At 56.3% G+C, this 268,089-nt stretch overlaps 13 protein-coding genes and 2 pseudogenes across 23 annotated transcripts; 11 read left to right on the top strand and 4 right to left on the bottom strand.

Annotated features, from left to right (window-relative positions):
• Window positions 1-23,487: 23,487 nt before the first annotated feature.
• On the top strand, window positions 23,488-27,036 carry LOC141952798 (fibrinogen-like protein 1-like protein). The gene is made up of 4 exons (XM_074890681.1): window positions 23,488-23,491; window positions 24,974-25,117; window positions 25,948-26,256; window positions 26,408-27,036. Exons 1-4 carry the CDS (start codon window positions 23,488-23,490, stop codon window positions 27,034-27,036), a joined length of 1,086 nt encoding a protein of 361 aa, XP_074746782.1.
• Window positions 27,037-34,842: 7,806 nt separating this feature from the next.
• On the top strand, window positions 34,843-38,793 carry LOC141952797 (uncharacterized). The gene is made up of 7 exons (XM_074890680.1): window positions 34,843-34,965; window positions 35,240-35,259; window positions 35,663-35,752; window positions 36,198-36,367; window positions 37,337-37,462; window positions 37,770-37,877; window positions 38,165-38,793. Exons 1-7 carry the CDS (start codon window positions 34,843-34,845, stop codon window positions 38,791-38,793), a joined length of 1,266 nt encoding a protein of 421 aa, XP_074746781.1.
• A 10,251-nt stretch (window positions 38,794-49,044) lies between these two features.
• On the top strand, window positions 49,045-70,854 carry MLXIPL (MLX interacting protein like). Of its 4 annotated transcripts, none has more exons than XM_074889900.1 (17): window positions 49,045-49,513; window positions 57,475-57,581; window positions 57,733-57,815; window positions 58,023-58,112; window positions 58,872-58,916; window positions 59,221-59,419; window positions 60,145-60,222; window positions 64,558-64,730; window positions 64,809-65,406; window positions 66,030-66,103; window positions 66,571-66,745; window positions 67,432-67,544; window positions 67,731-67,850; window positions 68,126-68,253; window positions 68,579-68,702; window positions 69,848-69,977; window positions 70,440-70,854. In XM_074889900.1, the coding sequence occupies exons 1-17, from the start codon at window positions 49,218-49,220 to the stop codon at window positions 70,559-70,561; spliced, it is 2,655 nt and encodes an 884-aa protein (XP_074746001.1). In that variant the 5' UTR covers window positions 49,045-49,217; the 3' UTR covers window positions 70,562-70,854. The 4 variants fall into 4 exon arrangements, with proteins under 4 accessions (XP_074746001.1, XP_074746000.1, XP_074745999.1 ...); XM_074889899.1 differs by having other exon boundaries at window positions 66,568-66,745; XM_074889898.1 differs by having other exon boundaries at window positions 64,558-65,406.
• A 626-nt stretch (window positions 70,855-71,480) lies between these two features.
• TBL2 (transducin beta like 2) lies at window positions 71,481-76,356 on the top strand. The gene is made up of 7 exons (XM_074889901.1): window positions 71,481-71,653; window positions 71,732-71,859; window positions 71,944-72,128; window positions 73,045-73,196; window positions 74,335-74,461; window positions 75,263-75,415; window positions 75,780-76,356. The coding sequence occupies exons 1-7, from the start codon at window positions 71,527-71,529 to the stop codon at window positions 76,234-76,236; spliced, it is 1,329 nt and encodes a 442-aa protein (XP_074746002.1). The 5' UTR covers window positions 71,481-71,526; the 3' UTR covers window positions 76,237-76,356.
• Window positions 76,357-76,952: 596 nt separating this feature from the next.
• On the top strand, window positions 76,953-81,188 carry BCL7B (BAF chromatin remodeling complex subunit BCL7B). Of its 2 annotated transcripts, none has more exons than XM_074889903.1 (6): window positions 76,953-77,117; window positions 77,487-77,562; window positions 78,139-78,235; window positions 79,330-79,500; window positions 79,720-79,799; window positions 80,179-81,188. In XM_074889903.1, the coding sequence occupies exons 1-6, from the start codon at window positions 77,026-77,028 to the stop codon at window positions 80,269-80,271; spliced, it is 609 nt and encodes a 202-aa protein (XP_074746004.1). In that variant the 5' UTR covers window positions 76,953-77,025; the 3' UTR covers window positions 80,272-81,188. The 2 variants fall into 2 exon arrangements, with proteins under 2 accessions (XP_074746004.1, XP_074746003.1); XM_074889902.1 differs by having other exon boundaries at window positions 79,315-79,500.
• Window positions 81,189-81,775: 587 nt separating this feature from the next.
• LOC141952796 (schlafen family member 5-like) lies at window positions 81,776-89,087 on the top strand (annotated as a pseudogene).
• Window positions 89,088-93,282: 4,195 nt separating this feature from the next.
• On the top strand, window positions 93,283-106,572 carry MKS1 (MKS transition zone complex subunit 1). 6 transcript variants are annotated; one of them, XR_012631622.1, is made up of 18 exons: window positions 93,283-93,356; window positions 93,432-93,648; window positions 94,145-94,300; window positions 94,727-94,824; window positions 95,035-95,163; window positions 95,468-95,572; window positions 96,002-96,110; window positions 96,998-97,054; window positions 97,950-97,992; window positions 98,517-98,579; window positions 99,364-99,434; window positions 100,233-100,302; window positions 101,384-101,491; window positions 102,057-102,190; window positions 102,917-102,999; window positions 103,082-103,179; window positions 104,128-104,410; window positions 105,831-106,572. XR_012631622.1 is itself a non-coding variant. In XM_074889833.1 (17 exons), exons 1-17 carry the CDS (start codon window positions 93,283-93,285, stop codon window positions 104,232-104,234), a joined length of 1,722 nt encoding a protein of 573 aa, XP_074745934.1. In that variant the 3' UTR covers window positions 104,235-105,304. The 6 variants fall into 6 exon arrangements, 3 of the variants coding, with proteins under 3 accessions (XP_074745934.1, XP_074745935.1, XP_074745937.1); XR_012631624.1 differs by lacking the exon at window positions 105,831-106,572 and adding an exon at window positions 102,391-102,479 and having other exon boundaries at window positions 104,128-104,233; XM_074889833.1 differs by lacking the exon at window positions 105,831-106,572 and having other exon boundaries at window positions 104,128-105,304.
• A 6,213-nt stretch (window positions 106,573-112,785) lies between these two features.
• On the top strand, window positions 112,786-205,543 carry STX1A (syntaxin 1A). Of its 2 annotated transcripts, none has more exons than XR_012631633.1 (10): window positions 112,786-112,866; window positions 130,009-130,086; window positions 131,292-131,391; window positions 175,092-175,166; window positions 178,472-178,545; window positions 191,798-191,906; window positions 199,722-199,795; window positions 200,098-200,235; window positions 201,862-202,049; window positions 202,703-205,543. XR_012631633.1 is itself a non-coding variant. In XM_074889887.1 (10 exons), exons 1-10 carry the CDS (start codon window positions 112,837-112,839, stop codon window positions 202,778-202,780), a joined length of 867 nt encoding a protein of 288 aa, XP_074745988.1. In that variant the 5' UTR covers window positions 112,786-112,836; the 3' UTR covers window positions 202,781-205,543. The 2 variants fall into 2 exon arrangements, 1 of the variants encoding a protein (XP_074745988.1); XM_074889887.1 differs by having other exon boundaries at window positions 201,939-202,049.
• BUD23 (BUD23 rRNA methyltransferase and ribosome maturation factor) lies at window positions 205,495-211,389 on the bottom strand. The gene is made up of 12 exons (XM_074889888.1): window positions 211,322-211,389; window positions 211,201-211,238; window positions 210,586-210,681; window positions 210,327-210,409; window positions 210,137-210,233; window positions 209,274-209,370; window positions 208,780-208,830; window positions 208,113-208,198; window positions 207,873-207,918; window positions 207,339-207,400; window positions 206,266-206,355; window positions 205,495-206,123 (listed from the first exon to the last, which is right to left on the bottom strand). The coding sequence occupies exons 1-12, from the start codon at window positions 211,367-211,369 to the stop codon at window positions 206,069-206,071; spliced, it is 849 nt and encodes a 282-aa protein (XP_074745989.1). The 5' UTR covers window positions 211,370-211,389; the 3' UTR covers window positions 205,495-206,068.
• On the top strand, window positions 211,368-214,240 carry DNAJC30 (DnaJ heat shock protein family (Hsp40) member C30). Its single transcript, XM_074890652.1, has one exon. It carries the CDS (start codon window positions 211,368-211,370, stop codon window positions 212,052-212,054), a length of 687 nt encoding a protein of 228 aa, XP_074746753.1. The 3' UTR covers window positions 212,055-214,240.
• LOC141952434 (fibrinogen-like protein 1-like protein) lies at window positions 214,112-233,175 on the top strand. Its single transcript, XM_074889832.1, has 3 exons — window positions 214,112-214,243; window positions 231,332-231,436; window positions 232,390-233,175. Exons 1-3 carry the CDS (start codon window positions 214,144-214,146, stop codon window positions 233,022-233,024), a joined length of 840 nt encoding a protein of 279 aa, XP_074745933.1. The 5' UTR covers window positions 214,112-214,143; the 3' UTR covers window positions 233,025-233,175.
• Window positions 218,153-227,116, bottom strand: LOC141952619 (uncharacterized). Its single transcript, XM_074890289.1, has 9 exons — window positions 226,954-227,116; window positions 226,629-226,657; window positions 225,823-226,022; window positions 225,244-225,403; window positions 224,942-224,970; window positions 224,383-224,498; window positions 224,057-224,230; window positions 221,926-221,988; window positions 218,153-220,828 (listed from the first exon to the last, which is right to left on the bottom strand). The coding sequence occupies exons 1-9, from the start codon at window positions 227,114-227,116 to the stop codon at window positions 220,200-220,202; spliced, it is 1,563 nt and encodes a 520-aa protein (XP_074746390.1). The 3' UTR covers window positions 218,153-220,199.
• Window positions 233,176-235,746: 2,571 nt separating the features above from the next.
• On the bottom strand, window positions 235,747-244,524 carry LOC141952790 (fibrinogen-like protein 1-like protein; annotated as a pseudogene).
• Window positions 244,525-245,140: 616 nt separating this feature from the next.
• Window positions 245,141-248,490, top strand: LOC141952789 (acrosin-like). Its single transcript, XM_074890651.1, has 5 exons — window positions 245,141-245,190; window positions 245,540-245,740; window positions 246,077-246,342; window positions 246,606-246,751; window positions 247,232-248,490. Exons 1-5 carry the CDS (start codon window positions 245,141-245,143, stop codon window positions 247,646-247,648), a joined length of 1,080 nt encoding a protein of 359 aa, XP_074746752.1. The 3' UTR covers window positions 247,649-248,490.
• A 4,179-nt stretch (window positions 248,491-252,669) lies between these two features.
• LOC141952788 (T-cell activation Rho GTPase-activating protein-like) lies at window positions 252,670-254,197 on the bottom strand. Its single transcript, XM_074890650.1, has 5 exons — window positions 253,773-254,197; window positions 253,579-253,688; window positions 253,228-253,423; window positions 252,887-253,004; window positions 252,670-252,677 (listed from the first exon to the last, which is right to left on the bottom strand). The coding sequence occupies exons 1-5, from the start codon at window positions 253,812-253,814 to the stop codon at window positions 252,670-252,672; spliced, it is 474 nt and encodes a 157-aa protein (XP_074746751.1). The 5' UTR covers window positions 253,815-254,197.
• Between the last annotated feature and the right edge of the window lie 13,892 nt (window positions 254,198-268,089).

Raw genomic sequence — 268,089 nt, 5'->3', positions numbered from 1 at the left:
GGTGAGGAGGGAGGCGGCGGTGTCGGGGCGGCGCGGCCGGGGCCCGCGTTCCGGGGGTGCAGGCGGCGCTGTAGGGCGGCCGGGGCTCGTCTGGGCGGCGGGGACGGGCAGGGGAAGGCTCCGGAGCGCCGCGGGCCCGGCGCGGAGGCCGCCCTTTGCCCCGAGGTGCGCGGCGAACGCCGGGCCCGCTGCCACCGGCGCTCTGGGCGCGGTGAGGCGGGAGCCGGGCACCCCCTGAGCGCTGCTCCTGGGAAAGGCAGAAAGCCGAGAGTTGTGTTTTGGGGTTTTTGTGGGGTTTTTTCTTTATAAGAAACGTTTTTTGTGGAGTTTTTATATCATCGGCGTTCACTAGGCATCCAGTGCTGCCTGCCACAAGCGGTCACCGCAGAACTCCAGGCCCGGCGGTGCTCCCTCTGACCCCTTTCTCAGTGATTAGGGAAGCAGATCGGTGTATTACAGAATTATATTATTATATTCTAGTGGTCCCGCATCGCTGCTGCTTCGTGGCGCTGAGGAACGGGTCTGCTTTGTCTAGTCCTGCTGTGGCTGCTTCAGCATGACGAGAAGCAGCTTTGGCAAACTAATTAGCTGCCTGGGATAAATTCAACTCCCCAAACTACCCGTAAAGTTAGGTACAGCCTTTGTATAACCCGGAGCATAAATGTTCCATCCTGAATCTCCACTGAAAAAAGCATAACTTCATAAAATGCCAGCACAGGAATTACTGGTTTATCCCAAAGGCTTCATCTAGCACTGAAGAGAGCGGGTAGTGACAGCAAATGACCCCCCTCCACCCTGCCAGCCACCAGTACCTGCTCCCTGGGGATTCACTGCAGCTCCACCAGGCCCTGAAACATGAAATCTTTGGCCAAAAAAATTTCAGACTTGGTGTTTGACCACCTGACTAGCCAAGCCCCTTTCCCCTAAGCACACGGGGAGGACAGGGAAATGCATGAAAGATGGGAAGTGTGATGCTGCTTCATCGAAAGTTAATGAGGTTGTTTTGAAAAGTTGCCTGACTTTCAGAGTGGTATGTATGAATGATGAGGTAGGTAAGGGCCTCGCTGAATAGAATATGACAATTTACAGGAGGGGGAATCGGGGTTCATGAGGTTTTGGCTTTAGAGAAGGACTTAATTCTGTTAATTTATCGTGCAGTGCACATGGTTGGGAGAGGCTGTGAGCACAGAGAAGGGTCAGATACAGGGTGATTGTGGGGAATTTAATTCAGAAGAAACAAAACAATGCAGAGTACAAACTCGTGTACTGAAGGAACTTTTAAGCTGCAAGTTCCTTGGCTGAAGATGACTTGAGGAAGAAAGTCTGGGTGGCTTTGTAGGATGATGGTGTGACTAGGGGCCACTAACATGATGTGGCTGTGAAAAAGCCAAATGCATAATGGTTGGACTAGATGATCTTCAAGGTCTTTTCCAACCCAGATGATTCTGTGATTCTGTGATACATGCTTGAGTTGTGTTGGATATTTTCATGATATGGTATTTTCATGAGACAGCGCCCATGGCACTGCTGTTCCCATCTCTGCATCCCCGGTCTTGCCGCCAGGCCCACGAGCAATGAGGTCAGGCTGGGGTGGGTGCAGACTGGCTCAGAAGAGCAAGGAGCCAACCTGACGGGAGGAAACAAATGTTGCAGTGTTTAAGTATGGTCAGAGCATATGAAACTCCCTCCCTTGATGACTCTATCCATTCATGTTTAAATCCAGAGATTACACGGTTGAACTCCAAGCAGCTCCCCTGTATAATTCAGCCACGTTAATTCAACACCGTCCTTCTGGGTCCCTGCACGGTTCCTCTTGCTGCAGTCACCTGCCGAGCGCAGCAAGTGGGTGCTGCAGCCCTGGCTCCTGGCTCTGGCCTCTGCCTCGTCCCGCTGTCGGTGGCTTCCATCCTACTGTCGGTGGCTTCTGTCCCACTGTCGGTGGCTTCCGTCCTGCTGCTGGAGCTGTCGCACGGCGACTGCCTCTGCCACACCTCCGTGCCCGGTGGCGGTTTTGCCTCTGATGGGTGCTGTCTGGGTTTTCTCTCTGTGACTCCTGGGCTGTAGAAGAGGGGCTGACAGGCATCCTGCCTGAGGAGGGTTCTGTGCAGAGTGCAAGGTGTTGCCGAGCTTTGAGCTGATGTGCAGAGAAGCCTGACAACCCTGGGGGATTTCCCTGGAGACAGCTAACACTGCCAGTTGCTTTAAAAAAGCTGAAGCTGAGCAGAGAGAAAAGTAAGTGAATCCTAAGTCCTAAAAAGAGCTTGTTCTTTTCCATTTATCCTAAACGACCCATATCTTTCAGACCAACAGAGGCATTCCATTCTTGCGTGATTTTTACTTCTGAAGTCTTTATTTCAAAGCAGGTTACTAGAAAGACAAGTTCTTTCCTCAGGAAGGGTGAGCAGATGTGACACACAGGGCAAGCGCCTCGCTCAGCTGTGAGCAGATGCTCTCTCTCTTCAGGTGTAAAGGGGTCGATCGCTCAGCAACAGTGAAAGTCATAGATCAGGTATACACAGAGCATATCCACCTGCCTGTGCATCCATGCTGCCGGGGGGATGCAGTTAACACTGGTTTTAAAATGTCAGCCTCATTATCTCTTCAGTTTATCTAACATGCTGAGCCAGAGCTCCAATGTGATCTCACTCCAGCAGCAAAGGGCTGGGGAGGTTGTTGGCCTGAACAGATTTAGAGGAAGGTGTTTCTACACAGTTGCTGCTCTAAGATTGACTTTGGTTCTGGTTTTCCTGTTTTGTTTGGTAGTGACCCTGCAAGTCTCCTGGGACTGAGTGCTGGTGACTGCCGCTCTCAGCCTGCAAAGCCTAGTTTCTAATTGAAAGCTGGCTTCCATCTCAGCCAGTTTCTCCGTAGGTGAATGTTTATCTCCAACACTTCACATTCCAGCTGGCAGAAAATACCTGCTAAATACACGTATCTATTCCAGATATTTCTCTCTGTGTTCTGGCTCAGCCTGGAGCCTTGACTAACCCCACTGCAGACTTCCAGAGCACCTTCTGCTGGAGGCTGAGCTCCTTCCTCTGTGCTGCAGAAGTGATGCTGTGCCCTGCCATGCACACTTCTCAAGCAGAAAAGGAAATGCAGTGTGCTGAAGGGCTGTGCCCTGCTGACTCAGAAACGTCTCCTGGGTGTGCGTCTGTCTGTCTGTGCTCAGCCTCTCAGCTCAAGCAGTAAAGTTTACTCGGGGCCCATTTCCTTTCTCAGAGTAATTGCAACTTTCATAAGGCCACCAAGCCAAATGTCCCCTCCTTTTACACTACCTTGTATACATCCGTACAATGTGCCTCAAGTGGTGGATGGCATCTGTGTAGGGTTCAAGGAACAGATAGTGCCTCAAACAAGCTATGAAACCCTTTTTTGGTGATGTTATCATGCTTCTAAGAGCCTGTGACGTGTTTTTTGTGGCTCTCTAGGTGCAAGAGTGCACCTGGCTGTCTTGCTGCATTGCAAAGAGCCTTCCTGGTTTCTGTCTATGTTGTGCTTCTCCTGATCCTGCAGTGCCAGTTCCCCACTTCCGTAGCACAAGTGAAGAGACACCATTCCCTGGGTGTGCTCTGCAGGGTGTGCTTAGCAGGTGTTCTAGCTCCTCACACTCCCAAAAGCTTTGAAATTGCATTTTATTCCCATATGAAATCACACTGGTGGCTCTCCTGTACTTTTGCTGCACCCTGCAGAGTAACCTTGCTCAACCTCTTCACATCCCTGAAGCCAAGGCACAAGCAGAGCTGGCTGTTGTTCTTTTTCCATATTTGAAGTACCTACCAAAACATCCATTTCTTTCAAATTTTTTTCTTAGTAAAATGATTCTTAGTAATCAAGAATTTTCCTTTTCTGGTTGAAGTCCTTTCACATGCCTAGTCGAAGCACTTTCCAAGTATACAAAACTCAAACTGTCCTCTAGGATGATGTTTGATATCTCTGACTCTTAAGACAAAGACTCACTGTTACAGCAGCACAGAGAATCAGGACCTGCCACTTGTCCACAACCTCAGTAATTCCACTGCTGCTTCTAAAATCAGCTGTAGTGGCAGAAAACTTTTTGTATACCCGAACCAGGAGCCTGGTGCTTGGGCGAAATCCTGCCGTATTGACACAGGGATATGGGAGCTGCTGCAGCTGCAGGTTCGCACCCTACAGGTTCCAGGTCCCTGGATAACAGCAGACTCCACCACCTCACCTTCCCCCTTGCCTTCTCAGCCCCAAAATCTTTGGTGCAGCGCTGCTGCTCACGCTGCAGTACTGCTACAGGCAGCAATTTGCAGTGTTAGTCAAACAGAGCCCTGAAGAGCAGAGGGATCTCTGCCAGCCCCCACCTCTACCCTGGTAATGATGGGATTCAGGCAGCCACTTCAAGGAAAGAGAAGAACCCCGTCACCTGAATCCTGTCCCTCCAAGGCAGCGTGTCAAAGGGAGTCAGTAGCATGGGGACTTGAGAGACCCACTGCTATTTATGAGCTTTTATAAATGATGTCACGTGCTTCCCAGCACAAAGGAAAGCCCATGATAGCCAAGAAACCTTTCCTACTGGTTTAATAGCTCTCGAGGGAGGACAGAAATGACACCCAGCACAGAGAATCTCTCAGCTGAAGGTATCTGGAGGCTCAGAAGTTCTCATGGAAATTATAACATCTCATTGCCTTGTTCTTGTGCTTCTCTAGAGACGCAGGGCAGCTATCACAGAGATGATGCTGGGCTAAATAGACCCTTGATCTGATTTAATTCAGCTGTTCTTATGTTTGAAGGGGCCAGGCAATGAGTTGAGAAGGAAAGTGCCCTCTATTAGTAATATGTATACACACTCTGCCTTCAGGCTGTGCAAAAGGCCCAACAAGAGTGGTATTGGACTGTCTTCTCATGCCCCATCTTCCCTTCGCTTTCCCTGGTTACCCCCTCATTGATCCCATACACCCCTAGATGCATTGGGGTCTTCCAGCCCTTCCTATCCTTCTCCACACCTGGATGTTTCTGCTTTAGCAGTTGTGATGCTTGGCAAACAGCTTTCATGGTGGCTGTTTTCCCCTGTGACTGGCCAGGAGCAAAGATCTCCACCTCTGGATCCACCTTCCTCACACCCGCCTCCTCTGGCAAGCCCTGCTCGCTACTCTCTTTGCTTCTCTCCCAGGGCTGCTCAGAGAGGACACCCTGAAGCAGGGTCTGTACCAGCCTCCAGGTTTCTGCCTCCCTTCTGGGCTGCGTGATGATGTCCTCCAGGGCAGCAGGGACTTCGTGGCTCTACTTCACTTCCTTTAAGACCTCACAGCTCAGCCTGCCTGTCCTGGCAAGAGGCTTGGCACAGGAAGAAGATGGGTTTGGAAATGTGAGCTGAGAAGATCCCATAGGCAAACCAAGGGTGTAAAGTCTGAAGGTGAAGAAAAAGGCATCTTGTCCTCAGTGCAGACCTGGGCATTTGTGGTGGGAAGCAGCTGCGCCCAGGGGCTTGAAACAGCATGGTCTGCTGAGGACTGGTGCCATCGAAATGGCACCGGGTTGCCATTCTTGGCCTGACAGAAGACAAAAGGTTTTGCTTTTTGGTCATGTACAGGAGGGCCACATGGGAAATGATGCACTGTGGCAGGTTCATATTTCATGCAGAAGTGCCCCTAAACCCCTGCAAAATCCAAGAGCAGATCATAACGCACAGAGACAGGCTTGCATCTCCAGTTACTGAATCACAGAATCCCAGAATCATCTCGGTTGGAAAAGCCCTTGAAGCTCCTCCAGCCCCACCATGAACCTCACCCTGACCGTTCCCAACCCCACCAGATCCCTCAGCGCTGGGTCAGCCCGACTCTTCAACCCCTCCAGGGATGGGGACTCCCCCCCTGCCCTGGGCAGCCCATTCCAACGCCCAACAGCCCCTTCTGCAAAGAAATCCTTCCTAAGAGCCAGTCTGACCCTGCCCTGGCGCAGCTTGAGGCCGTTACCTCAGTACTGCTTCAGCTTTTGCCTCTTCTAACCTAGGAGGACTTCTCTGCCCATTATGGCATTTTTACTTTAGCTCTTTGTTTGGTGTGCCCTAAGTTGTGTTAGAAAGAAGGGAAGGAAGATCCATCCAACATGTGGCCTTTGGCAGCGAGTGGGCCGCTGGCAGTCCCAACAGTCCTGTTCCCGGGGAGGACAGGGAAGGGAATCCAGGATTTGGGACAAGCCAAGCTGGCAGGGAGAGGTAGCAGGGCTTATGCAGAAGCATATTTAGGGTTGTCAGAACCAGCATTCTGGTTCTCCATTCCTGTGGACACCAAGCAGGCTTGTTCTGGTGTCCTCCCTGAGTGACATCCCTGCATTGCTGATTTTCTGCTGCCAGAGGCTCAGGGCTTTGGAAGGTGCTGACCGTAGCGTGGCAGGAATTGCACTTTGCTACAACCCTGCCATAGCTAAAGCTTGACTGTGCATGTGGAAAAAGGCAGGTTTTGTGCCTTTAGGTACTATCACTTCTGAGGAGAGATGCCCTACAGCCCCCCAAACTCACTACATTTCCCTTCTTATTCCCAAACTTCGTGGCGCAGCTCCGTGCTGGCTGGAAGCGGCCAGCGCCCATCACACACCGCGCAGCTCGGGCTGGAGCTTTATCTGAGCTTTGGCATTTTTTTGTGGATGTGGTGAGGAGCTCCCCTGGCACATCACCAGGAGGGCAGGGGAGTTTCTTACCCAGCTCTTCTTTCTCTCTGCCAGTCTTCAGCGTGACGGGGCTGGCCTGTACTGTTGATGCTCTGCAGTTTTGCAGCTAGTACCATTAATCTGCAGGTCTCCAAGCCCTTGACAGCTATTGAGTTAATTAGAGTTTGCACGCTCCCTTTGGACTGAACGAACTAAAACCCATTTCAGTTTGATGGAGATCTCTTCAGTGGTGCTCACTTATAGCCCGGTTCTCAGGAACACAAAGGCCTTTTCCCATCACTTTAGCAGTATGAGAGGACCCCAGAGTGCGTGCAACTCACCGCTAACGTCCCTGGGTGTAACGCAGCAGATGATTAATCAGATATGTTACTGTTTTAAACTGCTGTGGGTGCTCCCTCATGGAGTTTTCCCATCTCTTTTCTCATGTTGTGTGCCAAGGCCTCAGCTGTAACCCGAGCTATCAGAAGGTGTCAATTTTATGTTCCTACAAATATGTAGAAGACAAGACTTTACCATTCCTTAAATATAAATATGCATCTTTCATGTTTGACAGGTCTTCGTGTCTCCATGGGAAATATATCTGTTGAGAAACAGGAGCAGGACTTTGCTGATTTTGATATTTTCATGGCTTTTCAAGTCACTTCTGGTCCTCAGTGATCCCTTTTATGTATAAATTACATATTGTTTAAATCCTGAAGCTGTCCCGAAGTGTGATTGAAGCTTATTAAGAAATATAATTTATTTCAGTGTAAGTTAGAACATCTCGTAAGAGCCGTCCCAAGGCAAAGCTCAGGTTTCTGTCCTGTCTCCAGCCCTGGTCCACTCTGAAATCCACATTTTGTCCATGTCACTCTCCCAGCCCCTGTCCCTCTGCTCCTTGGCCGTTTCCACTTGCTGTCTGCAGGGCACATGTACACTCACATCACCCACTTGCACTGGGCGGTTTGGCACGAGTGGACGTACAGACTGTAACCAGCTCTGCTCCGAAGCGGCAGAACCAGCGGTGTCATTCATTGCTGTGGCTGACATGAGAGTATCTGGATCTCGCGCTTAATATGTACCAGACTGTAGATGTAATTATCAGATTAATATAACGCATTTACTGGATTGCTTTATTAGAAGAAGGCTCACATCATTCCTGCTGGTGGAGTAATAAAAGCATTTAACTTCATAGGGCACTGTTCTGCTGATCGAGGATGCCAATTAAACTCAGACGCCGGAATGAGAAGAGTAGGCTTATTTTACTGTTAATAATTAATGGATATGACCAAGTAATATAGAAAATAAACAATAAGGAAAATACAGAATAGTACACTTAATTATTACTACATACAGTTAATTATAGAAAATAAGAATAAACAAGGCAATGCACCTAATCATTGCTACACGATGGGGAGAACAGTGATTAAGGCAGATCCATCCCCACTCACACCCGTTCCCACCATCCAGCCCCGCAGGCGCTGGGCAGCCCCGGGTGCAGTGAGGGTTTGTTGAGCCTGTCCCGGGGAGTGGGAAATCCTACGCGGGGCGTCCACCCGTAGCTGAGGCACCCAGAGTCGCTGTGAGCGGGTCCAGCCTTAGGGACCAAAAATCAGCAAGTCGGAAAGACTTGCACTTTTCTTTGAGCGGAAACATCTGGTTTCATCCTCCTGTTGGATTCCACCCAGAGCCTGGCCAGGGCTCGGGGGAGAACCAAGGGAGTTTCTAAGAAGGCCAAACACGGGTTGTCAGCCTTGAACAAGGCTGAGCAAGGACAGTTGGATATGTTCCCTCAGCATTTCATCCTCACTACTGATTATATTTTGCCTAAGCTGCATCTGTCACCAGTGAGCATACATATTTCATTAATGATCAGATACTAATGATAAACGCTAATGGTAATACAGATTTTACTAATTAGCAGATACTAATAATGGATAATGTTTGGTTGTGAGGTTCATCTAGAGGTCCACTTTGTTTCAGGGCCTATGATTCCGGCCCTAGCACTACAGGCATTTATTTGTTTGAGGTGCTTTTAATCTTGGAAACAGAGAGGTTTGTGCTTTGAGTATCCCTGTAACACATCAGTTAACGCCCAGAGCATAGTGTTTGTTGGCATACAGAAATCAACTGTGTTTTCCACAGCAATTTAATGATTGTTTAACAGGCAGGAGGTAATGGTAATACCTGTAACATAAGGATAGAGTTAATTAACAGAGCAAGAGTGCCTACCAATGGGGGCAGCTACAAATGCATCCCTCTCTCTCCGCGTGATGCGAGGTATGGATCCAAAGGGACGCTTAGAGAAGATATTTTCCTGATAACAAAAGTCAGCTGCACGCTGGATGCTTCTTCCAAGGTGCTGGAGAGAGCTGAGGCGCATGGTGACTGCCGGACCTCACCCGGCCATGGGTGCTGAGGAGCACAAAGCTCATCTCATGTTATTTTCCTGTGCAAGTGTCATGTTGTGCAGCAAGAAATGACCTCACAGGGTCACCTAATAGGAGAAGTGCAGTCACAGAGTGGGTATTTAACTGGCTTCTCTGACAGTCTGTATGGGGCTGCTGGACACAGTCTCTCTCTCTCTTTCCACTGCATTGCTGCACTCGGTATCTTTAACCTGGCTTCTACATTTGAACTAAATTTGGGCTTGTCCTTCCTACATGAAAAGGCACATCGGTGTCCTGCTGTGCTTGGCTTAGTCTCAGCCCCGTCACTTCCAAGTTTGTCCACTCAATGAGAGCCTCCTTGTCTGCTCCTGTGGTGCATCCTCTGCTTGGCTGTATCCCAACAAATGCCTCTCCTTGACCTTCATTTCTCAGGCAATTCCTGTATCCTGCCATGATGTTGCCAAAAACGCCCCTGCCTGTCCTGCCTGGTGTGTGGGCAGGGGCAGGACGCACCAGGCTGCCCGGTGTCCTGCTGTCATCCTACCTCGCCAAGCAAACAGGGATGGTGGGGAGCACCTGCCTGTCCTAAATGAGTCTCTGGGAGCACTGCCAATGCCTCCATAGTTTTTCTATTCCAGGTAAATGTCTTCCCCTAATTTCCGCACACATATATAGACAATAAAATTAATGCTGAGTTATCTAAAGCTTTATTATGGACACACTTGTTTTTATTTACTGCTGCTACCAGAACGGAGATTTAATGCCATAAATCTAGTGGTGAGTTTAATGGCTGTTGAAGATTCCTATTACTTCTGTAAAGCACTACAGGAGTTATTTTGAAAGCACAGGGAGCTCACGGCCGGTGAAAAAGGATTGCATGGTGCTTCCCATACGGCTTGGCTTCATAACATATCATTTTGTCAGACCTTAAACTGCTTGGGCTGAAATTCCCCATAGCTTATGCCTGCCTCTCGGGGCTGCAGGGGAATGTGAGGAGGAGAGGGAAAACTGGAGCGTAATTAAAAGAGGAGGGATTTGGGGGGACAGGTACAGACCTGGGGAGCAGCACAGTTTGGGGAGGAGGTGTTTGGCCAAAAGGCAGATGTGAGTGAGCAGGGTCCCACTGCAGGCTCAGACGCTGTGGGGTCGCATGAGGTGTCCAGCCCTGGGGAGTGACTGCCTGCAGGCCGGGGGCCAGCGGCACGAGGCCAGTGCTTGGGCAGGGAGTAGCCCCAGGAGAGCTGGAGGCAGGGCAGGGGGACTGAGGGAGGCAGGACCCATGGAGACGGAGGGGAGGGTGTCCCCTCTGCATCCAGCGGGGGGCCATGTGCGTGTTCCTCCATGGCAAACTGTTGGGCTCTGGGGCATGGCGACCCTCTGGCATCAGTGCAGGACCATCTGGTGAAGGTCTGGTTTCACCCATTCATTTTTCAGGCTGGGAAAGGGTGTAAAAGAAACTGCACCAAAGGTGCCATGAGATGGTGAAGGGTGTTCAGAGCCAGCTGGCTCTCCAGTACACGATGTCCTGCTAAGTTCTGCATTAGAGCAAAAATGCATTACCCAGTGGTGGGAATTGCGCTCTGCTTAGTGCGTGGGTTAAACACACACTGGCCACAGAACTGTTAACTGACCCACGAGCTGGTACTGCAGCTGCTTTTGAAGTACCCTGTGCTGGGGCTGAGTGTGGCGGGGTTTGGTAGCAGGGGAGGGGGCTACAGCAGTGGCCCCTGTGAGAAGCTTCTTGAAGCTCCCCCGGCTCCAAGTCAGACCCACCTCTGGCCAAGGCCGAGACAATCAGCGACAGTGGCTGCGCCTCTGTGATAACGTAGTTAGGAAGGGGAAGCTGAGAGGGAGTTGGGACTGGTGAGGAGGAGTTATGAGGAGTTCACCTCTGTGAACACCGAGGTCAGTGGAAGGAAGGAGGAGGAAGGGGGGGAGGTGCTGGTGCAGAGGCCCCCCTGACACCCATGGGGGTCACCAGAGGAGCAGAGATCCACCTGCAGCCTGGGGAGGACCCCCGGGTCTCTCTGGGAAGGAGAAGTCCCCGCTGTTGTAGTTTGGCACTGGGAGGACTGGAACACACGGGGGTGACCCACGCCAGAGCAGCGTGGGAATGGCTGTGGGCTGTGGGCAGGACTCATGCTGGAGAAAGTTCATGGAGGACTGTCTGCCGTGAGAGGGGAACCAAGTGGAGAAGGGGGAAGAATGCAGCAGAGTGCTTCCCCCTCTGCAGGAGAAGCTGCGGACTGACTGCACCCCCCATCCCCTGCCCCCCTGCACCTCTGGGAGAGGAGGTGGAAATATCGGAACGAAGCTGAGCTGGAAGAAGGGGGGGGTAGGGGGAAGGTGTTTTTAAGATGTGGAAATGCTTCTCACTGCCCCATTCTGTCCGTTAAGTGGTGGTGGTGTTAGTGTTTGAATTAAAGTGGTGTTCTTCTTTCTTCCCCTAATGAGCCTGTCTTCAGCCCATGACCATAATGGGTGAGCCACCCCTCTCTGTCCTTATCTCAGTTTCTGAGCCTTTTGCTTAATTTTTTCCTTCCCAGCTCTGGGGGGAAGGGATGAGTGAATGGCTGCGTGGGGCTCAGTTGACCTCTGGGCCTACACCACAACATACCCAAAGGTTGGGCTTCTCTTCATGGGCAGTACCTGCCATCACAGCAGCTTCTCAGCCATGTGGCCTCTGAGTTATTCCAGAATGATTTTCTGGGGCTGTTGCACACCCAGTTTCCCAGCTGCCCAGGAGATGGCAGTCCTGCATTTGGACAATGTGTGTAACCGGTCCCCAGGCAGCACCAGAGATTTCCTGAAGAGCGGTTTGAGGCTTGCAGGGAAACCCAAGTCATAGGCTGAATGTTTGGCTCTGTTGCAGAAGGAGAAGGCTACGTTTTCAGGGACTGATGGTCTGTCCTACTCTGTGAGATAGCAGAACTGGGGTGGTGAGCCATCAGCAGTGCGGACAGCCTGTGCTCAGCAGGCAGGTGTTCCTGGGTACGTCTTAATGGTGCAAACCTTAGCAATGGGATGGTGTCACTGTCAAAGTGTTGTCACCAGAGATGACCTGGAGATGTGAGGTCCATACGGCTTCAGCTCCTGTGTTTGAAGGCTTTGATCACAGCCAGATGAAAGCATCCTTGAGAGGACTCAGCCCGCTGTAATGGAGCCTGACCGTTGGCTGCCTCTTCCCAAATGGAGCCATGGCTGGTGCCTTTAGCATTCAATCAGGGAGTGTGTGATGGGAACCGTCATTACTGCCAACCCTTGCCCCTACCAGGAGCCCCATCGGTTCCCCCGCTCCCTTGATTACAGCCCTCAGCTGCTGTCATCCTTCCCCTCGGTCCCCATCCTCCCTCTCCTCCACTGCCATCCCCAAACTACCCTTGCCCTGCCTGGGGCTCTCCATCCTCTTTCCAGCCCTCTCTCCACCTCCCATCCCACCTCATTCACCTTTTTTGTCCTTTGGTCTTGGGGGGTGACATTCTCAGTGGGGCAGTTTTCTGCTCAAAGGAGGAACAGCAGAACTGAGCAAGGGACACAGTGGCTGGAAGGGTGCTGAGCCATGCTGGATGCACAGCCCTTCACAGAGATAACCTGCAACAACTTGGGAGCTAATTCTGGGTTACTGCAAACTTTTCTTTGCCATTACAGATCAGGAGGCACTTAAAATGCCTTTTACACTTGGGATGATGGCAGGTGATCTGTTTGCTAGGCAAAACATTGAACCCTTCAAGGAAATCCGTCACTGAACACATCTCAGTTCTCTCTCAACAAGGGACAGACAACAAATGCCTCAGTCAATGCCACCTCCATAGGCACAGGCTGATGTGCCTCACCTCCCTGGTGTCTGTCCTGGGCTGCAGCTTCAAAATTCTTCTTCCCTTTATTGTTCTCCGAGAAAGACGGTCATCAGTGTTGGTGTTAGTGATGCGGTGCTGCACAGCACCTGCAAAGAGATTTCAGATTGCAAATACACTGCAAATAGAGCTTCTAAATCTGGAGACAGCTGGGCCCAAAGAGGGTCAACCAAAAAGAGCATCTTCTCATATGAGAAGATCCCTGTCACAAGAAGCCAGCTAGAGAAGGTCTGACCTTCAGAGCAAGAAAGCAAACTTCTCGGGATTATTTTTAGGGTGGAAACAGAACTTTGTAGTGGAAAGTGCTGTCACAATGCTCTGCTCAGCACTCCAAAAAATGATGCTGCAGTCATGTTGCAGAGCCATAAACTCCTTTGGGAAATGAAGCCTCTTCATCCCTTTTCTCTTCAAAATCATGTAAGCGATTCTAAAAATCCCCCTATTGAAATTCCGTTCTTTAGTAGATGTCTTTATTCTTTAAACTTTGCAAATGTTTATGGTTATATAATACTGCACTGAAGTTGTCAGTTATTTCTGGGTCACTTTTCTACTTAAGGATGGAAAACTTTGTTGTTCTTCTTTTGCAAACTTTTGCAACCCCAAGAGCTTTTTTTCAAACATTTCTTTGAATGTAGAAGACCAGTGCCTTTACATCACAGCTGCCAGACGCCATCTCAGTATGAACAGGGAAATAAATCCATGTACAAATACACACCCAAAACCCTCAGACTGGATGCTGTAGAAAACCCTTTCAGCATGAAATATTCACGTTAATTGGGGAATTAATTTGTTATCTCGTGATTCTTTTGCAAACTTAGGATGAGAAGGCAGCCTGCTCTCCTGACTGGCCAGTTCTTCCTTTGATGCCCGTCTCAGGCTGAAGGCTGTTTAAGAAGCACTGGCACTTAAAAAGGCTGTTTTAAAGTTGAAAGATGTACATATAGGAAATAGAAGTGTTTGGACTCCTTTGAAACAGCCCTCCGCTCCTGTTAAACCCTGGTGGAACTAAGGGGATTTATCTGAGAAAATGAGTTGAATATGGGGAGGAGATAAAGCTGCATCTCTAGGGATGTTCTCAGATTTTCCCTCTTCAGAGACAAAAGCAGATTTATAAGTCTGGTACGTGCATGTTTGGAGAGTGAGTCTGAGGAGCTGGTGACCCAGAGGAGTGAGGAGCTGGTGACCCAGAGGAGCGAGGAGCTGGCGACTGGTGGGAGAGCTGACCCGTGGGTCTCGCCGGGCTGGCCGTGCTGCTGGTCCGGCTCACGGCCGGGCAGTGCAGAGCCGCGGCTCGCGCCCTGGCTTACCTGGCCTGAGGACACCTGGGGAGATGCCACACCGGTGATGTTCCTGGCAGCTTCCAAACAGACGCTTTGACTTGAAGACATTTCACCTGCTGGTTTGCAAAGCCCTTTGGGTCATGACTCCCTCCCTTGATCGACCTTTAGTTATAGAGGCTCCCTGGGCACAGCGTCCCGCTGATCTGTTGGCTGTTCTTGGGATCTGTGCTTGAAAGCTATTTCCTCTTGTGTTCCCACACCTTGAGCAACGATGTTCTTCAGTCAGCTTCCCCATCCCTCCCATGACTATTCAGGCCCCCCAGTTGCCCCATCCTGCTCCTCCAGGCTGGCGGCAGCACCACGGCCCTGTGGCAGCACGGCTGGTGCACACTCTGCTGTCACCACTTCTCTGGGTGACTGCAGCTTGGCCCGAGGACCCTCGCCCAGCTCGGAGCCGGTGAGCACCTCCCAGCTGGAGCCCTCCGTGCTTGCACAGAAACTGCAGGCTGCAGCAGAAAGCGCAGCGGGGCTGTGAGTTGTGGTCTTGCAAATGGACATTGCACCTTGCTGAAACAGGGGTTTGATGGAACGAGATGCATGCACAGGAGTAAGGGGGAGTGCAAGGACCCGTTGGCTCTGCTGTTGGAAAGTCCTTTCCTTGCCTCCGTGCAGGGCTTTGCTTAACTGTGCACTGGTGTAAAACGGGGCGTCTTCCTCTGGTTCATGCTTCGGCTACACAAAATCAGAGGACATTGGGGTCCTTCTGGGGCCACTTGGCCTGTTATCCCCCAAGGCACAGGCAGCTGAGGTTGCTGTGGGTTTCCTTCAGAAGGGCATTTCAACTCTTCTCTGTGAGTCTCTTTTTTCTCCTCTTTTCTCCTGCCCTGTGACTCTCTGCAAGGAAGACTTTTGGTTTTGGGGAGAATTCTTGGACTAACAGAAGTCAACTCTGCTCCAAAGTCAGAACAAGCCTGAGTTATGATCCTAAATGGCACTTTGGCCTTGTGGAGCATGACATGCTTCTCCCCTCAACCCAGGTGGATGTCAGGAACCAAAATCAGGGCTTGGCCTGTACCCCAGTGCCTGTTGGACCACACAATGTCAGGCTCAGTGCCAGCTCCCTGGGCATCATGCAGGCAGGAGCCACCATAAATAAAGTATGACCTGAGAGCAGGACGCAGCCCCTGGGCGGGTGGCCAAGGCTGCCACTGCGCTGTCTCCACCGATGCTCCCCGGGGGGTAACGTGGGCTCCCGTGGTGCTTCGCATTCAGAGCTGCAGACAGCCCATGGCCTCATGTCTCTCAGATAAAAAGGAGAGAGCTGATTAATCCTGGAGCTAGAAGAGCCACAAAGAGGGGACTTCAGGGGAGATTTAGTTAGCAGTGGCCCAGATACATCAAACTGTCTCCTGCATAAAGCAATATCCCATTAGTGCTCCTCTTTGTGCAACGCAGCTTACGTTACTTATCCTATTAAATGACTGACACTGCTTTGATACGTTCCAAGGAGAGTGTTAAACTTTCTGTCAATTTTCCCTGACTGACTTCAGTCAGTCACCTCTAAGGGAGACGGCCACCTGCCTGGTGGTGAGGTGACGTCTGTGTCCCTGCCAGGCAGGCAGGATCCTGGTGGGGTGGGCAGAGCAGCACCTGATGAGTTCACAGGGGTCCAACTGTGGGAAAACCCTGACCCCGTCACGTGCCATGGGTCACACAGGGCTGCCAGGGGATGTCCCCAAACAGCACCAGCATCACTGACCTTCTTCCAGTGTGGCAGTGAGCGCTGCCCAGCTCCTGGCTCATAGCACATGTGGTGGGTGCAGATCTCATGGGGACACCTACAGATGTCCTTTCTCTTTGCTGCTGGTGACAAGGTATCCTCCAGGTGTGCCAGTGTTGTCCCTCCTTTTCTGCAGTTAATCCAGCCAGACTCTAGATTTTTTTCAATGTCAGCAAGCTGTTGAATTACAGAATCACAGAATCATCTAGGTTGGAAGAGACCTTGAAGATCATCTAGTCCAACCATTGATTGGACCAAAAGGCTCCAGCTTTACTCCATACCTGCGAGCCTGGAACACGTTTTTGGGCTGATGGTCTTGCCCAAACAGGATGGGCTGCTGGCAACCTTCCCTCTGAACAGGCATGTGCTGGGGGCAGCACTGTCCCTCCTGCCAAAGTGCCAGTCCTCAGGTGCTTATCTGAGGGACACTGCAGTAGATGGCCACCCCAGACACAAATATACATACCTCTATATTTTCAGTCACCATTTCACTATCGTCGGAGCCAGTAATGCCATCCCCGTTACCAGATTTCAGTAGCTCCTGAGCCGAGGGCTCAAGGCTGGCACCACAGCACAGGCAGACACACCACAGAAGCTTGCAGTGACCAAACCCCACACAGCAGCTCAACCCCAACCCTGCTGAATTCCTGACCAGGAAACATCTGCTCACAGCTGAGTGTTGCCAAGGGAAAATCCTGCCTTAGGGTCAGCTGTAGCTGTGGGGCATCCTGCAGGTGCTGGGGCCTCTTTTGTATCCATGTGGACAAGAAGAAGGGAGCTGTGGCCACCTCTGCACCTGGAGGCGGCCTTTGCACCTGACCACAGCACCTTTCCTTTGGCACCCAAGGGTCTCTTTGAGAAGGGGTCCTCTCCCCCCTCTTTGCTGATCCCTACTTGGTAAGAACTTGCTCTGGCCTAAAAGAAGGATTTTTAATAGACTGGGGAGTGGGTGGGGAAGCTCCTCCATATGCACTGTTTCCGTGACCGGGGAACTGAGAGGAGCCAGGAGACCCCCATCCCAGAGCCAAGGCACACAGCTCTCACTGTAGCACTCAGCATTGGCCAAGAGGAGACAATGCCAAGCTGCTGTTTAATCAGTTCTCCCTTTTCAGGGAAGCTTGGTGACCACAGCTAATGGACACAGTGCCTCCTCCTGCATTGGTGTCTGTGCCCCTGCTGAGGAATTGCTTCAGGTCCCCCAGGAGCCAGAGCCTCTCCCAGGCCACCCACCACCTCTTGCCACTGGGGCTGGAACATGGCGCTGCTGAAACCATCCCATGGCAAGGGCCAGCCTGGAGGGGACCTGCAGGCTCCTGAAATGTGGGAACCAGGGCAGGGCAGGAATTGCTGCAGCTGGGGCCTGGCTGAGCTCTACTGTAGCCAAATTATTAGGACAGGGTAGAAAGAAAAGTCACTTTGCCTAACATCTAGGAAGGTATCTCATGAGACAAGTAGCCTCTACCTCAAAATATTTCCCATCTATGGGCAGAGGGAAGAGAATGCTGTAATCGAGTGTTGTAGCGCTATTAAGCAAATGATGTTCAGCTGAACTGATAAAACCTGGCATCCATGTCGCTGTGGGGCTGCACAGACCATGAGTGCATATGAAAATTCACTGGCTTGAAAGTAAAAGAGTGTTAGAAGTGCCTCTTCGGAGGATGGCTCCGGCATGATATGAAGACATCTGTATCATCTTATTTCTTCCATCCTTGGGTTTGGAATACGAAGGATTTGTCTGGAGAGCTGGATTTTACCGACAACACTGGCAAACTCAAATGTCCTTGTGTTTTGTCCCCGTGAACCTGTCTCCCTGCAGTGACCTTGTCCGTGCTGTGCCGAGGGGCGATGGTCACGAATCTGGCCAAGGGCACGGCTTCTCCCCCGTGCAGGTGTTGAGGACACCGGGGAAGTATCAAAGCTTGGCACAATTATCATATATGGATATGAATAGGGAGAAAAAGGGATATAATCAGAGGATTTGACTAACATTTTTAATTCTAACTCCAGAAGAATTCCCCTTGAACAGCTCTTGTCACACTCAGTCCGGTCCAACACTACCTTTCACAAGCCACGTTCAAACCTGGCTCTGCTAAAGGCTGCCCATGATATCTGTGTCTACACCCTGCGAACTCCTCCAGCCCCTTTTCTCTGAGGTCTTCCAGTACTTGCAGTGCAGAAAGTGGTGATGAGATCAGCAACGACCTGCCCTACCTGCAAGGTGGCTCCTGACAATCCCAGCCGTTCCCCGGGCTGACATTTCATGGACGCAGAGTCCACACGGCAGGCCAGGGACTCTCCTTCCCCATCAGGGAAGATGGAGTGTTAAATTTTCACAGTGGTTTCAGTGAATAGCACAGAGGTACCACCACAAAAGCACTTAATCTCATTCTTGGCTTGCTAATCAGTTCATCTGTGGCAAGTCCAGGTTTTGGAAGATGGAAAAAAGGAAGAGCAGCATGCCCCCGTCCCTGAGCCTGCCGTGGCTGTTTGCAAGGGTGGGCTCCCCGGTTTCAGCTCAGCGTCAGCTGGAGGCAGCAGATGGCATTGCTGCACGGCTGTGAAGCCACTTGGAGGATTATATTTCTTGGTCCATATTTCCTAGCCATTAAATCCCTCCTTTTAAAGCAATTTCTTTCTCAATGACAGATTTACACACTGCTCCAGTGCTTACGTGTACCTATTTTCCTTTTCACTCCTGTGCCAGCTGCTGGGCACATTGTGCCTTGAGAGGATTTTTAGGAGGAAATCTGGACGTTGCAGGTAGGTGACATGTGGTTATATTGTACCTGCTGTGTTGTCCTTTGGGCTCACAGAGGAGCAAAAGACATGCTCTGAAGAGGAGAGAGGAGCTAACTGATGGGAAAGGTGGCATCCGTTGGGTTCCCAGGGGAATGAGCCACCAGCCCTGAAGGTCCCCTGGCCACAGACAGGCTCTGCCTGCTGACAGCTGTGAGATGTTTCTGTCTCATGGTTCAGACCAGGAGCACCTCACACAAGGTCTCTCTGCCCATTCCTGTCCCCAGCTGCCACTGGGACTGCAGGGTCGGGTTTTCTGCCACGTGGGTGCCAGCGTGGCTCTGGGTGGCATCTCCTGATCACCTGCAGAGCACCACGGTCACAGCCTGGAGGGGTGGGATGTGCTGCAGGGGCCTTGTTCACACGATGAGGCTTAAACCATAACTGCGTGGGACAGTGCAGAGGCTAGTGGTGACCTTGGATTTTTAGTAGGGGAAGAGACCAGTGGCCTCCTGGTTTAATGGCCAGATACAACTCTGGGATTTCTGTATGGAAGCAGAAAGTCCATGCAGGCTGGAAAAGAAAGGCTGGAAGTGTCCCAGCCCTTGCTGACCATCTTTCTTTGTACATGGCGGGTTTTAAGGAACAGCACATTTCAGAGCACCAACTGTCACTGCCAGGGGTCAGGAAGATCCTTTTCACTTACTCCATCCCCTCTGCATGCAGATTTGGGGTCAGGAGGCAGTTTCCCGGGGCAGGTGGTTGTTACTGACTTGCTCTGCTCAGCACCAAGTGTTACCCCAGGCTGCTCTGGAGGGATGCAGGAGAGCATCAGCCTCCTCCTGCTCACTCTGCCCCACATCAGCAGTCTGTCACCTTGACAGTCTTACTTACACTGATGTGGGGATGGTCCCTGCTCGGGTGAACTCTTCAGGGCTAAGCAGTGCCTGCGTGGGTCCCAACAACAGGGTGAGAAGGGGGACATGGTCAGCCACTGGCTTGGTCTTGCATGGGAAGGGGAAGCAAAATCTTTATAACAGGCCTGGATGGAAGCAAATGGAAGTGGATCAGCCGGTGTGTTATCCCCAAGAAGCAGGGGCCACCCTTTTGCTGCTCAAAATCCTGGAAGAGCCTCAAATTCCCCAGCAATGTCGGAGGAAAGAATGAGTGAGCTGGAGCTCCTGCACGGGCACAGACAGCAGCAGGGGCAGAGCAAACTGGCCAGGCAGCAAAAGGAAAGGGTGATGGTCAGAGGGAAGTTCATCACGCTTGTGCAAAACCAAAAGCAAGTACAGCAGGAAGGCCCTGGCTTCTGAACCAGGGTTCAGCAAGCAGTAGAGTGTTCATAAAGAGTGCTTTTTGGTATCTTCACTTGCAGGCATTGAAGCCACTGAACTAAAGAGGAGGAGGAGGTTCCTCCATCAGTGAAGTGGAAACCCAAGGCCCCTTTCTCCTGGTGAACATGGAGATAGAGTTTATCAGCTATTACAAGAATTTCTTGCCCATACTTGGATGATACAGTATCATAGAATCATAGGATTATTCAGGTTGGAAAGAACCTTTAAGATCATTGAGACCAACCATAAACCTAACACTGTCCAGTCCACCACTAAACCATGTCCCTAAGTGCCACATCTACACGTCTTTTAAGCCCCTCCAGGGATGGTGACTCCACCACTTCCCTGAGCAGCCTGTTCCAGTGATTGACAACCCTTTTGGTGAAGAAATTTTTCCTAATATCCAATCTAAACCTCACCTGGTGCAACATGAGGCCATTTTGTCTTATCCTATTGCTTCTTACATGGGAGAAGAGAGCAACACCCACCTCGCTACAAGCTCCTTTCAGGGAGTTGTAGAGGGCCATGAGGTCTCCCCTCAGCCTCCTCTTCTCCAGACTAAACCCCCCCAGTTCCCTCAGCCGCTCCCCATCAGACCTGTGCTCCAGACCCTTCACAGCTCCGTTGCCCTTCTCTGGACACGCTCCAGCACCTCAATGTCTTTCTTGTAGTGAGGGGCCCAAAACTGAACACAGTATTTGAGGTGTGGCCTCACGAGTGCCACAATCACTTCCCTAGTCCTGCTGGCCACACCATTTCTGATACAAGCCAGGATGCCATTGGCTTTCTTGGCCACCTGGGCACACTGCTGGCTCGTGTTCAGCCAGCTGTCAATCAACACCCCCAGGTCTTTTTCCAATGGGCAGCTTTCCAGCCACTCTGCCCCAAGTCTGTAGTGTTGCATGGGGTTGTTGTGACCCAAGTGCAGCACCTGGGTCACAGCAGCCTGAGCTGTTGAAGCTCATACAGTTGCCTCAGCCCATCGCTCCAGCCTGTCTAGATCCCTCTGCAGAGCCTCCCTACCCTTGAGCAGATCAACACTCCCACCCAACTTGGTGTCGTCTGCAAACTGACTGAGGGTGCACTTGATCCCCTTGTCCAGATCCTTGATAAAGATACTAAACAGAAGTGGCCCCAGTACTGAGCCCTGGGGAACATCATTTGTGACCAGTCGCCAACTGGATGTAACTCCATTCACAACTCTTTGGGCCCGGCCATCCAGCCAGTTTTTTACCCTACAAAGAGTAGGCCCATCCAAGCCATGAGCAGCCAGATTCTGCAGGAAATGCTGTGGGAAGTGATGTCAAAGGCTTTACTAAAGCCCAGGCAAACAACATCCACAACCTTTCCCTCATCCACATATTAGAACTTTGAGTTCAGTCTTCCTGAGACATTAATATTTGCTTTACACAAACTTAATCCCATTTTATAATGCTGGGAACAGGCACCGAAAGTGACACGTTCATTGCAGTAAAATTTTATGTGTGTGCACAGGTACATGACAGCCTAGATAGTAGTGTTTTCTTTCCTCAGTATGTGCTTTGAGATTTCTTCTGGGAAAAGGGAACAGCACTCACACCTCACAGCTGGGAGACAAACATTTCCCATCTTGCAGATGCTCCAGAGGCCAATAAGGAAAAAGTCAAGGAGGGGGAAGTAGAAATATCTGCTTAGCAACAAATGTCCATAAACCCCACGGAGAACAGCTTGCTAGTAGGATGCAGGCGCTGTTCAATGAGCCCATGCCGACACGAGGGTGTCCCTGCAGTGGTGGGAGCTGCCTTTTGCCTGTGCGCTGCCCAAGGCTGCCCCTGCTCCAGGCCTGTGCCCCAGGAGGGCCGGGGAGGCTGCGGCTGCTGGGGAGGTGCTTTTTATTAGCATTAGGGCAGCTCCACACTGCCATGAAACCACTTCAGCCTCATCTGGGTGGGCTCTGCTGTCAGGAGGTGTGGGGAGGTCTGCAGGTGCGGGTCCACCCCGGTAGCGATCGATGGTGCCAGGTCCACGGTGTCTGTTCAGAGCTCTGAAAGAGCATTGTCTGCTTGGTGGTACCCCACTTCACCAGAGAAACTCCTGACTTCTCGGACAGGACTCCTCTGAGCTCAGCATGGCTTTGTGGCCGTCCCAGTGGCTGCAGTTCTGGCTGACTTATGGCATTTACACGGATGTGTCATGAAACAGAAATGCTGGGAATGGGATAACATCCTATCCCTCCCAAGGTAAAGGTGCAAGCATCACAGCTCTGCATAAATGAGTTATGAGAGAAAATGTTTTTGAAACATCATGTAACAGGCAGAGTACATTGGGGAAAAAAAATCTCATACTTTCTCGATTCACTTATTAACCGTTTTGGAAATCCTGTCTACCTCCCTGTTTTCTCTGTTCCAATGGCTGAGCTGCAAGTTAGTGCCAAGAGTAACTCTGGAAGTATCTTGGGGTAACCTGGACTACTCCGTGCAAGCAACACAACTTGTGTTTCACCTTCACAGTCACCTCAGCCTTGCTGGGGAAAGCCCCTTCTGTCCTGAAACTCTCGTTCTCTCAGTGGATGAGATTTTTGCAGCTGCTGATATTATTCAGTCATTTTTCAAATGTCTGGAAAATGCTTTTTTCAGTATTTTTTTGGAATCATAGCTCAAAGCTCTCTTGGGTGAAAGATGTCATTCGTCACCAGAGGTTGTACTGCAGATAGCCGGAGCTTCGCACAGTGATGGCTGGTGGCACGTGTCTGCCCTGTGCAGGGGACATGCTGTGATCCACACAATGTCTGCACTCAGCTGGAAGAGGCAGGAGATTTTCCCAGCAGCAGATGCTCCCTAGAGTGATACCTGCCTTCATCTGAGACTCAGACAGAAATAGTCTCACATTTGAACTGGTCCAGTCCCTTTAGGTCTGTTCCTGACATCAGCCCCGAACATGACGGGCTGGATGTTGCCACCATCTGCTTCACGCCTACGACCGCTATTGATCCGCGCAGTGTGTCTGCTCCAGGAGAAGGCAGGAACATCCCTGGGGTCTTCCATGGGGCTGGTTTGCTGCACCCAGCTCCTGTCCACCTTGGCACGGATCCGGCAGGAGGGACCCCAGACCCTGCTCAGCTGTGTGATGAGCGGGACTGCATCTCCACGGCTGTGCCCTGCGGAGGTGGCAGGAGGGAGCTCAGCAAATGTCTCCAAACACCCGTTGATGACATATCCAGGAAAAGCCCTGCCTGACACATGGAAGTGCGCGGACGCCTTTGGCACTCCTGGGCTGTATTTGCTCAGGTTCTGATAAGGGCTCTTATCAGGGCAGATGAACATCCCTGGTTAGGGGAGGGGGTTACAGCCCTATTACCAGCAGCTTGTTAACACGCCCCAAGACAAGAATGGGATGGGACTAGAAGCAGCTGTGTCAGCCCCACTCCTCCCCTGACACAACACAGCTATAAATCTTGTGATTCAAAGCATATCAACAGTAACTTTCTGGACTTGCAACTGTCCCCGTGGAGTCGGTATGGGTGAGTGTGAGCGTCGGGGAGCAGGGCAGGGTGGGTTCCCCGACTCATGGACCCCCAGAAGCAGTGCTGGTGGAGGGGGGGTGTTGAGAGCCTCCACCCTGGCAGAAGCATCTATTTGCTCCCATGGATGGAGGACTTACCACAGAGGCAGGAGATGACACAGAGCACAAAACAAGCCAGACTCAAGATCCGTGCTGCTTCTCCCAGGGCAAGGGAGAAGGTTTGAGAGGGACGGACAAGTCCCTGGGTCTGCCCTCAGCCCAGCCCAGCAGCTTCCCAGGCAGTGTCAAGGCAGAGGAGAGCTCAGGATAGGTCAGGTGGGAGAAGAGGGAACCTGCGTGCTGCCCTGTCCAGAGAGCGGGGAGCAGAGGAGGGCCAGACCAGCTCTGGGTTATACTGGAGGGGTGCAGACCTGCCAGCCATCCTGCAGAGATGGTCCCCACGCCACTCTGGCTAGAGGGACACCTCGCATTGCTGTGAGAGCTTTGGGAAGAGCTTCAGCAAAGCTCAGGGTCCAGGCAAAGTGAGGGCATGTCTCTGCAAACAGGGTTTATCCAGGCTGCTGAAATATAGGCTGTGCTCAAGAGCAGGAGGGCAAAACCTACAGAGGGAAAGTCAGAGTGGCCTTTCCCCATGCAAATGGGTCAGTGGGGGCAGAGAAGGTGTTGAACAAAGAAAATCGTTGCAGAACTCATCTCGGAGCACTCCTCTGCCCCAGCAGAGCAGGGAGAGGTTCAGAGGAAAGGATGGGTTCATGTCTAGCAGATAGTCACTGCGCTTTAGTTATAGCCCAGCAGAGTCATAAATCTAAGTGTAAATGTGTTAAAAATGTAAGATTTAATTTACAGGTGTATGAAAAGTGTAGGTTTCCAATTGCTCTCAAGGGTCCATCATTATGGGGTGTCCAAAATAGAGGCACAGCTGGAAGTCATCCCTTTCCAGATGTTTTGCAATCTAACAGTGCTGTAACCCCCAGAGGTGCAGCTGTGATGCCATCTTTACATGAATGTTCAGATTTTAGTTTTGGGATAACTATTATTACAATTAAGTTGAATAACATTATTGAGTACAACTTGGGTGTTTTATGTGGATTTTCCAGAGTATAGTGAAAAGTCTGAAGAAATACCAGCTAGCTGTTTAGTGAGCTGGAGGGGCAGAAAATATTCTGCAAGGTTTCTGTTAACGTTTGTGCTTAAAGATAAACACTTTGGTCAAGTTTCTTCTGATCTGCAAAGGACTCTCTTGTGATTGCTTGATTTTGCCCCCCAAATTTCCTGGGTACTTTGGGCTCTGGCCTGAAGCTTGGGGACAAGAAGGAGTCTGGCTCCAAGGTTCATGTCAGAAAGACAACCCCGTGCTGTCCTTGCAGGTTTGGGGTGACTTGCAGCTGTTTCACCTCACTGCATCTCGTTCCCCATTCCATGTTTTACTCTGACAGTGGGATGCTCTGTTTGACTCTCATCTTGTCCCTTCTTCCTCCAGCTGTCCAGTGCACTCCCCTCCTGTTCCTTGCCTGTGTGTTGGCCCTGCCTGCCCCACATCTCACCAGGAACACCCAAAGCCTGTCCCTCTTCAATCAACCTGTCTTGAATAACACCGTGTCTGCTCTGAACACCTTAGTGAATGGTAGGTGCATGGAAGGTCTCCATCTGCACCAGCAGGACACGACTAGGGCCACCACAGATCAGGCTGTCAGGGAGGGCATCTTTCAACCCAGTGCTCCTCCCGAGCTGTCAGCAGAGCCCCAGCATCCCTCAAGAGAGACATGTGCCACAGCATGAGTCACCTGCCCTTCCTCAAACATCTGGTGGGTACAGACATGGTACCTTGTAGTCACGGGCCTTTCTGCTCATGTGTAGGTGTGGTGGAGCCCGGAGGGTTTGCCCTGATCCCCTCCTGAAGCCAAGGCTGTCCCTCCTCATGCATCCCCTGTCCTGCAGGAGGATGGTAGGAGCAGTCAGTGGGAAAGATGCAGGAGAAAGGAAGGGTTCTCCTGTCATGAGCATCCCCAGATATTTCACTTGTCCCATGGCTAAGAACTTGAAAAGTGGTCTTCTATGAAATACCCTTGTCTGAGGGTACTTTGTACTGCACCATCCCCCATGTCACCCTCAGCCTTGCTCCCGGGGTACTCACAATCCCAGGAGGGTGAAACACAGCTCCTGCAGTGGTGGGAGAGGATGGCTGATGTCCACTTGTCTGAGGGAACACGTGGCAAACCCATGCTCAGTCTCTGAGGCCACAACACACCAAAAATAGTTGGAAATGGAAACTTCAGAAGGCAAAGGCTCCTTCCCCAGCCAGAAGCATGATCAGAGGTGTAAAGACCCTACATCTTACTGCCTGGACTTCACTTCTTGAGCCAGAAAGTACCTCCTGATCTGGGCTCCAGGCTTCTTTGGTGTTGCCCCCCCTGTTTCCAAATCCCCTCTCTGCTGTTGTTTTCCATGTTCCAGGTCAGCTCCGGCTGGTGAACGGCTCCAACCGGTGCTCTGGACGCGTGGAGGTTTGGTACCGCAATGAGTGGGGAACAGTGTGTGATGACAGCTGGGACATGAGAGATGCTTCCGTGGTGTGTAGGCAGCTCGGCTGTGGAGAGGCAGTATCAGCCCCAGGCAGTGCTTATTTTGGGAGTGGCTCTGGGACTATCTGGCTGGACGACGTTAACTGCAATGGCCAGGAGGAGCTCCTCACTGAGTGCTCGCTGTCAGATTGGGGAGTGCACAACTGCAGGCACAGCGAGGACGCGGGTGTTGTCTGCTCAGGTGAGGATGCTGTTTGCACAGTCTGTGCTCCTCAGGCAATCCAGGTCTCATTAAATTCTCGGTCTTGCAGAACCAACCACAGGAGGACTATGGGCTGTGCCTCAGTCTTTTTGCACAGGATCCTGTTTAATCACCCTCTCTCCTGCCCCAGGCTGGCCCAAGGACTGCAGCGAGGTCCCTGCTGGCAGCCCCAGCGGCATCTACGTCATCCAGCCCACAGGACTCCACCCCATCGTGGTGTCCTGTGAAATGAATGTGACAGACGGGGGCTGGACGGTCATCCAGAGGAACCAGCAGAACACAGAGATCACCTGGGCCGAGTCCTGGAGCACCTACAAGTACGGCTTTGGGAACGTGCACAGCGACTACTGGCTGGGCACCGAGTACATCCACCGGATCTCCCAGCAGAAGGTCTATCAGGTCAGGTTTGTCATCTGGGATGCCTCAAATAACACCAAGTTTGCAGACTACAACCTCTTCAATGTGGAAGATGAGTCCCAGGGCTACCGGCTGAGGCTGGGAGCATACTCGGGGACAGCGGAGGATGCCATGGCCTCAAAGAGTCCCAGTGTCATACACGACAACATGAAGTTCTCTGCAAAGGATCTGGATCAGGACACTTCGAGCGGGAACTGTGCCTCCAGCTCTGGGGGCGGGTGGTGGTACTCGGCGTGTTATTCTGTACGGCTGAACGTCAAGGGGGCCATAACGTGGGGCAGCCTCTGCAACGGGAACTGCAAAGCTTCTGCCGTCCTCATCAAACCCATTACCTACTGCTAGGGCTTCGTTGCTGCCTGTCTGCACCGGGATGTGGTCAGAGCAGTGACCCGCTGGACCCCTCTTTGATGGGGGGAGCAGAGCGGGTGGCAGCGGGGCACACCCTGGGCTGCCAAGAGATTTTTCTTTCACCTCTTTTGCAGAGCTCCTCTGCTTCCTTTGCTGGCTTCTTCCCCTTTGAGCTGTTTTTATTTTAATTGCATTATAATCAGACTAACACACTGCAGACCCTCTACTTCTGAAACATACCTACTCTGGAGAATAAAATGTGCTTTAGAAACATAATGCCTGGATGAGCATCTGTTTTGGGTTTGTGTGTATGTGGTGGCGGTTTTGGTAGCAGGGGAGGGAGTTACAGTGGTGGCTCCTGTGAGAAGCTTCTCGAAGCTCCCCCAGCTCCAAGTCGGACCCTCTGGCCAAGGCCAGGCCAGTTAGTGATGGTGGCTGCACCTCTGCAATAACGTATTTAAAAAAGGGAACCTGGGAGAGGGTTGGGACTGATGAGGAGGATGTATGAGAAGGACACTTGTGTGAACAGACGACCTGTGGTCAGAGGAAGAAAGGAGGAGGAGGAGGAGGAGGGGGAAGTGCGCCAGTGCAGACTCCCCTCAGCCCGTGGGGAGAGGGCGGGCTGTGCCCTGCGCCCATGGAGGGCACGGGGGGAGCAGATGCCACCTGCAGCCTGTGGAGGACCCCACGGCGGAGCAGGGGCTGTGCCTGCAGAAGGCCGGGACTCTGTGGGAAGCCTGTGCTGGAGCAGTCTGTTGCTGGGGGGGCTGCACCCCGCAGCGGGGACCCACGCTGGAGCAGTTCTGGAAGAGCTGCAGCCCCTGGGAAGGACCCACGTGGGAGAGTTCGTGGAGGACTGTCTCTCATGAGAGGGACCCCACGCTGGAGTAGGGGAAGAGTGTGAGGAGTCCTCCCCCTGAGGAGGAAGGAGCAGTGGGACTGATGGCACCCCCCATCCCCTGCCCCCTGTGCTGCCACAGGGGAAGGAGATAGAGAAATCGGGAGCAAAACTGAGGTCAGGAAGAAGGGAGGGGTGGGGGGAAGGTGTTTTTAAGATGTGGTAACACTTCTCACTGTCCTACTCTGTTAAGTGTTGTTGTTGTTAGTGTTTAAATTAAATTGATGTTCTTTTCCGTCCCCTAACAAATCTGTCTTTTGCCTGTGACCATAATGGGTGAGTCACCCCTCTCTGTCCTTATCTCGATCTCTGACCCTTTTACTTTATTTTCTCCTTCCCATTCCTGAGCGAGAAGGGGTCAGTGAGTGGCTGCCCAGTGCTCATTTTCCCTCTGGGCTCAAACCACAACAGTATCACAGGAAAAAGTCTTTATTCTTAGCTGTATAAATAATCAGTCCCTTTCTCTTCAGCGTTTCTGTCACCCCCTCATCAGCTGGAGTGGGGGAAGGATAAATATTCCTTATTTCCTAGTAAATCTGAATTAACCCCACTTGTTGAAGATGTGGCCTTGACACCTATGTCTGGAGAGGTGTTTTCACCCAGCTGGCTCTCAGGTTAAAACCTCAGGTGAAGTCCTGTGTCTAAACACCTACAACCTGCAAATACCTGCTCCTTATCGCCAGCGTGTTTGCACAGGCCGGTGTGGCGTGAGCAGCCGTGCTAGGGCAGTGCCAGGTTTCTTATGAAAAAATCTATGGGATTGCAAGGAAAATATCAAATAGGGAATTAATTTTAATCAAACACAGCTACATTTAAATAAACTGCAAGTTTTTGATGCTGGAGAGGCTTTGGGGAAGGACAGACAGCTCCAGGTGCTTTGCACGGCACTGCCAGCCCTGAGAGGAGAGGGGCTGTTTGGTGCCTGCTGGGCACCCCCAGGCCAAGGCTGGGCACCTGCGCGGAGCATCACCCAGCGCTCCCGCCACTGCCCAGCACTCCCACGTGCCCATCCCGGCACAGTCCCACCGCAGCACAATTGTACCATCGCCGCAGGGTGGGTCCGGGTCACTGCGGAGGAGCTGCTGTCCCCAAGCCTTTTGTGCTCCCTGGCCTCTGGCCAAAACGCAGGCATGGGCTGCCCATGGCCAGCCACGGCCCGGCCACCCAACATCACCTGCTCCAGGGTGGGAAAGCACTGGCCGTGATGCAGTGTTCTACTGCCCCCAGGAGCCCTGCAGCCCCCCAGCCCTCTGTTGCAGGGAGCCCAGGCTGAGCCCCATGGGGCTGCCCCAAGACCCCTGCTTATCCCAGGGCTCCCCACCCCTCTGAGGCTTTGAAGCATCACCCCCCAGCACCCAGCCCTGGGCTGCCAAGGGACTCAGGGACCACACCAGGGATGGATCCCCCATGGCATGAACCCCGCTACTGGTGACTTGATGCCCCTCAGGGTCACCCTGATCGCCCCAGCCCTTGATGCAGGATGGGGCTGGGACTCCAGCTCCCCCAGCCATGGCCTGGAGTGGAGCAAGGAGAGGGTGAGTCTCAGACAGCAGATGCAGCAAGTGGGATCCTCCCCCATGAACATGGTGCCCCCCACCATCCTCCACCACCTCGGGACCTCGACTGCTCCCACGTGTGTGTGCAGTGTTGTGGCGGAAGGTAGACACAAGGCAGCAAAGTCTGGCTCCAGGGTTTATTGCGGCTGATTTCTCCCACCATGGGTAGCAGAGCTGTGGGGCGTTTGGGGCCCAGGGAGGGAGCAGGGCCTGAGCAAAGCAGGGATACACCGATTGCACAGGGAAGGGAACTTGCACTGCCTCCCCCTCCCCAGGGCAGGAGTGGGTCCACCCACCCCAAACTAGTGCCCGCGTCCCAGTGCCGGCCAGCACCGCGGCACTGGGTGAAGCTGCCCGCGTGCCCGGGGCTCTGGGCAATTGCTCCTGAGCCCCAGAGCTGCTGTGTTTCCGCTGGTGATGCTGCGGGATCTGCAGGCAACGCAGGACGTGCCCCAGGGTTGGCACAGGGCTGTTGGCAGGCACGGGAACGGGGCACTGAGCTGGGGAGGGTGGCACTTCCCCAAACCCCCAGGAGGCTGGGCGCTGTGGCACGGTCAGCACACGTCTGTGGGTTTGACCAGGATGAGGGAGGATGCGCAGTTGCCACTCGAGCAGATTCCTGGCCAGAAGATGTACTTCTTGCCATTGAGCAGGACGTTCTGGCACTTGTCGTACCACCAGCCCCCGTAGCTGTTGGCACAGTTCCCACTGTGCTGGTCCTGGTCCCTGTCAGTCGTGCTGAACTTCATGTTGTCGTGGATGCCCCCGTACCCGCTGTGATAGCTGGTCAGATAGTCCTCCCCGCCGCCCCGGAACCGGCCCAGCCTCAGCGGGTACCCACTGGCCTCGCTCTCCACGCTGAAGATGTCGTACTCGGCGTAATGGGTGACGTTGGCGTTACTGTGCACGACGAAGCGGACCTTGTAGGTGCCCTGCTGTGTCAGCAGGTGCAGGTACTCGGTGCCCAGCCAGTGATCGCCCTGCACGTTCCCGAAGCCATACTTGTAGGTGGTCCAGGACTCCTTCCATGTGATTTCAGTGGTGTAAGTGTTTCTCTGGACAACAGTCCAGCCCTTGCCTTCGGTGTCCATGTCACACCACACCACGCGTGGGGGCGACGCTGCCGGCTGGATGACGTACACCCCGCTGGGGCTGCTGCTGGTGAGGTGGCTGCAGTCTGCGGGGAACCCTGTGACAGCAGATCAAGCAAGATATGAGGGACGTGTACTGGAGAATGTGCTGGCCGGTTGTTGTGGGGCAGCTGTCCTGTCGCTGCTGATGCTGGATCTCACTGGGTGCTCCACAGCCAGTGGAACTTGCTGGGAACACCTCTTCTCTGCTGGTGCTGAGAGGCAAGAACTGCCCTGCTTTGCAGCTTAGGTTTGAATGCAGAGACCTGCAGTGTCTCTGTGGCCCCAGGCATGGGGACACTTGCACCCAGCACCTCAGAGCCCGCCTGTGCTCAGCGATGGGCAGCATGGCTGAACCAAACCTGGCGGCTCCTCCGCTGTCCCCCAGCTCCCTACTCACCGCTCTGGAAGCTGCTCCCACGCGCTGGGCTCACGCAGAGGAGAAGCATCGCCACCACGGCGGGCAGGAGGACGAGGTGTGTCCCAGCCTGGAGCCCTGGGGAGAAAAGTGCCCATTGCCATCAGGATCCGGGGGCAGCCCCCTGGCCTCCAGGGAGCTCGGGCCAGGGAACACAGAGCCGCAGGGTGCAGGCAGGAGCAGGGGGCTCCCGGGGCGATGGGAGCTGCAGCTTCACTGCAGGCTCTGCCCCCGCAGGGCTGAAACTGGGTGAGAAATGGCTTTTGCCACCCTCCTGATCAGCCCCTTCCCTGCCCCACACAGAAACCTGCAGTCACATTTTCTCATGTTTCTCCTAAATGTGGATTAGCTTTTTCTCTACAGGTCTAGAGGCAAAGGATATTTTTATAGGAAAGAAGTAAATCTGTGTTAAGGGCATTCAGAGCAAATAGTTCAAGGCACTGCAGCTGAGTTTGGTGTATAAAACCTGGTGCTCCAGGTGCAGAGTGTGCAGTTCATGGGGATGCAGGAAACAACCTAACGGCAGCAGCAGCAGCAGCAAACTAGAAGGAAACAGCTGGGTAGAAAGGGGAGGTGTGGGATGGACACTGGACACTCCCATCAGCTCCCACTCCTGTGGTCCCCCACTGCTGTCACTTTGCTTGGGTTTCTACTTGCATCCCCTGGAGCTGCGAGTGCTGCAGAAAAGGAGCCATGAGGAAGAGGAGAACTCACCCATCTCTGTGGTGCTGCTGAGCAGACGCTGGGAGCCTAAGCAGTCAGTCCTGCTGCTCTCAACTCCATGCTGGCCTCTCTCCCTTTATACCTGGGCCTCTCCCTAAATACACCTCCTCCGTGTGAGGAGCTCAGCTCCCCTGTTTGCATGGACAAAGTTAATCACTGTGTGCCCATCTGGTGGCTTCTCTTTGCTCAAGATTACACAAAGAAGCCCTAAGGTTTATTTTCCTGAGAAAAAAATAAAGTACTCCAAACCTCCCAGCTGTGGGGCGTTTATCAACTGCAATATACTGGACCTGTCCAGGAGTTAAATCTTTCCGGGGATCTACCAACTGCTGCAGAGCAATAAAGGAGTTAAAGGATAGTGGAAAGGCAAACAGAAGGGAAGGAGTGTGAAGAGGAAGGGCGCAGGGGAGATTTTATCATCCGGAGATCAAAGAGGGTAAAACCTATGGGCAATGGTTTGTCAACAGTTGCCAGCTCCCAGCATGTCATGACACTTCTTCGATGGCCAGAGGTCTGTCTTGGCCTCCTTCCCAGAGAGCTGCCAAGAAATCAGCCCCAGGGCTGGGCTGCAAACACTGATGCCTTTTTTGCCCTCGATCAGTAGAGGCTGAGGGCTGAAGGCAGCAGCTTTTCCTAGGGGCCATCCCTGACTGCTGGACACTTGTGGCAGCTCTGAGTAAAAATAGGCTGGGGGAGGTGTCTACAGTTCCCTTCCTTAGTCCTCATGTCTTAGTGAGAAGAAACAGGCTCAGGAAGGCTCTGCTGACCTCCTGCATGTGGGGTGGTCACCGCCCCGGCAGCCTGGTCCAGGCCGGGTGCTGTCTGGGACAGCATCTTCAATACACTCACGGCCAACTCATCAAGCAGCAGCTACAGCTGTTGGGACCACATCTGTCAGGGGAGGTTGAACTTGGTTCGTGCGTTACTGCAGGGTGTTTCGCAAACCCTCAGGACTGGGTTGGAGTCCCCTCCTTGTCCCACTCTTCTTTCAATCCCTCTTTCCATACAGTGCCTTGGGAGACGTCGGCAGCTCCTCACCCGCTGGCTCACTCTGCCGGGCCCATGCTGCGCAGTCCCGTGGGGCTGGTCCGTGCTCCTGCGTGTCACTAGCGGTGGGTCTTTGTCTGGCTGCAGTACTCTCTGTCTTCTAGAAGGTGATGCTTCCATTGGCAGCGGGTCCCACCAGGGGAGTGAGGGCAGGGGAGGAACGAGGGGGCAGACATCTGTCCCCACCTGCTCAGCAGGCTCAATCCCCTCCTCTGCCTCTTCTCCCTCGCTCTGTAATTCAGCTCCACTTGCCACCTCTGCATGCCTCGGCTGGGCTCGTGCTCTGAGGCCGCCCGTGCCCCACCGCTGCTCCTCCAAGGGCCAGCAGTACAGGGAGGGGTCACCGTGGGGTCCCTGCTGCCGGGAGCTCTTTTATGGCTGTCAAGTGAGGGTGGCAGGAGGCACCGTAGGGTAACAACAGGCAGGACCACCCCAGTTCTCACACGCAGTGACAGACTGGGATGTCAGGCACAGCTTGGCACCTCAGCTTTGGTGCTGGCACTTGGTGGGTGTGGGGAGCCAGCCCTGCTCCTGCGTGTCATGGGGGGGCTGGCTGAAACAGCTGGGAAGACCCTTTTCATCTTTTTGAGATTTTGCTGGCAGAAATGTATCAAAGACGGATGTTACAGCCTCAGGTTATCTATCAAGGGACTTTGGGAAGCTCTTGTGAGAAGAAAGGTGCTTCATTAAAAGGAAACTGCTGAGGAGCAGTCTTGGATCAGGTCTAAGTTTTTCATTGCGTCCAACAGCACGACAGATATTACGGCAGTGTAGAGTTGGCAAGAATCTTTTTTTCTGTGAATATATGTGTAATTTTGGAGCCGGTAATTTTACAAGGGGCTAGTGTAGGGCCAGGGAAGACATGTCCCTTGGTGAAAAACATCCTCCTTGCTGTACTGAAAGTCGTTTAGTCTTGGAGTCACCCAGAGCAGGGCCTGGGCAGGGCACAGCAAGGCGCTGGCATGGTGGCAGGGTGTGCTGGTGCTGGGACCTTCACCACCACCTGCTGGTCTCCTGGAGGACAGCAGAGGTGGCAATGCCACCTGGGGAGGAAGGACCTGGGGATGAAGGCAGCCAGCACCAGCCTTGTGGCAGCAGAGCCTGTGAGGGTCCCCAGCGGTGCCACAGAGCATCCCAGGGCCAGCTCAGGCCACAGTCCAGCGGCTCAGCACTCGCTGGTGTCAAACCATCAATAAATACATCACCGTGGTCCCACATCGGTGTCACTGAGCTATCAGCCAGCATTGCTGGGCTATGCCACTACCCTTCTCACAACTCCCCTCCCATTCCTGTGCCATTTGCGAGGCTGGCTTCAGACTCAGCCGCTCAATGTCTGTTAAGCATTTATTCCACTTAATCCACAGCCATCTTGTTAATTGAGTCTGCAACCAGCTCTACCATGAGAGCTGTGCCCCAGGCTACCCAGAGCTGTGAAGACAAAACTAAACCCTCCAGCAGCCCCTTGGCTTCAACACCAGCACAGGGGCCCGTAGGAGGTCTCTGGCACCTGCCCCGCACTGGCACTGGACAGCGGCACCCCCACACGTGTGGCTGCCCCGTGGGATGGGTGCACTGTTGGAGGGCTGGCACCAAGGGCTGGCACCCAGCCAAGCAGTTGCATTGCCGTGGGGGGGTCAGGGCTGGGGACGAGGCCGCTTTGCTGCCCTGGTGTGTGTGGGAACCGGGGTTGCAGTGTCAGAGAGCATGGCTCCCTCTCGGGCGATGCGCCATGCTAGGGTGGGCAGACACTAAAGGGTGTCTAACAGAAATCTCCAGCACAGCGCAGGTCACAGGATGTCCCCACAGGGTTTGGCATCAAACCCCGTAAGTAATAACAACCTCAAGAAAAATCCTTATCAGGAGCATTTGTCAGTTTGGTGGAATTCTGTGTGAACATCAGGTGCTGTTTGCTGAGGTTCGTTTGGGACCTCTTATCACAGAAGCTCAACAGCTGGTGTGTGAGCAGAGGCACTTATGGATGAGGACAAACAAACCATAAATTTCCAGCCCTGATGACAACAAGGATGAATGTTTGGGTCAGACAACCCCACCCCACCTGTCGAGACCTATATAACAGCAGGGTTGGTCACGCTGCCACCAGGCCAAACCTGCCGCTTCCTGCTCCGCAGGGTCCCCGCAGAGACGACATGGGTGAGTGGTGTGGGATGGGATGGGATGGGATGGGATGGGATGGGATGGGATGGGATGGGATGGGATGGGATGGGATGGGATGGGACGGGACGGCACCTCTGCGTGTGGCTGGGCATCCCCCTCCTCTGCCTGCCTCTGGGCTTCTGCCGCCCACACTGCAGCTCTGCTTTTCCCACTGACTCGGGACGGTGGGATGAGCCTATCGCTGCTGTACCCGCCCAGGGCTCTGTGACCCTCCTGCTCCTCACTCTCTCTCCTCCATTCCTGACCACAGGTAAAACTGTCCTGTTCCAGGTGATGTTGTAAAGACAACATTTATTTAACTTATATTGTGCCCAAAACATATTGAGCCCAAAGCACCCCCAAAAAAAAATTTTGAAAGGAAGTTAATTAATGCATTAATCACCCATCATCCCCGTAAGTCCTTCAGGGTACTGAAGGTGGGTGGGCAAGCTGTAGACACAAATCTATGGAGCTGGCCATGAACAAACTGTTGGGGAATGTCCTGATCTGTTTTGGTCCAAATGAGTCAAATTGCTCAGGTTTTCAGACGCTGGCAGAAACCACCCCTTAAAGCATAGAATGTCCTGGCCCAGACGTCAGCTGGGATGCACCGTCCCTCGGCATGTCCCTGCAGAAGCCCCGCTGTGACACGTAGCAGGGTCTGCTGCTGGATCAGTGCTGCGGCTCCCTGCAGGACGCTCTCCTTCAGGCGGTTCCTGCAGTGGGGAGATTCCAGTCCCTGCATGATGCCCTGGTGGGAGGCGGCAGTTCTTGGACTCCCAGGGTACCATCAGCGTTGCGGCCACAACAGCTCCTTTCTTTGCAAGATCTCAGGTCCCTCTGCTGTAGTATCTCCTGACTATCTTCAGGTAACAGCAGTACCTACAAATCAGCATGCCATCCTGCAGTACTCCAGACACACACACTGATACTGGCTTAACATCTTGATTCTGTGTCCCAAAGAACATTGCTTTAGCCCAGCCGAAGAGGATGACAACACTCCTGGAAGCTGCAAATTTAGACCTGTAGGCTGTAGTCAAAGAAATTATTTCTCTCTGGGGAGGTATGCCTTTGCAGAACGCTTATTTTTGGAACTTGGTCTTTATACTTCTGCTGCTCAATAAAGCAAAAGCATAATTAATGTTGTGGATTTGTCTGTTCTGTAAGTTTGTTTTAATTTCTGCTGAATTTAGTTAGCCAGTTCTCTTTCAGAGGGTTTGCATTTCCAGATTCACCTTGTGTCTTCTTTCTCCAGCTGCTCATCACTCCAGTCTTCTGTTCTTCGCCTCCATGCTGGCCCTGCTAGCCCCTCTTCTTGCTCTGGACATTGAAAACTTGGAAAGATTGCACGCAAATTTAGATGAAATTGCTAATCTCCATTCAGATAAGTCCCATCCTGGTATGTGTTTTCTCTCTTACATCCCTAAAGTCTGTTCATCCAAACCTCAGGAGCTCTCTCCTCTCTGCACAGAGAAGATGTGGAAAATAATCTCAGGGGAGGGCAGTCACACTCAGAAATAAAAGGAACGTGATCAAACTTTCCTCCAATTTCAGATCTTAACCAAACATCATAAGATTTGGTAGTTGGACCTTCTGAGTTATTGACAAGACTGTATGTAGCAGCTTTTCCTAGAGATCTGTAGCTACTCAAGGGAAGACCTTTTCTCTTGCTATCTATAGTCCATCTGTAGCCCTGAAACTTCAGAGAAATTTTGTATAAGTGACCAACCAAAATGCTTTCTGAAGCTTGCACGTGGCTAAATGATACAAAAGACTTGTCACGCCGCTGATAGAGGGCACACCTCTGGAGGCTCTCAGGGAATGCTATCTTAGGAAGATGGGTGCTGTGATTTCTCTTCAAAGAGAACATCACTATCTTGTATGCTTTGAGCTCCTTTTCTCTCTGATGGTTTCTGAAGCTTTTTATGAACTGAATGGACACAGAAATACCTTCAGCCATCACTGAAAAGCAATGCAGGCTTAGAGCAACATCACTGAACAGTTTAATCTTGGTCTGAAACCACACACAATCTGTTTCCTTCTCGATCCTTCTTCTCTAGCAGTATCTCCCTGTACTCATCACTACTATTTGGGTACGCAGTCTGCTCCATGCCACTCTGCAACGCCATGGTGCTGAGTGGACTAAACAGGCATCAATGACTGCAGCGTTACCCTTCCTAGTATCTTACCCCTTTAAAGAGTTTACAACCAAAAACTACCATACTGGAAGAAAAATTAGCCCAGTGGCATTGTTGAAGTGCCCTACAAAAAACTCAGTGCTGTAAATAATAGCCTGTGGAGGCTGGAGTTACCTTTGTGCTGTGGCACAGGGCTGCTCATCTCACTCTTTCTGTTTTTCCCAATGCAGGTGAAGGTGAAGAGATTGTGCGGCTGAGCAGAGCCAGTGGCCCTCAGCAGACAGAACACCGCAGTAAGTGCCCCCAGCACCCCGCAGGGAACAAGGACAGGTGTAGGCAACAAGGGTTCAACAGCGGTGGGTGGGCAACAAGCCTGGGGATAACCCTGCTCAGCGCCTGGAGGCAAGACTTGATGTGCCTCTCCACAGCGCATGCCAAGGCCACTCAGACATCGCCCATTAGTAGTGATAAGCTCACGCTGAACCATGCCTTACAAGGTTCCAAAGGACTGCAACCATTACTTACATGCCACAAGTCCTCTCCTCTGCTGTGAAGCTCTGCACAGGGCAAGCAGAGGATGTGTCTCCCAAGCAATGCTTGCTGGGGTTTCACAGCTGGCCATGGGCGTCCAGTGCCAAGGGAATGAGGTTTTCTCCTTCCCAGCCCCGGGGATGCAGTGGGTGCCAGGGCTGCAGGAACAGCTCACTTCCTCGTTTAAGCTTCTGCATAACTATGTAGTAAGAGCCCTCACCAAGCCAAGCTTGGACCCCTGTATCGTTATGAGGGAGGAGAACATCTGAACATTGGGAAAGCCTGAGCCAGGAGGAGAAGTAAATTCTATGCTTATACCTTCAAAATATATGCATATTCTCTTAATCCCTGTATTACCCTTAATTTTCTGCTTTTACACTTATAGTAAGATACACAGTGGTAGACTTTTTATTACACTGGCAAAATCCCACATAAGCCCATTTTCTAGAAATCCCTCTCACAGGGCCAGACAAGCAGACTGGGGTGCTGCTGTGCCTGTTGGTCCTCCATGTTCTCTCCTGCCACAGGCTGGCCCAAGGACTGCAGCGAGGTCCCTGCTGGCAGCTCCAGCGGCATCTACGTCATCCAGCCCACAGGACTCCACCCCATCGTGGTGTCCTGCGAAATGAATGTGACAGACGGGGGCTGGACAGTCATCCAGAGGAACCAGCAGAGCACGGAGATCACCTGGGCCGAGTCCTGGAGCACCTACAAGTACGGCTTTGGGAACGTGCACAGCGACTACTGGCTGGGCACCGAGTACATCCACCGGATCTCCCAGCAGAAGGTCTATCAGGTCAGGTTTGTCATCTGGGATGCCACAAACAACATCAAGTTTGCAGACTACAACCTCTTCAGTGTGGAAGATGAGTCCCAGGGCTACCGGCTGAGGCTGGGAACATACTCGGGGTTGGCAGGGGATGCCATGACCTCAAACAGTGCTTCCACTGTGCATGACAACATGAAGTTCTCTGCAAAGGATCTGGATCAGGACACTTACAGCGGGAACTGTGCCTCCAGCTATGGGGGCGGGTGGTGGTACTCGGCGTGTTATTCTGTACGGCTGAACGTCAAGGGGGCCATAGCGTGGGGCAGCCTCTGCAATGGGAACTGCAAAGCTTCTGCCGTCCTCATCAAACCAGCTCCCTACTGCTAGTTGCATTTTTGTTTCTTTTCTGTCCAACCTGAGGCTAGTTCTGGCTCTGCAAAGAGATCAAAAAAGGAAAAACGCTAGGCCAAACCTAGTGTGCTAGGGGGTCTCTGCTGAGGTTGGTCATACATAGCTACTGAAGAAAATAAGGCATTTTCCCCTTCTTCTCCCTCCTGTAGATTCCCTCTACTCCTCAACTGTGCCTTTATCCTTTTGTTCAGAGTCAGAGCATTTTAATTATGTCAATAATCAGAACAGTCTCTTGCAAAATCTGGAGTTTCTGGAGTGTGGTTCATATAAAATGTGAAACAGCCAGTCCAGTGGACCTATATGGCTTTGTAAGTTAATTTATGTCCTTAACTTCAGGCAAACGACGTAATTTTAACTTGCTGAAGATCTTGCTCAAGATATTAACGTGCACAGTCAAATTCCCACTCTACCGTCTACATTTCAGGCTTAATAGTTGATAAATATTCAAATAAATCTGTATTCAAAAAACTGTCTCAGTTGTAAAAGTCTATTTCAAATCTTTAAAGTGCTCACAGAGGTTGATGTGTCCTGGTTTTGGCTGGGATAGAGTTAACTTTCTCCCCAGGAGCTGATGCAGCGCTGTGTTTTGGATTTAGTGTGAGAATGACGTTGATAACACACTGACGTTTTAGTTGTCGTTGTAGTGCTTAACCTCAGTTAGGGATTTTTCAGTTTCCAATGTTCCGCCAGGGAGGAGGTGCACAAGAAGCTGGGAGGGAGCATGGCTGGGAGAGCTGACCCGAGCTAGCCAAAGGGCTACTCCATGCCGCAGAACATCATGCTCAGTGTATAAACTGGGAGGAGTTGGCTGGGAGGGGCCAGTCGCTGCTCGGGCATCGGTCAGCGGGTGGGGAGCAATTGCACTGTGCATCACTTGGCTTTTCTTGGGTTTTATTTCTCTCTCTTTTTGCTGTATTAACTTTCATGACAATTACAGTTATTATTATATTTTAGTTGAGGTTGTTTTAGTTTCGTTATTTAACTGTTCTTATCTCAACCCGCAAGTTTTAATTTTTTTTTTTCTGATTCTCCTCCCCATTCCACTGCGGCGGGGAGGGGTGAGCAAGTGCCTGCGTGGTGCTTGGTTGCTGCCTGGGGTTAAACCACGACAACGTGTTACGAGGTTTCCACCACTGAAGCTCAGATTTCCTGTGGGACAGGCATTTGGGACTGCAGGACGAAAGCACTGCATAAATAAAACTTGAAATACCGCATACAGACTTCTGCCTTTGCACACAGTAGTTTTGTGTAATCATAGGAAATGTCAAAACGTTTTCACTTCTCTCAGCGACCGTGAGTTTTAGGTTCTGCAGTCCGTGGAGCTCGCTTCCCTCAGCGCCGTGGGGAGGCCATCTCCTGAGCCAGGGCCACGACGACTTCCAAGAGATGACAGGGAGGGAAGGCACCATCCTGCCTTCGCTATTTTGAGACTGGGAAGAGATTTCAAAGTGCCATAAAATTTCCATGTGGAAAGACCTGGCTCCTTCAGTCCATCCCTCTGGCCCCCGCAGGACCGCTCCTCACGGGCGGGGGATTTTGCTGCCGTATCAGCCAGTGTGGTGGTTCGCAGGCAGACACGGCTCCACCCCACCGCTTACCACAGGGTGCCTTCCAGTCACCACCTGCAGAGAGGGGAAGCAGGATGAGTCCATCGGTGCCCTAATGTTCCCCTGGTAGGAGGATGCGACCTGGAAGCCCTCAAGCCCAACGTGAGCAAGGGAAGCAGCCTGCCCTCAAAACCATCTGCATAACCCCTCGTTCCTGTGCCTGGACCTTCTAACAGCACACCCAAAGCACTGCCTGGTCTTTCCAAGAGCTGAAGGACACAAAAGGCAGCAGGCTTAACACAGTCAGTCTTAACAAAGAAAGGCTGCAGGCTTAGCACAGTTCATGTATAACTAAAATGTCCCAAGATGATATATGTGAGGTATTTTATGTCGTTAGGGATTTTAAGAGTGTGCATGAAAGGTGTCATTTGTGAAGGAGGGACTCAGAGCTGAGCAAAGTGGGGGAGCACAGGAAGGGCTCAGAAGAGCTCTGGCACGAGGTGTCATCACGTAAGTGAACAGACCAACATTTGCATTGATTTGTGTCAGGACTCAACATTACAGCTCAGAAAATGCCGAAGTCTTCCAGCAGGATCTATCATCTCTGCCAGGGTCAGGCCTATGGACACACCAATTCCGTTACTGACTGCCAACCCACCAGTGCAAAACAACATTTCCCACAAAAATCATGGCTTTACATTTTTCTTGAAAGGTTTGATATGCTCCATCTTTGAGGGACGAAGCATGTCACGCCAGCAGATGCTGTCCAGCCCAGCTTCCAGCCACTGTGCTATTAATGTGTTAAAAATGCCCACAACAGCACGTGAATTTTCGAGTGTCTTTGGCTCATGTGATGAGAGCTGTCTTCCTCATAGATGGAGAAAGGATAGCAAATAAAAATCGGTGAAAACAAATCTTTTATTATCTTATTATGCTTGTGTGGGATTTTTTTACACTATGGTTTTACTGGGTCTGCGTGTCTGCCTTTTAAAGTGGTATTTCTCTCCCTGCCTCCTACCACCTCCTGTTCAAGCCTCTTTTGCAGTGAGTCATGAGGTGCATGTGAGAGGCAAGAGGAGGCAGCTGCCAGCTCAGAACGAAGACTATACTCAGTGTAGGAGATCATAACTTAAATAAAATGTTCTCAGCTGTCAAACTTGGGAATTTCTTGTTGCATTTAGAAATCTTTTTTTGGCTCACTCTCTTGCCTTAAGAGAGGTTTGGTGACGCTGTGATTAATGTGACCCTCTGCTAACGCCCTGCCCCCAGGTCTCGATGGCTGGGTGCCCACTGTACACCGCTGGGGTGGTGAGAGGCAGCAGCACCCCCCTGCACTGTGTCCCGTCAGCACAGTCCCCTTCCACAGCGGGAAGAAGGATACGGACAGAGTATCCCATCCTCGCTCTTAGTCTACTTTCGTGCCGTATCCTCTTGTTACCTCTAAACAGTGTGACTTTTGTCAAGAAATACATTAATTTTTCTACAAACTCTAGGGCTGCTGTGTGCCCTAAAGTCTCTTCTGCTCTCTGGAGAGGCCCGGCTGGCTTGTCCTGTATGACAGAGACATGATGGCAAGATTGCCCTCTCCAGCAGGGTCCTGGGTTTCTGGGCAAGCAGGCTAGCACCAGCCACCATCATGAAATGCACTTGAAATGCAAAGGCAATGTGAAAAGCAGTGATTTGGGCCCCTCACTCCAAAAAGGCCATTGAATGACTCGAGCGTGTCCAGAGAAGGGCAACGGAGCTGGTGCAGGGTCTGGAGCACAGGTCTGATGGGGAGCGGCTGAGGGAACTGGGGGGGTTTAGTCTGGAGAAGAGGAGGCTGAGGGGAGACCTCATGGCCCTCTACAACTCCCTGAAAGGAGGGTGCAGAGAGGGGGGAGGAGTCTCCTGAGCCAAGGAACCAGCGCCAGGACAAGAGGGAATGGCCTCAAGCTGCGCCAGGGCAGGGTCAGACTGGCTCTTAGGAAGGATTTCTTTGCAGAAGGGGTTGTTGGGCGTTGGAATGGGCTGCCCAGGGCAGGGGGGGAGTCCCCATCCCTGGAGGGGTTGAAGAGTCGGGTTGACCCAGCGCTGAGGGATCTGGTGGAGTTGGGAACGGTCAGTGTGAGGTTCATGGTTGGACTGGAGGAGCTTCAAGGTCCTTTCTAACCTTGATGATTCTGGGATTTGAGAAATGCTCAAATTGCTCCTGGTCCCCAGAGGGTGCTCTCACCCCAGGGTTTGCCAGGCAACTTCCAGCATGAAGGAAGAGTTGCAGGCAAGGAAAGCCCAGAAATATTGTCTAAGAAGTCCAGCTGCAGGCTGCAATTTTCTCTTGCATGTTGGTTGCTCTGTCCTACTGCTGCAAGGAGTGTTGAGAGCCTGTCAGCAGAGGTTGGACACACGGGAGAGTGTGAGCAAGGCCATCTGAGGAAGAAAGCACCAAGAATCTCCTTGCATGGATATAGAGCAGAAAATGTCTTTCCAGGCAGAGGGAATACAATCAGCTCTCTTTGAACTAGGGTTTCCCAACCTTTTCCAAAGGATTTAATTATTTGGGATGCCACCATCTCTTTTGGAGAAGAAACTGATAGTCTACCTTCCCCAAAAAGCTTTTGCCACTTTCCCTTAGCGGTTGCCTTGTGATCTGACCCTCTTGCACTTGGCACGTCCCCTCCCTGCGAGCGCACCCCCAGCCCTGGTTCCTCCCAAGGCCACATCAGGCGATGTCTGTACGAAGACCAGCTCTTGGCACCCGGCTGAGCAGAGGGAGGCACAGCACGGTGTGATTCAGATGTCTCATGCCATGCAGCCGCCTGCATCTGCCACAGAGCTCTTACACACAGGGACTGCATCCCCAGGGTCTCCTTGTCATGGGCTGGTGGGAATACTCAGCCTCCTGCCATGGTTAAAAATGGCTGCTCGGTTTTCTTTGTGCCTGTCTGCCTGCTGGGGAACAGAGAGGTTGTTTCCAGTTCCTAAATTTGCCTTTTGGGGGTTGTCTCTCTCCTTCATTTCACAGCAACCTGGTCAAATCCTGCCCAGATCAATACATCCAGCTCCATGGGCACCCACACACTCAAAGCAAGCAAAGTCTGGCCCCATCTTACAGGCAGAGGAAGCAGAGAAGTGACACACTGTAGGCATGATATGGCAGCACCACCACGATTGGGACTGTCACAGGCTGTGACAAGTGACAGTCCTCCCCAGCTGGCCTTGCTTGCAGAGGAGAGAGCGCTTCCAGCAGCAGTTGGAGACAGAAACAGGGCCAGATCCCTGTGGTGAGTCACACATCTTCACATTTTAAGAGCAAAAGCCACCAGTAATCCTGACAAAGCTGTTCTCCTTTGCCTGCAAGTTCTCATTAAGGCTGTATTTCACTTCCACTGCTTGTAATTACAAGCTCCATGTTTCTAGCAGGAATGCTGTGCTTTATCCGGACCCTATAGCCACGTGTTTCCCAAGCTGTCCCCGAAGCCCTTTCTGGTGATGTGCAAAGATCATGTGAGGTGACCGTCTCATGTGCCTGGCACTTGGCCACACCAAAGGAGAGTTCGCCTTGGCACCTAGACCCTTCAGTGACTTTGGAGCGTGTTATAAGATTAAAGCCTTAAATCCGACCCCTGTAACACAGCACTGAGCCAACAGGTTGCAGTCTAGGTGGCAAAACTGCACCAGTACCTCCCACTTCAACCTCTTCCATTAATTGAGCTCTGGACAATAATGGCTTCTGTGACAGCTGTTGACATTTTCTTGATTGCAGAAAATCCTAAGAAACAGGCAGCAACAAGCATGCTGTATCTGGTTCTGAGCCATTTGGGGAGTGGGGGTTTCCCACGAGTGAGCTTTCTTTGTACACACAGGGTACGTGAACTGTCACTTTTCATAGCTCCAGTCCTCCATCAGTTTATCTAACTCCTTGTTGTGTCCAGACTTCTGGTTTCACAACATCCTGAGATGACCTGACCAGCCATTCCTTTGCCAGGTGCCCGCAGCTCTTGTGTTGTGAAAAGCGCTGAATAACCATTCCCTCACTCAGCTCCTTCCTGACATGGGCAGTCCTGATCTCTTCAGCCTGGTCTTGCAGGGATGCCATTCCCACCTCTGATCACCCGGTTTCCTCATTTCTGTGACCTTTTCCAGCTCTTCTACATCTTTTCTGAGCCAGGCACCAAAACTGCCCATGGCTGTGGCACCCTCTGGTTTGTACAGTGGCAAGTGAGGTTTTCTGTTGAAAGCTCATTCCTTTCCTTGTCATTTCTAAAGCCTTTTTGTTTTTTAATTTCTCCTGAACCTTTAGCTGATGTTTTCAGGGAATTGCCTACAGTGGCCCTCAGATTGGCCACTTGAACAGTAAGAGCTAATTTAGAGTCCCCCACTGTCAGGGATGTACTTCACTTCATCCTTATCAACAGTGAACTTCATTTGCCGTTTTATCACCCACTCACTCTGTAGCCTGAAATCCTCCTGCAGCTTTCTCCAGTCACGTTTAGATATGACTGTTCTGAAATGTTTTCTCCAGCAGCAAATGTTGTCACCATGCTATTTACTGCCTTTTCAACATCACTTATGAATATGATGAAAAATCCAGCGCCAGTGCAGACCCATGTAGCATCCAATAGGCAATCTCTCTGCACTGAGAAAATTGACCAATTAGTCTTATCTCTGCTTCCCAGCTTTGCAAGCTATTGATCTGTTGTGGCTCAGTGTCTTTGAAAACTCTGTGATAAATCTTTTTAAAAGCTTTTGGATTACAGTGTGTTGATCTGATCACTGTTGTCCATATACTCCACCTCTCCTTCCAACAACTGGAGCAGATTTCTGAGCCACAACTTTCCTCTGAAAAGCTATATTGACTCTTCCTCAAGTTATTGTATTTATCCATGAGTTCCCATTAATTCCATGTTTATAACATTTTCTACCACTTCACTAGGTGCAGAAATGAGACTTCTTTCTCTGGAGACCCTTAGATGAGCAACCGAGCCTTTCAAAAACAGACACTATCTGTGCCACCTCCATTCCCTTGGTAGGCCAGTGACAGGTCACAGCCCACTGTCGGCAGATCAGAAATGTCCTGGTGGAGTTTGGCGAGGGCTCCCAGGCAACGGTCTCTGCTCCTGGAGGTCTGGAACTATTCATGATAGATGAGTTTCACAATTTCTTTGCGCTTTCTCAATTTTAATTCCTGCCACCAACCGCACCAGGGCTGGGAGGTGTAAAGCCTCTGCACTGCTGCTCCTGTGGCACGGCAGCCTCGGCACGGCCAGGCTCCCCACCGCCAGCACGGGGGGAATTCATGAGCCCTCGGCACCCCTGGTGCACCTTCTGCAGAGACTGCGGGTGCTCTGGCAGACTTTCCACTTCTGATAGCCGTGAACCAGGTTTTAATATTAGTTTTTGTCTTTCTCAAATTGCTCAGTAAAACTATTTTTGTCCTGCCTTTTGTGGTTTTATATTCCACCTGCTGAAATTCATAATGCTTTCTATTTTTCTTGTTCTTTGAAGGCGATTTCCACCTTCTGAATAGCATCCAATAGTCTCCTCTCCTCTGTTTGTGGCCCTGCTGGCTCTTTTGAACTTCTCAGTACCTGGCTGTGGTTAAGTTGATTATATTTATTACAAACCTTCACCACAGTGTCTGTAAATGCCCTCTCTACATTTTGCCCTTTTGCATGCTCATTTAAACCTCTTTGTAACAAGCTCTCTGTGGATGTTTCCCACCGTTTCTACCCATACTGTTTCTCTGGTCTCCCTGAACGTGACATATTCAGGCCACCAACTTTGCTGTTTGGTTGATAATAAAGTTTTCACAATACATTTCTTCTCTCTACCTTATTCCTGGTAGCAATGCTAGCAATTTCGGTCATAGTCCTTTTTTTTTTAGGAATTTGAATTTTTAGGACTTCAAAGGATCCTCATCTTGAGGGACTAATTTGGGAGCTGTGTGCTCCTCTGCATCTGCTGAACACCCCTCAGGTTTGAGTCCAACCCATCCCCATCCATCACGGTTGTGACTGCACACACCAGCGTCCCGCTCTGTCTGGGTCAAGCGGAGATCTCCAAGCTTGTGCAGGTCCCATCAACTCCCAGGTTCTTCAGCTACTAATAAATCTGACATCTCTGTCCCAACACTGTTCTCCTCCCAGACACAGAGGCTGTTTCTCCCTGCCTCTGCGCATGGTGTTGGGGTAATTTTGGAGAATTGCTCTGGACACTGTGATCTCTAACCTCCCATGTGACAGTGCATGTTTTGGGACACCTTTGGGTCATCCATCCTGTGTTGCACTCAGGACCACAACTCCCTTGCCACACTCTCTCTGAGACTGTGTTGCATCCATATGGCTGTACCTGGCATCACACATCTTAGGATCCAAACAGCCAGTTACAAAATCTCTCAGCACTGCAGCCTGCCCGTTCCTGAGCGGGACCTCTGCTCTGGTCCACTGTCTTCTGGGGAAGGTTCCTCTGCAGGATCCGTCACCCCCTTCCCCAGTCTGGGTACCTTTGCCCATGAGATTTCCCTCCTCTGCAGCACAAGAGCTGCTGGACCAGGGATGAGGGAATTATAATGTCCCTAAAAGCCTCACTGATGTATTTTGCTGCTTCCCTCAGACTACGTCATCCCAGAGGACCAAAGTCTCCCTGCAGCTGATAAACAGATGACAAATGATCCTGGGCAAAAACCTGGAAAGTCCCTTTTGTGCAGCATGGCCCTGCACAGAGGAGTGCTCCCAGAAAGCCTGTGTGTCTCTGATATCTTTGTTTCTCTTGTGGCCTGCCTAATTCTTAGTTTCCCAGGACACTCACATGCCCATTATTGATATAAAACATCTGCAGACAGTACTTTTAAAATTACTTCTCTCTTCAGCATCTTGACAGGCAGCTTGGGACAGGATCACATTTGTCATCCCGCTGTTCTCTGCACTGGTGAGGCCACACCTGGAGTGTTGTGTCCAGTTTTGGGCACCTCAATACGAGAGAGATCTCGAGGGGCTGGAGCGAGGGCAGAGGAGGGCAACGAGCTGGGGAAGGGCCTGGAGAATAAATCCTGTGAGGAGAGATTGAAGGAGCTGGGACTGTTCAGTGTGAGGAGGAGAAGGTGAGGGGAGACCTCATCACTCTCTACAGCTCCCTGAAAGGACATTGTAGAGAGGTTGGTGCTGGTCTCTTCTCACAGCGAATTAGTGACAGAACAAGAAGGAATGGCTTTAAACTGCAATAGGGGAGGTTTAGGCTGGACATGAGGAAAAAATGTTTCCCAGAAAGAGTGGTCAGAGAGTGGAATAGGCTGCCCAGGGAGGGGGTGGAGTCCCCACCCCTGGGTGTGTTTAAGGGTCATTTAGATGAGCTGTGGGGGGATGTGGGGTAGGGGAGAACTTTGTAGAGTCGGGCTGAGGGTTGGACTCGATGATCCCGAGGGGCTTTTCCAACCTGAATGATTCTGTGATTCTGTGACATGATTGTAATGAATCACAGAGGGGGAAAAGAGAGCTACAGAGCAATGCAAAGCTGACTGGAAAACAAAGAAATGGTTCCTAAGTGAGGTTTGCACCAACCAGTGTGAAAACTATCCAAAACAGCTATTTGTGTTTATTCTTCCAGCTCTGAAAATACCCTGGACAGCTACTCACCCCTCCGGAGCACCAGCAGGACCCACCCGTTGGTACAGAGGGTGCTCTGCTCCACCTGCAAGCTGGATTAAAGTTCAGATGCCTGCGGCCATCTACGTTCGCTTTGTGCCATCGTTTATCCCATGTTTTCATCATAGGTGGCTAAAAGCTGCGCTTGGGTGCTCTGCAGGCATGTGTGCTTGTGCCAGGTTGTGTAGCTGGGGAAGAAGTTGCCAGAAACTAGAGTGAAAAAAAGTGATTTAAGCCTGAAATTATATCCAGTTTGTCCTGCTGTGGGTCTGGTCAGTGAGGAGATGCTCATAACACGGGTCTGGCTGGTATGGCACATGCTAAACCCTGGCATAACCTCTCATTATTTATCAAAGATCAGCTGGCATGGAGCGGGGGAGGGGGCTGGCACATCAAGCCTTGTCTGGTGAAGGTAATCCATCTTAAGGACTGCATGACTACAGGGTGTGTAAATCCCACCGTACCTGAGCTCATCGTTGTCCTCTATTGCATTCGGCATTTGCAGACCCTCTCCTGCTGGGTCACACCTCGGAGCAGGCTTTTACCTGGGCTGTTTCTCAGCTTGGCACACGGCTCAGTGACTCGACGTGCTCTGTGCTGAGCTGGGTGCCCGTTGCTATAATTTTACCTGTTTGTGTCCCCTAATCTGTATTTGTTCCCTTGGAAGTGCAGGGAGATACATTAGGGCAGAGGCACTAGGTAAATACCGCCCGCTCCTCTCCCCACCAGCACGCTGGGAGCAGCGATTAACCCTGGGTAAACAGAGCCGACTGCCAGCGAACCCGTGGCCGCTGGCGAGGGGGGGACAGGGGACCCGCAGCCGCTCCTCCCCGGGTTTGCAGGGAAATAAAAGCCAGGGCTGTCAGGCAAGTTGCAGGAGCAGGACAGCAGCAGGGAGCTGAAGCTCTCGTGGCCGGTGGCCGGTGGCCGGTGGCAGGGTGCCGCGGCCTGGCTGACGATGGGCCATGGGCGGGATCAGCCACCACGACTATAAATAGGGCTAACGGCGAGCTGCCCCCGCAAACCGAAAGCTGAACCTGGGAGCGTGGAGAGACAGCGTGGTTCGGGGTGGGGCGAGCGGCACCGAGGAAGAGGTGTGGTGTGGGTGTCCGGGGCTGGGGAGCCCAACAGCATGTGCTCAGTGCCGACGCAGCACCCATAGGGCACAACCAGGACGCGGATCAACAGCGCTGGGGCAGGCTGACACGGGGACCCCCGCGGGCGTCGAGCGATGGCAGGAGCTCAAGTGGGACTCCTGGGACCCTTCCCGGAGCCTCCGGTTGGGCCGTGCCCCGTCTCTGACTCCGACTCGGACTCTGAGGACGCTGCTGTGGGTGGCACAGGACCTGGTGCCGGGGCTCAGAACCCCTCCCAGGTCATCCACAGCGGCCACTTCATGGTGTCGTCCCCGCACAGCGACTCGTTACCCCGTCGGCGCCACCACCGCACCGAGCCCGAACCGGCTGATCCCCGGAGCATTGACCCGACCCTCACCCGGCTCTTCGAGTGCATGAGCCTGGAGTACAGGTGAGTTCCAGAGCCCTCTCGCTGGCATCTCACACCCCACCCCCAGCTCTTTGAAGGCCTGAGGCTCTCTGAGCCCTACAGCTCATTCAGGAACTTGTTGCCAGCTGACATCCTCCTCTTCTCCATTGGGCTGTGTTGCACAATATGCTCAAAAACTGCCACCCTGGGAGGTTTCAGGGAGAAAGAGCTGATGCTGGTTTGTTGGCCACGGAGCCAGATGAGAAATTCCTCCTCTCTTCATGTGTAGCTTAACCCTCTTCCACCTTCCCATGACATCTGGAGTCACTGCACCCAGCTGTGCACCCTCCTGGCCAGACCCTGCACACCGCAGAGCAGCAATAACCCTGTGGGCAGCCAGCACTCAGTTGGAAATCTAGAGCAGGGGTCCTGCCTTCCCGTCCTTGACTCTGCCCGCATGTCCCAAGGTTATTCCAGGACATGCAGCAGCACCCGGGGCTGGATGGCTGCAGAGGGCTTTGTCCAGGGCCTCCTGAAAACTTCCCTTCTCTCCTGCAAAATCAGATGGGTGGCTGCATCGTTCCCCCAACCACACGAATCACCCAAGCCCAGGATGCTAGGGACCTCCTCATCCCACAGCTCCTCAGTGACAACAGGAGAGCCTGCACCGTGTCTCTTAGTGCCACATTCTTGGAGGCAGCTCCTGTCTTTTGCCAAGGTCCCAAGGTTTTGAGTTCTCTCACACATAGCATCAGGGTGACTTGCTCTACTGGCATCAGTGCAAAGCTGCTTGCATAGCTTTCCCAAGGTGAAAACCTAGAATGACATTGTCGTACTGATGCCACATGAAAACAAAACCTCAGCAAAACAGCCTTGAAGAGTTGCTCGTTGCCTTGTTCCATGCAGGGTCTCATTCAGTTGCTGATCTCTCAGGTATGCCTTGAGTGCGCAACACGATGGAATGTGTGGTCGCTGCCAGAGCAGCTCTGCTGACGCCGGGTACTGGGACCGCACTCCAAGGGTACCAGTTGCCACACAGCTGTGTACATTTGGCCCATCGCCACATCCCAGACTGCGTGGTCTGCTCACAGCTCGTTTGGCACAGCTCTCTTCTGAGGTGCTGGCGAAGCGGGCACTCTGCAGGAGCACACGGGGTGACCCAGCTGAGGGTCATGCTTCCTGCTCAGGCAAGTCAACACTGAGTGCCACGCACAGGGGACACTGAGGCACTGGTGGCCTCACTCTCTTCTGCTCTCCCAGCCCCATACTTGCTGTATTCTGATTCTTGCAGATTGGGGCTGGAGGAGCAGACACTGCTCCACCCCAGGGTGCCCAGGGTCTTGACTCCTGAGATGCACCACAGCCTCCGTGTGCCCCTGAGCTCTGGTGCACCCCAGGCAGAGAGGAAGGGGGCAGGGTGCAAGTGCTTGGGCAGGTGGAGTGGACCACCACAGCTCTATGCCAGCCAGGGCTGGCCATTACGCTGCAGACAGGGCTCCATCACTCCAGGTCTCTCTACCCCTTGGACTCTGAGCATGACAATGCACGCACCAGCCCCAAGCCCAACACCATGGCAAACTGTAACTGTAGTTGGAGAGTAGCCCTCATGAAGAGGATCCACAAAGCATTAGTGCCACCACTGATGGCCACCTCGGATGTCTCCTGGTTGCCTTGATGCAAGACTAGGTCTTGCTGAGCACCCGTGGGAGTAGTTTTTGGTCTGCTGTGGGAGCAGTTCTTGGTCTGCTGTGGAACCAGGGTAGCTGCAGGCCATGGGACCCAACCAGGGAAATGTTGACATTGGATGGCATCCAAATTTCATGCTTGGTTCTTCTCTCTTGGAGTTCCTTCCATCCTTAGATGCTCTCCCCCTCTACCTCTCAGCTGTCATGCTCTGCAGCTTGTAACCTAAAACCAGGATGACAAGCACTGACCAGAGATCAGGTTCAGGTAAACCTGGACCTGTAATGCAGTGCTGGATGTGCTTCCTCACAGGTGGGATTGGAGTCTGGCTCTAGAGCTGACCACTCTGCTGGCTAGCTTCTGTTCAGGCACTTCTTTTCTCCCTTTGGAAACCCATGGCAGCTTTGTTAATACATTTTTGACAGGCCTGCAAGCAGTAGTTGGAGGAAGGTATCAGAGGTGGAAAATGGAGTTTAAGGATACTTGGCACACCTCTTACTTTTAGTCTTATCTGATTTGATACTCTCTGCATCATCTGCCATTTCACACCTTCCCGCCCAGTCAGGTTCCTCAGAAGTGGTGTTGGTACGGCGCAGCCTCAGTTGGAGTGGGCAGCCAGATATCCTTCGGTCTTCGGGAGTGCATCCAGTTATGTTGTAGACTAACTCCCTAACAAAGCAGAAACCACAGAAAGGTATCAGTTGGGAGGCACCTCGTTCATAGTCCAACCCCTGAGCAGGGCAGGGCTGACTCCAAAGCCCGATCAGGTTGCTCAGGGCCATCACTCTGATGGATGAAGACCAGGGACGGTGAGCCCACCACCTGTCCACCCTGTCCCAGGGCTGCACCACCCTCACAGTGGAGTTTCCCTTGTTCCAACTTGCGTCTGTTCCCTCTTGTCCTTTCTCAGTGCATCTCTGAGAAGTGTCTGGCCCCATCTCCTCTATAACATCCTTTGGGTAGCTGAAGGCAGTAAGTAGATCTTTTCTTCACCTTCTTTTCTTCAGGATGAACAAATCCATCACTCGCCCTCCTCTTCTCTCATGTACATTAGTCCCCAACCATCTTAACATCCTCCTCCAAGATCACTCCAGTTTGTAAACCTTCCTCTTTTATTGGAGCAACCAATCTGGACACAATATCCAGACCTGGCCTTAGCAGTGCTGAGCAGAGGGGAACTATCACTTCTCCTGACCTGCTGCCTGAGCTGTGACTGTTGCAGCCACCCATCCCTTGCTGTCTGGGCTCACACCGTTACACTAAGCTCTCTCTAAACAATGTAATTTTTCAATGCCTGTAGCTGAACAGTCATTTGGGTAGCTGTAAGTCCTCCCCTCTCCAGCATCCCTCCATGGCACTTCACAGACATTTATGGCAGTCCTGTCTCAGCTTGAGCAATCGCCCCAAGGATCTGATGTATTATCCCACCATGGGCTGGATCGTGCATCACCCCCTCACTGGGAAAGAAACACTCTCTCCACATCAAGGCTTACTTCTAGCAGTAACTTGTTTCTTCAAATCCCTCAGAGAAATGCAACTCCCCCAGGCCAGGGTCTTCCTCCTGGGGCTGGGGGCTGGGATGAAGCAGTTCCCAGGCCCTTTGTACCCATTTCTCAGGACACTTTCAGCAGCCCTCCTGCCAAAGACTTAATGATTCTCTTCTGCTCCTTCTTCTCCTGCAACATGCTGAATTTCTTTAATCCCTTCCTTAGACTGTTGTTTCTCCTGTGGGTGGACCTCCCTGCAGAACACTTGGCCCCACCACGTTCCCCCAAAAAGCTGAGCACGTGGAGCTGAGCTCCTTCAGGAACCGTTCACGCTTTGGCCTTAGCACGATCTCCCAGCTGCACAAGCTCTTTCTCCCCATCACCGCAGCGCGACTCCCCAGCGTCCTGCCTTGCAGAGCGGGTCTCCTGGGCTCGCACACCTTCCTGTCACCCACGGCAGGGAATCGCTGGGTCACTGACCTGGGGAACTGTCCACCTGAAGGGGGAAAAACTGGGTGTAGGTGGGAACTGAAGCCACTTGTGGTCTTATCTTGCACACATCTATCTTGTGCTTCAGAAGAAGCCTCCTGTAGCTGTTCCCAGACTGTGATGTAATCTCCTCTTCTCCCCTGCAAATACCGAGAGGGAAGATTTAGTAGGTAGGGACATCAGACTGGTAAGTGATGTGGAGTATTAACTCTGCCCCTTTTGTGACTGTAAGCAAGGCAGACTTCGGTTATGCCCTTGCATGCCTATTCCCTACTAATTCATCCTCCTGGCAAGCTGATAGCACGCCCTGAGGCTTTCCTAGAAGAAGTGGAATTGCTGCTATAGCTTTGCCATTCTCTCTAATTGATTCTCTAATTCACAGTGCCTTAAACACTCATGCACAGGGGCAGAACGAACCCAGGCAGAGACCCCCATTATGCACACACTGAGCTGACCTCTCCCCCTTTCATTCTCTCAGGATTAGCCCACACTTCCTTCGCCCTCCTGGCAAATCTCTCATCACCTCAGCTCACTGCGGTTCATCCGCATTCACCCACAGACCCGTGCACTAGCTCGGACGGGCTGGAAGTGGCTCACACCGATGTGGCCACATCCTGCGATTGCTGGGTCCATCATTTGACGAGGCCTCGGTCTCATCCAGACCTAAGACCATCTGGGCGCTACCTGTGCCCTGGCTGGAAGGGAGCGGGAGGTGAGGGAAGCAGAGCTCGGTGCTGATGGCAGCCCTGGCTTCTCAGATCCCTCTGGGGCTTTGCGGTGGGTTGGGCAGCTTCTGCTACAAATTATCTGCATGATGGGCAATAGTGGGTCTGGCAAGGGGGAAAGGCTTGTGATCCATGCTGCAGTGTGGTTGTGCTGCCATTAGTGGCAGGGACCTACAAGCCTTTTCTCTGTCATTTTCCAAGGATTTGGGGCTGATCCTATCCAAGCAGTGTGCAGAGCAGCTGGGCTGGTGTCCAAGCCTGTTCCCACACTGATGCATGGTGAGGTCATACCTCCAGAGATCACCAAAATAACTGGTTGTGGAGATGTACCTAGCTTGGCTATCCAGCTTCCCAGACAATTATTTGCAGGAGGATTTAGATTACCTCCCTTCTCATCTGGGGCACTTCATGCTCACTTTGCACAGAGAAAAATGAGTGCCCGAGAGACGGAGCTGTAAGGGCAGAGGCACCCCTATCTCGGAGTAAACACACAGAGCAGGTCCCTAGCTGATCCCCAGCACAGTCTATTAACACCTTTGTGACAACACTGCCCTTGAATTACCCCGGAGGCACCCGCGCCTGCCGGGACAGAGCTCACTCCCTCCGGAGGCAGCAGGACAAGCAGCCGAGCTGGCACAGCAACCTTTTCATCAGCCCAACGTGGTAAAGAAAAAAACTCATTTAGACAGTAGAGATTTGAAGTCAGATTTGAACACAGTCATTTTTTGCTTGGAGACACTTTTCAGGAAACTTGTGGTTAGATTTTTAACTTTCTTTGTCAGACTCTGGATCTTAAAACATAAAAATTCCAGAAAAAACTTGACTTCGGTAGCAAAATTTGTGAGAAATCGAACATGAGCTTTTAGGACTTCCAGGAAAGGCTGTCCTCTTCCAGCCAGCCTGGGGCCATCCTGGCAGCGCAGGGAGCAAGGGGGCTTGAACAGCCCCCGGGGGGGGATCCTGCTCCTGCTGCACTTGGGAAGGCCAAGCTGGATTGTACCTGTCAGGGGACCCTCAGCTTAGCTGCTCCGCTCCTGCTGCCACCAACTTCTCTTCGTGCAGCCCTGCATCTTGCCAGATCATTCCTCCCCCTCCTCTTGCTGTTGATGGAGAGAAAAAGGCTCATTTTGCCATGAAAACAGGGGTTACAACACTTAAAACTTCTGGATGGGCTAAATGAATCATGGAGCAAACAAGCAAGCAAATCATGGACAAAACAGAGTCAGTGCTGACACAAGCTGGGTTTGGTCCCAGTCTGAGCCCTGCTTCCATCTCACCCTGTCCCACAAAGCCAGTGGTGGGATCTGTGTCCCCATTCCTCTGGCAGCGTGGGGCAGCAGGACCCCCAGCCTGTCTGGGGCATCTCAAACCTTTCTTGTGGCTCAGCATGGGTTTTCCATCCATCTCCTTGGGGAGATAACTTCAGGGAGGGGTGGGGCCATTTTCAAGGCAAACTAGGGGGCAAAAATCAGCCTGATAAGCCCCAAAACTGAAAAGATCATTAATGGGGAAAAAAGGCAGTTAGTGGAAAAGCCCAAAGGCATCTCTCCTCTGCCTCCAGGACCCACGGCAGCTCTGTGGTCGCAGCCCCCCCAGCCTCACGCGTGGCCCAGGTGCCATCTGCAGCTGTGGGGCTGCAGTCTGCAGGCTCGGGCTGCTCCCTGGAGCTGGCTGTCAGGGTGGGCAGCACCCCAAGGTAGCCTTGACCGGCAGGATCTGGCCACGCTCCCGGGAAACCCGTCCCTTCCATTGGCTCCTCTGCTTGGCACCCCCACACTGTTTGCCTTGTGCCGCTGGAGAAAGTTCAAAATCCTGGTGATAGCAGAGTGGTCAGTGCGTAGTCAAGTCCTTAACTCTCTGCAGGCTGGAGCCATGGGGACATGGGTCCTTGCACAGCCCCTGGGGCCATGGGTCAGGCTAGATGTCCCTGGGGAGACCATCCCCATCTACCCCTGTGGGTGGGAGCATCCGCTCCCGGGCAGGTCCCTGCAGCAGGCTCTGGAGCCAGGGGGGTCCCCAACCCTTCACAGGGAGATGGGACAGCAGTGCTCTCCCAGCACTCTCCCCCTGGCCGCAGAGGGGTGCAGGGCCAGCACAGGGCTCTCCCTGCCTGCGCTGCTGCCTGTTCAGGCTGCCTGGCTCTAACGTCGAGGTCAGCACCCTGTCTGCAACAAACCACCTGCCCCTGGGCTGCACGGAGCTCCCAGCCGAGCCCCGAGCCCAGCCTGTACAGCCACGGAGGGGGAAGCCCCTCGTGCCGTGCTGTGCAGCAGGAGGCAGGATTCAAGGCAGGTGAATGCAGAATCAGCCAGACTCTTTGTTCAAGGGTGCTCGAGGGTTTCACAAGCTTGAGTGAACAAGCATGTGGCTTCTTAGAGCATTAGCAGGGCACTGCTCTCATCCCCAGCAGCTCCCCGGGGACATGACCCGATGGCACCTTGGGGTGCACCCAAAGAGATGCTGGCAATGGGGGGATACAGCACCCCCACACCCAGCCCAGCCTCTACCTTTCCTCCTCCCTGCATGTGCTGAGGATAAGTGGGACCCAAAGCAGCACTGAGATCTTCAGGGGACAAACTCTTGGCTGGGGAGGGATGTGGGCTTCCCAGGGAGGATGCCATTCAGCCTCCAGCCTGCTCTCAAAGGGCCCCTCTGTGCCCTGAGGCCATGCCCTGGTGGGAGGGAGAGCTGGGGCAGCTTCTGAGCTCACAGGGAGGGGTGAAAAGGACCCCAAGGTAAGGCAGAGGGACCTCAGCCTCCCCCGCAGAGCTCCTGGGGTGGTGGGACCCTCAGCTGGAAGGAAACAAGGCAATTAGTGAGATGAGGCTGCCCACACTGCAGGCCCCGTTAGGGACATCACCACCACCACTACGAGCTGCAGAACAAGTACGGCTGCCTCTGGGAGCTGGGAAATGGGAAGGAGGGAGCCCAGCCTGGGCTGGGGACTGGGGCGAGGGGTGGGGGTTTGCAGGGATGGGTGTGGAGAAGAGCCCAGGCCAGAGCTGGTCCTCCCCTCTGCCCGTCTTGGGGCACAGGCAAGCGTCCCTTAATGTCCTTAACATCCTGCAGCTTGCTGCCTGCCCTTCCCAGACCCACACAGATGGCTGCCCCTGCCTGCCCTGCTGCCTGTGCCTGCCCCCAGCTGAAGGTAGCATTGCCAAGCCTTGCCTGGCATTAAAAGGAGGGTCAGAAATAGCTGCCCAAATGCTGCGATGAGGCAAGAGCCACAGCAACACATGTCCCTCGGCGTCTCGCCTGGGTGGGAGACTTCCCTTCCCGTCCCCTGGGGCCAGGATGCAGCTGTCCTGCTTGGGCCAGCGGGGTCCATGTGTTGTGCCTTAATCTCAGGGGCTCAAGAAGCCTGGAGTGGGTCTGTGAGGCTCATGGTTTCAGTCTGTGGTGCTCTCAGGGTGAACAGGAGCTCAGGGTGCTCCCGTGGGTGCTCCTATAGGTGCCTGGCAAGCAGCCTGCCAAGGAGCCACATGGCTGTGCCTGTTCCAGACTTGCCACCAGGCTGGTGGCCCCGGGCATCTCTCGAGGCACAGCCCCCTCGGGAGACCCCAGACTGAGAGGGCTCTGGGATGGTTCTCTTCAGCCTCCCCTTTGCTTGGTGTTTTAGTGGGAAGCTGGTGTCTCCAAAGTGGAAGAATTTCAAGGGGCTGCGGCTGCTTTGTCGGGATAAAATTCGTCTCAACAATGCTATCTGGAGAGCGTGGTACATCCAGTGTAAGTATGGGGCCAGACCCTGCTCCATGTGCTGGGCGATGCCAGGTGGGATGGGGCTGGCACTGGGGCAGTGATGTACAGATGCATGAGCACCCTCCCTTGCCCAGGGATGGAGCCATGGGTAAAGCCAGCTGTGTTTTCCCCTGTGCAGCTGTGGAGCGGAGGAAGAACCCTGTGTGCGGCTTCATCACCCCGCTGGAGGGGTCGGAGGCTGATGAGCACCGAAAACCAGAGGTAGGGCATGATCCCTTGCAGGTCTGTGGGCCAGGAGCAGGTCTGGGTGGCACAGGTGGGAGCTGGGGAGATGCAGGGGGCAGAGCTCGTTGTGTTTCATAGAGTTGCTGGGAAAGGTGTTTCTAATGTGGCACAAGGAAACCAGCCCTGGCTGCAGGGTGCTGGGGCTGGGGGGCTCAGCCATGACCCCCTGTGCTGCTCCCCCAGGCTGTTGTGCTGGAGGGAAACTACTGGAAACGCCGCATCGAGGTGGTGATGAGGGAGTACCACAAGTGGAGGATCTACTACAAGAAGCGGGTGAGTGGTTCTGCCCATGCTGCTCCCCATCCTGTGACGGTGCCAGCGGTGGGACAGGACATCATCATGCTAACGTGGAGCCATGGATGACCGGGACTGGGCAGGCTCCTGACAGCATCGAGGGATACTGGCTGCCCCCATGGTGACAGTGCGGGGGAGCTCAGCGGGGACCCCATCCCCAGCTGCCTGCAGTGCTGCAGTGTGCTCCAGCAGCCCGACCTGGGCTGACTGTGGCCTTGCCTGGTGCCTGATCTGGGGCTGAGTTTGCAGCACACCCACAGCACACATGCTGGGGTGGGTCAAGGAGGGCCCCAGCTCACCCACAGCTCTGGCTGGGCTGGGATCTTCTGGCCACGTCTCAGCCCAGCACCACGTGCTGTCAGGCAGGACGGGTGGCTCCGCATCACTCTGGGTGCCTGCTCTTGGGCATGCTGGCACCACAACCTTGGCCGCTTGCCGCATGGGGTGGAGCGTGGTCCAGCCATCTAGCCAGCCACTTGCTTGGGACCAGCAAAGGCTGGGAGTGCCGCAGGCAGGCAGGGTGCTGGCAGCCTCGCACCACCACACAGTGCCGGTCCCACCACAGCAGTAGCTGCTCAGCCCAGACCCTGTAAAGGCAGGTGTGAACCTGTGGTGGTCCCACTGAGCCCCGCAGGAACCCCCCTCCTGAGTGCTGCCCTCCTCTGCCCTGCCCCTGGCTCTGCCCCGCACTGTGCCCACCCTAGCTGGGGGGTGACACAGCCTGTCTTCTCCTTCCAGCTCCGAAAGTCCACCCGGGAGGGAGACCTCTCCAGTCCAAAGCGGGTGAGTCTGTTGGGGAAGGGTGGGGAGGGTGGAAAAGGGTGGTACAATGCAGACCCCTGCACTGGGCAGTTTGGGAGAAGAGCAGATGAAAGCCCCAGGGAGTGACGAGCCCAATGGGATGAGATGCCAAGTGCTTGGGATGCCAGATTCACCCTCTGAAAACACCAACATGCCAGGTGTGAAGCTTTGGTGTGATAAAAGCTGCAAGGAGCATGGGAGCTGCCAGGGAGAGCGGCTGGGGAGCCAGGCATGGACCCTCCCCATCAGAGGTGCCCACGTGGCTCCTTTGCTCCATCTCATGCAGGATGAGGATGTGTGGAGGCCAACGGAGAAATGGTGCAACCAGCTGTTCTGCAACGTGGTGCCCATGCTGCTTGGGGATGAGGAAGAGGAGCCAGGGGGTAGGCAGCACTTCGACTTGGATACCTTCCTCTCAGACATCTCTGACACCCTCTTCACCATGACACAGATGCCCAGCACCCACCAGGCACTTCCCGAGGATGGTAGGTGGCCCAGACCATGCTCTAGCAGGATGTGGAAGAGGAGGTCCAGGTGGGCAACACACATCATAGCACCTTGCTGCCTCTTGGCTTAGCCCCTGGGAGCTGCCGCCTGTGTCCTTGGGGCAGACACGATCCCCTGCATCCCTCCTGCCGGGGCAGAAGGAGGGGATGCTCCCACCCTGCTCAACACTCTTCGTTTGGGCAGGCAAGGAGCATCCCCTCCTAGGCCGGCTCCCTATGGCCCAGCCTGGGCTGTCCCAGGTGGAATGGGCTGAGCTGCCCAGGGAGCACTAGCCCCGTGAAGGACCTTGTACCAGACCCCAGCACAGGGCTGCCAGCCCTGGGTGAGCAGTGGGTAGGTCCTGCCTTCCATGACCACTGCTTGTCGTCCCTGACCGGCCACGTCCCTGGAGCTCCTGCAGCACTAGGCAGGTCCTCTGCCAAGGATCAGCCTTTCCCTGGGGTTCTTGAGCACTGGATGAGGTCCCAGCAGTGCTGGTGGGTAGGGCAGTGGGGACAGGATGGCCCTGGGTCTCCACAGGGTGGGCACCCACCTCCCTGCCCATGTACGGCTGGAGGGCGAGGTGCAGCGACACAGGATGACTCTGGAGCCACAGAGGGGTGGCAGCCAGGCAGGTATGAGGGCAGTGGTGGGAGGAGCCCTGAAGGGGAGTCTTGGGGGTGCAGTGTCTGGGCCCCGATGTCACAGCTCTGCCCTCTTCCAGCGTATGTTGGGAATGCTGACATGATACAGCCGGACTTGGCATCCCTGCAGCCCAGCCTGGATGATATGGAGATCTCAGGTAAGAGCCAGCCTGGATGTGGTACCACATCCCACACAGCCCAGCGTGCTCTGCACCCCATGGCAGCCCAAAATCAGGGGGTCGGAGGGTTGGCCAGGCAGGAGCTGCTGGGGCAGCCAGAAAGCACTAAACACCCACTGGCATGGGAAAAGCAGCATGCATGGGCTGCGGAGCAGGGGCTTGGCATGCCTGCCTGCACCTGGGGCAGAGCCATGGCAGGTCAGGAAGGGCCTGGCCAGGAGGGGATTTCTAGAAACAAAGGGTTTTTCTAGAAGTGCCAAACCACCTGATTTTACCTGCAGACAGAGGAAGGAAAATTGTCCCCCACAAGAAAGAGGAAACCTCTAGAGGTTCTGGGCTGCTGTGTCCCCCTTCTCACCCCACTCCCCAGCCATCCCCAGGCTGAGCAGCTGGGGGGCTGGTTCAGAGCTGGGAGCCTGTGCTGGGCTGTGCTATGTCCCACTGTCCCTGCCAGGCTGGCCCAGAGACAAACCTGGCACTGGTGGCCAGATGGGGCAAGGGGCTGCCAAAGGGGACGCAGGCAATGGCAGCCTCCTCCCCTGGGGCTGCCACCAGCACTGCCATGCAGGCTCTGAGCCAGGAGTGTCCGTGAGCCCCGTGGAGTCAGCGAGGACATGTCCTGGTCCCAGCCGTGCAGTGCAGCATCCCCATACGCCAGGGCAAGGCACCGCTGGTGCACACTGCTCCAGGGACCAGCTCTGCCCTCGGATGTGCCAGAGCTGGTGGCCCGGGCACACTTGGCAGGGTGGGAGCTGGTGTGGGCTGGTGGCTTGCAGCCCTCCCACGTAGCTGGTGGCCTCGGGAAGCGCCAGCATCTCTAGACCCCTTTGTGCATCTGTGGGCACCCAGCAAGCTCTAGGACTGGTCTCCATTTCCTTCAGCGGGAGGAAATGAGGGTGCTTGCACCATATGGCTGTAGGGTGATGCAAGACCAGATGCTGGCAGGGAGGACGCTGGGGCGCTGTGATGTGCCAGGGCAGGCGGTGGGATGCCCCGGGTAGGGATGGGGTGGGAAGGCTCTTGCCAGTCCTCCTCAGCTCATTCCTTCCAGTGTTCCCATCAGGATGAGCCGTGCTGGGAAGGGGGTCTGTCCCCACTGCTGGCCCTTTGCCTCCTGTCCCCATCAGTTGCTGGGACAGCTCCAAATGGGTCAAACTGACACTTGACAAGTGCCCCTTCCCCTGAGAGGCCCTGCACGGTGCTGGAAAGCTGCACCAACCCCTTTCAAGCAGCCTCTCGCCGCACCACTGTCACAGCAGCAACCCCAGCACCTCTCTTTGTGGGCCCAGCGGCCGTTCGTGCTGCCGGGGTGGCATGGCCTCGTGCTCAGCAGGAGATAGCGAGGGGCACGCTGGTGCCCATCTGAACCAATATATTTCTATGAGCAGCCAAGTCGCCTTTATTTTCCTGGGGAAAAGGCCTGCATTTTGCTCCAGGGTGCTGCCTGGGAATGGGATGGGCCTTACTGCAAGACACTCCATTGCAGAAAATCATCCCCTCCTGTTCTGCACATGCCCAGCGGGAAGTGCTGAGGCTGGGGAGGGTCCCGAGTCCAGCTGGGGTGAGGGACAGCACACTGGTGGGGCTTGTCTGCCCAGGCACAGGCTGGAGAGAGGCTTGTGTGCCCTGGGGCAGGGCAGCACCCTGCGGGGTGCTCAGAGACTCACGGGTGGGAGTTTTGTCCCAGACCTGGCATTTCCAGAGATCTTGGGCAGAGCAGCTCACCTCGATGATGAGAGGTTACAGTCCCACGACAGCCGAGTGCTGCGTGTGAGCGATGCGCATGCTGGCGGGACACGGGTGTGCGCTGGCAGCGAGGGTGTGCGGGGTGGAGGTGTAGGAGCAGAGAGGTGTGCGCACACCGTGCGATGGACAGCACCGGGGTGTGTGACATGGGGAGGACCGAGGAGAGGAGACGGGGGGTGAATGCTGGGTGCGGGGTGCTGGGTGCCAGAGCCGCAGGTGCCAACCAATCCAATTATGTCCCCAAGGCCACTTTTCTAACAGGGCAATCGATGGCTCTTCGTGGCTTGGGAGTGGGGATCCCCCAGCAGCCTTGTGCAGAGCACGGCAGTGCAAGCGTGTGGGGTGGGCACCGCGACGGTGGGTGCAGGGCTCCCACAGGGTCACAGGGCTGTCAGCGCGTCTGGTGGCTGTGGCAGAGCTCAGAGCCTGTCAGTCAGCGCATGCAAACCAATCTGGAAATGAGGAAGCACCTCATCTCCGCAGTGGGTGCTGGAGCACGGTGTGGGGTGGATGGAGAAGTCCCGATGGCAGAGCCGAGGGAGCAGCCCAGCCCCGTGCCCTGCTGGCACCACGCTCCAGGTAGGACCCGTGCTGGGCAGCGGGGCACCGGGGGCTGGGCTGGCCGTCCCGTGGGGTGGCATTGCCCCGCCACGCTGCAGGGCTCTCCCAGAGCCTGGGGCCAGTGCTGGAGGGTCCTTGGTTTGGGAACAGGCTCTGTAGCCCCAGTCCTGCTGGAGAGCAGCCCCAGGTTTGAACAGGATGCCAAAGTTGTGGTGTGCTGACCACATGGGCTCTTCTCCCGTGAGCAGCGACATGCCCTGGCCACGCTGCGCTGCCTGGGAGCAGGTCAGGGTGATGTGACAGCGGAGAGGAGCGTGGGCAAGAGCTGGGGGGTGGGGAAGGGGCCTGAGAAAGGGAGAACAGGGCTCCCAGGGGCTGCCAGCCACTGTCCATCCCTGCAGCACAGTGAGAGGCACAAGAGGAATCGAATCTGCAGAGCTGGGCACCAGAAATGCCTATAAATATCCACAGAGCTTCAGCGCCAGTTGCAGGGGACAGCCTGGTGTGGGCACAGTGGGGAGCTGGGGGCAGCGTGGAGCTGGGTTCTGCGCCCTGGGGAGCTGAGACCCTGCCTGGCAGAACCGCAGCCCGCACTGAGTGCCGGCCTGTGGAAGGGGCAGGGGTGGCTCTGCTGCGCTCCCGGGCATTCACCGTGTCCTTCGCGGGGGGAAGGAGCAGGCCAAGGGCTCAGTGGGGCAGCGCAGTGGTGGCACTGCCCCGTCTCATACCAGTGTTCCCCTCGCTAACAGCACAGGGCACTGCCAGAATTGTCACCACGCTCAGCCCCATGGCATCGCGCTCTGCTGGCACGCTTGCTCCTCTGGTGCAGACTCAAAGGGTCTCAGGCCTTTGCGGGTCCCAGCCAGGGCACCCCAGGTGCTTGAGCCTGTGCCACAGCCTGGAGGGAAAGCAGAGTCCTCGCAGCCCTGCCGGTGTCGGGGGCACAGCTGCCCATGCTGGGTAGGCAGAGCCAGTACGTGGGCTTGGCCAGGCTCTGCCAGCGGCAGCACGGGGCTGGAGGCAGCAACGCTCGTGCTAGCCAAGGGCTTGGGAGCGTGGCTGCTTGGGCACAGAGCCTGTGCCGGGGGCTGCAGGGCAGCTGTCTGCAAACCCAGCCAGCGCTCCTGCTCCATCCTACAGAACAGCATCCAGCAGCCCCGTCCCCACCCCACAGTCATCCTCTTCAGGGAAAACCTTCCCAGTGGTGATGTCCAAGCCAGCGCTGGCACAGGCAGCGGCAGTGCCAGCACCGAGCTGAGACATGCATGGGGCTGATGTGCCCGGGGAGCTCATTTCAGCAGAGAGGCAGCTGCCCAAAGCGTCAGGCCAGCCCTTCGCGCCGCGGCGTCTGGGCCTGCAGAAGGAGCAGGGTTGTGGGAAGGGGAGAGGAAGGGAGAGGGAGTCGCGGCAAGGTCACAGGGCTTGGCTTCGGGAAGGCCATGGGATGTGGTTAGCCGCAGGCTGCACGCACGGCTGCACCAGGGTGAGGAGGCGAGCACCCTCCACAACTCCAGGGAACCATCCCCCACAGCTTGGGGATGCTGTGACCCACTCCTCCAAGCCCCCCCCGCTGCGACTGTCCCACAGCCTGGGTGTTGTGGTCCCTGCTCCAGCCTGGGGCTGGTTCAGGAGGAGCCACACACCTGCCTGGGAGCTGCCCTGGCGCGGGCGCATGCAGCACCCAGCTGGGTGTCAGGGACAGAGACAGGGTCCCCACCCTTGGGTGGCACCCCGGGCGGGTTTTCCTGTCCCCATGCGTGTGGCAAGGCTGACCCCAGGCGCGTGGGCTGCCTCTTCCCTCCATACTCCAGCGTTTCACAACCCGAGTGCCAAATCCGCTGGCGCAGCTGAGCACTGCCCCGGTCCCGCAAGGTGAAGGTGGGACTGGCAAGTCCCCAGCAGTGCTGGTAATGGGGTACAGCTCCACCCGGCATGCCCCAGAGACTGTCACCCCTCTCTTGGAAGGTCCCCTCATGCCCATCGCTCTGTCTCCACTTGACCCTGCAGATATCTTCACCAGCCACCGGCCACCACCATCGCAGACACAACTGGGCTACCAGGAGCCACCCTGCTTTGTGCCCATGGCCGAGCCCCTGTTCGGTGGTGAGGGGTCCCTGATGGGTGCTCGGGGGCTGCCTGTAAGCCCCGAGGCCCCGCTCGCGCCCAGCACCCTCCTCCAGGTGAGCAGGATCCTGGCCTGCGGCCCACGGCTGCCGGTACCCCAGCAACCCCCCATGACCCTCCCGTGTCTCCTGCAGCCTGGCGGTGCCTCCCAGCTCGGCCTCCACGGCGCCTTCCTGGGCCCTGAGCTTCCCCCGGCCCCCATGCCCCCCGAGGTCCCCACTGCAGCTCCCGGTGGCCTCAGCCCCCAGCTTCAACACAAGCCCCTGCTGCAGTATGGCCTCCCCGGCAAGTGCCTCAGCCTGGAGCCACCCGGACCCCACTTTTCCCCTGCCAGCCAGTCACCCGGGGCGCCACTGCTGGGCCCGGACCCCCCATTCTCCCTCGCCTCGGCCCCCCGCTCCAAGTTCTCCTACACCAGCTCACCCGGCCCCCCACTTCTCACCCACTCCACCTCCCCGCTTTTGGCACCCTGCTTCGCCCCCCACGCACCGGGGCCGGGCTACGCCCCAGACATGGTGCCCCCGGGGTACCCCAGCCCGGCTGCCCCCCAGCTCCTGCCCCCTGCCCTGCTGGGCAACCCCAGGTTTGCCCCCCGCAAGGGGCTGCCCCAGGGTGGGAGCGGGCGGCCGAAGGCGAAGTCTGGCAGCACCAAGGCGAAGAGGCTGCCGGGACCCCCTGCGCTGCCCCACCTGGCTGTGCCCAGCCCCTGCCTGAGCCAGTTGCTGACCGCAGGTAACGGGGCCAGGGGGCTGCAGGGGGACGCAGGGGCGAGCCGGTGGCAGGGGGATGCTATGGGGGAGGTCTGAGGGGGCACCTTGCTTTCTCCCCGGGTTTGGAATGCTGGGGGTGCTTGGGCAGGGTGTGTGGCTGTCCCCACTGTGGGGCACCCAGGGATGAAGCTGTGCCCGGGGGAGCCCCCCTGGCTCCAGCAGCCCTGGGAGGGAGACGGGGCCCAGCCCAGGGCTTGGTCACGGGCACCGCTTCAAAGTCCCCGTATCCCCAGCCTGGTGTCTGTGGCCCTGTTGGCATGGGTGGGCTGAGGGGTCACCCGTGTCCTGACCAACCCACTGCCTGTGCGTGCGATGGGACAGACCCCACAGAGGCTGAGCCCTGTGCTTTCCTGGGGAGGTGCTGGGGGTCCCTGCCTGCACCAAGGCTCCCAAGAACATCATCGCTGTGGAGAGCAAAGGCACCTCTCTCCAGGGGCTGCTTCACCCTTCCCTGGGGCAGACAGGCAGGGAAGGGGATGCAGCCACACCGGTGCTGGGGGCTGGTTGTCCTATGGGGCAGGAAAGGTCACCCGAGCCCCAGCACCCTCACACAGCAGTGCCCTTCTGCTGCCTGCCCTCTTGCAGCCAAGCAGGAGCCGGCCCTGGATGTCCCACACCTGATGGGTGCAGGACTCATGCCCGCATCCCCTGTCTCCCCGGTAAGCACTCGCCCACCCCCCAGGCTGGGAATTGCTCCCCCGGGTCAGAAATTGCCCTCTCCTCGTTGCTGGGGCAGGTGGGGGAGGGCAGGGGAGATGAGGCTCTATGGGGTCACCCTTTGCAACATAGGGCTGGGCAGGCACAGGGCGAAGGAGGGGGCATGTGGCCAGGTTGCCAGGGAGCCAGGAGTCACCTGAGTGTTTCCTCCCATAAAAGAAACAGGGCAGAGGTGGGAAACACCCAACTTGCAGGGCCCCTTTCCTGGCGATACTGCCCTGGGGCGATGGGGCTGGGGCTGCCCCTGCCCATGGGGGGACAGGGCTGCATGTTCCCCTTCCCAGTCCCCTCATGGGTCTTTGGCTGTCAGAGTCCAGGTACCAGCCAACCAAAGAGGAAGGTCTGGTCCCCGATGTGCGTGGGGTGCTGGCCCCCCCACCTCCCGCTTTCCTCTGCCTTCTCCCAGCAGCAGAGTGCTGTCCCCGAAGTCCCTGCCACGTTCCTCCCCAGAATGGCCCAGCTGAGCTCAGGACTGTCTCCTGGCTCCAGCCCTTCCCAAGCGGTGCCGGTGCCACTGGCAGGCACCCAGCCAGGCTCACTGCTCGTCCCCAAGGCGGAGCGGCTGTCCCCCACGTCGGCTTGTGGTGAGTCTGGGCACCCCAAGGAGCTCCACAGGACACTGCGTTTCCTGCAGGGAGCTGGGACCAAACACTGTGGGGATGTTTCATTCCAGCTTCAATCCCAGCTATTTACATTTACCCTAAGCATGGGTGATTTCTTTCTGTGGGGGAGGGCACAGCCCCTTCACCTGCCTCCTTCTATGGGGGCAAAAGCAGAAACAGGAAAAGACAAAAAGAGCAAAATGTCGGACTGTGGTTTTGAAAACCCAGAGCTTGGTTTCTGAGCAGGAAGCACCCTGCTTTCACCCACAGAAACCAGAGCGGCGGCTGGAGGCCAGGCTCTGATGTTGTTCCCAGTTTCAGTTTGGTGCTGAAGACTGCAGCCTTGCTGCCCTCGGGATTCTCTCCTGGCAATTTACACCCCAAGAAATGTTGGGAATTTAAAATGTCACCTCCCAGATGTTCCCATTGCTGAGCAGTTGTAAATTGAGTGGGATCTGGGATAAGACCAAGCAATAAGGTGTGGTCAGAGTCTGGACCAGAGCATCGTCCAGAGCATTCCTGTCAGCTGAGCGGGGTGGCTGCCCTGGGGCCGAGGTAGTGCTGCAGGCTGCTCCTCTCTGCCCATCCCAGCGTGGGACCCTGGTGTCAGCCCATCGTGAGGGGCCGCTGCTGCCCCTCTCCCCAGAACATCACCTTTCCTTTTTCAGGCAGCGACTGGCCCAAGCCCAGCCAGGCTTCCCCAGGACCCACTGTAGGGCTGGGTGCTGGCATCTCCCTGCACCACCCCCTGTCCCGTCGGGGCAGGCCTGAGTCCAGCAAGGTACAGCAGGAGCAAGTGCTGCTTTCGCTATGGGGGGACCATCTCCATATGCCTCCCCCTTTCCTGCTGCCCCCCAAACTTCCCCCTCCCCGTCACTGCAAGCTTTGGGCAAGCCCATCCCCGATGGGGCTGGTGGCCCAGGGCTGTCTCCGCTGCCAGGAGGTGCCTGATGGCACTTACCCGCAGATGGAGAGCCGCCGCATCACACACATCTCCGCTGAGCAGAAGAGACGCTTCAACATCAAGCTGGGCTTCGACACGCTGCACAGCCTGGTGAGCACGCTGAGCGCCCAGCCCAGCATCAAGGTGAGCGCCCAGGGCTGTGCGGACAGGCCAGCCCTGGGCACGCAGGGACACGGCGTGTCACCTGGGGACACTGCGCCCCTGGTCTGCCCCAGCCTGGGGGGCAGGAGGCTGCAGGTCCACGCTGGCACGTGGAGACCCACGCGGTGCCAGGGTGGTCTGGGCTCTGGAGCCTGTGGCAGAAGCTGCCAAGGCTCGGCAGCAGGGAGCAGGGCACCTGGCACCTGCCCTGCCCACCCCAGGCGCTCCCTTCGCTGTCTCACCCTGCGGCCCTGCAGGTCAGCAAGGCCACCACCTTGCAAAAGACAGCCGAGTACATCTGCAAGCTGCAGCAGGAGCGGGCGGCCCTGCAGGATGAGGCGCAGCGCCTGCGGGAGCAGATCGAGGAGCTCAATGGCTCCATCAAGTAAGGGGGGCATGGCTGGGGGAGGCGGGAGGGAGCCACTGCCTGCATCGGGGTAGCCCCGCAGGGCAAGCAGCAGCGGCAGGACACAGCAGGTCTCCTGAGCACCTCCCAGGACCTGCATTTGACTCTGTCCCTCCTCAAACCCTGTTTGGGGGAGGGATGATGCTCCAGAGGCAGCGCTGTGTGGGACCAGAGCATGGGGCCATGCGCCACAGCTGCCAGGGAGGGGGACGCTGCCTGCCCACCCCTGCTGAGAGCTGAGGTCCTGCCAGAGCCCCCATGGCTCCCAGTGTCCCGATCCCACAGCACTGCCTGTGCCCCACAGCCTGTGCCAGGAGCAGCTGCCAGCCACAGGGGTGCCCATCACGCGCCAGCGCTTTGACCAGATGCGCAGCATGTTCGACGAGTACGTCCGCTCCTCCACGCTGCAGAACTGGAAGTTCTGGATCGTATCCTTTGGGGCCAGTGCCTGCTGCTTGCTCTGACCTCTCCACCAAACACCAGGTCCTCTGGTTCACCCACTGCTCCTGGATCTGTGGGAGGCTCTGGGGACCACGGTGAGATGTTTCCGAGCCAAAGGCACGTGGTGGGAACATGCCGAGATACGGTGGTTAGGAGGAAGGTTCTGTTACAAGAGAGCAAATGGAGTAGGAGTAAATGGTCGGTGCTTGGGGAGAAGGAAAGTCACTACGAAGTTAAGCTTATGCATGGTGACATGGGAACTGGCTCTCAGAGGCAGCAGCCATCAACTAGGGATTAGGAAAGGTCCAGACACAAAGCTGGGGACATGATGGTTTGGTCTTGGTGGCCCTGTGGCACACCCTAGAAACCCAGGTGTGCCCATGCCTGGGACACAAGTCTGGGCTCCACACAGTGGAAAGGATGGAGGGGACCAAGGGCCAGGGAACGGGGGGCCAAAGAGCTGGACCTGCTTCTCTGTGAGCAGGGATTAGCCATGCAGGGACCATTAAGCCTGCAGATACTGTGAAGTCTACAAAATCCCAAGACTGCCCACAGTCTGCTCCAGTGCGGGCAGTCCAGGCAAGGCAGAAGTGGCTCCTGACGCAGAGTTGGTGAGCACTGTGGAGCTCCTTCCACAGGACACTGGGTATCCTAAAGGTGACGCAGGCTGCAGGACTTGCTCGTGGTGGAGATACCTGCTGTGGATTACTACATGCACAGACTCACCAGTCCCCAGCAGTAGTCTCTGCAGGCTGGGAGCACCAGGGGAGCACACTGGACACACACTGGTGGTGCCTTGTTCCTGAGCACTTCAGAGGCGCTAGCTGGCTCCTTGATCTGCTCTGGAAGAGTTGTCTTGTGTCTAATCAACCATTTCCAGCAGCCCCAGTTGTGACGGGGGTTACACAGCTCTCCCACTGCCTGTCCTGGGTGACACTCAGGTCCCCATCACCCTGGCAGTACGGGCTGGTGCCCAGCATGGTGCTGTGCTGAGGAAGGCACCCAGCAGAGCTGCTCCATAGCCGGGCAGGGAGGTTTGTCTTGCTGCCTGTAGAAGGGTGCTGCCCACACCTGGCAGGTGGGAGACCATGGTCTTGGCAAGGCTGGTCCTTAACTCCTCTGCTCCCATCAGTTCAGTATCATCATCCGGCCCCTCTTCGAGTCTTTCAATGGCATGGTCTCCACAGCCAGCATGGAGAGCCTCACCCAGACATCCCTTGCCTGGCTGGACCAGCACTGCTCCCTGCCAGCGCTTCGGCCAAGTAGGTGGCCCTGTGCCTGCGCACAGCACCCTGGAGAAGCTGGGCCTGCTGGAAAAGCAGAAGGGAGAAGGACAGGGACACCCTGGGGGGTGGTGGGGCTGGTGCTGCACCACTTCTACCGCATGGGAGGGAAGCACCCGCGGGACGTCCTGGGCTGCGTGCTTGGTGCTTTTCCGAGCTCCTTTGACACCCGCGCTCCAGCTGAGCTGGCTGCTGCTGCCCTGTCCTGAGAGCCCCGTGTCTGAGAGCCCCGCGTTCCGAGAGCCCCATGTCCTGGCTGGCAGGGCTCAGCCCTCCCAAGCCCCACGGGGGGGTTTCCCTTCGCCCTTTTGGCTGGGGGCCGTGCCCAGGAGCTGTCACACGGTTCCAGGGGCTGGAGCCGGGATGGGAAGCGCTGTCTCTCCAGGGATGGGTCACCTCAAGGCACGGGGGGCACCTGACATGTCCCCCATCTCCCTGCAGCCGTCCTGAGCTCCCTCCGGCAGCTGAGCATTTCCACCTCCATCCTGAGCGACCCGGCCTGCGTCCCCGAGCAGGCGACACGGGCGGTGGCGGGGATGGGCCGCGGTGGCAGCTCCCCCTAGCTGCCCCCCGAGGGGCTCTCCCAGCCTTGCAGGACTCCGGGTGCTGCCCGAAGCGCGTCCGCCAACGCCCGCGAGGAGCCCGCGGCGGGGCCGGTGCCACCTCTCGCACGGGCACTGCCTCGGGGGCGGGGGCCACCGCCAGCCCCCTGGCCCGGCACCCCGGGGCCTGCCACCCCCCAGAGTGGCTAGCGCAGCCCGGGACCTGTCGGCCCTCGGCCAGGAGGCCTCGGCATGGGCAGCTGCTGGACGGTGGGGCCCGGCCGTGCTGCCGGATAAAGGACTGGGTCTGCCCGCACCTGCCTGGTTCTTCCTGCCCCGGGTCCGCTCCGAGACGGGGCCGAGGGAAGAGGGGCTGGGCCGGGCAGGAGCTACTGGGTGAGGGGAGCGGCGGGCAGGGCGGGGGCACGGTGGGGGCAGGAGATGGGGGCAGGGGCGGGCAGGGTGGGGGCAGGAGAATGAGGGCAGGGTGAGGGTGGGGGCAGGGTGAAGGCAGGGGAGTGGGGGCAGGGGCGGGCAGGGTGGGGGCAGGGGCGGGCAGGGGGCGGGCAGGGGCGGGTAGGGTGGAGATAGGGGGCGGGCAGGGGCGGGCAGGGTGGAGGTAGGAGGCAGGCAGGGGCGGGCAGGGGCGGGCAGGGGCCGGGCAGGGTGGGGGCAGGGGCGGGCAGGGTGGAGGTAGGGGGCGGGCAGGGGGCGGGCAGGTGGGGGCGGGGGTGGGCAGGGGGCGGGCAGGGGCGGGGGCAGGGGGCGGGGCAGGGTGGGCAGGGGCAGGGGCAGGGGGGGGCAGGCCCGCAGCGGGGCAGTACCACCCCTCGCCGCCAGGGGGAGCCGCGCGAGCCCTGGCGCACGCGCACAGCCGGGGGGGCCGCGCTCCCCGCACACGCCGCCTCTCTGCGCACGCGCGCTGGGTCCGGCCGCGGGGGGGGGAGGCGCGGCTGGGGCCGCCCCGCTGAGGTGGCGGCGGGAAGATGGAGGTGGCGGCGCTCGGCGGGTCAATGCTGCCGGGTGCTCTCGCCTTCCTCCTCATCCTGCTGCTGCTGGCGGCCGTGCTGCGCCGCCCCGCCCCGCGGGTGCTGCCCGACGCGCCGCCGGCCGGTGAGTACCGCGGGTACGGCGGCGGGAGCGGGGCTGGCCGGGCCGGGCGGCGCTGACCCGACCCTCCGCTCCCCGCAGGCCCCGGGGCGAGCGGCGCCGCCGCCAGGCCGGAGGAGCACAGGAAGGCGAAGCTGCCGGCGCGGGCCCGGAGGGACAAACCGCAGCAGCACAGCTTCGCCCACCGGCTGCTGGTCGCCGCCCTCAAGGTACCGTGTGCGCCCCGGTGCCTCCCCGGGCTCGGCGCCTCCCGCCTCGCCGGGCCCCCCGCTGTGACTGCGCTCTCTCCGTAGGGCCACAGCGGCTCCGTCTCCTGCCTGGACTTCAGCAGCAGCGGGAAGTACCTGGCGACCTGCGCTGATGACCGCACGGTCCGGCTGTGGAGCACCCGGGACTTCACGGCCCGCGAGCACCGCTGCCTGCGCGCCAACGTGGGGCTGGACCACGCCGAGCTCGTCCGCCTCAGCCCCGACTCGCGGTAGGGCCGCGCCTCCCCGCGCTTCACCCGTCCCCAGCCCGGGGATCCCTCGGGGCGTGTCGGCAGCGGGACATCCTATGGGCAGAGCAGCTGGTCACACAGCTGGGGGGGACCAGGGAGGTGTCGCCCGGGCTGGGTGCAGGTGACATCCCTCACAGGGACGTCCTGTGGGCAGAGTGGCTGGTCACACAGCTGGGGGGGACCAGGGAGGTGTCCCCCAGGCTGGGTGCAGGTGACATCCCTCACAGGGACGTCCTGTGGGCAGAGCGGCTGGTCACACAGCTGGGGGGGACCAGGGATGTGTCCCCCGGGCTGGGTGGAGGTGACATCCCTCACAGGGACGTCCTGTGGGCAGAGCAGCTGGTCACACAGCGGGGGGGGACCAGGGAGATGTCCCCCGGGCTGGGTGCAGGTGACATCCCTCACAGGGGCTTAGCGGTGCCACTGATTCGTGGCCTCTCATGAAAGCAGCTGGCATTTTCATGTGGTTCTCAGGGCAGATATCCCAGCACCCTGCTTGCTGCACCCATGGAAGGTGCTTGTTAAGGCCTTTGTCAGCCAGGCCCTGCAGCTGGGTTGAGCTCCGAGCCTCTCTGGGGGACTGGGGGGGGACCTCTTGCTGGCCGGGAGGGTTGGTGGAAAAGCATGCCTTGGCACTTTGTAAAGTAGCCTCTTTTAGAGAGAGGAACAGATCTCGTGTCCAGACATGGAGTAATAAATTCTGTTCTTTTCCATTCAGTGTTGCAGTTGAGCTAAGACAGGGAACCTGCTGCCCTTGTAAAGCACACAGCTTTTGATCTGCCGGTGTATCCCTTTCCCCAAGTGCTGCTCAATCACCTCTTAGCATACCTGTTGCAGCTAGGCTGGGCTGCGGTAGCCCCTTCCTTAACAGTTCAGACTGTCTGTCCTTGTGCAGGGCATTCATTGTTTGGCTGGCGAATGGCGAGACTATTCGTGTCTATAAAATGACTAAGAAGGATGATGGCAGCTTCACCTTCACTGCAACTTCTGGGGACTTCCCAAAGAAGCACAAGGCTCCTGTCATTAACATAGGAATTGCAGAGACAGGTATGGAAATGAGCTGCTTGCTTGTTGAGGCTCGAGATCGGTTTTGATTTTCTTGTAAAGCAAGAGCTGCTGGGTTGAAAAGTGCTGGAGTTTTTGGCATTCTCAAGGCCCATTTCTGCACCAGTACTTGACTCTGTAGTCTCTTAGGTGTTGCTTTTTAGCCTTTGTTTACTATTGAGGGAACTGAAAGATGTCATTTTCAGACAGGTTATATTCCTGTAAGCACAGAACTGGCTCCCCGATATGCACAGTCTCTTAATTTGCATTTGCAGGGATGCTGTTGCAAAGAGGTCTGGTCTCGATATTGAGAGGATCGCAGTTCTCTGGCTCACCAGTCTCTCTTTAACCAGTCAAAAATCTCTCTAGTGAGTTCATTTGGTCTACCTTGGACTTGTGGGATCTTCTAGAACAGAGGGTGGGGCAGGGGGTATGTGTTAGTGGTGAGGGCTTGGTCGATTAATGCTCCAGGTATGTGACAGCAGGCAGCTGGAAGTGGGTGGATGTGAATTCACCTCTGTAATAGGAGAGCAGAGAGAATGTTAACTGAGACCTTTGTTCGGCTGTGACAGTGAAAACTTAAACCTGCAACAAGTAGCTGAAAGGTAAACAGGCAACTCCCTGTCCGGGCTGAGATGGAAAAGCAGAAAGCATTGCAAGTGGAAACAAGCAGGAGTCCAAAATGCTGACCCAACCAGTCATGGGTAATAGTGGTGTGACTTGTAGTCGGCTACCTGCCTGCAATCCATGACTTGAAAGCTGCCTCAAGTTGTGTTTTAACCATCTGGGGTATAGTCTGCTGCTTTACTCCTGTGGCACCAGCTTAGGGCTGGGCTCTGACAGTGGGATCTGGGGGGTGCTGGGGCGAGAAGCACATGTGGTCTCTGAGTGCCCACTGCCAGTTGATGGCTCCTGAGGGCAAGGGTGCACTAAAGCAGAACCAGGAGCCAAGTTTTCTGATATTGCTCTTCGCCCTGTCTTGGGAGATTGACACTCCTTGAATTTTGATGCTGCTTTTGGTTTTCTTGCTTGTCCAGGTGCCGGGGGAGGTTGTCCTGCTCAGGGACTGTCCTAGGCCCTTGATAAGTCTGTGGCAGCATTAGGCTTGGGTGCTCTCCTGATCTTTGCCTTTTTTCCCCAGGAAAGTTTATCATGACAGCTTCCAGTGACACTACTATCCTGATATGGAGCCCGAAGGGTGAGGTCCTGGCCAGCATTAACACTAACCAGATGAACAATGCCTACGCCACAGTGTCGCCGTGCGGGAGGTGAGGGGCTGCTCCTGCTGCAGAGTGGGGGGCTGCGGGAGTGAACAGGAACCCTGTTCCTTCCCAGAGGGTGTCGTCAGTTCAGACCATCAGCAGTTAGCTGTTGTTTTAACGCAATTTTCTGAGGGTTCCACATTTTAAAAAGGGATTCCAGCCCCCGAGAGCAGCTCCTCCAGGAGCGCTGACTCTCACCTGCGTGGTCTCAGACACTCGGTGCCTTGGCACTGCTGTTCCTGTTAACCATCCTCTGAGGAGCTGAGGAGAACAGGCTTGGCCTCAGATAGTGGCCGTGGGACCAATGCAAATGGTGTATGCAAAGCAAACAGCTTTTCTAACTTGTTTGTAACCTTTTAAAGGTTAATTGTAAAATTTAAAATCTTTTTTTACTGCGAGATTTGTTTATCAGGAAAATCTTGTTTGCTGCCCTAGCTCTAACTTGTTGCTGCAGGAAGATTTGCCGTGCCCCAAGCTCAGTGAGTTTGGGGAACAAAAGCATTTAGCTTTTTTACTTTGGCCAAAGCGTTTCTCATTCCTAAGTTGTTCTGGTCTCTGGTGGCCTTCCTTAGTGCTCCCTTTAGCAGCCTGGTTTCAGTGAAAAGTGAGAACTGTTTTCAGCTGACTAAAGATTTGAACGTAGGAGTCTGGATAGGTTTGCCTTCACAGAGCCCGCGCAGGAGGGCTGCCCCGGCCCCTGCCTGGTGCAGGAGGTGGAGGAGAGCTCTGCAGGGCTGGCCCCGCGGCCCGGCTGGAGCAGGTGCTCTGTAACAGATAGCCTGTGTCTCTGCTTGTTCGTTCACCCAGGTTTGTGGCATCCTGTGGCTTTACCCCCGATGTGAAGGTGTGGGAGGTGTGTTTTGGCAAGAACGGAGACTTCCGGGAGGTGGCCAGGGCTTTTGAGTTGAAAGGCCACACCGCTGGCATATATTCCTTCTCCTTCTCTAATGACTCGAGGAGGTAAGTGTGTGTTCTCTGCTGCCTGGAGCAGTACGCTCTGCCTCACCCTCGGGCACATGAGCTCACCCTTGCCAGCCTACGCCGGCAGCCTGCGAGGGGGCTGCCCCCTACGCAGTGTCAGGGAAGCTGCCCTGTGCTTTTTCCCGGGAGCCCAGGGCAGCAAAACCCTGACTGGTTCGTGCCACATGCATATTCCCCATGGATTTTCCTCCTGGGAGTGACTGTCTGTGCGCTGGAGAGGACAAGGGCTGTCTCTGTGTACGGATTCACGCTTCCCGAAGGATTCCTGGTTCGCAGCCGTGGCAGGGGAAGAGGTGCTGCCCAATTTCCTTACGCTCACCTGTGCTCTGTCTCCTGGCTGCAGGATGGTGACTGTTTCGAAGGACGGGACGTGGAAATTCTGGGACACAGATGTGGAATATAAGAAACAACAGGATCCATACCTCCTCCTGACGGGGAAGTGTGAGGTGACAGAGCCTTGTCGCATCGCTCTGTCCCCCGATGCTCGCGTCGTCGCTCTCTCTAGCGGCACAGACATTGTTGTGTACAACACGAGGAGAGGCGAGGAGGAGGAGCGCTTTCTCGCTGTGCACGGACAGTGCATAACAGACTTGGCTTTTGACACCAACAGCCGCTACCTGGTGTCGTGTGGGGACCGGGCCATCCGCGTCTTCCACAACACCGCCGGTCACCGGGCTGTGGTGGAGGAGATGGAGACCATGCTGAAAAAAACTGGGAACAAAGCCACCCGGGAGAGGCTGGAGCAGCAGATCTCCAGCGCCCGCAAGGCGCTGGCTGCAATCTATGGCAAGAAGCACTAATCTTCACCCCACGGTGGCACGTCACAGCTACCCGCAGTCAGAGGAGGACGTGTTCTGCCTGTGGGGGTTTTTGTTTTTTAATAACACAACAATTTGTAATAAAAGAGCGTGCAGACCGTGTGTCCAGGGCCTTCCTCCCGTGCTTTGTGACTGCAGCGATGGGGAGCTGGATGGCGCGGCCGCCTGGGGAGGGGGGGGCGATCCGCGGGGTCCTGGGTGACGCACTCAGGGTTTGTCCCCACCTGCTGTCTCATCGATGTCCCAGGGTAGTGGTTGCTTGGACAGGGCTAGTGAGGTTTTCTGGGCTTAGAAAAGGGTTTATTTGTGGGTTTTTTTGTTTTTTTTTTTTTTTTCAGAGGAGCTGCCCAAACTCAATCTTTGATCCTAAACAGTGCGCTAACGCTGCCGGCGCGCAGGCAGGGCCCCTCCCCGCGGCTCGGGGAGCTGAGGCGCTGCCCCGCGGACCCGGGCCCTCCCCGGGCGCTGTGCGGGGACTGACCCCCCCCCGCCCCGGGCCCTCCCCGGGCGCTGTGCGGCGACTGACCCCCCCGGGCCCTGCCCAGCGCCGGGCGGGCCCTGCCCTGACGCAAGATGGCGACGCGGGGGGCAGGGAGCCGCGCAGGCGCACTGGGCGCGGCCGCGCTTCCCCGCACCCCCCCGCTCTCTGTTTCCGGGCGTGGCGAGCGCGGTGACGCAGCACGCGCAGGGCGGGGTCAGGGCGGGGCGCGCGCATGCGCGGAGAGAGGCGGCGGGTGCTGCGGAGCCGGGGCTGCCGGGGCTGCGGGCGCCATGTCGGGCCGCTCGGTGCGCGCCGAGACCCGCAGCCGCGCCAAGGATGACATCAAAAAAGTGATGGCGGCCATCGAGCGCGTCCGCAGATGGTGAGAGGCGGGGCCGCGGGGGGTGGGGCCTGCCCGGCCTGCAGCCAATCACCGCACCACACGGGTGCCGGTGGAGGTGCTCCGGTGGCGACTATCCAATCGGCGTGCTGCGTGGGGTAGTGGGCGGGGATAGCGAGGCAGCAGCCAATTAACTCGCACCGTCTGCTCGGGGGTCTGGGGGGGACCGGAAGCGCCGGTGATCGGCGGTCGGCACGACCAATCACAGCTAGGTGCGGGGGGATGAGAGGGCGGGGTGCGGCAGTGCTCTGGATTGGCGTTCCCCTGGGCCAATCGGAGTCGGGCGGGCGGGCGGGGCTTGTTGCCGGGGTACCCCGGGGGTCGGGGCCGTTAACGGCTGTATCCGCGCAGGGAGAAGAAGTGGGTGACGGTGGGGGACACGTCCCTGCGGATATTCAAGTGGGTGCCGGTGGCGGACAGCAAGGAGGTGGGTACCGCGCGGCCCGAGCCCTTCCCCGCTCCGCGCTGTCGTCAGCCCGGGGCTCCCCGGCGTGGCCTCGGGCGGCTCTGGGCTGCCGCTTTCCCGGGCCTTTCCGGCGGGGCCGGGGCCTCAGCGCCGGCCCGCGCGCCCCGGAGCCCGGACTGCAGCGTCTGCCTCCCGCCCACCTCCACCCGCCATGGCCCGGCGGCCTGCGGCCGTGCTGAGGGAGCTGGGCTGGTTTTCTCCCTTGCACCTGAGCTCACGCGCTCCTGGGTGATCCCCCCGCGCTGCTTCTCATCTCTTTTGCCTTAATCCCCGGAGGACTCGTTTTTATTTGGTGGTACTCCTAGATAGGTGTCAGCTCCTTTTACTCCTGATTCTGAGCCCTTCACAGCTGAAGTCTTTGCCTCTCAGTTAGGAAGGTGCCCGGAAAGGAAAGGCAAGAGGCATACATGAGCCCTCTGGGCTGCTGGGAGAGAGAAGGGGGAGTAGCTTCTCTGGAGAGTTTGTGCACCCCTGCGTCCTCTTGCCAGCGGTGGGCTCCTCTAACCTTACGTTTCTGCTTTTCTTTCTCTCCTCAAGAAAGAGAAATCCAAATCAAGTAGCAGCACTGCCCGAGAACCCAATGGCTTCCCAGCTGACACCTCTGCCAACTCCTCTCTCCTCCTGGAGTTCCAAGGTGAGTCTGGCTGAGCCACCTTCAAGTTGGGGAAAGACTCTGAGGCCTTACAGAAGCTGGGATTTTGCTGGCTTCTGTATTCTGCGCGTATTGGGAAGAGCAGCACGTCTTCAGTGCAGGGTCATGCTGATTCACTTCTGGACTGTCCCTTCTGAAACTTCATTTTTGCTGTCAGAAGGAATCTTAATAGACTGTTTCTGGGATCTTCTGGTAGAAAGCTTCATAGGGAGCTGGAGGAGTGGAGGATCCTGTTCCCACTTTGCAGTCCCTGCTGGGGAGAGGCCGGTAGCTGCCCCCAGCTGAGCCCACTGCTTCCAGCAGTGACTCGTCTGGACCTTAGGATGAAAGGGCAGAGCATCTCCTTGACCTTGGTCGTGATCCTGGCGCACTGCAGCCAGCTGGGAGCAGGACAGGCTCTGTGGTGGAGCCGAGCAAGGCTCAGGCGGCACATGGACTCACTGCGGAGCAGAGCATGTGCCTGTCCCCAGCCTCTCCACTTGGCTCCCGGTGTGGCCAAGGAAAATCGGGGAATGTGTTGGCGCTTCCAGTAGGTGTGGTGAGGTTAGCGTTGTAGGTCTGCAGTTTGGGACTGCCTTACCTGGAAAAGATACGTGCCAGGATTGCCTGCCCATCCGGAGGCAAGTGCTGAGTGTTGTTCCTGGCATTAGATTGCTGCCTTGCAAACAGAAGAGGTACAGAACCCCGGTACACAGGCAGGGCACCTGCCCTCGAGTGCCTGGGGCTCTTGCAAGCTGCAGACAGGAGATTTGGCAGCGCAGCACTTTGTATCACCCCTGTGCCTTCCGCTCGTTCCTTCTGAATAGCCCAGCGTTGCTCTCTGTCTGCCCGAGTCAGTCCCCGGGCAGAAGCAGCCCCTCTCCCGCAGGCCAGTTGTGTGTGTGACGCCAGCCGTGCCCCGGCGGGGCGCCCTGTGCAGAGCAGCCTATGTGCTGATGGTGACAGCGAGCCCCCGTGCTCTCGCTGCCTCTGACTCCGCTCTTCCTTCTCCCTAAGGCCCTGGCTCTCGGTGCCGCCCTCGGCTGCCTGTGCCCCTGGGTCAAGGTGCTCTTCTTCACTAGGTGCTGTTTCTGCAGATGAGAACAGCAACCAGAGCTCCCTGTCGGACGTCTACCAGCTCAAGGTGGACAGTAGCCCCAACTCCAGCCCCAGTCCCCAGCAGAGCGAGTCCATGAGTCCTGCCCACACGTCCGACTTCCGCACGGACGACTCGCAGCCACCCACCCTGGGGCAGGAGACACTGGAAGGTGGGTGCTGGGCTGGGAAGGGAGGAGGGGGATGGTTGGGCCTGGGGAAGGCCCTGCTGGAGGCGTTGCTTGTCCAGTGGGTGACTGAGGTGCTACTGGAAGTGGATGTGGCAGCAGAGACTTGTGTCTTCCGCTGGAGGCCTCCTCTGGCTCAGCACTGAGCTGGGTCCTGCAGTGCTCCCGGGTCAGCAGTTTCATTAACCCTTCTGTTCTCCCCAGAGCCCTCCCTGCCTTCCTCGGAAGTTGCAGACGAGCCTCCCACTCTCACAAAGGAAGAGCCAGTCCCCCTTGAGACTCAGGTAAGGGAAGGGGGATTGAAACCACGTCTAAATGTGCACAGACCCAGCTTGGCCCTTTCACCCTTGTCGCTGCCCCGTGTAGCAGAAACATCTCACTGGATGGACTTGCTCTGCAGTCCCGAAGTGCCCCCCAGGAGCTCCTCAAACCTCACGGCTTTCCCGAGCTGTCCCCTGGTTCAGTTTGGGTGTTAAAGTGTGAAGAAAGGATGTGGAGGTGGAGTAAATCAGCAATTCCAGCTGAGTCGGGCCAAAGCGGGTTCCTGGAGCCCTGGGGCTTCCCCAGAGGTGACAGCCCAGGCTGTCCCCGCAGCCTGGCCGTGGTCTGCGTGGCTCGGTGGCCATGCTGCGCTCCCGTGACCTCTGCCTCTGGCTCTTGCAGGTAACTGAAGAGGAGGAGGACTCCAGCGCGCCGCCTCTGAAGAGATTTTGTGCCGATCAGAACTCTGTGTGCCACACGGCCTCGGAGAGCTAGCCTGCGCGTCCCCGGGGAGAGCGCCTTCGCCAGCCCCTCGCAGAGCCGCCCGCCCTCCCCGGGGGGGACGGGGTGCTTCCCTCCGGCCTGCCCCCTCCCCCGGGCCGCTCGCCATCCAGCCTGCCCTGCCCTGCCCTGCCCTGCCCTGCTCCGGTGGGCAGGAGCCTCCCGCCAGCCCCGGCGCGGGCAGCCTGCGCTCCCCCGGGCCGGGGGGCTGCCACCAGTTCCTGCAAATTTGCCTCTATTTATTGGCTCCCCCTCTCCCTGCTGACCTGTCCTGTAGCGGGGGGTCTCCGGTGGGTGGTCTGCGTGCACAGCGGGGGTTGCCCGGGGGGCTCCCTGCTCCCGGGGCGCTGGCAGACTCTGTTTGCCCGCTCCTGGCTCCCCTGCCCGCCCTCCCCGGGAGCGGGAGAGCCGCCTCCCGCCCGCACCGAGCGATGTCCCCGCTCTGTCAGCGGGAGGTGGGGGGCGCGGGGCCGAGTCCTGCCGTGCCGCGGCGGGGGCCCGCTGGGACGCCGTGCAATAAGCTGCTCGTTGAAGCCATTAGTGTTGGGAGAGGCTGGGGCGCTCCCGGGGAGGGTGGGGGCCGGCGGCGGAGCCCTGCTCCCCTCGGGGCTGCCCCGACCCCCCTCCCGGGGCCGCCGGAGCCCTGCCCGGCCTCGGTACCCCCCGTCGCCGAGACGGGGAAGGATACGGCAGGGCGCCAGCCCCCCCCCGCCTCCCGCCCCAGGACACCCCCGCCCCGGGGCTCTGCCCCCAGCCCCCGCCGCCCCGCCCCTTCCCCCCCGCCGCCACTGCATGTCCCGCCGAGTCTGTGATCGAGCCTGGCGAAGCCGAAGGCGCGGCCGCGCGTGGAAGTGGAAAGTTATTTTAGCACTGAATAGAATATTTTTAAAATTAAAGTATTTGACATACAGCGCCCGGTGTCTGCGGGGCGGGGCCGCCGGTGGGAAGGTCGTAGCGCGGGGGCGGGGGGGAAGCGCCGGGACCGGTCGCCGCCCGAGCTCCCCACGCCGGGCCGGTGCCCGCGGCCGCCCCTTTCACCCCCCCCCCCCCGGCCCGGTGCCCGCGGCCGGTGCCCAGCACTGTCCGGGGGCGGGCGGGGGGAGCCGGGCCCGGCCCCGGACCGAGCCGGCGGCAGCGCAGGGCGGTGCCGCTCCCGATGCCGGCGGCGAGCCTGGGGGCGCCCGGGACAGCCCCGCCGCCGGCTGCCCGCCGGGGCCCTGCCCGGGAGGGGCCGGGCAGACGGTCCCCGCCCGCCCGGGGGCTGGGCCCGGGGCCGGACCGGGCTGTTCAGCGGGCGGCGGCGGCGCCCCCGGGCCGGGCCGGGCCCGGCGGGGGGGGGGGGGGGGGGGGGGGCTGCCCGGGGGGGTCCGGCCGGTCCGTAGCTCCAGGAGAACTGCAGCGCCCATCGGCTTCATTCGCGTGACGGCCGTCGGTGTCTTGGCAATAGCCGGCCTTTGGTTACCTCTGTATTGCAGGTAATGGTTTTTATTTCCCAGTTTATTAAATCTAGCGTGTAAGCCTGAGCCAAAGGCGGATGGTTTCCTTTGTCATGCTGCCATACCTAACCGTGAAGTGGTTTTATCATTTCAGGATCAGGATGGCCAGACAAGAAGAGCAGCTGCTGATTAATTTGAAAACGAACTATCCTGATGTGGTGGTAGATATTGAGGAAATAGTTTTAGGAGGAGAGATCCAGAAAGAAGACCTGCAATCAGAAAAGGCAACGGAAGGACCTTTGTGTAGCAGCGTGTGCGCTGCTGAGTTCAGGAGGAGGAGGAGTGAGGATGGAGAGCCAAGACGAGGACTATGGCTTTCAGGAGCGCGGCGTTGGTCTGGACATAGAGCAGAACCTCGGGGGTACAGGGGCTGCCCTGAGGCTGGTGAACACTTCGCATGGATGCAGCAGCGTAGTCCCTTGCTGCTTTGGGTTAAGACATGGAGCTGTGGAGATCCAGAGCGGAAAAGTGCAGCCACAAAGCCGCGTATCTGTAGCTCGAGCGCTGGTTCATCCTGTTGGCCCTTCACTTCAGTCGTCCCCGGGACTTCAAGCGATGCTGCTGGATTTCTGAGGAGAGAGCGCAGCTGTGCCAAGCTCTGTGGTGGGAGTGGGCCAAGCGCTAAGAAAGCTCTGCTGGATTTTGATGGGAGAGCAGAGGAGGCCCCTCTGAACACCGAGGAGCGCAACGTCCAAGATTGTCACTGCCAGGTTTGTCAAAGAGAGACAAACTGGTGGGTGGGGAGGTCCTGCATTCCACAGAGACAACACATACTGAATTTAAGAACTTTACAGAGGATATATTGGAGTACATTAGAAAAACCCTCCCAAATGATGTCTCTGCCTTTGCAAACACTCAGGATGGTTATTTTTTGGAGTGGATGACAGCAGTAAAGTCATTGGAAGCCATAATAAAGTGGAGAAAGAAGCTTTAGAAAAAACAGTAGCTGATACCATGGGCTCAGTGCTTGTCCATCACTTCTGCGGCTCTCAGGCTGGCGTGCAGTTTAAGTCTTAAATCCTGAGCATTTATGACGAAGCAGAACTCTTGCAGGGCTGCGTAGGTCCGGTGCGAGTCGAACCGCCTTGCTGTGCTGTTTTCCATGGTAACCCTGAATCCTGGTGGTGATGAGTGACAGGATCAAAAGATGGGAAATGGATAGAGCTCATGACAGCTGCAGACCCAGGGAAAATCTGCGTTTACAGTAGTGCCAGCTCCATTTCTGCCATGGTTTATAAACTTGCAGGAGGAAAGACCAACTGCTTTTGTTCTGTGTTCTCACCAAACCTCAAAGGGCCTTCGGCCCGTGGCACAGTCGCAGGCACTGGGGGTGACAGTACGGTAACTGGCCTCTGACAGCAAACCATTCTGAGAAGTATCACTCTGAACTGCTTCAGCAGGACTTTTTGAAGCACTCCCAACTGGAATAAGCCTCGCTAGGGATCCCATATGCCCCTAAATGAAGTGGAAAGATTCAAAATTGCCCAGGAGCTTCCATTACTATTAATGAGACTTGCAGAAAACTTTTGAAGCAGACTTTGTTAAGATGCTTAGGAGGGAGTGATGTCCTGGTGGAAATCTGGCCCCTTTAGGTGCCTGAAAGGGGTTTATTTTGAAAAACAAAAAAGGCCTTACTGGTGCTGATCTCCACGGAGTGAAATCCCCTGTGCTTGATGCACTAGCGAGGATTAATATCCTTGCCCTGGTTTGATCTGTGTAGATCCAGCATCTTGTCACAAATTGTGTGCCAGCACTAACGTAAAATAATCATTTTAGCTGTAACGGTGGTGTCACACTGACCTGCGACTTTTCTTCTCCTTCCCCTTATCAAGTACTAATAACATCTGTAATGAGGTCGGCAACACTGGGATAGCTGCTAAAACCTGGTCAGTCATCTCTTCAGAGATTAGCTGGAGGTTGAGAAGAGTCCTTCCAAGTCTGCGGCTCAGCAAGCAATGCTCAGTATGCAGCAGGTTGCAAACCACTCCCCCTTTCCGAGGCTCACAGGTATTTCAGATGTCCACGTGGTTGTTAAAGGCTGTTTTGAAGGAGCAGGGTTGCAAAGCTTTGCCTGTTTTAAGGCGTGTTGTCCTGCTTTATTGCGAGATCCTTCCCCTTCAATAGCTATGTCCTGTGTTTTGTTCCGTCGTGCCGCTACAAGACCTGCATGGCAGATCCCAGAGAGTTTATTCCAACCATGGATTTGAATAAGAATTTTTCAGTCTTAAGATGAAACTAACCCTCCTCTCCTACAGGTTCACTGTGACACAGACTTCCCTGGGGTGTGTGCCCACGGCAGTGACCGCACGAGCGAGGAGTGTCCCAGCCGAAGGGGACCTCCTGTCCCAGCAGAGGCCTGGTGTGCCGGGCGGCCGTGGCCTTTGTGAACCTCTCCTGTGGCCCTGCTCTGCACCCAGAGCTGGGATGTCTGGTGTCTTCAAAGCACACAGCCGCAGAACAGACAGAGAGGGTGATGTCGATGGGAGCAAGGGCTCTGGAGATGAGCCTCAGCGCCCTGGTACACACAGGCGGTTCCTGCGGGGTGCTGGGGTGCTGAACTGGTGGGTCAGGCGTCTCTTACCTGGGCGCTGGGGGCTCCACAGACTCGTCTCGCGTGGGGTCTAGATCTTGCCTTCGAACTGTAAAGCCATCCGTGCTGTGAGTCGTCTCTTCTACAGCAAATCAAAATCCTGTTGGTTTGACACAACACTGTCATTCTTAACTATGTAGGCAGCGTTTTCTTGAGTAGGATTGCGAAGGGAGGTTTAAAATTAGTCATTTTAGTTACTCTTTAGTGCTGGGTTTTGAAAGTTCATATGGAAGGATTTTGATGGATATAACATACTTTTTTCTTCCCCCAAGATCTTTCAGATCTGGCTGATGAATTTGAGAATGAGCTCAGCTTGGCAAATGGTCCTCCTCTTACCAAGCCAATTTATTCAAAAGCAGGTCTCCAGTGTGTGTCTGAACTCCAAAAAGGCCTCTACCCAGGTAAGCCACTTATTCTGGATATTTTTTTGAATTTAAGACTGTATTTGACAGAACTCCTAGGAAGATAAACATGATACCAATATAAGATCCTAGGCAGACAACTGTTAGGGTATTTCAAAGATGAAACTGCTCCAAGAATGTTGATTTCTTTGATTTTTCAGGTGTTTTGATCTCTTCTCCCATTTTTGCCACTAAGTATGATCCCTAATACACATGATTGCTGAGAACATACCTAGTGTCCCAGGGATTTGAGCACTCTCTGCCCCCTGTTATGCTCAAAAATCTTCTTATGGACAAAAAAAGGGAGAGAGAATAATTTATTCTAGCATTACTGAAATCTGAGTAGTCTAATCAAAGCATTATTATTAGATAAAGAAAGAAAAAGATGATAAATGAGCACCACTGTGAAAAAGGTAATACTACCACTACCGCTAATAATAATAATAATAATAGTTACCTGAACATTTCCTAGTACCCACCCCTGTGCCTGGCGTTACACTCGGCCTTCCAGCACCACTCAGGTCCTGCTGGTGATGGCTCCATCTGCCAGGGGTTGTTCGGGCGAGTCGGCAGCGTCCCGGGTTCTTTCATCGGGAGTACGTAGTTGCTGCTGCTGGTTTCTCTTTCCTACTCCAGGATCTGCTGGGGGTCACTTGCTGTAGGTTTGCTAACGCACTTTTACACCTTGTTCTTTCTTCCCTGGTCTGCAGGTTCGCTGCTCCGCTGGAGTTCAGCAAACATGGCACGTTTCACAAGTTAGATACTTGTTCTCCGTTACCCTTAAAACCAGTTTGTTCAGCTCTGGGGCTGCATGTCTTTATCTGACTGTCTGAGAGCTGTTTCTGCCCAGGGCATCTCCTGTGCTCTCTCTCACCATGCCACACCTGAGCTCAGCCCCATGTCCTGTGTCCCACATCTCACGACTCTGCTGTCCTACCAGAACTGTATTTCTGCGCTCTGCATCATCATGTTATAGGCAGCAAGATCTCATCCTCCGCAGAAGACCTGCTTGTTGCTACTGCCTGTATAAATTGATGGTTGTTATCCACAGCCACCTGGTTATTAGATAAAATGCTATTACAGGCAAACCAGGTAAAAACAAAGCTCCAAACAGGTCAACAAAAATTCAAACAAAGCAACCAGACAAGCCTCTGGACAGAGGCCTTGGAAACTCAGTGCACTCCCCCTGGCTTGGTGCTGGCAGTGCTGTACTGTGGGGCTAAGCACCAAGTGTTTGGGTGTCGGATGTCTGATCGTCTGAGACATTATCTCACCCAGCAAGTTAATTCTGCCACCCTGCTCCCTGCCGCGGTGGAACTTCGGGCTGGGACAGACAAGGGAAAGTAAAGCTCAGCCCTTACCATGCAGGGGTGGAGAACCTTGCCTTGGTTTTATTTTTTAGGTGACTTTGATTATTTCAGAAACACTTCAGCTATAAAAGCATCGGTGGTTGCTGAGCAACAGAGACTCCCACATACCGAGCCCTGAAAGGGAATTCAAGTAGCCAAGGGCAATGTAAATCCTATAATGTTCCTGCAGAGCAGAGCTGTGGCTTTAGGTCAAGCTCTGACATGTGGGAGAGACACGGAATTTCAGGTTCTGTGCAGTATCAGGACCCCACCAATCAGTAGCAAAGGGAGTTTTCTTATTAAACATAGGCTGTGGATTATTTTTTCCAAATTCTGACCTATAGATCTATGTATTAATTGCTATTTTTTCTAATTATTTTTGTAATTTTGCTATCTTTTCACATGTTTTCAGGATTACTCTCAGATGATTGATTTACTGATCAGTCAATAGTGTTTTGGTGCAGGATACGCAATTGCTGTTTCTTGAGGAGAATGTGTTTTGTAAATGGAAGGCTGTGACACAGTCAGTGAAAATGTGTGCTTGCATCTGAGGGTTGTTTGGGTGTTATGAATGTGGATAGCTGTAATTCTAACCTGTAAATTTAAGAGATGATTCCTGTTAATATTTTTTAAAATGACTGTTACTTGTTATTTTGGAGGAGCACCAAGTTCAGCGTTGGGCTGAGAGGTACCTTCATGTGTTCCCCTGTATGTAGTAGGAATGTGTATCTATACACCCGGGGACTGGTGATGCTCCTAGGTGCCTTTTCCCTTGCTATACACACGGTGTTTTGCCAGTCAGGAGTGTAGGAGACGCCGCAAGTGGCTCCATCTGGTTCAGCCACCGGTCTCTCACTGTGCCAGCAACATACCTGTCAGAGGAATACCTAAATAATGAGAAGACACATAGAAAGGAGGTAGATCCCTCCAAAGAGACTTCTTCTTATTCCATTTAGAAGTCAGGCATGCCTGAAGCATGGAGTTTTTATCTCTTTTATTCATATTAAAAATCCTCACAGATTTACCACCAGGTATCATGGGAATGCTGAATTTTTTACTCACACTAAATCATTTGCTTCGATGACCTCATGGTATAATGTATTCTCCCAGTAAATGGTGTGCTGAGTAAATTATTTACTGTATTTTGTTTTTCTAATTTTGTATTTCTTTTTTCTAGTGGGTTCTAATCAGATGGAAGCCAGAAACCATCTGCACCGACCTGTTCTCAGACTATCCTGGATTAGAGGATTTAACAAAAAAACAAATCCATCCACTTAACAAGGGGATACTGGTATTTTCAAGGAGTTGGGTTGTTGACACTGGATTGCCAAAACCCCAGGATGTTGTGTGTGGTGTTCTCTTAGTAGCTGAACATGTGTATCCAGTATTGTACACTGTAGTCAAGGACACCTCTTCTGCTGAGTCTGAAAACTCGAGAGAAACTGCTTATGCATTAAAGCAGAAACTAGTCAGTGATGGGGCATATGCTTCAAAAATGTCTGTGATTCCCCAAATACTGCACCTGAATGACCCAAAGAACCAGATGGAAGTTGCAGAGAAAGATGTTCTCCAACAAGAAAGCCCGTGTGATTACACCAGCTTGGACCCAGAGAATTACGTCCTCGCCTCCGGGGACATCCCCGTGTTCCTGCGTGCCCTTGTGACTGTTGTGCTGCACTTTAGGTCCTACTTAAGTGACCATGTGGCTGTGAGATTTTCAGCCTTCCCACTCTCAAACAGTACGAGCTGCTCTCCTAGAACCTGCACAAATTCAAGGAGCAGTTTGTCCTTGGTCTTCCTGGAACAGGGAAAACAATTGTGGCTTTGAAGATCATTGAAAGAATAAGAAATGTTTTTCCCTGTTCTGCAGAAGGAATATGCTACACTGGTGAAAATCAACCCTTGCAGAAATTTGTGGGGTAAGCAGTAATGAGTATTTCCTCTTTTTTCTTTCATTCCATCCTTTGTACATAGAGAACAAGCCCTGCTGATTTTACATCTGTTTGCCAAATACATAGCTTTGGCTGACACAAACACACAATAATCATCTCAAGAAAGGTGTTACTGAGCTGAGCTCTGGCCCAGATCCAGCCTTCACTGACTGTAGTGAGAATCCCACCTTCAGTGATTGCTGGATTGTGTTAGACCTTCAAAAGATGATGGCCTCAGTTTAGCAGTCGGTTACGGCTGGTGTTGACACCAAAACTACCCACCTGCCTTTCTCTGTTGCTGCCTCAACACTGCCTGTGCTGAGCCTGCCTCTCGTGCAGCTGTGCTGGAAGTGGGACCTTGGACCTGGGCCATCTAGACAAAGAGAACAGAAACCGATGCCGGTTTAGTGGAGGATTTCAGGCAGAGCAGTTCCCCAGTCCTGTTCTCGCTGTGCTTTCACTTGTGTCAGCGTTAAAGCAGGTGGGCAGCAGGGCCACCGCGCGGGACGAGGCACCTTGCACCGGGGCCTCGCAGCCTGGCTCGGGCACGGCAGTGCCCAGGCAGCAGGTCCTGGCCGCAGCGGGCAGCTGGCCTGGCAGGAGTGCTGCCCGTCCCCGCTCATCCCGTGTCCTTCCCGCCAGAGCTCAAGCACCACGCGGCCTGCCCTGGGCCAGGGAGAGCAGGGCAGAGGGACCCCTGGGGAGCCTCGCCACCGCATCCCCATGCAGGAAGGGTGAGCCTGAGCCTCTCCTAGGCTAGATCCAAGGCCTGTTGTGGGGGTGTGCAGCCTGTGCGGCAGTGCCTGTGCAGAGCCAATCCCTTGGAATAAATGTTTTCATCGGGAAAACGATACAGCAAGCTGCAGCTGAGATAGGAAGTTTTGAATTTTTAGACAGTAAGCAGCAACAGCTCTCCAAGCAAGAACCCACTGAGAAATGGAGGCAGTCAATATGGATTTGTCTGGTCACATCTTCTTTGTATTTACATACGTTCTGGGGGGCGGTTGGTTTGGCTTTTTTTAGAAATAAGATCTGCCAGTCTGTGACATGTGTTGCCTCCTTAAATGGGAACTTCCCAGAAGTGAAACGCATTGTGGTTGATGAAGCTCAGAATTTTCGTCAGGTGCCTACATGCCCAGGAGCTAGTCGAGGCAGAAAGTGGCATTTTCTGGGTCTTCCTGGATTTCTTCCAGTCCACTCACCCACATGGTTGTGGTCTTAAGTTTTCTGAACTATATCCTCAGGAATGGTTGACCAAAGTGGTCTGTAATGCCAAGCAAACACACCATGTCATGTTTCATCTAATGGAGGTTGTCCTCCAAGCACCGAACACAGATGCGCCCTATGGGGTGCTGGAAGAGTTGTTTAAACAGGCTGAATGTGCCCGTTCTTTGTCAGGCGACTACATAATAAAATAAAATATGGGGACACTGGAAATGGCAGAGTACCTGACCAGTGAGTGCAACAGCGACATCCAGCAAGGCTGTCCCATCAAAGATGTTGCAATCCTGTGCAGGACACGGTGTGCAGCCCGGGTGTTCAGATATTGAAGTCTGAGCTAAAAACAAAAATAAGCAAATGTAGGGTGACGTTGTTCTTGGGGCTAGCAGAGAGTGTTTTAGACAACGACATTGTTCTTGACAGCATCCAACGCTTCTCAGGCCTAGACAGGAGGACTGCGTTTGGCATCCACCTTGTCCCTGCAGAAAAGGAGGTATTTCTGTCTTTTGCTCTGTGTGGCATCCAGAGCCAACACCAAACCCCATTTGCTGTCCCACACAGAAAAGGCGTTCTAAAGAGGCAAGTCTTTAAAGGACGGTTTACTCTTACCTAGGGCTAGGGACACTAGAATGCTTCGCTCGGTTTTTGTTCAGTGATATTATAGGGCAGCTGTAAGATTTTTTTTTTACACCCTTTCTGTAGTCTATGCAAAAAAAAAAAAGGCAGTTTCATATATATATTTCATCATGTGTAGGCCTGTAGGATGTCATAAAATTATTTTAATTAGAGGACATCACCACCTGGAGAGAACAAGTTGCTGAAAATAGCAACTGCAGAAGGAAGTCAACAATTACAAACTACTTAGATAAATCATAGAACAGTTTGGAGACTTGTACTTTCAGTTCCCCTGCCCTTTCAGCTGATTGCATGTTCTGAGTTGTTTCAGCACTACCCGAGTGGAACCACTGGTTGGAAATACAACAGGGACCATCCTTGTTTATGTCCCTGCTGGTACTGGTGCAAACGGTCAAAACTCTGCTTTTTTTCAGTGGTGGGGAGATTTTTGTGAATTTTCAGCCAAATCGTCTCTTTTCTCATCCAAAAAGGTAGAGCCACATCTTGCTTTTGGGAGCGGTAGTGACTGTCTTCACCTCTGCTGGGAACGGGGCTGTGGTTTTGTGGTCACATTGAATCTTCTTAAATGCAGGTTTCTGCCCGCGGAGGCAGTTCTGTCCCCAGCAGCACAGTCCCAAACTTCTCATAAGCAGCCTCAGGTGTGCGACAGTGTAGTGAGTTGGGAACTTGGGGGGTTTTCTGGCAAATAAGTCTTTAGCTTAGGTAAGCTCCGGCTTGTCAGGCAGCTGCCCAGGTGCTAGTGCTGGCACGAGGGGTGGCAGGAATGTGCTTCCTGGAGAAGGAGGCAGCGGAGGATCACAGAACGGTTGAGGTTGGAGGGACCTTTGGAGATCATCTCCTCCAACCTCCTGCTCAAGCAGGCACACCCAGGCTGCCCAGGGCCATGGCCAGATGGCTTTTGAATATCTCTACAACCTCCCTGGGCAACCTGTGCCAGCGCTCCGTCACCCTCACAATAAAAAACCACTTCCTGGTGCTCAGAGTGAACCTCCCATGTTTCAGTTTGTGCCCATAGCCTCTGGTCCTGTCACTGGGGACCACTGGGAAGAGCCTGGCTCTGTCCTCTCAACGCCTTCCCTGCAGGTGAAGGGACACTGATGAGATCCCCCTGAGCCTTCTCTTCTCCCAGCAGTCTCAGCCCTTCCTCCTAGGACAGATGCTCCACTCCCTTCATCATCTTCATGGCCCTCTGTTGTGCTCTCTCTAGTACGTCCGTGTCTCTCTTGCGCTGGGGAGCCCAGAACTAGACACAGCACTCCGGGTGTGACCTCACCAGAGCTGAGGAGAGTGATCACCTCCCTCGACCTGCTGTCAGCACTCCTCCTAACGCAGCCCAGGACATCGCTAGTTTTGTTTGCTGCAAGGGTGCTTTGCTAGCTCAAGTTCAACTTGGTGTCCACCAGGATCCTCAGCACCTTCTCTGCAGAGCTGCTCCCCAGTCTGTCGGACCCCTGCATGTACTGGTGCCTGGGGTTGTTCCTCCCCAGTGGCACCGCTTTGCAATTTTCCTTGTTGAACTTTGTGACATTCCTGGTAGCCCATTTCTCCAGCCCCTCACTTGATGCTTCTCCCTTGTGCTTCTCTCTTTTGGTAGCTGCTCACATTTGTACCCACTCAAGCCGTTTAGAAACTGCAGCGGGTCACCGAGATTCCCTCATTCTAACTGGGACTATTGACGTATTGAAGTCAACAAGCTGTTGCAATATAGTGCGTATGCTGGTGGCCTGATTCTTACTGTCATGTCAAATCTGACATAAGCAGTACGGCGCTTCAAACTCTGATTGTGCAAAAACCTGTTGAGAATCTACCACATAGTTACATCTTTTCTTTCTGTCTCAGATGCCAACTGTTGCCAGGGCTTTGCCAATGTTTGTCTAGTAACGTAGTTCCTATTCTTGCTTACTCCGGTATTAGATTTTAAAAAGCTGAATGAATAGTGACATGATAATGTCATAATTGCCTGGAAAAAAAAATATAATTCACTGTGACTCTTGTACAATTGTACCATCTTTCTGCTTTTCTGTAATAAATGGCTTTCTCTGATTTCGGGATCTCTAGTATTTGTGGCAGCCAGCGTTCCAGACCTGAAAATGCGAGGGCTTTGCAATACCTGCGGGGACTGCCAAGGAATTTCCACCACAGCTAATGGTCTGAGGAGGAGAAAGATATAAATCCTACCAGGTGTTGTACTGGAGGCCGTTGGCAGTTCAACGTGACACCTACCGCGTCAGCGCTGCCGCGCACTGAGTGACTGTGCCCTCCTGCGGTGTTTAAACTTGTCTTGACCAAAACATCCCCAGAGTAGCGGTGGGGAAGGAATTCCCAGCCCAGCATCCCCGGAGTGGTGCAGGAGGGGAGCACCCCGTGCAGGGGGACCCTTCGGAGGGGTGTCCCAGCTGGCAGGGCAGGGCTGCAGAGCCATCGGGTGCACCCACCTCGTGGGCAGCGACTCCAAAGAGGGGCAGGGGGTGACCAGGTGGCTGGGAGGGATGGAGCCACCTCGGGGCTGGCTCCAGGGAAGGGCCCGGAGAAGCCAAGGTGCTGGCTGAGGAGATGGTGCGCAGGGAGGAAGAATACAGGTTCCCAGGGACACCTCTTCGAGCAAAGAGGTTGCATCATACCCTGTATGTGGATCTCCAAAAGGTTTTCACAAGACTCCTCACCCAGGAGGCACAGCGGGGAAGGGCCGGGGGATGCAGCGGAACTGGTGGCACTGGGAGACTGGCAGCAGAATGGCCACTGAGGTGCGGTGCTGGGAACGGGGGCTGCGCCCCTGGGTGCCCGCGAAGGGACAGGCTCGTCACCGCTCCTGGCGTGAGGGTGGCCATGAAGATGTTCTGTCGCTGGCAGCCCAACAGCCAGATGTCGGGTCAGGGTCGGAGAGGGGGAGGCAGTGAACCAGGGAAAGGGCCGCTCACGGGCGGCTCCTCACAGCTTTTGGCCCAGAGCCCCGTGGGGGGGGTGTTGGGGGGGCACCGCCGCGTGTCCCCTCCCCACAGCATCGCCACCGGGCTGCTGGGATGGGGGGGCTTTGCTCTGGGGTGCCTCCCGCGGGGGGGGTGTGATGGACCCCCCTCACACAGAGGCCGTGGGGACCCTCCCCCGCAGGGGGACCCTCGTATGGAGGGACGTGGGAGAACACCCCCCCCCCCATCCCCGGGGGCCGTGGGCACCCTCACACGGAGCGATGGGAGAGACCCCCCCTGGCCTGGAGGCGGCGGGACCCCGCGCTGCAAAGGGCCCCCCCGGCCCAGCCGAGGGCCCGCCGTGACCCGCGGCCGCCGCCCCGGCCGGGAGCAGGGCGCGGCCACCCCCGGCCGCCAGGGGGCGCCCCCCGGCCGCCAGGGCGCGCTGTGCCCGGCTCCATGGTGAGGGGCGGCCATGGCGGAGCCGCTGTGCAGCGCGGGCGGCGCCGTGTACCGCTCCCGCGACCCCGTGCGCAACCTGCGCCTCCGGTGAGCGCCCGCCGCCGCCCGCCCCGGGCCCGCCCCGCTGCCCGGCTCGCCGTGACGCTCCGTCTGTCCCCGCAGCGTTCGCATCCGGCGGGTCGCGGCGGCCGGGCCCTTCCTGCCGCAGGTCCCGCTGCCGCTCGCCGGCCCCGAGCTCCCGGGCCTGGCCGGCCGGGCGGTGACACCGGAGGGGCCCGCGCCGTCTGCCGCAGGGGCCCGGCGGCCCCCGGAGGAGAAGGAGGAGGAGGAGGAGGAGGAGGAGGCCGAGGTGGGGTGGCAGGAGAAGCTCTTCAGCCAGGTGCGTGTGCGGCGGCTGGGGGGGCCCGGGCGGGCCGGGAGGGGGCTGGGGGGGTTTCTCCGCGTTGTGCCGCCCCGCGGCCCCCTGCCGGGGTCTCCTGCTTCGGGGTGAGCTGCTGGGCCCGAGCCCGTCCAGGAGGGCGCCCGTCGGTGGGTGCTGTCGGGCATCACCCGTCGGTGGGTGCTGTCGGGCACGGCCCGTCGGTGGGTGTTGTCGGGCACGGCCCGTCGGTGGGTGCTGTCGGGTGCCGCCCGTCGGTGGGTGCTGTCGGGTGCCGCCCGTCGGTGGGTGCTGTCAGGCATCACCCATCGGTGGGTGCTGTTGGGTGCCGCCCGCCTGCGCGGCGGCAGAGCCGCTCCGGAGCTGGGGCCGGTTGCTGGGTTTCCCAAAGGCTCGTGTCTCTCTCTCTGGGGGCTTTGGAAATCTCAGCCGGAAAGTGTCTGTGGCTCCGACACGGTGAAAGGCAGCTTTTGTGCTTCTCCTGTGGCGCTCGCAGTTTGAGGTGGATCTGTACCAAAATGCATCAGCCTGCCAGACCCCCCTGGACCGGCAGTACCGTGAGGAGATCCTGAAACTGGAGAAGACTGGAGGTCGGAAGAACAATCGCATCTTCACCTACACCGATCACGACCGATTCACCAACCTAGAGGAGGTACCAGCTCTTAGTTACGCCCGATGTGTAGGGCAGCGCCTGTCAGAACCACCGGGCCTGTCGCAGAGGGAACGTGTGTCGGTTCCTGGCCGTGCAGAAGCGAGCCAGGTCTCCTGTGTGCAGAACGTACTGCGTCTGCAGAGCAGCTTCACCTGGTGCCCCACACGGGATGAGATCTCCCTGCCGCGGAACGATGGTCGGGGGCAGCTCGGAGGGACCTGGCTTTGTAGCATTGCTCTGTAGGTAGCTTCTGGGTGGAGTTTAGCTGTGCTTTGCCACAAGAACAGCAACGAAACCTACAGCCTTTTAGCAGTTTGTCCTTGCATGTGGGGGTGTACATACCTGTTCTCTCCTCCAAGAGAGGAGCTGTGTTTGGGAAAGATGTCTGGCTAGAATGAAGCTGTTCGGTCTGTTTCTCTTTTCCAGCACTGCCAGAAAGTAACTGACTCAGACCATGAGGTGCCGTCATATCTGGCAGAGAGGATGGCCAACGTGAGGAGGAGGAGACAAGACCGTAGGCCAGCGTGAGTGCAAACTGGGGCTCGGAGCTTGCTCCTGCAGGTTTCCTGGGGCTGGTGCCCCAACTGCAGAGCAGCCTGGTCTGTGGAAGTTGGTGGCTTGAGCTGTGTCACACTTGGAATCCGGCAGTTCGACTTCTCATTGTGGGGGGTTCGGTGCTGCCTGTACCGGGCTGCTGATGTGAGCTGTGGCTTGTGCTGTTCTGTTGTTGACAGAGAAGCAAGCTCTCTGAAGTCGAAAACCATCACCTGGGAACCCTCAGAAGAATTTAAAAAGAACAGTCATGTGATTAACACTCCTGTCCAGACCATGTACATCATGGGGGACTTGGGACCTTACGGGAAGTAAGTAAAATCCTGAAGTGATTCTGATTTCCCCGAAGGAAACCCATCTTCCCTCCTTACGCAAATCTTGTTTCTTTCATTAGTTAAGGGGAGAGAATTCCAAGAGCTCAGTAACTTGGGCTGCTATTTTTTTCTGCCTCTCTTCTCAATTGGGAGGTAACTGAGTGTGTCCCTCCAAAAGGCTTCTCAAACTAATTTAGGAAGGCATGGGGGTGTGTGTTCCCTTCTGTACCCCCATGTGTTCCAGAGCAGGAGAGTGTCCATGTTCTCTAGTTAAACTCTGTTTCTTGATGTCTTCCATTAGGCTGGGTCACAGGGAGTACGAACATGTTCTTTGCACAGTCAAGGTGGACGGCAATGGGGTGATCACGGTGAAGCCTGACTTCACGGGCGCCAAAGGAGCCTACCGGTGAGTGGGACAGGGCTGGCACCTCTCGTGGGACCGATACAGGGCTGAAACGGCTGTTTCCTGGTCACCCCTCAGGCCATGGATCAGCGCTTAAATTGAGGGATTTTTTTTTAGTTTTATTCCGGAGATTTCTAAGACAAGATTATCGTGTACTTGTGCTTGGCATCACCGCATGTGTGACGTGTGGGGCTTTGGTGCCGGTCCCGAGGGATACGGGTCACACGTATGCTGGACACAAGTCTCCCTTTTTGAGGGGCTGGTGCCAGCAGACACTTGGGAGCGAGGAGGGGCTGTAGTGCCCTCGTGTCACCGCGCAGGCCTGGCGGGGGGGGACTCCTCTGTCCGGGTGGCACAGCTGATGCTGTTGCTGCCTGTGCCTCTTCTCCACGTAATGGGGGAGTTTTGCCCATGTGTTCTGGGGCTCTGCAGGATCGAGCAGGATGGAGAGAAGCGAGAGGTGTGGAAATACACCATTGAGAATGTGTCTGTCCCGGTGCAGCCAGAGGAGGAGGAACGCGAGCAGCGTGTGTTCACAGACGTAAGGACTGGCCTCACTGGTCGTATTGACTAGTTCTGATCTGACAGAGGGAGCTCAGACCCTCGTGTAGATGTAACTGGTAGTGCTGTAGACCCCTAAAGCTGACAGCATGAGTGTCACTGGCAGTGTCTTGTCACGCCCAGCAATTTGAGAACCCCAACAAATACGCCCTGACAGCTTCATTCCTCGCTCTAGGCAGAGGCCTGTCCAGTGTTAGCTGTGCTGGCCTCTGACTGCAGCGGTCCACGTAGTGAGAACTGATACAAGAAACCACCTAAATTCGTGCCTTTCTAGTGTCACCTGCCAGTGGCTTTCCTTCCCTTCTGAGCAGTGGGCAAACCTTTCCCTTGGTCTTCCTCTTGCTGCCTGTATACTTATGGAATGATTTCTTGCTACCCGTAATGACCCAGGATGTTTGGATCTCATTTTATGTCTTGATCTTTCTGAATGGCCTTTTTAGCTGTGGCAGTTTATAAAGGTACTTAATGTTTTTGTTTTTCATTTGTACGTTTCCTTACTGGTTTTGTGGTCAGTAAGGAAATTATTTCTCTACGCTGATCTCCCCTCTGTTGATTGCATTGGAATAGTTTATGTCTGTGTTTTTAACGTGTCATTTAAGATATGCTGATTCTTCAGAGCTTCTTTTTCCCTTAGATTGGCCTTTGAGGTCTTCTCTGAAGCAGAAGTTCCATGCAGTGTTAGCAGTTAGGCACTTTTGTTGTATTGGATTCTTATATTCCCTGTAGCTGCTATAACAATTAAAAAACCCCTGTGTGCTAAGCCTGTCAACAATTCAAACTGATTTTCAGTTATATCCATTACAATTTTTGCAGTAAGTAAAACCATATATAATCAGAAAGACTCATCCACTTGTTCTGTGTTCCCAGCTGTATGCTCGGCACAAGGAATACCTCAGCGGTCTCGTAGGCTCAGAATTTGAAATGGTGAGTACTGTGGCACTCGGCAGGGACCCGGAGCCCCGCGGCCTGTGGAGACTGTTGGCCTGGTTGGCGTGGCTGCTGTTTGCACCTCAGTTTCCAAAGACTGTTTCATTCTGGGGATGCGTTGGCAGCTTTTACCTTGTGGCTTCCAACAGAAAATTGGGTCAAAAGGGACCGGTTGCAGTGGATATGGGGCCTGTAGAGATCCATCCTGCATCTGTGGGACCAGCCGCAGAGGGTGCTGAGCGCTGCAGTCTCACGTGCATTGTCTGAGGCCTTTGGCTATAACACTTTAAGAAGAAAGGAGGGTTTATATCTTTTGGGATAGTGGTTGCTGTTAACTTCTTGAGTGTCAAACACATCTATGTGTCAATTGTTCAAGTAAACGGCCCCTCCCACCCCCAAACTCATGCACAGTTTCCCTTCTCACTGAATCACCCAGACTGCAATCTTTTTTTCTCAAATCTCGTTTGCCAAAGTGTGAAAGTTGTGCTTTCTGTACTTCAGCAGAGTGTCTCAGCTCATCCTGTGCTTGCCCCCGTGCCCCCTACCTTGGGCAAGGGCAGGAACACTACAGGAGAAACAGGACTATGATTTCTGCAAGTGACTTCTCCCTACATTTTATATCCGTCTTGGAGTCTGTAAGAGACTGGTTTATAGAATAGTAAACTCCTGCAGTCTAGGAATTTGGTCTCTCTTGAGAGCCTCTCTCCAGAGGGACTGTTCACTTCTGGAAAGTGATACGAGAAGTTGTGACTTCTACCTGGCCAGCAGAGTGAATCATTCATGTACAAGTGTCTGTGAAATACTCGTGTGAGACCCTGTTGGGAGGGGATTGTATGAGGTTCCACCAGTGGTCATTGAGCTCTTTATCTTGTTTATCTGCTTGTTCCTACAGACTCTTCCTGGAACGCTGCGGCTTTTTGTGAACGGAGAAATAGGTGAGTCCTTGTTATAAAGAGTAACTGCAGGGACAAATCTGGGTCTGCTGGGGTGGCTGAGGCTATGAGGGGTCCAAGGATTCCTGGATCACAGGCCAGTCCAGAGGCGGTGGTTCTCTCCCTAGAATCCTTTATTTCCTCCTTCTCCTCCCCTGTTTTTGCAGACTAACCCCTTGAGTGGGATTTACAGATCGGGGGTTACAAATACTGCAGCGGTTCTAGGAAGACATACAGATCTGAAAAAAGAAGAGCAGATTGGGAAGTTAATAGAGATTATAGCAAAGAAAACAATTAAATGTGTGACTTCCCCAGTCTGGTTAGTGCTATGGGGACAGGGCCAGTCTAGAGAAGGAATCTTCTCTGAGGGTCATATCCTGTTACTTTGGAGACCCTGGCTTTTCCCGACTTCCAGCAGGAACTGGTTGTCCCTGAGGTTATTGGTGCTGGCTCTCCCAAAAGTCTGCAGTGAGTACTGGAGGAGTTTGTGTGGAAGCGAGCAGCTGGAGTTCATTCTCTCTTCTCAGTTTCAGCTCAGGGCTATGAGTATGACAACCTCTACATTCATTTCTTCGTGGAGCTGCCCAGCCGTAAGTATTCAGGTTTCCAGCCATATCACAGCAGTTTAAGGAATGAAGCACGCTTTGGTTGGTCTGTCAGAGCAGCTCTGCTGAAAGTCAGTAAAAGTTAATGTCGGGGCTGGGATCTTGTCAGGGGTCTTCAGAGCTAAAGTTGCAGAACTCAGTTGTTTGAACTAAACTCATGTCTGGGAGAAAGTAGCATCTTCCCCTCTCGAATCTGACAAATCAGGCTGGGACACAGATACCCAATGGCTTCTCAGCCAGCGGCGGTGGGGTGCAGCAGCCTACCCAAAGTTCATTCCCTGCACTGCAGAGAACAGCCTTCCTGTCTCCTCCCTCTCAGCAGTGCCCTTGTCCGATTTCAGTGCTTACCATCATGTTCTCCTGTTTTGTGCTGGCAGTAATGTGTTACATTTGGACTGATAAATAAGGTTCCCAGCACTAACATGCACATCCTGCTGCTTGTTTAATTCCCCTGAAGCTACAGCTTTGCCTCCCCTCTCTGCTCATACCTTGATGTCTGGCTGAAGAGGTATCGCTTTTGCTACTCAGTACATTTAGATAAGGCTCTGCTTTTCTCAAGATGGAGTTGGTGCTTTTCATCGACAGTTCAGGGTGTTCTGGGGAGCAGCTATTGCCTGGAACAAGGTGGGGTGGGACACACCAAGGGGATTTGAGTGTGGGTGATGTCACCTGTTATCCCAGTCACCCAGGACTGCTGTTCTCCTCGAAGCTGCTCTGGTTTGTAAGCCCTCCCTCTCACCAGCATGCTCACATTCTCCTCTTCTCCCAGAGTGGTCGAGCCCCGTGTTCCAGCAGCTATCAGGAGTGACGCAGACCTGTGCCACCAAGACCGTGGGCTGGGTAAGGACCCTTCCAGACCTGCAGAGCAGTTTGAACGGGCATTCTCTGACGTGGAACCTGTGTGACAAGCTACAGATACATTCAGCAAAGCTCCTCTCAAGGGCAGAGCATGTTTGGGATTCTCCTCGTGCTAGTTGCCATTTTTCAGGGTGACGCCGTGTCCCAAATAAAACTGCTTCAAAGCAGTTTCTGGAACCTCACTTTTTTCTTCCTTCTGGCCGATTGATAGCCTTTGAAGCTTTGATTTTTGTGTTCTCAAATACTCAGAGTTAATGAAGCATTGTTCTGGCTTGCCTGGGGCAGGAATGCACAGTCTCTAAATTGATTTCTCAAAATGAACCCCTCCTCCTATCTGGGAAGTTGGTTCCATTGCTGTCTCCAGCTCCTCTCTTACAAAAACTGAATTTTATCAACTTTTTAATGTCTTGTATGTGAGTTAGTTTGCATATTACAAAAATCATTATACAACATTTCAGTAATACTACTGTTTGAGGTATTTTGCTTGGCCCCTGTAGAGGTTGCAGTGGTGTGGTAGTTATGCAACTGCCTGGATTGACACTTGAGGTGTGTTACTTTTTCCCATTTTTCATTATTTTTAATGGCCTGTTCCATCAGTGTGGCACTTGGGACCGCAGGTCTGCCATGCAGTCGGGTGTTTGTTAGTTGTGATTGATCTTGTTTGGGCATCATTACCTCTTTTCCACATTAGTTCTCCTCTCCCTGCTCCCTGTGCCCGCTGCGATGCGAGTGATGGATTCTTTTGTCTGGGAATTTGATCTCTACCCTTTTCTTTTCTAGGATAAGGTGGCACACTTCTGCTACCCCTTCACTTTGGATATGTTTTTCACCCAAGGAGATGAATCAGAAGGTGTGTTTCCTTGTTGCTCTGAAATGTGAAACTGAAATCCTCTGATTGCAGATTGTGTGATGCTGTCTGGCATGTTGTCGGCCCCTCACCAAGGTGAAAGGACAGATTTAAACAGAGGGAAGTGTTGCTCGTTCAGCAAATGTTCACGCTGTCACCACACAGCCTCTGGACACACGCTGTGCTCACCCTGCCCAGCAGGACATCAGCACTCGTATGGATTCGTTGGTGTTGCCCTGCTGCTGGGCTGTGGTCAGCTTCGTCCAGTTGCAAAACTCCTTGGATCTTAGCTTGTCTGTCTCGGAATGCCTGGCGTGTTGGTCTGTGCCCACGCCTGGGACTCTGCACCAGAGGAAACGGGCAGCTTTTCTGTGCACACAACTAAAACTGTGCTGGGTCCTACGTCTGTAGACACACTCAGTGACCTGTATAATTGTATAGTTTATGTCACTTTGAAACTTTCTGCTCTATTTTAAGCTGGGCTTCTCTGCTGCTTATTCCTGCTGCTTCCCTACACTATTGCTGCTTCCTCACCGACCCCGTTGCTCTGTGGATTGCAATTGCTGGGGGCAGCTTTGTGGCATTCCTTGCCACTTGAATCCAGCGTACGCTTTGGATTTCAGTATTCAACCAACGCTAATGAATTTTCAGCCTAGAATAAACATGATGAGTTTGTTTCAGTGTGGAAAAAATAAATCCTTGGAGATGTGTAGGAGAATCCAAGTTAATAATCCCCCAATAATGGTGGGAAAGGTCAGAGATAGAAAGGTTCCCCTGTTTGGCATCAGATCATTCACAAAAGTTTGTCTTGTCTGCTCAAAGATACTTGAGGAACCAGTTTGAACTTGCCCTCAAAACAAATTATTTTCCCAGATTTTTAATGTCTTATCAATAATTCTGTTGTCATCCTCAAATCTGAAGTTTCAGCTTTTACAGGGGAAAACAGTCACCCATACCTCTAGATTAGTCATTGTAGAAGAAATACAGAAAGGGCTTCCTGGTAGTGGAGTTGGGCATTTAGCTGGTTTTTTTTCTCTGTGATAGTCTCCCTCACAAAGCTGTGATCTGCTCCCCTTCCTTGCAGACAGTCTCCCTCAGTGGCCTGTTCTCTACTTTGAGGTCCTGTCCCTGGATTTCTGGCAGAGGTATCGCGTTGAAGGGTATGGTTCTTTGGTGCTGCCAGCATCTCCAGGTAAAACATACTTGGGGCACTGTGTTAATTGTCTGGGACAATAATTTGAGTGGCTCTCCTGGGAATGGGTCCAGCTGGTCCTGGGGAGGCTTTGCCTTTGCATACTGAAGGGGATAGTCAGCTGTCTGGGGCAGCAAAGGAGGATTTGATGCATCCTGCACCATCCTGCCTTGCTGCTGAGACACATCATGTGTTGCTGTCCTTGCTCCTTTGGTGGTTCTGTCACAAAATCTTGTGTGATAAAGCTGTGGGGTGATGCTGCGCATCCATCCTCACTATGGCAGCAGCCCTCTCTGTCCCACGTGGCACTGGAGGGTCCCGATGGTTCTGAGACCCAGGTGTAGGGAGGAGGTGCTCCTCGTGGGCTCTGGGGTGCTTTGGACACTGGCTCTGTGGCTGTACGGGGCCAACTCGTTGGGAAGGTGTTACAGAGAGAGCGTGCATCGTTTCCATTTCCAGCCTCCTGTGGTTGGGGTCAGCAGGGACCCATCTGCCACGCTGTCCTCTGTGACCCCAAGTAGATTGTTGGTCATAGGTGCTAAGCTGTCCTGTTGTCCCGGGTCAGGTCTCCACATGCTCACCACCCCTACCTGGCGTCCCGTGGAGCTGGGGACGGTCGCTGAGCTGAGGAGATTTTTCATTGGTGGATCTCCTGAGCTGGAGGACATAACCTACGCCAGGATACCGTCGACCTTCAAGGTGGGCTCAGCTGCAGGGCATTGCTCTTGCCGGGAGATTATGCTCCGAGCTTCAGGTGTCTGTGGACAGCCTGGACCAGATTTGAACAAAGATGAGCTGCTGGTCCTGTCCCTCTGACTAAAGACATGTCTCCTCTGTGAGACTTGTGCTCAAAACAGAGGAATGGGTGAATGCTGAGGCAGAGCTCTGTGCCTTCTAAGGTGCCTGCAGCTTGGAGAAGTGGGGAGCATGGACCAAAGCCTTGCCTTCCCCCTGCCTGTGCTGGCCCGGTCCCGAAAGTGGCTGTCAGGTCAGCATTTGTTACTGGCTGTAGACTTTTCCCTGTGTTTTCGTAAGGAATCTGGGCTGTACTGCGCCTGGAACACTTTCCCGAAGCACGAAGCTGATGGGTGTGAGGCAGGCAGAAATTTCCTGTTCTTACGAAAGCTACAGAGGTGCTTGCTGGTGTAGTGAGCCAGTTGATCTTAGCAGCAGCTTTGTGTGGGAACGAGCCCTGATGCAGTTTTTGAAGCCTTCCTCCAGCGCTGCACTATCAGCGTGCCAGTGTTCAGGTCCTGCCCTCGGTGCAGCCGGGAGCTGCCTGCCCCTCGTTCTGACCTCGCTGTCTGTGTGCAGCGGGGCAGGGAGAGCCTGTGTCCGCAGGAGTGCGGCGCTTGTTTTCACCGGGGTCAGCCTGCTGCAGCAGGTCGCAGCCTGCAGTTGCTCTGACTTGTGCCATCTTCGCAGGGAGAGCGTCTGAGCCGCTTCGGTTTTCGCACAGAGACGACCGGCAGCGTCACGTTCCGGCTCTACTGCCTGCAGCAGTCTAAGTGCGTGCAGCAGCGTGAGTACCAGCTCCGTCTCGTGGGCTGTGTTCTGGCAGCCCTGACCTCCTCCTGTACTTCTGTGCAGAGCCTTCCTGGAAACCAGCGCGCTGCGGCAGCGCATGCAGAGTGTGCTGGACCGGCTTGGAGGCTTCAGTCAGCAGAGCTCTGTCTACGGTGTTCTGGGTAGGGCTTTCAGTGTCATTCTCCCTGGCGAGCCTTTGGCTCACTTTTGCCCCCTTTTTTACAGAATGGGCAGGATAGTTCAGGAGAAATCCATTACTGTGGGGATAACGGCCACCTCCATGAGCTCTCTGAGTCCGTTGCAGAGGTTAAATGTTGTGATCTGAGCTGGAAACTTCAGCATCAGCTCTGAGCAGGCAGGAGGGGTGACTGCTCTGTGAGGGTGAAGCCTAGGCTGGGCTACCCAGTCTGGCCTGGCACTGAGCACAGCTTGTGGTGCTGATGCACAGGCTCTGTCGCTGGTCCCGTTACGCACAGAGCAAAGACAGTGCTGGAAAGAAGAGAAGAGAGAGCAGCACGGCCCAGGTGCTTTGTTGGTGGAATTTAGTAATAGGAAGTGAGACTCCTGCTCTGGGAGAGGTGATGTTCTCTGGGCAGACTTGGGCAATGAAGCTGGTGCAGGGTCTGGAGCACAGGTCTGATGGGGAGCGGCTGAGGGAACTGGGGGGGTTTAGTCTGGAGAAGAGGAGGCTGAGGGGAGACCTCATGGCCCTCTGCAACTCCCTGAAAAGAGGGTGCAGAGAGGGGGGAGGAGTCTCTTGAACCAAGTAACAAGCGATGGGACAAGAGGGAATGGCCTCCAGCTGCGCCAGGGCAGGGTCAGACTGGCTCTTAGGAAGGATTTCTTTGCAGAAGGGGCTGTTGGGCGTTGGAATGGGCTGCCCAGGGCAGGGGGGGAGTCCCCATCCCTGGAGGGGTTGAAGAGTCGGGTTGACCCAGCGCTGAGGGATCTGGTGGGGTTGGGAACGGTCAGGGTGAGGTTCATGGTGGGACTGGAGGAGCCTCAAGGGCTTTTCCAACCCAGACGATTCTGTGATTCTGTGACTCATCCCTCCCCTTGCCGGAGGCTGGCTGATATGTTCTGCCTTGCTGTCACCTGCTGTGTTGCAGAGGCTTTCCAGAGGGCACGGCGCCGCATGCAGGAAGCACGTCAGAGCCTTCCTCAAGACCTCATCAGCACCTCTGCCTCCTCGGTGCACCCGCCGCAGGAACCGTGACCCCCCGCCTCCGCTGCTGGGAGCGCTCGGCATCTTCTCTCCACACAACGTCCCTTGGTTCAGCAGGACGCGGGGCTGGTGCCTGGGAGACTTTGAAGCCCTTCCTTTGATGTTTTCCCAGGATGGGGGAAGGAGTCTGTAACACATCCAGACCCAGAATCTTTGCATTTCCACAGGTAGCTGTGGAAGGAGCCCCACTTTTTCAAGGCATTTTGTTTCCAGGCCCTAACAATACACATTTCTGCTGAGCAGCCTGAAATACTGACATGGGCCTTGTGAACCCTTTAACACCTTTTCAGGAATCGAATAGTAAAAGATTAGAAAAAATTTCAAGTCTACCTGACTTGGTAAACTTAGTTTTCTTGTTAAAGAAGAGGGTGATGAAGGTCAAGGCATGAATGCTGTTTGAGATTTAATGAAAAGCGTAGATAACTTCTCGAGAAGTTCTGATAATTGTTAGTGTTTGTAGCTAAAGGTCAGTCAATAGTTAAGTGAATCTGTTCACCTGTGTCTTAAGACTGATTCATTCCTAGAGAGAGAGAGCTCTGCCACATGTAATACATGAAATCAAAGCAAAGGAATGGTGTTTGCCAGAATGAGAACTGGAAGAAAGGGTTACATTCTGTATTCCACTGTGTGTGCCCGTAACATTCCTGGCTCTGCAGTGATGAGCAGGAGGATTCTTTGTTCAAGAACACAAGAGAAAACACCGGTTCGTTCCCCTTAGTTCATAGCAGAGCTCTGGCTGGGGCTGGATGGTTTGCAGACAGCGAGAGCAGATTATAACATTTGCACAGCAGCTGAACTTTGAGCTCTTCAAGATGTTTGTTTGTTCATTGTTTCATCTCTGATTGCAGCAGACGAGAGCGAAATTTAAAAATAAGAAGTTATTATAAGGAAAGAAACAATTCTTCCAAAGTAAAACACTGTTAGCTTTTCACCTTCGGACTTGCAGCCTCCTTGGCCTGACAGAACAAAAGGGTGCTTGTAAAAGCTGGTTTGGAGAAAGCCTTCAGCAAATGTTCTTTGAATATGCCCTTTTATAAATTAAACTAGCAAATTTCCATATACATGTACATGTATGAAAACGTCACTGATCTTTTAATCAAAACTGGCCCTGGGTGCAGGGCTTGTGCCCTGAGCTTGCCAAGGAGCCCAGCCAGCCAGGGTGGGGGTCCTGCCTCCCCCAGCTCCGCGCAGATGAAAGGGGGGACGGGCAGAAGGGGAGGGCAGGGGTCCCCCTGGAGCTGTGCAGGAGCTTGTATCGGAGGGGAAACGTGACCAGAGAAGGGAGAGGAAGGGGCAGTTGTGGGTGCACAAGAGCCTGGGCCGGGAGGGCGCTGGTTAATTGGATGGGGGGGCCTGGCAGGCTGGGGGGGCCTGGAGGGAAGATGGGGCAGGGAGGGGGGGCTGGAGGGCAGGAGGAGCCCGCAGCGGGCACAGTGCTGCAGACTTGGGGGGCCCAGAGTGGCCTCGCAGTGAGACTGGGGGGTCTGTGCTGTCCCTGGTGCGTGGCCAGCAGCCCCCCAGCTCTGGCTACATCAGCTGCAGCAACGTAGCTGGTTTCTCTTGAGCTTTCTCTGCTTCTTCCTTCAGGGCAGACGGGAGCTGCGGTGGTTTTTGGAGTGCCAGCTGAACTTCCAGCTGAACCGGCATCTGTCTGAGGCTGAATCCTGCGACCTTCCCGGGGATGTGGTCTGCGTGGGGGCAGGAGCCCGCTGAAAGTCCCCAGGGGCCTTCTGGGCGCCTCATTAAATAAACTATGCAAGCAAAGGGTAATTGCAGAAATGTTGGCTTGGTGGCCCAAGGGGCTGTGGGCAGTTGGCAGGGCTTGTGTGATGCAAATCAACAGCGGTTAGAAATTCCGGTGTGAATGTAACAGGAAAAAAAAACTAGAAATGAGTCACTGACGGGGTTGGGGGGAACAGCGAAGAAGTCAGACCCCAGGAACACCCCAGGAACGGGTTTTGCTCTCAGCAGAGGAAGATTTGGGCTGTGATAACTTTGAACTAGAGCCTTGCCAGCAAACCTCAAATGCCTCTTTGGGTTGGTCCCGGCCCAGCGCCGGTGCTGAGCTGGGGTCACGGTGCTGGGCTGTGAGCCTGGGCCCTGCTGCCCGGCTTCGCGCCTCCGTCCCGGCAGCCAGCGGCCGCGCCGGGAGCTGCGTCTGGGCAGGATGTGGGGCTGCGGGTGCTGGGGGAGCAGAGCCGCAGCCGGCCCCTGTCCTGCGGAGATTTGGCCGCTGCCGTGGTGCGTGCGGAGGGAGAGGTGTATTCTGTCTGCACTGCGGGGCTTGAGTGGTCATTTTAATGATGTTTAATACAACTACCGGAGGCTCCTTGTTGGCTCAGTCTATTTTAATTTTAGCCGCTGGGTTGGAGTATCAGAGGAAAGCTCCCTGCAGACCCTCTCCTGGCAGTGAAGTGAAGGAGTGGGCTGCTTTGCCTTTCACCCTCAGCTGCCTTTTTATTTTGCTCATTGTCTTCTCAAGGGGCAGCCTGCGTTCTCTAAAGCTAATGTCAGTATTTGAATGCAAGGCAGAGTACAGCTGACCGAGCTAAATCACACTTCATTGGATCAGTCAAAAAATAAGTGACCATGTGCCCCTTTTCCTGCACTGAAATGATTGTTTTGGTTTGCTTGGATTACTCTCATTGCTTTGGTTCAAGCAGGTTTTTAAAGCGAATCCTAGTGCCGTGTAGACTGGAGGTACTTCCATTTCTCATCTGTCAAGATACTTCTCTAGAGTAACACAAAAAATCAGAAAGGACTGATAGGATCAGACTTCTCTATGATTTATTCACAAATTCTTATATTTAAAAAAAAATAATCTGACTTTCAAAACAGTTGGGAGGATTTCTGCAAAGTGTGAAAGAAACTTGTCTTGGAGGTGTGTGATGAGAGGATTGGCCCTGTGGGCAGGTGGAAAAGGTGGATTTCCTGTGACTTAATGTGGCTTTAGAAAGCCAGAAAGTTCAAGCTGGATGTCAAGATCTAGTCCACTGCTTCATTCAGTCAACATCTCCCTGACTTTATCAAAGCCAAGAGATGTTTGTTCAACCTATTCTTGACATGAAGATGGAGACTACAGGTCATCCTTTCCAGGGGTTTGGGTTTTTTTTTTTGCTGTAGCAAATTTTCTTGTACAGAGCAACTGACGGTGGCAGCTTGTGCACGAGCTGAGCAAAGCCTGTTGTCAGGCTGCTGTTGGAGGCATGAGGAGGAGGGAGCGTGTGATTCCTCCCAGGCGGTTATTGTTTCTCTGGGGGGTTCCCGTCTGTCGTGGTTGAAACCCAGCCAGCAGCACATCACAGCCGCTCGCTCGCCCTCCCCCTCGCAGTGGGTGGGGGAGAGATTTGGAGGGGTAGAGGTAGGGAGACTTGTAAGTTGAGATAAAAGCTGTAATAATTGAAATAAAAATTGAAATAATAATGCTAATAATAATAGTGATAACAAAATACACAACTGAGTGCTGTGCAATGTGATTGCTCACCACTCGCTGACTGGTACCCACCCCGTTCCTGGCTAGCGATCCCAGAGGAGGGAAAATCCTGAAACCACAATCCTGGAAGAGCTGGAACTTCCCAGCCAACCCTCCACTGAGCACGATGGTGTATGATGTATGTACGGAATATTCCCTTGGCCAGTTTGGGTCTGGTGCTCTGGCTGTGCTCCCTCCCAGCTTCGTTGTGCACCTGCACGCTGGCAGGATGGGGGAAGGTGAAAAGGCCTCAGTTTCTTAGTGACAATTAACAACATCAGTGTATTAACATTCTTCTCGTAGCAAATCCCATACTGAATCCAAAACACAGCATTACTCTAGCTAACAAGAAGGAAAATTAGCTCTATCCCAGCCGAAACCAGGCCATCACCCCACACTGGCAGTGCCTGTGATACCTTGTCCTCTGCTGCCGGTGTCCTCGTGGGCGCTGGGATGCTCTGGAGATGGCGGCGGGAGTCTGAGAGATCAGACGAGCTGTCGACCCTAGGGAATGGCTTTTCGAGCTGCTGCTGGAAACACCAGTTTGCTTCTCAACGCTTTGCTTGCAGTGCCCAACGTTTTCCACCACAGTTGTGCTTGCCAGGGCTGGATTCCCTCCCTCCCCCCTCGGTCACCTCTCCTTCTCCATTCTTTTCCCCTCTCCTGTCCCATTTTGACTTTTTCTTCTTTGTGGGCATGTCACGCACAGACCTCTGTACGCATATAGATCTGTGTGTTTATTCCTTTCTGTGGTTTGATCCTGGGGGTGGTTTTGGCCCCGCTTCCTTCCTGCACCCAGCCCTGCCCCTTGCCCCTCACTAGCACACCAGCCGCTCTGCTCCCCGCAGCCCCTCACCCTGGAGAACAGATCTGAGCAGTGCCACCACCACACCAGCCTGGGCCATCCCTACCCTTCCGGGGCTCCTGCCCCCCCCAGGCACCCCGGGCTGAGCAGAGACGCCCGGAGACAGCGCGGGGTGTGCAGACAGCTGGGTGCTGTGGGTGCAGCGTGCTCCATCAGCCCGGGCTGGCCAAAACCGCCGCCTGGGAGAGGCCCCTCGCGCACAGGGCACAGCTCTTGCCTTGCTCCAGAAGAGCCGGATGCCTTCCTGGGTGCCCTGCCTCAATCTCTGCCAAGTCATGGCAGTTTCCCTTCCCTCCTGACGTCATCTGTTCGCTGACGTCACCCGCTCCTGCGGGCTCGGCTGGACTCCTGCCCCCCGGGCAGTGCGGAGTCCTGTCCTCGGGAGAGCGATGGCAACGCATCCTCCTGTCGCTTGGGCACAGGAGATTGGAGACCAGATCAGCTTTTCAAAAGCAACTTTTTAATGACTGTTGGCATGGAGACAAGCATTTGGAGTGAACGCCGTTGGCATCATCTCTGCTCCCGTAGCACAGGGAGAGGGAACCTCCGGCTCGTCAGCTGGATCCACTTGTGACTCCGGTCGCACGTGTCTGTCCCCTCCCCGGCATCTCCCCGTTGGCAGCGGGGTGCTGGGGGGAGCTCCCCATGCAGGGAGGTGGCGTGGAGCAGCCCATCTTAATTAGCTCATCCCTGCCTTGCCTCGGAGATCCTGTCTCTCTCATGCCACAAGACTTGGCCTGTGTTCTTGGCACCGAGCAAGACTCCCTGGGTACTGCTGTGCTCAGCAGCTCCAGTCTTTGCCCTCCCCAACAGCTTTCCAGTCTATTCCTCGACGTATTACTTCTGGCAGCTGCTCCAGGAGCTCTGTCCCGTGCTCCAAATGGAAAACAGCGTCCCTGAAGTGGCAGCAGTGGCTGCAAAATGAGTGAGCAGCCTCAGGTGGTTTCTGAGCCGCAGCCAAGCTGCAAGTCTTGCAGCCCCCACTCCTGTGTCACGTGGAGCCTGGCTGAGCTCGGGATTTTGGTCGTGTCCGCACTGTCAGCCTCACGCAGGGCCAAGGGCTGGCTTTTCTCTGCCTTTCTGGTGAGGATTAATTCTGCACCCCCTTGCGCACGTCTGAGCTCTTCCTTCCATCGGCAGTCATGGTCCAGTCTCCCCCAATGGCAGCAGGTCCTCAGGAACAGCAGGATCGATCTTAGATCAGCCACCGACTTCACCAGCCATCCGTCTGCAACCTCAGCTCACAATACCTTTGTAATTTTTCATGTGTAAGTGGAGCGTGTGACTCCTCGGGTTTCTGTGCTGCATTTTCAGTTGCTGTCAGCTGCCTGACTCACCTGAAAGCTCGTAAATACATCCAGCTCTGCAGACACGGGGCTGTTAAAGTGAAGTGTGTCTCTGACTTCTTTTTTTTTGCAGTCCCTGGTGCTTGCAGCATGAATGAAGAGCTGTCTGAGCCTCCTCCACCTAGTCCCAGCATCTCCAGGGCTCGCGGGGGGCCGGTCTTCCCGTAGCCATGTCTCAGGTTTGGGGGTCGGAGGCTGCTTTGCCCGTTGTCTCAGCTCCTGCCGCCCTCCCTAGTGCCCTGTATGGGATGGGTGGTGGCACCCAGCACTGGAGGGAGGGCGCGTGGACGGGGGCTGGCTGGAAAGGAGAGGGGACCTGCAGCCCTCACGGGAGGTGAGAAGCTGTTGGGGCTGGAAATGGGAAAGGCTGTTGTGTAGGGAAGGCAGGGACGTTTGCAAAGGGGGAATGCTGGCTTCCGTGGTACTCTGTGGAGCTTAGGAGAGGAGAAAAATGTTTCTTTGGGAGCCTCTTGATGGAATCTAGCTAAGAAGGGCGCTGCAGACGGGGGCGGAGTGGTCCTGTCGGTGTCTGGCTGGAGGAAGGTGCTGGCTTGTCTTGCTGGCGGGGTCCCGGCTCTGGCAGCCCGAGCGCTGGGGATCTGCCTGGCGTGTGCTGAGCAGCGGGAGCCAAGCCACAGGGCCACGGCGGGGCCGTGAGGGGACAGGCGGGATGAGCTGTGCAGCTCTAGCAGGGGAGAGGGCCCTCCAGTGCGACCGCAGCCAAAGGCATGGTCAGAGCCACCCACAGTCTCGGCTGGGACAGCCCGAGCATGGTGTCCTGGCCCTGTCGAGAGGCAAGGGTGGGGAGCTGGGGCTGGAAGGCTTCATCCTCCTCACCGGCCCTGGGCAGGGGTGGGCACAGGGAGCGCAGGGCACGTGCAGCTGTCCAAGGAGAGGCCTCTTCCCTCGGCAGGAGGCAAAGAGGTGAAGCCTCACGGTGGGCACTGGAGAGCTGGGCTGCCGCGATGCGGGAGGACACCAGGCACGGGCTTTTCCTGGCTGTCCTCGGGCAGCTTTGTAAGTCCCTTTGTGGGTAAGACCATCCTCGGCGTTAGAGTGATTTGCAGCAACAAGGTCTTCTGTGCCCCCACGTGGGCCACCACCATCCAGGTGTCACCTGGATGGTGGTGGCCCAAAGACAGACCCAGACGCCTGTTCTGCTGCTTCATGTGTGAGGAGCTGTTTTTTCAGCCAATGCGTATGTGATGGGAGCTTCAAATCCCTGGGGAAGAAAGCTGGTCCCTTCCCCTGCAGCAAGCCTCGACCCGGATGACCCCAGCTCTCCACAGAAGGCACTGAAGGTCCTGTCTCCATGTGACCCGGGCCCATGTCTGCGTGAGGCAGATGAGCAGAGCTGCCAGGGGAGGGGAGGAGGTTGCTCCTGGAGGCGTCGGGCTTGAGGCGATGTGAGAAACCACCAGCAGCCTGTGGCAGGGGCCTGGCAGCGTGCGCTGTGCCAAGCGCCATCCGTGGGGATGCCCGGGGTGGCTGGAGAAGGTGCTGGGGCTGAGCACTGAGGTGCTGGCTCTAGGCGTGGTTTCAGCTGGTCTGCGCCCACTGCAGCCGATCCTTCTGGGCAGGAGGGTGCTGGTGTGGGCTCGGGTTAGGGTTAGGGACACCTCCTCCACGTGCCTGCCCTGCAGGAGGAGGAGACAGAGGAGAAGAGAGAGCAGGGAGAAGGTGGGCTACCAGCCTCCGATGGAGGGCTCGTGGGGGTGACGGCAGAGGGGGCCCCGTCTCTCTGCTCTAGTCACGTCAGTAAATGAAGCCCCGTTCCCGGTGCCAGGAACTCTCCCTGCCGGTGGGATGTGCAGTGAAGCTCCTCCGCCCACCTGCAAAGGAGCACGGGGAGATGGTGGGGGGGGACCCCCAATAACACCCCTCCGGGTCCCTTGCAGGAGCCACCAGCCCATGGGAGCCCCACAGAGGCACGAGGGTGGGTGGGAGCCCAGATCAGGGGCTCAGAGGAGGGGATCCCCCGTCCGGCCCCTGGGCCCTGCAGTGAAGGCAGGGGGGGATTTCTGCCCGGGGGTACGGGGCGCGTTTGGGATGCAGAGGATTGCACAGCACTTATTATGGGATGTTTAAGAAAGGAAGCGAAAGTGGGGAAAGGGATGGATCTGGGTGGTTCGGGGAAGAACCAGCACGGGAAAGTACAGGAACATGTGGGGCTCCCCGGAGCCACAGGGCGACCCTGGCGGTAACGCAGGGGGGCTGTCCCCGGGGGGGTGTCCCGGAGGAGCGGGAAAGGTGCCCCCCCCCCGCTCCACTCCGGCGGGTGCCGGGGACACGGCAAGGGGCGCCGCGCCCCAGCGCGGGGGGGGGGGGGCACCGGCGGCGCGGGTGGGGGGCGCGGGCCTCGCGTGGGGCCTCGTCCCGCCGGTTTGAGCCTCGTTGGCCCCTCGCTGCTCCCTGCCAGCACGAGGTTGGCGGACACCACCCCCCTCCCCCCCCCCCCGGCCTGTCCCCGGGCTGGGGGTCAGTGCGAGCCCCTCCCGCCGCTGTCTGCCGGATCCCCGCAGTGCTGCCGCCGGGACCCCCGGGGTGACCCCGCAGCCGTGTGCCCCCCCATGCGATGTCCCGCAGGTGTGACCCCCCCAGGGGAGAGGCCCCAGCCGAGCCCCGAGTGTCAGCCTCAGCCGGGATCTCCCCTGACGTTATTCCCAGCACTGTGCCCCCCCCGGGGACTCCCCCCACTTTGACCCCCCCGCGGCTGTGACCCCACGGTGTGGTGTCCCCCGGTGCCCCCCCCTGCAGTGCCCTGCCCCGTCGCGCCCCTCGGCCCGGACCCACCGGCCCCCCCCGCCGCTCCCGCTCCGCCCGGCTCCGCCCCGCGCGCATGTGCCGCGCCCGCCCCTCCCCCGCGGCGGCCGGACCCAGCGGCGGCGGCGGCGGCGGCGGCCGGGCAGGATGAAGGACCGGACCGGGGAGCTGCGCGCCGTGAGTGGGGGGCGCCGGCCGCGGGGGGGGGGCGGGCAGCGCCTCTGCCCGTCACCGGGGACCGCCCAGCACCGCCTCGCCCCCCCCCCGCCCCGCCATGCCCGGACCGGGGGCCGCCGTGCCCCGAGCGGCGGCGCCGGGGGAGGCTGGTCGGGGGGCGGGGGGACGGGGCCGAGCCCCGCGGTCCTCGCGGGGTGTTCGGGGCGGGAGCGGGGTCCCCCGGGTCGCGCCTCCCCTTCCCGCGGGCCGCTCCGGTTGCCCCCGGCGCTGGGCGGGCGGTGCCCCGGGGGACCCCACCTCCCCCGGCACCGAGTGACCGGCTGCCGGGGGGGGAAGAGCCGGCTGAAAGCGATCGCAGCCGGAAAAAAAAAAATAAATGCAAATGTTTGTTTTGAGCCGGCGGAGGGAGGGCAGCGCCCGGCGGGGGATGCTCTGCGGGCCGCAGGGCCGGGCCGGGGCGCACCGGGAACGGCCCGCGCTGCGCCCATTTTGCTTTTTCATCCTCCGGGCTCTGCTGATGTCACCTGCCGGGGAAGAGCCCGGGGCCGCGCCGCCCCTCCGGTGCTGCCCCGCCGCGGGGGCGCCAGCCGGTGCCCCCCGCCGCCCCCCGGTGCCCGCGGGTGCCCCCCGGGCCCGGCAGCTCCGCCGCCGCTGCCCAGGGCCGCTTGGCGCGCGGTGCCGTGACCCGGGGCTCCCGCCGCGGTGGCGGGGGTGACGGGTGGGGGGTGGTGAGCGGGGCACCTTGTCCCGCCGGTGGGGCACTCGGAGACCCCCGCGGGTCACGGCGGTGTGGGTGGAGGCGAGCAGGCTGCCCCCCGCTGCCCCCCGCTGCCTGCGCCCCTGCCTGCGCCCCTGCCTGCCGGGGGCTGCGGCGGCAGCGCCCCCGCGTGCCCCGGGCCCCCCCTCTGCCGTGGGGCGGGGGGTGCTGCCGCCCACGGGCCGGGCGCTGCGGCGTGCGGGAGCCGCGGGGGGTCCCGGGGGGCGACAGCCTGAAACCCCTGGGCGCTGCTCCGGCATCCCCCCTCCTGCCGGCACACCAGCGCTTGCTTTGCTGCTTTTTCTTGTGTTTTTGGGGGGTTTTTTGGTAATGACTTCACGGTGGGGTCTGCCGAGCTGCCCGGGAGGCGAGTGGGGGGTGCGTGGAGCGGGGGACGAGCGGGGGTCTGGTCCGTGCTGCACCCCGGGTGGGTGACCTACGGGAGGGGAGGGGGCGACCCCGCCGTGGAGCGACGGGTAACGGGGGCGACTGTCGATGTCGGGCTGGTGGGACCCCACAGACCCCCCACCCGGGGGCCTGGCTCGGTCTGGACGGAGCTGGGGTGACGCCAGCGAGGGGCCGCGGGGGTGGCTGTCGGTGCTGGGGGGGTGGGGGCTCTATAAAGAACAACCGCCCCCCCTCAGCCGGAGTGCCTGGAAAGCACCCAAACAGGGGGCTCTTTTCTCCACCAACAGCGCAGGCTGTGAAATAGGATTGGAAAATAGGCTTTTTAATAATAATAGTAAAAACCAGCCTGTGAATGTCCTCTTGGCAGCCTGTGCTGGCTGAGAAGTGATGCCGTAGAGTATTTTAAAATCTCTCTGTTCCTTTCAATATGTCTTGAGAAAAATCAAATGCATTTTCGCTGTGCTGCTGGTCCCTATTCAGCATGGTGCAGCCCTCCCTGGGGGTCCCTGCTCCCCCGGGGCTCCCGGGGCTGGGGGGGAGCGTTGGGATAGCCGGAGCGGAGCGGGTGCCCGCGCTGGGGCAGGGGCTGGCAGGGCTGGGGGGAGCAGGGCAGCACCCCCGGGAAACGGGGATTTACAGCCGTGGTGGTGGCGGTCATCTGGGAGGGGCGAGATGCTGCAGTGGATGAGGATAGGGAATGGTTGGGCTTGTTTTTTCTGTGCTGAGAGTAGCCAGCCTCGTTAATAGCCTGGGCCAGATTTTTTCCCATTTTAATACAGTGTCTAAATTCTGCCAGGGATGATAAAAAAGAAGAATTAAAAAAAAAGAGCTGGTGTTACTGGAGCTGAGGAGGGGCTGCAGGGCTTACACTGCTGTGCAGAACAAGAGCTTCACGCCTTAATGGGCTTTTTAAAATGGTACTTGAAATTCAAAATCTAATCCTGTGTCTTTTCTGAACCTTGGTGCTCCAGTTGTGTTCAAACTCACCTGAGCTTATTGAGTGCCCTGGGGGTGGGGGTGCCCCCAGGCCTCCTCTGAACCAAGGACAGGAAATTTAGCTTACAGCTGAAAAATGTCCTCTTGTGGAGGAAGAGCAGCCGAGGGCTGGCGGTGAAGGGTGCCTGGAAGGAGCCCAGCAGAGCTTTGCTCTCAGCTGCTCGTGGGTAGGTGCTGCGGCTCTGGCCTGGATGGTGTTTCCTGCACATCTGGAGCTGGGCTGGAGCCGGTCCCCTTCCCCAAAACCCCCAAAAGCTGCCCCTCCTGCTGTGGTTGTCCCTCTGCAGCGTTGGGGACAGAGCAGGGATGGGACAAAAATGATCTGAAAAATAATTTATTTTGCTTTTGGGACCGTGTCTGAGCTGCTTCTCCCTGTGCTCCAGGCACTTACTAAAATGTCTTTATTTAGGCTCTGCTGTGTTGTGTCCTCCAAAGCTTGAGGAGAGCTGGTGCTGAGGGTGCTGCGTTACAAAAAGCCGTCAGCTGCTGCAGGTGGAGGATGAGCCTGAGGCTCCGCTTGACATGTGGAGCTCAGCTGTCCTGGCCCTGGGTGCCACGGGGCCGGGGCAAGGTGATGTGTGTGTGCAGGACTGTGAGGGTCCCATGCTACTCCATCCTGTCTGGAAGGGGACAGCTCAGTTTGGGTGAGATGTCAGGATTTCCAGAGTGTGAGACAGGTCCAAATGGTAAAATAATTATGAATGATATTTTGAGAGAGAGCGGGAAGAGGTGAGGGACTTGTGCAAGGGTTGTAGGATCACAAAGTGGTTTGGGTTGGAAGGGACATTCAAAGCCCATCTAGTTCCAGCCCTGCTGCCACAGGCAGGGACACCTCCCACTAGCCCAGGTTGCCCAAAGCCCCGTCCAACGTGGCCTTGAACCCTTCGAGGGAGGGGGCAGCCACAGCTTCTGTGGGCAACCTGTGCCAGTGTCTCCCCACCCTCAGTGTTCAACATTTCTTCCTTATGTCCAGCCTAACCCCACCCTCGGTCAGTTTAGAACCGTTGCCTTGTGCTGGGGACCCCCGAGCTGGCCGCAGTGCTCCAGGGCTCTGAGGAGAGCGGGGCAGAGGGGGAGCATCCCCTCTGTCGGCCTGCTGGCCACGCTGCTGGGGACGCAGCCCAGGAGACGCTTGGCTTGCTGGGCTGCGAGCGCACATTGCCGGCTCATGTCCCATTTGTCACCCCCCAGCATCCCCCAGTCCTTCTCTGAGGGGCTGCTCTCCCTCCCTCCCTCCCTCCCTCCCTCCCCCAGTCTGTGCTGGTTCTGGGGTTGCCCACCCCCTGTGCAGGACCTTGCACTTGGCCTGGTTGAACTCCATGAGGTTCACATGTCCCCCTCCTCCAGCCTGTCCAGGTCCCTCTGGATGCCACCCCTTCCCTCCAGCGTATGGCTGCACCGCTCAGCTCAGTGTCACCGGTGAAGTTGCCGAGGGTGCGCTTGATCCCACTCTCTGTGTCACTGCAGATGTCGAGCAGTGGCATGGAAGTGGCATGTGGCAGTTCCTGGTCCCTGGTCCCGGGGTGCCCTGTTTCCAGCACAGTTCAATTCCCTGCAGTTGCTCCCTGTTGCTGAAGCAGTGAGATGATGCCAGGGTGCTGCGGGCTGCTGTGAGATGCCTGCCCGGGCTGGGAGAAGGGGTTTTGAGGGGACACAGCAGCTGGAGGGGTGCCGGGGGTCGGTGGCTAGGTGCACCCAGATGGTTCAGTCAGGATTGCTGTCACTCCATGCACTTGGCATTACCAGCCATTAAGAAACATGTGGCTGGGTGATTTCAGGAGGATGAGACTCTGCTGTCAAAATTTCATACAGCCAATTAGCAGAATTTCCAATAGTAATCGATTTTTGGTGACTGTAGCAGTCGCTGGGTTCTAATTGGGCTGGGAAAGACCATTTGTTGGTTGACAGATCCTCTCCCCATTCCCTACAGACAGTGCTTGCCTGATGCTTTATCTTGCAGTTACGTGATGGAAGTGTTCCTTGAGATGCTGGGGTGGACACTGCCCAAATGGTGGGTTCGGGCGCTGTGGGGAGAGGTTTGGCAAGGCCTCCGTGCGTGCGGGATGGGGTCCAGGCCTGGCAGGCTGCAGTGCTGGCAGAAGCTCCCCCAGCATGAGAAGGATCTTCTCCAGAGTGGTGACAGGAGGGGAAGGACAGTTCGGAGCTGGAGGTCCCCGTTTGCCCCCAGCACAGACCTTGTGTGGTGGGACCAGTTCGTCTAAGACTGGGTGGCCACAGAGGTGTTTGCAGGACCGAAGCCTCAATGGTTGCTGGCAACAAAGCGAGTGTATGAGGTGACGGTCACATTTCTGGTGACCTTCCCGCTGGGTCTGAAGGCTTGCCTTGCTCAAATCAGTGTTAATTGGGAATAATGCCTCTGGGGTTTGAAGAGTCGCCCTTTATTTCATGTCTAGCTTTTCTTTCTCATCATACCTTATTTTTTGAGTAAGGAGCTGTTGCCCAACCCACGCCAACGGGAGAGGCACAGGTGCCAAACCAGACCTGCTTTTGCACGTCTCCAGCTTGCAGAAATGGTCAGAATGGTTTTGCCTTTTCCTCCTGCGCCCTCACTCCTCCAGCAGCTGTTTTCAAGTCCCTTTTTCTGGCAATGTCTGTGAGTTTGTGCCGTGCCACTGTCCTCCCCAGCCGACTGAAACCCCCTGCTCCTGCCTGCCTGCCTGCCTGCCAGCCCGCGTCCCTGTTTCGAGTGCTGCCTCCTGCCCGTGGGAGTTGCGGGGAGGTGCGTGTTAAAAATAAAAGGAGAGAGAAAGCGAGGTCGGCTCCAGGTCCTGCTCCCCGGATCCACCCTCTTCCCTCCTGTGGCAGCTGAAGTCTGCAGTGTGGCCCCCCAGGACTTGCAGCCAGACCTTGCTCCATCCCTTCTCATTAATAATTCTGTGCTGCTCCCACTGATGATTTGTCTCTTGGGGGCACAAATGTGAAGTCGACCAAAGTTGCTGTTTGCAGCAGGAGTCAGGTCTCGTCTGGGCAGTGGGGCTTTTCTGGAGCCATCCCCCAACGCAGAAGTCCCTGTGGGCCCCGGAAATAGATATATTTGCTTATTTAAATGCTGCCTTCCTTTCCTTTTTTAACCCTCTTGGTTGCCTGGTGTGCTTCTGAGCTCTTCTGTTCAACCAAAAGGGTCATATAAATAATTCAGCTTCGCTTCTTCCCTCGTCGGTCGGGGACTGGGGGCTGTCACGTGGCGGGTGACAGCTGGTGTCTCCCCAGCCCGCACAGCCGCCCGCTCTGGCTGCGGTCAGTGGGGTGGGTAGCGATGCCGAAAAGCTGATTTTTCTGGGTGCTGGAAGGAGCAGAGCTGCTGGGGAAGGCTGTGCACCACGGCTGCCCTTGGACCACGCCTGGCCCAACCATCTCCCCGCCGCGAGGATGCGTCTCCGGGGGGGGGAAGCTGCTTCGCCTGCTCCCTCGGGGTCCTGGGGAGCGGGAGGGGGTGAGACACGGGGCAGCCCTCGCTCCAGGGATCTGCGGGGCCGCTCAGCCGGGCAGAGGTGATGTAGCGTGCGCCCGCAGCGCTGGCCTTGCACACTCTCTGTCCGAGAGGTTCTTCTGCTCCCCGGCGGTCGTGGGGGCCTGGGCATCCCTGTGCTGCGGGGGGGCCGTTAGCAGCGGCGGGCACGCACCCGCACCGGGCGAGCTGAAGAAAACTTAAAATTGGGAAGAGCCTTTGATGTGCTTTAAACACAGCAGCGTGCAAAGCCCAGCCTCCAGGTCAGCTCTGGACGGTGTTCCCTGTCCCCACCCCGGGGGGAGCGGGGCGATGGATGGGGGTTTGGGGGGCCACTGGCCTTGGAGGGGGACGCTGAGCCCCGGGGTCCCTTGGTGTCTGCTGGGGCGCTCAGGGTCTGGCGTGGTGGGGGCTTGGTCCCACTAAGTCACCCTGAGTGCAGGAACACTCTCTGCCTCCCGAAACCTGGTGCCGAACAGTCATGAGATGTTGCGTTCACAAGCCACGTACGTTGGCTGCGGGCTGGATGTCTAAAAGGGCTTGAGCCAAAGGGGTTTAGACTAGTTCCTGTTGTTTTAATTGCAAGTGTCTTTGTGCGAGCTGCTCGGAAGCTATACAAATGTTTGTTTTGCTGTGTATCTCCCCGTTAACAAGATTTCTCAGGAAATATGCAAAATTATCACTACAGGCAGAACATGTACAGTAAGGCTCATTAAGCTAAGTACTGTGATAAATTGCTACTTCCAGAAAATTACGTATATTAGCAAAAAGGAGGAGAGTGAGCCCAAGTGGAAGACCCGGGAAGACGGAGTGTGCAGAAATATCCTGGCTCCAGGCGGCTGGAGGGTGACCTGAGCAAACCCACGGCAGAGGACGGCTGAATGTCCTTGGACCGCGGCGTCTGCGGGATTATCCTTAGAGGAGATGCATGGGGAGGGGAAGGCGAGCAGAGAGGAAGGGTGTGGGCAACAGAAACAGTGATGCTGTGTCAGGACCAGACCAGGCATAAAGCCAGCAGGACCATCTTAGAAAAAATAAAAAATGAGGCAACTCTGGAAGCACAAGGAGTAGAAAGTTTTGCTGAGCTGGAAGGCAGGGGGAGAGGGCAGGGGTGATGTGCCACGGGCTGCCTGCATCTCTGCCCTTGGCAGCCAGCAGCAGGGCTGGTGTCTGAAATGTGGGCGCTGCCTCGCCCCCCAAACAGGGGAGCAAACTGATGGCTGTGAGCAGAGGATGGGCTGGGGCATGTGGTGTGTCATGGGCTCACAGAACGGTTTGGGTTGGAAGGGACCTTAAAGATTGTCTGGTTCCACCCCCCTGCCCTGGGCAGGGACACCTCCCACTAGCCCAGGTTGCCCAAAGCCCCGTCCAACGTGGCCTTGAACCCTTCGAGGGAGGGGGCAGCCACAGCTTCTGTGGGCAACCTGTGCCAGTGTCTCCCCACCCTCAGTGTTCAACATTTCTTCCTTATGTCCAGCCTAACCCCACCCTCGGTCAGTTTAGAACCGTTGCCTTGTGCTGGGGACCCCCGAGCTGGCCGCAGTGCTCCAGGGCTCTGAGGAGAGCGGGGCAGAGGGGGAGCATCCCCTCCGTCGGCCTGCTGGCCACGCTGCTGGGGACGCAGCTCGTGTGTCTTTATGTGATGCTGGCGTGGGGTGCGGCGCTGTTTGGGGGGTGATGTGTGAACCCAGAGGCACCCTGCTGCCATTCCTGCAGAAGGCCATAGACATGGCCCTTCTCTACTGCCCTTCTCTGGTACCTGCTCCACACTACTGTGTCTGAAAGCCGACAGGTCACATCAGGAAGAAAGTTTCTTCAGTACCTCAAATCTGCAGGATGATGCTGGTCCTGTGCAGGCAGCTCTGGGTGACTGGCTTAACCAGGCGTCCTTGAACGTGGGCTGGGATAAGGGACCCGCCGTGAATCCAGTTTAATTTTGCTGCTCACCTTTTCTTGAGCTACCTATCTGTGTTGTCTAGTTTGAGTTTTGTAAATAGATGTTTTATTTGCTTTTCTTTAACCTGCCTTGAACACAAGCAGGTCCTAACTGCTCAGGTCCCACATGAGAGATGTCCTGAAGCCTTCTTCAGTGTGGTACTCTGAGTATTTCCAGTGGAGGTGCAGGAGATGCCCCTGTACAGCCAGTCTTCTCTGGCAGGAGGGTCTCTTCCTCCATCACCTTTTGCAGGAGCTTTGGAAGTAGTAAGTGGAGCCCAGGACATCTGCTGACTGCTGGCCAAAAACTGCCTTTGGGGACATCCAGAGGAGAATGGGAAATCCTTGCGCTGTAGCAGGTGTGGAGAGGTCAGGCTAAGGGAAAGCTTCCCCAGGGGTGCCAATGGGGAGAGGTTCTCCAGGTCCCGTTGAGCCAGAGCTGTGTTCGACACCTTGCTGTGGCACACAACCTCCTCGGCCCATTTCACAACTGTGTCGAGACCTGTTGTAGAGAAGTTTTTTGTCCCTGCTGCCGTTGGACAGCCATTGCAGGACCACAGTCATCAAATAGGTGAATGGTTTGCGCTGGAAACGACCTTCAGAGATCATCTAGTCCAACCCCATTGCCGTGGGTGGAGCCATCTTCACTAGATGGTCCTGACTGGATTGAAAAATTCCAAATCTCCTGCCCAAAATTATTTGCATTCATTTGTTTTCCTTCCTCTGGAGAAGGTCCCTCCTCCCTGCTGCCTGCTCCTCTAGCGTTCACCGCCAGGCGCAGGGGACAAACCTGGGTTGCGTAGCGTCAAAATCTGCTGCGAGATGGGACTGAGCTTTCCGTTAATAGTGCGGTAGTGGATACTTACAGACCTGGGTTTCTTTTCATGGGAGCTCACTGAAAAATAATTAAAAATGTAATCTGCTCACGATGTCCTGTGAGTTTTCAGAAGCTCAGTGCCAGCCATGGCCACTTGCTGTCATGCAGTGCTTCTGCTGTGATGTCCACTGGGGATTTTCTAGTATTAAGTCTTCCATTTTATCTGCCATTGCTTTCAGATCTTCCGTCAAGTCCTGTCAGACTTAGGGTTTGTGGTGTATGAAACGACTGTTTGTTTTGGTTTTCTAGAAGACATTTGCTTTCTGGGAGGGTTGGTGTCTCACCTGGATGGTGCTGAGGTTCCTTTATATGGTGTAGGCAAGAGCACCAAAGAAATGTCATTCCCGTGTTTGAGCATTCTTGACCACTTGAGCAACCTGGTCTAGTGCAAGACATCCCTGCCCATGGTGGGGGGGTTGGACTGGAGGATCTTTGAAGGTGGTCCCTTCCAAACCAACACATTCCATGAGTGTCTGTAGGCAATGCAGTCTGATTTAAAGAATAACTTTTGTGGACCGCCTTGATTTTCACATGTTGATCCTCTCCTGGTGACACGGGCCGTGGGAGCTGTGGTGCCGCTGGCATCACCTCCTCTGCCTGAGGCTTTCCTCTTTTCTCCGGCAGCTTCCCAGTACAGACCTCGTGGTCACTGGTGGGTATCACCAGGGCTTGGTGTCCATCGTGGAGCACTTGGTAGATACCAAAGCACGTGGTGATCCTGGCACAAACCTCTCCCAGTGCTGACCCTGGTGAATATGGTACGGGGTGGAGAGGAGAGACGAGTGCTGTGGCTGCAGGTGCTCCTACTGCCAGTGTGAAGCTCTGGGCTGCACAGAAGCCATAACAAGGATGGTGCCACCATTAGAAGGATGTTAAGAAATGAATTTCAGATGAATTAAGTCTGTCTGCTGTTTTTTGCCCAAATTTTTCTTTAGCCATGATTGCAAATTTGTAATATATTGACTGTAGAATATCGATGCCTTTCCGGTAGATCACAATGCTGTCCATGTTCTCGAGCTACAGGAGAGGTTGGTGAGCTCAGTGCCTTGCCCCCTGCAGCACTGTTGGCACCTCTATCACCCCTGACGCTTGTTCTTAATAGTTAAGTGGAATTTTACATGCCTGCTTCTAAAACTGAGTTTAAGAGTTGACCACGTCTCTCATAAAGCGGTTGGGCTTCGTGCCAAAGGCCGGTAACGTAATTCTGCAGCAAGGAAAGCCAACACCTAAGGACAAAACTCTTGGAAATCTTGTTCTCCCTTGCACTGCTAGTGTTGGAAATTGGAAACTCCTACTGACTCATGCAGATGTTGCTGAATGCTAAAGTCATTTGTACCTTGAACTTTTATCCGTCAAAAAGTTGTTAGTGGGAAGTATGGGCTGGTTTTGGTGAATACTGGAATTAGACATAGCTGAGCTGAGGCCTGCGTGCTATAAAACACCCAGTTTATTATGCTGCATAGCTGTACTATATAAGTAGTCTGCAAAAAATGCTAATGCTGAGGCTGTAGGTAAATTAAACCATGCTCTCAGGTGGTTCAGCTCTCCAGGGCTCTCTCTTGGGAGCAGACCCTCCGGCTGTCCTGGTCCTCAGCCTTGACACCACCTCCCTGAAAACCCTCTGGAGCAGGACTTCTGCCTCTGGACTCCTGAGGAGAGAGTTGGTTTGGCTTCTAAAGCGAACCCTGAGGTGTGAAGGGTCAGCGCAGCCTCCCAGGATACGAGGGTGGCGGTAGTTTGGCGGGTGGGACACGCGTGGGTGCTGTGGGTCTTGTTCATGTGAAGCTTCAGCAGCATTGCTGCCGTGAGCTGCTCTTCTGCTGAGCATTGCAGAGCTGGGCTGGGATGTTTCCAGGGATCTGGGCATCCGTATGCTTTAATATGTGTCCTGTAGGCTTTTTAAGATGGCTGAGAAGAGCTCTTGGTGCAGCTTGCTGCCGAGTTATTCTGACCTCGTGCTTCTCCTCGGCAACGTGTGCAGCTGCACGCCGGGGCTGTGCTGAGCGAGCTGCCGCGGGACGACAGCGATGCCCTGGGCTCCTGGGCGTGGGGCGCGGGGAACAAATGACCCGTGTTGGACCCCCGTGTGCCGCTCTGTGTGGGGACACGGTCCCAGCCACGACCCTCTGCTGCTCAGAGAGCATCCCCCCACTGAGCAGCCTTCTGTTGTGCATCCTCCAGGGTGCTTTGGTTTTATACAGAAAGGGCGGTCGCTTTGCAAAGTCAAGCCCAGGTGGCTGAAATTTCTCAGGCTGGGCAGATCAGTGTGGAGGTGTCCAGTAAATAAAAAAACCCCAGATTCAGCCTGAAAGCGAAGCCGGTGAGCAGCATCCTGCATCTCTTAGGGATGAGGCCATTTTTTTGCTTGACTTACTGGTCCCTGAAAGGAGAGTGGCAGCTGTTGCGGCTTTTTCCTTTTGTTGTGCTTTTGTGAAGCTTGCCTTAGGCCTGGTGGGGATGGGAGGCAGCGTGTGGCGCTGGCCCCTGCAGCCCCGCGGCTGGAGGCAGAGCTGGGGCTGCCTGCCTGCTGCCTGTTGGGGTGCACGGGTGTCCTCTAGGAAGGGGTCAGTTTTGTGGTTGTGAGTGCCGCTGGCAGGGCTTGGCAGGGGCACGAGCCGGGGGCAGCACGATCTCCTGGGATGCAGAGAGGTGCCCAGCACCGGCCAAGCCCATTGCGCCTCTGCCCTGGTGCAGCTCTGCTGCTTGTACCGGCTCCACAGATGCATCTGGACATGGTCAAATAAATCTGCAACGCTAACAGAAGAGGGCAGGAGCTAAAGCCTGCGCGTAGCCACCGCTGAGATAGATAATCGAGACCTCATTATGCCCTGCCACAGCTCGCCCTGCCTGCTGCCTCTTGCTTTTCGGAGGAGAGCAGGCTTCAAGTCAAGGTTGGTTTGTGCTCCTCTGCCATCTTCCAGAAAGCGCCTGTGGAGGGAACAGGGCTTTTTCGAACCAGAGGGATGTCATCTGCTCGATAATGAATTTATTAGCTGTGTGCTTGTTGCAAAACCACAGCGCTGGGATGCTCCCGGCCTCTGGACCATCTTTCCAAGCACTGCTCTGCTTTGCCAGGGAGGTTATTGCAGCTCAGCTCTGCCTCCTCTTGGGGTTTTGGCCCTTGTGGAGGGGCATGTTTAACCCTGCGAGGCCTGAAAGACGTTGGAGGAGCTCTGGCTGACCTGCCCTCCCATCCCTCTCCGCATGCTCAGCAGCACCAGAGGCAGCAGGGAGGCAGTGGTGCCACCCCTGCTGCCGGCACTCTGCTGGGCCTCCAGCGGGCTGGAGAAAGAAAAGATCCTGTGAAGGAGACCCCGGGTCCCCAGTGCTGCCTGAAAGTGCCCGAAGCAGGGCTGGGTGTTGAGGGAGGTTGATGAGGGCCCTCCTGCTCTTCTGCTCCAGCCGTGCCGGCGGCAGAGCACCCGCTCCCCACGCCAGGGAGGCAGGCAGCGATCCGCACTGCCGCGGTACCTGTGAAGTGGGCAACACCAGTAACCCCCCAAGGCTGCGGGGCGGTGGAGCTGCTTGCTGGCTGGTTGTGTTAATTAACTTGGGCTTGTCGCCTGCTGTAAGCTGGTTTTAGAGCCAGTCTCACCTAAGGCACTTTGCTGCGGCTCTGTTTCCTCCGTCCCCGTAAGGAGTCTTGGGCACCTTTGCTGCCTGAGGTTACAACGCGTCAGGCACACCTGGCGGATGCAGGGATGGGTGGCGGCTGTTTCGGCAGCTGGGAAGCACCGGGAGGATGGTGTGCCCGGTGTGCTTGCGTGGCATTGGGAGTGGATGCTCCTCGCCTGTCACTGGCAAGCAAGCCTGAGATTTCGAAGGCTGTGAATCGTTTGCTGCTTGTGTTGAGCAGCACCAGCGGGTAGCATTGACCTAGGTTGGAGCTTTCTGTGTGCCTTTGAAAACCTGGGGTGCTCACAGCTGGGATGCAGGAAGCCAAAACACTGTCGACTGGGTGGAGACTTCAGGTTTCCTTAGGAAAGGTGTTTTGGTTTTGTTTCTACTTTGGCAGCAGTGTATGAAAAAACACTTCAAGCCTGGGGTGAGTGCCCGTGAGGGTCGACAATGTGCCTGGGCCGAGCCCCAGGACTGAGGGAGAAGCTGGCAGCAGATGATCCTTCAGCACCCTGCATCACAGAATCAGAATCCCAGAACCATCTGTGTTGGAAAAGCCCTTGAAGCTCCTCCAGCCCCACCATGAACCTCCCCCTGACCATTCCCAACCACACCAGATCCCTCAGTGCTGGGTCAACCCGACTCTTCAACCCCTCCAGGGATGGGGACTCCCCCCCTGCCCTGGGCAGCCCATTCCAACGCCCAACAACCCCTTCTGCAAAGAAATACTTCCTAATATGTATCCCTAGGAGCTGTGCCTGCCCGGTGGCATCGAGTCCTGGGTAGCCCCGCAGCTCACACCGCTGCTGCCTGCCCGGTGCGGGGTACGGGGCTGGGGGCAGCGGGACCAGACGATCAGCCCAGCACCGTGTGTCGAGGTGGTACGGCACTGAGGGTATCTCCAGTGACGTGGGTTTGACAGATGGTGCCCTCCTCCAGTCCGGAGTGGCACGTGCCCTCCCGATCAGCAGGCTCCATCCTTGTAATTTCCTCTTCGCAGGGCTCCCGGCTGGGCTTTTGTGCCGCTCTCCCCACGCACAGCCGGGCAGCGCTGCGTTCAGTGCCTGCCCTAAATAACCATCGCCCTGCCCGTGCATCAGCGCTCTGCTGTGCCCGGGGGGCGAGCTGCCTCGAAAAATAGAAATGCCTCCGACAAGGCTGTGTGTGGCTTTGGCAGAAACCCTCTCCCTGGGCGGTGGGTTGCCTTCCTCTGGGATTTCTGGCTCTAGTAAATAGCAGGGTCCAGTGGGCAGCAGGGATGGGACTAAGCAGTGCAAGGAACCAGGACCGTTTCGGAGGTGAAAGGGAGGGGAAGGAGATGGGCATCTTCGCTGGCAGCATGCCTTTCCTCTGCTGCCAGTACTCTCTGGCCTGCGTGGTCATGGTAAAAGCCTGTGTTTAATAATGGGGAATGCTTTCCTCGCCAGCTTCAAGAGGGGGGCTAAAATTCCTGCAAATTAAGATTCTGCCAGAATGAAGGCAAGAAAAGCTGGATAGGCTTGGGGGAAGTTGTGATGGAGGTGCGTTTTCCTGTGCAGGGCTGCAGAGGCTTGCTGGTGCTTCCCATCCTGCTTGCCCTGGGAGAGGGCTTTCATAGGATCAGAGTTGGAAAGGAGCTTCAAAGATCATCCAGTCCAGCCCCCCTGCCATGGGCAGGGACACCTCCCACTAGCCCAGGTTGCCCAAAGCCCCATCCAACGTGGCCTTGAACCCTTCCAGGGAGGGGGCAGCCACAGCTTCTGTGGGCAACCTGTGCCAGTGTCTCCCCACCCTCAGTGTACAACATTTCTTCCTTATGTCCAGCCTAACCCCACCCTCGGTCAGTTTAGAACCGTTGCCTTGTGCTGGGGACCCCCGAGCTGGCCGCAGTGCTCCAGGGCTCTGAGGAGAGCGGGGCAGAGGGGGAGCATCCCCTCCGTCGGCCTGCTGGCCACGCTGCTGGGGACGCAGCCCAGGAGACGCTTGGCTTTCTGGGCTGCGAGCGCACATTGCCGGCTCATGTCCCGTTTGTCACCCACCAGCATCCCCCAGTCCTTCTCTGAGGGGCTGCTCTCAGCACCCTTTTTTTTGACCCCTTCCTGTAGCTGGCCATCCTGTTGGGTGTGTGGCGGGGTGGCACGGGGCTGCAGGCAGGACACGTGTCCCCAGGCAGAGCTGCTGTGCAGGCAGAGCCCCGTGGGCTGTCTGCCCCCAGCCTGGGCTGCAGTGCTGGCCCTCAGCCCCACACAGCCCCTGTGCTGTGGGGTGAACCCCCGGGCAGGACGATGTGCTGGGCTGGGGGCCCTGAGGGGCAGGGATGAGCCAGGCTGGCTGTGGCGGGTGCTGGGATGGGTCGATGGTGGGCTGCTGCCCAAGGACAGGCTTCGAGGCACGGGGCTGGAAGGAGCACAGAAGAGGAGTGGTACAGCTGGGGCAGGAGGTCAGCTGGAATAACAGCCCCGTTTCCTCTGAGAAATCCCCCCGACGAGCAGCCCACCACGCTGCAGCCGGATGGTTGCGCTGAGCTCACGCAGAGCACACGCCAGGGCTGAAATCCCCCGCGGCTGTGGGGGCTGGCGGGGCCCTTCTTGGCGCTGACACAGAGAGGCTGGGCAGGGTGGTGGGGAGCAGGGTGCCGTGACCCGGGGGCACGTGTGTCCGGGGCAGCGTTTGCGTTGGCGGGTGCATCTTCTGTCACTCGCAGCGTGTGTCCCCAGGATCTGTTGGCATGATGTATTTCTGAGATCCTCAGGGGGCGGGTGTAGGTGGGAGTTTGTGACCACTCGTGCTGTTCGGGATAACGCTGGCACAAGGCAGGCAGAAACCGTGCGTGTTTGTGTGGGCTGGCAGAAAATCCCTCAGTCCCTGCAGGAGTTAAAGGTGTTGTACCTGCCCCTCTGATGACTCTGGGTACCACCCGTCTTAATCGAAGGCAGTTGATGCTTCAAATCAAGCATGGCACAAACCAAGCGGGATTTCTGGTGAAATGCAACGTGGATCCCCATAGCAAGCATCCATCCATACAGACATCCTTCCTAGCTTTAGGAGATGACACTTTTTAACCTCCTCGATGGTGAGCCCTCCTGCTCACGTGCTGTGGGTTGCTGGGGAGGTGCCTGTGCTGCTCTGGGAGCGGTAGAGTGGGTGTTGGCGTTGGTCTGGGTCTGTTTGTAGACCCCAGATGGACCTTTGCTTACGGCCCGTGGCGGCTGTGCCGGTGCAGTGGGGCTCGCTCGTGGGCTGAATGGATGATGCGGTCGGCAGCGGAGCTGGGACTTGATAGTTTGCTGCGACAGGTTTGAGCGAGGCTGGAGCAGTGATGGCAGGGACTGGGGGGGAGGAGAGGGTGTGGGTCCCTCCAGCCTGGCTGCCTGGTGGCATCGGGGTTCAGGAGGGGTGTAACAGAGCCCCTGGCCAAATCCTGCCCCTGGCCCCGGGGCTCTGTGGGTGGTGCTGGACGTGGTGTTGGACGTGGCAGCGCATCCAGCTCTGTGCTAAGCCTGAGTCGTGCTCTGGCTCTCGGTGCTGGGCTGTGATCACTGGCAGGGAGCGGGAGAGGCTGGTGTGGACCTGGTGCAAGAGCAAACTGCCGAATTTTGAAAGCAGAAAACTTCAGGGAAGAGCTGGGTCCTGATGCCAAGGGCATTGTCGTCTGCGGGGGCTGTGCAGAGCTCTCTGCAAGGCCAGCCAGGTACTGGCATGCCCGTGCAGGCAGGGCCATCGCCCCGCTCCCGGTCTGTATCCCAGCATGATGGTGTGTGTTTAGCAATGGGGGGGAGGGATTGAAGTCAAAGCAGGAGAAGGCTCTAGGTGCTCATCCTCAGGTTGATCTTGCCCAGCTCCATCAAAATCCAAATGCACCGACCAGTTTTCGGGCTGGAGGCCTCTGCCATGTCCCAGCCTGCTCAGCCCTGGCGTGGGGGCCGGGATGTGGCCAAGATGGACAAAGTCTGAATTCCTGGCTTCAGGGGATGTTTCTTTTCTGTGCCCACAGAGTGGTGGGGTGAGGGCAGCCACGCACCTGCTTTTCCTTGTCAGTGTGAGACTTTCACCTGAATCGCAGTAGCTCTCCAGTCTTTGGATAAGCGTGTCATGAAACGGCCACCAAAGCAAAGGGTGCCACGGGCGGGGGCAAGGCTGAAAGCTGAGGCCTCCTCTGGGTGACTCCACCCAAACCAGTCACCCTGGGTTGAAAAGGCAATTTTAGAGGGAAGGATAGGTATTTAATCTGACTTATTTCAAGGAAAGAGGCATCTCTCTGAAGACCATATTGGCTAGCTCTCCACAAAGTGTGAAGAGGCCACGGGGTGACATGTAACCGTCTGCAAAATGGGGGCAATCATAAGATGAGCAAAGACAGTTGTCTCTCTTAAATCTTCTCCATTCCACTGGCTCCTCTCTAGTGAAGATGGAGTAAGAAGAAACTTTTCCACCCCATTAATTTTTCATTTCCCTTCATCATGTATCTGCTTTGGATAATAATCTTTTAAATGTCTCCTTATACAGAGGACTGTAATTTTTCTTTCCCCTGCAAGCTTGCGTCCTCTGCCTCGCTGGGATAGGAGGTGTTTTCATCTCTGGTGACAATGACACACACGCTTCTGCAGACGAGGACAGCCCCTCGTTTGCCTGCTGTGGCTTCTGTTGTATTTTCTGTTCTCTCCCACCTTTTCTGCACTCCGCAGCACCCCTTGTATTTTCCCACCACAGCATCCCTCGTGTTCCCCATTGCTGCTGTTTGCGGAGCCGTTGTGCTCACACGTAGCTGAGGACGGCTCATAACGTCCCTCCGCCCCAGCTCTCTGTACATGCACAGGTGTCGTGGGTCTTGTTCTGCCTTGCCACGGGAGGCCAGGCGGTGTGGCAGCTGGCTGCGGTGGTGTTTTGCATCGTGCTGTTATTGCTGGAGCTGGCTGTTCTCTGCTCTCTGGGTGCCCATAGTGCGGCAGTGTCCGGGGTGTCCCACGCTCTGGCTGGCGTTTGCCCCAGCTCCTGGGAGCAAGTGAGCAAAGAAGAAGGGAAAGATGCCCCTGAGGAGCTCCTGAGTGGAACCGCAGACTTTGCAGGAAGCACTTGCAGATGCCTTTCTCCATGTCGTTGCAGGCGAAGGACAGCGACGACGATGATGAAGTCACTGTCAGTGTAGACCGGGACCGCTTCATGGACGAGTTCTTTGAGCAGGTGAGTGGTTTGTCTCTCCGGTGCAGTTTTAAAGCCAGTTCAGACCTTTCTGTTAGCGCAGGGGCAGGCTGCGGGGCTGCGGCGTGGGCTGCTGCCGCAGGCGTGGAGCCGCGGTTGGGGTGGGGATGGGGGTCCTGCCCTGGCTGACGCTGCTGGGCTGATGGTCGAGGTCCTTGGGGATTGTGCTCAGAGCACTGATCAGCAGGAACCAGGCCTCCACGCAGACCTGGGGCTGTCGTGGACTTACCTGGCCTTATGGATGCTTTGCTGTGCCACCTCCTCCTCCAGAAACCAGTGGGGCAGCTGGGCCAGGTGAGCCTCGCAGCCTGCCTGCCCCCTGCCTGCTGCTGAAGCGTGCCGGCTCTCAGACCTCTCCCAGAAGCACCTCTGCGGAGCAGCAGTCTCTGCACGGCTTTGATTTAATTCTGTGCCTCTCGTTACCAAACAAGAGGTTGTCTTCTGGCATGTGGGTGGCTGTAAGATCTGCACGCGGATTTTTAGCACACCCTTAGCATGGCATGTGTGTAGGGGGTGTCAAAATGTATCTGTGCAGGCAATGGAGCGGGGAATGAAAATAATCTGATGTGCAGATGGAGGGAGATGATCAAAGTGGTGGTGTGAGTCAAATGAGAAGACAGAGCTAGAGGGTGGCAGCCCTGCAGGCAGAGGGCACAAGCAGAGGTTCCCCCTCTGGGCGATGCCGGCGTGTCTCCCTGTAGTATGGAAGGGTGGGGAAGGGGCCAGCATGGATCTGCTGGCAAGTGTGGCCTCCCTGGTCTGTGGGGTGAGGGTCAAACTGGGCTTCTCAGCCCCTGGAGCACAGAGCCGTGGGGGACTGAGCTGGGACCGAGCCTGGCTTGTGCAGCCTCAGCAATGTTCTCCATGCTGGAGGTGCAGAGCCTGGGACTTGTAGATCTGATGCTAATTTAAATAAACCCCAAATGTTTCTCAGTGCATCACGAAGGATACAGGATGTAGAGTCTGTATTACATTGCTGTGACTGCAAAGCTGGCTGCTGTGATGTGGAAGGTCTGATTTCACAGTGGTCATACAGTTTGAGGATCCAGATGGAAAATCTGGTCCAGCAGGATGTTTGCTGTGGTTCAGACGTGTCATGGTTGCTTTGGAATAGGACTTATTAATCCCTCCCCTTTCCAAAAGTCCAGGTATCTCACAAGAGACTGTCTTGTTGTCCATTTTCACAGGTGGAAGAAATTCGAGGATTCATCGATAAAATTTCAGAGAATGTGGAGGAAGTGAAGAGGAAGCACAGTGCCATTCTTGCTTCGCCCAACCCCGACGAGAGTGAGTGAGCCCTGATCGGCTTGCATCCCCGTGGGCGCGTGGCTCTGCTGGGCTGGGCCACTTGTGGGGTGGACGGAGTCAGGCAGAAGTCCTCTTGTCTTCAGGTGGCCATGGCTGGAAAGTCACAAGCCGCCTGGGTGAGGGAGGGCTGGGACCTGTGTGGGAAGGAGGTGGAGGGATGACTGATGGCGTTCTGACCTTGAGAGGTGCTGCTGGAGGGGAATTCCTGAAGGATGGGGCAACCTCGAGACTGAAAAGAGCAAATGGCTGGTTTTGTGCTGCTTGGCCATTGTCTTGCCCCAGGCTGCCTGGGGAGGGTACGTGGATGAGGCGGCACTTGCGGAACAGGCTGAGCATTGCCTGCTTGGCCCAGAAATGGTGCAGCTCTTTTCTGAGCCGACGGTGTGCACTTGTGCCCCTGCCCTCTCTGTCGTGAAGGACATTTTGTTGCTGTCTGGCCAAAGTCTGTCCCTTCCAGACCTTGCTGATGCATCGCTGTTTCTTCCCTGGTCTTGTGTTCCTGAGAAGAGGTTTGTTGCCAAGAACAGAAGTTAAGGATCGCAGCACCTGAGAGGTGGCAACACTTGGGAGTCTGTGGGGCCTGTCAGAGTTGGAGCTGTGGGTGATGAGTTCCCCTGTGCCCAGGTGCAAGCAGTGCATCTCCCGGGGGAGCCAGAGGAGCTGGCGCTGGCAGAGCACCTGGGGCTGCTGGGGTCAGCTGGGCTCTGGTGTCTGCACACCCGTCATTGTGGAGCAGGTGGGACCGAGGTGTGCAAGGGAGAGCAGGGGTGAGCATAGCTGAGCGGGGCTTTTTACCAGTGGGGCTAGACCAGGGGTCCGGGGCTGGACCCTGGACAGGCTCACCCGCTGGGGGACATGGTTTGAATGTCTCCGCTGCCCCAAGCCTGTCCTTCAGCCTTGCCGTGAGCCCCTCTGGGCTCTCCTTCACCCACCTCCCTCATGGTGCTGGTGGTCGCAGGGTGGATGGTTGCTGCAGGGCCGACCGTGCAGGATGGTTCTGTAGCCCTTGTTGTCAGCAAAGCTGTTGCTTTCATGGGCCAGTGGGCGACTGCTGAACACAGCTCGTGCCCTCCAGGCTGCAGTGGCCCTGGCGCAAAGGTGTGATTAGGGAGCTGGAAGGCTGAGACCAGGTCTCTGTCTTGCCATCCACCCTTCTCCCATCCACTTCTCTTCATTTGCCCAGTGCAATTCTGTGAATTGTTTCTAGAGGTCCCAGGAGATTGTACACACATCTTGTGTCCAGCCTGATGTCAAATCAGTAGATATTGCCAATTGTTTGGAAGAACCTGGCCCTTCCTAAATTGTCTCATGCTCCCCTCTCCTGGCAGCTGCTCATCAGCTAAAATTGACTTGGCCAAGCCTGGAAGCAAGGGATTTTCTCAAGGGAATTTACGTGTCTCAAACGGTTGCTCAATCATCCTCCAGGCTCTTTTGGTCTGCACTTGCACTGTAAGATTTTGCAGTGTTTCTGTTTGGGTGTTGTTGGGGAAGAGCTGTCATTGCTTTGCTTCTGGCTGCTGGGCTCATACAGCTCATCTGCACGGTGTCTGCTCGGGGCTGAGCCAAGCGCAGGCTGCAAAGGGCACCTGTGGCCTAAAAGCATAATAATCTATTTAAAAGTCTGAGATCTGCAGTGAACAAGATACGGTGACATTGATGTGACTTCCAGAAGCATCCAGGACATTGGGAGTGCTTCTGGTTTCGTTTTACAGTGTTACCTACCCTTGGTATTGTAGAAAATTCAGATTATAATGTCCAAAACTGCTTGGGCAGCGAAAGAAGAGCCCACAGCTTGTTTAGAAATTAGTGGTTTGTACTATTGTGGTGTGGCCAGGAAGTGCAGTGGGGCTGATCGGGTGCTCAATGGTACATGGACTCTCAGACTCACAGAGTGGTTTGGGTTGGAGAGACCTTCAAAGATCACTGAGTCCAGCCCCCCTGCCATGAGCAGGGACACCTTCCACTAGCCCAGGTTGCCCAAAGCCCCGTCCAACCTGGCCTTGAACCCTTCGAGGGAGGGGGCAGCCACAGCTTCTGTGGGCAACCTGTGCCAGTGTCTCCCCACCCTCAGTGTACAACATTTCTTCCCTGTGTCCAGACGGGGCTCTGGTGTCACCTGAGCCATGTTCCCAGGGCAGCACCCGTGTGCCAGCATCTCTCTGTGTTGCTGGGGGTGAGATGTTGGAAATGGTCCTCAGTGTCCTCAGGACAGGAGACAACCTTGGACATAGCTACAGGGGTCTGAGTAGATGATATAGAGAGGCATTAAACTCCTGTGGCCTTGTAAGCTCAGGCCATGTGCTGCCTGACAGCACTGTGGGTCAGCTGTTGGGATAACTCAGGGTTGGACTAGATGGTCTTTAAAGGTCCCTTCCACCCCAAACCATTCTGTGCTAACTGCTGATGTACTGCTCATAGCTTTTGCTTTTCCCAGCAGCATTGCTCCGTGTCTGTCTGCTCCTTCAACCTCAGTGAGGCGTGTAAGCGTGGCAGAAGTTCAGCCAAAGACAGGGTTAACCTCCGCGTTAGCTGGAGCTCAGTCCTGTGCCTCGGTGGGGTGGAGGCAGAGCAGGCCCATGGCGGTGCAGACAGTGTGGTGGGGAATGGTGGGTGCTGGCAGCACCCTCCCCCCTCCCCGTGCTCCTGAGCCCGTGGAGAACCTGGTAATTAATGCAAAGGCTTGTTGTAATCCAATGAGGTGAATTTACTGAGATTAATTTGGAAATTAAAAAGCATGGCTTCCATGAGGTACAGGAGAGGGATGCAGCCAAAGGGCACTAAAATGTAGGTGGTGAAAGGTCTTGGTGTGTGCTCGCTGGCATTTCCCTTCTCCCATAGGAATAGTGACACCTGTCGTGGCAAGCAAGGCAAGACGTTGCTCTGTGCAGGGGCCAAACTTGGGTGTTTGGGTGCTGCTTGTCCTCTCTGGAACAGCACCGCAGTTATTTCTTAGTTATCTCTAAGCACTTCAGCATCGTGGGAACCCTCCAGTGCAAGGTGATGGGAAGTCATCTGCCGGGTGTCAGAGGAAAGCCGCAGGCTCCTCATTTTGTCCGGAGGCAAATGTGCTGTGCGTGGCATGGCTCGGCTGGGAGCGTGGTGCAGCTCCTCTGTCAAGAGATACAAACTCCTTAAGTCCCACCTGAAGGCTGGACCTTAGAGTGGGGCTCCAGAAGATCAGGGCAGAGCTGGGCTGGTAATTTGGGAAACAGGAATAGTGGTTGGGGTTGCCGTTGGAGCGCTGGGTGGAGGGAGGCGTGGAGGGATGTACGGTGTCTGCTGGCTGAATTACGTGCTGCTTTTTCGGGATCTCTGATAGAGGAGAGAGACTCCACGGGTACAGTCCTGCTGGAACCTGTTTCTGAAGTGGTGGTGTGCTTAGGTGGACGCGAGCCCTTCACGCTCTCCTGCGTGTGCTCTGCTGTTGCAGAAGCAGGTGAGGTCCAGGTGCCTGTGAGACCTGGATTTACCCACCCACTCGGCGTGGGGCTGGGTCTGTGTCGCACAGAAGGGCTCATCCCTCCCTTCCCACTGATCCTTCTTCTGGCTGCACAGACTGTTCTCGGATTGTGTTGCTGCTGCTGCCTGGGCTTATTTTGGTGCCCGGTGGGTGGGCAGCTGGCTGGCTTTGCCATCGTGCCAGCGAGGTGGCAGCACCTCGTCTGCCTGCCTGCACCTTGCAGCTCTGGCAGGCTCGCGCTCGGTTGTGGGGGGAGAGGGAGGGTCTCCCCACTGAGCGGCCCCATGCTGCAGGGTGGGCAGCGTCATGTTGGGGCTTGGGTGGGCTCAGAGCGGCCGAGGGGCTGTATTTCTCCTCAGGTCGGAGCCACTGCTGCTGCTACTCCTGATTTCAGTCACAGCTCCTGGTAAACCTGTTCCTAAAATCCTTCCCGGTGAGCTGCTGCGTCTGTTGTTGCTCCTGGTGCTTGAAGCAGGCTGTTCGTCCTTGGGCCAGGCTGCTTCCCAGAGGAGTGGCTTTGAGTGTCAAGTCGCCAGCCTGAGAGGGATGAAATGATGGTTTGGTTGTTTTTTTGGAGCGGTTGGGAAGGGCTTTCTGCCATTAGTCTTCTCCGTGCACTGCCTCCCTCCCCACGGCCGCGCTCTGCGGCTCCTCGTTGCTGCGTTACGTAATGGATGCTGTTCACTGAATGAATTGCCTCAGGGAACGTAAATCTTCAAATCTGAAATCACGTCTTTCAGCCTGTCACCTCAGTCCATCTCCACAGGCCTTGGAAGACCCAATAAATATTTCAGACCTGGAAGCAGGACCATGACAGCTCTGCACCAGGGTGGAAGGGGAAGTTCAGTTGCGTGGACACTTGACCTCCAGTTTCATAATTTAAGCTGTGCAGGCTCAAGGTGGTGGCTTCGGACACCGGGGTGCATGTCCTGGGTGACTTTGTTCAGGCGCTCTGTCTGCTGGAGAAGATTTGAGTTATTTAGAGAGCAGCCTCCCTCCTTCCTAGCAGCCCATCTCCTGGCAGAGAGATGTTCTAGGTGGTCAAGGAGACAAATCGTAGCTGTTCACCTCTGTCTAATGCATTTGAGGCAACGCTGGCTGGTGCCAAAAAGGCAATTTGGAGTTGTCTTGGTGCCTAGGCTCTGGCCAGATGCCTCTGAGCAGGCTCTGTGCTCCCGTGTAAGCCTAACCTTGCTTCTCAGCAGGTCCTCTTGGTAGGTGTCACAGCTGGAAGCCTGCTTTGCTGCTCGGGCACTGCTGGGAGGAAGGGAGGCTGCAGCTGGTTCTTGCTGGAGCTGCACTCCTTGGGCACTATGAGCTCTGTTCCCCACTGTGCGGTGGTTTTTCTGGGGGTACATTCCCCCTGGTGCCTGGTCCCACTAGGGCAGAGAGGAGGTTTCCTTGAAGACCAAGAGTTGCAGTCATGCTGTGTTGGAGGCTTCAGGCTCAGGCTTGTGTGGTGCTTCTTGTGGAGGAGTGCAGTGAGCAGACAAATGGGGTGAAAAGCCTGGCTTTGTTCTCCTGGCCTCTGCTCCTCTACCCTCTGTGCTGCTTCTCCTGGCTTTCTTGGGATGGGAAATCAGAGCCAGCCCAGACTTCAGCAGACCTTGAAGACAGAGGCGAGAGGAGCTGGAGCTGTGGTGAAGCAAGCGTGGCCCCAGTGGAGCAAGGGACCTGGCAAAGGGTGGCCAGGCATGTCCTGGGCACAGAAAGCAAAGCAGCGTTATCCCCCCATTCAGTGTGCTGCTCTCACCCCCCATCTGCAGCCTCATCGGTGCCGCCGCTGCCCTGCTGAGGTCTGGCCAGGTGAGGTGTTTGGTGCAGGCAGGGCTGCAGGGTTCGTCCTCGGTGCCATACAGGGGCATGGCAAAGGCAGCTCCAGCTCCTCAGCCTCCAGCAGGGTAGACTCAGAGAGTGGTTTGGGTTGGAAGGGACCTCTGCTGCAGGCAGGGACACCTCCCACTAGCCCAGGTTGCCCAAAGCCCCGTCCAACATGGCCTTGAACCCTTCGAGGGAGGGGGCAGCCACAGCTTCTGTGGGCAACCTGTGCCAGTGTCTCCCCACCCTCAGTGTTCAACATTTCTTCCTTATGTCCAGCCTAACCCCACCCTCGGTCAGTTTAGAACCGTTGCCTTGTGCTGGGGACTCCAGGGCTCTGAGGAGAGCGGGGCAGAGGGGGAGCATCCCCTCCGTCGGCCTGCTGGCCACGCTGCTGGGGACGCAGCCCAGGAGACGCTTGGCTTTCTGGGCTGCGAGCGCACATTGCCGGCTCATGTCCCATTTGTCACCCACCAGCATCCCCCAGTCTTTCTCTGAGGGGCTGCTCTCCTTCCCTCCCTCCCTCCCCCCCCCCCCCCCCCCCCCCCCAAAGTCTGTGTGGTACTGGGGTTGCCCTGACCCATGTGCAGGACCTTGCACTTGGCCTGGTTGGACGTCAAGGTGTGGAGTGGATTTGATGGACAGAACCTCATGGGTGGCCCAGGGAGGTTGGGCGGCATCTGGTTGCTCCCTGCACCTCCCAGAGCGGGGAGGGGATGGGGAGGATGCCGATGCAGCTGGGGGAGGGCAGGGTCCCCACCAGCAGAGGTGGTTCTTCAGCCTTGGTGGGATTGGAAGTGCACAGCATGGCAGGCAGCACGCGCTTTGCTGGGTTCTGCTTCTCTTGGGAGAGGGCGTGGGGAGCCCCGTCTTCCTGCCTGTAACTGCCTCTGCTGCCTCCAGCCCTGGGAGCACTGGGCTGCTGCCTGTCTGCCTCCTCCTGCCTCGCCTTCGAGGCGGGTGAGCTGACGCCAAAGAGAGAAGCTGCGTTATGGGAAGGTTTGCTTTGTTGTGCTGGCAGTGGGTGCGTGGGGGGGTGCAGTGCTCGCTGGGGCGGCGGGGAAGAGGTGCTGTCTGCTGCCCTGGCCCTCAGCATCCTGCCACCCTGTGTCCTGCTCCTCTTCCTCCTCTGGGCAGGTCCCTCAGGGGAAGGTGTTCTCGGGCTGTCTTTGCACCCTGTGCTGGCTGCAACCGTAGCAGGGGACGGACGGCCCCATGGCTCTGCCAGCGCTACCTCATGTAGCAAAGCTTGTGTGAGATGGGGAAGGGGTGCTCAGTACACGGACAGGAGTCCCTCTGTCCACCGAGGAGGTCCAGGAGCTCCTGCAGAGCGGCTCCAACATCTCGCTTGGCTTGGACATCCCAAGGAGAGCTATGCTAACGATGCCAGTGGTCGTTATGACAGTGCCATAGTGTGCTCAGGGGCTGCCTTGGGTGGCTGCACCCTATCTCTGTGTCACACAGAGATGCTTTTGATCACCCTTTCACGCATTTCTTCAACCCCATCCTGAATGAGTTTTGTTTCTTCTCCTGGTAATTCTTGTTGAAGGGCCACTCTAGGACTTAACTTCCAGTGGTCAGGAGCCATCTTCTCATTTCCTGCCTGAGTCGGTTTATGATCGATTTACATACCAATGTCATCCCAAGAACAAATATATTTAGCTTAAATAGCTGTTTGCCCTTCAGGTTTCATCCTATCGGGTCTACTCAGCAGCTCAGTCATTTTGCCAGGGCTTTGTGCGGTCCCTGCCTTCCCTGTGCCTGTCACCTGCCCCAGCTCTAGTTTTCAAGGGCTGGGGTACCCCCCAGTGTGAGATCTCCAGGATTTTTGGGGGACCCTGGCTGCTGGTCAGCTTTTCTTGAGCTTTTCACAGTGGGTTGCCCTGATCTTACCTTGTCATGTTGCTACCCCTGTGGAAGTTGGGGTCTGTCTGTGTGGGATGGGCCAGAGCTTCCCGTGCTTGGCTGGCGGGTGCTGGGCCTGGGCACCCACAGGCGATGAGCGTTTGAGGATGGGCAGAGTGAGGGGTGGCTCCTCTGCGTGTGAGCAGGAGTCTGGGCTGTACCTCGGGTTGTGGAGATGGCTGTCTAGGGAGTGGACAGTCCAGCCCTCCCTGGTGTCTCTGGGGGATCCCCGCCGGAGCTGGGGAACAAGCAGGCAAAACACCTCCCGTCAGTGCTAAACCAGCCCAGCACCTCCCGGCACTGATTCGGTGGGTGTCGTGGGGAGCAGGTGCAGCAGGGGTGAACGTGGGCACAGGGATGCTCATGCTGTGGGTGCAGGGATGTCCATGCTGGTCCTCACCTTCCCTTGCCACTGCCGCTGCTCAGCATGGACCCGTGTGAGGCTCCCGTGCCATGTCACGCCCGGCACGGTGGCACCCGCTGCCAGCCCTCGGGTGCTGCACACGGCAGCAGGACACGTGGAGTTCCTGTGCATCACCCCAACGCCGCGGCGAGGGTGCCTGGGACATCTCTGTCCTCTCTCCCTTGTGCCCATGTGGCTTTTTCTTCTGTGTCCCCTTGACATGCCACGTGTTAGTCCAGGTGAGATCCCCTTCTAGCGTGCAGCGGCTGCGCACCCCCCAGCACGCCCAAGCTCCGTGATCGCCAGCACCCGTTGTCTGCTCTGTCATCCTGAACAGCGCTGGGTGATTGCGACGCCGACGAATGCAGAGTAAATATCAATTAACTGTAGTCTGATTCATGGCAACAAAAAAAAAAAAAGAATAAGAATCAGCTGCTCTGTAATTATTTTGGGCTTAATTTAGACCAAATGCTTAGTTGCACTCCTGGAGGATGTGTTACCGCTGCCACAAAGTGCAGCTTCTGCTGAAAAGCTTTATCTCCTTTGGGCTGCGCACCCCAGACCCCATCGTGCAATGGGCCATGAGGAGGTGACTTTCGGAGCAGAAGCCCGTCCTTGCTGCCAGGGGTATTGCTGCTCCTGTCGTGGTGCAGGAGAGCCCCCGTGGCTCCCTGGCTTTGTGTGTCTTGCAGCAGCGTAGCCCGGGACGGTGCCACAGCCCCTGTTCTTGGTGCATCCCGGGTGGTTTGGGATGTAGTGACTGGCAGGAGGTGAACAGCTGAGAGGAGACCTGCCCCGAGCCCTGCTGTGGGTTGCACCCTCATGTATTTCCCCACCGACTCCTCCTGTCTGTGTGCAGATTTGGCCCCGCTCCCCACCCTGTGCCAGCTCCCCTTGCGCTTACCAGCCGTGGCTGGTCCTGGGGCCATGGCTGCGGTCCGGGTGGGTGGGTGAGCCGAGCCCGGCCAGGGCCACGCTGGTGGCCACGCTGGTGGCCATGCTGGTGGTCCCAGCTGCATGGGGAGGTTGCCTGCCCTCTCCCGCAGCCTGAGTTGTTTGGCACAGGGAGGTTGGAAAGAGGGAAGAAGAAGGAAAAGGAGCAAAAATGAATGGGGGTGTGGCAGCTGTGCGCTGTGCAGTGCTGGCTAGAAGAATTTAGCCCGTCTTGCCCAGCAGGCTGGCCAGGCTGGGGCTCTTCTAGCACACGATGGGGGCAGTGGGTTGGGTGGCTGCCTGAGGCACGCGGGCTATCCTCGGCTCTCGTTGCCTCTCCCTGCTGGATTCGTAGCGGTTGGTGCTGGCTGGGCCCTGGATGCCAGGGGAGGAGAGGAGCCAGAGGCCCCTCTGCAGCTTCCAGGAGCCCTGTGCCGGTGGGCAGTGAGCTGGGGTGCGGTGCTGGCCCCGGCAGGTGGGATGCTGGGTGGCCTGGGGACATGTGTTGCAGTGGCACCGCTCCTGGGTGTTGCTTGCTTTTGACTTCAGCCTGTGGTTGAGCTTCTCTCATCTGCTTACAGCACCAGGATCCCCTCCCCATCCCCTTCTGTGCTGCACATGGCATGAAAATTACTGTGATTCCTAATGCTTTCAGCTCTCAGGCTTGGTGTTGGCGGGGCAGGCAGGCAAGGGGGGCTTGCAGGCCAAAGGGTGAGAGCAGAAACATGGGGCTGCTGCAGGAAGTGCTGGGAAAAAGAAATGGCAAGACCAGGGGGTTGCAGCCTGGCATCTGTGCGGCAAGCCCTGCCCTGCATGCCTGCGTACACGTGGCTTTTCCAGCACTGACGGTCCCTGGGGCCACGTCCCCGCTGTCTGAGCGGCCGTGCCGCCCGGCCGTGCAGCTCGGCGCACAGCGGTGGGCCCTCTCCTCAGGGTGGGCGCACCATGGGTGCTGGGGTGCTGCTGCATGGGCCAGAGAGGGGCAGGGACCCTGGCGTGGAGTAGGATGCTCTCCAGCAGACCTCATCCAAACCCAGCCATGTACACGGTGCAGCTGGATTTCAGCTTTCTCTCGGTAAATCCCCATTGTCTCAGTGTTGACACTGGGGGATAATCTGTTATTTGCAGAAAATGAGTTTAGGAGGGCTGAGATGAGCAAGCCGTAAATCCTGTTATTGTGCTTTCCCAGGATTACTTGGGTGCTGCTGCCCGCTGCGGCGCAGGGAAGGCTTTGTGCTTTCTAGGCGTGCTGAGAGCGGGGGCAGCCTGGGTCTGGCCAGTGGAGAAGGGCAGGGGTGCAGGCAGGAGGAGCAGGAGGGTGTCCAGAGGTCCTGTGATCTCCTGGGTCCCCAGCATCGTCCGCACCTGGGGATCATGCTGCGAGCACTGTTGCAGCAAAGGGTTCCTGCTGCAGGAGGGTTCCAAGAACTGGCTTTACAAAGCTATTGCTAATTTATTGAGAGGCGGAGAAGGCAGGGGTGGTGAATTGGAAACTGCTGGAAACAGCTTGAGGAGGAATTACTGGTAAAAGCCCATGGGGTTTTGGGCAGCTGGGGAAATAGCGGTTGTGCGTGTGTCTGGGTAACCTTTACCCACGTGCAGCGGGGTGGTGTGTGTGGTTGTGTTTCATGTGGAAGGAGGGGGCGGAGAAACAGTCGACTGGAATGGAGATTTTTGGCAAGTGGTGGGAGGAAGCAGGCAGATGGAGCAGGAAATGCGAGTGCTGAAGGACCCTGAGAGCTTTTACAGCGTGGAGAGACAGGAGCACAGTGAGGAGCGCACGTGGGCTGGGGCTGGAGGAGAAGGTGGGACAGGTCCCTGGCATGGGTGTGCGGGTGCCATTTGGTGGGTGCTCATGTGCCAAGGAACTGAGACCATGGCTGCAACGTGGGAGGCTGTGCTAGACAGGGCTGCGTCTGCTAGAAGTGGCTCCTCTTACCCGGTGGGTCGTGTCGTGTCCAGGTTGGAAATGGGGAGTCCCTCCGGAGAGAATGGGCACAAGTGCTGCAGCCGGTCTGGCTGTCCACGGTTTGAGAGCAGCGTGCGTCAACTGATAGAGGTGTTGGGGAGAAACGGGGAGAGCGACCAGAGGTGACAGCCGAGGTGCTGGGTGGGCGAGCGGGGAGAGCAGGTTGGACGGCGATCGGACCAGCTGAGACCCTCCTGCCGGGAGCAAAGCCCCGACGCTGCTGGGCAGCGCCCGGCTGGGGAGCGGGTTTGTGTCAGGGTGGGTGGCTCACCGCTGGGAAGGGTGCCTGTCCCATCCCTGATACAGCGGAGAGCAGAGCTCCTCAGGAAACCAGTTCAGGAAGCAGCAACCGGTGTCCGAGTGGGTCAGGCCGGGAAATGGCAGGAGCCGGCTGCTGGGCGCGTGCTGCCGGTGTGGGCAGCACCTGCCGAGCTGCCCAGCGCCCTGCGCGGCCCCTCTGCCCTGGGTGCTGGCTGCCGAGCTTGCTGCGCTCCTTCAGGGGCAAGACTGGGGTGGCTCGGAGTTCAGGCAACACCGACAGTGCTGCTGGAAGTGTTCAGGAGAGACCTATGACCTTTTTACTTCTGAGTAAAGAAGTAAAGACACCGCGAGCAGGACCGTCGGCTGGTCAGGCCCGGCTGTGCTGGCCCCTTGCACGGCAGCAGAGCTGTGCAGCACAGGGATCCGCACCCAGAGGGGCAGAAACCGCTGTGCTTCAGAAACGGGAGAGGAAGGAGAATACTGAAAATAGAGAGGAATTCCACTCTTGGCTTAGAGACCCAAACCAATATTTTACCCAGTGCTCAAAAATAGCATACAGAAGCGTGGCCTAATATTGCAGTGTGGTAAGGAAAAAAAAAATTATTCTTAGGGAAAGGTTTGGCATATAATCCTGTTCCTTTTTTAAAAGGTAGTTAACACAGTGCTGCTGTATTTTTGATCGAATTGCTGCAGTAATCAAGTGTTTAAATGTCATTCCAAATCTTTTCAGCGCTTATTTTAGGAGAAAATATTCACACAGAAAATATCTCCTATTTCCCCCTGAGCTCCCCCCTCCAAATCCCTGTATTTTATTGCCTGGCGACACCGCCCACCCTCAGCATGGAGCTGCTGCCCACTCTGCCGACACGTCGCGCCAGCCCCCTCCCTCTCGGGTCCCTGCCTGCCACCCTCCTGCTGCACCCGCTCGCTGATCCCGGGGGTGCTGCCTGCCCACTCCCGGGCGCTGCCGGGCTGAGCCTCCCGCGCTGGCGTGTGGGTGCCTCAGCAGCTGCGGGGGGGTAGTTGGGAATAACGGTTTCCCTGCAGCCCAGGAGGATGATTAATTGCCTCAGAGGGTATTGCTGCCTATTTGCCGTTAACTGGGGGCCCTGCAGAGAGCTGGCTGGCAGGGGTCTGCCTCCTGGCAAGTGCCACTTTGGAGCAGTCCCGGCTGCGGCAGCTGCCTGCTCCAGCCCGCGCAGGCAGAGCCCCGCCGCCTGCCCTGTGCCAGAGGTGCCCCGGTGTTTGACCAGGGGGTCGGAGGTGCTGGCAGGAGCACCCGCAGGTGGATCCGGAATGTTCCTCGTGCCCCGGGGAGCTGCTGCTCCCCAGCCCTGCTCCCGCCTGGGCCGGGCTGTGCGCGGGTGTTGCCAGCTCTCCCGTGGGTGTGCCTGGGCACCCGCACTGGCGCTCACCAGCCCTGCCACCTGCACGCAGCCCGGGCATCCGTGGGACGTTTCTGGGTCTGACGGTGACCTCTGATTTCCCAGGCTGGGCGTGGTTTGTGGCCAGGAACCGTGAAAAGCTTGATTAGGACTTGGGGTTTAGTTTTGTTTCCCCTTGTCAGGCGCCTTTGCCGTCTCCCCAGGTTGCCCATACCAGGCATCTGGTGTCCACCTCCCTTCTGCCCAGCTTTAGGAACTGAGCAGGAGGGGCAGGAGTGGGAGGAAGCCTTACGGGCCTGGCATGGAGGGGTTGGCTTCATTTGTGTTCCAAAGCCCGGGTCAGTATGTCCCCTGGCATCTTCCCCCACCATGGAGGTGAACTCTCCAGCTCATCCCAGGTCCTGCTGAGGCTGTTTTCTCAGGGAATTTGGGGTGAATAGGAGAGACTATGGTTGCTTTGCAAGTCTGGGGATGGCAAGGCGCTGGCTAGCTTGTGGGTGGGTGATGGCTATCGGTGTCAGGGCCACAGTTACAGCTTCAGTCTGCAGATGGGACAAAGCCTGCTCCAGCACCGGCTCTCCGTGGGGTCACAGCTTCCCTCGGGGCACATCCACCCGCTACATCGCAGGGACAGCCTGCATCATCACAGTCTTCTCCAGGGGCTGCAGAGGAGTGTCTGCTCCAGTGCCTGGAGCACCTCCTCCCCCTCCTTCTTCACTGACCTTGGTGTCTGCAGAGTTGTTTCTCTCACATTTTCTCACTCCTCTCTCAGCTGCTGTTGCACGGTGTGTTTTACCGTTTCTTAAATACTTCATCACAGAGGCACCGTCACTGACGGGCTCAGCTTTGGCCAGCAGTGGGTCTGTCTCAGAGCCGGCTGGCACTGCCTGTTCCCAGCAAGGGGGCAGCTCCTGGTGCCTTCTCACAGAGGCCACCCCTGCCAAGACTGGCACCCCTGTACTCCTGGGTGTAAAAGTTCATAGGATCATGGACTCACAGAATGGTTTGGGTTGGAAGGGACTTTAAAGGTCATCCAGTTCCAACCCCCTGCCACGGTCAGGGACACCTTCCACTAGCCCAGGTTGCCCAAAGCCCCGTCCAACGTGGCCTTGAACCCTTCCAGGGAGGGGGCAGCCACAGCTTCTGTGGGCAACCTGTGCCAGGGCCTCCCCACCCTCAGTGTTCAACATTTCTTCCTTATGTCCAGCCTAACCCCACCCTCGGTCAGTTTAGAACCGTTGCCTTGTGCTGGGGACCCCCGAGCTGGCCGCAGTGCTCCAGGGCTCTGAGGAGAGCGGGGCAGAGGGGGAGCATCCCCTCCGTCGGCCTGCTGGCCACGCTGCTGGGGACGCAGCCCAGGAGACGCTTGGCTTTCTGGGCTGCGAGCGCACATTGCCGGCTCATGTCCCGTTTGTCACCCACCAGCATCCCCCAGTCCTTCTCTGAGGGGCTGCTCTCCCTCCTTCCCTCCCTTCCTCCCTCCCTCCCTCCCTCTGGTTGCCATCCCTTCCCTCCAGCATATCGACACAGCTCAGCTCAGTGTCACCTGCAAACTTGCTGAGGGCGTTCTCAGCCCCAGTCCCTGTGTTGTTGATGCAGCTATGAAGTAGTATTTGTCCCAGCATGGACACCATTCGTTACAGGTTTCCACTTGGACATTGAGCCGTTGACTGCAACTCTTTGGATGTGGCCATCCAGCCAATTCCCTATCCATCCATACTCCATCCATCAAAGCCATATCTTTCTATTTTCTCCAAGTTCCCCTGGCTTTCCCTCTGGCGAGAGCTCTGCTTCAGTGCCAGCTCATTTCAGCTGTGATTCACCAGTTGTGCTGGAAACCATCTTGCTTACTCCAGTGTCTCTCTTGTTTCTGGTTTTGAACTTGCAAGGTCATGGCCGAGCCCCTGTTCGCTAGCAGTGGTGGCTGCAAGGGCTTGTGTGTTTTCTGGAGCAGCATGACCAAGCGCCGGCTTGCCCGCCGTGCCGGGAGGAGAGGGATGGTGCTGGGGCCACGCAGCTGCTCACAGTCCAGTGGGGTGCACGCAGCCAGCTTCCAGGAAGCTGAGAGGTGGAACATCTGCAGCGAAGCTGTGTGGGAGAGGAGCCATTCCCCCCGCCCGTGGGACAGCCAGGTGCCTCCCAGTTGTCCAGCCAAAGATTTAACCAAAAATCATCCTCAGCAGATAAAGTCCTGGCGCAAACCCACCATCTGCGTGGCTGGGTCCTGCATCCCTGTGTGCTCTGGGCTCTGCGGGGGCTGTGCACGCATCGGGTCTTCTGCGTGGCTGCCCCCCCACTCCCGAAATCCTCCCCGAAAGCACCAGCCCCCAGTGGTGTTTCTCCTGACCCAGCCTTGCAGGCTGTGTAGTTCGCTGCTTAATTATCAGGGCTTGGATCTGCTGCCTGTAATAAGTGGGTGCTCGCTGGTGCGCACTGCAGACACCCTGCAGCTTTGTGTACCCGGGGCGGGATGAAGACGGGAGCAGGCACCCCTGTCCTGTCTGCGCCCCGGACCCCCGCTGCTCCTTCGGTGACCGCCAAGGGCTGATTCCTGCCCTGTGGCTGGGGATGGTTTCATGGGATGTGGTGCCGCTGGATAATTTTTCTCACACCTGAGACTTTCTGCGTAACGTGGCTTATTGATGCAATTAATGCAATCAGTAGATTGCTGGGCTGTCCTGAACACTCCGGTTCCTTTCCTGTTGGCAATGGTGTGCCATGTTTGGACCAGTCTCCTCTGGAGATGGTGGCATGAGGACACGTGGGCTGGGGAGGTGTTACCATAAATCCTGGCTTGTGACTGAGAGATTAGAAATGGGGTTTGGGTTGATATTCCAGACTCAGGAGCCTGAGTGACACTTGCAGATCTGGCTGATAGGGACAAAAAAATCAGTTGTCAATCTGTCACCCCACTAGCAATGCCTGCACAGTGATGGTCAGTGGCTGGCTGGTCATCCCTGGCAAGCAGAGATAAGAGAAGCCTTGCATGGCCCTTTCCTCTGGGAGGGTTTTCTTTTTTTAGGGGCCTTCATTCAGTTTTATCTATTTTTTCCGTGCTGGTGAGGGCTTTGGTCCAGGTCTCAGCTGGCAGGTCCTTCCCTCTTGGCTCTTCTGTGCCAACAGGCACCAGAGCTTGGTGTCCAACATTGCTTCTGGTGGCCACGGGGATGAGTAACCCTCTCCTGGAACTGGTTTGTTTTCCCAGTGAGTTGTTCTTGATGACTTCTGGAAGGCCAGGCTTTCCCCTCTCTGCCCTGTGCTTTCCCCACCTCTGGGAGCCATCCGTGCCGCAGAGCATCGGGGGTTATTGCCAGAGCCGTGGAGCTGCATGAGCTGAGGTTCTCTCCAGGTTCACTGCTGCCCTTGTGCTGCCTCTGCGTATTCCCCTGCCGACATCTGGTCTTAAAAGTGGTTTTCAGGTGAAGGCTGCATTTGAGTTTGTGATGTCTTGGACCGTGGGCTGCCGCGTCCCGTGGTGACATGGGAGGTGTCGATGTCCTGCGTGGGTGGGTGTTAGGACAGTGCCAGCCCCTTGGCAGAAGGGTGACTGCTGCCTGGGCCACGGGTGGTTTCTGAGCTGTATTTTGGAAAGTTGCCTTTCTTCCTCCCTGCTTTTTTAATTTTTTGGGCAAAAACCTTATACTAATCAAGTGGACCTCAAAATATATGTTCTTGTCCCCTGAGGGGGGGATGCTCTGATGGAGCTGGGGGCAAGTATCTGCCGGTGGTCACTGACACAGGGGACTTGTATTTATTGTTTGCCAAGTGAAAATATTTCTGAAAACAAGTCATGTATGCTGGGTAGGTGCCTGCACCAGGGCAGCGACAAGCTGCCAAGTGTCTTCCCAGCAGCTGGACAGTAATGATTCTGTCTGGCTCTGGTGATGGAAAGAGCAGTGGAAGAGGCGTTGGGTATGGTAAAGGCATTAGCTCGTGTTTAAAAAAGATTTTGATGAGAAGTACTTGCTCATTTGGGGAGGTCGGCAGGGCAGGAACTCAGTCCTGTTGGAGGGCTTTAAACGAAACTGCAGGAGGTCAGGAAGGGCCCCTGAGACCACTTTGAAAGTCTGGAACAGCGAGGACTGACCCTCAGTAGGAGACGATCAGGTTTGGGAACATTTCAGCATGGTGTACACAGATCTGGGGTGCCTGGTGGGGAGGACTGGTGTCATTGCAAGGCCACTCGTAATTATCATTGAAAGCTGATGGTGATCAGGGAGTTGCCTGAGGACTGAAGGAAAGCAAGTGTCCCTCCTGTCTTCAGGAGGAGGATCAGGGGAGCTCCGTGCCAGTCAACCTCCCTGTGGCACCTGGGAAGGAGCAACTAGTCCTGGAAACTATTTCCAGGCGCATGAAGGACAAGGTGATCTGGAGCACAGGTTTACGAAGGGAAGATAGTGCTTGACCAACCTGATAGTTTCTGCGACGTCTGGCTCAGCAGGTGCGAGGAGAGCACTGGGTGTGGTTTGTCGTGGCTTTAGCAAGACTTTTGACAGTGTCTCCCGTGAGGTCCCCTCTGACAACGTGGGCAGTGAGGTGGATCGCAAAGTGGCTGAGCTGCTGGGCTGATGGTGGTGACCAGGACAAACACCAGGTGGGAGGGTGTGACGAAGACAGAGCTGGGCTCAACCACATGGTTGAAAAAGCAGCTGTTTTGTCGATGTAAGCCCTTCCGATATCTGGTATGAAACAGCCAGTTTCCACACGGAATGCTGCAAGCTGAGAGCCGTTGGCCCTGAGCTGCCCTGGGTACAGCTCAGCTGAGCCACCTGCAGGGAGGAGGGAGCTGGTGCCTGTGGAGCAGCGGGTGGGGGGGATGAGCTGGGTCCTCCCTGCAGAAGGGGAGAAGAGCAGTTCTTGGCTGTGGGACGCAGGGGAGGGAGTGGGGAGGGAGGTGATACCATGCTGTGAGCTCAGTGTCATAGCCAGGATGTTAGCCCGGTGCTCGAGGGGCAGATGGGAGCCGTCTTGTTGCTTTGGGTGAAGCATCCTCTGCCCCTCGAGCCAGTACCTGGGTGCTTTTGCCCTTGGCTCTGCCCAGGGTGCGGTGGAGCTCAGTGGTCACCTCCATGGTGGGTGCAGGTCCTCCCTTGGCCTGCACAGCTGCCACCTGGTGAGGCTGTAGTGGCTTGGCTTTCCCCACAGAATCGTGGACTCACAGCATGGTTTGGGTTGGAAAGGACCTTCAGAGATCACCCAGTCCAACCCCCTGGCCACAGGGTGAGGGTGCTCAAAGCCCTGTCCAGCCTGGCCTTGAACACTTCCAATGATGGGATCCAGTGAGTGGCAACCAGACGTGTGTGACCAAGGGAAGCTTCAGTTTGGTGTTGAAGTCATCCCCTGTGAGCCCGTGCCTGTTGGAATCGTGGTTCTCACAGGGGTACCCATCGGAGTCTGGGGGGTGCTGAAGGTCTTGGCTTCGTGCCCCGCTTCCTGAGCAGGCTTGTGGTGCCCGTGATTTGATGAGGACTCTGGGCACATTGTGAGATCTCGTTGCCGATGCCGGTTGTGCCCCCACGAGAAGGGTGCTGGGTGGAAGTGCTCCAGAGAGCAGGGGTGACAGCAGCCGTGTTTGGGATGGAAACTGTTGGGTGATCCATGGCTGTGCCCATGTCGGGAAGGCTGTTGTGTGTGTCCTGGGTGTCGCCCTGCGTGGGGCTTGGCTGGGGCCTTGCTTGGAGGCTTCTCTTTGAGCAGCTGCAGAACCGCCGGGCATGTGGTGGGACTGCTGTGGTGGAGGGGTGACGGCCAGGTGACATCTCTGTCTCTTTTGGATCTATTTCTTATGATCCCAGTGTTAGGACATTGGACGCCCAGCACTGAGCCTGCAGAGCTGGAGATGAACAGATGACCAGCTCCTGCCTCCCGCTGCTCAGAGGACCCTGAAATGAGTGTTTGGGCTCTGGACAGGCAGGTGACGTTACTGGGGGGACTGGGACTGAGCCCCATGTGACTACACCACAGTGCAAGCAGGCAAGGACCTCAAATCAGGGACTTGTCAGCCACATGCAGGGCACCAAATACCCTTAAAAATCCCAGTCTGAGGACCCAGTTTAATGAGCGGATTGAGGTGAATGGTGGGTGGGAAAGACCCTGGGCATGGGAGCGGGATACAAGGGTGTCTGGAGTCTTGTGCAGAACGAGAGCATCAGCGGGGCGGGAGGATGAAGGATCTTGGTGCAGGGTTACTGGTGATTGGAGACTTTTCATCTTATGGCATTTTCTACCATCCAGGAAATCTGTTGAGTTATAGCCTCAAATTAATCAAGAAAGAAAATTCCTCTGACAAAAGAAACCCCGAGTATCAATGGAGTCAAATAGCAGTGGGGAGCCTGTGCATTACTGGCAGATGCTGATGCAGATACTTCACATGGGAAGCAAAGTGGTGACGAGCAACAGCATCGCAGCAGGAACACTCTAAACCTGAGACCTTTGGGGTTTGGGAGGCCTTTTGTTTGCATTTGGTTGGGGAAATGTGAAAAACTATTGCTGTTCCAGACAGCATGGCGATGGAGGCTCCGTCCGGGCAGCACTAGGTTTGAAGGCTCTCGGAGAAGAACACGGCTTGTGCGTGGCCCTCATGCTTCCCTCGCAGTGGCGTTTCTCCTGCCATGGCCCTGGAGACCTGCCTGCCAACCCTGCCTCAGTTTCTGTGGGTCTGCTGGAAAGAAATGCTTTCTGAGGATAGGCAGCATAGATCTTGAGCTTGCTTTTAATGCCAGCAGAGCCTGCCTAATAGGTTTAAGCTTCTTTCAATCTCCTAGCACTGTTAATGAGTTTCCAGGCCCCACAGAGGTGGAGCAGAACTGTATTTTCCTAATCAAGTTATCAGATTATTAACAAAAATGCAAATAAAAGAGCTGCTTTGGTTGCAAGTAAGAAGCGTGCTGTCTGGAGCAGCATTCTGTTGTGAGCACCACGTGGTGGATAATGGAGGATCAGGCAAGGCCAGATAATTGTCAGGGAAGGAAGATAAAATGCAGCTGGGATGTGGCCTCCTCTGATTTCTGGCCTGGGGCTCTCCCATGAAAGATTTTTCTTCTTAATCGTATGAAGCTGTAGATGTTAGAAGCATTTATTGAGTCACTTCATGTGCGCTAGTGGTAGAAGAGATCACAAAGAGTTAATGGATGATTAATCGGCTTTGAGGTAAATAATTAATCAACTGGTGTAGAATCCAACAGGCCAGAACTTGGCTTCTGATCTGTAAATACTGATGTGCACACAGCTGAAGACTGCCTTGTGCAGATATTATTTATTACTAGCCTCCAGCCCCTTGCGAGCTGCTTCTCTGTGCACTTTTAATAAGAAGAGCAAGCCATCATTCGTTGCTCAGATTAACTGCCAGAGGTTGTCATGGCTGGTAGTGGCACTTAGGTAGTAGCATTTTGATCTGTAAACCTAAACTAACTCTGTGTAGGAAAGGAAGCACAGCTCCTGTCGCTTTTACAAGTGTGGCACTGAGGAACAGAGGAGACCAGACCTGGGTGCTGTTGGGTGCTGGTGGCAGTGCCTGGGGGCAGGCTGTGGAAATGGGAGTGAGACGTCTGTGGTGCTGATGGTTGTACGACTTGGTCCTCAGCAAGAGAAGTTGTGCAGCACAGAAGTGAGGTACAAAACAGCACTGAGACATTGCACCTCGTGTTGGAAAGGGCTTTCACCCGGGGGAAGCATCTCTGCTCTTGTGTTTTGAGCTCCTGTTAGTGCTGGCTGAGGGGTTGCTCGGTACCCTGGGTACTGAGTCCAGCCGTGTTTGTCAGTAAGGATGAGAAGACTCATCAAGGATGAGGTGAAACCTTTATCCAGGACAAAGTGAAACCTTTTATCCTGGTTAAGGTTGAAAGCTGCAAGGAGGAGCGCAGGGTGAGTGAGAATTCCAGTTACTCCACTTTTTCTTTATAGCAAGGTATCTCTGTACCCGATTCAGTCTCTGCCTGAGAGAAAAGCACCGTACGTCCCTGTGCTAAAATATGGGTGTTCCCTCTTTTGGGCAGGTGCACATGTAGCCTGCTTGTGGAGGGCTTTGTATGTGCCCAGTCATCCTTAGAGCCTTCCTGTTTTCTCCGTGTGCCCCGCAGCCAGAGCTGGAGGCCGTCAGGAGATGCATCGCCCGGATAAGTTCCTATAGCAGCTGCTGCCCAGACCTGGCTGCTGTCCTGTCCCTCCTCCCCGCCACCCAGCGCTGGAAGGTTGTCCCATGGTGGATTCCACGCAGCAGAGTTTTGGGGGGTTACTGGCGTGCTTGGCAAAACGTGCCACCGTCCCCACACAGAGCGCCCACCCCGTGGGCACCCTGCCTGTTTACTGACCCCGACTGGGACGGGTCAGGTCAGAGAGCTTCGTTTAAACGCCCTTGGTGTTCTTTTAGTCTGTTTTGATGGAAACCACCTCCAAAGCAGAGTGTGCATGTGTGCGTGGGAGGGCATGTGTGCCATTTGCTACAGCCCAAAGGCTTCTTTGTTGGCGTTCTCGTAGCTGTCACCTCCTTGGCCCCAGTCTGAGCCTGCTGGAGGCCTTTCCCTCCTGGATCTGGTCAAAAGTGGTGGGTACAAGTGTTGAAACTTCTTCCTCTGTCTGTCTAACCACAGCCACGAAGGGAACAGCTCCTGGGGAAAGTTTCAGCAGAAAATAATCAAATCCTGACGTGTCCACATGCAGACTTGAGCCTGTGTCAGTTCCAGCCTTTCTCTAGCGCCATGACGTGAAACCTTCACTCATCCCGTGCCTGTGGCTGATGCTTTGGATATTGCTTGGCTTTTTACTGCAACGTGCAAAGCTTTAGAGTTGCATTAATATTTCAAAAATTATAATAAACAGTTGGGCTATTACAGCTGGACAGGTTGTGTTGAAGGGTTTCAAGTTCACTGTTTTTATCTTCAGATCTTAATTTCCACTTCAAACAATTATTGGTCCTTAATCTCTTAAGTGCTGCCTTAAAAGATGTAATCATAAAAAGGCTCAGCAGAAAGAGGTCCTCAACCTCAGATAAAGAGCACCTGGGTTCGAGAAGGAGCTGACCCCTCGAGGAGTCTCTGGAGCCCTGAGAGCAGTTGGGGCAGCTCCATGTGCACTAGTGTTTGTCTAGAGCAAAGAAGCAAAGGTGAGAAGACAGCACAGTTTGTTTCTGTGGTTACTTCAATTAATTAGTGTATAGAAAACCACAAGTTTCTTCTAAAAAGTTTCTGGGTCAAAAGCAGAGCAGGGGCAAACTCTCTGGAAGGTTTATTCTATGGTAGCTTTGCCTTTGGCTTGTTGGAACAACCTGTGATGCTGCCTTGCCCTTCCCAGCTGCAGGGGCCCACTGTTCCCAGACAGGCAGATCTTCTCTTTGAAGCTTTTTCATTGAAAAAACAAGGCTGAAGTTACGAAGTTCTGTTAGTGGGCCAACGCTGCTGGTGAGAAACCGTAGCTGGTGCGACCTCCACCGGTCCTTTCCTTTCTTGTTTTTTTTTTTTTTTTTAGCATAGTGAAAAGGTTTTGAGAAGAGGTGACAATGTTGAGACTTGAAAAGCAGCTTCATTCTATGGGAGAAACGGCGGAGAGAGCCAGACGCTAAATCTGCTCTCCGCATGCAGGCTGGAAAGCCCTGTCATCGTGTGGTGGAGCACATCTTGGAAGGAGCACTGGAGTCTCTGCGTCGCTTCTTGTCACCCCACCTACTGTGTTTTGATGAAAGACAATTCAAACCTCATGCTGATTCTGAGGTTTTTGGGGCCAAGGTCCCCCTGAGCACAAGGTCACCTGTAAAAGCACCCGCCCGTGGTGATGGTGGAAGATGACACTGTGCGTGCGGCGTCCTAAGCTGAGGAGTGCTCTCTGCACTCCTTTGCATGTTTGGAAACGATGTCTGCAGTAACATTTTTTCCATTGAAAGCTTATAGGTTTTGAATCATGAAGAAAAAACTAGCATGTCCGTATGCCTTTATAATGCCCCTTTTGCTGCACAGGTCGGGTATGTGAGAGAGAAGTTGGGATTTTTCTGTACAGGTGTAGGCTTCTAGAAGAATGCAGCTGAATGACTCATGCGTGTTCAGCCCAAGTCAGAAATTAGGACACTTTTATGCAAGGCATGTTAATGTCTCTAAAAAATGCTACAGCTATAAGAAGTGCCTTATTCTTGGCATCCATCTGGGTTCTTGCAGAGACGGTGCTTAGAGTGGGTAATGGCACCATGACCAAAAGGAATCTGGAGCTCCCAATCTGGAAGATAATTCTGTGCCTTCAGAGTACTTCAAGGGCTTTTAATAGCTTATGGTGCTACAGGAAAGCAGCCTCGTGGGAAAGCGGTTTGAAGAATGTAAGCAGAACATCACCCACCTTATTTTCCTCTGAGTTTTAAGAAGATCCTGCTTAACAGTTCCACTTCTGTGGTGGTGGAGCCACGTCAACTGAAGCTGCTTTCAAGATTCAGCTGTGGAAGGATGCGTAATTTTTGCTCTTAATTGCAAATAGAATGAAGCAGTATCTAAACCCTCAATCGTATTCTTTTTTATTGGTCCTGTTGTTCAGTTTTACGTGAAAAAATGCTGTCTGAAAGGAGTCGTTAGTGTATGCTGTCATAGCTCCATTTCCACCGTGGGCCCATCTCTGTACCAGCTCTGAGCAGGGTGTTGCTCACAGCATCCAAACCCTGAGGAGCTCCTGCTCTCTCACTAGAGAATCTCTGAGCTGCTTTTTTTCAGCAGCCTGAAGTGGAGAAACTAGTAAACTTCGCTGCTGAAAGGCTTCCCGTTGGGACCAGCCTCTGCCCTTGTCTGAGCACACTGCTGGTGGGAAGGTGGTGACTGATAGGGGTAGAGCGGCTGGGAATGGCATCCCGTCAGCTCACTGCTTGTGACCCACAGGAAGAAATCCGTATTTTTGTGATTGAAGTAATTTGTTATGTGAAAAATCCAGATTCTTGTGATGGAAACAGGTTTTTGTGACCCCCCCTTGCAAATGGCTGCTTTGGTGCCCCAGCAGTGGGGAGTGCTGGTGCTGAGGCATGAGCCCGTCTTGCTCCATTCTAGCACGAGGACCATGGTGCTTGGCTCTCGGGGTTGGTATTCAGGCAGTAACCTCTTCCTATTTCCCAACTTTGAATTCAGTAAGAGACCAAATTAAGTTGCATGAAGGCACTAACTTCTCAACTGTCCAAGTTTGTCTGAAGCGGGACCTGGAGTTTTAGGCAGCAATTCTGGCTTGGTGGGACCTGGGGCTTGGAAACCTCTTCTTCATTACATGTGCCTGGGGGTCATAATTAGCATTGCTGAATGAATGCAAACACAAAACCCATTCTGCTTTGCATACAGGCAAAAACATGCCCAGAAGGGGTAGAGCGTGCCAGCCGGGTGCTGGGTGCTCGCTGCCCACCCTGAGCTGTTGCCTCCGGGCTCGGTTCCTGGTGGTGCAGCAGCGATCTGCTCTCTAACCTGATGCTCCAAAGGTACGAGCCGTGGTACGTGCGGTGCAGGCTCCGTGGCTCCCTGCCGAGCTGCTCCTGCTCGGGCATAGGGATGTGTGGGTGCTGCTGCTGGCAGCAGTAGGGAGGGTGTTGGTGGGGTTGTATCAGCAATAGCATGGCCAGTAGGGACAGGGAAGTGATCTTGCCCCTGGGCTCGGCACTGGTGAGGCCGCCCCTCAATGAGTGGGTTCAGTTTTGGGCCCCTCACTCCAAAAAGGCCATTGAATGACTCGAGCGTGTCCAGAGAAGGGCAACGGAGCTGGTGCAGGGTCTGGAGCACAGGTCTGATGGGGAGCGGCTGAGGGAACTGGGGGGTTTAGTGTGGAGAAGAGGAGGCTGAGGGGAGACCTCATGGCCCTCTCCAACTCCCTGAAAGGAGGGTGCAGAGAGGGGGGATGAGTCTCTTGACCCAAGTAACAAGCGATGGGACAAGAGGGAATGGCCTCAAGCTGCGCCAGGGCAGGGTCAGACTGGCTCTTAGGAAGGATTTCTTTGCAGAAGGGGTTGTTGGGCGTTGGGATGGGCTGCCCAGGGCAGGGGGGGAGTCCCCATCCCTGGAGGGGTTGAAGAGTCGGGTTGACCCAGCGCTGAGGGATCTGGTGTAGTTGGGATCTGTCAGTGCTGGGTTAACGGTTGGACTAGATGATCTTCAAGGTCCCTTCCAACCTAGATGATTCTGTGATTCTGGGGTTGGTTTCCATGTCCTCCTTCAGGACAGCCCCGTGGGGGTTCCCAAACCCCCGTCCTGGGGCAGTCTGGAAGCGAACCTGCCCTCATCTCGAGCGGCTGGTGCAGCCGTGGGATGAGCACTGGTGCTCCCCTGCGTCCTCCGCTGCTGCCACCAGCGTCCATCCGGGGGGTTCAACTCCTGCACCCGCCCTCGCCTCCCCCTTCCCCTCGCTGCCCGTGTAGGAGCCCTGCCCTCGGCAGAGACCGCACAGCAGGTGGACAAAAATAGCTCCTGCAGAAGGTACTGAAATGTCAAGAGCGAGCAGGCAAAGCCCGGTCCCAGAGCTGACAGACCGCTGCTGCGTGCTCGGTCGGGGGATTGCCCTCCGCTGCCGGCGGGGATGAGCAGGGCTTGGAGCAGGAGAGGCTGGGTAAAAGCCGCTGCAGAGCTGCCCACCCTTGCTGGCAGAGGCAGGGCTGCCCTGTGAGCCGTCTCCTGCGCCCAGCCTCACACCTGTGTCTGTTTGGGGAAAGCGTTAGTGGTGGGGAGGGGTCCCGGCCCCCGTCTCTCCATGCCGTCGGGGTGCTGGAGCGCCCATCTTGGGGGGTTGGGGCCTTCATCTGCTGCACAACATCTTTCACAGTTTGGGGATGGAAGGTCCCACCTTGCCTTGGTAGGAGGGAGATGCTGGAACAACTAGGAAGAGCTTTAGAATGAGGCCTTAAAATTTTTCAAGCTCCTACTCTGTAATAATTGATGATAAGAGGAAATGGGCTTGTCCCAGATGAGATGCTGGCTGTGCCAGAAGGGGAACTGCTAGTTGCCAGCGTTTGCATGTGTAATCGATACCGAAAGGCAGTGCCAACCTTAACTGTTACTGTTCTAGATGGTGTTTTGAGTGTGAAACTGCTGGAATTTTTTTGCCAAAAAACATCACCGAGGTTCACACTTCTGGAGCTGTCTGGCCACAGAGCGCTGTGGGATCAACAGCGCTGCTCCAGCCCTTGGATGTTGTCTCCTCACTGAGCTGCTGTATATTCCGAGTTATCCCTCGCTCCTGTGGTGCGTGGGCTGTCCAGGGAAGGAGATGAAGAGCATTGTGTGTTGCAGGACACAGCCAGATATGGCCTGCAGAGAAAAAGGCAGCCGGTTGGTTTGGTCAGCCTTGGATGGGGGTTTGATGGGGCTTTCTAACCAAACGCTGCGGGGTTGGGCAGGACTGCAGTGCTGCCTGGGCACCCACATGCCCTGAGTCATGGTGTTTGTTCTGGTTCTTCCTCCACTGAACTTGGTAATGAGTTTGACAAAGGAGGTGGTCCAGAAGATCAAGGTCATGGTGAAGATGAACCAGCTCTTCAGTTTTCAGCATGTCCTCCTTGTAAGGTGATAGCAGACTGTAACAAACACTTCTCTTGGACTCTGGAATCTCCTGTAAGGCATTTTCTCTCATTCTTGAACAATTTCTACTGTTAATGCCATCTCCTTGCTTTACTGGGTCTCCTCCCACCTGCTTCAGCTAGTCTCTGGATGAGGAAGTTCCCCTTCCATGTGTCCAGCAAGGTGCAGGCTGTGTCCCTTACCCCCCAGCCCAGCAGTGGTGCTGCATGGGAGCAGGTGATATTCTGCAGCCGTGCAATGTCCTGGGACACGGCTGCTTTTCACAGATTCTGTGAAACACACAGCACGGCAGCTTCTCTTGTCTGGTCTGATCCATCACAGGGCACTGCAGCTCCTTATTTTCAAGGAATCACAGATGTTTGAGGTGGGAAGGGACCTCTGGAGGTCACCTGGTCCAACAACCAGGTCAAAGTCACCTAGAGCGGGTTGCCCATGATCATCTCCAGATGGTATTTGAATATCTCCAAGGATGGAGACTCCACAGTGTCTCTGGGTGACCTGTGGTCAGTCACCATCACAGTAAAAGCCCTCTCCTTACAGAGCCACCGGCTGGTTGATATTGGCATGGACCTCTGCTCCACCTCTGGAGACTGTAGTAGGTCAAAAGCAGGAAAGACTGAAACTTTCCCATGCCAAAGGAGTTGGTCAGGTGATGTGTCCTCCATGAAGGAGATGGGGGCCCAGTTGGTGGAGGTACCTGACAACCCAAGTGCAGATTTGGTGCTTGGTTGCATCCAGAGCATGTGAGCTTTGGATCAGAGGAGACTTCGTGAGGACACAGGTCTTCATTATCAAGTGGACCATGTCCAGTGGTGGCTAGTGTCTGGGCTTCAGGAGAAGTTTGGAGACCATTTTTAGTTACTGAGATGGAAAAAAGAAGAACCTGTCCCTCCCTGACCACTGCACACAGGTGTTGCATCTTCTGCAACAGAGCATTTGAGTGCAGTCCCTGTCCCAACACCAGGCTGGCCGGCCTGTGGCCTGGCTGAGGCTGCTGTGGGAAATCCTGATCATCCCTTCACCCCAGAAGGAGAGGATGGAACAGGGGATTAACTATCCACAGACTGCAAGACGAGCATTAGTGGACACCAACTACTTCTAGAAAATTGGGTTAACTAGATCTTTTGCTGAGATTAGGTAGCATTTAGACTGCTGTGTGGGGGGGAAGCTTTTCCATGGGCCACCACCCGCACGCAGCGATCAGGCGGCATCTCCCGACCTCCCTTGGGTGAAATCCTACTTTCTAGCCTCTGTTGCACTTGATTTTCTTCTGGTACATCCTCATCCAGGAAATGTGGAAGCGCTGTTGGGACACAAGGTCAATGTTGTGTTTAGAGGTGGGATCACAGCCCCCTTCGCTCTGCACCGCCCATCCTCAGCACAGTGCCACGCTGAGCTCGGCGGGGTAGTTGTCTACCTGAGTCCTGCTCAGATTTGCTGTTTCCCAAGAAAAAAATTACTCTGATCCCCTCATGTATCATCCTGCCGTTGGCTGCTGCCTTCCTTGCTGGCTCTCATGTAATCTTCTTCCACTGTACCAGTGGATATGAGGTCCTGGAGTTGTATTTGGCCATTAGATTATTGCTCTCCATGGGAACCAGCTGAGATTTGTCCTTTTTCAGTATCCCTGTAATTGATTTTTACCCTGTTTTTTTCATTAATCGAGTGTGTCTTTGAATCACATAGTTGAAGCAAGCACAGCTCTTCTGTGCCTCCTCTGCGAGCCGGTGAGTGGATTTTCCTCCAGCCTGCAAGCTCTTAATGAAAGTACTGAATTGAACTTGACCCAGGAGTGACCCCCGCCTCATTCATCATTTTTCCCCAATCTGTCTCTGAATCTTTAATCATCTGGTCCCTGTGTCCAGCCTGCACGTCTCTGCCTAGCCCCTGGCTGCTACACACTGCAGGAAAACCAAAGAGGTGCTCTCCTTGCTGCTTTTCCTTCCTTGCACATTTTGCTTTGATTAAAACCTTCACCTACCCTGAACCGAGTGTTGCTCTGAGCTGCGTTGGATCCGCCCCACTGCGGGGTCACATCTGCAACAGCCGGAGGTTTCTGCTTCTTTGCTGAGCGTCACCTGTGTGTGTTAAACTGTTGTTTGCTGAGGGGTAGAGTTGGGCTTTGTGGTCTTGAAGGAAATGGTTGCCATCCCTCCGAGAGCTGTTGTAGAGCTGCACGCACATCTCGGTGTGAAGTGTGGGCAGTGGCTGTGTGTTTTGTGTGTGGAGCAGCCCCGTGCCTGCGTGTGAGTGCTGTGGGTTTGGATCGAGGGGCTAGAAATGTGGGGAAGGATAACTTGAAAGAAGGCAGCTGATGGGGAAGAGCCTCCGTCTGTGAGGGTTTGTTGAGGACCAGGATGCACCATGACTGAGTGTGCAGGGTGGGGGACACAGCCACGTCTCATGAGCCAGGATGCCCTGGGCATGGCCACAGGCGTTTAGAAGACACCCCAGTATGAGATTTCCCCAAGGATTCCCCCCGGGGAATACAAAACCTGCTCCCTAAAGATAGGGGAGGAGAAGGGCTCCTGTGGCCATGCTGGGGTGCTGAGGTCCCGCGGAGGGAGAGTGAGCTTTGGGCCGTGCTCTTGCATGAGGACCCTCCTCTGCCCGACGCGTGGGGCTGCCCAGCCGTGTGGCAGCGGGGAGGCGCAGCGGGGGCTATGGTGCCTGCAGATGGCTTTGCTTGCACAGTAGTTAAATTTTAAAGAGATTTTTAAAGTATGCAAACGATTAGGCAGGTAGCAGTGACTGGCCAGCCAGCTGCCAACAGCAGATTCTTGGGGCAGTGTGTGAGATCTGGCAGGGCAGAGCCCGCTGTGTGCAAGGGAATGAGCTACGAGTGAGCAGCACTGCGAATGGGGAAGGCAAATCCTGGCAGAGGAAGGAATCTGGAGAGTGAAGTGGCAGGGGAGGGTGAATTCCAGCGTGTGGAGAGGGAACAGGCTGGGGAAGCCGTAATTAAGGGAGATGGATGGCAGGAGCAAGATGAGTCCAATGTAGCAGCGGGGAGGAGGACTTTGGAGGCTGCTGAGATGCAGGGCCAGGAGGGAACGGGTGAGTTGGTGCCGAGGAGGAAGCGTGGGGGCCACCATGAGGCAGTACACAAAAGTATTTCCTATGCAAGAGCTGAGGAGGGTGAGTGAGTACTTGGCAGTTGGTCTGTGCAGTCCCAGACCTGCATCCATCCTATTTTCCCTTTCCTTTCTGTACAGCCCAAACGTATCCTTGCATTGTTTTCCAGTAATTGTTAGGGTCTCCATTATTTTCTGTTTGTTCAAGCTGTGTTGTTCCATCTTTCTTGTTAACAAGTTGGTTTTCTGCTTTCCTACCACCATTCCCAGTTTCTGTTTATATTTAGAGTAGTCAGAGGCAACCTGCCCTTCTCTGAGTGGCCCTGAGCAAGGACGGTGCAGGAAGTTCAGAGCGGTGAAGCAGGGAGCAAGCGAGCTGGTCTCGGTGGTCCCTTGCTTTTGGGATTCCCTGATCCCTCCTCTGTCGGAGGGGAGATTCCCCCTGGGATGGATCAATGGGCGCCGTGGAAGGGGCGGCTGGTGACACGCCGGTGACGCAGGCGGCTGATGCCGTGCTGGGGAGGAGTTGGAGGCTGAAGCGAGCGTGCCGGGGAGCACGTCGGCGCTGGCTGCCACCGCGCCCCGCTGCCAGCACTGCCCGCGGCTGCCGGGGTCCTGCCCGGCTCAGGCAGCGGGGCTGGGGGCTGCGGGGAGGCCGGGAGGAGCTCAACAGCGACAGCGCCCGGAGAGGCGCAGGGGCCGGTGGTGGGGAGATGCTGGGGCGAGCGGGGGACGCGGCCGGGAGGGCTGGACCCTGTGTGGGGAGGGAGGTCTCCAGCCCCAGCGGGTGCATTCCTGTGCGCCTGAGCTGGATCAGGGGGGAAGCTCCTGATCAGGAACAATTTGTTTCTGATTTCTGTAAATTAACAAACCAAAGAACGAGGCAGCCTTGTAATGGGGACCCTGGAAGAGGGCTCAGCCCCAGCACGTGCGTCTCACGTGAAGGCACAGCGCTGGCTTGCTTTTGTATTTGGAGACGTGGGTGCAGAAGATGAATGCACCAAACCTTGCCTTGCCACTGTGGTCACCTGCTTGCCCCGGCGTGGCCCTGGGGGCCTAGGTGACCCCAGCCTTAGTGAATGAGGGCAGTTCCTCAGGTCAGGGAAAGCTGCCTTTGCCCTGGAGGGTCTTCAGTGGGGGCTTGGCAGAGCGGGCAGCTGCGGGGGCTCTGCAGCCTGTGCCAGCACTGTCCCTGCCAGTTGGCCCAGCACAAAGGTTAGGCTGGACATAAGGAAGAAATGTTGTACACTGAGGGTGGGGAGACACTGGCACAGGTTGTCCAGAGAAGCTGTGGCTGCCCCCTCCCTGGAAGGGTTCAAGGCCACGTTGGATGGGGCTTTGGGCAACCTGGGCTAGTGGAAGGTGTCCCTGCCCGGGGCAGGGAGGTGAGGACTAGATGATCCTTAAGGTCCCTTCCAACCCAAACCACTCCATGAGTCCATGATCCTATGAAAAAGATACTTGAGCAAGTGCCCAGCCCTGTGAGGTGTATTTTTTCCCATGTTTGACATCTCCCATCCCTTTCCTAATGCCTCTTTAGCGACACCCTGTGACCTGGACTGCTGCAAAAGCTTCCTGATGACCAAAGCCCATTTCTCTTTTTTGATTAAATGCATTGCAGTGGTTGCTCATGGGTTGCTATTTACAGAGGTGCTGCAGACTGCCATGCAGTGGGTGGCTCTTAGGGACCTTTCTGGCCTCCCTGTGCCCAAAACCATCTGCTCTGACACCCGGCAGAGCTGCAGGTTGCTGTGGCTGGTTGATCTGGATGGGGTGTTGCCCTACCATATCTTCTTGTGGAGCTCCCACTGAGGCTGGGAGCTGTCAGGTGGCCGCTGCCCTGCTCAGGGCCAAGGGTGGGGGGAATGGGGAGAGTCACAGATGAGGGGCCCTGGGACCCACAGCTGCAGAACAGCCAGCCAGCCTGCCCGGGAATGGGCCACAAGCAACGCAGGTTGTCATGGTCCATTTGGACCTCTCAAATTTGCAGGACACCATACTCTCTAAATTAAACTTTATTTTATGAGCTCATTAGAAAAGAAAACAAACAAGACAAGCAAAGGCTCAATACCCTTTGCACAGACTAGTGTAAGACGTGAATTCACTAACCTGTCACTTAATTCATGAGGTTTCTAACTCAAAAGTTCCCAAATTCATAATTCGCAGCTCATAACTTGCAACTTGTAACTCATGCATCTATGAGGAGAACAGTTACCTAGCAGAGGGTGAGCATGCTCATCCTTCCTCCCCCGTCATGGTGTGGGTGTCCCCTGTATCACACCGGGAAGCGGGAAAGCCTCAGCAGTCCGTCTGATGTTGGAGACACTTAAAAAACATTTTGGGTAAACTGACATGGTTAAACCTTCCAGCTTGGAAGTTTGGTCTACACCATTTCCATGGGTTCTGAAGAAGCCACCAGACAACCAACATGCAAGGGTGATGGCTGCAGGAGACAGTGGCGGCTGCAGAACGACCTTTAGCCCTTTCTGCCCACCGTGTCCTGCCTATGTGTTGGCCTCACTTGGACCTAATGGTGCTCTCCCAGCGTGTTAGCCAACACCCAAGCAGGAGTTTAGTGAACACAGAGTCCTCTGCACTTCAGGCCATGTTTAAAAATATAAATCAGGCCATTTTTTTTAACAAGAAAATGCTGGGTGGGCAGCAGAGGTGTCTGAACTCTTCAGTGGGTGCTTTCTGGGGCTTTATTTCGTACATGCTGCTTTGGGTACCGAATAACAGCATCTTGAAGAGTCTCTCTCGCAGCTGAAGCTCCAGGTGGTGGGACCTCAGGTCATTTTTTTCCACCAGTGCTGGAAAAAGTTTTCTTTATCATGGAAATGTGCAACGCTAAAAATAACCCTTCCTCAATCCCTGGCTGGCTGCCTTTCTGCATGAAGCCCTGTTTCTCTTTGTCCAAATGGGGTCATGTATGTCATCTGCATCACCTTGTGCATGGGGTGAAGGACTTCCCTCCTCCTGTGGACCCACTCCCTCGATCAGGCCCTGCTTCTCCACTGCCCTTCAGTCCAGGGCCCCTCACTGGTGCACTCTTTAGCTCGGATTTGCTCTCTCATCCCAAATAATTTCAACATGGCTTTTGGGAAGAGCCGTGGTATGTCCTGGGTCAAATAACTGCTGGGCCCATGGTGGGTCATGCCGAAGCAGGCTGCGCTGGTGGACCTGCAGGACCTTCCCCATGGGAGCCCTCTGCTCCCAGCAGGGGTGTGCCTGCCCCTGCCTAAGGGGACTGGTGCACCAGACAGGCCAGGGCACACGTCCAGGGTAGGTCCTGATGTAGGCTTTGGCATGTGTGGTGATGCCATCCTGCAGAGTGGCGTCTGACGGGGCCTGGGGTGACCGGTGGCCCTCCAGAGCTCTGTCTGCTGCTCTAGGCTCTGGGATTTGGAGAGGTCCAAAACATTTTTTTAACTCAGTCTGATTCAGCTGGCGTTGCATTTAGCCTTCTAGAAAAGGATCAGCTGAACGAGTGCTGTTCCTGGCCAGGGGAGAAAGCAGCGTGGGCTGGAGTGCTGGGGTGGTGGGGGCATGGCTGGGTCACTGCTCATTGCAGGAGGCAGCGTGCCTGAGGGTGGCTCAGAGCCGACCTCCTGAAGGAGGTGAGGGTAAAAAGGGAAGGATGGGTGAGAGTGCTTTAGTATACAGCCAGAGTACTACGAATAAAGTTATGAAGGCATGTGAACCTCATGGAGTTCAACCAGGCCAAGTGCAAGGACCTGCACATGGGTCAGGGCAACCCCCAATACCAGCACAGACTGGGGGAGGGAGGGAGGGAGGGAGGGAGGGAGGGAGGGAAGGAGAGCAGCCCCTCAGAGAAGGACTGGGGGATGCTGGTGGGTGACAAATGGGACATGAGCCGGCAATGTGCGCTCGCAGCCCAGAAAGCCAAGCGTCTCCTGGGCTGTGTCCCCAGCAGCGTGGCCAGCAGGCCGACAGAGGGGATGCTCCCCCTCTGCCCCGCTCTCCTCAGAGCCCTGGAGCACTGCGGCCAGCTCGGGGGTCCCCAGCACAAGGCAACGGTTCTAAACTGACCGAGGGTGGGGTTAGGCTGGACATAAGGAAGAAATGTTGTACACTGAGGGTGGGGAGACACTGGCACAGGTTGCCCACAGAAGCTGTGGCTGCCCCCTCCCTGGAAGGGTTCAAGGCCACGTTGGACGGGGCTTTGGGCAACCTGGGCTAGTGGGAGGTGTCCCTGCCTGTGGCAGCAGGGCTGGAACTAGATGGGCTTTAAAGTCCCCTCCAACCCAAACCACTCTGTGAGTCTGTGATCCTATGATTAAAGCATGGGACAAAAAGAATTATTTAATTGCCCCAGACATCTCTGTTACAAGACCAAGTAATAAACCAGAGAATTACAGTTGCTCATTTGTGACCCCAAATTCAGCCTCGTTTGTGTTACTCTGACCTAGAAGAAAGATTCGTGGTGCTGGAGTGTGCAATATCCCTGTCGCAGGGCAGGACCCCCTGTGCAGCAGCACTGCTTGTGTTCAGGTCTTGGTGCCGGGCTGGGCTGGGTGTCAGCAGCACGACCTTGAGGTTGGTAGAAATGAGAAGCAAATCTTCCCATCAGGTGAACGTGGCGTACGTGTGCCCAAGAGCCTCGATCCTCGTTTTGTTTCAGCAGATAAAGGGGAACCGAGGGCAAGATGGGAAGTGAGAAGCTTTGATACAGATGATCATGGGTTGCTCCTTTATATCACGTACACACAGAATGAATTCAAAGCACTGTATTGTCACTGCATCCTTTTGCGTTTCTTACCACTTTTCTGTAACACCTACTGACGGAGGTTTACTTGCCATTGATTTACATTTGTTTCCGTTTTCCCATATGTGGTGGGGAGGAAGAGAATATTTTCCCACCCTCTCCCAGTGGCACAGAAACTGGAGCTGGGAGTTGCAGGAGGCCAGCAAGCAGCAGCCTGAAGGATGGTCTGAAGTTTTTGTGATGTGCTTAAAGAAGAGCAGGAACCTCTCAGCCATTTTGGTGCATTAATAAAGGAAAATGGGAGCACAATGCAGAAAGGACAGAAGCATATGGAAAACGCTTTTTTTGAGTGTTTGAGAAAACACGTAATGTATCTTATGATGATTAAATTCTTACGTTCCAACAGTAGTTCAGGTTGTTGCTAAACAGTCAGTACCAAAAATAGACACTGCTGGATCCAGTCTACCTGAAATTATCGACCGGGAGGTTTTCCAAGAGCTGAATAAGATGGTGCCTCTGCCATTAGTGTTGATTTCCAATAAGTTTCCGCAGGTCTGATGGGCATCAGGAGCTTGGGAAGTAGCACAGTGTTGATTTTTTGAAGAAAGAGAGAGGGAATGAGCTTGTAATTATTGACTGATTAACCTGACCTTGCTTCTGGGCAAAATAATGGAGTATTTGAAGTGGAATTCAACTGAGAGAATTAAAGGAGGGTAAGACAATTAATGTGCTTCAGTGTTGTAAAAATAGATCTGACCATCTTTGCTTGGTAGCTCTGCCTGCCGGGTGCCCACAGGAGGGCTGGGTTAGCTTTGCTCCCCGTGGGCCCTGGCACTGCGTCCTGGAACCCCCCGGGGTTCACGTGTGGCCCCGAGGGGATGGGAGCGGGCAGCCAAGGGACGAGGGCGCTGGCGCAGTGAAGGGACAGGGCGCTCGCGCAGCGTGGCTCCTGGTGGTGTTTAGTGCCACCGGGGAGCTGATGGGGGGTGCACTGAGAAGCTCGGAGGAGAGCCACGGGGAGGACAGGGCGCTGGCAAGAAAATGGGGGAGGCTGTGGAAAGGGAAGGAGTGGTTTAATTGCTTCTGGAGAGCTGGGCACCCTGAAACCTCGCGGGTGATGCTGTGAAACAGCCAGGGATGGAGATCTTGGCAAATGGGCACATTTGCAGCTGGTGGGAGCGGCCATCCAAAGTCGTTCATTCACATAAATTTTGCTGTCTCAGTTGGGTGTCCTTCATGGCAGCGGCTCTGTCGTGGGCCAGGGTGAGTCCCCAGGGCCACCGGGTGCAGCCGCCTGCCCTGGGCTGCGCAGTGTCTGCTGGACCCGTCCTGTGCAAAACCCGTGTGCGTGCCTTTGAGCTGCACTGTAGCAGGACCTTGCTGGTGTGCGAACAGAACTGTGCTCTTCAGCTGGCATTGTAGCTCAGGGTACATTGCTGAAAAATTGTTTAAAAGTTCTCCTAAATTCACAGAATCACAGAATCATTCAGGTTGGAAAAGCCCCTCGGGATCATCGAGTCCAACCCTCAGCCCGACTCTACAAAGTTCTCCCCTACCCCACATCCCCCACAGCTCATCCAAACGGCCCTTAAACACACCCAGGGGTGGGGACTCCACCCCCTCCCTGGGCAGCCTATTCCACTCTCTGACCACTCTTGCTGTGAAACATTTTTTCCTCATGTCCAGCCTAAACCTCCCCTGTTGCAGTTTAAAGCCGTTCCCTCTTGTTCTGTCACTAATTCCCTGTGAGAAGAGACCAGCACCAACCTCTCTACAATGTCCTTTCAGGGAGCTGTAGAGAGTGATGAGGTCTCCTCTCAGCCTTCTCCTCCTCACACTGAACAGCCCCAGCTCCTCCAATGGCTCCTCTTTTGAGCTGTTGATACTTCCCACTTTCCGAACAGCAGCCCCGATGGAGCTGTAGCTGAAGCACCAGCATGGGACGTGGCAGGGTGGGGGTGCTGGAGGCAAGCTGCGGGTCCCACTGGGTTTACTGCTGAATGCAAACTGTTCCTTCCGTGGCTGTGCTGGCAGGCAGCGCCGTGCGCCCGCTGCAGGCAGGGTGGGCAGCAGATCTTGGGAGTCATGTCGCTGCATGATTTGAATCCGAGTTCACACAAATGTCCAGGCAGGGTTAGAGCATTCACGTGGCTCCCCTTCATCCCTAGCTCTTCATCACCATCTGCAAACTGTTGTTTTAGTGTGAGTAATTGGAAAAAAATGAAATCCCAACACTTTCTTTGAAAAAAGAGAAACCAGAACGAGGCAGTGCGCTGCACCGTCTCTGTCTCCTCCACATTTTGCACATGTTCATCACCAAACCAAAGTGCTTTGTTGTGAGCTTTGAACCCATCGTTTGTGCTGCTGGATTATAGCAACCAACAAGTGTGGCTGCAGAAGCAGTTAATGCACAGCACAGCTCTCCCTTTATCCTGAGATTTGCCTCCCGGGGGGGTTTTCCAGCTCTGACAGCAGCCCGGAGCGGCAGGAGCAGTCAGGGGACGTCTGTGGGATTAGAACAACCCGGTGGGTAGCTCAGCGACGGGCTGCGAAGGGCTCTGCGTGCTGGGCCCGTGGGTGCGAGGCTGCCCGTGGCTGCTCCGTCCCTGCAAGCCCAGCTGCTGGTGCCAAACTCCCAGTGGACTCGGACTCTGTGCTGCTTGGTGGCCAGGGCTCAGCGCCTTTGGCTGGACCGGCAGCCTACGAGGAGCGTGCTGGGGTTCCAGGGTGTGTGAAACATGATCCATCACCACTAATAGAAAAGAGTATTTTATAAGCGCAGTCCCACTGATGCTACTGGTAACCCGCTTTTAATTATCTAAAAATATGTAATAGAAACATCAGTTAAACATCTTTCCTGCTTCCTTTTTCAGTGACTTAAAAAGTCAAAAGCTACAATTTTAGTCTGTTGCAGATCACCTCCAAACACAGCCGGAGGGCACACATGAGGCATTTTGGGAAGCACCTTTAGTCCCAGGGGATCCATAAGAGCTTTTGAGACTCTGTTCTGCTCCTGTGTAAAAGTCTTGTGACATTTTGCACTGACGTTGAATCCCAGCAGCATCTCTTCTTGCTGCATCTCAAGCAGGATTTGTCCCTCCTGGTGCACTGGAAGTTGAAAATCCCAGGGCTGCCAGCCCCTCATGATGGTAGGGATGTCTCCTGTGCCCTCACTCCTGGTGAAGGCAGATGGACGGCATCGCTGGGTCCCGTTCTGCCTCTTGGCATCACCTGGGGCTCCTTGTGTTGCTTCTGTGTGGAAGGGACAATCCCAGCTCTGCTCGGGGCAGTGGTCACACCGCTCTCTCCTGCCCACCCCTCTGCATACCCCCCCATTCTGTCATACCTGCTGCAAATGGTTGTATTGGTCAGAGTTGAAAAAACTCTAAAAAATTAGGAAAGGGTTGAGTCAGTGTCTTGCAAACCAGGTGTCTTTTTTTTTTTTTCTTCTTGTTTTACTTAGCTTGAGTAAGTAAGTTGCAGTGTAAGACTCTGAGCTCCATTTCCAAGAAGGAACATCAGCCTTTGGGAACTGAAGGACTGCATGGAGATCACTGATGCCCCAATCTCTTTTGGCAAATGGGGCTTCAGCTGGAAAGTCCTTCTCTGCAGAGCTGTTCTCCCTCCCTCCCTCCCTCCCTCCCTCCCCCCGTCTGGATGCCATCCCTTCCCTCCAGTGTATGGACTGCACCGCCCAGCTCAGTGTCACCTGCAAACTTGCTGAGAATGTGTCCTGATTTAAGCCCAGAGGGAAACTGAGCACTGGGCAGCCACTCACTCACCCCTTCCCTCTCAGGAATGGGAAGGAGAAAATAAAGCAAAAGGCTCAGGGATCGAGATAAGGGCAGAGAGGGGTGACTCACCCATTATGGTCACAGGTAAAAGACAGACTCAATTGGGGAAGAAAAAAACCATCAATTTAATTTGGCCACCACCACCACTAATTTACCAATCAAACAGAGTAGGACGGTGAGAAATAAAACCACATCATAAAGACTCCTCCCCCCCACCCCTCCCTTCTTCCCGGGTTCAGCATTGCTCCTGATTTCTCTCCCTCCTCCCCCTGAGCAGCATGGGGGGACAGGGAATGGGGCTTGTGGTCAGTTCATCACCCCTTGTTTCTGCTGCTCCTTCCTCCTCAGGGGGAGGACTCCTCACACTCTTCCCCTGCTCCAGCGTGGGGTCCCTCTCATGAGAGACAGTCCTCCACGAACTCTCCCACGTGGGTCCTTCCCAGGGGCTGCAGCTCTTCCAGAACTGCTCCAGCGTGGGTCCCCGCTGCGGGGTGCAGCCCCCCCAGCAACAGACTGCTCCAGCACAGGCTTCCCACAGAGTCTCGGCCTTCTGCAGGCACAGCCCCTGCTCCGCCGTGGGGTCCTCCACAGGCTGCAGGTGGCATCTGCTCCCCCCGTGCCCTCCATGGGCGCAGGGCACAGCCCGCCCTCTCCCCACGGGCTGAGGGGAGTCTGCACTGGCGCACTTCCCCCTCCTTCTCCTCCTTTCTTCCTCTGACCACAGGTCGTCTGTTCACACAAGTGTCCTTCTCATACATCCTCCTCATCAGTCCCAACCCTCTCCCAGGTTCCCTTTTTTAAATACGTTATCGCAGAGGTGCAGCCACCATCACTAACTGGCCTGGCCTTGGCCAGAGGGTCCGACTTGGAGCTGGGGGAGCTTCGAGAAGCTTTTCACAGGAGCCACCACTGTAACCCCCTCCCCTGCTACCAAAACCCCGCCACTCAAACCCAGACCCAACACAGGGTGCTCTCGATCCCACTGCCTGTGTCGTTGATGAAGATATGAAATAGCGTTGGGCCCAGTGTGGACCCTTGAGAGACACCACTTGTTACTGGTTTCCACTTGCACATTGGGCCGTTGGCTGCAGCAGTTCAGATATGGTCATCCAGCCAATTCCTTGTCCATCTATAGTCTGTCCATCAAGTCTATGTCTCTCCAAGTAAGAGGCAGTAAGTTGTGGGGGACCATATGAAAGGCCTTTCAGCAGCTCAGACAGATGACATCCTTAGCTCTTCCCTTGTCCACTGATGCAGTCACTCCCGCGTTCAAGACCACCAGTTTAGTCAGGCACGATTTGCCCTTGGTAAAGCTGTGTTGGCTGTCCCTCATCACCCCCCGTCATCCATGTGTCTTGACGTGTCTTCCAGGAGGATCTGCTCCATGGTCTTACTGGGTGTGGAGGTGGGGCTGACTGGCCAGTAGTTCCCAGCTTGGGGCTGGAACAGCCTTTCGAGCTAACCTCCTCCCTGGTGTTTTTTGAAATAAGTTTTATTTTTATTACTATAAGGCCATGAAACACTATGGAAAATGTTTCCACCAACTCCGTAGATCCCTAGGAAGGATTTCTTACGGTTTGCTCTCAGAGACCAGATAGTTCATGGGGCTGCCAGCTCTGTGCTTCCTCTTGGAATTTGCCTTTAAAAAATACCCTACATTTTGTAAATGTAAGTGCCAAGATAAACAGGCACATCACCGGTAACCTGTGAGAGACAGAAGAAAAGTTCTAAGGCAAGAAAGGTTTATTTTTAAAAATTTCCTTGGAGGAATTGTGGTCAGGATCTTCTTTAATTGTTTATTGAAAGAGGTAACTCTTTGCCAAAAAGGTCCTTCTTCCCAGCTCTGTCAGGTACCTCAGTTAGGACTTAGTTTGAAATTGTACTCGTCTTGATTACGTTGTTTGGTTGTCGTCAGTAAAGAACTGCAGGGCACAAAGAGGTGATCTATTAATCCAAATAATAAGTGAGTGAGGGAGCTTTGACAGCTGAGAATCGACCCATGTGTGCAGTCACCGTGGTGCTGCGGCGGGCGCGTGTCAGTCGCCTGCAGTTACCTGGGAAGGGTGGGGGTCTGGTGCCTGCTGCTGCCGCCGCCCCCCTGCTCGCCCTGGGCCGTCCGGAGGCTTTTTCCCTCCTCCTTTCCTGGTACTGGGGAACAGCAATGCCGAGCGTTGGGCTGCCCGCGGGTCCCCCCAGCCCTGAGGAGCATCCCACGTGGCAGCTCTGGGCACCGGTTCCTCATGTGTGTCCCCTTCCCTGTTGCATGGGGGATGTTTTGGGGAACTCGGAGGGCTGCGGGGAGGGGGAGCACGAGGGAGTTGATTTTTCCTCTTTCCCAAGGAGCTGAGGCTGTGCTGGAGCTGAGTGGTGTTACCAGCCTGGGCTGGGCGTTTGCCCTCTGCGGGGCAGGTGCCCCATTTGCTGGCAGAGGGAGCTCCCTTCACCTTCACCTCTTTGTGCCCTGCAGTTCTTTACTGACAACAACCAAACAACGTAATCAAGACGAGTACAATTTCAAACTAAGTCCTAACTGAGGTACCTGACAGAGCTGGGAAGAAGGATCTTTTTGGCAAAGAGTTACCTCTTTCAATAAACAATTAAAGAAGATCCTGACCACAATTCCTCCAAGGAAATGTTTAAAAATAAACCTTTCTTGCCTTAAAACTTTTCGTCTGTCTCTCACAGGTTACCCGTGCTGCTGCCTGCACCTCTGCCTGCACCCCTGCCTGCATCCCTACCTGCATCCCTGCCTCCCCGGTGCTGCCTGGGGTCCCCTCCAGGGGCAGGTCACAGCAGGCCCTGGGGCTTCTCAGGGGCACAAGGCTCGTCCCAAGGCCAAAGCCTCCTCTCCCCTCCCAGTGGGGACTGGGGACAGAGCCCCACGGGACTGGTGGCCGTGGGGACATCCCTGCTGCCCTTGGGGCCAGCTGCGGGATGGGGGGAGCCTGGCCTGGCCTCTCAAACACCGTGCCTTGCCCCTCAGCACTGCTCTGCTCGCCGGGGTGACGCTGGCCATAGCGGCGGCGGTGTTGTGGTACTTCAGCTTCCTGTTGCTGAATATTACTCACCGTGAACGGATAAATAGATTTGAGTGAGTCACTTAAATAGACACCATGGATGTGAAAATAATTGTCTGGGAAGCCTGTGCCTGCCAGGTCGCCAAGTAATCCTCACACGTCCTGTGACTCAAAGCCAGCCAGAAGGAGTGTTTTCTCCCTGCTGCTCAGTTGGAAATACTTTGAGGGAAGGCAGCCCGGCTGCCCGTGTGCCGTGTCCCTCCATCCATCCGTGTAGTCCTGTCCCCTTCCTGAGCAGCCAGCTCAGGGGGATGCTCACCCGTGCTCACCGCTTGCCGTGTGTGTCCTCAGTGATAACATCACTGCAGCATATCCCTCAGCCCAGATTTGCAGGGAGAAGGGGAAGTACATGGCAGAAAGTTATGTGAAATTGTTTTGTCAGATCGAAGGTGGAGATGAGTGGGAAGGGGCCTTCGAGGTCCCTGGTCCAAGTACCCTCCAGCAGGTCCATTAGCTCAGGTGTTCACCCAGCCACGTGCTGAATATCCGTAAGGATGGACATCTCACAGTGTCCCCAAGTCCAGTGTTTGGCTGCCTTCATAATGACATTTTGTTTTCTAATTTGAATTTTGCTTGTCCCAGCTTGGTCCATCACTGCTGGTCCTGTCCCTGTGCACTCCAAGCTTCAACAGGAAGCTGAAGGTCCCCTCCAAGGACCAGCAGGTCTGGCTCCAGCTCCTCTCCACCCTCCTGCTGGGTAGCTGTAGGCAGCAGTAGGAACCCCCTTCGCTTTCCCCTTCCCAGTCGAAGAAGCCCAGCTCCCAGCCTGTCCCCGTGCTCGTGGCAGCCTGCTGTCTCCCCACACTCCTGGTTCTTTGCTTCTCCATCAGCTGGCCCCAGCCTGCCTGGGTGCAGGTTGTTACTCAGCCCAGACTGGTTTGTTTCTTCATTAAATACAAGTTCTTTCAAGAATAGGGAAAAAATAAATAGTCACTTGAATGAGAACTCAATCTTAAAATGTCCTCTTCCTTTCCCAGCATTTGTGCTTGTTCTCTAGCAAATACATGACTGTACCCCTTCCCCTGGTGAGGCCGCTGTGTCAGCTTGCTCAGAACTACCTGGAGCCTGAGGTGAAGGTATTCTCAGACGTGTTCATTTTCCCCTTTTCCCAATAGTGCTGAAGTTCTCAGCTCTGAGTCAAACGTGTACAACTGTCAATAGGATGTGACCTTCCCCCAGCACATTCCCATCATCATGATTTCCTAATTATGCCTGTGACTGGCAGCTGGGAGCATACAGCATCACAGCTACCGCAGCCATTGAAATGACTCAGTTAATGTGCCTAGAGTCTATTAAACAAAGTTTTATTTAATTAAGTAAGTCTTGATCTCATCAAAATCAAGAGGGAGCATTAGGGTGGCAGCATTTCCAAGAAATCATATTTGAAAGGCAGGTGGTTCGTACTTTAGTATCTGGATCTTGAGATACTGCAGTGTGCTGGTCTCACTGCTGGGTTTTGGGGTTGGCTGATCCCACGGTCGGGGCACAGGTAAGTCCATGGCCAGCCAGCCGGGCTGCCACAAGCCCACGGGTGAGCACGGGGCGTTTTGTACCAGCCAGGTATGCAGGTGTGCAGCATGAAGGGCTGCACAGGCGGAGCACAGCTGGGTACCTCTGTGCTGGGCACAGGTGCTCTGCCCCCCACTCTAGCCCTCCTGCTGAGCTCAGTGGGGTTCAGCAGTTTCTGAAGCTCAGGGTGGCACGGGGCACGCCTGCAGTCTCAGCTCCTTTGAGGACACTGGTTTCTGGGAGAGGAACCTGCTTGAGATCACAGACTCACAGAATGGTTTGGGTTGGAAGGCACCTCCAAAGAGGATCCGTTCCAACCCCCTGCCACAGGCAGGGACACCTTCCACTAGCCCAGGTTGCCCAAAGCCCCGTCCAACGTGGCCTTGAACCCTTCGAGGGAGGGGGCAGCCACAGCTTCTGTGGGCAACCTGTGCCAGTGTCTCCCCACCCTCAGTGTACAACATTTCTTCCTTATGTCCAGCCTAACCCCATCCTCGGTCAGTTTAGAACCGTTGCCTTGTGCTGGGGACCCCCGAGCTGGCCGCAGTGCTCCAGGGCTCTGAGGAGAGCGGGGCAGAGGGGGAGCATCCCCTCCGTCGGCCTGCTGGCCACGCTGCTGGGGACGCAGCCCAGGAGACGCTTGGCTTTCTGGGCTGCGAGCGCACATTGCCGGCTCATGTCCCATTTGTCACCCACCAGCAGCCCCCAGTCCTCCTCCGCAGGGCTGCTCAAGGAGCTCTGCTCCGATGCAGGTTTGCCGAGCACGGCTTGTGGCTGGGAGATGCTGGTGCAATGCAGAGACCAGTCCTACAAGACCCGAGTGCCTGGAGATGGTGCAGTGGTTGCACTGTCGGTGGTGGTGAGCTCAGAGCCAGGTCCTGGCTTTGCGCTGGGATCAAGGGCAGATCGCCCTGGGCCAGAGCCCATCGGTCAGGCAGGGCCTGGACTTTCCCCAGCCGATTTACTTGTCTCTAGTGTGGAATGTGCTGTAGTCTCCTCCTCTCTCGAGTCAATAGTCCTGGCAGGCCGAGAGGCTCCTGTGAAAGCCCTCGCAGTCTTGGAGAGGAGGCCCTGGGGAGATGCTGAGCTTCACCGACGGGAGCTACGTGTCAGCCAGGTTCTTCTGGTGCGAGCCATGCACAGGTCACACAGGCACACGTGGGGTGCCCGTGGGGACAGGGAGGAAGGGACTTGCTTGTACTTGCTTTTATTTGGAACTCCCGTGCCCCTGCCTGTTGGAACACGAGGGCTGCTCTACGCCCTCCCACCACGGCCGGGCTGCGCAGTCACTCCGGAGCTGTGGGCTGTGGGACTGGGGGTGGGTTTCTGGCCACTTCAGCCCCTGCTTTTCTACCAAAAGCAGCAAATTCAGGCTGGGGAGTGAACACACACACTGACTGTTAGTGAGGGGGTGCCAGTGGAAGACGTGACCTTCCGTAACGCCCTGGGCAGGGCTGGCTGGCGTGGCAGGGGCTCGGGGAGATCAGCCCTTAGAGAGCAGGAGGGTTTTGGTGTCCAGCAGTGGTTTTCTCTTAACCACAGGATCCAGTCCTGTGGACTGTGTATCCCTTCCCTCCTGCTTTCTGTAGAGCGCTGGGTAGGGGCAGGTTTGGGCTGTGCAGGCAGGGGGTCCCACAGAAAAGCTCCCCAGCTCCCTGCTTGCGCGACCAGCAGCAGGGTTACGTCCAGGCTCAGGACTCTGAGGACAGTCCAGCGGGGTGCTGGGGGTGCAGGTGCTCCCCCCTGGAGCGGGGGGTGCTCGCAGCTCCGCTCTCCACATGCTGTGGGGCTGGGCAGCAGACGTTAGCAGTGTCTTTCTGATGCATCCGTGTTTGCTCTTTTCTTTCTACCCAGAAACGAAGGAGGAGCTGGAAGAGCTGATGGCTGACATAAAGAAGACGGCGAACAAAGTGCGCTCCAAGCTAAAGAGTGAGTATTTGCCTGTGAGGCTGCTGTGGAGCTCTGCCCGCTGCGCTTCTGCCCTGAATCCCCAGACAGCGGGTACCGTGGCTCCCACCCTGGGCTGGGGGTGCAGCCGGGTCCTGTCCCATGCCCCCACGCTCAGCACTTCCCACTCATCCCCAGTGACCAGAAATGCTGTGGGGCCCTGGCCAGCATCTCAACCCTGTGCTGGCAGCAGCTGGCGTTTGGCTCAGGTCCGGACAGTTCTGGGGTGGTTTGCTCTAGGTGGGAAAGGGCAGGTCACAGGTACCCGGCCCGGCCCCATCTGTGTCCTCTGGCAGCCCGAGCTGGCACAGGGAGGGGTCGTGGAGCTGAGGGAGGGGACAGCCAGAAGTGGCATCTGCTGTTGCTTTGCAGGGATCACCTGGGGATGGGCATCGCCTTCCCTCCCCTGAGCATCCTCTAGCTGCTTTTATTTGCCTTTTGTGACTTTGCCTCCTTGTGCCCCGTTCCCAGGACGGAGGTGAGGGAGCGGGGCCGCGCGCACCACGTGGGCTGTGAGCAAGTCCCACGCCACCAGCCCTCGCAGGCTTTGGGCTCCCCTGGCGAGCCCCGGCTCTGAGCAAACCCGCGGCATGGCCAAAGGTTGGGGTGCCAGGGCTGAGTAGTTAAAGAGGTGCTGTGGTGGGACTTGCGAGCCTTCCAGAGCTGGGTTTTCCTGGGCAAGCCCGGTTGGCACGGGCAGCCTAGGCAGGTGCAGCACCAAGGGGTCCCCCCTGGAGAGCCCTGGTCTCTCTTGCCCATGTGGCTCCGGCCAGGCTGGGTGGTGCTGCCCACTCCCGGCAGTGTGCTGGCACCGGGGCTTGTGCTGCCCACTGCCCCCACGCTGCGGGTGGGGGGGAAGAAAGGGGCCATTGGGGAAGGTCATCCTGTCTCGTGGCACACCCCGTTGTCGTGGCATGCCTCTGCCTTGGGCAGCGCAGGACAGAGCGTGGCCAGCGTGACCACCATTTCCAGCACTGGAAGAGTCAGTTCCACCACTGGAGAGTGAGAACAACACAACTGTCAGCCTGCTGATGGCTGGGGTTGTGCTGGAGTGCTTGGATGAGCCCAAAAGCCCAAGATGGGACCCCAGGTGATTCAGGGGTCAGTGAGGACAGCAGCATCTTGAGGCGGGAGGCAGGTCACCTCAGAGTTGCCTGCTGTGGTCTTGGACATCAGCCTGGGGTTTGGTTGAGATTGTTGCAGAAGGCCTGGCTGTGCCTGAAAGGGTGGAGAGGAGCTGGTGTTACCCCCACAACAGCAGTGTTCTCCCTAATCCCAGGGTTCTGTGGGAGCTCAACAATCCTGGGGGACTTTGGTATGGCTGGAGGTGTTTGTCACCACTGGCGTGGCCATGTCCCATGTGTATGCCAGAAGGAGATGTGTACCCCCGTCCCCTTGCTGCCCTCTGTCCCCTGGCACGTGATCTCAGCTGGATGCAGGGAGGAGAGCTGGGGGCCAGCTTGCCTGTTCCACAGACCAGGGGACCCCTCCCCGCGGGCCAGAGCCCCCCCAGCCATACTGGGATCCCTGGTGTCCAGGTGGGTTTAGCCTGTGCAAAACAAAAATCTTTCTGCATAGGTGTTTTGTTCTGTGTTTTTTAAGGGGCTTTGAGAGCCTGAAGGGTTGCAGGACATTTTCCAATTCCTGTTTCCTTCTTCCAGAAAAGACTCACTGGTATTGCATTTACCTGGAGCAACAGATGATTAGTCCTTGTGCTTAGTCCCAGATCGCCTCATGGCCAGCATGATCCATGAAAGAAAACAGATAGCACTGATCAAAAACACCATCTGCTGACAACGAATTGACTTCTTTAGGACAGACATTGCTCATGCAGTGGCTAATTCTAATTACCAGCTTCTTGGGAAAATGTGATTTTATTAATTATGGTAAATGCACAATGTTTGCCAATACTGTTCCTTGGGAACAGGGAACAGCTTATGACAAGTGTGCGGGACGACCAATGGCTGCTGAAATGTGTCGGGCAGGCAGCAGGCAGAGCGTTCGCAGGCAGGGGGGTGCACAGAAGAAGGGCTGTGGCCGTCTGACTGTGTGGGACTGACCTGTCAGATGGGCTCTAGGTCCAGACGCTGGTTTCTGGGGGGAATAGGCGGGAGTGCAGAATTTGTGCTGGTGCCCCCCAGCGCTCCCCCGGAGCACTCTGCTGTGGGCCCCCTCTGAGCACTGCAAAGGGCTCCCAGCCCTGCAGCCCTCCTTGCAGCACTGCTGCTCTCCGCGGGGTGGGACGGGGGGGTGCCCGGGCTGACCAGCGCGGTGGTGCTGGTGGCCTGTGCTCTGCCCTGCCGCGCTGGGCGGGGATGGGGAGCCACCGGGCAGCGCCAGGGAGTGGGGAGCCCCTGCTGCAGGGGGAGCCTGCCCGTGCTGGGCTCGTGGGCCTGCTCCAGCGTGGAGGGTGTGGGATGGGGTCCTCAGCCAAACTGGAGGGGTGCCACCAGCTCACACCTGGTCCACGTGGAGATGGGTGTCACAGCACACTGGGCCAGCCTGCCGATGGGAGCTTTCTTCCAGGCTTTACAAGTCCCTGAATTTAAGTTTTTGAACTAGCGTGTCCTGAGCTGGCTTTGAGGAGCAGATTTGCACTGCCTTGCTCTGTGCCAGACCTCCTGCCCTGCAACGCCATGCCCTCTCCCTGCCCAAACCTCAGTGGGACGCTGAGCAGGGCAGCCCTCCGCCCTGCTGTGGTTTATGGTCTTTGGGCAAGTGAGGAATTTATCTCACTTAGTCGCGCTACTGGGCATAATTAAAAGAGCAAATCTCTGCTTTGCTGTGGTTCGGCAAGATGAAGCGTGCTCTCGCCAGCCTGGTGGGTCCTCCCCGTGCAAGGCCGGGCAGCTGGCAGACCTACTATTTTTAGGGTCCCTGGAGGAGTCTTGAGCTTTGGCATTTTGCAGAGACATTTTAACTCTGGGTTTCCTCCTCCTGCCAAGCAGGGGAGAGCAGCACTCCATTTTGTTTGAATATCGGAAAGCGCAGAGATCAGACCTGAACACTGCATCAGTTTTGTACTGAAATCCTCGCTTACCAGCTTGGGGGTGACGGGTGCTGCCCTCGACAGCACCAAGTCTCGGCCGGTGGCCAGGCACTGAGTGCTCTGCAGGAATGAAACAGGGCTTTGCTGCCAGCCCAGGCTAAATTGCTGGCTAGTCAGGAGCTGGGGACTGCTCAGTGCCAGATGCTCTTCGATTCACAGGCTTCAGTCTTTTACCATCCCTTTGTCAAACAATCCTTTTTCCTTCTCTAAATAATCTGTGTCCTTCTACCCTGACCAGGTATTGAGCAGAGTATTGAGCAAGAGGAAGGACTGAACAGGTCATCTGCTGACCTGCGGATAAGGAAAACTCAGGTGAGTCTCCGCCTGTGGCGCTGGGAAGGGGAGGGCGGGAGGCGGCTGGAGGGGTTCCGGGGGTGATGGGAGGAGAGGGCTGTGCTTGGCTTCGAGCAGTCAAGTTCTGGTGTGCAAATACTGGGCAGAGGAATGCACCACATTTCTGAAGAGATCAGCAAAAGGGCCAGCGTGACGGACCCGTGACCTCAGTAGAAGCCGAGGGAGCTGCGGAGGGGAGGGCAGCGCGCGTCGGCCTCGTCCTCGTGTGCCGGTCTGGGCGTCTGCGTGGACGAACAGGGCGGTCGTTTTCTGTACATCCATGTCAGGCATCACTAAAGGTGATCCCGACTGGAGCAAAAATACCCTCTGAAGTGCCAGCTTTGGGCGGAGAATGTTTGCCTGCAGTGTCTTCAGAAACCTGAAGTCTCTGTGTTTCTGCAGTGCCTGGAAGGATGCTTTAGCAGCTCATAAATGAGAACAAGGCTTAACTGATGCAGCTGCGCAACTCACCGCACATTTCACTTAATCGAAGAAGACAGGTGTTATTTCAGAGAGCACTGTGTAGGCCTGCAGCCTTCGGGAAATGTTCCTCCCTGTTGGGGCTGTGGTTGCCCCTCCACCAGGCATTGATACGGCTTCACAGACCAGGAAACGTTAAACTTGTGAAGGGCTGACACAACTCTTCCTCTTGTTCCCATGAAACCACCAATACCTAGCACCTTCTTTTGATGGGCTTCTTAGCAGGGTTATCCAGGAGTAGAGGCAGAGATGGGGTGTGTCTCCCTCTCCTCTACCTGGGTGGTCCCAAGGCTGCGTTAGGCTCAGCTGTGATAAGGGTCGTGCTGCTCCTGCTTCTGTCTGCAGCCGAGGTGGGGTGGAGCGTGTTGGCTCTACAAGAGGTGGGTTGGGGGACATGGGGCTTGTCCGTGGATCCAACAGCACATGCTGTAAACTGGAGGTCACCGACCCTGCCTTGAGCCAGACCTGCTGCATGACCTCCTGGAGTCCTTTCCATCCTGAATTACCCTACAGTTCTGAGTAACTCCCCTCCCATCCCCCCAAAGTCAAGAAGTAGCTTAGAAATATTTGATGGGAAAAGTGTTGGGAGTGTCTTGTAGAGAGGCTTTTCTCTCTGAGGAACAGCTGATTGCAGCGGGAAGGTCTGATTGCTGCAGACATCCCTGCTGGGCACTGCTCGGGTCCCAGCCTGCGGCAGCTGGAAAGGGAGGACAGGTCACAGACAGGTCTCTGACGTCCGTGGTGGGTGCTAGTGGGAAGACTTTGAGAACACCAACAGAGAGAATGTGGTCAATGAGGTTGTGACAAGGCCAACAACTTGGCAGAAAGTGCCAAAAGAAAACTTCCTTGGGGAAGCAGGCATGACCCAGGAAGGCAGTGCAGAGCGCCGGGGGAAAGGATGTTGAGGGGAGCTGAGGACGGGGGAGATGACTGAGCCTCGTACACCCCTCATACAGCCTGGGAATCTTCACAGGTTTTAGGTTAACCCAGAAGCATTTGACTGCTGATGGTCTGAGGTCTCATGGGACAAGGTTACCTGTGGTCTCCAGCTGCTTTTGAGACCAGGGCTTGAATTCCTAAGTAATGTGCTTTTGCTGATTTTCCAAAGTCAGAGCTATGCGGTTGTCTTGGACATGTGCAGGACTTGGTGCTGGCTGGAGCTGCCATACTCTTCTCGCACTGTGCGCAGAGGGTGGGCGACACCTGATACTGCACCCACAAACATGTCCTTAACTCCAAGTTTTAGAGGAAAGTGGATCCAAAAGGGTGAATTTGTGCTGGGTTGGCATCTTGTGTTTTGTGACTGTGGCACTGTTTTGCTCAGTCTGTCCATTGTCAGCTATGGCCTGAGCTAAAGCTGAACTAGTTTAGCTTGATGAAGTGGCTCTAGACAGGGAAGATCACTCATCTCCAGAAAAAGTGTTACACAGCAAACAAGTATTTCATTTAGAGGGGGTAAACTTGGCCATGCTACTCAGTAAGGGGCTGAAAATGTGAGTTAGTTCTCATGGGGAAGTGATGGAGAAAGAACATGTTTTACGGCTTCAGATCCTCCACTTGCCAGAAGGAAAGTCAGAGGCTTGATTGCATGAGCTGTTTGACGAGACCTTCCCCGTCATTTGCGTGTCACCCTCGATGGAGCAGCCCCCTCCAAGGCCTTTCTAAAGAGGCGTTGTGTCTGCTGGGCCTCGGCTTTGTGGTGTGGCCCCAGGCCGTGGCGGCGGTGGGGAGGTGGCCCATGGAGCCGCCTCCAGCGTGGGGTGTGACATGGGGGTGGGTGCTGCTGCCTTGGGGGCACCAGGTGATGCTCCAGCAGACCCCACGCTGAGGGCACGTGAGCCTGTCCCTGGTGTACAAGGGTCCACGGACAGTTGTGTGCCCAAGCCATGGCCGACTCCTGGGTGCTGCTGCACCCTGCCACGGGGTCTGGCTTTAGCCCCCTCCACAACTACGTGGACTCTAAAGCTCATGTATTGGCTGAAAGAGTCACTTCTCTCCTGCAAACCACCGTGTGTCAGGCTGTGGTGGGGTCTTGCTGGGAGCGGGGATCACTCTCAGGTGACCCCGGGTGCCTGCTCAGCTCACAGGTCCCCTCGTCTCCAAATTCCCACACATGGTTTGTGGTTTTCTGGACTCTCCTCTGTGCTCTGCAGTGTTCATTTGCTTGGTCCTTGCTGCAGAGGTCTTGTTGAAATGTTTATGCCTTGGGGAAATGGCACAAGCATTTCTTTGTCCTCTCACTCGGTCCTGCAGAAGCGGTGAGTGTGGGGAGCACTGCTCATGAGCAGGCAGCATCCCGTCCCGTGTGTCTCCTGTAAGGAGAGGTAAGAGAGAGTCAGATGAATCTAAGGGAAGTGTATGCATGGAAGCAGCAGAGGGAATGGCAGAAGAAGGGATACAAGACTGGCATGGGTTGACGGCATCAAGATGCCAGCATGGATAAATGCAACTTCTGAGAGGCTTAGGGTGGAAAAGCACTGGGCAGCTTACTCCAGGACAGGAGGCAAGAGGACCTCTGAAGGTCCCATGCAGTTTAAATCATTCCATAATTGTGAATCAGCTGAGCTGCCTAATGACCCTGCGGCAGGACAGGCCAGTGGGCTGGAAGGTGAGTGCTGCTGGCAGCTCCTGGTGAGCATAGAAAGAGCATCCTAAACCCCTCTGTGACAAAGGGCCCAGGAGATGAGGGGGACCTGTGGGATGTGTCACACACAAGCACTGCTGGCCCTACGTCTTGTGGCACATGTGAGTCTGGGACACAAGAAAATGAGTGAATCCAGGAGGGAGTGAAACCAGCTTTATTTAAAATTGATTTTTATTGAATAAGTCACCTTCCTGTTCAGTGCAGCCTCACGCTGAGCGTTGCTGGCTCGGCTGCAGCACTCTGGTGATGAGCTTCTTTGGTTCATGCCTATTCTTTGAGCAGCTTTGTGTGTCCCAGCTCGGCCATGGCCTTGTGTGGTGAGAGCTCAGCCAGGCTGGAGACGTTTCCCTGGCGGGGGTCACACTGGTGGCTGTGCTGAGGTCACGCCCACTGGGTCCTGCGGGATGGCTGCATGGCTGGTGCAGGGCTATGAGCCTGTCACGGGTGTCTCATCATCGCAGCCTCTTAACATCAGCCTTCTCTGGGCCGAAGCTTTGCCTTCTGCTCCACTATGCAGGGTTGCTGTGTAGTTTTTACTGTGGGTTGGCCAATCTTGTGGCGATCCATTGGTGAGAGAGCACCCAGCAAGGTGTGGTCATTGCTCCAGCAGTGGAATCCATCTCTGCACTGCTGCAGGGCGAGCTGCAGTGCCGTGTCCTTGCTGGTCACACTGGAGGGTGTGGATGAAATGAGGTGTCTCAGAGCAGAGAAGCAAGGCCTTGTTCAGCAGTGAAGATTGTGTTTTAGCAAACCATTAAACTGATAAAGGCGACGAGAGCTGCCAGCGTTGCTCTTCAGCACCTGGGGGTGAGGATCCAGGCATGGACCTGCCGGTCTCACAGGGGGCTTATGCATAAATACAGCTCAGTTAAAATCCTACTTTCTCTAAGCACTCTGCAGTGAAGCCAGAGGAGTTTTGGCATTTATAGTTTATCTCCTTTTCAGTCTGGGAAACCAGTGGCATAGTGTGCTCTCCCGTGCTGCAGCCAGCGCCAGATCAATACAGCGGTGACGTTAACTGATCACCTCCGCAGAGGCAGCTGCCAGCCCGGAGCCCAGCGTCCTGCGGCCCTGCAGAGCGGCGAGGGGCTGTTGTGGCTGAGCCTGAGCCAGCGGGAACAGTCCTCTGCAGAACTGGAGCGAGAGAAAGTCTTGTCTCTAGAGCAGGTGGGAAGGAGAGTTGCTGGGGCATAGCGAAGCCGAAGCAGAGGATGGTGCAACAGCACGCAGCAGAGCAGGGCAGCAGCAAGGCCCCCCAAGGCCGGCTCTGCTGTCCCAGCTGGAGGGACCCTGGCATGGGCAGAGCTCTGCTCTAGCTGGGCAGTCCCGGGGAGTCAGCAGAACTCTTCCCAGAAAAAGCCTCGTCCTTTGCCACTCCAGAGGCCCTGCTCTGTGCTGACAGCAGTGCTGTGGAACCCCGGTGGGCTCCCTGCCCTGCGCTGCTCTGCACTGTGCCCTCGGGAGCCACCCCCCATCCCCAAGGCAGGTGCTGGGCGGCCGTGGAAGGGAAGGGGAGAGCAGGGAGCTGGCAGTCGAGGGAGGCTGTCCCTGGTGTCGGCTGTGCTCATGTTTCCCAGGCAAAGGCATTACTTCTGCAGTGTCCAGGGAAACTAGAGGTGGCCGCAAATTGGTGCTGTGTAGCCCAGGGCTGTGAATTTGAGTGGGGTTTAGATTTGTTCCCTGTTGAAGCGCTGGGGTTCAGACATCATCCTGGCACATGGGAGAGCAGGATTCAGGGCTCTGATCCACCATAGAGCAGTGGAATGGTTTGGGTTGGAAGGGACCTTCAGAGATCATCCAGTCCAGCTCCCCTGCCATGGGCAGGGACACCTCCCACTAGCCCAAGTTGCCCAAAGCCCCATCCAACGTGGCCTTGAACCCTTCCAGGGAGGGGGCAGCCACAGCTTCTCCGGGCAACCTGTGCCAGGGCCTCACCACCCTCATCATAAAATATTTCTTCCCTGTGATGTTCAACCTGAACCTACTCTCTTTCAGTTTAAAACTATCGCCTCTTTTCCTGTCACTGTAGGCCTTGGTCAAGTCGTATTCTTCTTATAAGCCACTTTTATATGCTGAGCAGCCGCTGTCATGTCTCCCCAGAGCTGTCTCTTCTCCAGGCTGCACAACTCCAACTCTCTCAGCCATGGACCACTCAGTCAAGGAAGTGGGAGATTTTCTGTAATTTGGACACTTCTTAGCATTTCTCTAGGCTCTGCAGGTAATCGGGGAGGGGAACTCCCTGGGGCTGCAGCTTGGAGCCCCTGCATCGGGAGGCTGAGGTGGGCCATGTAGCACGCTGCTCCGCTTCGGGGCTTCGGCTTCTGACCAGACTGGTCTCCAGCTCTGGGTTCCCATGCTGGACCCTGTGCCCAGCTCGCGTGTGCAGGGTGGCGGTGAGCTGGGTGCAGGGCGCTGCTGTCCCTGGGTTGTGCTGCCGGCATTGCCTGTCACTGTGCGCAGCGGGTAAGAGGAGCTGACAGCTCTGGCAGGGCTGCCAGGCAGTGCTGCTGGGCTGCGTGTGGCTGACGGCTGAGCTGTACCGATGAGACTGTTGTAGCTGTCACCTGGGGAACAGGGTGGGTGAGCTCAAGGTAGTTTTCTGTCTGGCACCTACCATTAGTGTGAAAAAGTCTGTGGCCCAGGCCTGCATTGGTTTTGCCCCGGTGCCCAGTGCACTGCTGGTGTGGTTTTGAATGTTTGGTGCCTTGGAACAGATCCTTGGCAGGGGCACCACATTGAAATAGAGCTACTGCAGCTGGCATGGGCTGTGCTTGTGGCACGGGTGTCCTCCTTGGACTCCCAGCCATCCAGGGACAAGCAGTGGCCCAACTAGAAATTTGGCACCCGGGTTTGTTCCCTGTCGTGGGATCACAGCAGACGGGTGAGAGGGGAGCACAGGAGATGCCAGCCCCTGCCGCAGAGCAGTGCTAGCTGCATCAGGGTGCTCGTGGCCTTGTGTGTTCTCAGTATGAGGAAGGATGGAAATGCCATGAGCATCGGTCCATGGGTCCTCTGGGCCCTGGTCCCGTGTTTGACCACCCTTATGATGACTTTTTCCCCCTTAATATTTAACTGGAATTCCCTGTGTCCAAGCTTGGTGTGTCACCTCTTGTCCTGCCCCTGTGCACCCAGGAGGTCTGGCCTCAGCTTCTCTCCATTACCCTGCTGGGTTGTTGCAGGCAGCAGTGGGGTCCCCTAAGCTTTGTCACCTTCAGCTGGCCAAACCCTGCCCATCCTCATCTGTCCTGTGCTCCAGCCCAGACCCCCTTGGTGGCCTCATCTAGCTTCACTCCCACACATGGTGTTTTCGGGAGCCCCAGGCAGAACGCAGTGCTCCAAGCACGAGGTGGAAGTGAACGATCCCTGTCCTCACCCCACTGGCTGTCCTCCTGCTCACCCAGCCCACGATTGAGTTTTACCTTTGCTGCTGACTCCTGGGGAGCCTGGTGCCCGTGAGGATGCTGGGAGGTGGCCCCCAGCCCATCCTGCAACACACACCCAACACCAGACGCTGCGTTTGCCTCTGAGCTTCACGGGGTTCCTGTCAGCCCCTTTCTCCAGGCTGTTGAGGTCCCTCTGAACGCCAGCCTGTCTTCGAGTGCTCCCCAGTTTGGTGTCTTCTGCAAACCCACAGAAAGCTCATTCCACTCCGCCATCCCAGGTTACTGATGAAGATGTTTAATGGTATTTTCAGACCCAGCATCACTCACTGAGGGGTTACCATTAGGAACTGGCCACCAGTTGGACTTTGTATCGCTGATCCCAACCTGGCAGTCCAGACAATTTTCCACCAACCTTATCCAACCTGTGTCCAATCAAAATAGCTATAAGAATACTGTGGGAGTCTGTGTCAAAGGCTTTAAACGCAGGGTATCACCATTCCCTGCTCTCCTTACCTGCACAGCTGGTCATCTCATCAGAGAAGGCTGTTAGGATGGCACAGCACGATTTGGCACCAGTAGATCTACGCTGGCTGTTTCCAGTTGCCTTCTTGTCCTTCTGGAAGGATTTACTCAATGACCTTCCCAGTGACTGAGGGAGGGCTGAGGGGTTCCCCAGATCCTCCTCCCAGAAGATGTCTCGCGTTTGCTGTTTTTTGCCCGTCTTCTGGAACCACCCACCATCACCGCTGTCTTTGGAAGCTGATGGAGAGGCCCTTTGCATTGGCCACCTCCAGCAACAGGCTCGGATGCATCCTGCCCAGTCCCATGGACTTGGGTATTTCCAGTTGACTTCAGCATGCCCAAAGCCCATGTCCCTCCCATGGAGTGTTCTGTGCCACTGGTCTCTGCTCTGAGGGCACCGGGCGGCCAAGGACAGACCTTACCAGTGGTCACCAAGACAAGAGAAGAAATGGAAACCTTAGCCTTTGCCGTGTCCTTGGTCACTAGAGCCCCTGCCCACTGAGCAGTGGCACCACAGCTTCCTCAGCCTTCCTTAAGCTCTCTGGTAGTTGGGGCAGCCCATCCTGCTGCCCTGCACACCCCGCACACCACTCAGGCTGAGCTCTGCCTCTCCCAGCTCTTCCTGGGGTGCCTGGGCAATGTGTCTGTGTTCCCCCTGAGCCCATCCCCTCTCCCACCTCCTTCCTACATTTGCGTGTGGGATTTGGGGTGGGTTGAACTGGAGAGCTGATTTAGATATGCCGGGTACTTTAAGCGTGGTCCTTGCGTAGGTATTTCTGCAACAGGGGCTTCACTAGTTTGCATGGACTTTGCTGTGAGCAAATCACTGAGTAGAAGGAGGAATGAGGAGCCGATTGCCTGGCTAGTTAACATGTTGTAAATTAGGGGTAACTGAGCGTTAAGATTATGGACTGTTATTCTGGCTTTGCTGTTGTCATCTCCAGCCAGAAGAGCCTCATCAGACCTGGAGCTCTCATAGGAATGGCTTTGTCTTATGTGGGCCAGCTGGCCGCCTGTGTTGGCGCCAGCAAGGCAGGAGGGCTCGTGTGAGCACGTGCCCCAGCGCATCGGGCAGGGCTGCTCCTCCGGCCGTGCTCCTGGGGCGGCCGATGGCGCTGGCCTCTTCCACAGGAGCACGAGTCTGTCCCTCCGTGGCTGTCCCAAGCTCCGTGAGCCCATGGCAAACTGGTCCCAGGGGCAGCCTCGCTCCTCGGCTGCTTCTGCACTGAGGAAAAGCTGTTTTCATGTTCTAAATCCATTACATTAAAACCACTCTGTTTGTCCCCGCTTCCCAGCAGCAGTTAGAATAAATCACCCTGCCTCAGCCGGCTCACCAGCAGCAGAAGGGTACAGGGGCTTTGGAGTCGAAGCTCCCAAGGGCATCCCCAGCCCAAAATCGTTGCCAGTGATTCCGGTTCCCAGATGTCTCAGCAGTATTTTCCATGTTTCTTTAAGTATCAAATTTTGAGTTCATAACAGAGCAGAAGCTGCTATTTACATTCTTCCAAATGTCAGTACTTTCCGTCCCTGTTACTCAGAACAGCTTTCGCTCTAGTTGCCTTTGGGCTTGGTTCATCTACCAGTGCGGTGGAAATGTTCAAACCCTGAAACAAACCCAGCAGTGGGAGCTCAGGGGTGGGATCTCTGCTCCCCCCGAGATGGGCTCAAGAGGGAGGCTGGCACCGCCTGGGCTCCCCCACGGGATGAGCACTTCAGAAGTGTCTTTCCCTTCATTAGAAACCCCGAAGGCCAAGGTCCCAGGTTTCAGTGTGTGCTTCCCGGGGTTTCAAAGTGCCCTGTGCATACCCAGAGCTGTACCAGCTCCTTGGAAATCCAGCTTGGCGTTCACCAAACGGGGCTGCTTTCCCCACGTCTGGGGAGAAGAGTTGCCGGCCCCAGGTGAAGCAACCCCATTTCCTAACTTTAGTTAATACTTTCTGTTTAATAATTTGCTTTCAAATGCAAGGTACATTTTGATATGCTTTTTATTTACCCTGGGTATTCAGGTAGTTTTATTTAATGACTGAAAGCCATTTAAAATGCTTTTTCCAGCCCATTTTGCATGAAACTCTGTGTTCCTTCAAAAATCAAATGCATTTTGTAGACATGTGGGATGCCTGTGGGAACATAAAATAACAATCTGACAAAATAAACACTAAGTTAAGTAACTTCTTAAGTAAAAGAGGTACGGAGTGGTATGCTGATTATCAGAGAGGGGTGTCGTTCAACACCCAGGCTATATTTGGCTGCAGACCAACATATGTTGATACTTTTCAGCTGAATGAGAATGAACTGGATTTTAGGAAAACAATTTTGAAGAGGCAGGAGAAGAGTTGCTTGGATGGCACATTGTGTCTTTGCCAGGTTTCAGCCATGATGCTCGGGAGCTGCTCTGCCCTTGCTCTGGGCCAGGCACCTCTTGAGCAGCGGCTGCCTGCGGCAGGTGAAGCTGCCGGCGGGTTTTCACGTGAGGTTTGGCAGCAGAGGTGGGACGAGATGAGCGGAGTCTGGGGCTCTGCCATAAATACTGAGCTGCTGCTTGCTGAGAATAACTGCGTAGCAAACACAAGTGTATCTTCAAGATGTCTCCAGTGCCATCTCCTGGAGGTGGGGGTGTGTTGGCTGGGGCTGCTCTGGCTGTACCACCACCCCGTAGGACTGTCTGAGTGCCAGGGGCACCTGCGGAGATGCTGCGTTGCACCAGTCCCCCCCTGTGTAGAGGCTTTGAGAGCTGGTTCAGCTCATCGGGGCTGGGTACAGCCCTTTGGTTCAACTCCCTGTGAGCCGTAACTCCCGTGAGGGTGAGCTCACGCCTTGCTGGTAGCCCTCAAAGTCCCAGAGGGAACACTCATTGGGAGTTTCTTCATTGTGTCAATCTCTCAGTATCTTCTTTTTGGTTTGTTCTGAGTATCCTCTTTTACAGAATCACAGAATCCCAGAATCATCTCAGTTGGAAAAGCCCTTGAAGCTCCTCCAGCCCCACCATGAACCTCACCCTGACCGTTCCCAACTCCACCAGATCCCTCAGCGCTGGGTCAACCCGACTCTTCAACCCCTCCAGGGATGGGGACTCCCCCCCTGCCCTGGGCAGCTCATTCCAACGCCCAACAGCCCCTTCTGCAAAGAAATCCTTCCTAAGAGCCAGTCTGACCCTGCCCTGGCGCAGCTTGAGGCCATTCCCTCTTGTCCTGGTGCTGGTTCCTTGGGTCAAGAGACTCATCCCCCCTCTCTGCACCCTCCTTTCAGGGAGTTGGAGAGGGCCATGAGGTCTCCCCTCAGCCTCCTCTTCTCCAGACTAAACCCCCCCAGTTCTCTCAGCCGCTCCCCATCAGACCTGTGCTCCAGACCCTGCACCAGCTCCGTTGCCCTTCTCTGGACACGCTCGCTGTCCCTTTTCCTATCCCTTTTCCGTCGCCTCCTCTCCTTTCACCTTTCACCATTTCTCCATCTCTCCCTGCTGGACTGCCAGAGCAGTCCATGGGCTGAGGTTGGGGTGCCACAACCTTCTTCCCCCTGCAGCAGTACCATCATCTGGGCCCAGCTTGTGGGTGGGTGGGTGGTGCGTGCAGGAGTGATGCTGGGTGCCCTGACAGGGTGTGTGAGACGTGGCTGGTCCCATCAGTCACGTGCTGTTGGTTCGGGAAGAAGTGCACGAGCGTTTCTTCCTCGACATGGTATTGGATTTGGTTTTGCTTGAGACTCGTGCACCAGATTTTTCTTCTCTGGAAAGGGATGCCTTCAGCCCTGTGGAAGATTGAGGGATCCTGGGGGGTGACAGATGGGACATGAGCCAGCAATGTGCGCTCGCAGCCCAGAAAGCCAAGCGTCTCCTGGGCTGCGTCCCCAGCAGCGTGGCCAGCAGGCCGACGGAGGGGATGCTCCCCCTCTGCCCCGCTCTCCTCAGAGCCCTGGAGCACTGCGGCCAGCTCGGGGGTCCCCAGCACAAGGCAACGGTTCTAAACTGACCGAGGGTGGGGTTAGGCTGGACATAAGGAAGAAATGTTGAACACTGAGGGTGGGGAGACACTGGCACAGGTTGCCCAGAGAAGCTGTGGCTGCCCCCTCCCTGGAAGGGTTCAAGGCCACGTTGGACGGGGCTTTGGGCAACCTGGGCTAGTGGGAGGTGTCCCTGCCTGTGGCAGGGGGTTGGAACGGATCCTATTTGAAGGTCCCTTCTAACCTAAACTGTTCTGTGAGTCCATGATTCTGTGAAACTCAGTTTCTGGCATGCTGGGGAAAGGGCTCATTGGAGAGAGATAAGTGTTTGGATGAACGATGCACATGATGCTCTGTCCTGACCTTCCTGGAACAGCTTCAGGGCTGTTTGCTGTGCTCAGCCTGGCAGCTGGGTCAGACAGCAAGTCAGGGCCCAGGGTGGGTGCTCATGCAGGGGTGAGCTTCTGCCCCAGGAGCAGAGCCAGCACTGCGGGGGTCAGCGTGTTCAGCAGGACCCTGGTCAGGTGGAATTTCAGGATTTTCTGGCGCATTTCCTGGAGGATGGAAAGCAGCCTGGTGAGGTGAGCGTGCTCTGCATGTGGAGACTGACAGCCCTACCCCACCATCGCCCTGGGCTGGCAGCTCTGCAGGCAGCCGCTCAGTTTGGGGCAGGCAGTTGTCCCCCACATCCCTGTGGGGCTGGTGCTCTGGGGAGCCCTCCACTGAGGGGAGCAAAAGTGGGACCCGTGCTTTCAGAGCGAGGACAATTCCCCCGCACATGCCCTGTCCCCCTGGCCCATGCTGTGCGCCTCAGCCCCCAGGCTCACCCTGCCAGCCGGGCTTGGGGTCCCCCTGGGCTCACCCTGCCCAGTGCCAGGACCACAGAGTGACCGCTGCGGGTCCATCCTGTGCCTGTGCTGGGTCTGGCACATCCCGGCAGCGTTGTGGAGGCAGAGAGGGCTCGACCCGGGGCACGTTTTGGCCTCGGCTCCAGGCTGCTTGGGCACAAGCTATGGTGTGGTGCAAGGAGGGTGCTGCCAGCCATGACGCGGGGGTCTGCCACCATCCTGGGGTGTCCTTTGGGGGCTGAAGGCTGTGCCTGCACTGGGCTTGGGTGAGGGGTGTGTCTGGTCCACCTGCTGCCACCTGCAACCCCTTGTGCTTCATCTCACTCCTCAGAGCAGCTTTTGGGCTAGAAATGCTTTTTGGGCTGCTAGAGTGTCGTGGTTTGAGCCCAGAGAGCAACTGAACCCCACACAGCCGTTCACGCATCCCTCCCCGCCCAGGGCTGGGAGGGAGAAAATGAAGCAAAAGGCTCAGAAACTGAGATAAGGACAGAGAGGGGTGGCTCACCCATTATGGTCATGGGCTGAAGACAGGCTCATTAGGGGAAGAAAGAAGAACAGCACTTTAATTCAAACACTAACACCACCACCACTTAACAGACAGAATGGGGCAGTGAGAAGCATTTCCACATCTTAAAAACACCTTCCCCCTACCCCCCCCTTCTTCCAGCTCAGCTTCGTTCCGATATCTCCACCTCCTCTCCCAGAGGTGCAGGGGCAGGGGATGGGGGGTGCAGTCAGTCCGCAGCTTCTCCTGCAGAGGGGGAAGCACTCTGCTGCATTCTTCCCGTGCTCGTGGTGTCCCTCTCACTGGAGACAGTCCTCCACGAACTCTCTCACCGTGACTCCTCCCCACGGGTTACATTCTTCCCGAGGTGCTCTGGCGTGGGTCACCCCCATGTGTTCCAGTCCTCCCAGTGCCAAACTACAACAGCGGGGGCTTATCCTTCCCAGAGAGACCTGGGGGTCCTCCCAGGCTGCAGGTGGATCTCTGCTCCTCTGGTGACCCCCATGGGTGTCAGGGGGGCCTCTGCACCAGCACCTCCCCCCCTTCCTCCTCCTTCCTTCCACTGACCTCGGTGTTCACAGAGGTGAACTCCTCATAACTCCTCCTCACCAGTCCCAACTCCCTCTCAGCTTCCCCTTCCTAACTACGTTATCACAGAGGCGCAGCCACTGTCGCTGATTGTCTCGGCCTTGGCCAGAGGCGGGTCTGACTTGGAGCCGGGGGAGCTTCAAGAAGCTTCTCACAGGGGCCACCGCTGTAGCCCCCTCCCCTGCTACCAAACCCCGCCACACTCAGCCCCAGCACATAGAGGTGTCGGGGTGCTTGGGGCTGAGCCCTCCCCCAGCTCAGGGCAGCAGGTCTCTCCCTCCCGCAGGACCCTTACTCTGGCTCTCTCTTCCTCTCCCCTCCGCAGCACTCAACGCTGTCCCGCAAGTTCGTGGAGGTGATGTCCGAGTACAACGCGACGCAGACCGACTACCGGGAGCGCTGCAAGGGCAGGATCCAGAGGCAGCTGGAGATCAGTGAGTAAACCCGGGGGGCCGCAGCCGGGCTGTGCGTGCCAGGGGGCCACATCCTGCACCAGTACTCGCCAGATCAGCGGCTCCTGCAGCAGCGCTGAGCTCTCCCTGCGAGCCCAGGGGTGCGTGGGGGCTGCCGGGACACCGCTCCTGCCGGGGGATGCGCACGTGGTGGTGCCTTGCATTTCAGAGTCAAACTGTGTCTGGCAAAGCACAAAAACTCCCCTCAGATTTTATTAAATGCTGCGTAGAGAGTGTGGACAGCACTGGGGGAGAAATTTCTTCCTTGTTTGAAATCTGAATTCAAAGGAGCTAGTGGGAATTCCTGACTCACGTGTGTTGCCTTGCCTTTCCTCCGGGTGCTTTTCACCACGGGTGAACCGAACTAAATATAAGACCATAGAAGTCAGCTCTTGAGGTGGGGGCACTCGCTGCTCCCGGCAGTTCCCCTCGCTGCGGGAGGAGCATGAGCCTCCGTCCCTGCCCCTGGCATCTCCCAGGACCCCGGTGGCTCTTCTGACCGAAGGCAGGTCCCGGGTGACACCTCTGAGGCCATCACTGCCGTGGCACTAAGATCTCTCTGCGTCATTCAGAGCCTGTTGCTTGGGAGAAGTCTGGTCCTGCCTGTCCACAAAACCCGCTCTCCTGGTGGTTATTCTGGGCAGTTGGTGATACTGGATTAGTTTTGGAGAAATGTGGTCTTCTCCCAGCAGAGAAGAACCATGCCACCACCGTAATTAGGGGAATAAGCAAGCAAGGGAGAAGCCAGGGCGTGCGGAGATTAAAAGAGATTTTTGCAAATAATCTCATTGTTAGAGAGGCGTCATGGGTTTTTGTGCTCAAAATGAAAGAGTCGTAAGCCTAGTCCAGGGTTTTTGTCCCGCAAACAAATGGGTTTTTCTTCCCTTTCACAACTGAGTGTGAACAGTAAGGTAGGAGGTCCGAGGCAGGCTGGTGTCCTTGCGGTCACCTGGGGGAATGTTCTTCGAGCTGCAGATGCCTGGGAATCTGGGTGCTACTGGGGTGTGGTGGTTTCTGTGGAGGGCTAGAAGGACGCTTGGCTGTGCAAGCCTCTCCTCTGTTAAGATTAGTCTTTATGATGTATAATAATAATAGAAATATTTCACACTGGAGGAATGGGAAGGTTGACTGACATGAGGCTCAACAAGAGCTTGACATTTAATGTAAAGCAGGACGGGTGTGTCACTGCTTCGGCTGACTGACTCATTCGTCAGCCAGCGTCATTCTGTAGGTGATGCCCAGACACAAGGGTGGTTTGTAGGGTAAAGAGGAATTTAAGGTATCCCTGTGCCCCCCTTCCAAGAGAGGAGAAGATTTGAAGGGACTTAGCCAGGTCCTTAATTGTCTGCAGACCTGAAAGAAACTTTTCTCTTGTTTTTGTACTGCCGGATTTTGGAAGGGCTCTGCCGCTCTGCTTAAATTATGGACGTACGTTAAATTGAGCTTGTCTTTGCTCTGTCCATCCTGCGGGCTGTCAGGGTGTGACAGCGCTTTGATGGGGCGCAAGGAGAAGGCTGCCCAGGACTCCCTGTGGGGGCTGGGGCAGAGGAGCAGTCCTGGCTGGTGATGGTGAGGGACCCGCCTTCCCGTCGGCGTGGAGGGGTGAAGCGGCTGCAGAGGCAGGACGGGGTCTGTGCTGGGAAGGAACACAGTCCTCTGCATAATCTTGTGCAAAACAGGGTTTCTCTGTCAGGACAGTGGAAGATCTCTTCTGGCAAAAAGGCTCACCAAAAGCCACAAGCTTACTGAGGTTTTACCGGGAGTGCTTCCTGGGCAGAGGGCTCTCTGCTTCGTGAGGTGCCCCAGCCAGCACCCCCAGGCCCTGCTGCTCCTGGTGCTCTCCAGCAGGCTCTTCTGAATGGAGCTCAGCTGGGAGGTGGTGGCTGCACAAAGCTCCACAGAATCCCCCACGCTTCGTTTTCAGCTGATGAATCCAAAGATAGAAAGTGCTGGGAGCTCTGATGGCAAAGCCTGTCAATCACTTGGGTTCTGAAGGTGTCAGAGCAGGGGCTTCTCAGCTGCCCTGGGGAGGCTCCCCAGCATCCGGTGGGCTTCTCTGTCCTAACTGTGTGTGCTTCTTGCCCTGGAACTAGGACAGTCGCAGAAGAAATGGTGATGCAGAGTCACTGCCCAGCCCGCTCAGGATCTGCCCCTTCTCCCTGTGTAGGCACTGCCATGTCTGCGTGTGCCAGCGGTTGTGCCTCAGTGACCCTCGTCACCCCTGCCTGTCCTGGGAGCCTCTGATGTGACAAAGCACCTCTCCTCCTCTCCTCTCTCCTCTCCTCCTCTCTCCTCTCCCCCTCTCTCCTCTCTCCTCTCTCCTCTCTCCTCTCTCCTCTCTCCTCTCTCCTCTCTCTCCTCTCTCCTCTCCCCTCCCTCCTCTCCTCTCCTCTCCTCTCCTCTCCTCTCCTCTCCTCTCCTCTCCTCTCCTCTCCTCTCCTCTCCTCTCCTCTCCTCTCCTCTCCTCTCCTCTCCTCTCCTCTCCTCTCCTCTCCTCTCCTCTCCTCTCCTCTCCTCTCCTCTCCTCAGTCGGTGCCCTCTGCCCTCTCCCACTCACTCACTCTTCCCCCAAATGCAGCCCCAGATCGCAGATGCCGTGGAGGGGTGGCAGGATGTGCTGTGTCCTGGGCTGTCCCGGGGTTGGTGGCAGCAGGGCAGATTCTGGGTGTCTGTCCTCTGGCTGGACCCTGCTCCCCCCCAGCTGTGTCCCCTCCCTGCTGCTGGGAGCTGTGCTCCCCTGGCACGGGGCTCTGCCCTGCCTGTGCTGGGAGGCGTTGCTCCTTCTCCTCTCCATTTTGTCCATTAGGAGAAATGATATCTTAAATCTAATTAGGCTTTGCTCCCAAAAAACTGGATTTGAAGCTTGGAGGAGCTTTCTGTGGTGGGTGTGCAGCTTTGAAGCCGTGGAGGTGCTGCACAGATGCTGCTTGTTTTTAAGAACAGTTTTGTTATGTGTGAGACCGAGGAGCCAAAAATAAAGCATCCGCCATCTCCAGAGACACCGCGAGAATTAATCAGCCGCTGCCCCACTGCGCGAGACTGGGTTAATTGATTTACAGAAAGGAAGCTGTGGATGCATCCCAAGCTGCCCTTGAGCCAGGAGGGTCTGGGGGCTGCTCCGGCCCCAGCGGCTCCTCTGGACAGCCCCAGGTGGTCCCAGAGCCCCTGGTGCTGAGATGGGCTTATTGAGGATTCCTGTGACACTTTCATCTCAGGAATAACCACAGGATTTATCTGAGCTAAAAATGTCTCACTGGGTGAAAATGCCTGCCCAGCGCTGGGAGTTGGCCCCTGCAGCTGCCCCCAGCTGAGCAGAAGGGTCCTGAGGAACGGGGAGGTGGGTGGCAGTTTGTGGCATGCTGGGCAGGCTTTTCGAGCTGAAGTCTGCTCGTCCCAACAGCAGCGCAGGCAGTGCCGGACCTGCCTGAGCTGGGGGATGGCCAGGGGTGTCGGGTCACTCGGACCCGTTACCCCTGCGCACACAGGTGGACGCATCGGCGTCACCGATCTCCCCGCGAGTTGTGTGAATTTGTGTCTAGTGGGAGCTGGAAAGGCAGGGAAGGATCCCAGCCTTGGGAAGGTGCCTTGTCCTCGGTGTCTCCAGCCTGAGCTGTAGCTGGTGCTGTGGGGGCTCGTGTGGCCCTGCCGTGGGAGGGGGGACGCTGCGAGCTGGAGGAGCACGGCTCAGACGTTACCGTTAACTCAGCCGTGGCACGTTTGGATTCTGCAGCCCTGAGGTGCCTGAAGTCCTCCCTATCTACAGAGCATCTGGCACACAGAACTGGGCAAACTGGTGTTCAGCATCAGCTGGGCGATGGGTGTGAGCTGTAGCACCAGGGGCCTCCCTGGGAGCTTCCCCGGGGTCCCGCACGTCCCGATGGAGCTGCTCGCCAGCCCTGGGGCTGGTCGGTGGGGACCGTTGCTCCATGCAGCTGGGCTGTGCACTGGCCTTCAGGTAGAAAGTCTCCTCGGTGGCGTTGTGGCTCTGCCTGTCCCAGAGCTTCTGATGGCCGTGCTGCACCATGACCTCTGCATCGTCCCCCGCTGTTCTCTCCTTAGCAGCTCAGGGCTGAGTTTGCTTCTCCCTCTGTGCTGCAGCTCCCAGCAATGCTCAGTGCTGCTTTGCTCACTGGCAGAGCTTCTGCTCTCCAGGAAACTTTAATTTCTGGCGATGCCAAGTAAGAGGCAGATGTACTCTGGAGCTCGTTGGGGAGGCAGAGGTCCAATTCTCATGATTTTCCAGTGTTTTTCCAATTTTCAGGGCGGGGGTTTTCCCCCAGGCTCCTCTCCCTTCATGGGCACCTTGTATTGACTCAGCCCTTTCATTCCCATTTGCGGCTCTGCGGTAGCTCTGCGGTAGCTCTGCGGTAGCTCTGTGGTGCTGTGGGCAGCAGATCACCCAAGGATCTAGCACACTTTCATCTGATTTTATTGCCATTGAGGAGCTAACGACAGCCTTTCCAACCAAGGAAGCCTAGCCAGAAGGCGGTAGACTCCCTGGGAAGTCCTCTGGGGTCCTGCAGGTTGGTTATATGACTTTGGCAAGCGTTGTGCTGGGCGCCGTGGGCGAGATGCAGCCTCCGGGCCTCGTGCTTTGGCGCAGCGTTAAAGCAAGCTCTTCCTGACCAGCTGTGGCGTTTGGCCAAGCCTGCGCTGGCTGCTGGTTCTTCATCCATATGATGTCTTTGCTCTTGTCCTTCGCCTCTCCACAGCTTTCACCAGCCCAATGCTCTGTAACGGGGGAACAGGGCAGCAAGGAGGTGCTGAGAGCCAGGATGAGGACATGCAGCCTGCATCCTATCCCACCTTTGCCTGCAAGAGACGTGGCATCTCCTGGAGCTGACCTTGGGGCTGTCTCTAGGGCTTGAATTGGGCAGAGCAGGTAGCCCTTGCTGCACCACGCCTGGCACGCTCCTCCATGTCACTGTGCTGGTGAGGGCTCGGCGTTGAGCACGGAGGGTTTGTAAACTTTGCTGTCTGAGCCCCTGTTCTCTCTTCCTGGAACCAAGGCAGCTTCAGCTGAGAGCAAGGAGCCAGCAGGCAGGGAGAGCTGCCAAGTGGGTGTGGTGGGTTGCCCTCGGTGGGAGTGATACTGTCACCCCAAAACATGTAATGGTGGCTGGAAGTGGGCTCTGGACCCTGCCCGGAGCCGAGGAAGGTGGGCAGAGGGATCAGCCCAAGGGGATGTTGGCGTTACGCAGCGCCTTAGACGCGTGCGCACACAGACGGCAGAGCTCGGCCCCTGCCTGCAGCTGTGAGCTCATGCTGGGCACAGACGGGTCAGGTTGTTCTCTGGCTGCAAAGCAGCAGCTTCTCAGTGCGTCTCAACCAGCCTCACACGGGACCTCCGCCTCTGCCTGTGGGTCCAGGAGCTGCGCACAATCGGGCCTGGGCCCCAGCCTGTATCTGAGCTGTGCTGCAGAGGTACCTGTCTTCAGCCCTGACTCTGGCCTCACTCCCAGGGTGGGCTCAGCTCTGTGTTCCGGATAGCTTCTGTCCAGCTCTGCTCCTGGGATTTGGGATCGTTGTTGTAGTCATGTCATAAGACCATGGACTCACAGAGTAGTTTGGGTAGGAAGGAACCTTCAATGACCATTCGATCCCACCCCCCTGAACCAGACAGGGACACCTTCCACTAGCCCAGGTTGCCCAAAGCCCCATCCAACGTGGCCTTGAACCCTTCGAGGGAGGGGACAGCCACAGCTTCTCTGGGCAACCTGTGCCAGTGTCTCCCCACCCTCAGTGTACAACATTTCTTCCTTATGTCCAGCCTAACCCCACCCTCGGTCAGTTTAGAACCGTTGCCTTGTGCTGGGGACCCCCGAGCTGGCCGCAGTGCTCCAGGGCTCTGAGGAGAGCGGGGCAGAGGGGGAGCATCCCCTCCGTCGGCCTGCTGGCCACGCTGCTGGGGACGCAGCCCAGGAGACGCTTGGCTTTCTGGGCTGCGAGCGCACATTGCCGGCTCATGTCCCATTTGTCACCCACCAGCAGCTCCCAGTCCTTCTCTGAGGGGCTGCTCTCCCTCCCTCCCTCCCTCCCTCCCTCCCTCCCTCCCTCCCTCCCTCCCTCCCTCCCCCAGTCTGTGCTGGTTCTGGGGGTTGCCCTGACCCAGGAGCAGGACCTGGCACAGAAGGAGATGTGTAACGCAGTGTGGTGGTGCCCTTGTGGGAGGCACTGTGCCTGTGGGGTGGTGTCCGGGCATGGCTGGGTGGGCACAGACCCCCGTGGTGACTGACTCATTTGTGGTGAAGGTCTGGACCAGGTTCAAGGCTTTGGGCATCTCCCTGGTGGGGCAGTGCTGGGAGCAGGGAGCACTGCCCTGTGGGCTGCCCCCTCCATTCCCCCATTCCGTGGTGCCATGGACACATCCTGGATGATGTTACTGTCCCTTTCTGTGCCCCTGGCAGAGCCCGCGTTGCAGGGGGCACCGCACCAGAGCCCAGCCCTGCCCTGCCTGCCCTTCTGCTGGCTTTGGCTTTGTTGGGTTTGGTGAAGTTGCTTCATCAGCTGCTCCCACCCGTCTGCCCCCGTTCGCTCCTGCGTGGGGTGGCACTGGGGCATCTCCTGCCCTCTTTGCAGCGGTGACCTGTGGGGATGAAATCCCATGCAGGCCACAGGAGACAAGACCACAGACAATCAATATGATTGGAAGTCAAGCTCAAAGCTTTAGTAGCAAGCAAGCCCTTATATACTGTTGTGCCTTCTAAGAATAGCAGCAAGCCCTGATATATTGTTGTGCATTCTAAAAGTAGCTCCCCTCGGTACTTTCCACAAACATTGCTACCCGCACACAGCCAGTAGATAAGTTCCTGCTTTTGCAATTCCAAAAGGTCCCTTCTTTAGCAGTTTCTTTCTTAACGAGCACATTCTTTTCTTCTGGCCTTCTTGTAACTATTTCTTGTTTTCAGACATCGTTAATCTTCTGACCGGAGTGCTGGTTGTACTTTTCCATTGTCAGTGTGGGCAGAAAGTTCAGTAAGCCAGCATGCACACCCACAGTGACCTGCACCCCCTCCCCTCTCCGCTCCCCCTGCACCCTTGTCTCTGCCCAGCACTGGAATTTCAGAGTCCTGGCTGGCTGTTGGCTGCAGAAGAGGCTGCAGTGAGTGGTGGAGGATCAGTGCACCCCACAGAGTGAGGAATACCCACCCGTGGGTAGCAGTGCGGGCTGTGTCTGTGGGGAGGACAGAGCAGCCGTGCGTGATGGGTGAGTGGTTCCCAGAGGAGCTGTGGGGCCAGAGACACCACCCCGGCCCCTAGGAGGGCTGTGTCGGGGGGAAGGACAGAGCCTGGGTTCTGTTAGGCAGCTGCAGGGCTAGAACGCAGGCAGAGCAGTGGCTGCAGCAGTGCCTGCCAGGCCAGCGAGCCCCGCTGAGCCAGTGTCCTCGAACTGGCCCAGCATGGGGTTCGCCAAGAGCATCCCTGCTCTTGACTTGCTGCTCTCCATCCCTCCTCCCTCACAGTCCGCCAGCAGGCTACTGGTGGCTGCTGGTCCTTTGGCCCCACTCCCTGCCCTGCAGGAATGGGCATCTTGACCAGAAGGAACAGATGGACTCTTCTGGGTGAGCTGGGCCAAGCTGGCAGCTTGATGCCCTCAAAAAGAGGGGTCGCAGGGCTGGCACAGAGCCGGGCTGCGGGGTGGCAGCCCCTCGAACTGCCCGATGAGCTCTCAGGGCTGGAAGCTCTGCCCTGCTCCCCTCTCAGGAGGTGCCGTGGAGCCAGCAGAGCCCTGCAGCAGGGCTGCGGGACCGGGGCTGGGACGGGGCTCGTGGCTGACCCATCCTGTGTCCCTTGCAGCTGGCAGGACCACCACCAGCGAGGAGCTGGAGGACATGCTGGAGAGCGGCAACCCAGCCATCTTCTCCTCCGGGGTAAGCACTGGCACAGGGGAGAGCCGAGCCAGCCCCCTCACCCTGGGGTGGGTTAGTGGGTGGACGTGCTGCCGCAGAGGCCCTGGCCCTGCAGTGATGATCACGGCCCACGCAGGACACGGGATCTGGGTGCTCAGGTCTGGCCTGATCAGGGGCCGTGTCCTGGCTGGGGGTTTGCTCCAAACGGCCTTTCCAGGGCAGCTGGAGGGGTTCAGGGGCCCCTGTGCTTCCCTCTCTTGGTGCCCCTAATCCCAGCGTCTGTGGGGCTGAGCATGGTGCTCAGCGGCCCTGTCTTCTTGCAGATCATTATGGATTCAAACATCACCAAGCAAGCACTGAATGAGATCGAGACACGGCACAGCGAGATCATCAAACTGGAGAACAGCATCCGGGAGCTGCACGACATGTTCATGGACATGGCCATGCTGGTGGAGAGCCAGGTAGGGCGGCCATGGGGCCTGCTGGCCGGCTTGCCCGGGGAGGCTGGGGGCAATGGGGCTGCCAGCAGTCCCTGCCTTGGGGGGTGTTGAGGGGAGAAACTGCATCTGGGACCAACACCACTGCCACTGGGCTGAGCTGGGCTCCCCGGGGCCAGAGACACCTGCCCTGCGCCCCAGAGCCGGGGGCTGCTGCATTCCCGGGGAGGGCGGTGCGGCCATGGGCTCTGGGAGGGCAGCGGGCGGCTGCCCCGCCGGCGGAGAATCCTCCATCTCCCGCGGAGCAGCAGGCCCTGCTGGCTGAGCTTGGGGTGTCGCCAGCCTCGGTGGTCCTGCCAGTCTGGCCCTGGCCATGCCGCCAGCCCGTGGTGCCTGGCCCTTCAGCCAGGCCCGTGCCACGGTGCCTCTGCTCACCCCCCTTCTTGCCCGCCATGCTGCCGCGGCCTGAGGAGACATCGGTGGCAGGTAAAGCCCCGCTGGTGCTGCATGCTCTGCTCTGCATGGCCCTGCCCTGCATGTCTGAGGCTCTCGCATGGCGCTGGGGCCTGCCCGGGGCAGGTGGGCGAGGGTGGCCATGGCGTGGTGGTGTGGGTGCCCCGTCCTCTCTGCCTTGGGGGACAGATGTGGGTCCGTGGCGCCCTGCCCCGCTCTGAGGGCTGGACAGTGCCAGCGCCCTGCGTTGTGCTGAGGGATGGGAGGTTCAGAGGAGCAGAGAGGTGCGGGGCTGGCGGCAGCGCTGGCAGCTGCCTGCTCTGCCCCAGGCGTGGCACAGGTGGGAAGGAGGGGCTGCAGCTTTGGGCCAGGCAGCCAGGCTGGCATGTCACGGGCATGGGACAGGGGCAGGGGGGTGCCTGGGGGGGGGTCAGTGCTCGGAGTGGGGAGTGTGCGTAATGCCAGAGACCCCTGGGATTGCGAGGCTGGTCCTCCCTGTGCTCCCCCGCGTCAAGCTGAGAAACGAGCGTTGCAGAGCTGCTGGCTCTGGCCTCTGGCTCCCCAGCCCTGCTTCCCTCCATGCCACGGAGGAGGGCACTGGCCTTGGAGCTGCTCTCCCCTGCCAACCCTCATGAACTCTCAGACTGTGTCTGCAGCTGCTGCAGGGTCTGGCTGCGTCCCGCTGCAGCCAGGCCGGGGACAAAGGAGGTGGATGGGCTGGGGGAGCTCGCCCCAGGCTGTGTCCCCCCGTCTGCAGGAGCCCACCCCCGCAGCCCAGCCCCGCAGCCAGGGGGGAGGACGGGGCCCTGCAGCCAGGCCTCTCCAGTCCTGCCCCAGGGCCCTTGGCCCTCGCAGGGCGTTTGAGCAGATCAGAGCGATCATCCCTGCATGCGTGCGGTCTGCGAGCATCCCCTGCGGCGCTGCTGGTGCGTTCCTTGCTCCCCCGCCATGCCCCTGGTTTCAGCAGCATGGTGCTGGTGTCAATCCTGTTGTTGCCTTGATGTCACCTCAGATACCAGACGGGGTGGCTACCAGGCCAAAGCTGGGCTGGGAAACCCCCCTGACCCTCACACTTGCTTCCCTCCCTAATGGGGTGCGCAGAGAGGTCCCATCCCCTTGGGACAGAGCTGGTGCTCCCGAGCCCCCCCGGGGCACCCGCTGCCCCCGGGCAGCTGACAGCACCTCTCTCCCGTGCAGGGCTGCCGGCGGGCAGCAGCAGGGCAGGAAGGAGCTCACGCCTGCGCGGGCGCATGGGCTCTGCCCCCACTCTGCAGGGCGAGATGATCGACCGCATTGAGTACAACGTGGAGCACTCCGTGGACTACGTGGAACGGGCTGTGTCTGACACCAAAAAAGCAGTGAAGTACCAGAGCAAAGCCAGACGGGTGAGTCACAGCACGGGCTGGCGATCATCCTCCCCTGCCTACACTGCTGGCTCCTCTGTCCCCTGGCTGGCACCCCTGCCTGCCCCGCTGCCTGCCCCAGTGCCTGCGCAGAGGAGTGGGCAGCACGGCGCAGCCTCACGGGTGCCCAGGCATGGCTTCACCCCCAGCACTGGGCACAGTGCGGGTCTCACTGGTGGCACCAGCTGAGGCAGAGCCCCTGGAACAGGCTGCGTCAGGGCTGATGACAAGTCGTGGGGCAGGGGTGCTCCTTGGAGGGAGGAAAAGGGACGGGGGGGGCTCCTGTGGGCCAGGCCTGGTGCGAGAGCCGTGTCCTGTGCCAAAAAGCAGTAGAGGGAAGGCACGGTCCTGCTCTGGCCCTGAGTGTTGTGCCAACTGCCTGGCCCACTCTATGCCTGGCCCCGTATCAGCGTGGCAGCTCGGGGCCCTGGAGGCCACCGGCTCTGCTCTGCCAGCCCAGGGCTGAGGAGGGAGCTGGGGTGCCCATCCCTGCCCCAGGGCTGCCGGAGCTCCCCTCGCCCCATGAGCAAACAGGAAGGGGGCAGCCTGCAGCCCCCAGCGCTGGGGGCCCGCCCGCCCAGCACTGACAGTGCCCTCTCCCCTCTCTCCCTGCCGGCGCTGGGACACCCGAGCAGAAGAAGATCATGATCATAATCTGCTGCGTGATCCTGGGTATCGTCATTGCCTCCACCTTCGGCGGCATTTTCGGCTAGACTCACCCCACGGGACTGTTTGTGTGTGATGGACGGAGCCACGCGTGCCGTGGGGCCGCAGCCGTGCCGGAGCGAACCGCGCAGCCCTGGAGCCTCCCAGCAGCATTTCAGTTTCTAATGCATGGTTGTTTGTGACGCTGTGTGTGCGGTGCGTCTGTGTGGAGGGAGCGCCAGCCCCGGGGCGCAGGCGGGGTGCAGGGGACAGTGATGGGTGCAGGGGGACCCTGGGGGAGGGGAACCCGAGGTCTCATCACTGCCCCAGCCTGCGTGGCTGGCTGGGACGAGGCAGGGACAGAGGTGCCCTTGGGCGCTGCTGCTCCGCCTGTGCTGGGCAGTCTGGGTCAGGGACAGCCGAGGATGAGGGGGGACTGACGAAGGGTGTTGGGCGCCCTCGGGAGCGCGGTGCCCAGTCAACTTCCCCCAGCCTCCCCGTCGCCTCCAGCCAGAGCTCTCGTGTCTGTCGGCCATGTCTGCACTTGTGAACACCTTTCCTTGGGCTGCTCCTCTCACGGGTCCTTCCCCGGGTGTGCTCTGCTGGGCCCTGCCCTGCCTGTCCCTGCCCGTCCCTGCCCATCCTCTGGCCGGGCTCGGCCGCAGCACTCCGTCCAGCCGCGCTGCCGGTGGTGGGGGAGCCCCTCCCGGGCAGGGCACCCCGTCTGCGGGTGCGGGGCTGGATGTGCCTCTGCCGCCGCTGGCGGGAGGTGGGGAGCTGCTGCTTGGGGCCGTCACAGCTGCTTGGGGACAGGGACAGGCGTGTGGGGACCTGTGCTGCGCCCCGGTGCTGGCCTGGCAGGGCGGGAGGGCGCAGGGACGTTCAGGCCAGCACCTTCTCCTGGCCGCTCGCCCTGCACCAAAGCCTCATTGCTCCATTCTCAGCCCTGGTGCATGGTGGTCCCGGCTCCCACTGCCCCCAGGCCCGGGCTGTCAGGGTTTGGGGCGGCTCTGACGCCCGCAGCCTCCTGTCACGGTCTTGGGAGAGGCCTTTGTTGCATCCATGCCCCAGCAAGCGAGGAGCAGCAGCCTTCCTCCTCCTCCTCCTCCTCCTCCTCCTCCATCCCTCCCGCTCCTGAGCAGGGTGATGCCCGATGGCCCCTTCCATCTCTGCCACATCTGGGCATCTGCCTGCCCCTGCCACCTTCTCCCAGCCCTGTCCTCCTGCCTGCCCAGCCCGCGGGCCATGGCTGTGGCACCCATGTTGGGTGGGGAGCTGCGGGACCCCCAGGTGCCCCAGGCCCTCCACCGTGCCCACCACAGGGACGCAGCCGCTGTAGAGTGGCCTGAGCCTGCTGGCGGCAAAGAGGGACCCGGCATTGCCACAGTTCCTTCTCCTGGGGCCAGGGCAGGGCTCTGCGCTCGCGTTCCTCCGGAGTCCAGGGCTCCAGCCAAAGCCCCTCGGGGGGGCCCAGCGCAGGGCAGGAGCCTGGGGCCACGCTCGCAGCCAGGACAGGGGCTGGGTCCAGGCCCAGAGGCCAGGGGCAGAAGAGGGGCCCTTGGTGGCTGGTGGTCCAGTGGTCCTGCTCTGGCTGGGCAGCGGGCAGGGCTGCTCCCCCCACGGTGGGATGCCAGACCCTGGCCCAGCACTGTCTTCCCTGGCGCAGCCCTGCCCGCCACCCCCAGCCGCGGCTCTTCCCCTGCCCCCGGTACCGGGATCCCATGGCGCGACCCCCGGGGAAGCGTGTCCAGCCCAGCCCCTGCCTGGCCCAAGCCCCCAGTGGGACCGTCCAGAGTAGAGCCCCCTCCTCTCGCAGCCCCCCAACAACCGACGTGAGCCAAGCACCGTGCGCAGAGGGCTGGGGGGCACCGGGGCCCCCGCGAGCAGGGGCAGCTGGCTGGGACCCCCCTCTGGGCCTTGTCTGGCTACAGGGGCCAGGGACACTGCTGCTCCTGCCCCGGTGCCAACAGGGTCTGTGCGCTGGGGCCCCTCCTCCGGGAAGCAATAACGCTGTTGCAGGGCTGCTTCCTGGCGGGCAAAGCCCCCCCCCGGGCCCTTGCCCCCCACGAGCACAAGGTCACTTTTCTCCCCGAGCAGCGGCTCTTGCAGCCCAGGCTCCCAGCACAGCAGGGCTGGGCCCCCCTGCCAAGGCAGGAGCCAGGAACAGCCCGGGGGGGGCTCTGGCACTTGCCACCCTGCCAGCAGCCCCCCAGCAGCAGGAGCCAAGGGGCCTGCTGCGGGCCGAGGGGGGCAGGAGTGGGCTGCCCACAGGCAGGCTCCCACCATCCTCGCCCGAGGAGGGGTTCTGGTGCAATAATTGCCCCGTCAACGGGAAGCCCCGTTCTGATCCTCTTCACCCACCCGCCGTCGCATGCACAGACCCGATCACCGACACCGAAGTTGTGCTTGGGGGGACGTTTCACATTTTCTTTCCAGTCCCCAGCCCCAGGCTACTCGTCCCCCAGGCCACGGCCCCTCTGCCCTCCCCACAGGGGGAGCGTGGCCACGCAGTATTCACTGAGCAGCGTGGGGCACGCACAGCTTGCACTCGAACTGGGGATTGGTTTTTTTCGTAATTAATGTACTTGAAGGCTTCCCGAGCCCCCCGTGGAGTTGTACCGTTGCTGTACTGTGAGCTAAGTGTCCTTGTTTTCTATGTGATCTCGACCCTGGCTTGCTCTGTCTCACCGCCTGGATGACACTGTACGTCGCCTCCCCTCCTTCACCCGCCCCTCCCCGCTAGCCTCCCTTCCTTCTCCCAGAGCTTTGGGTGCAACACAGCTTCCCATTTTGTGGAATTTTTATGTAGAATAAACATTTGTAACTGTAAAGCTCTGGCTGGCGCCTCTGTTTCAGGGGGAGGGCGGCGATGGGGGCGAGGGCCGAGGCGAAGCGCCCGGAGGAGCGATTGCCACAGGGGTGACGCTCCTGCCGGGAAGAAGAGCTCTTGCGGGGGGACAGGCGGCCTCACGCTGCCCGGCAGCTGCGGGAGCGCGGCGCTGTGTTCCCACACAGGAGACGGGTGACACTTCTGCCTCGGTGAGTGTTCAGTGAGGCCGGACAGAGCGCTGGGGCTCAGCGGGAGCTCGAGGGCTCCCGGCGCACTCAGGGAGAGAAGGGAGGGTACAGCGGGCACCGGGCGGCCCCAGCACTGCCTGCCGCCCTCTCTGCCCCAGGAGAGCAGGGCTGAAGCTTTGCCGTTGGCTGCTGGGTGCCCCCTGAGCCAGGTCACACCTCGGGGAGCCGCAGTGACCCAGCAGGTCCTGGGTCTGGCACACCCGTGGGTGCCCCCAGAGGAGGCTGCCCAGTGGGACCCACACGCCGCCTCCTCCGGTGCCAGCAGCGTCCAGAGCAATTCAGAAGCGAGGGCGACGCTTTCGACCTGTGTATTTCGTGTCCGCCCGCACCTCCCTGGGGAGAAAAGCAGAGAGCAGCTGAGCACACCCCACAGCCGCGCTGGGGCGGGAGGGGAGGCGGGTTGGGGGTTGGCAGGGGTGGCAACAGGCCAGAGCAGCAGTGTCAGCTCCCTGGGGCAGGACCCAGCTGCACTCACTTGCCCTGCCGTCGCCTGCGCTCCTTCTTCTCAAGGATCCAGTCCCGGCTCTTCTTCACAGACTTGCCCTTGATGTTCCTGAACCGTGTCCTACAAAGAAAGAGGACAGCAGCTGGAGGGGAACTGAGGCGCAGGGAGGATTGCCCCCCAGACCTGGGCGTGCCCTTAGCCCCCCAAAACCAGTGGTTCCCCACCGCCCCAGGATGATGGGGGACCAGGCAGCGGCAGGGCAGGTGGCCCCACAGCCCAACTCCCTCTGAGCTGAGGGACACCCACGCTCCATGGGCCAGCGCTCCGCTGTGCCACCTCGGACACAGCAGCGGCCGGGCCCTGGGGTCCCAGGGGAACACGGACTCAAGCACAACCATCATGCCCCCCCATCTGTTCTGCTCCAAACAACGCAGACGAAGCCTCTGGCTCCTGAACAAGCTGCCAGTTCTGCTACTGCCCTCCCAGACCAGGGCTGTGTAAGCAGAGAACAGCAGTGTAAGAGGCAGGAAAACATGGCAGCCACAAGCTCCTGGCAGCCACGACAAGTTTCCTCTGGTTTTTGTTGTCTGTCTCTCCCACTGGCTGCAGGAGGGGCTCCTCCCTGCACCACCACTGCGGGAGGAGACCTGGCCAGCAGAGAAGCCCCACCAGGCCCCAGCTAAGCAAAGAATCCAACAGCAGGAGAAAGGGAACACCAGGCCTCAGGCACAGCAGCCTGCCTCCCCAACAAAAAAAGTCATGCTCTGTGCCACCACCATAACCCCCCCTCCCATCACCACTGGCCTGTGCCGCAGTGCTGAGCTGGAGTGCCGACAGCCAGCACTCCTCCAGCCCAACGCTTAGCAGCAGCGGCCCCGCACAAAGCTCTCCAACCCCCCCCGTTCCGTTCTGTTCCTTCTGTCGGGGGCTGTTCGGTGGGATAAAGTGGTGCCCACCTGGGCGGCCAAGGATCACCCCCGTGATCCCTTCCCTTCAGTTGCTTCTCACACGGCAGCGCTTTGGCCCTCAGCCAGCAAATCCCAGCCCCTGTCCCCCGTGCTCCTTGTCCGGAGAGAACCTGCAGCTTCACCCCTACACAGTACCTCTCGTTGGTGAACTTTGCCTGGCGCATCTCTTCTCCCTCAGCACACTCAGTACCAAGGCCCTGAAAAGCAAAACTGGGAAGTTTCACTCTCCTCTGGCGCAGACAGAGCTAACAGCCACGCTGTCTAAACAAAGGGGATCCCAGGGCTCTGTGAGGGGAAGGACTGGAGCAGGAACAAACTCATTTCCAGGGAGGGGGTGGAGTCACCATCCCTGGGTGTGTTTAAGGGTCATTTAGATGAGATGTTGGGGGATGTGGGGTAGGGGAGAACTTTGTAGAGTCGGGCTGAGGGTTGGACTCGATGATCCAAAGGGTCTTTTCCAACCTGAATGATTCTCTATTCATTTTCCAGAAGTTGTGGCAAATAAAACGATCTCAGGGAGTGGGGGTCAGTGAGGCTGACAGCGAATGTACAACTGAATTCCTATCCGCAGGTGCATGGCTGCCTGGCTCCTGCCCTCACCCTCCCCAGCTCCCCTCCAGCTCCCAGCAGCAGGGAGGCAGCTCTGCCGCCCCGCAGAACCCCTCTCACCTTCGGTAACGTGCCAGATGTCCCCACAAAGAGACAAAGGAAGAACCTGAAAGAACAAGAACAAGGAGCATGAAGCTGGGATTCAGCATGTGATTCCCAATGCCCAAGCAAGGCACAATAGTCAGGTCTAAGCTGTAACCTCTGTCCAGGGCTGTACCACAGGAGAGAGAACAGCCTGGGAAAAACAAACCACTGCTAAACCCAGGCCCCAGCCCAAACACACAAAGGCACAGGACTCACTTCTTAGCTTTGGCGCTGTTGGGGTAGTCTACCACCATTCCCCCGGTGAAGCCAGCTCTCATGGCTTGGGCAGTGATGAGCTCCAGCTGGAAAAAGCAGCATGTGCCCAAGTTATTTAGCAGTCACACCCCAGCAGTGCCCAGGAGACCTCTGGGCTCAACCATAGCTACAGGTGCGTGCCCAAAACGGGTTGTGCCTCCTCCTGTTAAAGCCTGTACCAAGCTCCGGGTTCTGTGGCACCACCCCAACACCAGTCTGCTGCTTTACTAGGTCCTCCCTGCTCCTCAGTCTCACACGGGTTAACTGGCACAGCAGAGTCTCTCAGCGGGGGGTACTGGGCTGGACATTCCAGCCCTGGGGAGTTACAGCCCCACACTGGTGCCTGCAGGCCAGGCCCGTTACAAAGCAGAAAATCCAGGACAGCAGATTCACATCCCGTCCCACCCATTTCTTTGATCCTAAGGCTCAGCCCAAGACAATCTGTGAAGCCACATGGGCCGCTCTCCCTACAGGTTTTTTTGGTCTCTTGACAAGCTTTACAGGTGGCGGGAAGCACAGAGACACAGACCCAACATGTAGAAACATGAGGCGTTCAGGGCCCCAGACAGCACACGGCTTCCCTGCCTGGCTCTGCCTCTACCTCCCCCCGCTGCCCCGTGTCCTGTACCTGTTCTGAGTTCTCGGGGTACAGCTGCAGGACGGCTCGGGACCCTCGGGCCTACAGGAAACAAAGTCACAAATGTGTCTCAGGTCAGGGAATCCCTCCAGACCCCAACTCCCAGCCCGGACAGCAGCACCCACCTCCCCAGAGCCTCCCGGAGCCCCCTCTGGGGGAGCCCCCTCCGGGGGAGCAGCCAACGGCAGAGCCGGCCCCCCCAGCTCTGTGCGGGCAGGTACAGTGGCTGTCAGAGAGGCACGAGGCACCGTGCAGGCAGGCACAGAGATGGGAAATGGGAGCTCCTGCCAGTCCTCTGTTTCACAGAATCATCTCGGTTGGAAAAGACCTTGAAGATCATCTTGTCCAACCATTAACCTCACACTGACTACAGAGAGTTTCAGAGCAAGCGTTTGCATAAGATACCTGACTGAAAATGTCTCGCTGACATGCACTGGCAAGGATGTACAGAGGCAGGGGCCTGCCTGGGAGAGCATGACACTTACCAAGGCAGTATAAAGAGTTGAGAAGAATCGATAAAGGCGTTTTGGAGGGCTGTGTGATTTCTTATCAGCGTTACAAAGCCACTGCACTGCGGAAATACTGAGAAAGAAAACAAGACCCCCAGGACACTGAGCCATTGACTCTTCCGAGAGCCTGTCACCTCCCTTTGAGCTGCCTTCCAGCACCAGGCACGTGCCAGGCTTCAGGAAGACAGTTCCATTTTCTCTGCGTAGCTTTGCATTCTGTTCTGCAGTCACACCAACCCCCGTGGAGACTCACTGTGCAAAACCCAACAAGGCGCAGCAGTTGTTCAAGCACAAGAGAATCACCAAGCTCCCCTTTGGGCCAGGCACTCCAATAATTCAAGTGCTCAGCTGTGGCCCTTGCATGGCCGCACAGGTTTTGCCCACGAGCGTTCACATCAGCAACGGACAGTCCCTGCTTCTTCCCAGCACCTTCCCGAGATGCCTCTAAGCAGAGTGTTTCTGCCCTTCATCCCCACACCAACCATCCAACCTTTGATCCAGGGACTGATCCTGCAGCTCAGCAATGGTACAGATTTTCTGGTTTCCTCCTCAGAGCTGGTCTCAACCCTCCTGACAATATCCTGAATTTTATCTTATTTAATTCAATAAACTTCCTAGCTCGCCAGCACAAAAAAAGACAAGTGTCCCCTGGGCAACAGCTGTTGGAAGCTGGTTCTAGCACGCAGGATCTCAGCAGGGTCAGGCTGCGTGGAGCCATGAGAGCAGCTGTCAGGGACGGTTGTGCTTGGCTGAGATGTGCACAGGCAGAGCACATGTGGTGTGCAGGTGGTGCAGGCGTGTGGAGCAGCAAGGGAGCTCACTGGGGCACGCACACCCACCTGATACAGCCGTCAAACATGCCGGGCCTGAAGGGAACACCGTGACCCATGTCTGCGAGGAGAAGGTCTCCCTCCACCTCCCTCTCCAGCGCCACATCTGCAGGGAGTGGGGCAGAGCTCAGGCACCCACTCCCCGTGCCGGGGCCCAGCGCCGGGGCGTGGGGAGGGTGGTGGGGCAGGGCCGGCTCACCCAGCATGGCGGGGCTGATGTCCACGCCGATCCAGCAGTGGCCCTCGCCCGAGATGTGATCCCCGCTCAGCCCGGAGCCGCAGCTGCAGGGAGGAAGCGGGGGTGTGGGGATCGGGGGCTGGCTCTGGGGTGACGCCAGGCGGGCTCCGGGGCCCGTCCTGTGGCCGGTGTTGGGGGTTGGACGCCCCTTGCCCACAGGCACAGCCGGCTGGAGCCCGGACACCCCGCGGGCCCCACTCGGGGCTGGGCCCCCACTCACCCCACGTCCAGGAGGAGGCACGGCTGGTCCCCGGGCAGCCCCAGCAGCTCCACGGCCCGCTCCGACATCTGCGACTGGACCCCCACCACGCGGGAGCTGCGAGGCACGGCCCGGCCCGGGCTACAGCAAACAGCTCCGCGGGACCCCCCCTCCGCCCCACAGTGGGATCAACTCCTCCCCCCCACGGTGGGACCCCCCCACTGCCCCACGGAGGGACCTAAGTGTGTCCCCCCTCGTCAAATGCGGGGTTACCACCCGCCATGGGACCCCCTCGCCACCACCCCACGGCGGGATCAACCCCCCCCTCCGATAGGGCCCCCCGCGCCGCCCCACGACGGGATATAACCCCCCTCCCCCACGGCAACCCCCCCCACCGCCTCACGGAGGGATATACCCCCCCCCCGATGGGACCCCCCCTCGCCCCACGGGAGGAGCCAACCCCCCCCACCGGCCCCCCCCCATGGCAAGATCTAAGCCCTCGCGCCGCCACATGCCGGGGTTACCCCCCCCCCGATGGGACCCCCCCCGGCATCCGCCCCGTGACGGGACCCCCCTCGCCGCCCCCGCGCCCCCGCCCGCGCGTCCCGCAGTCCCGGAGCGATCGCGCCGCCGCACTTCTGCGTGTACTTCCGCGCCTCGGCCTCATCGTAGAACTGCAACGAGAGCGGCGGGGCGGTGAGGGGGAGGAAGGGCCGGGACCCCCGGCAGGGCCCCGCTCCCCCTCCCCGCCGCGCACCAGCTCGGGCGGCCCCCGGTGCTCGGGCCGGCGCCCGCTGCCCGCCATGCCACCAGTGACGTCACTGCCCCGCGCCGCAGCGCCCCGGCGCGCTCAAGATGGCGGCGGGCGGTGGCGGTGCCGCGGCGTGATGGAGCGGGCGGCGCTGGGCCGCCTGCGGCGCCTCCTGCCCGGCCCCCCGCGGCGGCGGGCGGGCGGCGGCGGCGGCGGGGCTGCGCGGGCGCGCCGCGACCTGTACGAGGTGCTGGGGGTGCCGGCCACGGCCACGGCGGCGCAGATCAAGACGGCGTACTACGAGCAGTCCTTCCGCTACCACCCCGACCGCAACGCCGGCAGCGCCGCCGCCGCCGCCCGCTTCGCCGCCGTCAGCGAGGCCTACCGGGTGCTGGGCAGCGCCGCGCTCCGCCGCCAGTACGACCGCGGCCTCCTCGGCGCCCCCCGCCCCCCGGGGCGCCCACCCGCCGCTGCCGCCGCCGCCCCGCCGCGGCCCCCGGCCCGCCCTGTCGTCCGCACCGGGCCTGGCCCCGGCCCGCCGCTCTTCGACTTCGACGCCTTCTACCGGGCGCACTACGGGGAGCAGTTGGAGCGGGAGCAGCTGCTGCGGGCGCGGCGGGAGCAGCTGCGCCTGCGGCGGGAGGAGGCGGCAGCCCACGGGTTCTCCCGGACCCTCTCCAACCTCGCGATTGGGCTCTTCTTACTCCTCGGCTTCGCGCTCCTCCACGGCCTCAAGTGACACGGGACTGGGCAGCCCCGGGGCTCCCGGCAGACTCCACAACCGCAGCGGGACAGACCCTCACTGCTGGGACCGGTGACTGCTGGGGCGTCCCCTCAGAAGGCCCAGCACGGTTCGTGACCCTCAGACATGGTGTGTGACCTTCAGACACAGCGCGTGGGGCCGGCTCCTAGGACTGAGACCTTCCGTGGCCGTGATCCTCAGACATGGTGCGTGACCCTCAGACACGTTGTGTGACCTTCAGACATGGCACATGACCTGCAGGCACTGTGCGTGGGGCCTGGGCCCTCCGCAGCTGTGACCTTCAGCCCTGGAGTGCGGCTGTCGGGCACAGCACGTGGCTGCGATGTGACTGGCAGACAGACAGACAGTGTGTAACTGCTGGATGCCACGCTGCGCTCAGCTCTGCGGGCAGCAATGTGACCCTGCTGTCTCCGGGACCCTGCAGATGGGGTGTGGGGGCCCCCCTGGCTGCAGTGTCCCCTTGGTGATGTGACATGTGGACATGGTGCCAGACAGCCGGACAGGGCTCCCGGGCTGCGCAGGCTGTACTCTGGCGCCATTGTGTGACCTCAGTGGAGCCACGTGCCCGCTCTGAGCCGCAGTGCAGGTTAAATGGCTGCCAGTGGTGTGTGCGGGGCTGCTCTCACCGGGGCCATGTTTCTGTTCATCCAAGCCCTGCCACCCCTGTGCTGTCACACCTGTTGTCACTGCAGCTTTGGGGAGTTTTAGGAGTGTTGGTCCCCAAGCTGTGTCACTGCCCTGGTCTGTCCTGGTTCCAGTCTCAGCTCGCTGCGTGCTGGGTGTGGAAGGTTTGGCTTCAGCAGCCTGGAAGGACAAAGCCCAGGCCTGTGGCAGCCCACATCCTGGTCGGCACGTGATGTCTCTGGGAGGTGCTGCCAGAGACATGTCTGTGTTGAGAACGGCCTGTCCAGCCTGGGGCTGCCTGGAGCATCGCACAGCCCCTTCCGCAGGGCCCGTGTGGGTCGGCAGCGACACGCTGCCAGGTGCTCAGGGGCATCCCTGGTGTTTTACACCAGCATCATTTGATGATCAAATTGATCATTTGATCATCTGAGCATCATTTGCACATCAGAGTATTTACCCACTGAAGTACTGAAGTGTTCTAAGAGCCAAAGATTGTGTCTCTCGGAGCTCCTCTCTTGCCCTGGGTGAAGGATTCACCGGTGCCGTGTGGGGTGAGCGAAGTTTCCTGAACTCGGGCTGTGCCAGGGACCTTGCCTGTGTTGCTTCGCGCTGGGTCGGCAGGGCCTGGCGCAGTGGTCTCTGCAGGAGCTGAGCCTTCGCCTCTTGCTCCAGTGACCCCGTGTTCTGTTTCCTCTCACCACAAAAATGTTAGAAGCCAATACCTGGAGCTTTCCTGCTGTGGGGTTATGTGATCCCAACCTGAACCTGAGGCAGCAGCCTGGCGGGGTGTAATGCCCACTGGCACAGGACGTCTGCCGTATGGGAGGGCTCCCTGCCTTCTCTGGAAAGCGTCACACTGTCTGGAGCAAATTCAGCCTGCAGATCTTTCCGCGACCCCGCTGGTTGTCAGTCAGTCTGCCCCTTCGAGCGGGATTATCGTGCCGGAAGTGTCGACCTGTGTCGAGCAGGAGCCTGGTGTCCCAGGGCACTGGTTACCAAGTGCAAGTCTCTGGACCTGTGGCTCTGTGTCACGTCCTGGTGTGTTTTCATGCTGCAAACCAACTCACTTGAAGACCAGAGGCAGGTTCAGTGGCAGCGCCTGGCAGGAAACATGCCTGGAAGAGCTGGGGCTGTCCATGGGGAGCAGGGGGTACTGGGGAGCACCCCTCGAGTCCCTGGTGTGGCACTTCGCAGTGTTTTAAGGCAGCGCTGACAAACGCCAGGTTTGATCTTTCTTAAATCTGTGCGGTGCCGGAGCCTGAGGCTGTGGGCTGTCCCTGCAGGCAGGCAGGACAGCGGAGCAGGAGGAACGGGCGCCTGCATCACTCTGCCCCCGCACTGGGACGGGGGAGCTGCCCCAGCAAGCTGCAGTGCTGCCTCCTGCTCGCTTCTGTCTGAAACCGGGGGGTGCAGGACCCGGGCGCCAAAACCCCGCTAATCCATGTGCCTTTGCGTGGGTGGTTCGAGCGGTTCATGTTACTGGTTCCTCCTCAGATCTCCAGAATGGATCTCGACCATTAAAGATACCCAGCAACAGATGGGTGACAGAAGGGCACTTCTTTCTTTTGGGGGGCTCGGGTGGTAAATATTCCTGGTCCTGGCTCGAAAGCGGGGGGCAGGGGATGAACTTTTGCCTGGTGACTGCAGCAGGCTGAGAAAGGGACGGGAAGGGGGGTGCTGTTCCCCGAGGTCGCGCTGGACAGGGTGGGGATGCTGCCTGCTGTTGGTGGGGAGCGGGCAGGGCGGGCTCCCTGGGCCTCCCTCCTGCCTGCTGGGGACCCTCTGGCACGTGGGGGTTGCTGCGCGCTTCTGACGAGCTCTCAGTGCTCAGTTGAGCTGCTGGGTTTGGTCAGAGGAGGGGAAGTGTGGCACACAGGGTGTGGGGGGACGCTTTGGGGCATCTGGGCTGTCCCTTTTGGGGTGGTATGGTGTGTGCTTCTCTCCAGTGTCCCCTTTGCCCTGGTCGGGCCTGAAAGCTCCTCTGCTCCAGGGGGGATCTCAGGAGCCGGGGCGTGGGTGGCCAGAGCTCCTCTGGTTGCACGGACCTGCCCGCCAGCTCCCCGTGCGCCAGACTTCACCCCTCGTCTTCCTGCAGCAATACCGCTGTTGCATTCTTGTCTTTCCCTCGCTGTTTCCCCTATGGAGAGGTGCCGGGAGCACTGGAATTTCCTGTGGTTTCCCTTCAGCGGGTGCGTGCAGTCGTGGTGGGGTGCCCGTGGTACCGACTGCTCGGGGGAGCCCCGCAGGGCCTGGCCATGGCGGCGGAGGTGTGAGGGCAGGGCTCGGGCGAGTGGTGCGAGCCTGCCAGGATCGGGAGGTCAAGCAGAAAAGGAGAGGAAAGGGGGCACAAGTGGGGCCGAGGGGGTGCGCGAGGCTTGCAGCACAGGGTGTGAACCCCGTGTTCTGCCTCTGCCACACCCCTGCGTGGGGGGGTGACATCCAGTGCTCCCGAGCTGTCCTAGTGGGGGGGCAGTGCTGGGCAGAGCAGTGAGAGCTGTGGGGGGTTTGCTGTCCCCCCACTTGCTGAGGGGGGGCACAGGCTTGTGCACGGCTCCAGCCCCTTCCCCAGCAGCTGGCCCCAAGCCCTGCGCCAAGGGTGAGGTGCTGCAATGGCCGGGGCCTTGGCTGCCTTCACCCCGCGGGGACCCTGGGGTTCCTGGGGGCACTGAGCCGCAGGGGGTGGTTTCTGTGGGGTGGGGGCTGCAGCAGGGGTCTGCTGAGTCGTCGCCTCCTTCCACGGGTGTGTGCGGTTCCTGCAGAGCAGATCTCAGCCGGACGCGCAGTCAGAGCTGGGACGCAGCTGCCCCGGCTGAGCCCGCAGCGTGTCAGGGGAGCAGTTCCAGCTGGGGAGGGGCACTGGGGGCTGTCGGCATCCTGAGGCCTTTGCCGAGTGGTGTTCGTGGCGGGGATTTCATCCTCTCACTCTCAAGTGTGCTGGGACCAGTGGGACTCAGCCCCATTTCATGGCTCCACGCTGTGGCTGCCCTCACCGTGAGGGACGTGCCGCCTGCGTGCTGGCTGCTGGGGCTCTCCAGCCCCGGGCACCACTTTTGGGCACCTCTTAGGTGACTTGTGTCACCAAAAGGAGCTGCCTGGGGTTGTGCTGCTGGTGGGCCCCCAGCTATTGCCCACCCCTCCAGGCTGGCGCTGCTCCACCCTGCGCCTTCACCCCAGGTCACCCTCTGTAACTCCCCATTAGGTCCCACTCTTGGATTACCAACAACGGACGTCACCCACCCTGCGCCACTGTGAAAGGGCAGCGAAACTACAGCAACACGCTGACGGCTGCTTGGCAGCTGAGACAAGCCTGGATGAAGCCAACAGCCCCGGTCCCGAGGCCGGCAGGCTCAGTGCAGACCCCATTCCCCTGGCACACCCCAGCCAGGCTAGGGCTGGTGTCCCCATAGGCACAGGCTGGTGTCATGACCCGGACTAGTCTGGGGAGTCATAACGGTTCTGTGATCCCCTTGGGTTAAATTAAAGTGAAACGACACCAAATGACCTGTTAAAATGTTTTACTTGGGGTAGAAAACAACTTAAACTTAGAAAAGAATAATAAGCAATGTGGTCTCTATAAGAGAGAAAAGAAAGGAAAGAAAAGAAAAAGAAGGAGAGAAAGAGTCAAAGAATTCTGGACATCACCCCTGGATCCAGCGTTGTCTCAGGTCCAGTAATCTTGGGTGGTGGGTGCACACACAGCAACGTTTTCTGTTGTCTTTTAAGTTCATCTTATCAGCTGATTAGCATGTTAGACAAAGAGAGGCAGGTATTCCACAAACTCATTTCCATGAGAGATGTGGGAAAGGTGGAGCAGGGGTTCTGTGTGCGTGGGGGGATGGGGTGCATTAACCCTTTTGTCCAGTTGAGTTGGTCAGCCCCCCAACCCTTTACCTTAGTTTTTGTTCCTTGGGCGATTATAGCTCCATCTGGTGTTGGTTGTTTATCTCTCTTATCAATCTTTTAGCTCTTCTTCAAGGCTAGAGTCATAAATTAAGGTGTAGGCCTTAACCTGAACATGTGGTTTTACTCAGTCTGCGTCTCCCCACTTCGAGGCTTGTCTGGGGAATGTAGCTGTACAGCTGTGAGGGAGCAGAGCCCTGCACCCTTCCCTACACCCTGTGCTTTCCTGGCAGATAATTCATTCCTTAGACCAACCACAAAGGCCACAATTTGTCCTTGAGGCTTTCCTTGTCATGACTTTGAGGCATTAACCCCTTCAGTTCCCCACAGCTGGCTGTGCTGGGCTGCTGGCGGGGCAGGCACAGGGACTCCGTGTTCCCCCCGGCACCCGAGGAGCCAGGCTGCTCTCTGGGAATGAGCCTGGCCCCTGGCAGGGCTTTGGGGTGCTGCCTGGGCTGGGGTGTTACCTGAAGTAAAGGCTCTTAAAACCAAGATCAGTTTAGAGAGGAGAGAGTGCTTTGTTCTGCGCAGGGTGCAGCAGCTCCCCAGTGACCGAAGGCCCTTGGCGGAGGCGGGGTGGTGGCAGCCCCAGGGGCTGCAGCTGGGGGAGTCGGGGCTCCCCTCACCCCAGCGCTGTCCCACGCTCCATTGCGTGAAACCAAGGAAAGCAACAGGGGGGGGGGGCCTGGGATGAACCAGGGTGAGCTCAGGCCTCTGCTGCCTCTCCAGTGGCGGCTGGTGCGAGCGGGTGGGGGGGGGAATGGGTGTGAAGAATGCAGCAGGGCTGCACCCAGGCCGCTGGGAACAGCTCAAGCCCAGCCAGCTGCGGGGTTCACCCCTCCGTGGGGGGCTGCCTGCCCACATGAGGTGTCTCAGCAGGGCCCAGCTGCTGAGCTGGTCCCACGCCTGCCTCGGGGGAAGTGCAGTCTCACTGGGCTCTGGTGGGGGCTCTCGCCTTCCCTGGGGTGCTGATGAGCTCGGCCATGTGCCAGTGTAGTGCTTGGGGGCTCCCCAGGCTGGAGGATCTGCCCTTGACTGCCAGTGACCCCCAAGCCTGGCTAGTACTGCCCCACAACCACCCTGCCTGCCCCACCCCTCTGTTCATGGCCAGAGCCAAGGAGCCACACAAGAGCCTTTATTTGTGAAGCCCGTGGTACCCAGTACTGCCAGGCCCTGCCCCCCGCCAAGTTCCTCTTGCTGTGGGTGCAGAGACCCCCTGGCAGCTCCCCAAGTGCAGGACCCACTGCCTGGAAACAGCACCCACCCACCCCAGCCCCAGCCAGCACCCCCAGCCCCTGCGTGCACCCGCCGGGCACTGCAGCCCCACGGGACTGTGACCACCCCTGCCGCCCCCTGCTCCCTGGCTGGGGTGTCCTGCAGGAGCAGGGACACCCCCACCCCGCTACCGCTGGGTCTCCCAGTGAAAGATGTGCTGGAGAACTAAGGAAAAGCTGCCAGCTAGGGCCCTGTGGGAGGTGGGGGTCACTCCCAGGGAGCACTATGGAAAACCTTCATGGAAAACCGCAGCTGGAGGGTGAGCCACACGTTGCCACCGGAGTGGGGATGGCCCTGTCCTGGCCAGGACATTTCCATGGTGCAGGGAACCTGCTGGGGCTGCCAGGGGCTGGTGGTCACCGCTGTTGGGTGGCCAAGAGCTCAGCAGGGCTTGGACGTGTTTGGATGGGTCACTGGGAGCATGGGGCCATGGGGGGCTGGTGCTGTGGTGGGGGAGGTGAGGACCCCTCTGTACACTGGGACATCCCATGGTGGAGGGACCAGACAGCAGCACAGGGACCCCCAGCGCTGGGCCGGCCCTGGTGTGCCCTGAAGATATTTTGGGGTGCTCTCCGGCCACCCCTACCTCTCAGTTCTGTTGGTCGCTTGGGGACCCCACAGGCCCCGGGGCAGCAACAATGCCACCTCACAGCCTGCCCAGTGCTGCCTGATGTCACTGACCTGCGGACTTGTGAAGCCAAACCCGCTCTGGGGGCACCGGAGCAGGGGGAGGCACCTTCCTGACAGCCACCCCCACCCGCTGGCACCGTCCCCTGCCCCTGGGCCGGGAGACCCTCTGCCAGCCCACGCCGTGCCCACCATGGCGCTGCCTGGTGTCCCCTCCCCATGCTGCGGGGCAGGGATGGGCTGCACTCGGGGTCCCCCCATGCTCAGTGCTCTGCTCTGGGGGACTCACGCCTGGTGCTGGAGGCTCCCAGGATGTCGCAGCCGAGAGCCGCTCCCGGGAGCGACAGCCCTGAGCCCCCGGACCCCCACGCTCCACAGTGCCGAGGGCAGATTTCTGGAGCGGTGCGAGGCACTTTCTGGCTCGGGGATCCTCCGCTGCTCATTTCTTTCCGTGTTTTGTAATTTCTTGAACCTTTCTGGGTGGCTGCCGGCGGGCACCGGACTCTGCACTGGGCTCTGCAGCGGAGTAGTGGGCTGGGCTGTCCCTCAGCCATCAGTCCTGGAGCTGGATCTTGCTGCTGGAGCTGCGCTGCCCCGGAGAAGGGCAGGCACGGGCTGTGGCGGTGGGAGCGCTCTCACGCAGCCTGGTCTGGCAGTGCCCGGGTGCCGCGGGGCGGAGGAGCTGCAGGGCCTTGTCCTACAGCCGCAGAGTGTTGGTCCTGCCTGCGCTTTCCCTGGCAAAGGCCCATCTCAGCTGGGCTTGGAAATGGGGGCACGGTGAGCCCATACCTGTAACGAGCTCTTCCCCATCAGTGTTTCCTAACTCGAGAGCTTCCTAACACCTGACCTATTTCTCTTCTGCTTCCATGTAAGCTCAGTGCCTCTCGCTTACAGCAGACAGAGCTGCCAATGACCTTGAAATCAGATTTCTGCAGGATCAAAGCATGACCGCAGACAGGCAGGGCACAAAGCGCAGCACCAGCAGGACCATGACGCCAGGACGCTGCCACCCTGGACTGTGAACGGAGAGAGGATGTGGGAAGAGTTCTCCCATGTGGCAGGCCTCTTCTGAACCCTCCCCGTGCAGGTCACAGGCCCTTTCTCTCAGTGTAACTAGGCTGGATTTTCGTGCATCCATTCCTGTGAGAACCGCTCAAGGCTTTTCCCCCCATAAGCCCCAGGAGTCCAGTCCCACCACCCAGCATGGGATTTCCTGGGTCTGTGCAGGAGCACCTCAGAGGTACAAAATAGATGTTCATTAATGGAAAATGAGCTCAGGGAAGCAAATTTATTGGGATGCTTTACCAGGCACTGCAGAGAGGCAGAGAGAATATGGAAATTTGTGGCATGTAGCTTTTCTGCTTGCTGTGAGTGAGCTCTGGAGGCACCTGAGAAACTGATGAAAACTCCCCTCAGGGCTGAGTGTCTTCCTCCCTCAGGGAAGGTACATGTGTAACCCACAAATTTCACAAGCAATTTTTTAATTCTCGATTATGAACATGATAACAAGGAATCACTGGCAAGCACAGGGGAAAAGAGCTGAGCAGGGGGGAGCCTGCACTCAGAGAGTGGAATCGGAAAGTGGCATTTCACTGCAACCACTGGGCCCCTCTTTCTGCTCCAGAAAGGCTCGGGTTCTTTGGCCATGCAGAGCCTTCACAGAGCGTCCGGTGTGGACAGGAGGGTGAAGGGGCACTAACAGTACGGGGCTGGTTTGATGAGGATAAGGGAGGATTTGCAGTTCCCTTTGCAGAGGCTGCCCCAGGTCATGCCACCCTTGAAATTCAGTCGTACAGAATAACATGCTGAGTACCACCACCCGCCCTCATAGCTGTAGGCACAGTTCTTACTGTAAGTGTCCTGATCCCGATCCTTTGTGGAGAACTTCATGTTGTCGTGCATGGTGGTGGGGTTGTCTGAGGTCATGGCATCCCCCGCCGTCCCCGAGTACGCGCCCAGCCTCAGCCGGTAGCCGTGGGACTCATCTTCCACACTGAAGAGGTTGTAGTCTGAGAAATTGATCTTGCCTGTGGAGTCCTGGATGACGAACCTGACCTGATAGACCTTCTGCTGGGAGATCTGGTGGATGTACTCGGTGCCCAGCCAGTACTCGCTGTGCACACTCCCAAAGCCGTACTTGTAGGTGCTCCAGGACTCGGCCCAGGTGACTGCTGTGTCTCTCTGGTTCCTCTGGATGACCGTCCAGCCCCCGTTGGTCACGTTCATTTCACAGGACACCACGATGGGGTGGAGCCCTTTGGGCTGGATGATGTAGACGCCGCTGCGGCTACTGGTGGGGATCTCGCTGCAGTCCTTGGGCCAGCCTGGGTCAGGAGACAGAGATGGTTATTAAATCCCAGGCAAGGAGATGCTGAAAGTACCTGATATTTCTTTTGAGCCTATATCCTTTGGCACACACATTCTTAGGCTGTATTCCTGTCATGTGCTCACAGGAAGAAATTAAAATCTGGAAATGCAGCAAGAGAGTTGGGCCTCATATCTTTCCAAGACAGGATTCAAACTGATCAGGACACTGTCAAAGTGTGTCGGCCTGGTGAGACTGAGCCCGACATTGCCTTCACCCAGCACACGACGCACCCCAGCCCAGGCTGGGTTCGGTCTTGCCGTGCTGTGGTGGTTTGCCTGTAGTATGCAGGCGATGTACCACCACACAGACCAATGCAAATCTGGGTTACAAAGCCCTTTGCTGTCACAGCACGTGGGCTTTAGAACTTTAGAGTAATCCCAGAAACTGGAGAGACAGTGATCAAGTCATCCATATTGCTAATAATTACATCAGCCCTCGTGATCACAATAGGACAAATCCATCGGCTTTCTCTGGGTTTATCCATGTAGTGCTTTAGAGACTTCCTGACTTGTTTGATTATGGCCCTTCCATGCTCCAGAGTGTCAGCACCTTACATGACAAACAGCTGGAGCTACATGCTCCTGGAAAGGGACTTGCTCCTCTCCTAGCACCTCTGTCACTGGTTATTCCCACTGCGATGGGACCTGTCTTGTGGTCCTGTGGGCTAATGCTGACTCTGTCAGCACAGTAACGCAGTCAGTCCCTCTCTTACCCAGTCTTCTTGTCAACTGTGCTGTGACAACAGGAAGATAACCAGTCGCCACTTCCCAGGGGCCAAGAATGAATCATCCCTTTCCAGTTTGGATCTTTGGGTGGAATTTCCCCACACTAGAGATCCTCATAAAGATCCTCATCAACTGCCAGGCCCAGGACACGGCTGGTAACAGGGTCCCCCCGAGGTTACGGGCTGTGGCACCTCCGCAGCCTGTCGATGTTTTTCCTGGGAGGAGGCAGAGCATGTGCAGGACATGGGCTAAGGCGGCTGGGAGCTCTTCACAAGCCCAGCAAGGGTGAGACCCCGTGAGCAGAGGTGTTCCCCGAGAACGGACTTACCGTGGCCCACCAGTGGGTGGGGGGCAACATCTCTGACCTGTCGAACGTGTGTGCTGCCATTATCTGCATTAACAAGAACAGAGGAGATGGGAGTGAGTGTTGAGGGTAGACACTGCAAATGCCCGCTGGGAGAGCATCATCTTCTCCAGATTCCTGGTTTTCTGGTGTTGCTCCTAATTCCAGAGGGACTTTCCCGTTGCAGGTATCAGCCAGTTGGTAGTTCTGGGGAATCTAGACAGTGCTAAGATGGGGCGGATGCTTCCCTGGTGAGGGGAATTTGGGCAGAGTGTGTGTGGGAGACCCTGAATGGCAGTGGCAACCCCAGAACGATGATTGTTAAAAGTGCAGGGGAAGCAGTGAGGAAGGGACTTGGGAAGAGGAGGCGTTAGAGAGGGAAGAAACAGGAGCAGACACAGGAAAGCTGGTGTAGGCATCAGGAGTCGGGAGAGGGGCTCTGCCCGGCTGGGTCAGGAGGGAATTTGGGGGATGTTGCTGGAAGAGAGGATGGCTTAGAGTGAGTTAATGCAATTCTTTTGCAAGGGCATCTCCTGCGTATCCACTGGTGGCTGTAAAACAGAGAATGAATCTCAGGCTTGTGGAATCACAAAAGCCATTCCTGTCCCTCCTCTGAAACAGAAGCTGCTGCTGCTCTCCAGCACCCCTAAATATCTCTCCCCGCTTTCACTCTCAGCTGGTGCTTTCCCATCCCCTCCCTTGCGAGGTGTTTTCCTTAAGCCTCTTGCACTGTGTACAAGCCCACACCTTCTCCTACCACACACAGAGTACGCTTCTTCCTGCAGACAGACTGTAATATTGCCATCCCTTCCTCCTCCGTGGTCTTCTGATTTTGGGGCTAAACCATTTGGTTTTTCAGCCTTCCCTGACACAGTCTGCCTCCCAGGTTCTTGACCCCTTTCCTTCTGCCTCTCTCCAAATGTGTCTCAAAACCTAGCAGTGAACATGGTGGTTGGCCTGAGCCCATGTGGAGAGGGAAACACTCACATAACGTGGTCTGAAGGATTTTCCTACCATGGTGTTTACTTTTACTACAGCCATATGAAGGTGTTCACTCATGTTTATTTTGTAAGCTGTGGTCTGCCCCTGCTCCTTCTGCCTTCACTTCCCACCCCTTTGGAAGCACTCTGCAAAGTGAAGACTTTCGAAGACTTTGGAGCCTGTCCTCTCTGGCATGCCTCCCCACCTCCCAGCCCTGCATCCATGCTGCTCTTGTTTTCAGAGCACCCGACCAGAGGTTTGGGTGGGATGAGTGTGAAGCCCAGAGCGCAACCCCTCTCTCTCTACTCGGAGCTGGGGTTCTTGGTGAGCCCAGGCTCTTGTCCCAGTTGTGGGTGCTCTATGCTGGCAGTTTCCTGGCAGCAGACCTCTGCGGTGAAGGCTGATGTGAAACCAGCACTAAACACTTGGACCTTGAGCTCTTCTGCCAAGAGGTCCTCCTCCTCCTCCTCCCTTAGGGGTGAAGCAGCCCTTTCTGTCGTGCCATGTCCCACCCGCAGCCCCCAGTTTTGTTCCAGGAGGTTTCCTGGAGGGTTCCTCGCTGCTCCAATACACCCTGACATTTGTAGGTTACTCCATGCCAGCATCTGACTGACTGCTCTGTGCCAGTGCCACTGCGTACTCTTTGTACTGACTTCATTCACTTCCTCTTTGTACTCATTTCTCTCTTGAATTCAGTTCCCCACTGACCTGGTGATTTCCAGAGGTGACTGCTGTTCTCTGTCTCCTCAAAACACACCGTGATCATTTGTCTCAACCTCTTTAACACCGCTTCTCTGAGGAGGAGCCCAGGGCCCGCAGCATCCCTGGCTTGGCATTGCTGCCAGTGAGACTGAGCCCGTCCCTTCTCCTGGGATCCTGTGGACTCTGGGCTTTGGACTATGAGACTTGCTTATGGACAGAAGAAATTAATGCCAGATGGGAAGAGAGACAGGCAGCAAGGAGAGGAGGACACTGAGGTGATTCAGTGAGAGAGCTGACCCTGCACTGGCATTGCCTGCTCAGAGATGTGTTTAGTCCTTCTGTGTTACGGGGGTGCAGCTGGGATGGCGAGGGGCTCTGCGCGGGGCCTGACTGATCCTGACCTTGTTTCCTCTTGTTGTAGTGGTGAACTTACCGAGCTGGGAGGACTCGGGGGGAACATTCATGACTCCATCCAGTGTGCCATTGAGGAGATGCAAGTTTGTTATGTCCAAGGCAGGAAGAGATGCTGCCAGGGCCAGCAGGCAGGTGAAAAGCAGGAGGCGAAGGCACTGGGTAGCTGAAATGAGAAGAGATTGGATAAAGAAGAAGGATCATAACTCTTCCATTAGAGAGCCACAAATCCCTTTGGACTCCTTTACTTGCAGAGTGAAATAGGGAAATAAAACCCTTTCCATGTAGAGCTCCCTCTTGGAGCTATGAGCCCAATCCACTCATTTGGATGAGCTGTCACAGACTCACTGGTGGGCGTCATTAGTGGTGGCACCCCCTGGTCTTTGAGACAGGAGAAGTGCGAAACGTTGTCCAAATGCAGAGTGACTGTAACCAGGAATCCTTGTAAAACCTGGCTCTGGGGACTGGAGATCATGAGCAGAGTGGGCCTGGAAGGAGGAACCCCCTCCCTCCCCGCTCCCATCGCTCCCCTGTGCCGGGAAGGGGTTTGTGGGCACTGGGAGCCCCGATGTCTGGGGGGGAGCAAGCCCCAGGCAGGGCCGTGCACGTTCCTCTGCTCAGCCTGAAGGCAGCGTCACTGGGAGGGGCAGCATGAACTCCCAGGAAATACTGCCTGGCTGGTGCAAATTATATCCTTTTTATGGTTGTATGGCCACTTCAGAATTTCCATATGTAGCCAGCTGCTCCAGCTTGTTCTTGCTCAGAGTAGCCAGGAAAACCAGCACACTTTTTGCAATAAGAAATCTAAATAAATTAATAGAAAGCTCATCATGATTCCTAGAGAGCAGGACATTGCAGAGACACCTGCTTGTGGGGATCTGTTCACACGATGACAAACGTAGCTCACCCTGGCAGATGACCGGTGTGATCCCTCCCCTGTTTGAAAAGGGGCAGAGCCAAACTTACAGCCCTGCCCTGGGACACCTGGGTTTGGCACCATTCCCTGGGCCCACAGAGAAGGAAGATGATGAGGGATGCCACCCGGCACCGCTGTGTGTGACTGCGGCCACTGCAGAGACAAGCACCCTATTCTGAGGGCTCAGAGCTCTCCCAGTCCCTTGTGTCAGTTTTACAGCAAAGGGCTTTTAAACACCCTCCAGTCCAACTGATTTCTTCTCAGCTCCTACATAACATTGAGTGCCTCGGTACACTTCTGTTTTGAGGCATGTCTAAAGATGTCTCCTCTTTAGGCCGCCAGAGCAGCAGTGCTCCCTCCACTGCTGGCCCATTCCCCCGTGCACGTGGACGGTCGGGGAAGGTCTGGGGGGGAAGGAGGTGCAGGGAGAGGATCTGCCTCTCCCGGGTGTTCCTTGGGGGGCAGAGTGTGCTTTTGAGCATCTAACTTCCAGACTTTAATACCTGTTCAATATTGCTCCTTAGGCAAGAATATCTTAAAAATACTTTTTCTGTTCTAGGCTTCTACTCTCTGTTCTATTCTCTACTTTCCTTGTAGAACTGAAAATCACAAAGGACGTTTGGTAAACAGAAGGTTTGTAAAACGGGGTGTCTGGCACTGCAGGGCTGCACTGACACAGCCTGGAAATGACAGAACAGGCAGCCTCCTGCCCCAGGTGCCAGCCCAGGGCAGAGCCCAGCCCAGGGAAGGGGCTCGGCGCTGGGAGGACCAGGGTGTGGGGAGAAGGGAGCCCTGCCCAAGACAAAGCACCGGGATGCCCCATGTCCTGCAGTCACCAGCAGTGCTGCTGTCCCTCCCCCCCCCCCACTCACCCATTGCTGTCTCTGCGGGGACCCTGCGCAGCGGAAGCCGAGCGGCTCTGGCCTGACAGGGGGGTGTCTGGCCGGGAATTTATAGGGCTCATCAGGTCGGGGGTGGAGGCACGAGACCCCAACTGAGGCACTCGTCCTCTGGTTGGCAGCAGGACCAGTGGTTTACGGCTTATTTGCTCTTCCTCATGAAGTGATATGCCCTTGGACAATGAAGGCTGTGTCTCACAAAGGTGAAGAGTCTCTTCAGAGGAAAAGCAAATAATTTGGTGCCCATAAGCGATTGCCTTAAACCAACCGTGATTTACAGTGCCTGCCCTCCTGCCCCAGCAGGGTTTCCCCAGGGAACAGCATCCTCTGGGCACTCCTGAACATTTAAACGTGTAAGTAAACACCCAGCTGACATTCCCCTCCTGGATGGCGATCAAACGTCGGCTGTCAATTGCTCTCCAGAGTGGGCACCAAGCCCAGCAGCCATGGGGACCCCAGCAGACCCTTCAGGGAAGAGCTGCTCTAGTGTTCCTGGCGAACTGTGCCCTGAACACTGTGCCAGTGCCACTCCAGGAGCCGCCACCACGCTGCCTCTTGCACAACGTGTGCTGCGGTTGCCCCTGGCACTGCGGCCCTTTGCAGTGCTCATGAGGGAGCTCTGGGAGTTCTGACATGACACTGACGTCAAACGGTCTCACTTCAAGCTCCACTCTGCTACTAGGAGTGCTTACACCGTGGATTGCTTGCAGAAAATGACAGACCCACCTTTCCCTGGGGGTTGATACCCACCGTACTCTTGGTTATGAGGACTCTGGTACCCCAGCATTCACCTTGTGCTGGCCAGAGCCTGCGGAGGAGCAGGCTGGGCTTTGCTCATGGGCTGTTTGATGGCAGCGTGGCCACCTGGCCCTGGGGCTCCTGTTCATGCCCTGCTGTGCTGACGCTCTGCTCAGCGGCAGATGCAGGCAGAGGCAGGCAGCAACCCACAGCAGAGCTTGGCCCACAGCTTCCAGTCCTTGGCCAGCTTTTCCAGGGGGCTGTGGCCGGTGTTTGGGTCAAGATGCACAAAGCAGGCAGGGGAGGCCATAGAGGAGACTTCTCTGAAACCCCAGCATGTCCTCCAACCCAGCACCTGCCCAGTACGTGTTTGATATTGAAAGAGCCGCAGTCGTGGCACAGATCTGTTTATTGCTGCATCCTGGTCTTCATCTGGAAAAATGACACCAGAAGGGTGAGGGAAGAGATCATTCACATCCACATGTGAGGTGACAGCTGGAGTGCTGTGGCCTGTGGGGGCTTCCTCCATGACAACGGTGACTGGAACTCCAGGAGTCTGGCAGCCATGTGCAGGAGCACATGGCCTGTGTGAGCAGGACGAGAAGATGGGTCTGCTCTGCGAGATGGGTCTGCTCAGCCCGCAGAAAGAAGGGCTGAGATGGGACCTGGTTTCTGCCTTCACCTACCTGGTGGGAGGGTGGACAGTGAATGGAGTCAGACTCCTAATTTTTTGAGTTTTGGACCTCCCATTACAAGAAATGTATTGACAGATGGGAGTAAGTTCTGCCAGGACCTGGAGCTCAGGACGTGTCAGGAGAGTCTGAGAGAATGGGGCTTGCTTCCCCTGGAGAAGAGCAGGCAATGGGGAGGTCTCATCGCTGCCTACAGCTGCTCTATGGGAGGATACAGAAGGACATGGAGCCAGACAGTCCAAGGAGCTGCATGGTGGTGGGATGAGAAACAATGGACCGAAGGTGGAACATGGATATTTCAGTTAGAAATAGGGACTTTTTATAACACGAGGTTGGTCAAATACTGGAACAGGTGCTCAAGGGGAGGCTGTGGGATTTCTGTCCTTGGAGGTGTTCAAGACTTGACTGGACAAGGACCTGGTTTTTTAGCTCTGTTTGAGCAGGGATTGGACTAGATGTCACCAGGTGTCCCTCCCGACATAAATTATTCTATCACCCCAATTCTATGTCTCTCCTTGGAGGTGCACAGGGGTAGGATGAGAGACAACGGACATAAGGGAAGGGAGAGAAATGAGAATTAGATAAAAACAATTTCAGCCTGAGGGTGTTCAAAGACTGAAAAGAAAATAAAGAGAAGTTGTGGGACCTCTGTTCCTTGACATACTCACAGCTGACCCAGACATGACTCTTAGCAACTCATTCTGAGTTGTCCCTGCTTTGGCCTCGGCAGTAGCCCAGTGCCATTTGGAGGTCACCCCATGCTCCTCCGGTTCTTTGAAGAGCCCCCTCCCCAGCTCTTGTGCTATGTGTTTCTGCAGGAACACAGTCATGGTGCAAGATGCAGAGCTGCCCGCAGCAGAACATGCCTTGAGAAGCCCCTTTGTCAGCCCAAAGAGCCTTGACAAAATCCTGAGAGACCTGCACAGCCAGCTGGGCCTCTCTGACTTGCTCTCTCAGGATTAACTGCTGGTGTCACAGCCCTGAGGGCACCAGCTGGCCTTCATGGCTGGTGCCCTGTCCTGCCTGAGACCCTTGCCTGAGCCCAAGGCCTGTCTCAGCTCAGCCCTGGGCCCTCAGCCCAAACCTGAGCTGCACTCTGTGAGTACTGGCTGCCAGTCCCCTCTCTGGCCTCGTTTTCTGGGTGGACCCTAGACCCACGTTGTAAATAGGTTGTTTCCTGGAGGGACCACTCAGGTCCGTGTGGGAGCTGCTCATTTCCAGCTCTGCCATTTGCACTGTGCCCTTTTGTCCAGCATCTTGGACCCAGCTGATGGCTTGGCTGGGCTGGAGCTGTGGCCAATGCTTGACTCTGCCCACTGTGCTCAGAGCCAACATGGGCAAAGCCTGTGCAGGTCCCACTCCTGGCTTCTCCATGGGGAGCCTTTGCTGCTCCCAGAATGCTGGCTCATGCCTGTGCTCCCCCTCCTCAAGCCCTACATGGTGTCCCCACGCTGCCTTCAGAGTGCAGCCGCTGGTTGTTATCCTCAGCTCTGCTTCCCACCTGCATCTGCTCACAGCTTCTCTTGCAGCTGTCTTCTTAGGAAGAGGTCCCATGTCAGCGTGATTTAGAAAACCTTTGTTTTATAACTTTGAGTGCATCATCCAGTAGAATGCTTGAGCTGAAGTCAAACCTGGGGTCTCTGCTGGACTGTGGGTGGGCTGTCCCATGGACACGCCGTTTCTGTGAAGGAAATGTTCTTTGTGTCTATTTGGAGCAGCCCGGTGGAGCCCCACGCGCACAGGGGCAGGGGAGAACTTGCTCTCCCTGACCTATGGAGTCTGTGTTCCTGCTGCATCTGGTGGCCCGCCAGCAGCAGCCCCGCACACCACAGGTGCTACAGCCCCTAAGTCACCCACCCCCCTACCCCCTCAGGAAGGGGACATGGCCTCTCTGCCGAGGGTCCTTCTTCCCAGGCAGCTCAGGCCCTTCTCCGTCTGCAGACCTGGCAGTGCTGCTTCTGTGACTCTCCCAAACTAAATGAGGCTGCAGACCAGGGTCCCACCCTCTCACCCAGCAGACAGGGCTGAGATCGAAGGGTTCAGACAGAAGTCGATCCAGTGATCCCTGACCTTGGAGGGGTCTGGACGCCACTGTCCACCCAGACCTGCACGCTGCGCTGCTTGATGTGGACTCCTGCGGCACAGAATGTTTGGTGGGAGCCTCAGCTGGACACTGGCTTGCTGAGAGCCCGGGTTTGAAGCTGTGCCGTGAAGGAGACACCTGGTCAGCAGGCTACCGAAACAAACACAGGACAAGAAAGTAGAAGGGCCACATCTTTCTCCTCTTAAAATTGGCTTGAGAAAGCGGCGGAGCCATCTGGCGTGAAGCAAAGACCTCACAAATGTTCCTGAGACCATTCTGCTCCTGTGAGAGGGAGCAACCCCTGGTTGCCGTTTCAGGGGCCGGGGGGATGTGCAGGGTGCTCAGCAGGTCAGAGACAGGGACCGGGGAGGAGAGTGGCAAAGGGACTGACCCACAGGCACCTCTGTGCTCCCCACAGCCCTCTGTGCAGGGCCAGTGTGTGGGGTGCAGGGGACATGGTGCATACGGTCACTTCTGGTGCTGGACACTGGTTCCAACCCAGTGATAGAAGTTGCTGACCCTGAAACCTGCCAGTGGAGAGTTAGGGAGCAGGCCCAGCTCTTGAGGACCTGTCCTTGTATTTCCCAGGTCACCTTTGGGACTGGGCACAAAGGAGACCTAATCTCCCCTCCTCTGCTAGTTTCTGTGTGTATGTCCTTAAGGAGCTGAGTGTCTCCACTTCAGCTTGATCACGACTTTCCAGATTTGCCACAAGTGGGCAATCCACATGTAGTGTTTGTGTGGCTGGGAGAGTCAATAATTGAAATCCCTCATCGCGGAGGGGATTATTTGGTACTTCCCTGGCTGGAAGGGCACACCCCTCTCCCCTCAGGGGGTTTAGTCGTGCTCTCGTGGGATCTGAAAACTGCCCCAGTCACAAACCGCAAGTGCCTCCTTGTGCCTCTCCAAAGAGCGAGCGTGAGCATAAGTGGGTGTGTGCAGTGCCTATAAAGCCACTGCAGAAAGCTCGGCGTGGGAGGGTGCACCAGTGGGTTCCTGCTCCCTGCGCAGCTGTGCTGTTGTGATGGGTGAGTTACCGTCCCATGGGTGGTGCTGAGCTCAAACAAGGCCTGACTGGGGGGGTGTATCAGAGGCACGGGGTGAGTAGCAGGACAGTGGTCATGACCCTGCCTGGGTGATGGATGCTGCCAGGCTCCCTGGCAGCAGAGGGGATGCAAGACCCAGGCACCCAGTGACACACACGCTGGGTGCCAGCCCAGGCTTTCCTGGGCTGCCTGTGCCCGTGTTCCCACGTCCCGAAGGCACGTTAATGTGGTGACCTGGATTCCAGCTCGGTCCTTTCCCTTCCCGACCTGTGCATGTGGCATGTGGCTGCACAGGGGTCCATCCTTGCCCAGGGGTGATGGCATCTCCCCCATAACAGAGGCAGTGCAGCGTGGGGGCCGTGCTGGTGGGCAGCACAGAAGGCTCAGGCTGGTGTCATGGTGCAGCCGCAGAAGGAATCCTCCTGCCTACTCGGGAGCCTGCGCCTGTGGGGGTAGGGCCCACGCTTTGGGTCTGGTGTCCCACCAACTGTCATTGGGCTGGCTCATATAAAAAGCATAGGCACGATCACTTCAAAAAGAAATGTTTCTTGCGATCCCTCCTCCTGGCAAACTGATCTCCCCAGATCTCACTGCATCTACTCTTAGCTACTCTTGAGTAGCTTACTTACTACTACTTAGCTATCTCTCATAGCTACTCTTGGGCTGTAGGTTCTGAGGACAGATCTGCAGGCAGATTGCTGCCTGGTGCAGGGAAGGGGCTGATCAGGAGGGTGGCAAAAGCCATTTCTCACCCAGTTTCAGCCCTGCGGGGGCAGAGCCTGCAGTGAAGCTGCAGCTCCCATCGCCCCGGGAGCCCCCTGCTCCTGCCTGCACCCTGCGGCTCTGTGTTCCCTGGCCCGAGCTCCCTGGGGGCCAGGGGGCTGCCCCCGGATCCTGATGGCAATGGGCACTTTTCTCCCCAGGGCTCCAGGCTGGGACACACCTCGTCCTCCTGCCCGCCGTGGTGGCGATGCTTCTCCTCTGCGTGAGTGCTGGTCCAGCAGCACCCACCGCTGGCTCCCGGAGTGGTGAGTGCGGAGGACGGGGGCACTGGCTGGGCACTGGGTGCGGGAGCAGGAACACGTCTCCCCCACTCAGCACCAGCTCCCAGGTGTGCACCTGGCTGGTGCACGGCACAGGAACCCCTCCAAGCCCTGGGCCATCACCTGTACAATAAGCAGCCTGACACCAGTCAAGCTACCCTCACCCCCTTGGTGGCTCCATGCTGAAACCGAGGGGTTTCTGCCCAAGCACCATCATTTGGCGGGATTGCTCTGCAGTACTTGTGGCTTTTTACACCTCAGTTCTAGGAAAGATCCTCCCAGCAATTTTATTTCTTTTTTAGCTCTTGTTGGATTAGGAGTATTCCATTCCTACCTGCAAGGGAGGTTACACTCCCTGCAAGACCTGTATGCCTGAGAAAAACAATTTCATGGGCTGAATTAGAATTACCCACAGGAAATTGTTCCTCATCAGGCACAAAACAAGAAAGACAAATTAGACAGCAAATTAGTTTGGTAAGTAAGTCATGACAGGTCAGTCCTGCTAACAGATAAACTGCGACAAGCTGTGGGGAGAGACCCCTGTGAGATTGAGGTAGAACTGAGCATTCTCTTGCAATGCCACGACCCCCAGGGAAAGCCTGAATTTTCATTACACATCCTCATCCAGGGGAGCATTCTGGACACTTCCAATCATTGCAAGAGCTGCAGATCAATATATCAAGGGCCTTGTGTGAGGGCCAGACGTACTTGGAGGGCATCACTGGCATCTGGGAGACTTTTTTCCCCTTTTCTTGGCCGGATGCATTAGAAGGCTCCAAAGCAAAATGCAAGTAATGAGAAATAGATTCTCGGGCCCTGTCCAGGGCCGCTCTCTTAGAGACCTTCGGCTGTCCTGTGGATGAGCCACTGGAAAAGCCACTCTGCACTGTGGAGCCAACCACAGATAAAACCAGCCCTTTTTGTCCTTTTTGTCACAGGGTTCCCTGCAGACTGCAGCCACCTCCACAAGAACAGCCCCAGCGGGGTGTACGTCATCCAGCCGGCAGCATCACCCCCGCGCGTGGTGTGGTGTGACATGGACACCGAAGGCAAGGGCTGGACTGTTGTCCAGAGAAACTCTCACGACACCGAGCTCATGTGGAAGCAGTCCTGGACCACCTACAAGTACGGCTTCGGGAACGTGCAGAGCGATCACTGGCTGGGCACTGAGTACCTGCACCTGCTGACACAGCAGGGCACCTACAAGGTCCGCTTCATCGTACGGAATAAAGCCAACGTCACCCATTACGCCGAGTACGACATCTTCAGGGTGGAGAGCGAGGCCAGTGGGTACCCGCTGAGGCTGGGCCGGTTTTCTGGTGATGGGGATGACTATCTGACCAGCTATCACCCCAAGAAGGGGGGCATTCATGACAACATGAAGTTCAGCACAACTGACAGAGACCAGGACCAGTACAGCGGGAACTGTGCCAACAGCTACGGGGGCTGGTGGTACGACAGGTGTCAGAACGTCCTGCTCAATGCCAAAAAACACATCCTCTGGCCGGGATTCTGTGATAACGGCGACTGCGCATCCTCCCTCATCCTGGTCAAACCCACAGACGTGTGCTGACCGTGCCACAGCGCCCAGCCTCCTGGGGGTTTGGGGAAGTGCCACCCTCCCCAGCTCAGTGCCCCGTTCCCGTGCCTGCCAACAGCCCTGTGCCAACCCTGGGGCACGTCCTGAGTTGCCTGCAGATCCCGCAGCATCACCAGCGGAAACACAGCAGCTCTGGGGCTCAGGAGCAATTGCCTGGAGCCCCGGGCACGCGGGCAGCTTCACCCAGTGCCGCGGTGCTGGCCGGCACTGGGACGCGGGCACTAGTTTGGGGTGGGTGGACCCACTCCTGCCCTGGGGAGGGGGAGGCAGTGCAAGTTCCCTTCCCTGTGCAATCGGTGTATCCCTGCTTTGCTCAGGCCCTGCTCCCTCCCTGGGCCCCAAACGCCCCACAGCTCTGCTACCCATGGTGGGAGAAATCAGCCGCAATAAACCCTGGAGCCAGACTTTGCTGCCTTGTGTCTACCTTCCGCCACAACACTGCACACACACGTGGGAGCAGTCGAGGTCCTGAGGTGGTGGAGGATGCTGGGGAAAGTCAGTGTAGAGGCAGGTCCTCTCCCAGGTGGGGAGATGCCCCTGCCAAGGGACATGGGATCTCCTGGGACATGCAGAGCTCACCCCCCCGGACACTGCTGATTTTGGGATGATTTGCTCAGGCAGTGCTGGGCCAGGTCTGCTGTAGAGCTGATTCTGCTCCCAGGCTGATCTGGTGCAGAACTGGTGTGGCACGCAGGTGGTTCATGCTTATTTTTTTTTTCTGTAATATTTCAGTGTTCTACAGTGAAAGCCTGACATCGACTGTCCCTGCTGCTGCCTGTTCCCAGCATCAGCTGGTAACATGAGCTCTTCTCCCAGTTGCTGTGCACAACTGAGTACAGTGGTCACTCCTAACTGTCTGTGGCTGGTTCGCAGGTCTCTGGATGCAGCAAGGCTTCCAGTGGCTTGTTCCATCCGCTGAGCACTGAATGGTTGCTGCAAGGCTATGATTAGCCAACAGGGCCAGCATCCTGCACAGCCCTCGCTCCTAGTTTGCTCTTGCCCAGGGCTGCGTGATTGCTCTGTGCTGGGAGAGGGATGAAGCCACCACGACCTGGAGCACGGCGGGGCAGGGGGTCCCTGAGGACACGCGAGGTGTGGGCACCTCTCTCCCACAGCACTCTGCTGTGGAGTGGGAATGTGGCCCAGGATCTGCCTTGCGATGGTGGGGGAAGGCAGAACTGAGGGCTTGAAAGAAGCCGCTGCTCCTCTCTTCTATCTTTGAAAGAAACGCTGAGCTCAGGGAAGGCTTGTGGCTGTCGGTCCCAAACAGCCTGGGGCTGAGGCCCCGGGTGCCCTGCAGAGCCCTGGCAGTGCCCTGCTCCCCAGGAGGCCAGGCAGGCAGCCTCGGTGCCCAGGCACCTGCAGGCCAGCAGCCCTGACCTGTGAGCAGAGGAAGGCAGGAGGGTGCTGCTGCTTGAGAACGGCCTCCCAGTCTGAGCTGACCTGAGAGCAGCATCTCTGGATTGAGGTTTGTCTGCGGGCTTAAAAACTCACTTGCACCCAGGTCTGGGTGTGCAACCTAAGCGAGGGGAGTGGCAAGGCAGGAAAGGGCCTGGGGCTCCTGGCAGACCACAACTCACCCAGGAGCTGGGAACACACCCGACGGCGTGGGGAGAGAGCTGTGCCCTGGGCTGCACCAGCCAGACATCCCTGCCCAGCGCTGGGGAGCACGTCACCGGCACCGTGTCCAGCACAGAGAGATGTCGCCATGCTGGAGCAAGCCCATGTGGCCCCAGGCCTCTGGAATCCTGGGATCCAGCCATGTGAGGCTGTCTCAGCTCCTGGGCCTGATCCAGATACCCCGATCAGCTGGTGCTGTGTGGCCCAGCAGTGGTGCTGTCCCCTTCTCCCCTGTCCACGCTCCCAAGGCCTGGGCCTGCATTCGCAGTTTAACAAGGCAGGATGACGCTGGCCTGGCTTGCCGCCCTGGGTCAGCTCGGGTCATGGCTGGTAGGGCTGAACTGAGCTGAAACTTCTGTCTGACCCACAGTGCTCACTCTTGGCGATGAGGTACACCATTGCCTTTTTGGAAGGTCCCCACCTTGAAACCCAACTCTCTTATTGAAATGAAAGTTTTGTCTTTAATTCCTTGTTTGAGCCTTATGAAAAATTTTTCCCTTGAAAGTCTTTTCTTACTGCACCAGGAGCCTCAGGTCTGCTCCTGGCAAGAAACTGGCAGCAGTTGAGAGAAGTTCCTAAACAAATGAAGAACATTTGTGCATGTTCGTGCAGGTTCTGAAAGCAATTTTATTCTGCAGGACGAACATGGACTCCAGCAGGCATATGGTGTGCACGTGGCCTGCCTGGGCCCAGAGCAGCTTGGATCAGGTTAACTAGTGATGACTGATATTTTTCTGCTGAAATCATCTATACCTGCAAAACAAAGAGAGAACAAGGCCTTGCTGGATCAGGAGGGTTTCAGGTTTTTGATCACAGTTTTCTCCCCAGAAGGAACAAGCTTGGAAACTGCAGTGTTTAGGGAGACTTGTTCTAATAATGGTCCCTAAAAACCTACCAGAGGTGAAAGGCCAGAGGCAAAGCAGGGAGCTTTGCTACTTTTCAAGAGAATAGGAAAAGAAAAGGCTCTTGATATGCAGGACCAATGCGATTCACCCCTAGTTTCCCCCCAGCAAAACAGCCCAGCAGGGCACTGGTCTGGGCAGGTGACCAGCTTGGGCAGGAGGGGGAAAGGTCCCTAATGGTATGGGGCTGGTTTGATGAGGACGGCAGAAGCTTTGCAGTTCCCGTTGCAGAGGCTGCCCCACGCTATGGCCCCCTTGACGTTCAGCTGTACAGAATAACACGCCGAGTACCACCACCCGCCCCCAGAGCTGGAGGCACAGTTCCCGCTCGAAGTGTCCTGATCCAGATCCTTTGCAGAGAACTTTGTTGTTGTGCACATTCCCAGGATTGTCTGAGGTCATGGCATCCCCTGCTGTCCCCGAGTATGCTCCCAGCCTCAGCCGGTAGCCGTGGGACTCATCTTCCACACTGAAGAGGTTGTAGTCTGCAAACTTGATGTTGTTTGTGGCATCCCAGATGACAAACCTGACCTGATAGACCTTCTGCTGGGAGATCCGGTGGATGTACTCGGTGCCCAGCCAGTAGTCGCTGTGCACGTTCCCAAAGCCGTACTTGTAGGTGCTCCAGGACTCGGCCCAGGTGATCTCCGTGCTCTGCTGGTTCCTCTGGATGACCGTCCAGCCCCCGTCTGTCACATTCATTTCGCAGGACACCACGATGGGGTGGAGTCCTGTGGGCTGGATGACGTAGATGCCGCTGGGGCTGCCAGCAGGGACCTCACTGCAGTCCTTGGGCCAGCCTGGGGCAGGAGACAGAGGTGGTTATTGAATCCCAGGCAAGGAGACGCTGAAAGTACCTGATATTTCTTTTGAGCTTATATCCTCCAGATTGCAAGGAGGCAGCTGAACAGGCCTGCTGAAAGGTTTCTGTAGGGCAGTTGTGGGCTCCGGGGCATGGCCTTTGAGAGACTGGCCATGCAGGGTGGATGGCACAGGGGAAAGCGAGAGTCTACCCAGGAACGGAGTGGAATCGGGCAGCAACAGGGATCTGAGCAGGCACAGAGGGGAACAGAGGGGTCTGAGCATGCGCCAAGGGGAGAGCAGAGGGTCTGGCCTTGTGCACAGAGAGGGAATGGAGGGATCTGGGTATGTGTTGGGGAGAATGGAGGGGAATGGAGGATGCAGAGAGGATGGAGGGGATCTGACAGGGGAACTTGCAGGAAAAGAGCAGCACCAGATGGGACGGGTGGGGTCTGAATGTTGATGAAGGGTACAGTGGGAATCCACAGGCACTTGTGGAAAAGAGGTATGTGAGCATGCACAGAGGGGAGGAGTTGGAACTAAGCAGACACTGAGAGGAACAGAGGAGATCTGAGTACTGGAGGAGGGGGGCAGAGGAGATCTGGGTGCATGCAGAGGGAGATGGAGGGAGGACACTTGAGCATATCAGGAGGGGAAGGCAGGGATCTGCTTGTGCAAGGACAGCAGAGGGGCCCAAGAGAGCACAGTGAGAGGAACAGAGAGGACATAGAAGCAGCTGGATAGGAATGGAGAACATCTGAGAGCACTTGGGAGTGAACAGAATGAGTCCAGGGGGATCTAGAGGCACCCAGAAGGGAACAAAAGGAGTTTGAAAGCATGTGGAAGGGGCATGGCTTGGATGTAAGGCACCCAGAAAGGTTGGTAGGGACTGAGGGATGCACAGAGGGGAGTGGAGGAGATCTGAGCATTCTTGGGTGGGAATGCAGGGCTCTAGGGCACAGTCAGGGGAGCAGAGAGGAGCTACAAGAACCCAGAAGCTAACAGGGGGTGACTTGAGGCTCCACAGAGAGGAATGAGGGGAGCCTGAACACACACACAGAGGAGTGGAAGGGACCACAGTGGCATCGGGGGCAACAGAGAACACGTGGAGGGTCGTGGAGGGTCATGGAGGGGATCTGAATGCACCCAGAACTGCATGAATGGTTCTGATGGGCCCCCCAATGCTCCCCAGGGGCCTTCTTTTGCCTTCAGGTGCAATGCCGAAGCTTCTATTTGGCCATCCCAACCTCTAAGAGTGAAGCATTTACCTTTTGGTGCACCCAGGAGTGCACGTTTGGATGCCTCTGGTTTCCCTGCCGTACACCTCAGCTCCTCCTTTTGCCTTCTGGTGCCACCCAGAGCCCTCCATTTTCACTGCAGCGCATTCCCGTGTCCTACATCTGCTGAGGTCTCTCGGGCTACAGCCCCACCGTGTGTTCTTCTCCCATCTGTGACAGTGATGACGTTTGGCGAGGGCTGGGGAAGGGTCTGGGTGCTCTGGGCAATTTCAGAGGCCACAAACACACGGGAGGCCCTTGATTGAAGGAGATGATTGTTTTGGGGGGTGCGTCCGCCCAGGAGGGTGAGGATGGGGGGGTGTGATGTGGTGCCTTGATAAGTGTGGTCTGGCTGGGCCCTTTGCTGGCATTGAGGTAAGAGGTTTTCTGGCTCTGGGGAAATGGATTTGCAGAGGCAGGTGACAATGTGACAGCTTCTCTCGCCACCCCACTGGAATGTGGTGGCAAGATGTGAAAGGACCTCTCAAGATCACCTGGCCCAATTCCCTCCTCAGGAAAGGTCAGCTGCAGCCGACTGCTCAGGAAAGTGTCCTGTTGGGTTTGGAATATCTGCAAGGATGGAGACTCCCTCCCTGGGGAGCCTGTGCCAGTGTTTGGTCACCCTAACGGTGAAAAAGTGTTTCCTTGTGTGTCGATTTGTGCCCGTTGCCTCTTGTCCAGGCATGGGGCACCACTGGGAAGAGCCTGGCTCCCACTTCTTCATTCTGCCCCTTCAGGTATTGACACACATCGATGGGATCCCCCTGAGCCTTCTCTAGGCTGAGCAGTCCCAGCTCTCCCGGCCTCTCCTTGCAGGAGAGATGCTCTATTCCCTCCATCACCTTCCTGGCCCTTTGATGGACACAGTTGAGCACATCCATATCTCTCTCACCCTGAAGAACCCAGAACTGGACTCCAGAAGTGGCCTCACTTGTGCTGAATAAAGGTAGAGGGTCACCTGCTCAACCTGCTGATAACACCCCTTCGAACACAGCCCCGGATGCTGTTGCCATTCCCCGCCATGACCAGGCACCGCTGGCTGATGGCCACCGTGTTGCCCACCCTGGGCTGTCCTTGGCCATTTTCATAGGCCCACCGTGCAGCTGGGTGACCCCAGGATTGACTCACGGAGTGCACCACTGGTCACTGGTGTCCAGCTGGACTTTGTGTCACTGGTCAGCGCTCTATGGGCCCATCCGCCCAGCTGGTTTCAGTCCACCTCCCTATTCAGTTATAGAACCTGTATTTTGCCATTTTGTCTGTGAGGATGCTTTGGAAGAGTGTCAAAAACTTAACAAAATAGCAGTGGACAATATCCATGGCTCTCCCCCTGTCCCTCACTGGAGAAGGCTATTGAGTTACTTAAACACTATTTCCCCTTTGTAAATCCGCACTAACTACTTCAGATCACCTGCCTGTTGTTCATGTGCCTGGAAATGGTTTCAAGGACCGGCTGCTCCATCACCATCCCTGGGATTGAGGTGTGGTTGGCCAGTCTGTGGTTCCCTGGGTCCTCCATCTGGCTCTTGAAGACAGGAGTGACAGTTACTTCCCTCCATCCTTGAGGCACTTTTCCCAGTTGCCAGGATCAACCAGGGATTATTGAGTGGCCTTGCGATGACACCGGCCAGCTCCCCCAGCACCTGCACATCTGTTCCATCGGGGCCCATGAACCTCTGCATGTCCAGTTTGCTTCAGTACCCCCCGACCTGACCGTCTCCCCCTGATCTCTTGGGCTGGGGGTTCCTGAAGGTTGATCTTCCCAGTGAAGACAGATGTGAAGAGCTCGCTGAGCACTGTGGCCTTTTCCATGTCCTGTGTCACCAGGGCCCTGAAGGGGTGTTCAGCAGCAGACCCACACTTTCCCTGGTGTTCTTTTTGTTCATGTACTTGTAGGAATCTCCCTTTGTCCCCCTCCCATCCCTTGCCAGATTCACCTCCAGACAGCCCTGGCTTTCCTGGTCCCATCCCTGAATGACCAGGCATCTCTTCATTCCAGCAGCCACCACACCCGGCTTCCATCTGTAAACGTAGTAGATAGGTGGAAAGGTGGAGACTTCTCAAAAAATGTATGAATATTCATGTCTTTAAGGTATATAAAGGGTGAAGTTTTGTTTTGATGTGTGCATGTTAGGAGGAATGATCCCCCGTGCACCCGGAGCCAAATACAGAAATGCCCGCTCTTAATGCTGCATTGGGGTTAAGAGGTTCATCCTCGATTTTGGTGACAGTAATACCCCTCAAAATTACAGGCATTAATGAAAATCATAGCTTTGTGTGCCTCTCCTCCCATCTCTTCCTTTAAGTTTTTCCAGAAGTTCTCCTGACCTTTTGTCAACACGAGCATCTATGAGGAACTTCTGTGTCAGGAAAAGCTGGTGCCAAGCCCCTGTGCTGCAAACCAGTGACATGGTTCACCCTTCAGTCTGGTCCTGTTTGCTGGCTTTGTCATGGCAGGACAGTCTGGTTTTAAGACAGATTTAGAAATCATTTATGTGAATAAGGTGAAATGCAAACAGATCTTGATAAAGATGAAAGAAAACTGCTTTTACTGAGAATCTCAGAGGTGTTTTTGCCAAGATAAGCAGTGTGTGGTTTGACTATGAGAATTGCTGCTGAATATTTCATGGCAGATAGTCCCTTCACTTGCTTAGTTTAACAGACAAGTTGGTTTAATTCAGTTAAATATTTTGATCCTAACCTGGTGTAATTTGCTGTAAATCCACTGATTTCAAAGGACAATTTATGCCTATTAAGCATCTGCCCTGTATTTTTACTATGCATTCAAAACAAATAGGCAGAACAGTTCAACAATTACAGCTAAGACTGAAAAATGGAGAAAAGCTTGTCCTGATGTCTGAAAAATGATGCTAAATGGCAATTTAATGTGAAAATGCAAATGAGAAATGTTATTATACCATAAAATAACTATCCTCAGACATGTGATCCAGCACAGAAACATGGGGAGGTCTGCCTGCGAGCTTTAAGAGGATGTTCAGGAGGGAGAAGCGTGTCTCGTGGATGTGTGACTGCTGGTGCGAGCTCAGCACCAAACACTTGTATGTGACTACGAACCCTCTCCATTTGTACAAAAAGTGGAGATCACCAACACGAAGGACTAGAATATCTTTGAAAATGGTTTTCTGTTTTTTTCCTTTCCCAAAAAGCCACATCTAAAATTCAAACTCTATTTTCCTGGAACAACTGCTTTATTTTCCTACAGTAATAATTCCCCTCACAAACCTGGACCTGCCCGGGGACCGGCCGTATCAGCATCAGCAGTGGCCCCACAGGTAATTCCTGCCTTTCCGTGGGACATCACCCACGCGGGTCACGGACCAGCAGCCAGGAAAACACAAAATACACTTTGCCTGATGGTTCGCATGTGGGTTTGACAAAGCTGCCCTCTGCTGAGAACAGCCCCGAGATGGGATCACAGCAAAAAAACTACAAACCAGAGAAGCAAGAAGAGCAAAATATCTGTGTGTGACCTGTTGGCTACAGAATGCTGGGCAGAGCTGGGGATTCCGGGGTTTTATTTGGTCACTGCGTCGAGGTGCCTCACATCTTGGCCCTGCAGCCTCTTGGGTCGCTGGTGTGGTTTGTTTTGTTTTGTTGTGGTTTCAACAGGCTGGTCCATCCCAACAAAAACGAAGAGTGAACATTAACAAGAGAGTTCCTGAGCCAATTATGAAACACCAAGTGTAATTTCCTGCATTTTGTGATGTTTAATGTTTATTTCTAATGTTTCCAGTAACGGAACAGAAATCCCAGCCACTACACTAAAGAGTCAGCATTAAAATATTTCAAGAAAAGTATGCACTGCTCAGCTAAATGAAAGGGCTCCAAACTTGTGTTGTGTTATGTTCAAACACCACCTCCATCTAAAACACTTAAAAAACCAGAAGCCCAAGCATGTTAGCACTGTCCCCTCCAGCCCTGCTGAGTCGGGAGTCCTCCTGCACAGCATGGCGTTTTGCCTGGAAACCAGCGATCCTCACCCAAAGCAGCAGGGCAATTCCCAGAAGGTGCCAAACCCGGTGAGGCTGGGGATTCCGCCCTGACCCTTGACACTGACTGTTTCAGTCCATCTCCCCCCAAATGCCTGTGCAACGGGCTTGGGCTTTACGAGGTGGTGTGATGCCGCGCGCGGCCCGTCGCGGTGCTGCTCAGCGCCACAACAGTGGGTCGCTGAAGCTGCGTCCAGGGCTGCACCCCGGGCTCCTGGCTGCAGAGAGTGTGACGGAGCGGGGCAGATTCACCCTGTGCCCTCCTCACTCCTGGTGGACGAGCGCTGGGGGAGGCTGTCCTTCTTCTCTGTACCAAATACTGACAAAATCCTGGCCTCGGGGCCCACTGTCCCCGTTTGCTGGGGCTTGGCACCCTCTGGAGCAGACAGGCTGCAGGAACACCAAAACCTGCTTGTCCTGGATCTCCTTGGCACAGCCCTGCAGCCACCAGCCGTGGTTATTCTGAGTGCGGCCACCTTCTGTACGCAATAGCTGAACTAACAAGAGGGTTGTGTCCGTCTGACACTGACAGTTGCTCCAGTGTAGCAGACGGGTGTTTGGAGGTACAAGCCCCGATGGGGCATTGTGGCAGCCAAACTTGATGCAATTTGTGCCTGCGGGGTGTGTGTGAGGAACCATGGCAGGAGCTCTCTTCTCAGCCAGGAGCTCTCTTCTCAGTCAGGAGCTCTCTTCTCAGTCAGGAGCTCTCTTCTCAGGCTCTGCCCGAGGGAAACTGTCACTTTGTCCTCCATTTCAGAGCCCAAAGCTGGTAAGATGCGAATGTTTCACAGCCTCAAGGATGGGGCCCTGACAGGCCACGTAGTGCTCCCCAAGTCCCCCTAGTCCCCCCTCCTGAGTAGGAGACGCTGTTCTCTGGGCATTACATGCCATGAGAGAGCACGTGCGTCTTTGCAGAAAGCTGAATCAGTATTTTCCTTGAAAGAGGAATTATTCTAAGTAGTGCTCAGACCTCTGCGCTTTCTCCTCTGCCAACTAGGCAGCTTGCACAGTGCCAAGGGCTTCCCCAGTACCTTCTTCACAACTGGAGTGGTGGGCGAGCAGCAGTACTGGGTTGTGCTGGGATTCGCCTGGACATTGCAGTCGCTACACAGCGCTTGTGTTGTAACTTCCGTGTACTGCTGTATCAGGCTGCTAAAGCAAAATCCTCTGTAATGTCAAACAGCTAGAAGATCTCAAATGAGTAAATCTGGTAGTAACCACTCCGGCCTGCTGCTGCAGGTTTCAAATACCCTGCCTTAAATTATTCTTGAACTGTGGAAAAATTGAAAGGCAAACATCGGAATTGCACAAATTTTACAGCTGTAGCAGTGTGGATACCAAACTACAGAGAATAATGCTGGGTGCTCAAGCTTTATGATTGGGGTGTATGTGTTGGAATTATACTACTCGCCTCAATGGTATGTGGTCACCTGTGGCAAATAACAAAACCTGGGAGGACTTGAATTGTGACACTCAAACAATTTCATCCTTGGGACACAATCTGGATTAGTAGTGATGAGAAATGGGCACCTCCTCTTTCTTTGAATGGGGAAATAATGTATTGGACATCAGGGACATAACCTTGTGTCCCTTCTGGAGGAAATCACCTCTGGACATCAAGTTGTGGGGAAAAATGAAAAGGAGCCCAGATCCTTGGCAACATCCAAGCACTGAGCACTGGCACCACTGTAGGCTCTTTAACAAAGACATGTAATTTGTGTGTGTTTCTCTTCAGGTTAAGTGAAGGTGGCCTCGAGTCCTGTTTCTCTGGGGCCCAGCCGTGGTGTTACTGTAAATTCGGTTTCAAAAGAACCCTCTAATGCTTAGTTTGAAGTTTTTAGAAGGTAGGCATTCTTTACTGCAGCGCTGGAGGCAGTGGGGATCCTTCCACCTGATGTGCATGTCGAAAGACAAACGCACACTTATTATATACAATAAAAGAAATGAATATTTATGTAATTCCCAAAAAGTACACACCTATTTCCAGGGGATCTAATGCCTACGTTAATACATTGTGCAAGCGTACTAAAATCTGGGGAAGGGTTTCTGAGGGGCTTCCACAGGGCTTTCGGTGGTCTGTGGTGGTCTCTAGTGGTTGCTGAAGAGGTGTCTTAGTGTCCTTTCCATGAACTCTGAGGTTTTTTTCATATATGGCCTTGTCTTGGCTCATTGCTCTGTCTCTAAAGTTTCTCAGCTTTCTTATCTTTGACTGCCACAGGTGGTGTCTGTTGGTTTCTCTGCCCTCCCCAGGATGTACCATCACAGCTGCAAAAATTATGTCTTTGGGTGCATTCTTGTCTGAGGCGCCTTACAGCAATGAGCACCAACCACTGGCAGGCACCAGCTACAGGCACCACTGGTGCCTCGGCAGCCTCAGGGGCCTTGAGAGCAGCTATTCTGCTTTCAGAGAGAGCCTGCCCTGGCAACCTCGGGCCCAGGCTGGGCCCTCAGCTGTGTGCCTGACGTCTGTCCACACAAGCCAGGATGACAGCAGGGAGCTCCCGCGCCTTTCATGAGCTTTGAGGCTGCCGTTCTTCAGGCCACTGCTCTCGCCCCTCCAGGGACCGGCCCTGCTCAGCAAATGCAGGGGAGGCGGCTGCCTCCTGCTTCTCTGCCGGGACTGCCCCGCACCCCGCATGTGAGCACGGCTCCGCCGACGGCTGTAGGAGACAGACCGAGGAGCTGAGGCTGCTGCAGCATTTCCCAACACTTTGGAGAATGGCACGTGGAGCTGAGAGCAGGAGCAGCCTCCTCTGCCTGGAGCTTACAGCTGCCTGTCCTTGGCCACGCACACCAGGGGCCACAACCGCCCTTGTCCGTGTTGGCCCCGATCAGCCAGACAACTCCTAGAGAGCGAGGACATGGTGCCTGCCAGAGGGTGTTGCTGGGGCTGACGCGGCCGGTGCTGCCTCTGTGCTGCCCCATGCTGTGTGCGGGAAGGGTGACACTGCTCGGCTCTGCTGGGCTGAGGTGGCTGCACATCCCTGCGTGCCTGCGCGGCTGGAACCAGATGGGCTCTGCCACACCCACACGGGTGCTGCTGCCTGTAGCAGTTCTGTTCTCCGGTGTACGAGTTTTGGGAAGGACCTGGTGGCAGAGGGCTGCGGAGAGCAGGGGGGCAGTGAACTCCCCCAAGAGGCTGTGGTGCCACGCTGGGTTCTTCCTGCTGGCCGTTGGCAGGCAGTGCTGGGGGCTGGGCGCTGCTGCCTGCCACAGGGCCTGCACACCCCATCCCGCAAGCAGAGCATTCAGCGGGGTCTGTCGGGGGTGTCCGATCCCAGCTTCTGCCTCCCCTCCTGCTTGGAAACCCCCGTGTTGTCCCCCCCCGCCCCTAGAGACCACCGTGCCCAGCCCCCGGAACCAGCAACGCTGTGACATCAGCATCGTTGCCAAGGGCACCACGGGCACCGCGAGCCCTGCGGGCACTGCGTCGGCTGCAGCACTGGTGGTGACAAGCCCTCGGTTCTGGCAGCTGGCACATGCCGCTGGCAGCGATGTATCTGCTGCGTCTCCTCGTCGTGCTGGCCCTGTGCTGGCCTGCGCACGGCATCTGGGACAGCTGTGGGTAAGTGGCCGAGGCTCTGGGAGGGAGCTTGGGCACCCTGATGGGGTTCCCTGGAGGGTGCCCGCTGGTCCCCCGTGGCCACACCACGGCTTCCCCAGCCCCACGCAGGAGCCTCGGCACCATGCAGCACCCGGGCTGCTGGCACAACTCGCCTGCGGGGCTACAGCAGAAGCGGGGGCGCCCGCCCGCCTGCCCCACGGGGCTCCCTGGCCTCGCTGTCCATGCAGCGCCCCGTGGGGAGGGCAGAGGGCTGTCCTTCAGCCAGGACAGCAGCGAGCCGTCGAGAAGGACAGTGACAAGTTTCTGGTTGCAGAGGGACCTGCGGGCTCCGACCCATGGCTGCTGATGACGGCACCTCGCGCGTGGTGGGGGGCACAGATGCCCAGCCAGGGGCCTGGCCCTGGATCGTGAGCATCCAGAAACCCTGGAGAAGAGGCACGAGGCATGTGTGCGGAGGGTCGCTCATCAGCCCACAGTGGGTCCTCACAGCAGCCCACTGCTTCACCAAGGCCAGGTAAGGAGGGCCAGGAACAGGGATATCCCCTTGCACTTGCGGGTGCCCCGTCCACAGCACCAAGAGCTACTCCCAGCCCCTTTCCTTGCGGTATGTCCAGTGCCTGGGCACTGCACAGCGCGGCTGAGAGGCTGCTCAGGAGAGGGCTGGGCTCCTGCCACGGCTTCCTAGTAGCCTCCAGCTCGACACGCTTGGAGCCCAAGGCATGCAGGGGCAGTCGCAGCCTCTGTAGCGCTGCTTTCCTCTCCCCCGTGTGAAGCAGAGAGCAGGGAACTGCTGGGCTGATGCAGCACATGGCTCCACTCCCTCTGAGCCCTCTCCCCATCTGCCTTCCAGGCACATCACCATGTGGCGCGTGGTGGTCGGGACCACCCGCTTGACTCAGCCGGGCCCGGAGGCCCAAGTGCGCACTGTTAAGCAGCTGCTGGTTCACGAAGATTATAGCAACATCTCGCAGAGGAATGACATTGCGCTGCTGGAGTTGGACCGGCCTGTCCAGTGCAGCAACTCCATACAGCTTGCCTGCGTGCCCGACACCTCGCTCAAAGTTTCAGAGCTGACGACCTGCTACGTCAGTGGCTGGGGGTACAGAACGGCGAGAGGTGAGTTCCCAAAGAGCGCTCGCGTCCCGAGTGCGAGCTTGGCACACGGGGGAGGCGGGCTGGGCTTCCTGACAGCAGAGGCAAGAGTCAGAGCCCAGCTGTGGGGACGTGTGCCCATGGAGAGATGGGCCTGGCCCAGGGCCCACGGCAAGACAGAAGGGCAACGCCGGTACAAAGCCAAGCCCCAGGGAAGGGGCTCACCCAGACAGGGCAGGAGACCTGGCAACGACCTGCCGGGCGTTAATTCCTTTCTGTGCTTGCAGCCGCAGGACCAACAGATGTTCTGCAGGAGGCCAAGGTCCACCTCATCGACCTCAATGTCTGCAACAGCAGAGGGTGGTACCGAGGGGCCGTCCACCCCCACAACCTGTGCGCTGGCTACCCGCAGGGCGGCATCGACACCTGCCAGGTAGGAGCCTGCGACAAGGCAGCGCCCAGCGGCACAGGCAGCCCCGGCACAGCCGCACAGACACAGCCAGCGTGGGCCTTGCCTGGCCAGTCACCTTCCCACCGCTGGGTCCCCACCGCTGGCAGGGCTCACCTCCCCTTCCCCAGCTGCAGCTCCTTCCCCAGGGCCTCACTTGCCCCAGAGGCCTGGGACTCTGTCCAGAAAGCCCATCCAGCGCTCCTGGCAGCCCCAAGGTCCAGCTCCCAGCCCTGGAACATCCCTCTTGCACCCAGCCAGCATCGCTGTGCAGAGATGAGCGCGAGCCCTACCCCACGGGCCCACCACCCCCTCCCAGACAAGGTCCTGTCGGCCCCAGCACCTGAGCAGACCCTCTGTGCCGCGGATACAGCTCTGGGGGGTGCTGGCAGAGAGAAGCAGCCAGCCCAGGGGCAGGGACAGTGGCCACCTGACACCACCGTGACCCTCATTCCTCCACTGCAGGGTGACAGCGGTGGTCCTCTTATCTGCAAAGACAACAGTGCTGAGTATTTCTGGCTTGTTGGGGTGACCAGCTGGGGGACAGGCTGTGCGAGAGCAAAACGGCCCGGAATCTACACCTCCACTCAGCACTTTTACAGCTGGATCCTGCTACAGATGGGGCTGAGCCCAGCAGGAACGGCTGCTCCAACGCCACGGCCAGCCTTCCCCACAACCCCCCTTCAGACGCCAAGGCCAACACCAACAGAACCAGGCCGGTTCAGCTCCTGCCGCCTTCTACTCCAGAAGATGGTGGAACTCTTTACTTGGTTGCAGGAGCTCCTGCAGAACCTGAGGGATGGCCTGAGCAGCAGGATGGACAGGGTCCAGTGCAGGCTGCAGTGCACCATGACCGTCTCCTGCAGGGGCTCTGCCTGCTGAGCCAATGGCACCCTCAGAGTCAAAGGCCTGCTCGCTCCTGCCCACACCCTCTGACTGCAAAAAGAGTTTGTCATTGAATAAAGTTCCCAAGTTTCACAGCTCACCGTGCTTCTGTTCTATTCTGTCTCCCGGGCAAGGCAAGGATTCCATGCCCGGCCCCTGCAAAATGAGGCTGCAGGCAGCCAAGTTGGGCACAAAGGGAAAGAGTCACTCCGAGGGGTGACCCCGAGCCTGGTTGGAGGGGAGGGGGAGGGTGCAGTGGGAGAAGGGACCCCTGGTCACAGGGGGCCAGAGGTCTTGGGGACAGCAGCTGGAACACAGAGTGTCTCAGGGCGGCTGCTGGTGGGACCCCGGTGTGCGTGTGTACAGTGCACCAGTGAACTTGAAACTGGACTCTCGTGACCCGGCAGACACGGCTCTGGACAGAGCCAAGCTGTGCCCCGATGCCGGGGTGAGGAGCTGGACATCCCACCACCGATATCCCGGGCACTTGCTGTCCCTGCTGTCAGCTGAGCAATCTCTGCATGTGCTGTGCTGGTGAATCCAGGGAGCGAAGGGTGTTTGTGTTTCACTAGTAAACACCCACTCCTGCCCATCGGGAAAGGCAGAGAAGGACCGGCCTGTGCTCCTGGCTATGCACGGGCTGGTTACGAACCCAGGGGTGCTGGTAAAGGCCTTGGCCTGTCTGTGTCAGTCTGTTCTGCCCTTCACATCAAGCGTGTGAGTCTGTGTGTGTGTTTGTGTATCTGCCCTTTGGGATGCAGCATCAGTCTTTGGAACACACACACGGGGACAGCAGCAGCCACATCCATGAGGCTGTGACAGGAGAATCCTCCTGGGGGTGAGTCCCCCAGATTCAGCTCTAGTGGGACTGAAAGGAGAAATCCCCCGTGCTCAGCGGTGCCCTGGCTGCTCCCTGACAGAACGGGGAAGGAAACCCAGAGAAACTCTGCAGCAGAGATCACGATGGGCAGAGGCAGCGCTGGCTGTGAAGGCGATGGCGAGGGCTGGCAGCTGGGCTGGCACTGGACAGTAACTGGGCTGCCTGCTGACAGAAGGGCAGCAGGATGCGAGCTCAAAGCTTTATACAAAAAGCTATTTAGTGACTGTTTCCTCAGTAGGTACCATTATAGCATCTTGGCAGGACCCTGCCCTGCAGGTCCAAACAGGGCTTCTCTCTCCTGGCCAGCTTTGCCTTGAAGAAACCTGCAGTAACGACATCCCCAGAGCTCTCGGGGCCTGAGAAGATTCACTCTGCCAAGGGCAGCTCTGAGTAGCCCCCGAGATCCAGAGCAGAGGGAAGAACAGTCCCAGGGTGCAGGGCTGAGGCAGACGGGGGCTTCTCTTCAGGGCAGCTCCTCTTCACCCGACAGACTGTCACTCTAAGCAAGGTGCACTGGGTTTCTGTAACATATGGAAACTGTTCCCACACCCCAAGAAAAAAAAAAACAACATACCTCTGCAACTACTTATATTGACCCGAACCTCACAAGTAGCCCAACAGATGTACTAGCCCATTTCCTGCTCTCCAGATGATCTGCCTGTTCCCACAGAAGCCACAGCTGAAGTACTCCAGACTCCAAACATTTGCTAGCGAGCCCTGCCTGGGCAGCTGCTCCCTACCTCTTTGTGGGAAGCTGGATCAACTGTTCTGCAGACTGGGCCTGTTCATTTCCTAGTCCGGGTGGAATACAGCAAACGAAGGCAAGGCAGAGGCAGAGGACTCTCTTGGAGCAGTGTCCACTCACACACGGAACACTGAGAGCGTCAACATCCATGAGATCCATGTACAGCCACAGACATGGAGACTGCTGTAGGCACAGAGAGCAGGAAATGGGCTAGCACATCTATTTGTTGGGTTTTTTTTTTAAGTTAAATTTAAATGGCAGAGAAATGGAAAATTCTGTTTGCCTGGAATTCACTGATTTGATAATAACCTGAGACCTGTTGGAAGTAAGACTTGAGATGGCAATAGTTAAACCAGTCTAATCTCTTGAAGAACCTCTGAGAAATAACTCTCTGACTGATGAATCAGGGCTTCAGGACAAGCTGTGGTAGACACTGTGGAAGTTGCAGCAGACTCATGAGGGGGAAGGTGAGCACAGCACCAGGAGGAGGAGGAGAAAGCATCATGGGTGGCGACAACAGCAATGCCAGCCGCCCTGCGTGTAAGGAGAGACTGAGACTTCTCATGCAGTTTTCATCGTTTTATTTTCCTTCTTTCATGATGAGGCTCTAACAAGCGCCTCCCAGTCCCCTTGGGGGCTGGCACGCACCCCAGCTGCTGGCCCGGCCCTGGTTTCGCCAGCTTCTGGCCACCCTAGCGTTGCCGGCGGCGTGGCCTCTTGTGGGCTGAAGGGTCCTGGGAGCAGCTGGCCCTCCTCTTGGGGCGGCGCCGGGGGCCCCCGGGTGAGCAGTCCCTGCCCTGGACAGCAGCGGAGGGACCTGCCACCGCCTGCCCCAGCTCCTCATGGGGCTCCTCCTGTGCTCTGGGGTCGGGGGCAGGAGTGTCCCCCAGGGCGACGGCGGGGCCAGGGGTGGCCGCGGGGCTGTGCTCCTGCTCCTCGGCAGCCTGGGGGTCCAGGAGCTCCATCAGCTGCATGAAGTGCTCCCTGCAGCGCTCTGCGACAAAGGCGACCAGCCGGCGCACAAACGTCACCGTCCGGTGCTGCAGGAAGGGCTGCAGCTCCCGCACCAAGGCCTCCTCATCCGGCCCATAGTGGCACAGATGTGCGATGATGGTGGCCTGTGCCACATCCACCGCCCACCAGTCCCCCCTGTACATCTCCAGGAGCTGCTGCCTCAGCCAGGGCATCAGGGGCTCCAGGATCTCCATGCAGTCCCGGAAAAGGCCCGCCCAGACACGGGGCAGAAAGCCACCCACGGGCACTGGCTCCGCAGCCCGCTGCTCATCCTGGTGGCCAGCAACTGATGGACGGGAGGGGCGCCGCTGGGAAGTCATCTCCAGAAAATCTTCCTCTGACCGCACAGAGTAGATGATGGACTGGACAGTCTGCCTGCAAAGGGGGCACGACGCTTTCCTCTCGGCCCACCGCACAATGCAGCCCAGGCAGAACTGGTGCAGACAGGGGGTCACATAAGCGGCGCCATCTTGGGTCTCGCTGCAGATGGGGCAGCTCCACTCACTCCCTGCAGCCATGTTGGCTTGTTGTGGCACGCTGGGGAGAGCTGAGGATGAGGAGCTGCTCCCCCTTGCTGGCGTCACACACTGCAAAATGAAGAAAGGCCCCGGTCACTTGCTGTCCCAGCGAGGGGAGGGGAGGAAGAAATGACCAGGTCCCCGGCGAAGGACACCCTCCGGCTCCCCGAGCCCCTTAGCCCGCCCCGGGGGGACGCTTCCCCGCACAGCTCACCTCCGCTGCCGCAAGCACACCCGTCGGTGCCCGCCTGCCTGATCCAGGCAGGGCCGGGGAAACACAAGGGATGGCTCGGGGACGGGCACTGAGAGCTGCCAACGGCAGCCTCCAAAGCACCACCCAGCACCCGGAGCAGCCTCGCTCGACCCTCCAGACCTCGCAGACACGCTCGGCAGGAGTCCAGGCAGGAGCCAGACTAGGCCAGGCGCAGGCAGAGCCTGCAGAGAGGGACGTGAGGTCACATTCCATCACTCGCTGACGTCACAGCCCACTGCACAGTGATGTGACACAGTGGGCCACCTGTCTCCATGGTACTTGCCCATGTGGGGGCCTGGCTGGCACTGGCACTTGTGCAGATGGAAGATGTAATCGTTCCCATTCGCCAGAGCTATGGGGTGGCTCTGGCGCCTCATCCCCCGGGCAATGCCCTTTGAGCCCCGAACGCGCACAGAGACGCGCAGTGCCCCTGTGCCACGCCGCAGGGCTCGGCCGGGAGCCCCTGGGCCCTGCCAGGGAGTTATTTCCAGATCCCGCACAGCACCGTCCCTTGCTGTCCCTCGCCAGCGCATTGGGCTGATGGAGAGGAGTGTGGAGAGGTGTGAAAGATGGGCAGAGAGCCCGGCACGCACCTGGGCTGCCCGACCTGCTGCACCTGCCGGCGTCTTTGCGCTGGTCCGCCCCCAGAACCACCTTCTCTCTTCCTCCTCTTCTTTTCCGTGCAGCTTTCGCTCTCCTCTCCCCAGGCCTCTCTTCCATTCTGGCTTCTCTTCTTCTCCTTGTCCTGGGCAGAGCCTGCAAACCTTTCCATCCCACAGTGGGATTAGATAGGGAAAGCCATGACCCACTGGAGTCAGTTCTGATTTTAACCAAAGCGAGCTCATTTTACCTTCTTTCCTCTGAAAGCCTGGCCAGTTGTTCAGGGCGCCCCAGGGACTCTGCTGTGCTCTCCGGGGGTGGCTGGAGGCAAAGCTGGCGGTGCCTAAACCAGAAATGTCACAGCTGGCATGTGGCAAGTGGTGACCTGGGGTGGTAAGCAACTGTTTGCTAAATTGGTACCTGAGCTCTCCAGAGGAGATGTCTTGGGCTGGTTTGCATCAGCCACAGTTCACACAGTCCCCCTGCTGACCCCCAAATAGACCTGAGGAAGCTCTGATGAAGTAAGGCCTGAGCAAAGCCTCTCTGAAGTTGACAGCTGCTCCCCCCAGTCTTTTTGTGGGCCTTTGGCTGATCAAACACCTGCCGAGTGCATTTGAGACACAACCTTGCTGATTTCCCTTGCTATGTATCATCCCAAGGGGTGGAGGAATAACCCAAACCCACACCAGCTCTACTGCCAGGCAGAGGCACAGCAGCGACTTGGCCTCATCGGAAACTCCCCTCCTACACCAGACACGCTGTCACCGTGTTTGGGGAGCTGACGTACCTCTCCCATTTCAGACTGCAGCTCCGTGTCTCCCCCAGCTTGTCTGAGGACATCCAGTGGAGAGGGGGATGCATCCAGAAAGGCTTTTTCCTGGTGCTCTGTGTCTTCTCTGCTTGCAGGGACACTTTTCTCTTCCAAACTCAGGTCTAGAAAGCAAAAGCATGTGCAACGTGGTGACTTCTTGGAAGCAAACAGAGCTAAAGCAACACCCACCCAAAGTCCTACACTTCTGTGGTCAGCCCTCCAATGCCCTGTCTGCAGGTTTGAGCTCATCCTGCAGAGGAAAACTTCATGTTTGGAGAGCAGTGGCCAAAGAGAGGCCACAGGACAAGTGGCGCTGAGAGGACAACACTCGATGCCCAGCCCTGTCAGAAGCAACACGGAGGTTTCTGGTGTCCCAAGCCCCAGCCGGTGCCAACCCTCTGTCCCCCCTCTCACCTCTGAATCTCTCCAGGGAGGCTGGCAGCTCCTTGTCTGCTGGGCTGGAAAGGCTGCCCGCTTCCTCCTCAAAGAGCTCCCTGCAGTTCTCCATCAGAAACTCCACCAGCACGTTCACCTGCACACATCAAACCGTTGGTCTCGACCCCGCTGCCTGACAAGGGACCAAGCAGCCTTTCCCACCCCTGCCCCCTGCTCCTGCCCAGAGGCTGTGGCTGTGGGGCTGCTCCTCCAGGCAGCCACCCCGACAGCATTTGCTGGCAGGAGGAGGCCTGCAGAGCCCTCTGCGCAGCCAAGTGCTGGTGGGCGGGAAGGCTGCCCCAGTGGTTCGGGACGCGTACCTTGTGGGTCACCTCCAGCATGGCCTCCAGCGGGAGCAGGTCCGCGTGGGCTGGGCTCAGCAGGTTCGGCCCAATGCAGACGGCCAGGTTGCTGCAGCCCATCCTGCTGGTGGCTGCGTGGTGGCCGATGTGCCGGAGGAGGGACAGCAGCCGCTTCAGGAGGAGGAGGTTGGCCACAGGCAACTTCTCGGCCACCCTGGGGGAACAGGAACACGGTGCTAATAAAGCAGATGTTGCCCACAGCATCCCCCAGACTTGCCCGACGCCGGTGGAAGCCAGCGCAGCTTTCCAGGTGCTCTGGGCCAGCGGTCAGGGCTCCTGCTCAACAGACAGGCTGATGCCCACACTTACGCTCTCAGCTCTGAGATCCTCTCCTCCATGCTGGCCTTCTGCATCGCTGCCATACAGCCCTCGTAGAGGTCGGACACGAGGAGCTTGCAGGGGATGCTCCGGAGGAAGTCCTGCAAGGCCCAGGGCTCCAGGTGAGCCTTTGCACACTCGAGGCCAGCCAGGAGCTCCTCCAGCCGCAGGGCAGAAGCGCTCACCTTCAGGATGGCAGCCAGAAGCAGCACAGGCTGGCTTCCCATGTCGACGTCTGCGCCGCAGTCCAGGGCCTCCCGCAGCTCCCAAAGTGCTGTCCCGCTGGCGGCTCTGCGGAATATCCCCTCCGTTGATGGCCCTTCCTGCTGTAGCACAGCCAGCAGCTCCTGCGGGAGAGGCAGGAGGACAGTTGCATGGCCGAGGAGGCGCCTTCCAGCAGCGGTGGCCAGAGCACTGCCCCAGAGCTGGCTCTGTGCTGGGGGTGAAGAGCCCAGTGCCCCATCTCCGGAGCCATCCTCCCCGCAGAGGGCTGCCAGGGGCTGCCCAAAGAGCGCCCTGCTGCAGCCAGAGCCCGCCTGCCTCCTCCTGCTGCTGCTGCTGCTGATCCCTCCTGCTGCAAAGGAAAAGAGAGCAAGAGCCCGTCAGTGGATGCCGCCAGGCCAGCGCTCCCAGAGCCTGCCCTGCTCTGCCCTGCCCTGCCCTGCCTGCAGCGTGGTGCTGAGCAGTGCGGCAGGACGGGCAGGGGCCGGCAGCTGGAACCGCAGCTCCGGCTCAACAGCTCCGGCTCGGGGGCTCCTGAGAGCCGGCGTGTCCCCGGGACAGCCTGGCCCAGCCCTGGCCCTGTCCTCCTCCAGGCTGTGGGCAGCAGCAGAGGCTGCGTGTCCCCGCAGAACCACGTCCATTGGCCACTGCCCAGCGCTGTGCTTCCTCCTCCGGCTGACGTCCTCCCTTGGGCTGCCCAACCTGCACGGGGACGCTCAAGGGACAGGTGAGTACAGTTCAGCCGCTTGCAGGAGGGGCCTTTCTTTCCCAAACTCACCTGGTGAGCGGCAAAGTCCCCCTTCGCTGCTCGATGGGACCATCGGAGGCCCTTGCTTGAGATCAGCCTGCAAGAACCCGGCACCAGCAGCCTGAGCGTGGTGGAGTGGGGACCCTCTGCCCTCCCAGGCTTTCTGCCCTGCGCGGCAGGTTTCCTCCCAGTGCCAGCGAGGATATGCCAACATTCCTGGTGGCTCCTCAACGCTCCTCACTCCCCAGATTGCACCAAGGGACCCTGTCTCCCTCTCTCCCTCCCTCCCTCCCGCACAAGCTCACCCCATTGCACGCCCATCCCTGCACCCTGGCACAGCCCGAGGGCAAAGGCAGCCGTTCTCCCCTCTGCCTTGCCCTCCACCAGCCTCTCCAGGCTGCTGGTGCTGAACGGCCTCCACTGGGCAAGAGAGAAGCAGTGGCAGAAGGTGAGCAGCGATGCCTGTGCTGCTGGGCTGGAGGAGCAGTGCTGGGGACAGCACCCGGGTCACAGAAACACTCACGGCATGGCGGCAGCTCAGCTCCTTCTCCGGGAGTTGCAGTGACGGGACGAGGGTCACTCAGGGTTTCTTGACTCCTTCAGGTGTCCTGTGCACTGGGAAGGGACAGGGAGAGAGCTGGGTGAGCCCCAAGCTGCCTTGGCAGAGAAAGCTGGGCAACCATGGTGCTGTCACCACTGCGACCGTCCTCACTGTTCCTTCTCCATCCCCCAGATTCCTGTGCCGAGCATGACCTTGTACTGTACGGAGTGTCCCCGTGATCAGCTGGGGTCAGCTCTCCCAGCAGCCCTGCACCCTCCCGGCTTCTTGTGCTCACGGGTAGAGCCTGGGAAAATGAAAAATCCTTGACTTAGGACGAGCACTACTTAGCACCAACTACAGCATCAGCATGTTATCAGCATCATTCTCGTACTAAATTCAAAATACAGCACTGGACCAGCTCCTAGGAAGAAAACTAACTCTGTCCCAGCCAGAACCAGCACAGGCATCTGCCGCCTTTGGTGCTCGGCTGCTCTTCTCTGCGCACTGCCAGGGTGGGTCTGGCTTCCCCTTCACGCGCCCGTTGGGGAGCTGAAGTGAGAGCTGGGTGAGGACAGCCACCCCCCACGGGCTTCCTCATCCTCAGACTGAAAAACTGCCACCTCTAGGCCCCAGTTACCTCGATGGCCTCCAGGGGAGTCCAACAGCCTCCAGTGGTACTCAGTAGTCCTCAGGGGTCTCCGGCGGTCCTCAGTGTTCCTTGGCGTCCTCAGTGGTCCTTGGGGTTCTCCATCAGTCTTCGGTGGTCCTCGGTGGTCCTCAGTGGGCCCTGGCAGTCCTCAGTGGTCCTCAGGGGTCTCTGGCACTCCTTTGGTCCTTGGCAAGCTTCAGCAGGCTCCAGGGGACTCCTCCCGGTGCTATGGCACTGCCAGACAGAAAATGGCAGCCCCTCTCCTCACCTCTTTGGCCTCAGGGCAGAGGAGATGGCCCCTGTCATGAGGGGAGGGGGTGGGGGTGGGAAAGCTGGGCTCATCTGTGGCTTGACATGATGAGCTTACTGGGTGTCGGAGTGGCTGGTCCCCTCGGGACTAGCGCCGCTTGTTGGGAGGGGGCTACTGGGAGGCCGTCTGAGAGCCCCCTGGGGCTCTGCGGCGCTTTGGGCACCCGGCCATGGTGCTGCAGAGCCCCATCAGCCCCACAGGAGATGGATCCACCTCCATCGGCTCCTCCTCTTCTTGAGGTGGATCCACCTCCATGGGCTCCTCCATATCACCAGGAGGATCCACCTCCATGGGCTCCTCCTCCACCTCTCAAGGTGGATCCACCTCCATGGGCTCATGGCCCCACTGTGGCAGGTCAACCTCCATGGGTTCGACTGACCTGCCACAGCTGCTGCTGCTCCCGTCAGCCCTCTTGCGTTTTTGGTGCTGGGGAGGCATCTTCAGGGGTTCAGAGAACCTCTTTTCACTTGCTCCACTGGCCGTGGGCTCCTCGGCCAAACAAACCCCCTGTCACATGCTCAACGTCTCAGCGAGCTGTGAGCCAGCCGCAGGGGTTGTGTAACGGGCGGCTGCTGACATCACCAACGGCTGCTGCTGGGATTGGCCCTGAGGCCCAGGTGGCCCCTGAGGCCCTGAAGGCCCCTGAAGCCCAGGTGGCCCCTGAGGCCCAGGTGGCCCCGTTCCAGGCACCATTTCCTTGCCAGAGAGCAGGGCTGCCCCTCGGGCACCGGGACGGCCTCCAGCTCCCCTGGTGTGCCCTGGACTCCAGCCCCTCCTCAGGCCAGGCCTGGGGTCCCCTCAACGGGCCAGTGGCCATAGTGTCCCGGCAGGGCCAGGGAGTCTCCATCACCCTCCAACCGCTCGGCTGTTGCAAGTGGCACCATCCCCACAGCCGACAGGAGCCGAGAGGGGCAGAGGGCAGGAGAGGGCCTGGCTGCGCAGGGGGGACGGGAGGCGTCCGCTGTAGGGCCACCGAGGTCCTTGGGGCCTGGAGGAGGGGTTTGGCTCTGAGGGTGGGAAGGCCCGTGGGGGGTGGCTGTCCCCGGCTCATTCTGGCCTCAGCTGCCGAAGGGGCGGGTGAAGGTGAAGCCGGAGCCGCCCCGGCCTTGCACAAAGAGCAGCTGCAGGTCAGCTGTGAGTCCAGACAAGCCCCAGGACTGATCTGATCTTGGTTACGGGCTCTTCAGGGGAGTGCTCAGGGCGAAGGCTGGGGGGGGGGGGGGGGGGGGGGGAGCGGGCAAGGGGCTACAGGGGTGGCTGCCGTGAGAAGCTTCTAGAAGCTCCCCCAGCCCCAAGTCAGACCTGCCTCTGGCCAAGGCCGACCCAATTAGTGACGGTCAGGGGGGCTGCGGGTGAAGAGAGGAGGGGAAAGGGGGGGCTGTGACCCCAAAGTGCACTACAGACATCTCAAACCGGGCCCCCACAGTGCCCCCCACAGTGCCCCCCACAGGCCTTAGCACCCCCAAATCACCCCAAACCCCCCCACATCCCCACAACCCCCCAATATCATGCCAAATCCCCCCAAACACCCCCATATCTCCCTAAATCCCCCCAAATCACCACAAAACCTCCTCATACCACCCCAACCCCCCCCATATCCTTCCAAAATACCCCTTATATCCCCCATATTCCCCCAAATCCCCCTCATATGGCTCCCAAAAAAACCCATATCCCACCAAATCACCCCAAAAAGCCCATTATCTCCCCAAATCACACCCCATAACCCCCAAATCACCCCAAAACACCCCCATATCCCCACATATCCCTGATATTATCCCCAATCCACCCATATCCCACCAAATCACCCAAAACCAATCCCATATCCCCTAAATCACCCCCAAAACCTCCACATATGCCCCCAAACCTCCCCATAGCTCCTCAAATCCCCCAAAATCACCTCAAAACCTCCCCATGTCACCCAAAGCCCCCAACATCCTTCCAAAATACCCCTTACATCCCCCATATCGCCCCAAAACCCACCCATATCCCCCCAAATCACCCCTCCATATCTCCCCAACTCCCACATATCCCCACAAATCACCACAAAACCCCTCATATCCCCCATATCACCTGCCCATATCCCCCCAACCCCAACATATCCCCCAAATCACCACAAAACCCCCCATATCACCCCAAATCACCACAAAATTTCCACATATACACCCATATCCCCCCAAATCACCCCCCCATATTTCCCCCAAATCACCCCATATCACACCAAATCACCCCCAAAACCCCAATATGCCCTCACATCACCCCAAAACTTCCCCATATCCTCCCATATCCCCCATATTACTCCAAAATCCACCCATATCCTGCCAAATCACCCCCAAACACCCCCATATCCCCTAAATCCCCCCAAAACCTCCCCATAGCCCCCCTATCCCTCCCATATTCCCCCCAATCCCCCCAAACCTTCCATATGTCCCCAAACACCTCAAAACCACCCATAGTACCCCTAAACCCACTATACCCCCCACACCTCCTCTATACCCCATATCACCCCAAACTCCCCCATATCCCCTAAATCACCCCCAAAAGCTCCCCATATTCCTCCAAACTCCCTATATCCTCCCAAATCCATACTAAACCGTATATATCTCCCAAAATCCACCCAAATCACCTCAAAACCTCTCCATTGCCCCCCAAACCCCCCCATATCCTTCCAAAATACCCCTTATATCCCCCAAAACACCCCTGTATCCCTCCAAATCACAATCTGATATCCCCCCAAACCCCCATATCCCCTCAAATCACCCCAAAACCACCCATATCCCACGAAATCACCCCCCATATCCCCCCCACCCCCCCATATCACCCCATATCACCACAAAACACTCAATATCCCCCAAATCACCCCAAAACATCCCTGTATACCCCATATCCCCCATATCAACTTAAAACCCCCCAAATCACCACCAAAACAGTTGCTTGGACATCCAGACAGACAGTTGCTTGTACAAACCAAAGTGTTTCAGCCAGAAAATACTGAAGAGAGGCCAGAGTCCCAAACAACCTGATAGTAGAGCATGTGCTAAATGGGCTGATGGAAAGGAGGAAAAGGGTTCCTGAAGCCCCCAAGCCCCACGGGGCAGGAAAAGTCAGAAAGCAGGCAGCATTCCTGAGAGTCAGGCCAGCTGTAAGTGAGCCCAGCTCATGGGCTCAGAAAAGCAGAGCTGTAACTCGTACTGAGCGCCAAGATCTGCTCAGCTAAGATATGTCAAACACTCGATAAAACAGCAGCTCTGGTTTGGGTTTTTTTTCCACTGGATGCATAATCTTTTCTATCAGGATGCAATCAGGAACCCAACTCCAATTTGGCTTTGCGACAGCCTTTCCTCTGATCAGGAACCTGGAGATCTCAGCTCAGCCACTCACAAGTTTCCTGCTCGCAGGGAGACTGCTTATAACAGCGCAGCAGATTAAACACAACAAGCAGTCACTGCAAAAATCAAGGCAAACCCAGAGCTGCTGCTTGCCAGCAGAGCGTTTTAATGGAGGGAGCAGAGCGAAGGACCCTCCTTTCACTGATCCCTTGAAAGTATGCAACTGCTTTCCATCACTCAGCTCCACCCAGACTGAGAAGGCTGAAGGGGTTCAGTTCTTCCTGCAGTCAGGGCCAAATAACGGGCACTTGTCACCACACATCTGCACTTGGGACTTGTCCACATCTGACTGACACAACCACTGCAACAACACAGCGCAACACCCAAAGTCTGTCCTAACACTCGATAACCACGCCTAGAGGGCACAGCTCATGGAACAGCAGGGCCAACCCTGAAACAGAGATCTGCCCAGGGCATGGGGGAGAACGGGGAGGAAGATGCAGGGCTGGAAGCACTGGGTTCCTGAAGCTAACAGCAGCACGGATGCAATCTAGACAAAAAGCTCTGCCTGCTGCATTCCCATTGAGTAATTAGCGGGAGGTTTAGCTTCTGTATTTGTAAGGTTGTCCTGTACCTTGCTAGAGGGGTATGTCTCGTGCAGATCTGCAGTAGGGGATGTCCCAATTCACTCAGCTCTGGCAAATCAAAGCTGTATCCTAAGGACAGAAAGCAGAGCTGAGCTGAGAGATGGGACCACTGTGAAAGCCACTGCCTGACGTCCAGGACAGAAGAGCAGAGGTCTCCAGTCTCCATCACAAGGGGCCACTCCCAAAGTGCCTCCTATCTTGTGGTCAGTGAAGCCGTAACTTACAGACCCGTGACATCTTTGAGAAAGGGTCCGAAACCTCCACTGCGAACAGCAGACGAGCCCCAGATGTCTTCAGCACAGGGTTGGCTGGATTATTCACAGCCAGGGAATCAGCTAAATGCAGTTTAACTCATTTCCTGCTTAATCCAGAGCGCTTTTAAATCCCCATAGAGTGATCCAAGTTGCCAGAGGTATTTTAACCCCTGAGACCCCAAGATACTAAACATTGGTTAAAACAGCAATTTTTAATATACAAATCGAATTTCCTTCAGTGTTTAAGTAACTCTGAATGAACTGCTCATCTATCCTGGCTACCAGCTCTTGCTAGAGGAAAATTTATTCAGCTCCATCTTGCTTAAAATACTGAGCTGAATCAGCAGATCCTGTCCTGGAGGAACAGGTAACCCTGCCCTGAACCTCTGTGCATCACGCAGCCCCAGTCTGCTGCTGCAGATTAAGGGCCAGAAGCAGAAAAGAAACAGAACAAAGAATAAACTGACAAACTGCTGGATTTGGAGACCTGGTATCCCCTCCCAAAAGACACGTCCAAAGACACCTGGGCTACAGGATTGTTCCTTCAAGTACAAGAGGTAATACAGTAAACCCTCTTGTTTTCTCCTGGATTTGGTCACCAGAGAGCTGCCCACCAGCCCCTGCCCAGAAGAGCACACATCCTAATTAAGGGCAACACGTCAAAGCCCAAAGCAACAAACGTAGAGATTCATGGGTGGCATTTGGCAAGTGACAAAGATACAGCAGCTTTTGGTAACAATTCCTTGAAGGGAAAGCCAGAGTTGATAGGCATCCCCGCTGGAAGGCTCTGACAGAGGAGAGTGTTAAATAGCATCAACTGGCAGGTTTAAGCATTGTCTGGGAAATGTCAAACACTGTCAAGATACCACAGAGCTCTCTGCAGCCAAGCCCCAGCGAGGGACTCCTGGGGGCTCATCTCTGAGAACACAGACTGATGGGCCACCAGCCCTGCCGACAGAAAACACCTTATTAGCAGCTGGTGCAGAGAGTACAGCGCCCTCAAAACCACCAAACCAGCCAGGTCAGCCCACCCAGACACCCAGCATCTCCCCGCAGTACCTGCAGCCACATCTGCAGCCCAGCCCTGCTGTCAGGAGTCCTCTCGGACTGGTCGGGTCAGCGCTCCCAGCCTTCCAAACCCCGGCCTTCTGGGAGCTGCACTCAGCCCAGTTCAGGGAAAAAAGATGAAGACACCCCTTAACTCCATTTGGAGACTTCCAGGAATTCTCCCACCTCAGGGAAAAGGAAATGGAAGAAAAATTGTTGTTCAGTTTTTCCAAAGCAAAATAAAACCCAACCACTGCAGCAGCGAGACAGCTGTCACAGCAGTCGAGATCTTCAAAGCCCTGAAATAAATAGTCTTGCCTCTGGCTTCCAGCTGCATGGGATTGCTTTATAGCACCTTACACAAAACCCACAATAAAATACCTCTGACAAGTTATCAAAGAAACGGCATTAAACTTGTCCACGGGATTAGGCATTGGCTTCTAAACCCCCCATTCTTTGGTACCTTCAGAAAAACGCCAGCTCTGATTCAGCCCTCGGCTGGTTTTCTGAAAGGGTGACAAAAGCAGCTTCAGCAAGATCAGAGTCAGACCACAAAATCTGCTTCCTTTAGAGATCAGGCCCTGCTGGCTCTGAGCAGCTCAGATCCCCCAACAGCCACTGGGCCTGCAGGAACTGAACAGCTCGAGTCTGACCAGGGGACGAGGCAAAGCCTGGGGAAGAAGGCCAGCTGTGAAACAGTCTGACAGAGAAGAGGGGAGAGAGAAAAAGTGGGGCAATAGAGCTTCCAAAGGAGATTAAAAGAATCAGGGCTTCGTGAACCCAATCCATGAACTAGAGGTTTTGTATCTGTACAGATGTTACTGTACTCGGAATGGCAGAACAATAAATCCACTGCCCAGGGGAACAGAGAAGCTTTGGAGATGAGCACAGTGCACAGCGCTGCCAACTCTTTAACAGCCAGCAGAGCACACCTCCTCCCGGGGGGGGCAGCTCTAACTGCCACACTGCTGCCCAGGGAGGACAGGGGAGGAGAGTCAGGACAGCTGCAAAAAGTCCATGAGACTTCTCAAAGGGGAAAAAAAGGAAAGAGAAGATAACCAAGATCTTTTTACCAGGCTGTCTGTGACAAGAGCCATCAAAACATGTGAGTGAGTGATGGACAGCTGGGGAGAACAGTCAGGATTCGACAAAACAGTTCAGACAGCATGAAATCAGAAGGAAAATGAACATTCATTAAAAAAATCTCAGTATTTTGCTTTGCCCGAGAGATACCTCTGTGTCACAAGGTAAAGATCCCATTCCGCTGCCCAGATGCAGATTTATTCCAACAGAGAATTATTCCACTAACCGAGGGCTTTTCTACACAATAACCTCTGCAGCCTGGGGCCATGCAGCCGTGCATTCGAGTACATGCACACCCAGTGTGTGCAGGCTGGCAGCTCAAACCTTTGCATACTTCTCTCTTCATTGCTGCTGAAACATTTTGACTCCCCAACCCTACACTCTGCTTCTGCAACAATTCCCCCTACAGTCAAACTACAGTTTCAGGCACATCCCATCGCCTGCCCAGGATGGAATCCCCAAGGTGCGACTGTTCCCAATTCCATTTTTCCTGTAGGAAACAACGGGATAGAGAGGAATGTGTGCAGGCACTTCAGCAATGCACACAGCCAAACCACACAGGAACAGCTGGTGTGAGGTGGAAGGTGGTGAGACAGGAGCGAGACCTCTGGGGTTGTCAGCTGCCAATTCAACACCTGGGAATGACAGAAGTGGTAGAGGAAATTCTAACTGCTTTTAAAATACCAAGAAATAACTGCTACTTGCCTGAGGTTTAGAGTGGCAAATCCCTTTATAACACAAAATTAAACTTCATGATGTCCTGGTGACCCTGTGTGACCCCTCTTCAAACAGATCACCATTCTGAAACCCCTCAGCTGCTTCTCCTGTGACACTGAACACCTGACAACTCTTTCACTGCCAGTGGTCCTGCTGCCTCTCCTGATCCATCACATTTTCATCACCACCTTCAGATGCCTGCCTGGCTACATGATGAGAACGAGCAGAGACGCAGGGCACAGCAGAACTGAACAGGAGCTTGAAGGTGACAGGAAGAAAAAACAGGCAAGATGAACTACACTGGTGTTCTCGACAGGAGCCTGCTTTTGTTTAAATCTTGATGAATTCATCCTTATCAATTATTCTGATGATTAATTCTATTTCCACACCGGCATTTTGTCAACATTTAAGAAGATGAACAGGAGACCCCAGGAGAAGCCCCAACACTCACCTAGGAACGAGGTGACGATCTGCAGACTGACAGCACATCGGGCGGGACAAGCTGGCAAAGAAACACAAAGAAACACAAAGAAACACAAAGAAAGTGGCAACTGGTTACATCACGTTTGCAGCAATCCACAGCCACATGCAGTGAAAAGCGACTATTTTCTGCAGAGCTGGTGCAGAGCAGAGAGGTGGAGGTGAAGGAGCAGCTGACGGGGGAGGCTGAAGCAGTGCCACCCACGGCAGGAGCTCTGCCGGCTGTTTGCAGCCTCAGAGCAAGTGGTGCTGCCGGATTTCCCAACCAGAAGCACTCCCAGGATCCCAGCACACAGAAACTTGTCCTTTAATTGCTTTTCAATTACTTCTTGTACCTTCATTGTGTGAGACTTCTGCTCTGCCTGCAGCTGTCAAGAGATACTTTTCTGAAAGCAGAGCAGGTCGTTCCAGCTTGAAACAAACAGGATTTGTCTTTTGGCAAAGGTGCAAATTAGAAGCTCAGCTCAGAAACTGAACTTTGTCCAGAAAGCCAGAGGAGCAGCAGGGCTCTGCAAAGGGGCTGGGCTCCAGCACACCCCCCTGCTCACCCCCCCCCATCTCTCCCAGCACCTCCGAGCTGGGAAAAACTGTCCCACAGCCCGAAGGCAAGAGCCCGCCTGGGCCAGCTCTCGCCCTCGGGCTTAATGCCGGTGTCTGATCAGCACCTCTTGGCTCTGGTGACTGGCACCCTCTGAAGCACCACTCTGAGGGGTTTCATCAGACTGAACCCACCCAGCCCAAATCACCACAGAGAGCAGAAAATATTAAATGCGTCACTTCTGTCACACTTGAAGTAAAAATAAAGGGCTAAAATTCACTTTCCCTGGGGTAACCTGACAGATAAACCCCGCAGACACAACAGGCCCTTACAGACAGCAAAACCCACCAAGTTCAAGGTAAAAGGACAAGCACAGTCACACATCAGAACGTCTGAACAGCCCCAACTGTGACAACAAATCCACAATTCAGAACCATGAAACAGTTTGGGTTTTTAGACCAAAGCTTTCCCTTCCCCGGCGATCCCACCACCCCCTCCAGGGAAATCGGCCCCAGCCCCTGCACTCACCCACTGCTAGGCCGGGGACACCACCACTAGTGCTGGGGCTGGGGCTGGGGCTGGTGCTGGTGCCACCTTTGCAGGAGAAAAATTCCTTCAGCCATCCAGAACAAAGCGAGTGTTTAAAGGGAGGAATTCCCACTTGCTGGGTGAACCAAATCTCTGCAGGGAACATCCCTCAGTGCAGACCCCAGAGAGCTGGAGGGCCTCCTGCCTAGGCCGCCTCACTGCAGACCATAGAGCCCTGGCAGACTGTCGGCAGGAAGTAGGCCCTGTGGGGGCCAGGGGGACCCCCGAGGGGGCTCCAGCATGTTGTCCCCCCCCAGCACCTGCCCACACTCCTGCCTGTGCCGTGAGGGGAGATTGGGGACCTGGGGGGATTCTTGGGGGGGTGTTATTGGGGTTCTGTGGGATTTGTGGGGGTTATTGGGGTCCTGGGGGGTTATTTGGGTCCTAGAGGGAGTGTAATGGAGTCGGGGGGGGGCGGGGGTGGTGTCCTGGAGGGGTTTGGGAGGGTTATTGGGGTCCGAGGGGGGGTCTTGAAGGAGATATTGGTGTCCGAGGTGTGTGTGTGTGTGGGGGGCTGTCTAATGGTCTCCTGGGGGTGGTTTCTGGGGGAGATATTGGGGTCCTGGGGGTCAGTAATGGGGTGCAAGAAGGGTCCAGTGGGGGCTACTGGGGTACTGAGAGGGATCTTGTGGGGGATAAACCTCCCCATAACATTTCAAAATACCTCTTATATCACCCATATCCCCCCAAATCACCCCATATCCAAACAAATCACCCCAAACCCCCCCATATCCCCCCAAACACACCCATATGCCCCCAAATTTCCCCCACATATCCCATCCAAACCCCCCATATACCACCAAATCACCCCCAAAACACCCCATATCCCCCCAAATAACCTCCATATACCCCAACCCCACCATATACCCCCATATCACCACAAATCCCCCATATACACTCAAATCACCCCTAAAATTCCCCATACAGCCCCATATCCCCCCAAAACTACGATAAACCCCAAATCACCTCAAAAAAACCCCATATCCCCCAACCACCCCCATATCACCCCCAAATTTACTATACCCCCTAAACCTCCTCTATATCCCCAAATCAACCCAACCCCTCCCATATCCCCTAAATCACCCCCAAACCTCCCCATATGCCCCCAAATCCCCCATATCTCACCAAATCCCCCCTAAATCCCCCATATCTCCCCAAATACACCCAAATCACCTCAAAACTTTCCCATACCACCCCAAATCCCCCATATCCTTCCAAAATACCACTTCTATTCCCCATATACCCCCAAACACCCCCATGTCACCCCCAAATCACCACCCAATATCCCCCCAAACCTCCCCATATCCCACCAAATCACCCCCAAAACCACCCATATCCCCCCAAATCACCGGCCATATCCCGCCAACCCCTCCCATATCCCTCTATATCCCCCCAACCCCCCCATATATCCCAAATCACCCCCAAAACCTCCCCATATGGCCCCAAACCCACTCATATCCCCCCCAAATCACCTCAAAAACCCCTTATATACCCTAAATCAACCCCAAAACCTCCCCATATGGCCCCAAACCCACCCATATCCCCCCAAATCACCCCCCATATCCCCCCAAATCACCCCCATATCCCCTCAAATCACCCCAAAACCCCCATAACCCCCCAAATCACCCCAAAACTTCCCCATATCCCCTATATTACCCCCAAACATCCTCTATATCCCCCAGATCACCCCAAAACCTCCCCACATCCCTAAATCACCCCAAAAACCTCCCCATATGCCCCAAACCCCCCATATCCACCCAACCTCCCCAAAACACTCCATATCTCCCCAAATCCCCACAAATCATCTCAAAACCTGCCCATTACACCCCCAAACTCCCATATCCTTCTAGTCCCTCTTATATCCCCCATATCCCCCCAAACCCCCACATATCCCCCCAAACCACCCCCAAAATAAACCATATCCCCCCAAACCACCCCCCATATCCCCCAAAACCCCCCAAACACCTAAATAACCCTAAAACACCCCATATCCCCCATATGACCCCAAACCCACCCATATCCCAACAAATGACCCCAAAATTCCCCATATCCCCTATATCACCCCCAAAACCTCACCATATGCCCCCAAAACCCCCCTACCCCCCCTAAATCCCCCCATATGTCCCCAAATCACCACCCCATATCCACCCAAACACCCCCATATCCCACCAAATCACCCCAAAACTCCCCTAAATCAAATCCAAAACTTCCCCATATCCCCCCAAACCCCCATATCTCCCCAAATCCGCCCTGATCACCTCAAAACCTCCCCATAGCACCCCAAAACCCCCATATCCTTCAAAATAACCCTTATATCACCCATATCCCTGCAAATCACACCCCATATCCCCCAACCCCTCATATCATACCATATCACCCCAAACCCCCCCATATCCCCAAATCACCTCCATAACTCCCTCAACCGCTCCCATATCCCCCAAAATCACCCCAAAACCCCCCATATCCCCCAAATCACTCCAAAACTTTCCCATATAGCCCCATATCCCCCATATCACCGCAAAGCACTCCATAACCCCCCCAGATCACCCCAGAAACTCTCCATAGCCTGTAACACCCCCATATCACCACCAAACCCACTATACCCTCCAAACCTCCTCTATATCCCACAAATCACCCCAAAACCTCCCCATATCCCCTAAATCACCACCAAAACCTCCCCATATGCCCCCAAACCCCCCATATCCACCCAACCCCCCCAAAACCCTCCATATCTCCCCATATCCCCACAAATCATCTCAAAACCTGCCCGTTACACCCCAAAACCCCTATATCCTTCTAAAGTCCCCCTTATATCCCCCATATCTTCCCAAACCCCCACATATCCCAGAAAATCACCCCAAAAACTACCCATATCCCCCCAAATCACCCCCCACATCCCCCAAAACCCCCATAACCTCCCAAATAAACCTAAAACAGCCCCATATCCCCCCATATGACCCCAAAACCACCCATATCCCAGCAAATCACCCCAAAATTCCCCATATCCCCTAAATCACCCCCAAAACCTACCCATATCCCCCAAAATCCCCCAAATCCCCCCTAAATCCCCAATATCTCCCCCAAACCCCCAAATCACCTCAAAACCTGCCCATATCCCCCCAAACCCCCACATAGCCCCCAAATCACCCCCCATCCCCTCAAACCACCATATTCCCTCAAACCACCCCAAAAAACCCCATATACCCTAAATCACCCCCAAAACCTCCCCATATGCCCCCAAGCCCCCCATCTCATCCCAAATCAGCCCATGTACCCCAAATCACCCCAAAACTTCCCCAAACACCCCCATGACCAACCTCCACTCCAGTGACCCCCACACACACCAGGGTAC

The sequence above is a fragment of the Strix uralensis genome, chromosome 20 (genome assembly GCF_047716275.1).
Source record: "Strix uralensis isolate ZFMK-TIS-50842 chromosome 20, bStrUra1, whole genome shotgun sequence".
NCBI lineage: Eukaryota > Metazoa > Chordata > Aves > Strigiformes > Strigidae > Strix > Strix uralensis.
The sequence above is the reverse complement of the archived record's forward strand: the minus strand, read 5'-3'. Positions and strand labels throughout refer to the sequence as shown.

What these genes read in the sequence shown, in the direction of transcription:
- BCL7B (XM_074889902.1), top strand. Translation starts at nt 77,026, where the DNA reads ATGTCGGGCCGCTCGGTGCGCGCCGAGACCCGCAGCCGCGCCAAGGAT. An exon ending in ATCGAGCGCGTCCGCAGATG is followed by an intron (nt 77,118 to 77,486) that starts GTGAGAGGCGGG and finishes GTATCCGCGCAG; the next exon opens with GGAGAAGAAGTGGGTGACGG. An exon ending in GGGGCAGGAGACACTGGAAG is followed by an intron (nt 79,501 to 79,719) that starts GTGGGTGCTGGG and finishes TGTTCTCCCCAG; the next exon opens with AGCCCTCCCTGCCTTCCTCG.
- MLXIPL (XM_074889897.1), top strand. Translation starts at nt 49,218, where the DNA reads ATGGCAGGAGCTCAAGTGGGACTCCTGGGACCCTTCCCGGAGCCTCCG. An exon ending in GGATCTACTACAAGAAGCGG is followed by an intron (nt 58,113 to 58,871) that starts GTGAGTGGTTCT and finishes TTCTCCTTCCAG; the next exon opens with CTCCGAAAGTCCACCCGGGA. An exon ending in GTCCCCCACGTCGGCTTGTG is followed by an intron (nt 66,746 to 67,431) that starts GTGAGTCTGGGC and finishes TTCCTTTTTCAG; the next exon opens with GCAGCGACTGGCCCAAGCCC.
- LOC141952434 (XM_074889832.1), top strand. Translation starts at nt 214,144, where the DNA reads ATGTGCCTTTGCGTGGGTGGTTCGAGCGGTTCATGTTACTGGTTCCTC. An exon ending in AGATACCCAGCAACAGATGG is followed by an intron (nt 214,244 to 231,331) that starts GTGACAGAAGGG and finishes TTTTCTCCCCAG; the next exon opens with GGCTCCAGGCTGGGACACAC. An exon ending in CACCGCTGGCTCCCGGAGTG is followed by an intron (nt 231,437 to 232,389) that starts GTGAGTGCGGAG and finishes TTTTTGTCACAG; the next exon opens with GGTTCCCTGCAGACTGCAGC.
- LOC141952619 (XM_074890289.1), bottom strand. Translation starts at nt 227,116, where the DNA reads ATGGAGGAAGCCCCCACAGGCCACAGCACTCCAGCTGTCACCTCACAT. An exon ending in ACCACTAATGACGCCCACCA is followed by an intron (nt 224,231 to 224,382) that starts GTGAGTCTGTGA and finishes AGTTATGATCCT; the next exon opens with TCTTCTTTATCCAATCTCTT. An exon ending in CCACCCACTGGTGGGCCACG is followed by an intron (nt 220,829 to 221,925) that starts GTAAGTCCGTTC and finishes CTCCTGACCCAG; the next exon opens with GCTGGCCCAAGGACTGCAGC.
- TBL2 (XM_074889901.1), top strand. Translation starts at nt 71,527, where the DNA reads ATGGAGGTGGCGGCGCTCGGCGGGTCAATGCTGCCGGGTGCTCTCGCC. An exon ending in TGCTGGTCGCCGCCCTCAAG is followed by an intron (nt 71,860 to 71,943) that starts GTACCGTGTGCG and finishes CTCTCTCCGTAG; the next exon opens with GGCCACAGCGGCTCCGTCTC. An exon ending in ACAGTGTCGCCGTGCGGGAG is followed by an intron (nt 74,462 to 75,262) that starts GTGAGGGGCTGC and finishes TCGTTCACCCAG; the next exon opens with GTTTGTGGCATCCTGTGGCT.
- LOC141952789 (XM_074890651.1), top strand. Translation starts at nt 245,141, where the DNA reads ATGCCGCTGGCAGCGATGTATCTGCTGCGTCTCCTCGTCGTGCTGGCC. An exon ending in CTCCTCGTCGTGCTGGCCCT is followed by an intron (nt 245,191 to 245,539) that starts GTGCTGGCCTGC and finishes TTCTGGTTGCAG; the next exon opens with AGGGACCTGCGGGCTCCGAC. An exon ending in GGGGTACAGAACGGCGAGAG is followed by an intron (nt 246,343 to 246,605) that starts GTGAGTTCCCAA and finishes CTGTGCTTGCAG; the next exon opens with CCGCAGGACCAACAGATGTT.
- LOC141952797 (XM_074890680.1), top strand. Translation starts at nt 34,843, where the DNA reads ATGTTTGGGTCAGACAACCCCACCCCACCTGTCGAGACCTATATAACA. An exon ending in GTAAAACTGTCCTGTTCCAG is followed by an intron (nt 35,260 to 35,662) that starts GTGATGTTGTAA and finishes GGCTCCCTGCAG; the next exon opens with GACGCTCTCCTTCAGGCGGT. An exon ending in GCAACAAGGGTTCAACAGCG is followed by an intron (nt 37,463 to 37,769) that starts GTGGGTGGGCAA and finishes TCTCCTTCCCAG; the next exon opens with CCCCGGGGATGCAGTGGGTG.
- STX1A (XM_074889887.1), top strand. Translation starts at nt 112,837, where the DNA reads ATGAAGGACCGGACCGGGGAGCTGCGCGCC. An exon ending in CCAGAGGCAGCTGGAGATCA is followed by an intron (nt 191,907 to 199,721) that starts GTGAGTAAACCC and finishes TGTCCCTTGCAG; the next exon opens with CTGGCAGGACCACCACCAGC. An exon ending in ACCAGAGCAAAGCCAGACGG is followed by an intron (nt 202,050 to 202,702) that starts GTGAGTCACAGC and finishes ACACCCGAGCAG; the next exon opens with AAGAAGATCATGATCATAAT.
- DNAJC30 (XM_074890652.1), top strand. Translation starts at nt 211,368, where the DNA reads ATGCCACCAGTGACGTCACTGCCCCGCGCCGCAGCGCCCCGGCGCGCT.
- LOC141952788 (XM_074890650.1), bottom strand. Translation starts at nt 253,814, where the DNA reads ATGGGAAGCCAGCCTGTGCTGCTTCTGGCTGCCATCCTGAAG. An exon ending in TTCTGGCTGCCATCCTGAAG is followed by an intron (nt 253,689 to 253,772) that starts GTGAGCGCTTCT and finishes TGGGCCTTGCAG; the next exon opens with GACTTCCTCCGGAGCATCCC. An exon ending in TGCTGGAGGTGACCCACAAG is followed by an intron (nt 253,005 to 253,227) that starts GTACGCGTCCCG and finishes TGATGTGTGCAG; the next exon opens with GTGAACGTGCTGGTGGAGTT.
- MKS1 (XM_074889833.1), top strand. Translation starts at nt 93,283, where the DNA reads ATGGCGGAGCCGCTGTGCAGCGCGGGCGGCGCCGTGTACCGCTCCCGC. An exon ending in AGCAGCGTGTGTTCACAGAC is followed by an intron (nt 96,111 to 96,997) that starts GTAAGGACTGGC and finishes CTGTGTTCCCAG; the next exon opens with CTGTATGCTCGGCACAAGGA. An exon ending in CCACCAAGACCGTGGGCTGG is followed by an intron (nt 99,435 to 100,232) that starts GTAAGGACCCTT and finishes TTTCTTTTCTAG; the next exon opens with GATAAGGTGGCACACTTCTG.
- BUD23 (XM_074889888.1), bottom strand. Translation starts at nt 211,369, where the DNA reads ATGGCGGGCAGCGGGCGCCGGCCCGAGCACCGGGGGCCGCCCGAGCTG. An exon ending in CATCAGCCCCGCCATGCTGG is followed by an intron (nt 210,234 to 210,326) that starts GTGAGCCGGCCC and finishes CACTCCCTGCAG; the next exon opens with ATGTGGCGCTGGAGAGGGAG. An exon ending in CATCTGGCACGTTACCGAAG is followed by an intron (nt 207,401 to 207,872) that starts GTGAGAGGGGTT and finishes TTTGCTTTTCAG; the next exon opens with GGCCTTGGTACTGAGTGTGC.
- LOC141952798 (XM_074890681.1), top strand. An exon ending in TCTGAACACCTTAGTGAATG is followed by an intron (nt 25,118 to 25,947) that starts GTAGGTGCATGG and finishes TCCATGTTCCAG; the next exon opens with GTCAGCTCCGGCTGGTGAAC. An exon ending in CGCGGGTGTTGTCTGCTCAG is followed by an intron (nt 26,257 to 26,407) that starts GTGAGGATGCTG and finishes CTCCTGCCCCAG; the next exon opens with GCTGGCCCAAGGACTGCAGC.